This window comes from Phyllobates terribilis, unplaced genomic scaffold, assembly GCF_046119375.1.
Source record: "Phyllobates terribilis strain yellow unplaced genomic scaffold, ASM4611937v1 Scaffold_1__5_contigs__length_1240528914, whole genome shotgun sequence".
Taxonomy (NCBI): Eukaryota; Metazoa; Chordata; class Amphibia; order Anura; family Dendrobatidae; genus Phyllobates; species Phyllobates terribilis.
In genome coordinates, this window is record NW_027362761.1 from 212,993,391 (window position 1) to 213,281,748 (window position 288,358).

Consider the following 288,358-nt stretch of genomic DNA (forward strand, 5'->3'; position numbering starts at 1 on the left):
TCTATGGGCTCCTGTCAGGTGTATAGTATTGGAGGCAGCAGAATCTATGGGCTCCTGTCAGGTATATATTATTGGAGGCAGCAGAATCTATGGGCTCCTGTCAGGTATATATTATTGGAGGCAGCAGAATGTATGGGTCCTGTCAGGTATATATTATTGGAGGCAGCAGAATCTATGGGCTCCTGTCAGGTATATAGTATTGGAGGCAGCAGAATCTATGGGCTCCTGTCAGGTATATATTATTGGAGGCAGCAGAATCCATGGGCTCCTGTCAGGTATATATTATTGGAGGCAGCAGAATCCATGGGCTCCTGTCAGGTATATAGTATTGGAGGCAGCAGAATGCATGGGCTCCTGTCAGGTATATAGTATTGGAGGCAGCAGAATCTATGGGCTCCTACCAGGTATATATTATTGGAGGCAGCAGAATCTATGGGCTCCTGTCAGGTATATATTATTGGAGGCAGCAGAATCTATGGGCTCTTGTCCGGTTTATATTATTGGAGGCAGCATAATCTATGGGCACCTGTCAGGTATATATTATTGGAGGCAGGAAAATCTATGGGCTTCTGTCAGGTATATAGTATTGGAGGCAGCAGAATCTTCTATGGGCTCCTGTCAGGTATATATTATTGGAGGCAGGAGAATGTATGAGTGACTCGCCCCCTGGGCCATGTTGTGTAGCGTTGCGCACGCGGGGAATACCCGGAGCCGGATCCGATAGGGGTAGTAGTCCTCGTGGCGGTGACCCGTTCCGTGCCCAGGGTGTCAAACTAAGTGGCGTTATTGGTATGATGGTATTAGTGTCCGACTACGCCACCCGTTGAATGCGGCTATGAAGCCGCCGCTGCAGGGCAGTCCGCTGAGGCCGGTTGTACGGATGTGCAGCGTGGATGGTATAACCCCCAACGGGAGGGGTATGGCCTCAGGGCAGAGGATGAAAATGATGTTGGGAGAGATGGTGTGTATGTCCCAGCACTGATGGTGCCCGTGCGACGAGGAATCACTGAGACGTGCAATTGCAGTTTTCACAGCTTTACTCACAGTTCTTTATCAGGTCCCTTGTGCACAGTTAGGACCACCCGAGCCGTGCTGCGTCCACCAGGTGCGGGACTCGGCCAACTCCCAGGCAGTTCCAGAGCGTGGTCCTGAGCTCCCCTCTCTTCCTTTCTACTGGCCGTCCTCACCAGGGATCCACCTTTGTCCAGCTCCCTCGGGCCTTCTGGTGGTGAAACCTTTCCCGGTTTCCCTGACCCTATATGGTATGCCTTCCTGGTAGATATGGCGAGGGGTCGCGCCAAAACTTGTCCACGACCTCCGGTTCCTGGCTAAGGATAATTGGCCTCCACCAGTTTGGGATCCGGCACCCTGTTCTGCCAACCCTTCACCCGTTATTCCGTGGGATCTTAGGGTTCCCTCTTTTCCTGCGTCTCTGGGCCTTTCCTGGTGTTTCTGTTCCTTCTTCCTCTTACTTCTCTCTCTCTCGGCTTCAGGCCTCCACTCCAGGCCTGGCTCTGGAGCTGGGCCCAGACTGAGCCACAGCTCCCTGTCAGCCCTCTCTGGCTGAGCTCCTCTCTGAACAGACCCTGATCTAAGATGGTGCCCACCTTATATACCCCCTTCTGACACCCGAGCCCAGGTGACCAGCGCCCAATGGGCTCCTACCTATGCCCAGAGTCCCTCCCCTGTCTGCTCCTACACCACTGGGATGTTCCTCCCCCCCCCCACTCCAGCCAGGGACAGACGTTGTCGTACCTGCACATCTATCTGGTGGGAGTACCGTTGATCTGTCCCCCGGAAATGGGGTGAGTGTGGTGCATGCAGCTAACTGAGCCCAGTTCCACACTCCATCCTTGCCCGGGAGTGGAATACCACACCTCTGGTCTGAGGTGCAATACCCCTGTAGCAGCCGAGTCCTCGGGGTGCTACATTCCCCCCTGGTAAATCACAGCACGTTCTCGGGCTGGAATAGAGCAAAAGCAAATTAAAACATACAAAAATTTTTAAAGTGTACACTCACATGTAAGACATATCAACTTTCAATCATCCCTTCATGGGAGGTACTTTTCTCTTTTAACGTTACAGGTATAAAACATTACCGAAACATTATCAGACTTTCTTCACACACTTATAAAATACCATTAACTCTTTTAGCATCATATAAAACTTTTTTTTTTTTTTTTCATATAAAACATTCTTGACCAACACGTTCTTGATCTCTGGCCACCGTGCAACTTGTGACCAGGTAAAGGGCAACAGTCACTAGTTCCAAAGTAGAAAAGCAGTTCTTCTATAAAACCAGTAGGGGGCGCTTTAAGAAGCGCAACTATTTACAGGGTATGGCCGCTCTCAGTCCTCGGCCAGTGGGAATAGGGGAATGGCTGCTCACAGTCCTCAGCCTGGTAAGGGATAGGGGCACACAGGAAACAGTTCTTTAATAGTTCCACACTAGTCCCAATGGGGACCACACTCCATTTAGCAGCATGACAGGTACCCTTACGGGTAACTATATACAGTTTCAGTTACCGTTCATTAGTAACGATGTCCTCCTGCTCCTTCCCGAGGGTAGTCTTCAGACCCGTCCGGGTCCTCTTGGCTTTCCTCGTACTGCCACTCCTCCTCAGTCAGCCGGTGTACATGAAGGGCGTACGGTCCTTTAGCACACTGATGCTGGGTGAAGGTGACCTCGTCACCTGAGTAGAGGTCACGTCCTCGGTGTCCTTCTGGAAGGTGGCTCTCGACATCCCTGCGGGTGACAAAGACGTCGCCGGGGGTTCGGTGATCCCGGATAAAGCCCCAGCCATTCTCTAGCTGGAATTTTATTACGGTCCCGGTGGCGCGGGGACCGTGGGCCGCACGGGGGTTTCGTCGGGCCCTTCGCTTCTGTTCCGCGCTTCGGACCTGTAGCTGTTCCTCGCGGATCCGCCTCTCTCGCCGTTCTCTCCCAAAGACCTCTAGCTGTTGACGGCAGCACTCCTCACGCCGGGCTGCGGCCGCCCGGGTCTCCTTGGTGAACCCCATGAGGTCCTCACAGGTCAGATCCCATGCGAATTCGGCCTCCTCCAACGGGAGCGGGACAATTTTGACGGGCGCCGGTGCCGGGATCAGAGGCTCACACAGGGGCCGTTCCCTCCGGAGTCGGGGGTTGATGTACTCCGATGGCCACATGAAGGGCAGCCCATCCGGGCTAGTATGCTGCGCGAAGAGATCTTCGCCCAGGGGCAGCACTGTGGAGGTAGAGGGCGCTGTAGGGGCAGCGGCGCCCGGGGGTGCTCGGCCTTGCATCCAGGCCGGAGGCATCCTATCTGGGTCCAAGTATGGCACCTTCCGGGAGGAGGGCGCTGTGGGGGCCGCGGCGCCCGGAGGTACTCGGCCTTGCGACCAGGCCGGTGGCACTGTGGAGGTAGAGGGCGCTGTGGAGACCGCGGCGCCCGGAGGCACTCGGCCTTGCGACCAGGCCGGGGGCATTTCCTGTTTTGCCGCGCTCCGGGTCAAGGGTCGTGGCGCGGAAGGGGGCGTGTCTGCGGCTCCGGCCGCTTGAGGCCTAGTTGGGAGCAGTGGCGGTGCGGCAACGGGCGCGGTGAGTGGGACTTCGGGCTCTGCGCCGGGGAGCTGGGGCAGGCTTACGGCTACTGGGCTCGGGGTGATGACGTCCCCATTACCTGCTTCCATCCCTGCGGCTCCCTCCGCGGCGTCGTCTCCGGCCTTCGTCCCTCCTGCACCATCCTCAGGGGCAGACATGCTCCACGTTGCGGGTGGCGTCCTCTGCTGGCGGGTTCCAGCCTGCTGGGCCATCTCCCTTCTCCATTCGGCCAGTGCTTCCTGTTGTACTCGGGCCATCTTCCGGGCCAAGGCCTCCAGCGCGGTCTGTGCACGCTCCCGATCTCTGGGGTGCTGTGCCAGGATCTCCACCAGGCCGTCTGGGGTGGCGACCTGCAACAGGCTCCGGACCACGGGGTCGGTACTGCTCGACTCTTCCTCCATTCCCGGGTGCGGTCTGTCCAGATTGATCCAGGCCGCCCCCAGTCCCTCCGTTTTGTTCTCTATCCGCCCCCATTGGGAGTGGCCCCGGGGCAACTTGGTGACTGTCAGCTTCAGGGGCAGCCCTCCCACGCTGATAGACATCTGTATTCTTGCAGTCTCGGCTGGCGGGGGCGGTCTCCGCTTTTGGCGCCATTCTGGGGCCATGCCCACGATGGGAGGTGGTCTCTTGCCACCCTCTGGCACGCCCACAATGGCGTCCGCTCTGCCAGGGCGGGAAACCGTCTCGGATGGCGGGAATCGTCTCCTGATGGCGGGAAACTTCGCTGATGGCGGGCAAAGGCTGCAGATGGCGGGCAAACGGCGGGAAACGACTCCGGACGGCGTCCGATGGCGGGAACCCTCTGGAATTGGCGGGAGACTCCTTTTTGAGGTAAATGTGAACTTTTCTTCAGGCGCGCAGTACCCGGTGGTTGCGGGCACGTGATCCTGCCGACTACGCCAAAGTTGACTCGCCCCCTGGGCCATGTTGTGTAGCGTTGCGCACGCGGGGAATACCCGGAGCCGGATCCGATAGGGGTAGTAGTCCTCGTGGCGGTGACCCGGTCCGTGCCCAGGGTGTCAAACTAAGTGGCGTTATTGGTATGATGGTATTAGTGTCCGACTACGCCACCCGTTGAATGCGGCTATGAAGCCGCCGCTGCAGGGCAGTCCGCTGAGGCCGGTGGTACGGATGTGCAGCGTGGATGGTATAACCCCCAACGGGAGGGGTATGGCCTCAGGGCAGAGGATGAAAATGATGTTGGGAGAGATGGTGTGTATGTCCCAGCACTGATGGTGCCCGTGCGACGAGGAATCACTGAGACGTGCAATTGCAGTTTTCACAGCTTTACTCACAGTTCTTTATCAGGTCCCTTGTGCACAGTCAGGACCACCCGAGCCGTGCTGCGACCACCAGGTGCGGGACTCGGCCAACTCCCAGGCAGTTCCAGAGCGTGGTCCTGAGCTCCCCTCTCTTCCTTTCTACTGGCCGTCCCCACCAGGGATCCACCTTTGTCCAGCTCCCTCGGGCCTTCTGGTGGTGAAACCTTTCCCGGTTTCCCTGACCCTATATGGTATGCCTTCCTGGTAGATATGGCGAGGGGTCGCGCCAAAACTTGTCCACGACCTCCGGTTCCTGGCTAAGGATAATTGGCCTCCACCAGTTTGGGATCCGGCACCCTGTTCTGCCAACCCTTCACCCGTTATTCCGTGGGATCTTAGGGTTCCCTCTTTTCCTGTGTCTCTGGGCCTTTCCTGGTGTTTCTGTTCCTTCTTCCTCTTACTTCTCTCTCTCTCGGCTTCAGGCCTCCACTCCAGGCCTGGCTCTGGAGCTGGGCCCAGACTGAGCCACAGCTCCCTGTCAGCCCTCTCTGGCTGAGCTCCTCTCTGAACAGACCCTGATCTAAGATGGTGCCCACCTTATATACCCCCTTCTGACACCCGAGCCCAGGTGACCAGCACCCAATGGGCTCCTACCTATGCCCAGAGTCCCTCCCCTGTCTGCTCCTACACCACTGGGATGTTCCTCCCCCCTCCACTCCAGCCAGGGACAGACGCTGTCGTACCTGCACATCTATCTGGTGGGAGTACCGTTGATCTGTCCCCCGGAAATGGGGTGAGTGTGGTGCATGCAGCTAACTGAGCCCAGTTCCACACTCCATCCTTGCCCGGGAGTGGAATACCACACCTCTGGTCTGAGGTGCAATACCCCTGTAGCAGCCGAGTCCTCGGGGTGCTACATGAGCATCTACCAGGTATATATTATTGGAGGCAGGAGAATGTATGGGCTCCTGTCAGGTATATATTATTGGGTTCAGCCGAATGTATGGGCTCCTGTCAGGTATATATTATTGGAGGCAGGAGAATGTATGGGCTCCTGTCAGGTATATATTATTGGAAGCAGCAGAATCTATGGGCTCCTGTCAGGTATATATTATTGGAGGCAGGAGAATGTATGGGCTCCTGTCAGGTATATATTATTGGAGCCAGCAGAATGTATGGGCTCCTGTCAGGTATATATTATTGGAGGCAGCAGAATGTATGGGTCCTGTCCGGTATATATTATTGGAGGCAGCAGAATCTATGGGCTCCTGTCAGGTATATATTATTTGAGGCAGGAGAATCTATGGGCTTCTGTCAGGTATATATTATTGGAGGCAGGAGAATGTATGGGCTCCTGTCAGGTATATATTATTGGAGGCAGGAGAATCTATGGGCTTCTGTCAGGTATATATTATTGGAGGCAGCAGAATCTATGGGCTCCTGTCAGGTATATATTATTGGAGGCAGGAGAATGTATGGGCTACTATCAGGTATATATTATTGGAGGCAGCAGAATGTATGGGATCCTGTCAGGTATATATTATTGGAGCCAGTAGAATCTATGGGCTCCTGTCAGATATATATTATTTGATAATCATGTCCATTGTCCAGCACCCGCCATATGTTGATCGCCAGCCAGATAAAACAAGCATTCTTGGCCCCCCCCGCACGCTGAAAATCGCAGCCACCCCTGAAAATGGCGCATCCATCATAGCACCATTTCCAGGTGCTTTACCCGGCTCTTCCAGCGGCCCTGGTGGTAAGTGGCACCCTGGGTAATAATATGGCTAGTACCAGGCCAGCTTTGTATTATCAGCTGGTACTAAGGACGAAATTCATGGTGTCACGCCAAATTAGACATAGCCGCCATGAATTTCTTGTAAACAGAAAAAAAAAAAGACAGAATTTTTTTTTTTATTAAAAATAAAACACATTTAGGGACTCCATCTTTAATAAAGAAAAATCCTTACTCCATCGTAATCCATAGGTCTTCTGTCTTCAGCTCTGCTACATCTTTGCCATCAGACAAATATGTCTGCTGACAGATGAGCAGGCACAGAATGACACTGGAGCACTGTTACTGTGCAGTGCGGCACTATGTTTCTTTTTTTGTCATTTCATGCAGTGTAGTAGTCTTGGGAAAAGTGTGGATTGTGCTCTGGAAGTGATCAGTTATAGCTAACTATGTTATTTTCTGCAGAGATAAGTCCTGCATAGAAGATGTGATATATCGGTCTGCAGCAGATAAAGAACTTCACCTAGAGACATCACTGGTGAGTATGTGTATTACCTATACACACACACTGACACTATATACAGAGCTCCTGTGTGTAATGTCACTGGTGATCACTGTATTACCTATACACACACACTGACACTATATACAGAGCTCCTGTGCATAATGTCACTGGTGATCACTGTATTACCTCTACACTGACACTATATACAGAGCTCCTGTGTGTAATGTCACTGGTGATAACTGTATTACCTCTACACTGACACTATATACAGAGCTCCTGTGTGTAATGTCACTGGTGATCGCTGTATTACCTCTACACTGACACTATATACAGAACTCCTGTACATAATGTCACTGGTGATCACTGTATTACCTCTACACTGATACTATATACAGAGCTCCTGTGTGTAATGTCACTGGTGATAACTGTATTACCTATACACACACACTGACACTATATACAGAGCTCCTGTGTGTAATGTCACTGGTGATCGCTGTATTACCTCTACACTGACACTATATACAGAGCTCCTGTGTGTAATGTCACTGGTGATAACTGTATTACCTATACACACACACTGACACTATATACAGAGCTCCTGTGTGTAATGTCACTGGTGATCGCTGTATTACCTCTACACTGACACTATATACAGAGCTCCTGTACATAATGTCACTGGTGATCACTGTATTACCTCTACACTGACATTATACACAGAGATCCTGTGTATAATGTCACTGATAATCTCTACATTATCTGTACACTGACTCTATATACAGAGCTTTTTTACATTTTCATTATCAGTCACTATCTGGTGCCATGGCGGTATTTGTACGTGGTATTATTCGGACAGTCACTATGTGGTGGTAATATGTGGTCTTCTCATGGTGTGGCAGTATATATACCTTGTACTGGGTAGTATTTGATCACTATGTGGTGGTATGTGTTCTGGTCATGGTGTGGCGGTATTTCTCTCTTCTATATGGTATTATTAGTCTAGGTATAGTGGATTGTTGTCAGTCATTTGTTTTTTCGTATATTAAGAATGGGAACATTCTTTATTTGCAATAAATATTAAATACTTGGATGTTTAACCTCTCCCTGTGTTGTGACTACTACACAACAGCAGAGATGCACGTCAGCTCAAGACGCAAAAAAAGCCGTCACACAGCCCCAGATCCAAAAAAATGAGAACACTACGGTGGGCAGAACATGGCGTGAAAAGTGTGATTTTTTTTTTCAAACTTCTGAATTTGTTTTCACCACTTAGATACCAGTAAAGGTATACATGTTTGGTATCTACAAACTCGTACTGACCCGAGGCATCACCCTGTCACGACGGTTTTTCCATATAGTGAACATGGTGACTAAAAAACCCAATAAACAAACATGTAATTGCACTTTTTTTGCAATTTTACTGCACTTAGAATTTTTGTTGCCGTTTCCCTGTACACTACATGGTAAAATAAATGATTGCATCTGTAAGTACAACTCGTCCCGCAAAAAAACTGTCTTTCCTGCTGCTACAGACTTTTATATGACTACAATTTACATTCTGCTGCTTATGCAAACATTTTTTGCAGTTTACAAGACACTTCTTACACTTGCTTGCACCAAGGTTTCATGTGAAAGAGTGTTCTCAAAGCTGAAAATTGTAAAAAATCGTCTGAGGTCTTCGATTGGACAGGAGCTTTTAGGCTATGTGCCCACGTTGCATTTATGAAGCAGAAAATTTCTGCTGCATAAATGCAAGTCCTCTCCCGGAAAAACGCATGCGGAATTCCGCACGCGTTTATCGCGCATTTTTCGCGCGTTTATCACGCGTTTTCCACATGCGGAATTGCCTTGCGTTTTTTATGCATTGGACAAAGGCAATTCCGCTTGCGGAAACGCAAAATTAAATGACATGCTGCGGATTTTTGAACGCGGCATAAACGCTGCGGAAAAATCCGCAGCATGTGCATAGAACTTGCGGAATCCCATTGGGGACCATGGGGTGCGGATATACATGCATTTTTCAAGCGTTTACGCTGCGGAAATTCCGCAGCATATACGCTTGAAAAATGCTACGTGGGCACACAGCCTAAGAGTCACTCCTTCTGTTGAACATTGAGTATGACATTTCAAGGAACTTAGACTATGATGACATTATTAATAAGTATGCAATGTCATCTTCTGTTCTGAAAAAAAGAACTTTTGCAATTTTGCTGCTGAATGACTGTTAGTGTGTGTTTATTTGTTGTTTTGGGCCTTTCACTAACAATTGAATGGTATTGTATTATAGAGGAGAGGAAAACGTGCAATACAAACTTCCAAAATGCTTACAGAATTCTTTAAGTTTTCCCAGTGGGCCAAGTTTGGTGCTGCTACAATGATGCTGGCTGCTGGGATGCTAGATAGATGCAGGTTCAATTTGTGGCACTTATACTTTAAGAGAATGTACCTTGAAAGTATTTATTGTTATTGTTCTGTTATGGCACTTTATCACACACTGGTGCGAATAAGATAACAGTGTTCCTCTTTTGCCAGGAATGTTTCTTTAGGTTGTTATTTATTCATTATATTGGTTATTTATTGGTTAATAAAGTTGATTCATTTTGAAAGAGTTTGTGGACTTATGTTATTCCTATATACGGTAACTGCATGGTGCTGGTGGGCCCCAAGATTGATTTTTTTCCTGGTGTGCCCCAGGTACTCCAGTCCGGCGTTGGCGACGCGTTTCGAACGCAAATGGCATTTTTTCTCAAAGCTGGCTCAGAGCGTTGTCCGTGCACAGTGGATTTCATTATGTGGTGAACTGTACTTTTTTTACTATTTTTCATCTAGTATTTCCACATTCATAAAAAAAAACAACAACACTAATTAGGTCTGATATCTATTCATTAATATCTACTGTATGTTTGTGCAGATTTAGGCTGAAACTGTTATCAATCTAATCTTTTGTCATATTATCAAAGCCTTTCCTCTGTAAACTGCTGCACGCCGATACAGTTAAGAGTGCTGGTAACTCCAGGTGGGCGCTTCCGGGTCAAGACCCCCTTCTGCCCCTCCAGTAACTAGACTACTGCTCTTACACACCAAGTTATCTGCTGTAAGCTATGATGGGAGTGTGTCCTTCTTTCCTTTGAATATTGCTGCCTGCTATATTGCTGCCTGCTTATGAGGGAGAAGAAGTCTACACTCCTAGTGAAAACTCTGAGCACACCCAGAGTGAACTCATTAAGTGACAACTGCTTTGAATGCTGATATCTCCACAATGGAGAGGCGAAATAGAAAAAAATAATTATATATATACAGTACAGACCAAAAGTTTGGACACACCTTCTCATTTAAAGATTTTTCTGTATTTTCTTGACTATGAAAATTGTACATTCACACTGAAGGCATCAAAAGTATGAATTAACACATGTGGAATTATATACTTAACAAAAAAGTGTGAAACAACTGAAAATATGTCTTATATTCTAGGTTCTTCAAAGTAGCCACCTTTTGCTTTGATGACTGCTTTACACACTCTTGGCATTCTCTTGATGAGCTTCAAGAGGTAGTCACTGGAAATGGTTTTCACTTCACAGGTGTGCCCTGTCAGGTTTAATAAATGGGATTTCTTGCCTTATAAATGGGGTTGGGACCATCAGTTGTGTTGTGCAGAAGTCTGGTGGATAAACAGCTGATAGTCCTACTGAATAGACTGTTAGAATTTGTATTATGGCAAGAAAAAAGCAGCTAAGTAAAGAAAAACGAGTGGCCATCATTACTTTAAGAAATGAAGGTCAGTCAGTGCGAAAAAGTGGGAAAACTTTGAAAGTGTCCCCAAGTGCAGTTGCAAAAACCATCAAGCGCTACAAAGAAACAGGCTCACATGAGGACCCCCCCAGGAAAGGAAGACCAAGAGTCACCTCTGCTTCTGAGGATAAGTTTATCCGAGTCTCCAGCGTCAGAAATCTCAGGTTAACAGCAGCTCAGATTAGAGACCTGGTCAAAGGCACACAAAGTTCTAGCAGCAAACATGTCTCTTCAACAACTGTTAAGAGAGAGACTTTGTGCAGCAGGCCTTCATGGTAAAATAGCTGCTAGGAAACCACTGCTAAAGACAGGCAACAAGCAGAAGAGACTTGTTTGGGCTAAAGAACACAAGGAATGGACATTAGACCAGTGGAAATCTGTGCTTTGGTCTGATGAGTCCAAATTTGAGATCTTTGGTTCCAACCACCGTGTCTTTGTGTGACGCAGAAAAGGTGAACGGATGGACTCTACATGCCTGGTTCCCACCGTGAAGCATGGAGGAGGAGGTGTGATGGTGTGGGGCTGTGACACTGTTGGGGATTTATTCAAAATTGAAGGCATACTGAACCAGCATGGCTACCGCAGTATCTTGCAGCGGCATGCTATTCCATCTGGTTTGTGTTTAGTTGGACCATCATTTATTTTTCAACAGGACAATGACCCCAAACACAACTCCAGGCTGTGTAAGGGCTATTTGACCAAGAAGGAGAGTGATGGAGTGCTACGCCAGATGACCTGGCCTCCACAGTCACCAGACCTGACTCCAATCGAGATGGTTTGGGGAGAGCTGGACTGCAGAGTGAAGGCAAAAGGGCCAACAAGTGCTAAGCATCTCTGGGAACTCCTTCAAGATTGTTGGAAGACCATTTCCAGTGACTACCTCTTGAAGCTCATCAAGAGAATGCCAACAGTGTGCATATATATTCCACCCTGCAGCCACTATTACATCCTGTGTCCAGTTCAACATGCATAATTTGGTGAAAGGTCCTCTTTAGTACACATAATGTATGCCTCCATTTTAGTAAGGTTTTGATTCTTTCTTATCTGTAAATTGTTGCATTCGGCAGAGTCAAAAAATGCAACTAACGATGGCTCCAAATTAACAATTTGTGTCCTTGTATAATTTAATCTCTCCTCCTCATGTGAAATGATAACATTCATTAACTCCAACAAGCATTTGGAGAGGATTTCATTCTACGTAGTCAAAAAGGCATCTGAAAAAAAAACGTTAATTGGAATCTTTTATGTAATCTAATTTTTTTTGCTAACCGTCTCCTTTTTAACCCTTTCCCAACACAGCGACTTTCTGTCCATATAACGAGGGCTTGTTTTTAGTGTGACAACCACATTTTTACAATATAATGTACTGGAAAATGGGAATAAAATTCCAAAATACAATTCTGCAATTGTTTTTTTGAGGTTTTGTGTTTACAGCATTCATTGTGCTGTAAAAATGATCTGGCATTCTGATTTTCCATTTCAGTACATTACGATGATAGTAAACTTGTTTAGGTATTTGTCTTTTTTTTTTAAGAGTACCTATTATCAAAAATGAACCCATCTTTTTATTATTTTAATATATGACATACAAAAATAAATACTTTTCTAAATAAAATTAATTAAAAAATCTCTGGGTAAAGGCACACGCACTACATAACTCCATAGCACAGAGAGATAATGTTTAGGTCTGTGGCGTGAGAGATGTTGTATGCACTGGTGTTAGGATATTATTTTACTTTATTAAAAGAGTTTTCCCTGCCTTTCCACAATGCTTCACTGTTCATCATTGCTACCCTGCTCATTACTCTGCGTGTTCTCCCACATAGCAGAGAACAGTGTGATAGTGATGGACAGTATTGCAGTATATAGTGGCACAGTATTGCAGTATAGAGTGCAAATCACAGTCTCCGATAAACACCAGCCACTGGCTAGTCTTCTTAAGAATACTGTTATAGCAGACACGGGGGTCTTCAGCAAAACCCTGGCTGTCATGGCAACCCATTGAATAAATAGGCGGTAGGCATGGAAAACAACAAAGTAAGGCATACATAAGATGAGTAAGTAACGACAATAGTATAGTGAGATTGATGATTCAGTGGTGGAGATGCTCAACTTTTAAGGTTGTGTCAAGTGAGCACAAATCCACTGAGAACTTTGGGATGGATACACAATGCAGCCACTGTCCTCATCCCAAGGCTGAGTATGCCAGATGGAACCGAGAGGCGGTGATCCAGGAAAAATTATGTTTGTGGGTCTAAACAAACTGAAAGACAGGTCCTGGTGTAAAGTGTATGGAAGCAGACCTTAGATAATATATCGGAATCTTCTTTATTAAATAGTCTCAGACACACGAGCCGTTTCAGGGCTCAGAGATGCTGGATGGAGAGTGATGCTAAAGATGTATAAATGATTGAATGTTTTGAAATTCAAATTTACCAGCTTTTACAAATTTTTCCCCAAAATTTGATTTTCAGGAAGTAAATTTGCAACCATCCATAAGTGCCCCAACTGCCCTGAGAAGAGATAGATAATACTATAAAGTCTCCTAGGAGTGTACCCTACCTCTTTCAAACTCTTTAACACAAACATAGCCTTACTAATGTGAAAGTGACCTCCACATATATGACTGTAGGTAAATAGACAGTAACTGTTCTTCACTGATGTATTTTGGCTTTTTCTCAATATTTCTGTTGCTAAGCTATGAGCTGTAATATTCGCTAAACAGATTCACTTGAAAATAGTTGATGCGCTGCATTCCCTGCCTCGTCTTTTATACAGGCTATTGTAGGCTGTGCTATACTATGTGATGTGATATACTGTGATGGCTATGCTATACTATGTGATGTGATAGTTGCAAGGTATTATGAGGAAATCCACCCAGTTGCGTCCAAAGTCATGTGAGTCTTCTCTGGCTGATACAATTTTTTGCATTGTGCAAAATAGTGAGGGTTATTTTGGTAATTCATGCAAATTGGGTTTTCTATAATTTAACACAAATTCAATTTTCACCATGGACTGTGTAGTGCAGTTTCTAGAAGAAAAAGACACAATTTTGTAAAGCCTTAAACTAGTTAATTTGGTAATGAGCGTGACAAATATCAATTTGTAGTTACTTTTTAATCATTTACTTACCGTTGGGTTTTCTACTTTATTTTTTTTTCTTTTGTTTTGTTTTGTATTACTTGCAAGCTGTGGACTAACTGCTGACACATGCATGATGCATTACACCAACATACATGTCAGCAGGCTAGAGAAATTCATCCATTAGCTGGATTGTCTAACAAACGTTGTAAACAATATGAGTGCGAAATGAACCAATCTTTCAAGCACTATTCCTATGAGTGAACCTAATTGCAGGATTTAAGAAAGAAAACAAAGCACTAATATAATGGGATAGAATTGTACTTTAATAGACATTTTACATGACTAGATAACTTTTTTCTTCACTAACTGTATATAATTGCTTTTGTCTAATAATGCTGCACACAAACTGTGTCCTGTGCAAGTGCAACAAAAGTGATCACTTCATTTCTATTTCTAATTAAATACTTCGTAACAAACAGCCATATATTTTACAGTTTTATAGGGGTAAACAATAAAAGAACAAAATTAATATACAGAAAACCATATATATAAATCAATATATACAGAGCAGATAAAAAGTCTACTCAGCCCAGGTAAAATACTAGATTTTTGCCACATAAAAAAAACATACCAGCAAGAATCATCTCAGAACTTTTTCCACTGTTAACGTCCTGATAATCTGTGCAAATCCATCAAGAAACACTGAAATCATTTTGAGGGCGAAAAAATAAATAAATTATGTCAGCCTCTCCTCCTTGCACATTGAGCAATGCAATGGAAGTTAAACCATATACTGGAGTGATTGCCAATCCAGACAGAGACTCACAAAAATGATTTAATAAATAATTTAATAGATAAAAATACTTTTACAGCTCAATAACAAATAAAAAAACAGAGCCAAATCTACCAGGTTTAGGTTTCTCCTTCATCAGGATGGCTGATTATGAATGTTATCCATCAGGAGAAAGGAATAGAACATTTCCAAGCCATGAAGTATACCATGGAACACTGTTAAGAAGGTCATCAAAAAGTGGCTTAAATTTGGCACAACAGTAATGTAGCGCCCCGAGGGTTCGGCCACTACAGGGGTATTGCACCTCAACCAGAGGTGTGATATTCCACTCCCGGGTAAGGATGGAGTGTGGACCGGGACTCGGTTAGCTGCATGCATCACACACACCCCATTTCTGGGGGACAGCTCAACGGTGCTCCCATTAGTACAGTAATGCAGGCACGACAGACCATGTCCCTGGCTGGAGTGGGGAGGGGGGAGGAAAACCCAGTGATGTAGGAGCCGGAGGGGACGGTTTCTGGGCATAGGTAGGAGCCCATTCGTTGCTAGTCACCTGGGCTCATACACAGAGAGGGAGGTATAGAAGGTGTGCACCATCTTAGTTCTGGGTCAGTTCAGTCAGTGGAGTGAGAGAAGGAGTTCAGCCAGAGAGGGCTGACAGGGAGCTGTGGCTCAGTCTGGGCCCAGCTCCACGAGGCAGGCCTGGAGTGGAGGCCAGAGCCAGAGGAGAGGAACGGAAACAGAAAGGAACAGAAAGGAAAGTAAGAAGGAACAGAACACTAAGAGAGGCCCAGAGACACGAGGGCAGAAGGAACCCTAAGGACCCAGGAGATTGCGGGTGACGGGTCGGCAGAACAGGGTACTGGATCCCAAATTGGTGGAGGCGACTAATCCTTAACCAAGGACCGGCGGTCGTGACCATTTACTGGTGCGACCCCTCACTACACTTACCAAAAAGGCACACCACATAGGGTCAGGGAAGTGGACACTCAGTCCTCCCAGGAGAAGACCCGAGGCAGCTGGACAGAAGTAGTGTCACTGGTGGGGCACGGCTGACGAAAGGATAGAAGGGAGTCCTGTGCCACACTCCGGAATTGCCTGGGAGTTGATCGAGCCCCCTGCCTGGTGGACGCAGCACGACTCGGGCGGTCCTATCTGCGCACAAGTGACCTGGATGAGAACTGTGAGTAAAGAACCTGAACTGCAACACCTTGTCTCTGTGCTTTCTCACCGCATCAGCACTACTAGTACTGGGAAGCCCCGCACCACAACCACCATCATCTCTCCACATTGCCCTGAGGCTAAACTCTTCCCGTGGGGAGTCATACCACACTCTGCTGCCCTTACAACATCAGCCTCAGAGGTCGTTTCGGCAGCGGCGGTTCTTATTGACCGCAATCCACGGGTGGCGTAGTCGGACATTAAATCATAAAAACCCCATAAATAGACTGCCACTGGTTTGACCACCCTGAGCCACGGGACCGGGTCGCCGCCACGGTGACTACAACCCCCAGCATCCCACAAAGAGGCCCGGTTCCGGGTTCCCCACGCGGCCCAGGGGGCGCGTCAGTAACATTACATAGAACTGGATGTCCCTCAAAAAGTGATGAAAAGACAGATTGGTCCAGTAGGCTGCCAAAAGGCCTATAACATCATTAAAGGAGCTGCACGACTTTATGGCAAGTACTTGTTGTGCACTGCAAGTGACAACAATTTCCCATATTCTTCATATGTCTGGCCTGTGGGGTAGAGTGGCAAGACTGAAGCCTTATCTTACAAAGAAAAACATCCAAGCCTGGCTATGTTTTCCCAAAACCTACATCAAGTCTGCCAAAAGCATGTGGGAAAACATGTTAAGGTCTGATGAGACCAACGTTGAACTATTTGGCCATAATTCCAAAAGTTATGTTTGCTGCAAAGCCAACACTGCGCACCACCAAAAGAACACCATACCCACAGTGAAGATTGGTGGAAGCAGCATTATGCGTTGAGGCTGTTTTTTGGTTGCTGGAACAGGGGTTTTAATCAAAGTGATAGGAATAATGAACAGGTCCAAATATCATGCAATTTTGCAACAAAAGCCTTCAGGGCTCTGATAAAAAAGTGAAAATTAAGAGGAATTTCACCTTTCAGCACAACCTCTAATCATACATCCAAACAACAGAATAATTGCTTTGCCAGAAGAAGATTTGAAGATGCCCTCTAAATCTGACATATTCAGAGCAATATAAGACTCTCTCAAAAAACAATGAAAAACCACTCAATCATTTTAAAATTATTCATTTAATAAATATACACATATAAATAAAAAGATATAATTACAGGAAGACAGACTCAGGGATATATAGTATAATAAATACCCAATAATTAATTTGTTGTGGGGCATAGATCAATGTAGGGAAAAATATAAATAGCAGATCCAAACTATGTGTTAAAGTGCATAGTGCAAACAGATACAAATAATAGCAGCCCCCCCCCCAAAAAAAAATTAAATCACAGTGGATATATATATTTAAAGTGCTAAAAAATGCATCAAAGGTGCTAAAGTAAACACATAGAAGGGAATAACTTCAATATAAATACCATATGGCTATGCCCCAACACCTCCAATGCCGTTTCGCCGGATGGCTTTCTCAAGGAGTATATGAAAAAGCAGTAAACAGCTAGTGCTAGTAAAATAGTGATAAAAAGCAGGGTATTTAGTTGACACGTTTTTTGCAAAAAATGTATACTAAGCCGCTCTACCAACGTCAAGGTAACCAGGATCAGAGCAGTCCCTATCTGATGTATTTAAAAACTGATCATGTGTATGGTACCTATATGAGAAGATCTAACAGGTAATGTCCATGTGGACACGCTGCAGAGGACGGCATTTTATGTGCATGGCCTACAAGGGAGGGATGGAGACCTCCCTGATCTTGCAAAAGCAAGAAACAAATTGAATTAAATACAAACACATGGGCCATGCACACAGTGAACAAGTCTGTAGGACAGTGTTCACACCACCAAAAGACTGAAACACACAAAGACACAGTAAAGCAAACGTATAAAAATACTCTTTTGTAAAAAAGTAACAGTAAACAGCAAGTGCTAGTAAAAAGGTGATAAAAAACAGGGTATTTAGTTGACACGTATTTTGTGTGCATGGCCCATATAATCAGTGCTAGGCAGGCAGGCAGTGTATGTGGCAGACTGTAGTGTATGATACAGCACAAGAGGGTCCATTTAACATCCTGTCTGCCGCTGCTGTAATAATTACAGATATTTGTAGACATAGCCCCAAATATCAGGGGCCAGGGCAAATATTTTTTTATCTTAATCCTGGTTGTTTGCTTAAAAAGCAATCCAGAGTTCACCATTTTTCTGCTCCATTTGCTTGTTAGCACTGCAGAATACAGCCAGATCTGTTCCATATTTCATCAATAAAAATCCAGAAATTTGAACTGAACATGCAAAATATTGTTCTCCTTTTCCATTCTGTTGCAGTGTGTCGGTCAAGCTATTCATACTAGGTGTTTGTGAAGAATAGTATTAGTAAATGACAGGCCTGCTATTTAAAACCGTGGTTCTCTGTCAGGCATATCACCTATAAGACTGTTCCAAAATCAGACATTTCTTCCATTTCCATTCTTTTGCAGTGTGTCGGTCAAGCTATTCACACTAGGTGTCTGTGAAGAATAGTATTAGTAAATTACAGGCCCGCTATTAAAAACCGTGGTTCTCTGTCAGACATATCACCTATAAGAGTGTTCCAAAATCAGACATTTCTTCCATTTCCATTCTGTTGCATTGTGTCGGTCAAGCTAATCACACTAGGTCTCTGTGTAGAATAATATTAGTAAATTACAGGCCTGTTATTTAAAATCGTGGTTCTCTGTCAAACGTATCACATATAAAGGCATTCCAAAACCAGCCATTTCTCATGAACGTGGAAAATATTGTCCTCCATTTAAAATGGGCAAGGTGCGTGGCAAAGGACGGGGAAGTGGATGTGATGGTGTTGGTGCATGCAGAGGCCGAGAATGTGGCCGTGGGCTAGCTAAAATTGTGCCACAACAAACACCCACATCTTATCGCTCGATCTTCCTGTCCCAATTACTAGGGGACCGCAGTACACCACTATTGAACCCAGAGCAGTGTCAAAAGGTTGTTGGTTGGATAGCAGATAGTGCTTCCAGTCACTTTGCCACCACCACCCTGTCTTCCACACGGTCAAGTCTCAGTAGCCGTGAGTTTGGACCGCATATTCCTCACCCTGATCCTCTTTCCTCCCACCATGCCGAGTACCTGGAGACAACTGATCCCACACTTGGACACTCAGAAGAGCTGTTCACTTTTCCATTTGTAGATTCGGGCCTCTCGCCCGGCCAGCTTCAAGCAAGTCAAGAGGAGAATGCGTGTAGCGATGCCCAAATATTGGAGCAGCCACTGTCACATGAAGGCGACGGTGGGAAAGTGCAATTACTGTCACAAGAGGTGGATGATGATGAGACACAATTGCCAGAAAGTCAGGAGGAGGACCAGGGTGCGGTAGTGGAAGACTAGGTGGAGGATGATATAGTAACTGACCCAACCTGGCAGGGGGACATACAGAGTGAGGACAGCAGCACACAGGGGGAGGGAGGAGTAGCACCACAACAGACAGGAAGAAGCAGTGTGGTGGCCGCAGACACAAGGCGGGAAAGCGATCCTCGTAACGCCAACACGAAAGAAGTTGCCAGTACAACTGTTAGGTCTTCCCGAGTCGGGTTATTTTTTAAAGACTCTGCAGATAACCCCAAAAAGGAAATTTGCACCACCTGCCAGGCCAGCATGAGCAGGGGTAGCAAAACTAGCAGCCTGACCACCACCAGCATGATCAGGCACATGGCAGCAAAGCACCTGACTAAGTGGTCCAAACCCCAGGGTCCAGCAACAGTGCCTGCGGGTGATGTCATTGCTTCCTCCATAGTTTATCGAAGTGCCACGGCAGTTAGATATGGCAGTTCTAATATTCATCTTTCTTCTCTTCTTACAGGTATATATATCTCACTCCTCTACTACGTGTTATCTATTCTGAAACCTGCATTGTATCTCCATGTTACTTGAAATGCTCTGCAGCTAATCACTGGTATACATATCTCACTCCTCTACTACGTGTTATCTATTCTGAAACCTGCATTGTATCTCTATGTTACTTGCAATGCTCTGCAGATAATCACTGGTATATATATCTCATTCATCTACGTTGTTTAACCCATGATACTTTAAGGTCATCACACTTACTTTAACAGTTTATGATCCGTGTTGAGTTGCCAGTCTGTATTTTTTTTCTGCAGTTTTATTGTCTCCTGTTGTCTTAAGCTAGTTGATTGATTGTTAACGAGTTAAATCTGTGTAGATCTAAGCAGATGCGTCCCTATATATGGAGACATAGTCGAGGGGCAGCATTTATGCGGGGGCATTTATGCATATATCATTTATGCATACTTTATCGAAGTGCCATAGTTTATCAAAGTGCCAGGGGAGTTAGATATGGCAGTTGGACAGGGCAGGAGACAGGTAAGACATGCAAGACAATTAAACAAACTTGCTTCCAGGTCATCTGTTTTGCAAACTGTTATCACCATTTGTATTTGTGCCATTTATATTCTGGCTGCTACAATCATCCACATTCACCGTTCTCCCACAAATTCGGCACACTTCATCCATATTAACCCCTCTCTCCTCTCTTCTCCTATGTACAGCTGTCATGCTCTCTTCACAATGTTATACCACACAGATCCATTCATTCCCACCATACAACACAGGAAACACTCTTACAAATCACTCAACCATCTGCTCACTCTCTGTATCTTCCTTCTCTTAGTCGCAGGTGATATTTCTCCTAATCCAGGACCCTCCAGTAATAATAACACTAACTCTTTCCCTGTTACATTCAGAAACACTGCTAATCTCATTAATATTCCCTGCATATCTTCTGTCTCATTCAACTCTGCCCTTTGGAATGCACACTCTGCATGTAATAAACTCTCTTACATCCATGACCTTTTCCTCTCTAATTCCCTCAACCTTCAGACTCTCACCGAAACCTGGATCCAGCAGTCAGACACCACCGCAGCTGCAGCTCTCTCCTATGGTGGCCTACACTTCTCTCATACCCCGAGACCTGACAACAGATCAGGTGGAGGTGTTGGTCTGCTTCTTTCAACAAAATGTACTTTTCAGGTTCTCCCCCCAGTACCCTCCCTTATCTTCCCTTCTTTTGAGGCCCACACAGTCAGACTCTCCCTGTGAGTGGCGGTTATCTATCGCCCTCCAGGTCCCTCCCGTCAGTTCCTGGATCACTTTGCTGCCTGGCTTCCAAATTTTCTATCCTGTGACATCCCCACTCTAATCATGGGAGATTTTAACATCCCAATTGGCGATTCTCTTTCCCCATCTGCCGCTCATCTTTTATCCCTAACCTCCTCCTTCGGCCTTTCACAGCTTGCTAATTCTCCTACACATGAAGACGGGAACACATTGGACCTGATCTTCTCCCGGCTTTGCGCAGTACATGACTTTACTAACTCTCCCCTTCCACTCTCTGACCATAATCTTTCATTCTCTGTCAAGAACTGTGAGACTACTCAAGAAACCCCCACTTTCGACACTTATAGAAATATACGTGCCATTAACACCCAGAAATTTATGAAAAAGTTGCAATCATCATTGGCCCCAATCTCCTCCCTCTCATGTCCCGACTCTGCATTGAAGCATTATAACGAAATATTGCTATGAGCCCTGGATGAAGCCGCACCTCCTACACAAAGAACAATTCGGCATAGACGGCGACAACCCTGGCACACACCTCAAGCACGTCTTCTCCAGCGGTGTTCCACGTGTGCTGAAAGGCTGTGGAGAAAATCTAATCTGCCCGAAGATTTCCTCCATTATAAATTTATGCTGAAAACATATAACTCTGCGCTTCACCTCTCCAAACAAACCTACTTTAACAACCTCATAATCTCACTTTCCAATAATCCTAAACGACTCTTTGACACGTTTCATTCTCTCCTCAATCAAACAGCACAGGCCCCGATCACCGACCTCAGCGCAGACGATCTGGCCAATTATTTCAAAGAAAAAATTGACCATATCCGACAGGAAATTTTCTCCCAATCCCCAAACGTTATGCATGCTCTCCCCCGCCACACTGTATCTTGCTCACTTTCTGATTTTGAACCAGTCACGGAAGATGAAGTGATCAGGCTCCTTGCATCTTCTCGCCCTACTACCTGCACCAGTGACCCTATTCATCTCCTTCAGTCCCTTTCTCCAGCTGTCACTACTCACCTAACTAAAATTTTCAACCTTTCCCTCTCATCTGGTATCTTTCCCTCTTCTTTTAAACACGCCAGCATACATCCATTACTTAAAAAAACATCCCTTGACCAGAACTGCACGGCCAACTACAGACCTGTTTCCAATCTTCCATTTATCTGTAAACTCCTGGGACGCCTGGTCCATTCCCGTCTAATCCACTATCTCTCAGACAACTCTCTTCTTGACCCTCTACAATCTGGTTTCCGCTCTTTACATTCTACTGAAACTGCCCTCACTAAAGTCTCTAATGATCTACTAACAGCTAAATCTAATGGTCACTGCTCCCTGCTGATTCTCCTGGATCTCTCTGCAGCATTCGACACTGTGGATCATCAGCTCCTCCTCACTATGCTCCGCACTATTGGCCTCAAGGACACTGTTCTCTCCTGGTTCTCCTCCTATCTCTCTGACCGCTCATTTTCTGTGTCTTTTGTCGGCTCCTCCTCCTCTCTCCTTCCCCTTACTGTCGGTGTTCCTCAAGGATCAGTCCTAGGTCCCCTTCTTTTCTCCTTATACACCTCTCCTATTGGACAAACAATCAGCAGATTCGGTTTTCAGTACCATCTCTATGCTGATGACACCCAATTATACACCTCTGCTCCGAACATCACCCCTGCATTACTACAAAAGACCAGTGATTGTCTTTCTGCTGTGTCTAACATTATGTCCTCCCTCTGCCTAAAACTGAATCTGTCAAAAACTGAACTACTCATATTTCCTCCCTCCACTAACCTACCTGTGCCCGATATTGCCATTTCCGTTTGTAGCTCAACCATTACTCCCCAGCAACAAGCCCGCTGTCTTGGGGTCATTTTTGATTCAGATCTTTCCTTCACTCCTCACATCACATCACTCACTCGTTCATGTCATCTACACCTCAAAAACATCTCAAGAATCAGGACATTTCTCACCTTTGACTCGGCAAAAACTCTTACTGTAGCTCTTATTCATTCTCGTCTCGACTATTGCAACTCTCTACTAATCGGTCTCCCTCTTACTAAACTCTCCCCTCTCCAATCCGTCCTTAACGCAGCAGCAAGGATCATATTCCTCGCCAACCGCTACACCAATGCCTCTTCCCTGTGCCAGTCATTGCATTGGTTACCCATCCAATATAGAGTTCAATTTAAACTTATCACGCTTACCCACAAAGCGCTCCATGCTTCAGTACCCCCCTACATCTCCTCCCTTGTCTCAGTCTACCACCCTACACGTGCCCTCTGTTCTGCCAATGACTTAAAACTAAAATCCTCCATAATCCGAACTTCCCACTCCCGTCTCCAAGATTTCTTGTGTGCTGCGCCAATTCTTTGGAATGCACTACCCAGGACAGTTCGATTAATTCCCAGTACCCACAGTTTCAAGCGGACCGTAAAAACTCATTTCTTTAGACTGGCATATCGCCTAAACACACTATCTGTCCATTCCAGTTTCCCCCCATATTAAAATCTTCTTCAATTTCAGGTTCATACCATCCATGTACTTAATAGCCTCGGTCAGGACTGTACACATACTGGCTGGCGACCAGTCTACGTATTATTATTTATCCTATTTAGTATATCAAGGCTGCATTATACAATATATGTACACTTTACCTTTTGTGTCTCCCCCATTTCCTCATAGACTGTAAGCTTGCGAGCAGGGCCCTCACTCCTTTTGATTTGAGATATGCTTATTCTGTATTGTCTGTATAAGTCCCCCCTAAAATTGTAAAGTGCTGCGGAATATGTTGGAGCTATATATAAAAAAAAAATTATTATTATTATTCCTGCACTGTTGTGCGTGCACGTCAATGCCCTGTCCATGGTGCATGTCAAGATGCCTCCCGCCCTGCACCTGTCGTTGCACACTCTCAAGTAGCACCATCAGCAAGCACGTCCACGTCCTTGTCCCAGCGCAGCATTCAGTTGTCCCTACCTCAGACCTTGGAACGCAAGAGCAAATACACAGCCAATGCCCCACAGGCCACACTACTAAATTGACACATTTCGCGAATGCTTGCGCTCGAAATGTTAACTTTTCGGCTCGTGGAGACGGAAGCTTTCCGCAACCTGATGACAGTGGCCGTCCCTCGGTACTCTGTCCGCAGCCGCCACTATTTCTCCCGGTGTGCCGTCGCCGCATTACACAAGTACAGGTCCTACAACATTAGCCGTGCCCTCAACAACGCAGTTACTGGGAAAGTCCACCTAACCATGGACACGTGGACAAGTGCTTGTGGGCAGGGACGGTACATCTCGCTGACGGCACACTGGGTTAACATAGTGGAAGCCGGGATCCAGTCGGACCTTGGGACGGAACACATCCTCCCGACGCCGAGGATTGCTGGCCCTGGGTCAATCAGGGTTGCCCCCACATTCTACAGATCCTGCACCTCCTCCTCCTCCTTTTCAGCCTCCATCTCCAAAATGACCACATCAATCGCAAGCTGGAAGCACTGCAGCACTGCTTCGGCCAAGCAGCAACAGGCTGTGCTGAAGCTAATATGCTTAGGTGACAAACCGCACAACGCTGAAGAGTTTAGGACAGCTCTGAAAGAGCAGGCAGATCTGTGGCTGATACAGCTGACCCTACAGCCAGGCATGGTCATGTGTGACAATGGCCGGAATCTGGTGGCAGCTCTGAGACAAGGCGAGCTCACACATGTACTATGCTCGGCCCATATGCTTAACCTCGTGGTGCAGCGGTTTCTAAAAACCTACCCGGATCTGTCCGATCTGCTTGTCAAAGTACTCCACCTGTGTGCCCATTTTAGAATGTCAGCTACAGCTTCTGCCGCTCTTACTGTGCTTCGCAGAGTTTGCAGCTTGCAGCTCACCGACTGATCTGCGATGTCCCCACGCATTGGAACTTTACATTGCAGATGTTGGGAAGGATTTGTGAGCAGAAGGGGGCAGTTGTTGACTACTAGCATCAACAAGACTATCGATATTCAATTCAGACTCCACACATAAGACCTCAGGAGTGGACATGGATGTCAGACATATGTACCATCCGCCAAAACTTTGAGGACTCCACCAAGATGGTGAGTGGCGATGATGCCATAATTAGTGTTACCATCCCACTTCTTTGTCTTCTGAAACGCTCTCTACTCACAATTAAAGAAGATGCATGGCAGGGGGAGCATGATGAGATGGAGCAATGAACCATACAGAGTGATTCCACACAGCCCAGCCGACTCTCATCCCAACGTGGATTGGGTGACAATGAGGAAGAGGAGGAGGAGAGAAGGAGGAAGAACATGAGCTAGTTTCCTGCGCTATAGATGGTACTACCTGCACAACTGTCATACCGTCTGTTCAGCGTGGATGGCCTGAGGACAGGGAGGAGGAGGAAGAGGAGGAGAGCATGGTCAGTTGTCCTCTTGGTGAGGACACGGAAGTCTTGCCTCTTTTTTTTTATGTTTATGTTACGCTGCCTTTCCCGTGACCCTCGCGTTGTCCAAATTTTGAGTGACAGTCATTATTGGTTGGTTACACTTCTAGACCCACACTACAAGGAGAACTTTCTGTCTCTTATTTCTGCGCAGGACAGGCCTAATAAAATGAGGCAGTACGAGAAGGCTCTTGTTGAGGAATTATTTAAAAAATTCCCATCTGAAAACGCTGGTGGCAGAGGTCACAGTTCGTTGGACACCTAAGGAGTACAGACAAGAGAGACACAAATGCAATCCAGCAGAGGCAGGGGAACATTGTCAAAGTTCTGGGACAGTTTTCTCAGATCCTCCCATCGAACAAGCCCTGATGCGCGGGGTACTCTCACAAGGAGGGAAACTTTTCGGAAGATGCTGAGTGAGTACCAATGTCCTCCGTGATTCCTCTGTGCCTTATAATTATTGGGTATCCAAGTTGGACATGTGACATGAGCTGGCTCTCTATGCCTTGGAGGTCCAGGCCTGCCCTGCCGCTAGCGTTTTGTCAGAGCGGGTTTGTAGTGCCGCTGGTGGAATTATAAACGATAGGTACATCCGCCTGTCAACTGAAAATGCTGACAGGCTAACTCTTATAAAAATGAACAAGGGCTGCATTGGGCTAAACTTCTCAATACCACCGAATTATAGCTGCGTAACATAAACTCAAATACAGTGTCTTTTTTTTGGGAGGTCTAACTCTATTCCCATGCACCTCTGTCTTCACACCCAGACATGGGTATACACTTCCTGATTTTGTCTATTTGCTCTTGTCCTCCTCCTTCTCCGCATCCTCAACCTCTACCACCATATCACCACCATATGTACCATATCAACATATCTACGTCTCTTGCAAGATGTTGCAATCACTGCATAGGCAAACAGCATGGGAGACACACTTCTTAATAATGGGAACATTGTTTTCAGGAAGCCCTCCGACCTCTACGTCTCTTGCAAGGGGCATTGGAGTTCCTCCAAATTTTTGGCAGCCGTTGCATTCACTGCATAGACAAACAGTATGGGAGACCCACTTCCTAATAATGGGAACGTTTTTTTCAGGAGGCCCTCTGACCTCTACGTGTCTTGCAGGGGGCATTGGAGTTCCTCCAAATTTTTTGGCAGTCGTTGCATTCACTGCATAGGTAAACAGTATGGGAGACCCACTTTCTAATAATGGGAACATTGTTTTCAGGAGGCCCTCCGACCTTTACGTCTCTTGCAAGGGGCATTGGAGTTCCTCCAAATTTTTGGCAGCCGTTGCATTCACTGCATAGGCAAACAGTAGGGGAGACCCACTTCCTGACAATGGCAGCATGTTTTTCAGGAGGCCCCGTATTGCCAAGTTTTTAGCAATAAGGTTCGGATACGTGTATGTAATATAATGCAATTTTATTTATCATAGTTAATTTGAAAGATAAAATACAGAATCAAAGGAATAGTATGATATTATGATGTTGAGTACACTTTTGTAGATTCTAACGTACAAAGATTAAATACTTATAAAGGTTACATGCTTACTATTAGATAGAAGAAGAAAAAGATTTCCCTAGTAACATGTACATCATCTGTCCGGAAACTTCAGCTGGAGAAGTGTTAAGCGATGGGCAGAGAATGCGTCCTAGGTCCTACACTGTGAGGAGCGTCCTCTTCACAGGTCCACAATGCTTCTGCCATAACTGAATTCTTTAACAGCTTTTATATTTTAGAAAAAGGCTTACACAACCTAATATTACGTAAGCATGAAAGTACATAGGTTGTTGTCCAACATTCCAATCCCGTGACAGTGGCCAGCTATCACAGATAAGCAATACCGGACAAGACCTGTTCACGGACCATTCTACTTCTATCATAATGTTTACATATAATAAGAGTAAATCCTACAATAGGTTATAAATCAGAACAAGGTTTTCTTCCCAGACAGTATATTGTATTAAGAAGCTATGTATCAGTGAGATACATTCACAGATAAAGTATACCTTAACACAGAATATATAATCAGAATATTAATTAATGGTTGGATACATCATAATGGGTTTCAGATAGCCACTTATATTTTTGGTACTACAATAAGCTTCTCCATCTTAAGCCATATGCCTGTAGTCTTATTTACAATATTGTGCAATCGTCTGTATCTGGTTCTACCTCAGATCTCTAATGGCAAACACAGCGTATACAAAGTCTAATTCCCTTCAGTAATAAAGATTAAATCTCAGACTGTTAGCAAACTCAACCTATCATAGAATGGTAGAGTTGGAAGGGACCTCCTGGGTCATCTGGTCCAACCCCCTGCTCAAAGCAGGATTCACTAGATCATCTCAGACAGATGTCTGTCCAGCCTCTGTTTGAAGACGTCCATTGAAGGGGAACTCACCACCTCTCGTGGCAGCCTGTTCCACTCATTAATCACCCTAACTGTCAAAAAGTTTTTTCTAATATCTAATCTGTGTCTCCTCCCATTTAGTTTCATCCCATTGCTTCTAGTCTTTCCTTGTGCAAATGAGAATAAAGATGATCCTTCTACAATGTGACAGCCCTTGACATATTTGTAGACAGCTATTAAGTCTCCTCTCAGTCTTCTTTTTTGCAAGCTAAACATTCCCAAATCCTGCAACCGTTCCTCATAGGACATGGTTTGCAGACCAGTCACCATTCTGGTCGCTCTTCTCTGAACTTGCTCCAGTTTGTCTATGTCTTTTTTAAAATGTGGTGCCCAAAACTGTACACAGTATTCCAGATGAGGTCTGACCAAAGAGGAGTAAAGACCGATAATGACTTCACGTGATCTAGACTGTATGCTTCTGTTAATACATCCCAGAATTGTATTTGCCTTTTTTGCTGCTGCATCACACTGTTGACTCATGTTCAGTCTATGATCTATTAGTATACCTAAGTCTTTTTCACATGTACTGTTGCTTAGCTCTATTCCTCCCATTCTGTATATGCTTTTTTCATTTTTATTGCCCAGATGTAGTACTTTGCATTTTTCCCTGTTAAAAACCATTCTGTTGGTTGCTGCCCACTGCTCCAGTTTATTTAGGTCTTTTTGAATCCTCTCTCTCTCTTCTCTAGTATTAGCTATCCCTCCTAGCTTTGTGTCATCAGCAAATTTAATCAGTTTACCCTCAATTCCTTCATCTAAATCATTGATAAAGATGTTGAACAATACAGGTCCCAGGACGGAGCCCTGTGGTACCCCACTTGAGACATTCATCCAGCTGGATGTGAAGCCATTTACAACCACCCTTTGAGTCTGATCACTAAGCCAGTTATGAATCCACCTAACAGTTGCCTGGTCCATTGCATACTTGGTCATTTTTTCAATAAGGATGGTGTGAGATACTTTGTCAAATGCTTTGCTGAAGTCAAGATATACTATATCTACAGCATTTCCCTGATCCACCCAGTCAGTGATTCTGTCATAGAAGGAAATTAAGTTAGTCTGACATGACTTGTTAGTTACAAACCCATGCTGACTCTGGTTAATCACTTCATTCTTATCCATGTACTTACATACATGTTGTTTAATAATTTGTTCAAAGATCTTTCCTGGTATAGAAGTCAGACTCACCGGCCTATAGTTCCCTGGGTCCACCTTCTTCCCCTTTTTGAAGATAGGAACAACATTTGCTCTTCTCCAGTCTTCTGGGACTTCTCCTGTTCTCCAAGAATTTTCAAAGATTATGGAGAGTGGTTCTAAAATTTCTTCTACGATCTCCTTCAGTACTCTGGGGTGTAATTCATCTGGACCTGGAGACTTGAACTCATTTATGTTAGCTAAATATTCCCTCACAATCTTTCTGTTTACAGATAACTTGGATTCCTCTATTCCTTTAAAAGGACAGTGGAGATCAGTTGATGTTACATTTTCTTTCTGAGAGAAAACAGATGCAAAATAAGAATTAAAACGTTTGGCCTTCTCAACATCCTCTCTTACCATTTCTCCATTTTCATCCTGTAAAAATCCTATAGCATCTTTGACTTTTCTTTTACTTTTGACATACCCCCAAAATCCTTTTTTATTGCTTTTGACATCTCTTGCAAGCCTTAATTCATTGTCAGCTTTAGCTAACCTGATACGTGCCCTGCAGGATCTGCAGACTGCATTATAATCTTCTTTAGATATGCCTCCCTCTTTCCATTTAATAAACATTTCTTTCTTTCTTTTTAGCATGTGTTTAAGTTCTGTGTTCATCCATCCTGGTTTCCTTAAATGCTTCCCATTCTTCCTACTTTTCGGGATTGTTAACGATTGTGCTTTGAGAATCTCATTTTTTAAAATTTCCCATCCTTCCTGGACATTTTTGTCCTTAAGGACATCCAGCCATTGGATCCCTCCTATTCTCTTTCTGAGTCTCTTAAAATCTGCCTTTCTAAAATCTAACCTTGAAGTTTGAGTCTTCACATGTCTTCCTCCTCTAGTTATCCAAAATTCTATAATAGCATGATCGCTGCCTCCTAGGGTCCCAGCCACCTTTACCTCCTCAACCATTTCCTCCCTGTTTATAAGGATTAGATCCAAAGTAGCAGATCCCCTTGTTTTCTCCCCTACCTTTTGGAAGATAAAGTTGTCAGCAAGAGAGGATAAGAATTTGCTTGACCTGTTAGTTTTACTTGAGAGAGATTCCCAACAAATGTCTGGATAGTTGAAATCTCCCATGACCACTACGTCATATTTTTTTGAGAACTTGGTCATTTGATACATAAAGAGTTCATCCATATCTTCAGTTTGCCCAGGTGGCCTGTAGTAAATGCCTACAATGGTGTCCTTTCCGTTGTTCTCTCCTTGTATTCTTACCCAGTTTCCACAGAACTCCCAGTCTCTGAAGCTTCAATCTCTGTGCAGATATACGCTTTTCTAACATACAATGCAACACCTCCTCCTCGTTTATCAAGTCTGTTTCTTGCAAATAAGTTGTATCCTTTTAGCCTTTTATTCCAATCATGTGTATCGTCCCACCAAGTTTCAGTGATTCCAATGACATCATATTCCTTTTCCTGCGTTAGTAGTTCCAATTCTCCTTGTTTGTTGCCCATGCTTTGTGCATTTGTATAAAAACATTTTAGTTTGTGATTGGTTTCTCTTCCTCCCATATTTTTATTATTTAAATTGTTTTGTCTTTGTTCTTCCTTTCCACTTCCAGTAGCAGAGATCTCAATAGTATTTGTCAGCTGTATGGCTTTTTCTGGCCTTTTGCTTCCCTTCCCACATTGTTCTAGTTTAAAGCTCTTCTGATGAGTGTAGCAAGGCGACTTCCAAATACATGTTTTCCAGTCTTCGTAAGGTGCACCTGACGCGCCCCCTGGGCCATATTCTTTAGGGGAATACCCGGAGCCGGATCAGATGGGGGTTGTAGTCTCCGAGTGGCTGTGACCCGGTCCGTGCCCAGGGTGTCAAGCTCAGAGTATGTGGCAGTCCTACAGATGTTACAAAGTACGTTATGTCGACTACGCCACCCGTTGGATTGCGGTCACTACGGCCGCCGCTGCAGCAGGGTCCGCTGAGGCTGATGGTGTTGGTGCAGCTTTAGATAGTATAACCCCCAACGGGAGGGGTATGGCCTCAGGGGGTCAGGTGCAGAGGATGGGGGTTGTGGTGGTGCAGCGTAGATGATAATAAAAGACAGAGTCGGGTTGTGCAGTTCAGGGTGTTTACTTACTGCAGATATTCCGGTCACTCCGGCCTTAAGTGACCCACCGAGCCGTGCTGCGTCCACCAGGTCCTGGATTCAGCCAACCCCCAAGCAAGTCCGGAGCGTGTCCCTGAGCCCTCCTTCTTGTCCTTTCTTCTGGCCGTCCCCACCAGGGATCCACCTAGGTCCAGCTCCCTCGGGCCTTCTGTTGGGAGACCCTTGGCCTTGGGTTCCCTGACCCTACACGTGGTTTGCCTTCAGGGTGGATGTGGTGGGTGGCCGTGGCAGATCCTGCCCACGGCCTCCGGTCTCTGGCTGAGGTGTGCTTAAGCCCCCACCAGTTTGGGATCCGGTACCCTATTGCCAACTCTTCACCCTGTGTTTGTATGTGGGTTCTCAGAGTTCTTTCTTGTTTCCCCCTCTGGGTCTTTCTTGCTCCACTCTCACTCTCTCTGGGGCTTCTCTGCTCTCTGCTCTCTTCCTCTGACTTCTCACAGACTGACAGACTGACTGACCCTGATCTTAGATGGTGCCCACCTTAAATACTCCCTCTATGTGTGAGCTCAGGTGACCAGCACCCAATGAGCTCCTATCTTTACCCAGGCTGCTCCCCCTATCTGCCCCTACACTACTGGGATGTACCACCCCCCTCCCACTCCAGCCAGGAACAGACTCGGTCGTACCTGCACATTTCTAAGTGGGAGTACCGTTGGTCTGCTCCTCGGAAATGGGATGTGTGTAGTGCATGCAGCTTTCTGAGCTCAGTTCCACACTCCATCCTTACCCGGGAGTGGAATATCACACCTCTGGGTTGAGGTGCAATACCCCTGTAGCAGCCGAATCCTCAGGGTGCTACATTCCCCCCTGGTAAATCACAGCACGTCCTCGGGCTGCAAGATATAAAACATCATCCAAACATACAATTTTTTTCATGAACAACATAATAAAACATATAAAACATATATATTAGCAGCATCATAAAACTTTTCATATTAACATTCTTTCTTCTGGTTCCTCCTCCGGACACTGTGCAACGTGTGCCCGGGAAAAGTGCGACAGTCTCTTAGAAAAATGGTTTTCCTATAAAACCGGTAGGGGGCGCTTTAGGAAGCGCAACTATATACAAGGGATATGGCCGCTCTCAGTCCTCGGCCAGGTAATGGGAATAGGGATGACCGCTCTCAGTCCTCGGTCAGTGGGAATTAAGGGAAATACGGGTAACAGTTCAATTCGCTGGTCCCAACGGGGACTATATTAGCAACAGTTCACTGTGCCCCAACGGGCAACTATATACAGCTTGTACTCTGCTGTACCTAACGACGACGTCCTCCTGCTCTTTCTTTGTGGTTAACTTTAGCTTCAGACCCGTCCGGGTCCTCTTGCTCTTCCTCACACCGCAGCTCCTCCTCCGTCAGGCGATGCACATGGAGGGCGTAGGGTCCTTTGGCACACTTGTGCCGGGTGAAGGTGACCTCGTCCCCTATATACAGGTCACGACCTCTGTGTCCCTCCGGTAGGTGGGACTCAACGTCTCTTCTTGTCACAAAGACGTCGCCTGGGGTGCGGTGATCCCTGATGAAACCCCACCCATGCTGCAGATTGAACTTTATCACAGTCCCGATGGTACGGAGACCATGCGCTGCACGGGGGTTTCTCCTGGTCCGGCTCTTCTGCTCTGCGCTCCTTATTTGGGCTTGCTGTTCCCGGACCCGCCTCTCTCTCCGCTCCCTCTCAAAGACCTCGAGCTGCTGGCGGCAGCACTCTGCACGCTCCGCTGCGGCTGCCCGAGTCTCCTGAGTGAACCCCATGAGATCTTCTCCGGTGGGGTCCCACTCAAACTGTGCCTCCTCTAGCGGGGGCGAGATCCTCTTTATGGGCTTTGGAGCCGGGATCAGGGGTTCGTCTAGGGGTCTCTCTTTCCGGAGTCGAGGATGGTGAAACTCCGGTGGCCATATGAAGGGCTGCCCATCCGGGCACGTATGTTGGGCGAACAGATCTTCTCCCAGATGCGGCACTCTTGGTTTTATGGGCGCGGTGGTGGTGGCGCCCGGGTTGCCCAGGCCTTGCGGCCAGGCCTGGGGCACCTGGAAAGGACGGCGGCGCCCTGGGCTACTTGGCCCTGCGACCAGGCCGGTGGCTCCGCGGAGGTAGGGGGCGCTGTTGGTATTGCGGCGCCCGGGGGTACTAGGCCCTGCGACCAGGCTGGTAGTTCTTCCTGCTTGGTCACGCTCGGGGTCGAGGCGTGTGACGTCACAGGGGTCGCGGCTGCGGCTTCCGGTTGAGGCCTAGTCTGTGGCAGTGACGTTGCGGTTACGGGCACGGCAGGGGGTACTTCGGGCTCTGCGACGGGGAGCTGGGGCAGGTGCGCGGTTTCCCGGTTTGGGGTAGAGACGTCCCCTTTACCTGCCTCCTTTCGTTCGGCTCCCTTCTCGGCGCCGTCTCCGGCCTTCAGTCCTCCTGCGCCATCCTCAGAGGCGGTCTGTCTCCTCGTCTCGGGTGGCGTGCTCCGCTGACGGGTTCTTGTCTGCTGGGCCATCTCTCGGCTCCACTCCGCCAACGTCTCTCGCTGTACCCGGGCCATCCTCCGTGCGAGGCCCTCCAGCGCAGTCTGTGCACACTCCCGATCTCGGGGGAGCTGTGCCAGGACCTCCACTAAGCCTAGTGGGGTCGTTGCTTCTAGCAGGCTCCTGACCAACGGGTCGGTGCTGCTCTGCTCTCCTCTCGTTGTCTCCAGCAGGCCTTCTGGAGTGGCGACCGGCAACAGGCTCCTGACCACTGGGTCGGTGCTGCCTGGAGTGGCGGCCCGCATCAGGCTCCTGACCGCTGGGTCGGTGCTGCCTGGCTCTCCCTCCATCTCCTGGTGGGCTCTTTCTGGACTCTCTTCCAGACGTCTTGTCTTCGGGTGCGCTCTCTCCAGACCGCTCCAGGCGACACCCATCTTTGTTCTCTTCTTCTGTCTCCGCCCACATCGAGGGTGGTCCCGGGGCAACTTCAGTTCCAGGGGCAGTTCTCTTACGCTGATGGACACTTCCAGCATCACAGTCTCTGTTGGTGGGGGCGGTTTCCGCTTTTGGCGCCATTTTTCAACCTGGCCCACGATGGGAGGTGACCTCTTGCCACCCTCTGGCACGCCCATAATGGCGTCCGCTCCCCCAAGGCGGGAAATCTTCAGAAATGGCGGGAATCGTCTCCCAGTGGCGGGAAACTCCATGGATGGCGGGAAAAAGCTGCAAATGGCGGACAACCGGCGGGAAACGACCTGTGATGGGGCCCGATGGCAGGGACCCTCCGGAACCGGCAGGAGACTTCTTTTTAAGGTAACGATGAACTTTTCTTCAGGCACGCAGTACCCGGTTGTTGCGGGCACGTAATCCTGCCGGCTACGCCAAAGTTGACGCGCCCCCTGGGCCATATTCTTTAGGGGAATACCCGGAGCCGGATCAGATGGGGGTTGTAGTCTCCGAGTGGCTGTGACCCGGTCCGTGCCCAGGGTGTCAAGCTCAGAGTATGTGGCAGTCCTACAGATGTTACAAAGTTCGTTATGTCGACTACGCCACCCGTTGGATTGCGGTCACTACGGCCGCCGCTGCAGCAGGGTCCGCTGAGGCTGATGGTGTTGGTGCAGCTTTAGATAGTATAACCCCCAACGGGAGGGGTATGGCCTCAGGGGGTCAGGTGCAGAGGATGGGGGTTGTGGTGGTGCAGCGTAGATGATAATAAAAGACAGAGTTGGGTTGTGCAGTTCAGGGTGTTTACTTACTGCAGATATTCCGGTCACTCCGGCCTTAAGTGACCACCCGAGCCGTGCTGCGTCCACCAGGTCCTGGATTCAGCCAACCCCCAAGCAAGTCCGGAGCGTGTCCCTGAGCCCTCCTTCTTGTCCTTTCTTCTGGCCGTCCCCACCAGGGATCCACCTAGGTCCAGCTCCCTCGGGCCTTCTGTTGGGAGACCCTTGGCCTTGGGTTCCCTGACCCTACACGTGGTTTGCCTTCAGGGTGGATGTGGTGGGTGGCCGTGGCAGATCCTGCCCACGGCCTCCGGTCTCTGGCTGAGGTGTGCTTAAGCCCCCACCAGTTTGGGATCCGGTACCCTATTGCCAACTCTTCACCCTAGGTTTGTATGTGGGTTCTCAGAGTTCTTTCTTGTTTCCCCCTCTGGGTCTTTCTTGCTCCACTCTCACTCTCTCTGGGGCTTCTCTGCTCTCTGCTCTCTTCCTCTGACTTCTCACAGACTGACAGACTGACTGACCCTGATCTTAGATGGTGCCCACCTTAAATACTCCCTCTATGTGTGAGCTCAGGTGACCAGCACCCAATGAGCTCCTATCTTTACCCAGGCTGCTCCCCCTATCTGCCCCTACACTACTGGGATGTACCACCCCCCTCCCACTCCAGCCAGGAACAGACTCGGTCGTACCTGCACATTTCTAAGTGGGAGTACCGTTGGTCTGCTCCTCGGAAATGGGATGTGTGTAGTGCATGCAGCTTTCTGAGCTCAGTTCCACACTCCATCCTTACCCGGGAGTGGAATATCACACCTCTGGGTTGAGGTGCAATACCCCTGTAGCAGCCGAATCCTCAGGGTGCTACACACCCCATCTCTAGCAAGTAGTCCATCGTATAGGTAATTCATTCCGTGATCCAGAAATCCAAATCCTTGTTGACGGCACCATCGACGTAGCCAGTTGTTCACCTGTAGAATCTTATTCCACCTCATTGTTCCATGGCCATCCACTGGGAGGATGGATGAGAAGACCACCTGCGCTCCCAATTCTTTCACTTTCTTGCCTAAGTCTTCAAAGTCACTGCAGATGGTTTCCAGGTCCTTTCTTGCGGTGTCATTTGTCCCCACATGTATTAGCAGGAATGGGTAGTGATCTGTAGGTCTGAAGAGTCTTGATATCCTGTCAGACACATCTTTAATTTTTGCTCCTGGAAGACAGCACATTTCTCTTGAGGTTATGTCTGGTCTGCAGATAGCGGCCTCTGTTCCTCTTAACAGGGAATCCCCCATGACCACCACTCTCCGTTTTTTCTTCACAACATTCTTCTTTTTCCATCCAGGAGGATTCTGAGGGCTTACAAGGTTATTCATTGCTGGCAAAGTCTTATTTTGCTGTATTTCTTCATGGTTCTCCTGCGTGAGAGCCTGGTACTGGTTCCTGAGCAGTATGGGTGCTGACTGCCTCTCGATTCTCCTGCTTCTGTGGGTCACATGCTTCCATTCCTCTGTTTCGTCAGGTGCAGTTCGAATTTCTTCTCTTTCTGAATCATGAAGAGATAATTCTGCTCTGTCTAAGAACTCTTCACCTTCCTTAATGATTTTCAAGGTAGTTAACCTCTCTTCTAGATTTCGCAACTTTTCCTCCAACAGGGACACAAGCTTGCATTTCTGGCATGTGAAGTTTGGCTTTTCCACTGGCAAGTCTGTGAACATGTAGCAGGATATGCAGCTCACCAAATGGCTCCTGGACTCTTCCATGTTCTTATTGTTAATGTTCTGAAAACAGTGAAAAAAGCTTAAAAAAAAAAGCTTCAAAATGCGCGCGCCAGTAGGCGCGCAGTTTACCGATGTCCTCTTTTCAGCTCCAACAGCCAAAATCCAGTGTTCTTTGAGCTCGCGGAGACTCTTCACTTACCCCAAAATGCAGTGGCAATATGCAAATTATCTCCTCAGGACTCCTCCTCAGGACTCCTAACCTAAAGCCATGCTTTTTAGTATGTCTGGACTAATGACCCCTAGTCTACTGAGGTAAGATACCTACAAATGCTGACTTGTCCGGTTAGTATTTTTTCAATATGGATTTGACATATAAAATAGCCATTTTTCAATTTCATACTACAGGCCCTCCGACCTCTACATCTCTTGCAAGGCGCATTGAAGTTCCTCCAAATTTTTGGCAGCCGTTGTATTCACTGCATAGGCAAACAGTTTGGGAGACACATTTCCTAATAATGGGAACATTTCTTTCAGGAACCCTCCAACCTCTACATCTCTTGCAAGGGGCATTGGAGTTCCTCCAAATTTTTGGCAGCCATTGCTCCACTGCATAGGCAAACAGTAGGGGAGACCCACTTCCTAATAATGGGAGCATTTTTTCAGGAGGCCCTCCGACCTCTATGTCTCTCGCAAGGGGCATTGGAGTTCCTCCAAATTTTTGGCAGCCGTTGCTTCACTGCATAGGCAAACAGTATGGGAGACCCACTTCCTAATAATGGGAACACTGTTTTCAGGAGCCCTCTGACCTTTACGTCTCTTGCAAGGGGCATTGGAGTGCCTCCAATTTTTTTGACAGCCATTGCAGTCACTGCATAGGCAAACAGTATGGGAGACCCTCTCCTTTCTAATGGGAATATGTTGTTACTGATGCCCACCTCTATGTTTCTTTAAATTGTTATTGGGGTTTTTCCTAAATTTTGTCAGCCGTGGGACTCACTGCATACGCTATAACTGTATAGCAGACCCTCTCATTTCTAATGGGAACATGTCGTTACTTTGGCCCAGCTCTATGTGTCTTCAAATTGTTAGTGAGGTTTTTCCTAAATTTTGGCAGCTGGTGGACTTACTGCATACCCTATAACTGTATAGCAGACCCTCTCTTTTCTAATGGGAACATGTCGTTACTTTGGCCCAGCTCTATGTGTCTTCAGATTGTTAGTGAGGTTTTTCCTAAATTTTGGCAGCCGTTGCACTCACTGCATACCCTATAACCGTATAGCAGACACTCTCCTTTCTAATGGGAAAATGTCGTTATTGTGGCCCAGCTATGTGTGTCTTTAAATTGTCAGTGGGATTTTTACCAAATGTTGGCAGCCCTTGCAGTCACAGCATGGGTATTACCTCTATAGAAGACCTGCTCTTTTATAATGGGAACATTTTTTTTACTGAGACCCTTCTCTATGTCTCTTCAAAGGGGTATTGGGTTGCATCTAGTGATGAGCGAGTATGTTTTGTTAACCCTTTCGCCGAGTATACTCGGCCGAGCACCAAGTATTTATAGCGTGCTCGGGCTTTAAGTTTTCGTCAATCCGTGAACATGATTTGCGACTGTTTGACAGATTTAATACATGTGAGGAATGCCTGTTTTTCCAGCATTCCTCACATGTATTAAATCTGTCAAACAGTCACAAATCATGTTCACGGAGCGACGAAAACTTAAAGCCCGAGCACGCTATAAATACTCAGTGCTCGGTCGAGTATACTCGGCGAAAGGGTTTTTGGCAGCCCTTGCAGTCACTGCATACGCAATAACAGTATTGGAGACGCACTCGTTAATAATGGGAACAACAAAGCATAGCTGGCTGATGGCTCTCTAACAATAGCGAGGGCCGACTGCTGGCCCTTTAAGAATAGTAAGGGCCGTCTGATGGCCCTATAAAAATAGGCTTTATGACTTTCAGAGTCCCTCCAGCATAAATGAAACAGGATGTGTCTGATGATGTGTAACACAACACATGGCCAGATAAGGTTATAAAATGATGAAATGACATTTTCTGGTGAATGCATTTGTCACGGGTGAAAGCAATGCAAAAGTGCAAAAACACATCAAAAGCGCTACATGTGAACGTAGCCCAAGGTGTGGAGGAGTATTTTTGTATATTTATTTTGCCTTATATACAAGTCATTACCCTGGAAAGGGTGTTCCTTAACATATTTCCCAGGAAAATCCATTTTGGTTTCGTTTTTGTATGTTTTATTGTGAGTCCGTAAAAGTGGCATAATACCTCTGACTACATTGTTAACACAAGTGACCTGGGAGTCAGAAATGCTTCCAGGGGTCTTCCCCATGCTGTTCCCATGCCATTTGAGCACTGTTCCCATCGAATTGGGCAATTTTTAGGCCCTCTGCAGAGCGTCGGGAGGGGGGCTCCAGAAAAATGCTCAAGTTTCCCATAGACTTACACTGGGCTTGTTACTCAGACCGAACACTCGAGCATTCCAATTTGCTCGACTCGAACAATGAGTAGCCGAGCATTTTAGTGCTCGCTCATCACTAGTAATTAAAAGTGTTGTTATATTACTGGAGGCAAACATGCTGATTGAGATGGGGTTGTCTAAGTAGTGGACAACCCCTTTAATCCTACTTTAATAATACATCATATACAATGGCATGCAAAAGTTTGGGCACCCCTGATCAAAATGACTGTTATTGTGAACAGTTAAGCAAGTTGAAGATGAAACGATCTCTAAAAGGCCTAAAGTTAAATATGGCACATTTCCTTTGTGTTTAAGGAAAAAAAAAAATCTTTTATATTTTACATTTTTAAAATTCCGAAAAGTAAAATGGGCAATGCAAAAATTTGGGCACCCTGCACGGTTATTACATTGTATCACCCCCTTTTGAAAGTATCGCAGCTTGTAAACACTTTTTGTAGCCAGACAAGAGTCTTTCAATTTTTGCTTGAGGGATTTTCATCCATTCGTCCTTGGAAAATTCTTCCAGTTCTGTGAGATACCTGGGTCATCTTGCATGCACTGCTATTTTGAGGTCAAGCCACAGATCTTTATTGATGTTCAGATCAGGGGACTGTGGTGGCCATTGTAAAACTTTCAGCTTGCACCTTTTGAGGTAGTCTATTGTGGACTTTGACGTGTGTTTAGGATAACTATCCATTTGTAGAAGCCATCCTCTTTTCAACTTCAACTTTTTACCGATGGTGTTATGTTTGAATCAAGAATTTGTTGAAATTTCATTTAATCCATTCTTCCCTCTACCCATGAAATGTTCCCTGTGCCATTGGCTGCAACACAATCCCAAAGCATGATTGATCCACCCCCTTGCTTAATGGTTGGCGAAATGTTCTTTTCCTGAAATTTTGTGCCCTTTTTTCTCCATATATACCTTTGATCATTGTGGCCAGAGTTCTATTTTAACCTCATCGGTCCACAGGACTTGTTTCCAAAATGCATCAGGCTTGTTTAGATGTTCTTTTGTATACTTCTGATGCTGAATTTTATGGTGAGGAAGCAGGAGAGGTTTTCTTCTGATGATTCTTCCATGAAGGCCATATTTGTGTAGGTGTCTCTGAACAGTAGAACAATGTACCACAACTCCAGAATCAGCTAAATCTTTCTGAAAGTCTTTTGCAGTCAAACATGGTTCTGATTTGCCTCTCTAGCAATCCTACTAGCAGCTCTCACTGAAATTTTGCTTGGTCTTCCACACCTTATCTTGACCTTCACTGTTCCTGTTAACTGCCATTTCTTAATTACATTTCGAACTGAGGAAAGGGCAACTTGAAAACGCTTTGCTATCTTCTTATAGCCTTCTCCTGCTTTGTGGGTCTCCACCATTTTCATTTTCAGAGTGCTAGGCAGCTGCTTAGAAGAACCCATGGCTGCTGTTTTTAGGCACAATGTTAGAGGAGGCTGGGTTTTTATAAAGCTGGGAAATTTGCCTCGCCTGTCCCTTTCTAACGACGCTCATGAACAAGCCATAACCTAACAGGCTAATTAAGGTCTGAAACCTTGGCCAAAGTTATCTGAGCACATAAATCTACAAGTATACCCAAACTTTTGCGTCGGCCCATTTCCCTTTTTGTAATTTTTAAAATGAAAAAAAAAAGTCAATTTTTTTGCCTAAAATACTAAGGAAACGTATCATAGTAAACTTTTGGCCTTTTAGAGATCATTTTATCTTCAATTTGCTTAACTGTTCACAATAACAGTAATTTTGACCAGGGGTGCCCAAACTTTTAAATGTCACTGTACTGTATATCAGGGAACACTGTTAGTGTAAGACTGGCAGCTCTGAATTTCCACTCTATGTAGCAAATCCAAAAGGGGTGCCCTGGTCTTTACCCTTCAACTTCTGAACAGAAATCTGGACTTACACTGGGGCCCCGGGATTGGGTTCACGGAATGGCTGCTGGCCAATGAAGTGAGTTCCCAATGGGTGGTCAGAAAGCTGCGACAATATCAGATAATTAGGAACAGAATCGTCAGGCAGAAGGATAGCCAGGATAACCAGGGGTCATGGTCAGAAATGGGAATGAAACATGATGAACAAGAGATGAATGACAGGAGTGAACCAAAACAAGTATAAACTATAAATGGCAACTCCCTGCAGTGGGCTAGGAGTTTAAGAAGGGTGTGGTGCTATCTTATTGGCCATAGCAGTGTTGGGTCTGCTGACTTTGGTCTTGATAAAACACAGTGAAACTACACCAGCAGATTACAGGGCTCCCCAAACCATCACTGATTGTGTAAACTTCACACTAGACCTCAAGCAGCTTGGATTGTGTGCCTCTCCGCTCTTTCTCCAGACTCTTGAGACCTTGATTTCCAAATGAAAATTGGAACTCTGGGACCTTGTGGAGTGTGTCAATGACTGCCTTCTGGACATCTGTCAAGTCAGCAGTCTTCCCCATGATTGTGGAGCCTACTGAAACAGACTAAGGGACCCTTTTAAATGCTAAGGAAGCCTTTGCAGGTGTTTTTTGTTAATTATTCTAATTTACTGAGATAATTACTTTTGTGTTTTCATTGGCTGTAAGCCATAATCATCAACATTAACAGAAATAAACACTTGCAATAGATCACTCTGTTTGTAATGACTCTATATAATATATGAGTTTCACTTTTTGTATTTAAGAACTGAAATAAATTAACTTTTTGATGATATTCTAATTTAGTGAGATGCACCTGTATGTCATATTGCATTTTATTATACAATCACTTTATATAAATGAGTTAACTATCACCAATAAGGTAATTAATCAAATTTTAACTCTGCAGTTTTGACTATTGTCTCCATCATTCTGAAATAGTTTTGTAGGATTTTATGCTTTTTTTAATTGGTTGTAGTTTTGTTCAAAACAAAGAGGTGACACTGACTTTCTTTTATCGTCTGTTTTGAATCTTAATGAGATGCTCTAAATAACTTTAGAAGCATTTTTATTTGAATATTGTACCTTTTTTTAGAGTGTTTGTTGCTAAAATGTTTGCCAGAAATTGTCCGTGTGCATATTGGAAGGTGAGCTGGCTTTTTTCCTTTTAACATGTTAAGGTTAAAGTTCAACTAAGGTAAAAGTATTACTGGATTTTAAAGATTAGCTTATACAACTCCTAGATTTATTTCTATTAACCAAATTGCCACTTTAAAACCTGAAGAAATTTGGATATTATTGACAAGTAGGCACTGGGAAATTAAATTCTTGATGGCAAATGACAAATAATAGCCAGTAGGGCACCTGTATTTTACATGTGGAGAAAAAAGAGCTTTAGGCAAGAGAGCATTAGAAAAGGTAGCCCTAGAGAAGAGAGCATTAGAGAACGGAACACTAGAAGAGAGAGCATTAGAGAACAGGAAATTAGAGAAGGAAGGGAACAATAGAGAAGAAAGCATTAGAGAAGGTAGCATTACAGAAGAGAGCATTAGAGAAAGGAACACTAGAAGAGAGAGCATTAGAGAACCTTAGAGAAGAGAACATTAGAGAGCATTAGAACCTTGTTTGAACTCTGCATATGTGTGACTTATAATTGAAAGCAGTCACTGGGAAATTACATTTCTGATGGCTCCTCTCTTTGATAGAGTGAACAAAATACTAGTCACAAGGGCACCTCTATTTTGTCAGTGGAGAGAAGAGAACATAAGAAAAAGTAACATTAGACATGAAAGCATTACAGATGGAAGCATTAGAGAAGGGAACATTAGAGAAGAGAGCAATAAAGGAGCATTCAAGAAGGATACACTAGGGAAGAGAGCATTAGAGAAGGGAGCACTAGAGAAGAGAACATTAGAGAAGAGAACATTAGAGAAGGGAGCACTAAAGAACATTACAGAAGGGAGGATTAGAGAAGAGAGCATTAGAAAAGGGAGCATTAGAGAAGGGAGCAATAGAGAAGGGAGCATTAGAGAAGAGAGCATTAGAGAAGGAGCACTAGAGAAGAGAGCATTACAGAAGGGAGGATTAGAGAAGAGCATTAGAGAGGGGAGCACTAAAGAAGAGAACATTACAGAAGGGAGGATTAGAGAAGAGAGCATTAGAGAAGGGAGCATTAGAGAAGGAAGCATTAGAGAAGGGAGCACTAGAGAAGAGAGCACTAGAGAAGGGAGCACTAGAGAAGAGACTTGTAATATGTGGTAAAGAGACATCTGGTTCCTTAGTTACAAAAGGGAGGATTAGAGAAGAGAGCATTAGAGAAGGGAGCATTAGAGAAGGGAGCACTAGAGAAGAGAACATTACAGAAGGGAGGATTAGAGAAGAGAGCACTAGAGAAGAGAGCATAAGAGAATGGAGCACTAGAGAACATTACAGAAAGGAGGATTAGAGAAGAGAGCATTAGAGAAGGGAGCACTAGAGAAGAGAACTTTACAGAAGGGAGGATTAAAGAGAGCATTAGAGAAGGGAGCATTAGAGAATGGAGCATTAGAGAAGGGAGCACCAGAGAAGGGAGCACTAGAGAAGAGAGCACTAGAGAAGGGAGCACTAGAGAAGAGACTTGTAATATGTGGTAAAGAGACATCTGGTTCCTTAGTTACAAAAGGGAGGATTAGAGAAGAGAGCATTAGAGAAGGGAGCATTAGAGAAGGGAGCACTAGAGTAGAGAACATTACAGAAGGGAGGATTAGAGAAGAGAGCATAAGAGAATGGAGCACTAGAGAACATTACAGAAAGGAGGATTAGAGAAGAGAGCATTAGAGAAGGGAGCACTAGAGAAGAGAACTTTACAGAAGGGAGGATTAGAGAAGAGAGCATTAGAGAAGAGAGCATTAGAGAAGGGAGAGATTTTCTACCTATTCAGTTGTTTAACATCCCTGGAGGAAAAAGATTGGTATGTCAGCAGCTGATTTTTTAAATAATCATGAATTAGGTGGCCTTTAAATATTTCTTTCATAGGATCCCTCTGTTACGAAAGTTGGCCCCTGATAAGAACATCATATTAGCTTCTGTGTGTACCTCTGTATAAAAATCATAGGTAAATGCCATGCAATAGATATTTGTGATATAGCCATGTGCACATGTCCTTATCCAAACTGATGTATCTCGGAGTATAGTATGGGGACAGGTGCACATTTAAATCCATAATAAAAGTTAATAAAGATTCTAATGTATATGACATTATCATATAGTGTTTGATCCAAGTATACATTAATATATGCTGCAAGAAGTAATGTGTTCTTCTTCAGGTTAATTGAAGGTGTGTTTATAGTACTTTTATTAAACCGGCTGTAGAAGTGCTTAATCTTGTTTTTTTTTTAAGCCTGTCCTATAGCAAGAAACTCTGTGAGCTGCGTAAAAGGTGTTATTTTTTTGTAAAAATAACATAACATTTTCCTCTAATGAGTAAATGCCCATTGCTTTAAGAAGTATTAAAAAATAAACACTTTGTCGGTGACTGCACTTTTAAACAGACGATATGTGAAGGTTTAGAAAGGAATGCTCTGGAGTAAGGGGAAGTGGAGAAATAAGCCCACTTCCTTACTGAGTGCAGTCACACCTTGGAAAGGTGTTTGCTGACTTTTCCATATCATAGCTTGGAATGTTTTTCCGATTTCATAGTATGGATGAAAAGGCATGTGTAGATTTGTTTGTAGTTCAATAAACGTCTTAACAAATGTTTACTTGTTTCAATACATTATTTTTTGCATCTTTTTATTATTTACTTTGACACCTTAATCATGATAGAAATAAACCCACAGACTTGTAATATGTGGTAAAGAGACATCTGGTTCCTTAGTTTAAAAGGAGAAATATGAACTACAGTAGACTAGTCCAAGTAAAAATAAATCAGACATTTTTGCATAAGGGTATATTCACATTAATTTTTTTTTCCAGCAGTCAAACAAGAGTTTTCTAGTTGAAATCACTTCAGCAAACTCTCCTTTCTTGGTGAGTTTTTGGAGAAGTTTGGTGTTTCCTGAAGTATTTCAGGCAGCGGTTTTGATGTCACAACAGATCATGTGACAGAAACAGCTGTGATGTCACAGCAGCATATCGGAGTAAAACCCACTTGCAATGCCACCGTGTAGGAGACTCGTCCTTGCTGAGAACCATATCAAGCACAACTTCTCCTGAATCGCTCAACTTGCTTCCTAAAAATTCCCCTTTAATAGGAGGGGCTTCATGTGATTACGTGCAATGAGTCAAAAATATGTTATGTCTATATCTTTTTTCTTTCTTCCCCTTATCAAGCCATTTCACTTGATGGGACCCGGTACTGTGGTTTACAGTGCCCCCTCACATTCAGTTATTATTTTTCCGCCATCCATCCCTTCATTGTCCTTTGCCGTGTAGATTTTGTCACTCTGTACATAGACGTTATGGGCCGTACCTACCTACAGATTGGGCTACAGAAAACTGGACAGTAAACACTGAAATTAGGTTGGATAGTTACGCATATCATTTTTAATTGCATCACTGACTTGGAACTGACAAATATCTGATGAGCACTTAGATGAACAGAATAATTATAATGAACTTCTTATTCTTGTAGGAAAGTTCTTCACCTTTGGCTAGAGAGCCAAACAATCACCCACTATATACTCAAAATTCCTAATAAGATAGAAAAAAAGGTTTTCTAAACTGGACAACCACTGTATGTCAAGTTGGTATATAGATAAAGCAAGCAGTGCATGTCTTCCAGACAGTCTTTTATAAATGAAAATGAAGAATTTAGGAAAGAAATAACATATTTGGTACGTCTAAGATTTGTAGCGCTATCCCAGTTTTTGTAGGGGCCCATATGAATAACTCAAATCACTGTTTTATCGGCAGGAGATTGGCTAGAGGACTAGTAAACCAGCTGCCATATAGTCCTCTATATTCATGAGCTCTGAAGAACCCCCACCACCACTGATTGTCAGCTTTCTGACTAAATTTCTGCCTATACAGTGTATACAGAAAGCTGTCAATCAGTGGTCTGGGCGGGTTTATAAAGAGTTTAGCATTCAGAGAACTGGTAGATCTACAGCAGAGAACAGTGATTTCATTAAAATTGTAGCAGGTAGCCCAGTAAGTGATGCATAGCTGGAATTAGGGTCTCTGCTACTCTAAGGTCTCATGCTACTCTCAAACCAAGTGACAGATTCATTATAATGCAATATATCGCCCCCAATGTATACCATCAAAAAGATCTATTGTTTTCTTCAACATTAGTAGTCTAAATGAGTCTGGAAAACACATATCCGACTTTTCTGTTGAAGGCTTATGGCCAATTTTAGCCTATCATCTTTGTTTTTTTTTTTAGAAGTATATTCATTCCACAAAAAGCAAGTACACAGTTTTAGAAGAGTCCGATGATTAAAGAGAACCTGTCATCAGGCTCATGTATATTAAACTAAACATATGGGCATAAAGGCACTGTTATACTGATTTAATAGGTACCTTCAGTGTAGAAATCCACACACTGGTTGTTTTTTAATTATCATTAGATGTTTGGGTGCAATAAGCTCTTCGTGCATCGGGGCGGGACTGTTAGTAGGGTCTTCGACTCTGCCATGGCCCCTCCGCTGCCTCTAGTGTCTTTATCTTCTTATATTAAATTTCGTGCTGGTGCCGTCCTAACCATCTCAGAGTGGGCTTCAGGAAAATGGCACTGGTGTCGGCGCATGCGCAGATTTAGGTTTCGGCTCAATGACGATCTCAATCTGTGCATGCGCCGCAACCAGTGTCATTTTACTGAAGACTGATGGAGGTCAATGTATGCATGCACCAACACCATCGCCATTTTCCTGAAGCCCACCACTAGATCAATGTGCGCAAGTGCCACCCGTGGTTAGGACGGTGCAAAATTTAAAACAATAACAATATACACACACCAGAGGGGCTGTGCCAGTGCCGAAGATCCTACCAGCAGTCCCGCCCCGATGCACGTAAACCTCTCATAATAATTTAAAAACAACCAGGCTGCAGATTTTTACACTGAAAGTACATATTAAATCAGTATAACAGTGCCTTTATGCCCATACCTTTAATTTAACATGCATGATCCCGATGACAGGTTCTCTTTAAAACCTTGAGCATTAGTCCTCATTTGCACAGGAACTGTGTACATAGAATCTGTAGAGGCATACATCTCTTTACTGCGGAGCTGTAGGTACTCTGTTGCCATGCGCTGACCCACTGTAGTGACATATGAAGGAGATATTATGCCTAAAAAAAATTAATCTAGAAGAGAAAAAGTTTGCAATATGGCATCTGATAAAATATGCCATGTATGAAATCATACAAAAGTACAGCAGAACCATATAGAAGTCACTGTCATGAACTTTTAGCTTGGAGTCGTACATGGACCCAGTAGTAACAAGGAAGTGTAAAAAAAAAATTACATAAATATGTCACATTTTAGTTATTTAAAATAGGTTATCATGTGAAAAAAGACAACAAAAACAAACTGCGTACCCAATAAGTTATAATAATTTTTATTCATGTTAGAAATTCTATCAGTGTTCGAACATTAATATTTAGAGAGTTTGTACAATTTCCATTTTCAATGTTTGAAATGTAAACCACACTAGATCACAAAAATGAAACAAACACATTCTGTATGGTAAAGATTATAATGCTCTCTCAACGTGGTTAACCCGTTCCCAGCTGGAGTGGTCTAGCAATACCCCTTGCAAAGGTGTCTTGCTGGAACAACTCGAAACCGTGAAGGGGCTAAGTGATATTTTGTCCGGTGTTTTTAAAAGTATGTGTGCACTGTACCCAAATTTCATGTCTCACAATGGTATCAATACATATAAACTCTTTAAAAATATACTTCTGTAAAAAAAAAAGACTTGATCGCTACTATGTACACTACAAAAATAAATTTTCATATAAATAAATTATATGGCATATGTTTATCTTTGTAAATGAAAATGACACAAAACCCACTCCTGCCACACAAGGCAGACAATGAGACCCAGTTTGAATAGTTTTCCTTTTAACTCCTTACTCTAAAATGCTATGAGTCTTTAATGTAAATGTCATATACTCTCTCCTATTTAACATTAGTAAGCACTCTATACAAATAAAAATTCCACTAAAAGTAGCCTGTAGCTGTAATAGTGTTTTTCCAATAGAAATAAAAAATATCCCTGCATATTTTTGTTATAAACTGGCATGACAAATACTGTAAGAACACATTCTTATTATACAAAAATATAAATATTAAAAAACATACAAAGAAAAACATTGCCAGCTACTGTTCTCCCTTTGCCAATGTGACTACAGGAGATATATTTATATATATAATATTCTTTTATAAAGTCTATACTGTGCAGAAGGCAGCAGACACACTAACGAGGGAGCGGGGAGATTTGGCCATGTAAGTGTGTGTAGTATGAGACCTGGGGGAAGGGGAAATACAGACAGCTTAGAGTCTATTATCATTAGCAATGCCAACATGTCATGATGGCACAGTGCTGCTCTCTAGCAAGTACATTGGTGGTCAGCCTAACACATAACTGGGATCCTTTACTTGGCTATTCCCTGAAGGATAAGGAAGTCTACCTGCTTGGGAATTGCCTAACATCTAAGAATAAATAAGATATTATATGGTATAAATGGCATCATTAAAGCATTAATTACCAAATTAATTATTCTGTACAGCCTTGATCTAGACACAGAAGAACAGTGTCCTTTTGAAGATGTCCTAGTAGTGGCAGCCTGGAGCTTCTATGTCAGATAACCACCATGGCCACAAGGCATAAATGTAAGGCCAAGGTAACATCTCGTTCTCAGGTCTCCGTTGAGGCTTTCGTATGAATCCCCGAGAGACAGGATTCGGATGGAATCCCCAATAGAGCCATTCATTATGAGGTTGACAGAGCCTACAGTTTCGGCAGTGTCCTTTTTTTCTAGGCAAGCATCCAAGGGCGATCTACCACCCTGCCGCCCCAAAAATGGACACTACCTGAAGTGACTCTGTCTGTCTCATTAAAGGAAATGCCTCCATTGGGGGTTTCATTCAAATCCTGTTTTTTGGGGGCTTCCGACAGAAGCCCTCGTAGAGATACAAACATGTGGCCCCAACGTTATGTGAACATATCCTAACAAAGCATGGGTGGTGATCTTAATATCTGACTGTACTCTTGCATTGAATTTTATCTCTACTATTATAGGACACTGTTGTTTCCTGCAATACAACAATACAAAGGGAGTTACTTTTTCTTTTTTTAGCAAATTCCAATTACAGGATTGAGAATCACTGTGCCATACATGACCATTTGTGAAATGAAGGTAGTTTTTCAGGTTGTGCCATAAGGGTTTAGCTTTAAAGTGTAATCATAATGTGTATGCGGCTCTTACACTGCAAGCAAACAGGGTCCATTGTTTTCATCACTCTCTATAATAATGGCAGTGATCTGAGACTTTTGTAGTGGTCTCAGTGTGCTTATGTAACAATAGCTTATAATAAGGAAAGGCAGCTACAAATTCCTTGCTAGATTTGTTTGGAAGATTTTAACAAGTGCCTTAAAGAGGTTAAAATATTTCAATGAATCTTCTTATATGGCAGAGCAGCATACAATGTGATCGACACTGCAATCCACAATGGCACATGAAGAATGTATACAGTATATCAATGTACAAAATAAAGAACATAAAACTCATCATCTGAATTAAATTAATAGCATAAATTTAAACTCTGAGCAAACAACATATCTATGTATGTAAAAGAGGAAGGGAGGTAGATAGGGAAACCATTTACATTTTCAGAGGCAAAAAGGAATAGTAGCACCAACATAAAGAAAAGTTAATGTCAGCCATAGAAAAATGTATCATTCAATTGTAGCTCCATCCCCTTTATCACTTGAAGTGCTTTTTATTACAAAAGAAAAAAAAAATTAGCACTTAGCCAGTGGTGAATGACAACCCCCCATAATGGCCAAGTAGCCCCTAAGCTGGAATGGCACCAAACCAGTCGCCATTCCGCAAAACTACACATAAAGGGTATAAATAAAAGACTGATTTTGTAAAGTCTGCAAATAAAGTTTGCTAATGAGAATGTATTTCTCCTGCAAGTAAGTGCTGAAGAAGGACGGGAGAAGCCTCCCAAACCTTACAGGTTTACATAAGCACACCAAGAATACAGAACACAGTGGAACAGACTCTACAGTATCACAGGAGACAGGTGCACACACGAGGACAGCTAAAACACGACACTGGCGTAGACAAATTCTTCATATCTGACCATTTGAAAGAAAAGAGATACTCACGCATAGCGTGTTTGAAAATTTTCAGTAACATACTACCACAGGGTTGTGATATGAACATTAAACATCAAAACAGGAAACCTTTACACACACAAAATAACACCTATCACGTAAGCAATATTTGCATAGAAATTATACAAGTACATTAGACAATATTTAAGCAGCAGAAAAATACACTGGATCTTATATCTAGATTAAAGTGTGGCACAAATCCTGTACATTAAGTAGAGAGGGCAAACAAGCTTTTGCCCCATCTGTTAAAAGGAGTCAAGGAACTCCGCAGTTACGCTAACTTTACATAGTTCTTTTGTATATTACATATGTATACACCTTTTAAATATTTATACCAATATTTAACACATTTGTACAATAGATTACAGTAATAATGAACTGTTTGTCTTGATGCAGCATGTCCATTATATAAAACCTCCAGCAGCTTTCATTAACCAGTCTGGAAATTCTGTCCCGTCTTTGGCCATCAATAATTCAGAATATGTTGACTCTGAAAAAAATACAAAAAAACCATTAACTGCCTCATTAGAGCCAAGATGACCCGTGTCTGTTTTAGTAAATTCTTGCACTCCACAATAAATACCAATGCTGCAGCATCTTTCCTTACAACTCTGTTGTGCTGATTCTCTATTACTCCGCTTGTAAATATATATATAAAACATTATCAACTGGGTGTTACCATTTCCCTATTCAGAAAGCACCAATAGGATAGTGTCAGACTGTGTAGGAGCAAACTTCACTGACAATGGTGACACGCAATTATCAGTTTATTCATACACAGAGGAATCCCACACATGGAGAAGATGTTCCAGAACTATTAATTCTAGGGGAACACAAGAATTAACTAAAACAGACATGTGAGGAGAGCAGAAAGATCCTCTTTAATCTTCTTTAAAAATAAAGGTAGTTCACATACAGTATAGGAACATTCATTAGGACCTCTAAGTCGTGGATGGGAAATGGAAATGTTGGTGCGTTTTTACCTTGAAAGAATCAGACTTCGAGAAGTACTCCCAGTTTTTTTTCCTTCTGTAACTACACCCTATTCCTGGTTGTTTAGCACTCTCTGTCCCCTCTTATTTTCCATGCAGTTTATCCTCCTCTTTTCTTCCTCTATTTTGACTCCTAGTTTTTATCCTGCACGATATTCCTCTATGCTTCGCTATTCACTACATGATGCATCATCATGAATGATTATCATTTCCTCTATATGCTCCTAAATATGTTAATATATTAAACCTATACAGTCAGGAAAGCTGAACTGTGATCTCCTATATTATAATCGTGTGAAAAAGCTGTGCAGTCATCATCATTATCTTTGATATAAGTTTCAGCTTACTCCTATAGAGAACCTCAGTAGTACAGTCCATGCTATTTCATCATACAAGGAGTTCTGGTGACTGAGATTTGACTGCTGCACACCTTCAAATAATATAAAGCCATGAAATTCCCTAGGAGTCAACATTTGATCAAATGACTTAACTGAAGAGTGCTATGAATTTCCAAATAGAAAGAAACAACTAGTGCGGAATCAGTGACAGCATGAATTAAAAAAAAAAAAGAAGCTTAAGTGCTACTTTAACGCTAGTTGGTAATGACAAATAATGTACCTTATTTTGATAAATTTCCGTGTGTTCTTTCTTCACATTCAACATCTTGCAGCTCTATAACTTCTACTTTAGAGTCCCTTCTCTCATAGCGCACATTGACAGGCACATGAGGATCCTCATAAGGTCCATGGTCATCTTCGTGATACCCACCGTGGAATGGGTAACTAGCACGATTATTGTGGCTACACACTGAAGGGTGAACAGCAACAGTAACTGAAGCTGAAGCAGTCACAGTAGTAATAGGCTGGCAGTATGCAGGCACTGAAGTACCTCCTGGAGCAAAAGCAGTTCTCCTATTGCTTTGTAAGTGTGGTCTGTGTCCTGAGCGATCTCTTGTACTTGTACCAGCATGGTTCTCAGTAGAAGATTCAAAAGCATCCCTGCGAGGCCGATAAGGAGGCGGCCGTGACTGTTCCCTTGACTCCCATCTCTGATTCCTGGTAGGGCGCCATTGTTGGTGGGTCCTTTGCTCTTGTTCGGGTTGTGTCCTCTGGTTATGTGTGGTATCTGGCATTACAACCTGGGAAAATAGAAATGGAAATTCTATTACACCAAACTAGCAATATTATCTAACTTAGAAATGAAACATTATAAGGCTTCAATACTTTGGGGAGAATTTATCAAGCCATTTTATCAAGCCAGTTTTCCAGCGTTGCATTTTATTTTGGGCAAAAATGTGCAACTTCTTGCAATTTTACGCTGCACTTTTGAAATCTGGGAGGAGAAATATGCACAATTAGCTATGCAAATAAATCTTAGTCAGATTTAGGATTTTTGGCCTTTTTAAAGTCAAATGAAATGACACAGTTTTCACTCCAGTGAGTAAAAATTTGAGAATCAGGTCTAGTGTTATATTTAAAGAAGCACTCCTCCCATCAAAGTTTTTATCCTCTGAATATATAGCAATTATCATATTATATAGCACTGTCTACTTACAAATGCTCATTCTACCCAGATAATTCTTTCATCTGTTCTATGTAGAAACAGGAAGTCTCTTTTTCCTGCATTTATCATTCCCCTCTTCAACTCCTGACCCAGCTGCTCATTCCTCCCCAGTCAGGGACTTTTGCAGTGACTCATGCAGGGAAAATAGACTTCCTGTTTCTACACAGAGCTTAAAAGGATTCAGCTAGCCAGTTTTAATCATATGATGTCATAGACCTAATGGCAAAGAGAAGAATTAGCTGGATAAAAAGACAAAATGAGCAATTGTAAGTATACAGTGCCATATAATATGATGATTGCAATATATTAAAAGGATAAAAATTTTGATGGGAGTGCTTCTTTAGATCCTCACTAACATATGACGTACAGTTACGTCATATGCTGGCTCCCAGCAGATGATGGCTGTAATATTCAGCCATCATAGTAACATAGTTTGTAAAGCCGAATAAAGACTTGCGTCCATCAAGTTCGACCTGTTAGTTCTGTAATTGCTAAAGTTGATCCAGAGGAGGGCAAAAACCCAAAATGATTTAGCCAATCTTCACCTGAGGAAAAATTCCCTCCCGACTCTGAAACCAGCAGTCAGAATAAATCCCTGTATCAACCTACTATTTTATTTTATTTTTAAGTATATGCTGAAATCTGCCTGGTATCTAGAAATGCATCCAGTCCCCGCTTGAACTGGTGTAGTGAATCTGACATTACCGTCTCCTCACTCAGTGAATTCCATATTCTCACTGCTCTTACCGTAAAGAACCCCTTCCTATGCTGGTGCTGAAACCTTTTCTCTTCCAGTCTTAGTGAGTGCCCTCTTGTTACCGTAATATCCCTCCTTTTGAACAAATCCCTGGCAAGATCTCTATACTGTCCCCTAACATATTTGTACACATTTATTATGTCCCCCCTCAACCTTCTCTTTTCCAGGCTGAATAGTCCTAGTTTTGCCAACCTCTCTGGGTATTGCAGTCCCTCCATTCCCTTTATTAATTTTGTTGCCCTCCTTTGTACCTTTTCAAGCTCATTTATATCCTTCTATATATTGGGGCCCATAACTGAGCACAGTATTCCAAGTGCGGTCTGACCAGTGCTTTGTACAGTGGAAGAACAATGTTCTCATCCTTTGCAGCTATACCTCTTCTGATACATCCCATTACCCTGTTTGCCCTTACAGCAGCCGCCTGACTTTGGGCACTCCAATTTTGTTTGCTATCAATCAAGATGCCCAAGTCCTTCTCCATCTCTGAATTCCCCAATGATTTCCCATTCAGTGAGTACTGGTGACTTCCATTTTTCCTTCCCATATGTATGACCTTACATTTCTCCTCGTTAAACCTCATTTGCCATTTAATGCTCCACCTACCCAGCTTATCCAAATCCCTCTGTAGGTCTGCACTGTCCTCTTTTGTATTAATTGTTTTACATAACTTTGTGTCATCTGCAAATATTGATATTTTACTATTTCTCCCGTCGACTATGTCGTTAATAAAGATATTAAATAACATTGGGCCTAGTACAGACCCCTGTGGTACCCCACTAGTGACGCTTACCCAATCTGAGTATATTCCATTTATAACCACCCTCTGCCTTCTATCCTTTAGCCAGTTAGCTACCCACTTGCAGACATTTTCCCCCAGCCCCATCGTTCTCATTTTTTATACCAACCTATTATGTGGCACGCTATCGAACGCTTTTGAGAAGTCGAGATACACGACATCCACTGGTTCCCCCTGATCTACTCGAGAGCTAACCTCCTCGTAGAAGTCAATCAGGTTTGTTTGGCAGGAGCGATTCCTCATGAATCCATGTTGGTTCGGGATTAAAAGATTATTAGCATCAAGATGCTCCGTAATTGTCATCTACACATCCATCATCTTCGTCTAAAAGCAGAGCTCCATTCATGACTCTTGACCTGTTAAGTGCTGCTGTCAGTCTCTGATAATAGAAGCAACAGCGCACAGGCAGGTGGATGGGTGATTCCATGTGCCGACTGGCACCCCCATGACGCCATCGCAGGGAGCAGATGAGCTGCCATGACAGCAGGGGGCCTGCTGAAGACCCTGTGCCTGTCATGATGATACCTTTGTGAATGTGGTATTCATTGGAGACTGTGATTTTTGCTACTGTCATACAGTGGTATTGCTGTACATAGCACAATTGATCAGACTATCACAGGTTCAAGTCCCTTAAGGGAACTAACAAGTACAGTGAAAAGTGGCGAAAAAATGTTTTGAAAATAAAAAAAATGTATAAGTTCAAATCACCCTTTGTTTTTCCGATTAAAAACAAAGAAATAAAATAAATAAAAGAATACATACAGTCATATGAAAAAGTTTGGGCACCCCTATTAATCTTAAGCTTAATGTTTTATAAAAATTGGTGTTTTTGCAACAGCTATTTCAGTTTGATATATGTAATAACTGTTGGACACAGTAATGTTTCTGCCTTGAAATGAGGTTTATTGTACTAACAGAAAATGTGAAATCTGCATTCAAACAAAATTTGACAGGTGCATAAGTATGGGCACCTCACCAGAAAAGTGACATTAATATTTAGTAGATCCTCCTTTTGCAAAAATAACAGCCTCTAGTCGCTTCCTGTAGCTTTTAATGAGTTCCTGGATCCTGGATGAAGGTATTTTTGACCATTCCTCTTTACAAAACAATTCCAGTTCAGTTAAGTTTGATGGTCGCCGAGCATGGACAGCCCTCTTCAAATGATCCCACAGATGTTCAATGATATTCAGGTCTGGGGACTGGGATGGCCATTCCAGAACATTGTAATTGTTCCTCTGCATGAATGCCTGAGTAGATTTGGAGCGGTGTTTTGGATCATTGTCTTGCTGAAAGATCCATCCACTGCGTAACTTCAACTTTATCACTGATTCTTGAACACTATTGCCAAGAGTCTGCTGATACTGAGTGGAATCCATGCGTCCCTCAACTTTAACAAGATTCCCAGTGCCGGCATTGACCACACAGCCCCAAAGCATGATGGAACCTCCACCAAATTTTACTGTGGGTAGCAAGTGTTTTTCTTGGAATGCTGTGTTTTTTTGCCACCATGCATAACGCCTTTTTGTATGACCAAACAACTCAATCTTGGTTTCATCAGTCCACAGGACCTTCTTCCAAAAAGAAATAGGCTTCTTCAAATGTGCTTTTGCATACCTCAGCCGACTCTGTTTGTGCGTACTTGCAGAAACGGCTTCTTTCGCATCACTCTCCCATACAGCTTCTCCTTGTGCAAAGTGCGTTGTATAGTTGACCGATGCACAGTGACACCATCTGCAGCAAGTTGATGCTGCAGCTCTCTGGAGGTGGTCTGAGGATTGTCCTTGACTGATCTCACCATTCTTCTTCTCTGCCTTTCTGATGTTTTTCTTGTCCTGACACTTCTGGCCTTAACAAGAACTGTCCCTATGTTCTTCCATTTCCTTACTATGTTCCTCACAGTGGAAACTGACAGGTTAAATCTCTGAGACAGCTTTTTGTATCCTTCCCCTGAACAACTATGTTGAATAATCTTTGTTTTCAGATCATTTGACAGTTGTTTTGAGGAGCCCATGATGCCACTCTTCAGAGGAGATTCAAACAGGAGAACAACTTGCAAGTGGCCACTTTAAGTAGCTTTTCTCATGATTGCATACACCTGGCTATAAAGTTCAAAGCTCAATGAGGTTACAAAACCAAAAAAAGTGCTTTAGTAAGTCAGTAAAAAGTAGGCAGGAGTATTTAAAACAAGAAAATGATAAGGGTGCCCATACTTATGCACCGGTCAAATTTTGTTTGAATGCAGATTGCACATTTTCTGTTAGCACAATAAACCTCATTTCAAGGCAGAAACATTACTGTGTCCAACAGTTATTACATATATCAAACTGAAATAGCTGTTGCAAAAACACCAATTTTTATAAAACATTAAGCTTAAGATTAATAGGGGTGCCCAAACTTTTTCATATGACTGTAAATGTGTTGTTGTTATATCTGTAAAAATCTGATCTATCAAAATATAAAATGAATTAACCAGATGAGAAAATGAGAAAAAAAAGGTTGTCCCGCAAAAACCAAGCCCTCATTTGACTATAAAGATGTGCCAAATTTATCCAACACCATGCGCCATTGACAAATTTGGTGCAAATAAAGGCAAAAACAGGTTTGTTTTCTGTGATGTTTTTTGGCTCTATGTTCTTCTGTGAGCTGTTTTTCAATTTAGAGTAGGAACTCACAAATATGAGGACCCTTGTCGTGCGTATTTTGGCCAAAATATCGACCAATACTTAATGTATTTTATACATAATTTTTCATCTTTTTATTGCGCATTTTTCCATTTTTATGCTGGATGCAGCCAGGCCCTTTAGTGTTGGTTGGGTGAATTGGGGTGTCTGTCCTTGTGGGGTGCACTTATATAGTGCTGGGCAGCCCGCCTGATCTAATGGTATGGGCGGTATCAATAGGCTGTAAGCCAAACACTGTGCATCACACGTACGTGTGACTGGTGCCCTATGCAAGCCTCATCTATGTGCATTTTTAATACTAGACAACCACCCCCTCCATGAATTGGTAGGTTTGTGAGTGGTTGCTCCATCAGTATTTTGCACCTGTGCTGCCCCCGCCTTTATCATGGTGGACTACTGCATCCTGCTGGTGCATTGGTAATTTGACCGGGTATTGGTTAGGCTGCTTTTTTTCTGTGATGTTTTTTCAAATAAAAGCAAATCAGACACAAGCAACCTTCACAAATTCCCCTTCTGATAAATCTCTCCCTATGTAAAAAATATTTTCCATTTATTACTACATGTGAAATGCAGCAATGAAATCAAGCATGGCAGTAAGCCTTTGTGAGTACCACATATAGGGTAGAGGCTTAAACATAATTTTAGACCTCAACTGGAATTCGACTTTCATTAGATTTTGACAAATGAATCATAGAATGTTAGAGCTGGAAGGGACCTCCAGGGTCATCTGGTCCAACCCCTTGCTCGATGCAGGATTCACTAAACCATCTCAGACAGATGTCTGTTTAGCCTCTGTTTGAAGACTTCCATTGAAGGAGAACTCACCACCTCTCTTGGCAGCCTGTTCCACTCGTTGACATCAACACAATTGTTGTTGGCATGGTTTATTATAGGTACCAAAAAAAGGTTTTGTATCTGTAGTTTAAAGGTTTTAAGAAAACAAATATAGATAACATAGAGCAATACTTACAGAACACCTAGGGAAAACTGGATTTCTAGTGGCCTCAACAATAACTTGATGTGGCGGCGCTCCAGCTCTTTGGGCCTCATACTGGTGAAATTCCTCATTGAAGCCAGACACTGTCGTTTGTGAGCTTGATTCTGAGTCTGAGGAGTCGGAACCTGTATGCGTTTGTTGATGTAAAACCGGAACCCTCACGAAGCTCGGTGGTAGACCTAAAGATGGTGTGGGTAACCGGTCTCCACCATCGACTGGCGACACCTAGAAAAATAGATTTTTGTTGCCAGTTGTACTATATGTAGTATTGGTTTTTAAAGCAAATTTATACAAAAGGTGCCAAAAGAACACTTAGAATACACATTAGGAGTGAATATAAGAATATGATGCCCACCTCAGGATAAGGTCCGAAGAATGACAACAGTACCGGGAGAAGCACCAATCCATTTAGTACACCAAGAAGTGTTAATATTGCCAATACAGCAAAGAAGTACCTGCAAACAGAAAATAGCAATTGAAAATTTGCTGTATACAATCAGATACAGGTGCTGTTTTTTTAACACTGAAGCAGAACATGCAATACTATGAACCAAAAAATACAGAACGGCCACATCAACAACAACAGCAAGCATTAGGAACATATTATTTTACCTTGAAGGTTAAATCCCACAGTTCGCTCTCAGTTAGCAGAAAAGAAAATGGTTAGATTGTTACGACAACAGAAGGCTTGATAAATTGCTTCTATTCATGAAAGTGTAACACAAGACTCCGAAATATGGAATGTGGAGTGAATAGAACACAATACCACGCTCCACTGTTCTCCCCATTAACCGGGATCCAGAAAATGGTAACAAAATGGATGGAGGAAAAGGGAATGTAAAAAAAAAAGAAACCCTCTATAAGGGGAAAAGAGCCACTTCTCCCAAATGCTAATCCAGTTTCTGAAACTTACTATAGCAATCTCCAATTAAGTCACTAGTTGTTCAGGTAAAGTGCTTTTTTTCTTTTCCTGCTCTCTAACAACTATATTCCTCCTGGAATTCAATGTGTTTCAGTTTTACCACATACTTAAATTGCAAACCGTTTTGAGTAGAGGAACAAGCTTTTTGTAAAAGAAAATGCTTTCCATTCTATGGTATGCCTGAGCATTGTACGGAGTAAAAGGCTCCACAATGGCTGAGCTGCATTGCAGGCTAATCTTTTGTTGATCAATTTAGCATCTCTGAATGCTCTTGTTTTGAGTCAGCCAATTCAGACATAAAGGCTCAAGTAATGGGGAAGAGGAGGGAAGTGCACAAGTGGATGCTGTTTCCCACCACTAAGGCTTATGGTCAGGGATTATTCAGAAATACGCTTCGAGCCCCTTCCATAAAAGTTGTCGCTGAGGGATGTTTATTTCTTTCTAAAAAGTTCATAAAAGTTAATAAAATGAAGGATTATTTACTAAAGCAAAGATGTGTCTGGCAGCTGGATATTTTCCCCTTCACTTTGAATCATTTAGGTTGTGGAAGTCTTCACGGGAGAGGTTAATAAAGGCTTGGCCGGGGACACAGCTCTTGTTTTCCTTGTATCTTTTTTCCGAGCAAAATCACAATATACAAATAACCTGGTTCTGTAAACATCTTGGAAAATCTTAACTCCATTAATACAATGAACAAGCCAATGTCCTCTTCAAATGTAAACCGAGCAAAACTTTAGACTGGGATTTGTATCAACAATAGGCCCCAGAAACATTTGCATGTCATCCATCTAGCTCTAGAATAAACACGGAGATTATATTTCAGTCGACTTTGCATATACAATGTCTGTTAATTTACTCCATTTTAGTGGAGCGCATCGTTGAGCTAATCTCTCTGTCTTTCCAGAACTTTTGGAACATTGGTAATCCCCTGGAACAATGGAATAACATTTGATCTCTTTATATTCAACCCAGAAAAGAACCAGATTTCTATTTAGCTCAAACATATGTGTTTGGGAAGTGGGCAAACATGATGGCTCCCAAGCTCAGAGACCTCCAATATAAATACCATCTCATGTAACCATCTGTGAAAGGCAGCATCTTCACGTGTCCGTCTTATTACAAGAGAAAGAGATTGGAAATTTCTAGAGGCCCAGCATACTCAATAGACTAATGTGTCGGAGAACTTAAGGACCTGACATGTCCAATTTTGGACTGCCAATCCTTTTGTTCTCCCAGAGATAAGCTACCAACACGTATGTGTAACAGCGACTCTCTCATGGAGAACACAGGAGCACTCAGCCAGACCAGCCCTCCTTTGTAAAGGAAGGTTGTCAACCGAATGATCTGTTCAGCCGACAGGCAATCTAATGTGGTGGGCTTAAGTGATACCTACAGACAACATATGTGGTTGGCCTTGCCAAGGAAAGTGAGCCGAGTTGAGTTAACAATTTCAGCAGGATTAGCTGAAAATCTTGTTTATAGTGCCTTCCTAACTGTATTACCCATGGCAAGAGCTAAATCTCAGCATGCCCAATAATTTGTTCTCGGGAAAGACAAGCCAAAGCCAAAAGGTGTCTGCCAATGGTCAATTCACCTTTTCCTATTGAAATAAACATGTACACTTGGTCGGGCTGAGTATGAAGGTCTGTGAAGAAATCAGTAGTAATCATTTTACTGACTGCTCCCTCAAGTTTATTGTTAGCTTAATCTATGCTTATATCATAAGACTGCACATAAGCTGTTAACAAGTAATTTAAAAGGGTTTTCCTTAGGATATATCAGATTGGTAGGTGTCAGACTTCATGGAACTGAGCTGTAGTACCCAGTACAGCCTCTACAAAATGTCCAGAGCTTTGCTTGCTAAACAATGATGGATGCACAGTGCTCCACGGCCCCTTCAGTCATCTGATAGGTGGGAGTCAGATTCCACTGATATGATATTGATGGTCTATCCTAAGGAAGCCCTGAAAAATCCCCTTAAAAGTAGGCAAACCAGTAAATAGAAAAAATGGCATTATCCTTCTGGATCAGACCTGGCCTGTCATGGATTTGGGGGCATCATCCTCTTGTGCAGATTTAGCATACCTCATCTGACACAGAGTGGCATCATCCTCCAGTCTACATTTAATCTATTACAGAAATACTTATGCAGTGTTTACATATGTCTTTTAGTATATATGGCGGTGGTACTCCTGAGGAAACTCTGATTTAAGAGGGGAAACACGTTGAGTATGCAATAAAAGGCACTTACTTGGAAGCTTAATGTTTGATTATTAACTGTGACTTTGCACTGCCCCTGCTTTGCAAGACTGTTTGTCTGATTGGAGTGCTTATTTAATGACTTATGCTGAGTATGCTAAGAGAGTCGCTGACTTGGGTGCTTAATGTTTTATTATTAAAGGGAATGTGTCACCCCCTGGGCGATATCAGACCTCTACTATGGGCATACAGGTTATAGAAAAGTAAATCTATACATACTTGTATGGCCCATAGTAGAGGTTTGATTGCAGAGAAAAGTGTTTTATAAACTCCGTTTTCCACATTGCAATCAAGCAATCGCAGCCCATCTGTTTATTATTCCCCTAAATCCCCGCCTATGTGATTAATTACCATATTCCCCCCTCCCCTACATGTCACGGGGCCCTGTGACAGGCCCCGTGATGTGCACTGTGCTCTCAGACGTCCCGGGCATGCGCAAAGTGCCGCTCACATAGAACGTGCTTTGCTTCATCCCGGCCCCGTCAGCCTATGCACTGCGCCGCAGGGTTATATTGCGCAGGCGCCTGGGGGTCACTGTCACTTCCTGGGGAATAATAAACAGATGGGCACGGATTGCTTGCCGTCCCCTGGACGCCAAGCCTGTGGAAAACGGAGTTTATAAAAACACTTTTCTTGGCAATTAGACCTCTGCTATGGGCCATACAGGTAAGTATAGATTTACTTTTCTATAACCTGTATGCCCATAGTAGAGGTCTGATATCGCCCAGGGAGGGTGACAGATTCCCTTTATCTGTGACTTTGTAATACCGCTGCTATATGACTGTGTATACAGGAGAGGCACTGATTGCTGGTGCTTATTTAATAATTAATATTGAGATTCATCAAGTGTTTTTGTTCTGTGCTAAGGTCCCTAATGGACTATAATTACAGGCAAGGTCAAAAGTGTTGGCATCCTTGAAATTGTTCCAGAAAATGAAGTATTTCTCCCAGAAAATTATTGCAATTACACATTTTGTTATACACGTTTATTTCCTTTGTGAGTATTGGCTCACAAAAAAACAGAAAAAAAAATTTAAAATTGGACATAATTTCACACAAAACCCCAAAATGGGCGGAACTAAATTGTTGGCACCCTCAACTTAATATATGGTTGCACAGCCTTTGGAATAAATAACTGCAATCAATCACTTCCTATAACCATCAATAAGCTTCTTACACCTCTCAACTGGAATTTTGGACCACTCTTCATTTGCAAACTGCTCCAGGTCTCTCATATTTGAGGGGTCTCTTCTCCCTGGAGCAATTTAAAAAAGATCTCTCCACAGGTGTTCAGTGGGATTTAGATCCGGACTCATTGCTGCCAATTCAGAACTCTCCAGCACTTTGTTTCCATTCATTTTTGGGTGCTTCTTGAAGTTTATTTGGGGTCATTATCCTGCTGGAAGACCTATGATCTGGGACACAAACCCAGCTTTCTGACACTACATTGCGACCCAACATCCTTTGTTATTCTTTAAATTTCATGATGCCTTGCACACAGAAAGGCACCCAGTGTCAGAGGCAGCAAAACAACCCCAAAACATCTTTGAACTTCCACCATACTTGACTGTAAGTACTGTGTTCTTTTCTTTGTAGGCCTCATTCCATTTTTTGTAAACAGTAAAAAGATGTGCTTTACCAAACAGCTCTACCTTGGTCTCAATAGTCCACAAGACACTTTCCTAGAAGGATTTTGGCTTACATACATTTTGGCAAACTGCAGTCTAAATTTTTTATGTCTCTGTGTCAGCAATGGGATCCTCCTGAGTGTTCTAACACTGATACACCCTGAACTTGCAGGACAGCTTGAATTTCTTTGGAATTTGATTCGGGCTGCTTATCTACCATCCTATCCTGCGTTGCAACCTTTCATCAGTTTTTCTCTGTCATCCACATCCAGCAGGATTAGTTACAGTGCAATTGGTTGTAAACTTCTTGATTATGTGGCGCACCGTGGACAAAGGAACACCAAGATCTCTGGAGATGGACTTGTAACCTTGAGATTGTTAAAATTTTTCAACAATTTTGGTTTGCAAGTCCTCAGACAGTTCTCTGCTCCTCTTTCTGTTCTCCATGCTTAGTCTGGCACATACAGAAACATAATGCAAAGATTGAGTCAACTTCTCCCCTTTTTATCTGGTTTCAGGTGTGATTTTCATATTGCACACACCAGTTACTTGCCACAGGTGAGTTTGAACGAGCATCAAATGCTTGAAACAAAGTTGTTTAACCACAATTTTGGAAAGATACCAACAATTTTGCCCGGCCCATTTTTGAGGTTTTGTGTGAAATTATGTCCAATTTGCCTTTTTTACTCTGTGTTTTTGTATTGTTCCAATACACACAAAGGAAATAAACATGTGTACAACAAAACATGTGTAATTGTAATAATTTTCTGGGAGAAATACTTCATTTTCTGGAACAATTTCAAGAGTGCCAACACTTTCGGCCATGGTGGTATATTCATTGTGGCTTGCAATTGTATTCTGTTTGTCCTGCTGTGTGTGACCAACTTGGTTATACCTGCACCTATTAATAGGTCCCTGATGGATGATAAGGTTTACTAGGGTCTACTAGGGCATGTCGAAGGTGAGCGGGGGCGCCATTTGCACAATATAGGGTGCTAAACTCTGTGGCTAGGTAGGGCTTTCTCCCTAGGGAACAACTAGGGCTCGCTACACTAAGAGCTCACTACCTTACCATTCTACCATCTCATATACATTTATATGACCTAGTGTAGCACCATTGGTTTTTACTGCCTCACCAAGGGTTAGTTGTCACATATTGTGTCTTTGGCATAGAAAGGGTATTTATACTTTTAAAGCATAATGACAGCGTAATTTTCTGTAAGACTACAAGATTGTCATGACGGAGTCTAACAACTCTATTCCTACAGAACATGTTGGTGGTCAGTTACCGTGGTTTGATCTTATACCCATTACACCGCTGGTGGAATCTGCAACCAATTATCTTATGAGTATCGGGAGCTTTATCTTATCAGTGAGTAGTGCCCAAAAATTTATCCTGAAGAGTTACATTTCCAGTTCAGCTGTGAGATCTGTATCTCTCTGTACATTTTACATATACATAATAATAATAATTTACACAAACATAGATTTGCAAAGAGCCTTTAAACACTTGTATTCTCAGAACATTTCTACTACAGATGCACAGAATCTACTTTTCACCTAATTTCAGACAAAGATACACAAGTCCACCTGAATAATTTTGCTTAACAACGAAAAGTAATTTTCCAATCCATGTAACAACCTCCCCTGCTGCAAATTATGCCCAGTGCTAAGTCAAACATGGCTGTCACATTAACATGGATATGAGTATCTATTTTAAATAGAAGGAATTTCATAAGCCCATCCTCCATCAGGCTTTGTTCTTGCTCCCAGGCTTCTTTTGCAATAGCAGTTCACCACAATGAAGCAGTGTTACATCTAAGATTAGTCATTTTACAGAGCTCCACAGGTTGTTTGTAAGAGAGAGGGATCTATTTCACTGCACTTATCAAATTCCCTTCAAAGAAAACCTCCCAGAGCTGACAAACTTACATTCTTAATTAAATCCACAAGAAAACAGCCTCCCTTTTAATTCCCTACAGAAACCCCCTAGCTCTTAATACCATCTAGCAAATGTGAATGATAATTCATCTGCTCAACCATAAGAGCATTTGTTCTAAAGGAAATATTATGTACCTGGAACTATAAAATAAAGTTTAGGTATGTGAATTAAAAAGCTATTCATTCTTAGATTATGTATGAAACAAAAACAGGAAATGTATGGGATGTACAGTACAGACCAAAAGTTTGGACACACCGTCTCATTTAAAGATTTTTCTGTATTTTCATAACTATGAAAATTGTACATTCACACTGAAGGCATCAAAACTATGAATTAACACATGTGGAATTATATATTTAACAAAAAAGTGTGAAACAACTGAAAATATGTCTTATATTCTAGGTTCTTGAAAGTAGCCACCTTTTGCTTTGATGACTGCTTTGCACGCTCTTGGCATTCTCTTGATGAGCTTCAAGAGGTAGTCACCGGAAATGGTTTTCACTTCACAGTGTGCCCTGTCAGGTTTAATAAGTGGGATTTCTTGCCTTATAAATGGGGTTGGGACCATCAGTTGTGTTGTGCAGAAGTCAGGTGGATACACAGCTGATTGTCCTACTGAATAGACTGTTATAATTTGTATTATGGCAAGAAAAAAGTAGCTAAGTAAAGAAAAATGAGTGGCCGTCATTACTTTAAAAAATGAAGGTCAGTCAGTGTGAAAAATTGGGAAAACTTTGAAAGTGTCCCCAAGTGCAGTTGCAAAAACCATCAAGCGCTGCAAAGAAACTGGCTCACATGAGGACCGCCCCAGGAAAGGAAGACCAAGAGTCACCTCTGCTTCTGAGGATAAGTTTATCCAAGTCACCAGCCTCAGTAATCGCAGGTTAACAGAAGCTCAGATTAGAGATCAGGTCAATGCCACACAGAGTTCTAGCAGCAGACACATCTCTTCAACAACTGTTAAGAGGAGACTTTGTGCAGCAGGCCTTCATGGTAAAATAGCTGCTAGGAAACCACTGCGAAGGACAGGCAACAAGCAGAAGAGACTTGTTTAGGGTTAAAGAACACAAGGAATGGACATTAGACCAGTGGAAATCTGTGCTTTGGTCTGATGAGTTCAAATTTGAGATCTTTGGTTCCAACCACCATGTCTTTGTGCGACGCAGAAAAGATGAACGGATGGACTCCACATGCCTGGTTCCCACCGTGAAGCATGGAGGAGGAGGTGTGATGGTGTGGGGGTGCTTTGCTGGTGACACTGTTGGGGATTTATTCAAAATTGAAGGCATACTGAACGAGCATGGCTACCACAGCATCTTGCAGCGGCATGCTATTCCATCCGGTTTGCGTTTAGTTGGCCCATCATTTATTTTTCAACAGGACAATGACCCCAAACACACCTCCAGGCTGTGTAAGGGCTATTTGACCAAGAAGGAGAGTGATGGGGTGCTACGCCAGATGACCTGGCCTCCACAGTCACCAGACCTGAACCCAATTGAGATGGTTTGGGGTGAGCTGGACCGTAGAGTGAAGGCAAAAGGGCCAGCAAGTGCTAAGCATCTCTGGGAACTCCTTCAAGATTGTTGGAAGACCATTTCCGGTGACTACCTCTTGAAGCTCATCAAGAGAATGCCAAGAGTGTGCAAAGCAGTCATCAAAGCAAAAGGTGGCTACTTTGAAGAAACTAGAATATAAGACATATTTTCAGTTGTTTCACACTTTTTTGTTAATTATATAATTCCACATGTGTTAATTCATAGTTTTGATGCCTTCAGTGTGAATGTACAATTTTCATAGTCAAGAAAATACAGAAAAATCTTAAAATGAGAAGGTGTGTCCAAACTTTTGGTCTGTACTGTATATTAATAAATTTACTGAATTAGTTGAAAGAAGAAAAAAATTGAAAATTCCACTTTACCTGACAATGAAGTCAAATTCTGACCCAGCTAACATAAGTACTCCCAGTAAGGTAGACACGGCTCCGTCAAGTACCGGAGCAAACATATGTTCTAAAGCCAGGACTGCCCTACGGTTCTTGTCTCCAATAGCTGTGAGAAAAGCCTATGGATGAAGATAAAATTCCATTAGTCTGCCGTGTAGGTTGAAGAAGAAACCTGGCACATTGTATATACTGGCAGATTGGTATAGGCAGAAAGCGCTGACCAGGCATGTAGTTTAGTTGGAAAACATTTAGTAAAATTTGTATTTTATTCATTTACAGCGGGTGAAATAAATATTGAACATGTTACTAAGTAAATATATTTCTAAAGGTGCTCTTGACATGAAGTTCTCACCAGATGTCGGTAACAACCCACAAAAAAATCAAACCATAGATGTCCATATGTGTAATAATGAGAAATGACACAGGAAAAAAGTATTGAACACATGAAGCAAGAGAAGTGCAAAAAGCCATGGAAAGTCATGACACCAGCTGAAATCTATCAGTAATTACAAAGCAATCCTGCCACTTAGTGAAAAATAATATCAGCTGGTTCAACTGATGGTCTATAAAAAGGTGTCTCATTACCAGGGTACCACGCAAGAAAGATCAGTGAGCTGCCGCAATACCCTCGCAACCTAATTGTTGCAAAACATACAGATGGCATTGGTTACAGAAGAATTTCTAAACTACTGAAGGCTCCAGTGAGCACTGTTTGGGCGATAATCCGCAAGTGGAAAGAACATTATTTCACTATAAACCAGCCATGACCAGGTGCTTCCCCGCAAGATTTAAGACAGAGGAATGAAAAAAATTATCAAAAGACTATCCAAGAGCCAAGGACCACCTGTGGAGAGCTACAGAAAGACCTGGAATCATAAGTAGGTACAATTGTTTAAAAGAAAACTATAAGTAATGCACTCAACCTCCACAGCCTGTATGCACGCTCACCACACAAGACTCCATTGCTGCGCAAAAAGCATGTTCAAGCACTTTTAAAGTTTACTCAACAACATTTAGACAAGCCTGTGAAATACTGGGAGAATATAGTCTGATCAGAGGAGACCAAAATTGAACTGTTTGGATGCCATAATATACACCATGTTAAAACACCATACAAAAAGTGAATTTTGGAGGTGGGAACATCATGGTGTGGGGCTGTTTTTCAGCATGTGGCACCAGCAAACTTCATGTAACTGAAGGAAGAATGAAAGAACAATTGTACAGAGACATTCTTGATAAAAATCTGCTGCCATCTACCAGGATGATGAAGATGAAACGAGGGTGGACATTTCAGCAAGATAATGCTCCCAAACACACAGCCAAGGAAACTCTTGGCTTCAAAGACAGAAAATAAAGCTGCTACAATGGCCCAGCCAATCACCGGACCTGAATCCAATTGAAAATTCATGAAAGGAACTAAAGTTCAGACTTCATAGAAGGAGCCCATGGAACCTTGAGGATTTGAAGAGTGTTTGTGTGGAAGAATGGGCCAAAATAAAAGCCGAGTAATGCATGCGACTAGTTTCTCCATACAGGAGGAGTCTTGAAGCGGTCGTCACCAACAAAGGCTTTTGTACGAAGTATTAAATAAATTTCACTAAGCTTGCTCAATACTTTTTTTCCGGTGTCATCTCTCATTATTACACATAACTTAAAGGGAACCTGTCACGTCTAGATTGGAGTGGCTAAAGTGAGGACCACAAAAAAATCACCTCCGATTTAGACACTTCACTGCTGAGGAGACTAGATCATAGTTGCTGAAGTGAGGGCCTCAAAAAAATCACCTCCGATCTAGACGCAACCTTGCCGGAAGCAGTATTCAAATACATGGGCGGCGCCAGCAGTGAGTGAATGCTGTACTGCACATGACTGAATAGCAGGATCACACCCCTATGACTGAATACAGCAGGTAGGACAAGTATATATAAAGTTATAAAATCATTATACTACCACCGATTTTAATGATAAAAGCTTTTTAGTAATGCACATTACATCACTAACAAAGCAATGGGGGCCGGGTACATAGCAACTAGAACGTGACAGGTTCCCTTTCATTTATGTACATCTATGGTTTGATTTCTTTGCCTGTGTGGATTGGATGGGTTGTTACCGACATCTGCTGAGAATTTCACGTCAATAGCACCTTTAGAAATATATTTACTTAGAAAACTGGTGACGTCTTCAATACTTATTTCACCCACTGTATATCCCTCCTCTGTCAATGCTTAGGAGTCCAATGGGAGGTCCTACTCAGTGATTGACTGCTATCTTTCTAACCTCTGAACAGGATGGCCCACTGGACTCCCAAGCAAGTTATATCAAATATTTTAGCACAAAACTATACATCAATCTGTTCAGCAAACCCGTTCACACATGAGCAAATGCAAAGTTATCTGTTTTACGTCCAGAAAAAAAAAATCACAATTTTTCATCCGTATTGTCATCTGTATGTTCATTTTGTACATCCGTATGGCATCCTTTTTTTGTACAATTTAAGTAATAAATATAATTTCCTATCTTTATAATTGTATTGTCTCCCTGAAAAAAAAACATTAACGTATGGTAATTCATATGTGATCCGTGTTTTGCGCACCCATTGACTTATAATAGGAGTGTCAGATTTGTTTACATACAGACCATTGGTCCAAGTGTAAAAACCTTCATGTGAACTTGCCCATGACATGCATTGGTCCTTGTGCTCCCTGTATGCTATCAGTTATGCATAGGGACATTTAATACATTTGTCTGAAGAAGCCCTTAGTTTGTGATCATTTTTTAAACTATACACTTGGGTTGCTCTAAGGAAAATCACATGAAAAAAAAACATGTTCATGTTTAAAAAAAATTCAGCAAAAAAACCTAAAAATTATCACACACACACACACATATATATATACTGTTCAAAAAAATAAAGGGAACACTTAAACAACACAATGTAACTCCAAGTCAATAACACTTCTGTGAAATCTACCTGTCCAGTTATGAAGCAACACTGATTGTGAATCAATTTCTCCTACTGTTGTGCAAATGGAACAGACAACTGGTAGAAATGATAGGCAATTAGCAAGATACCCCCTATAAAGGAGTGGTTCTGCAGGTGGTGACCACAGACCATTTCTCTGTTCTCATCCTTTTTGCCTGTTGTTTTGGTCACTTTTTCATTTTGCCATTGCTCTCATTCCTAGAGGTACAGTAGCATGAGGCGGTGTCTACAGTACAACCCACAGAAGTTGCTCAAGTAGTTAGCTCATCCAGGATGGCACATCAGTGCGAGCTGTGGCAAGAAGGTTTGCTGTGTCTGTCAGCGTAGTGTCCAGAGGCTGGAGGCGCTACCTGGAGACAGGCCAGTACACCAGGAGATGTGAAGGGGGCCGTAGGAGGGCAACAACCCAGCAGCAGGACCGCTACCTCCACCTTTGTGCAAGGAGTAACAGGAGGATCACTACCAGAGCCCTGCAAAATGACCTCCAGCAGGCCACAAATGTGCATGTGTTAGCACAAACGGTTAGAAACCCACTCCATGAGGGTGGTATGAGGGCCCGACGTCCACAGATGGGGGTTGTGCTCACAGCCCAACACCGTGCAGGACGCTTGGCATTTGCCACAGAACACCAGGATTGTCAAAGTCGCCACTTGCGCCTTGTGCTCTTCACAGATGAAAGCAGGTTCACACTGCGCATATGTGACAGACGTGACAGAGTCTGAAGACGCCGTGGAGAGTGATCTGCTGCCTGCAAAATCCTTCAGCATGACCGATTTGGCAGTGGGTCAGTAATGGTGTGGGGCGGCATTTCTTTGGAGGGCCGCACAGCCCTCCATGTGCTCGCCAGAGGTAGCCTGACTGCCATTAGGTACCGAGATGAGATCCTCAAACCCCTTGTGAGACCATATGCTGGTGCGGTTGGCCCTGGGTTCCTCCTAATGCAGGACAATGCCAGACCTCATGTGGCTGGAGTGTGTCAGCAGTTCCTGCAAGATGAAGGCATTGAAGCTATGGACTGGCCCGCCCGTTCCTCAGACCTGAATCCGATTGAGCACATCTGGGACATGATGTCTCGCTCCATCCACCAACATCACGTTGCACCACAGACTGTCCAGGAGTTGGCGGATGCTTTGATCCAGGTCTGGGAGGAGATCCCACAGGAGACCATCCGCAACCTCATCAGGAGCATGCCCATGCGTTGTAGGGAGGTCATACAGGCACGTGGAGGCCACACACAATACTGAGCCTCATTTTGACTTGTTTTAAGGACATTACATCAAAGTTGGATCAGCCTGTAGTGTCTTTTTCCACTTTAATTTTGGGGGTGACTCCAAATCCAGGCCTCCATTGGTTAATAAATTTGATTTCCATTGATGATTTTTGTGTGATTTTGTTGTCAGCACATTCAACTTTGTACAGAACAAAGTATTCAATGAGAATATTTCATTCATTCAGATCTAGGATGTGTTATTTGAGTGTTCCCTTTATTTTTTTGAGCAGTGTATATATATATATATATATATATATATATATATATATATATATATGCTAGTTTCTGAAGCAATTACTACATAACCAACGTTTTCTGTGTATTTATCAACAGTCTTCAGAAGAGCGGGCTCTATATACAGACAAAACATAGTGCAAGCAACAGCAAAGATGATTTCAATAAAATGAAATATGAGAATCGCTATAATAAAATATGTATTCAGAAGTGAGAAACTAGGAGCTGTAGTGGTGCTATGTTCTTACCAAAGCCACATGCACAGTAAACTCTACCCCTATGCCCACAGAGGCTATCAGGATCACCACAGGCACGGCGCTCAGCTTAATCCCAATGAGGCCCATCATCCCAAACAGTTCCACCGTCATAAGGGCCAGTACCATTACCTACAAAGAAAAACATAAATCAGTCAAAATCTGACAAATATACTGAACATATATTGTGTACAATCAAAGGGACTGATTCATTATTTCAGTTGTGCCTTTGTCTATTTTTTCTGTTTTTCGTGTTTTTCATTTTTGCCTTATTCTTTTTTAATTTGCACCTTTTTAAAGTGTATTTACCTGTTATTTTTCTATATTTGACATTATGTTTGGGGGTTTCTAGATGTTTTCACATGATTCATTCTTTGAGACTTTTCAAAAAAATTGCAAAATTTGTTGCAAATCTACTTGAGTCCCCCCCATGAACCATGAGCGCAATTTTGAAGAATTTGGCACAAAAAAATTGGCAACTGATGCCCCAAAACTTTTTTTGGACAATTGACTCGGATAAAAACAAAAACACACAAATGATGAATTGGGGCCAAAATGTTCTCTACATAGATACACTGAAAGAATTACAAAATACACATATACTAAGATGTTGTATGTCGGAAATATCCTCCTAACGCAGAAGAGGATTTGACATGAAGAAATGCTTTGCTGGTTTTCTCCAGCACGTCATAGGTCAACTGCTTACAGTTCAGCGTTTATCCACAAGAGGGACTGTAAATATAACACATGACCTTGTTTGCCCTTGCATCAAATAAAGTATATAAAGACATTTTGGGGTTACAGAAAAATGCTGGATTTAGGAATATGACAACAAGTATTTTCCAGGATATTTAATGCTAAATCTTTGGCTAACTTAAAAAAAAAAATGAGAGAAAGCTAATGGGTGTCATATTACAGGAGGCCTCATGGCTTTTAAGGAACTAGGAAAGATTGGCAAAGACAAAGCAGGCAGTGAAGCAAATTTCACTGATGAATTTGGGAGACGGGGACTTGGGAAAAGTGTTCTGCTACAGCAGTGTTCACTGCCAATCTGATAACTAGTAACAAAAGTAATTAAAAAGTATATGAAACCCAAAATGTGGACAAGAGGGCATAGGAGGAATCTTTATATTTTCCTCTATTAGAGGAGCAATGTGAGAACCTGGGTTGAAAGCTCACACTGAAAGCTGGTGAAGGCCCCACTAGTGAAAGTTGTCTGAACCTGCCGACCAACTGATATGTATGGGGGGGTCTCCCAACTCCCGTCTGAGAGATGATGCTTGGGGACAAAAACGATGGGCAAATTGGAATTTCAGAATCCGATTCTTTTGTTTTGAAGGATGATAAGCCACTGGCAGGAATCTGGCAGCAGCTTTCTCCTCTCTCCCTATTAAAAACACATGAATGCTTGCAGAGCCAAGAGCTCATGTACATAGCGAGTGTGAGGGGGGGGGGGGATTGGATAAATAGCTAAATGCCGAATGACTGTGTATGATCAGCTTTAGGGTTCATATATCAACATGAATGACAGAGTATATTAGCTTTGGATTGGATTTGCTGCTTGATGTGCAACTGAGTTGCATGCAGTTCAATGGGAGTAATTCTAGCTTTTTCCCAGTGGAATCTGTGTAAATAAGTAGCATATTATATATTTCCATTCCTATTTTTTTTTCTTTTTTAGGCTGCGTGCCCACTATGCGTTTTTCAAGCGTTTTTGCAGCGGAATTTCCGCAGCGAAAACGCTTAAAAAATGCTTGGTAATACGTGCCCCATGGTCCCCAATGATAATCCGCATGTCCTGTGCACATGCTGCGGAAATTACCGCTGCGGATTATCATTGCGGAACAATACGCAGCATGTCCATTAATTTTGCGGACACGCAGCGTAATTGCCGCCATTGACTTGCATTGAAACGCATAATATCCGTGTCAGCACATTTGCACACACGGATATTATGCGTTTCTATGTGCGGATGGTACCCAGGTCTGGAGAAGAGGAGACTCTCCTCCAGACCTGGGTACCATAGAACCTGTAAAAAAAAGAATTTAAAATAAAAAATAAAGATTATACTCACCTTCTGATGTCCTCCCGGTGTTTTCTCCCCTCAGTCTGGTCTGCTGTATGGGTCGCAGTGTTGTGAAGGACCTGCCATGACGTCATATAGTCATGTGACCTGACACATGACTCAATGACGTCACTGCAGGTCCTTCACACCACCGCGAGCCGCCCAAGACACCGGACGCAGCGGAGAAAACACCGGGAGGACATCGGAAGGTAAGTATAAAATTTTTTTTTTATTTTTTACCATTCTTATTCTTTTTTTTTAACTAACTTGGTCACACTATATAAATCCATGCCGGCTGCAAGGATTTATATAGTGTGAACAAGTTGTCAAGCACTTTTTCAGGTGATGCTAAAATCGCTTGGAAAAGCGCTTGATAACCCGCATGCAGAAATGCATGCAAAAACGCTTGACAAACGCTTCTACCTGGCGGGAAAAACACATGTAAAATCCGCATGCGTTTTTCCTGCCAGGGAGAAGCGGAAAAAATATGCAGCATTTCTGCATCGTGGGCACATAGCCTTATTCTGCAATATCCACCTGATTGCACATTGAGAAAATCCCATTCACATGCATAGAAAAATGTCTGACCATTTGGTTTAGATTGATACAAAAGCATGTGACTATTACACCCCCCCCACCACCAAATTTGTGAGATCTACTTATGGTAAGTGTCAGAAGAGAAGTGTACTATTATATCACTCATTCTTCCCTTTCACAAAATATCCCAGTAGGAGACTAAGTAAAATAACTGTTGGCCATATTCAAGCTGCATCTCTGATAACTGATAACTTAAGTAAATCTCCATTGTATATCAATTAAAAAATGTGCTTGCACTTTAGGGAATATGTGGATTAAGTTTTTCAGGTTTACTCTGTAGCTGTGAACCCTCCCTTTCTTTCCCCTTCGAAGTCGAATAAACATATCATGAATGATGTAACATACTTTATTCCACCAGAGATCCAGACATAAACAAACCTTACTGGCTGTAGCAAGAGCTATGCCGAAAGGAATTTCAGTGCAACAAAGAACCTTAATAACTTACAATGATTCCAGCAGTCCAGGGGTTCAGAAGAAAGAGGGCACACACTAAGAATGTGCAGGCCAGGACCACGCTGATGGACAAGAGCAGCCAGTGGCGGAGCCCGATATATTGCTCCCAGAAGAGGAACGGGTAGCCATTTGGATAACTTGATACTCCCAGGCTGGTATAATTGTTGCAAATGGCTCTAACTTTCTCTATAGCTTCCACAAAATCTGACGTTTCTCGTAGGCCGTTGAGGTAGAAAGGAAACTGGGCATACTCTATTGGCTCAGCTGCGTCGACTGAAAAGCAAATAAATATGGGGTTCAATACTAGTAAACACCAGCTAGAACATGAAAAGAAGCGTATTGTATATGGCCGCGGTAAGAGAAGAAAAACACAGAAGGTCTAGTAGAGCTGCTGATCATGACTGAGCCAGAGGAACATCTACGAAGATGAAAAGGTCTTTGTTTTAAGAAATTTAGAACATATGATCATTTAATAGTCTGGGAACCTTGATTTTCCATGCTTCTTTTATCATGTAACGGTAACCCTAGATCTACTACAATAAGGGAGAGAAAAAAAGCTAGATATAGAAATTCCAGTCAGTCATACCGCTAGCGTTCAGTTACTGTCGTTGTGTGTTCCAGACCCTGCAGGGTCATTCAGTTGACTTGCTAAACATGATTTGCCCTATTATAATCTCAACTATAAATTTTCATTAAGACAAGGTTTGGCTGGCTGCCACAAGGCTCTAGGGTTCAGATACTGTAAAGCTATTTTTTTTTCTAGACTTTTTAGCCAATGACATTTTTTATCTTGGAAGATGTAAAATCTCTTTTAAATGTCCCTTTCTAAAACATCCAATGCACACGTGAGAAAAGAAGCAAAAAACAATATTAATACCAATGCCTACTATGTTGTGGGATTTAGGATCATTTATCCAGAATAGGTTACAAAATACAGAGAAATATTCATTTTAGAATTGCTTGACAATTAAGTGTGAGACATTCATTTCTGGCTGAATGGAAAAGACACAATTCTTTTTTTTTTCTTCGTTAGGAGAAAATGTAACGCTAAAATGGTTGTCAAAAGAAAACAGAGCAGTCTCCGAAAGTGTGGTAGATCTGCACAATATCATCCAGAAAACAGAGCCAGAATGGAGGAAGCTGTTCATAAACAGTTTAAGGCTTCAGGCAAAGTCCTACTTACTTGTCCTTGTTTCAGGCATGTAGTCTGCTTTGTCGTGGACCCACTCTGTAGGGTGCGGGCGGATATTGGCCTGAGAAGCAGCATAGGCTACAGGGTCATTAGTCACCCAGGCCGTTAAATAGATGTAGAAGGCATTTGGATGAATGATCCCATCTGCATCCACAAGGCGCTGTTTAGTCAACTGTAGAATAGACATATGTGGAAAGTTGTCACATAACCTAATTAGAATTAGCTCACAATTTATATGCAAAATTACAATTGTTATGGATTAGACATTGGAAATGCATTACCATAACATAATCTCTGTATAATGTATAATATACCAATATAAGCCATTAGAGGTCATATTTCTGATGCCTCATTTATATGTCTTGGCTTGTAAATGAAACTATAATTTTATTTCTACACATCATAACTGTGTATATGTAAGAACACATACCAAATGTGTGACCTGCACAGGCACGCTGTAAGTAAGGGGGCTACTACCACTCTAAAGCTGGTCACTGGCCATACAACACACACACCAATTGTGTAACCAACGCAAGGACCCAGTAAGTAAGGGGACTACTACCACTCTAAAGCTGGTCACTGGCCATACAACACACACACCAATTGTGTAACCAACGCAAGGACCCAGTAAGTAAGGGGGCTACTACCACTCTAAAGCTGGTCACTGGCAAAAAAAAACCACACCAATTGTGCAACCAACGCAAGGACCCAGTAAGTAAGGGGGCTACTACCACTCTAAAGCTGGTCACTGACCATACACACACACACCAATTGTGTAACCAACGCAAGAACCCAGTAAGTAAGGGGGCTACTACCACTCTAAAGCTGGTCACTGGCAAAAAAAAACCACACCAATTGTGCAACCAACGCAAGGACCCAGTAAGTAAGGGGGCTACTATCACTCTAAAGCTGGTCACTGACCATACACACACACACCAATTGTGCAACCAACGCAAGGACCCAGTAAGTAAGGGGGCTACTACCACTCTAAAGCTGGTCACTGACCATACACACACACACCAATTGTGTAACCAACGCAAGGACCCAGTAAATCAGGGGGCTACTATCACTTTAAAGCTGGTCACTGGCCATACAACACACACACCAATTGTGTAACCAACGCAAGGACCCAGTAAGTAAGGGGACTACTACCACTCTAAAGCTGGTCACTGGCCATACAACACACACACCAATTGTGTAACCAACGCAAGGACCCAGTAAGTAAGGGGGCTACTACCACTCTAAAGCTGGTCACTGGCAAAAAAAAAACACACCAATTGTGCAACCAACGCAAGGACCCAGTAAGTAAGGGGGCTACTACCACTCTAAAGCTGGTCACTGACCATACACACACACACCAATTGTGTAACCAACGCAAGAACCCAGTAAGTAAGGGGGCTACTACCACTCTAAAGCTGGTCACTGGCCATACACACACACCAATTGTGTAACCAACGCAAGGACCAAGTAAGTAAGGGGGCAACTACCACCCTAAAGCTTGTCACTGGTCACACACACATACCAAATGTGTAACCTACGCAAGGACCAAGTAAGTAAGGGGGCAACTACCACTCTAAAGCTGGTCACTGACCATACACACACACACCAATTGTGTAACCAACGCAAGAACCCAGTAAGTAAGGGGGCAACTACCACCCTAAAGCTTGTCACTGGTCACACACACATACCAAATGTGTAACCTACGCAAGGACCAAGTAAGTAAGGGGGCTACTACCACCCTAAAGCTGGTCACTGGCCATACACAAATACCAAATGTGTAACCTACGCAAGGACCAAGTAAGTAAGGGGGCAACTACCACCCTAAAGCTGGTCACTGGTCATACACGCATGCCAAATGTGTAGCCAACGCAAGGACCAAGTAAGTAAGGGGGCTACTACCACCCTAAAGCTGGTCACTGGTCATACATACATACCAAATGTGTAACCTACGCAAAGACCAAGTAAGTAAGGGGGCAACTACCACCCTAAAGCTGGTCACTGGTCATACACGCATGCCAAATGTGTAGCCAACGCAAGGACCAAGTAAGTAAGGGGGCTACTACCACCTTAAAGCTGGTCACTGGCCATACACACTTACCAAATGTGTAACCTACGCAAGGACCAAGTAAGTAAGGGGGCTACTACCACCCTAAAGCTGGTCACTGGTCATACATACATACCAAATGTGTAACCTACGCAAAGACCAAGTAAGTAAGGGGGCAATTCCCACCCTAAAGCTGGTCACTGGCAATACACACATACCAAATGTGTAACCTATTCAAGGATCCAGTAAGTAAGGGGGCTTCTACCACCTTAAAGCTGGTCACTGGCCATACACACATACCAAATGTGTAACCTACGCAAGGACCAAGAAAGTAAGGGGGCTACTACCACCTTAAAGCTGGTCACTGGCTATACACACATACCAAATGTGTAACCTACGCAAGGACCAAGTAAGTAAGGGGGCTACTACCACCTTAAAGCTGGTCACTGGCCATACACACATACCAAATGTGTAACCTACTCAAGGACCCAGTAAGTAAGGGGGCTACTACCACCTTAAAGCTGGTCACTGGCCATACACGCATACCAAATGTGTAACCTACGCAAGAACCCAGTAAGTAAGGGGGCTACTACCACATCTCATAAATATAGATATAATCAAAAAGGGGAAATCTACAGTGCATACATACAACCCTTTAAAACGTATAAATCTTTTTTCTAGATATTTTTTTAAAAAAGCACCAAAAAATACCCTAAAGTACACAACTGCAAAGCTATTATAATAAAAATAGAGAACGGGACTTCAGCCTGCTAGACCAATCCGTTATTCCTGTGTATAATGACAAACAGGAATCAGGTTATACAATCAGCCACAATCGTCCTACAAGCAAATCCAACAACTGATATTTGTGCTATCTTATTGGCATAGAAATGGATATATTTATAAACATCGTAATTGCATAGAAGATACACTGTAACAAATAACTACACAGTATCACTTTGGATGACAAGAGAGTATAAACATAGGTTGTGGAATAAATACCATTTCCAGGAAAACCATATCTGGCCTATATATCCCTGAGATTAAATACTGCCTGCTCTGCCTAGCAGCGGGGCTCCCTAGATGACGAGGTTTTGGCGCCCCCGCTCCACGGCAGCTGTCCCTCGCACTCCCTCAAGGTCTCTAAGATAGGGGATATATAGATGAGAACCTAAACTAGACATAGACCAACTATCTAGTAGTGGGAGGAGGGGGGGGTAAAAAGGCACAGAAGCGTATGTTGCTTATCATTAGATGTCCAATAATTTGGAGATAGATTTAATAATTCTTCCTCTGTCTCAATGCGTTTCCATTAGAGGTTCATCAGAAGGTTACAATTCGTGTTAAATAGAGGTATGGGTATGCTGATAATCAGAGGCCCATGATGACCCTAAAGCTGGTCACTGGTCATACACACATACCAAATGTGTAACCTAATCGAGGACCCAGTAAGCAAGGGGGCTTCTACCACCCTAAAGCTGGTCATGCTTATTAGATAGCTGTCAGCTGATCATTTGTTCGATAGACAGTTATCTTGACAGGAACTTATCTCTTCTGTCTCCCTCATTAGACAGACAGTTATTTCTCCCGCCTCTTCCATATACATGAGCGCTTAGCTCAGCTGAGGGTTCATGAGTTTTCCGTAGAGGCAAAAGAAAAATCCACTGCGAGATATCATTGGCACAGTTTATCTCCCTTAAAAACAAAAAGGATAGGCCTATGAAACTCCAACTCTCCGATCCTTCTCTTCCATGACATCACTTATCGGGGGAGAGTCATCAGCTCCCCCCACATACATGTCAGCTGGTTGGCAGATCCCATAGAAACTGGCACTTTGGGGCAACTTTCATTTAATGTGTATGGGGCCTTAAAAGCCACTTGAATATTTCTGTTAGAGAATATCTAATGAGACTGAGCTGGAGAGTTTCATGCTTATAACAATTGTCACAAAGACTAAAAAGGAGTTTTTTTAGATTTGGGAAAAATAGAGGAATAATGTAAAATAAAAGACCAAAACAAACAAAAAAAATTTTTACTCAGTTAATAAATTTCATGCTTCTCCAAGCGGTCATGTGCTGTCTACCCATGTGACCGCTGCAGTCAATCACTGACCTTAAAGGTATAATGCTGAACACCTACACCACAAAAATGCAATCTTCCCACTTATACATAGACCAGCGGTAAGCAAATGAAATTATTAGATAAGTAATGCATTTTTTGTTATTTTATGGCATGTTCTTAACCTAATTTTTGCCAATCACAGAAACCAACGGGGTGCTCTAGAATAACCTAGTGGAGATCTAGGAGCCCATAAATAGCTTCATCCAGGGAACATATTCTGTCTTTTTATGTCCCTGTGTATGGATGAATACAAGAAACCCTGGATTCACACAAATCTATGTACATTGATTCAATTTTTCAGGTCTCCATTGACTTCTTTTATGAAAATGCATCTCATATATGGCACCCAATGGAGCATGCAGTACTTTTTTTTCGCAAGGATGGAGTACAGATGTACCACTGCAAAAAACAGCAGCTGGTTAGGGTAACATTATCTGGGATTTTTCCACTATTTCAGCCCAGAACTCAATGTCAAAGACAAAATATAAACATATTTTGAGTTCTGCTTCTTTTCACTGTTCAAACAAGACATGCTTATTATACACCAGTACAGAAAAACAGTATGGAGACTCAATATATGACTAGCGGGGTTCATTTCTGCCGGAACTAAATATGTCCAGCAACATTTCTGAGTTGAGGCCTCTTATTTAAAGAACTGGAAACAAGGCCGTTTGCTTTAATGTTACATAATGGTATATAAACTTCAGATATTTATCCACATAGACACATTTGTCCTCTAAGTGATTACATTAGAAAGCAAGGGGGTATGGCCATATGAGGTTGATTTGTTTTCTTAAAGAAAAATGATAAACATCTCAGTTTTTTAATTACCCTTGAAGTGAATGGAATGGCAATGAATAAACAGTTGCTGCATTCCTAAGAAATATGACTCCCCATCTAACAAAAACATTTCTCCTTTCTTTCCCTCTTCCCCTTGTAATTACACTGGCAACCCTGTTCCATTCTTGAATCCAAGCCCCTCCTGATGGACCAGGGTGCTCAACAAATGTCTACAGCTGGGGGGTGAGGGTGGTTCTGGGAGGGATGACCAAGCTCCAGAAACATTTTACAGAAACAAAGCAATGCAGAAGAAAAAAAAAGACCTGGCAAACACCCCCCCCCGCCCCCGCATGTCTGGGTGCAGTTAACCTCCGCTGTTAACACTGAAGGAAATGCCACCCAGTAAATGAAGGAGAGCAATAAAAAATAAAACATCTGTATATGTGATCTTATGACTTTTCTTCCTAGGCTCGAGTATTTACTAAATGACCATTTATTTTAATATGAACTCATTTATTGCTGAGATCCAATGGCAGCTCCCGTGGGGCCAAGGATGGTGACCTTCTAAGTCAAGGGCAATCACAGAAGGATAGGCACATCCATTTAACCACTATTTGTAAAAAAGAAAAGGCTACAGCAGACAAAAAAAAAAAACCTGGCAAAACTCCACGCCGAGGTCTTCTGAATGAAATGAGAAACAGTGACAGGAGCACAACTCTCTTATTCGTGCCCCCAATGATTTGAAGTATCTGGAGTTAATTAATCATCTGGAGATGGAATAACAGCATGTCTTCAAGATGTGTCTGGTAAACTACATCTCTACTGCAAGACCACTGATAGGAGGTATTTCATCTCAGGTCTCGGCATCAAATTCCACATTGAGCATGTATGTAATTATTGTAGCAGAAATAATTAGGACTTGTTGTCGTCTGTCTCCACACTTTCCACAATAGTCTCGCCACCTATTCCACAATAGTCTCGCCACCTAAACCGTTCTCCACGTTTTGTCAGACAGTTTAAAAATACAAATGTTTGTGGTAGCGTTAGTTCCCCCAAAATAAAATATGCCCTCAGTTTGAAATCTGCAGCCACTTATTGACATGTACAGTGGGGAAAAAAAGTATTTAGTCAGCCACCAATTGTGCAAGTTCTCCCACTTAAAAAGATGAGAGAGGCCTGTAATTGACATCATAGGTAGATCTCAACTATGAGATACAAAATGAGAAAACAAATCCTGAAAATCACAGTCTGATTTGGAAAGAAATTTTTTTCAAATTTTGGTGGAAAATAAGTATTTGGTCAATTACAAACAAGCAAGATTTCTGGCTCTCATAGACCTGTAACTTTAAGAGGCTCCTCTCTCCTCCACTCATTTCTTTGCTACTGGCACCTGTTTGAACTTGTTATCAGTATAAAAGACACCTGCCGCAACCTCAAACAGTCACACTCCAAACTCCACTATGGTGAAGACCAAAGAGCTGTCAAAGGACACCAGAAACAAAATTGTAGCCCTGCAACCAGGCTGGGAAGACTGAATCTGCAATAGGCAAGCAACTTGGTGTGAAGAAATCAACTGTGGGAGCAATAATTAGAAAATGGAAGACATACAAGACCACTGATAATCTCCCTCGATCTGGGGCTTCACACAAGATCTCACCCCGTGGGGTCAAAATGATCTCAAGAACGGTGAGCAAAAATCCCAGAACCACACGGGGGGACCTAGTGAATGACCTGCAGAGAGCTGGAACCAACGTTACACAGGCTACCATCAGTAACACACTACGCCGCCAGGGACTCAGATCCTGCTTAAGCCATTACATGTCCGGGCCCGTCTGAAGTTTGCTAGAGAGCATTTGGATGATCCAGAAAAGTATTGGGAGAATGTCATATGGTCAGATGAAACCAAAGTAGAACTGTTTGGTAAAACACAACTTGTCGTGTTTGGAGGAGAAAGAGTGCTGAGTTGCATCCAAAGAACACCATACCTACTGTGAAGCATGGGGGTGGCAACATCATGCTTTGGGGCTGTTTCTCTGCCAAGGGACCAGGATGACTGATTCTTGTACATGAAAGAATGGATGGGGACATGTATCGTGAGATTTTGAGTGCAAACCTCCTTCCATCAGCAAGAGCATTGAAGATGAAATGTGGCTGGGTCTTTCAGCATGACAATGATCCTAAGCACACTGCCGGGGCAACGAAGGAGTGGCTTCGTAAGAAGCATTTCAAGGTCCTGGAGTGGCCTAGCCAGTCTCCAGATCTAAACCCTATAGAAAACCTTTGGAGGCAATTGAAAGTCTGTGTTGCCATCGACAGCCCCAAAACATCACTGCTCTTGAGGAGATCTGCATGGAGGAATGGGCCAACATACCAGCAACAGTGTGTGCTAACCTTGTGAAGACTTACAGAAAACGTTTGACCTCTGTCATTGTCAACAAAGGATATATAACAAAGTATTGAAATGAACTTTTGTAATTGACCAAATACTTATTTTCCACCAAAATTTGAAAAAAAATTCTTTCCAAATCAGACAATGTGATTTTCAGGATTTGTTTTCTCATTTTGTATCTCATAGTTGAGGTCTACCTATGATGTCAATTACAGGCCTCTCTCATCTTTTTAAGTGGGAGAATTTGCACAATTGGTGGCTGACTAAATACTTTTTCTCCCCACTGTATACTAGAATTCCAAGCTAGGCTAAACTGTATTCACATGCCCCACTTTACATGCCAACATCACCGGCCAGTGACTGGCTGCAGCGGTTATTTACGTGTGGACAGCACATCATTGCTGAAGGTTGTACACTGTGAGACCGGCGGGGATCACCATAGTGGTGGTGCTGGAACCAGCATGGGATTAAATGAATGAGTGAAAGTTACTTTTTTACTTTAAACCATTTTCTCCTCGTTGACGATTTTCTTAAATCACCACTCTGGCATATTTTTTTATTTCACTGTCGGAGTGGTATCACTAATGCATATTTCCTGCCCCTAGTAAAATACTTACCAGTCGCCATGTTTTTCTGTTCCCAGCACCACTCCGGTCCTATTCCGCCATCTTGTAACCGCAGCTCCTGACTGTAAGTCACAGCTAACCGTCACAAGTTCTCTATGTAAATCTATACCTTTTTCTGGCTCTTATAGACTTGCATTGAGTAGTGATCTCCAGCTCGTCCAGCAAACAGTGGAGTGATCTGGCAGGTAGAATCTGTTTAAGACGACCAGAGCGGCGCCAAGAACAGAAGAAGATGGCGTCTGGTAAGTATATTACTAGGGGCAGGGAACAGACATTAGTGATACCACTCTGGTGGTAAAATATAATATAAAACGCCGAAGTGGTGCTTTAATATACTGAAAAATCCTTTTAATAAATGGGAAAACATAAGATACTTTATTATTTTATACAATGTTCTCATTTTTGCTGATTTTATTAATATACTGGAAAACGCCTTTATTAATAATAGCCTAGTCTTAGGGTAAGCTATCAAAATTTAATGTGGATCTCCCAATGATCAGAGGAATGGAAATGCCCCCTTCACTGTTTATGCAGACACGTAGCTTTAAATATGGTTGAAGCTGTGTGTCCCAGTCCACTTTATTCTGCTTATCTCAGGTCCTTCACCAATTAAATTTTGATCACCAACCCTGAAGATAGGCCTTGAGCATTTAAGCACAGGAAATAACCTTTAAAGTGCTTCTCTACGACATGTGGGTTATTACTTTCACACAACAGTCAAAGTCTTCAACCCAGTAGCCATTAAATAAAATGGTAATCTGGCATCAATACAAGAAAAGAATGTCGCTGAAACATCACTGTGGTCTTCTAGTTGCACATGGCCAAATGGACAAAAAAATGTAAAAAAACAATTCTACTAGAAAATGTCTTGTTTTTCATTGACTGTGAAATAGAGTTGGTGCGAATTGATTCACACATCCCATTCCATCAGCCATGTCAGTGGTCTGTGGTCACAGTACCGGAGCAGGAGTACCGCCTCTTACCTGCTGGACTGTGGCCACAGTACTGGAACAGGAGTACCGCCTCTTACTTGCCGCAATCAACGGCTCTTTGGATTAGCTGGCCAGATAATCAAAAGAAGAGGCATGGATCCCAGGAGGTGAAGAGGTGGTACTCCTGCTCCAGTACTATGGCCACAGACCTCTGTCATGGCTGATGGAATGGGATGTGTGAATCAATTCGCACCATCTCTACTCTTAAATAATCATTTTTAATTATCATGGATTTTAACTTTTGTGAAGTGTTTTTTTCTTTTTGCGTACTGTGGAGCCATTTTACTTCCCATCGCTGTACCAGTCTCCTGTAGATATATGTTGTTATCAAATTCAAAGTAATTGTGGGTGAGGATGAATTCTGTAAGTTTCACCACAAAATCAGAACTTTTGTGAAATAATTACTAATAATTTACATTCACTGTCTTACCCGACTTAGGTCGATAGGTTTGTCTGTGTTGCCGGTCTGTATTAACAATTTGTAAGCTAGCACTGCATCATCAGAGCCGTTCCTGTAATTATTATAAGTAATTTTACCAGCTTCCCATTCACTGTCAAAGGTATCTTGTAGTCCTATAGGGGAAAAAAGAAAATTCAACAACCCATCAAGTCATGCATGCCAAAAAAACTGTTAGCATTACATCATCAAATCACTGAAAATAGAATTTGAAGATAAGCTCCACATTTTACAAATTATATTTCATATGTTATTGGTCCCACTCATCAAAAGGCCGAATATATTACAATAATCAACACCAGTTGTTGAATGTTATTAAAAAGTTCTAACATCATTTGTTAGGTAGAACATGAATTATTCAACGTGATAGAATAAAGATGGGAAAATAGAATAATAAATGAAATAGATGTTATATAATAAAATGGATATATACCTGGGAAATAAAAAAGCTACTAATGTAAGAGAAGTCAGACAATTACACCTAGGGAAACTACCTTCCTCAGTAAAGGATGGCTTAGGGGATTATCTAACAATTGGAGGAACCGAGCCATTCGTAATACAAGGATGGCTTTGAGTCCTTCAGTGCAGGATCTAATATACGATCTGCCTCGTAGAGGGGGTTCCCCACTCTATGACGCCCACAGGGTTTAATAGGGCATATTGTCAGGGATTGTCTTCATGAGCCATCCCCCTTAAAGGAGAGACTTCAAGCAGAACATAAAAGAATTGATATTGATATTAGTAAATCAGAAGTTGAAGTAAGAAGAGTAGACAAGATTTGGTAATCATACTTCTCGTATAGAGATATACACATTTACATTTTTAGCCCCGGTGGCCATTTTTGCTGTGTCAACAGATAATGCAGACATATTAGTTGTCATTTTTGAAAATGTTGCTGTAATGAACAGTACAGTGCTTATTAATGGGGTTGTCTGGCCACTTACTAAAAAAAAAAAAATACTGACACGCACATTACTGAACTCTCATTAGTTCAGTTCTGATCCTTCTGGGTCTACACCTGGTCTCCACACTTTCGGCTTCAACTAGACTAGCGTTTCCCAAACTCCAGTCCTCAGGCCCCCAACAGATCATGTTTTCAGGATTTCCTTAGTATTGGACAAGTGATGCAATTATCATCAAGACATCAGGAATTCTGTCACCTGTGTAATACTATTGAAATCCTGAAAACATGTCCTGTGGGGGCCGTGAGGACTGGAGTTTGAGAAACCCTGATCTAGGCAGACATGTGACCATGCAACCAGTCACTGGTGGTAGCTGTGATCAACAAGTTACCGCCATAGCCAAGTCTGTCCAAATGAAGCAGGAAGTACAGAGACCAGCGGGATACCCAGGAAGCATTGAAGCAGGAGTGGAAGGGGTTAGATAAGGTAAGTCTTACTTCTTCAACTAACATCATTCTTAGTGCATACAAGAAAAAAATAAGTGGCACTTTGTGTTGATTTTAATATTTATTCATTCCAGTCTAGGTTTAGGCCCCTTACTGTGAACCGTTATTTTATTCCTAGTTGAGTAGGCAGGAAAAAAATGGACTGATTTACTGATAAGTATAGATATTATGTTTTATTTTTATCTATTTTACTCACTTATATAGTGCCATTAATTTCTACAGCACTTTACAGGTATCATCATCTCTGTCCCTATTGGGGCTCACAATCTAGATTCCCTATCAGTATGTTAAAAACCGGGAGAGCATACAAACTCCTTGCAGATGTTGTCCTTGGTGAGAATGAACCCAGGACCCCAGCGCTGCAAGGCTACAGTGCTAACCACTGAGCCACCATGCTGCCCAGTCTTTTCATATGGGGAGCAAAACAGAACAATGTCATTGTACCCCAAATGCTGTAAAAAGACATAAAATAAGAAACAAAGCAAGTACCCACTCTCTCTGTCTAGCATGAGATCTCTCCCGCTGCTTAGGTCTGTGTGCTTTGGCGGCAGCGGAGACATTACATCGACAGCGTGCATCACTGCTGCAGCCAATCACTGAGCTCAAGAGCTCGTGCCATGTAACTCAGCACAGACTCTGAGCTTAGTTATTGGATACAGCGGTGATGCGTGCTGTTGACATGACATTACTGCTAGAGATGATTGGATCGCGTTCCGCAACCCTGGTCCACATTCCAGTTCAGTGCTCTCTGGCCGTGGGCAGGAGCTCCACGAATTTCCTGACCTTCCAGGATCCCAGGCTTGTCTTATGATTTGCTGTTCTGATGAGTGCAAAGAAATCCACTCATCTCTCGTCACTACTGCAGCCAAGACCCAAGTACTGGCAGGGGGCCAGCACTGGACCTGCGGAGGGAGAGTACCTGCTCTATCTGTAATTTGTAAGGTGGAAAACCCCTCTAATTCAACAGTATCTGAATGGAGTTTAGGTGGGTCTTCTCCCACACTCTCAAAGCTTGCCAGTTGATTAACAGCCTTCTTCTAAAAATCTGCCAAAGTGAATCTGTGTACGAGTGATACTTTAAATACCAAAAGAGACAAGCTCTGGAAGTAGGGTAATTTAGAGAATGTCAGAATGAGAATTCAATAGCTGGAAAGTTGACAGAGAATGGTCTTTATGGCCTATTAGAACACAGCAATTAGGGCCAGGCATGACCGGAAAGGAGGATGCATGCAATATTCATCATGAACCATACTGAGCTACTGTTCGGCAGGTTAAAATAGAAAGTTCTGTGACGAGAGAACTCAAGAACTAATAAAAATACTTCAGTTTTTGGGCTTCATATAGCATCTCAGCTGCTTCTCAGGCACAGTGTGAGTGAACACGATTTTGTCAATTTGTTCCATCTGTTCAACTTGTGCAGCTAATACAAGATGTGGGATCTGCTGCCAGCATGTGTAAAGATCACAGCCAACATCTATTCACTCTCAACTGCTCCTTTCCTCTCTGCCATCCTGTAAGGGGAGAGGGAGCACAGGGAGACACTGAGCGTCTCAGAATACAAGTGGTGGCGGGCAGGTAATGTGGAGCACATTTCATGCAGGAAGCCATAGCTCAGCACATGCTGACCACTGCATAAACATACATGACAATTCACAGCCCGGAGAGGAAGAAGAATGGGATGACGAGATTCAAGACCCCCTACAACTGCACTAGAAATGTGAAATCCAACCCTTCATTACAGGCCATCAATCCCAAACACATGTTGTCCTTCTCATGGAGAGGTGCTTAAACCGGCATTCTTGCTGAAAGCTAGTTAATGCCTTTCCTTGTTTTCACAGGAAACGACGTTCAGTACAACTAATCCAACATAACTAGGTCCATGGTTCATTCATTCATTTACTTGTGAAATGCAAGCAAAGATGTTCCTATACATGTCTTAAAAGCATAAGGCACGGTGAATGAGTGAGAATGGCTGAATGTCCAATGTGCGGGAAACTAATATAGTATTCATAGTATAAACATTTAAAAAAAAGAAATAAAGCAAATACAAAATATAATTAATAAGCACTATACACAGAACAATAAAGTATTCTTGTATAGTGACTTACTCAGAACCAAGCTACCTAACCACTTTCTAAGAACCTCCACATTATTTAACAGCTGCAGAAGAAATCACAGATGGAAAGCAGGAGAGCTCGTGAGATGAAAAGATATCAGATTAAAAACAAATATAAAATTACAATCAGAGCACAAAAAAAAAATCGGTTGGAAGAGAGATGGTATCATTTTTAAGGAATGCAATTACACTGCTACAGTTGCTTAAACAGAATTTTGTCTAATCTGTCCTCCTTTAGCTATGTGGTGTTTTCTTTAACCGATCACTGACGCTTTCTTTGCTTTGTAAAACTCCCCATGGTAGTGAAAGGCCTAAAACAATAAGACCAGTAAAAACTTGTGAAACCCTCGGAACAATGAGGCATGTCTCAAAGAGATTACACACAGCTAGAACTACCCACCAGAGAATGTGACCAGAAATGCAATACCACCCAAGTCTAGCAAGCCACAAAACCACAACTGACACACAGAGTTCTTCTAATAAATACCCGACAAAGACGCAGAAATAGTTCAGAGTATGCATCAATCCACAGTAAGTGCACGTCCCAGATGCCTCAGCTTCCCTTTATCACTCTTGGCATTTTAGACCAAATTAAACTGATGAAATAACAAGATTAGAGACAAAAAAATATCTTCTCTGTTCTATCATTCCTGTTCACAACCTAGAGACAGAAAAAACTAGTCCAATGTAAAAGCTCGGAACTGATGATTTCAAGAATCATTGTGGATGTTAGATAATAGTATATAAATGATAGCAAACCCGAATTTTCTGCTTCATGCAAACCGGTCATTATAATATAGGAAGAACATATAAATGACGTAGCACTGTATTCCTGTAGCTGGCCATACAATTTCCATCAGAGAATTAAATTAGTGCTTCTCTGAGATTTTTGTACTTATGTCCAAATCTGAGTGTTGTATGTATGGAAGGGTTGGAAGACGAATGACTGCATCTGGAAATCTATGGTGTTAATTATTTCTGGGGGCGTTTTAAATTCTAAACTGTCCCATTTCAATCGAAATGTATTCATTCATTGAAAATCATTTATTATACAGTTACCTAGTCCAAAGAATTCATGGTATGGAAATCATAGGTATTAATCAACTCACAGTATTCTGGTCCAGCGGCCAGGTCAGTATTCCATGGCCAATGGATGGAAGCCTTGTGAACTGCCTCCTACCTACTGGCATTCCCGGCTCCTCCTCTGATTAGCTGAGCTGGCACAATATCATGAGTGTGCCGTGCCATGTTGACTAATCAATAAAAGAGCTGGGAATGTCTGCAGATAGGAGACAGTTCGCAGGGCTCCATCGGCCACGGAATATGGACCTGCCCGATGGACCAGGGTCCTGTGAATCGATTATCTCCTCTCCAATAGCTGGCGGCCACTCAGACAGCACATGTGCACATCTCAGTTTTAGCGTCATCTGAATATTATAGCTAGTTGAACTGTCGCTTTTTTACAGACATTTGGGCGTGTACATCGCGTGATCTAACACATCATATTATCATGACCTTACCTTGCAGCCAGTCCCTGAAGTAATGGAGCCACATTTTGGGAAGCTGTTTTTCTTCCTCTAGCAAAACGTACTTCACACTGGAAAAACTCTTGTGCAGGTCATAGAGCAATCGCTGTACGCGGGGATAGTCTGCCTTCTGTGTCACCACATACATGTTGTAGAAAGAGAAGTACTTAAATTGGGCGGCAATGAAGTCATACTCCTGGGTTTCCCGAGGCACAATATCAGTGAGATCTAATCCATCTCGGACACGTGTGGTGCCATATAGACTAACGCCAAGCAGCGCCAAGAAAACCAATATCACCACAATCTGTGAATGAAAAAATGCCACAACATAAAATTATGGAAACCGTAAGCAATGTTACACAGATACTTCATATTTTGGGACGGTGGCAGCGGGAATTTACCTTTGTTGTTGGCTTCAAGAGAAAAGGGGCATAGTGCTTCTCGGCAAATGATGCCAATGTCCACTTGCTACAGGAAGGTTCAACGCAGTTAAAACCAGGCTCAAGTAGGTCCCGTGTGGAGTTTGTGTTCTCTGGGGCCAGACTGTTAGCATCATGGGATGTAGACACTGATGGCTGCACAGAGATTTCAGACAGAGGCTCCGCTGTGGTGTAATATGACTGCGTCCGGGGGTCATACTCTGTCCGCAATTGGACGGTTGATTGCATAGTGATTTGTGTTTCCCGAGCAAAGCTGTGGCTACTGTATGGAGGTGGTGGACTGTAGCTTGTATTCTCGTTGTTATCCATGTATACTTGGGGCTCAATTTGTATTACTCTACTAACACAGGGACTGTAAGGAAAAAAAGAATTGCAGGTAACAAATACATATGAGACGTCCCGTTAGCAAAATCGTATCTAATTTTGTAGTCCTTGAAGGGGTGGTCTCATCAAGACCCATCAATCCTTGTCCAAATCACCTATCAGGGCACATGAACATCATACAAGGGGTCACTTGTTTAGGACTTCCTTTCATGAGCCAGAATGAAGAGACCCTAACAAAGAGGAGCTCTTGGTCTGGCTTCTAAGCATCACATCGTCACCATTTGTTGTATAAAAACTACTTTTCATTTCAGCAAGGGAATTATAGAAATGCTTGTGCCCATGCGTATAAACTTTATAAGCATGAGCACAAAAAGTTCTATAATTCCTTTGTGGCAATGTCAAATAGTTTTTGATAGTTTACCAATGGCGATCAACTAATCAGATAAAAATTCTTAGTATCACGTTTAGTGGCTCAATAGAAAGTGACAGGGAATAAAATAAAAATTTTAAACAACGCCATTTTCAGGTCTTTAGAAAGGTACTGTCACGGGTGTGTCAGAGGTGACAGACAGTCGTCCTGCAGTGGTTTGCAGGAGATCTCCACATTTGGCAATGCAGACAGCTGCCTAGATAAGAGGTTGTCTTTAGGACCCAGCGACTACCTCCCTCTGGCCTGGGTGTATATATACCTGATCTCTCCAGGTGGGCGTCACCGGTTATACTCATTTCTACTTGGAACTTGGCTGAAGCAGCATCACGTCCTCTCTGGAGTCTTGAGGCTGTGTGCCCTGTTGGAGTTCTTCTAAAGCTGAATTGTTGTCCCCCTGTGTTGTTTTCCCCTTTTGTCTTTAGAGTGCTAGCTGAGGTTGACTAGTGCTCATCTCCTTCCACCCCCAGTTATAGCCTTACGCCAGGGATAGTAGGGCGAGGCAAGTGATCGGCAATAGCTGCAGAGGCTGTATAGGGACGTTAGGGGGAGACAGGGTGACGCTAGTCCAGATTAGGAGGTCACCTGTTCCCCCTTTCCCTAGTGTCTGGGCTCCCTTTCCCTTTCCCCTCTGTGTGGCACTTACACCTGGCGTGACAGGTACCATGAGTAAATAAGCGCAAGTCACACCCTTCCCAACCGCCTTGTAAAAATAAATTGTGTATGGTAGAACCTATATGCAAAATAATGGTAGATAACATTTCAATTTTATTTTTTTTTTACAGATGAACTTATGTTTCCTAAAACACCAAACATATTATCCTAGTGTAAAAGTTTGCTTAAATATAGTAAAATAATGATTACCTGCTGAAGCAGCAAAATATATCAAGTCGACGATCTCTTCTGCGATACAAGTCCATGCTTAAAATGGCAGGAAAGATCAGAAGAACCATGGCAAAGTTGAACACCACCACCACGGCAGCCTAAGATATACAACAAAAAATTCACAAATAATGTACATGTACAGTACACAAAGGGAAATACAAAATACCAGTCAAATAGTACCTACTATATCAATTCAGGAAACACATAATGTATATATACTGTATATATATATATATATATATATATATATATATATATATATATATACATACATACACACACATTATGCGTTTCCTGAATATACAGCTGAAACCAGAAGTTTACATACACTATATAAAAAGACATATGTTTTTCTCATTATCTGACATGAAATCAGAATAAACCTTTTCCATTTTAGGTCAATTAGGATTACCATAATTTTTAATATTTGCCAAATGCCAGAATAATGAGAAAGAGAGAATGTTTTAAGGCATTTTTATTACTTACTGCAAAGTCAAAAGTTTACATACGCTAAGATTACTATGCCTTTAAACAATTCTGGACTGCCCATATGATGATGTCATGTGTTTGGAAGTTTTTTTGGCAACATCTGAGTTAATTAGAGACACACCTGTGGAAGTATTTTAATACACACCTGAAACACACTGCTTCTTTGTGTAGCATCATGGGAAAGTCTAAAGGAATCAGTCAAGATATCAGGAAGAGAATTGTGGACTTGCACAAGTCTGGGTCATCCTTGGGTACAATTTCAGATACCTGAAGGTGCTTCGTTCATCTGTACAAACAATTATACGCAAGTACAAACAAGATGGGAATGTCCAGCCATCATACCACTCAGGAAGGAGACGGTTTTTGTGTCCCAGAGATGAACGTGCTTTGGTCTGACATGTGCATATCAACCCAAGGACAAAAGCAAAAGACCTCATGAAGATGATGGCTGAAGCTGGTAAGATCGTGTCAACATCCATAGTGAAATGAGTACTGTATCAACATGGGCTGAAAGGCCACTATGCCAGGAAAAAGCCATTATTCCAAAATAAACATAAAAAGACAGATCAATGTTTGCAAATGCACACAGGAACAAAGACCTTCATTTTTGGAGACATGTCCTGTGGTCTGATGAAACTAAAATTTAACTTTTTGGGCATAATGACCATCGTTACGTTTGGAGGAAAAAGGGAGAAGCTTGGAAGCCTAAAAACACCATACCAACTGTGAAACATTGGGGTGGCAGCATCATGTTGTGGGGTTGTTTTGCTGCAGGAGGGACTGGTGCACTTCACAAAATAGATGGCATCATGAGAAAAGAAGATTATGTGGCAATACCCTAGTAACATCTCAAGACATCAGCCGAGAAGTTAAAGCTTGGGTCTTCCAAATGGACAATGACCCGAAGCATACTGCCAAAATAGTAACAAAGTGGCTAAAGGATAACAAAGTCAATGTTTTGGAGTGGCCATCACAAAGCCCTGATCTCAATCCTGTTGAAAATTTATGGGCAAAGCTGAAAGGGCAAGTGCGAGCAAGGCGACCTACAAACCTGGATCAGTTACACCAGTTTTGTCAGGAGGAAAGGGCCCAAATTCCGACCAACTATTGTGATAAGCTTGTGGAAGGATATCCCAAACGTTTGACCCAAGTCATTCAGTTTAAGAGCAAGGGTACCAAATACTAATGAAATGTATGTAAACTTTTGACTTTGCAGTAAGTTATAAAAATGACAACAGTCCTCTCTCTCATTATTCTGGCATTTGGCAAATATTAAAAATTATGGTAATCCTAAATGACCTAAAACGGAAAAGGTTTATTCTGATTTCATGTCAGATATTGAGAAAAACATGCATATGTGTCTTTTTATGTAGTGTATGTAAACTTCTGGTTTCCACTGTATAGCTATCTATTCCGAACACACATAATGTATATATATATACAGTAGGCAAAATAAGTATTTGATACACTGCTGAATTTGCAAGTTTTTCCACCAAAGAATGAAGAGGTCTGTAATTTTTATCGCAGGTACACTTCAACTGTGAGAGACAGAATCTTAAAAAAAAAAACAGAAAATCACATTGTATGATTTTTACATACTTAATTTGCATTTTATGGCATGAAATAAGTATTTGATACAATAGAAAAACAGAACTTAATATTTGGTACCGAAACCTTTGTTTGCAATTACAGAGGTCAGACATTTCCTGTAATTCTTGACCAAGTTTGCACACACTGCAGCAGGGATTTTGGCCCAACAACAACAACATTGAGCTTCTCCTGCCTCCAAAGATTTTCTATTGGGTTCAGATCTGGAGACTGGCTAGGAAATGCTTCTTACGGAGCCACTATTTAGTTGCCCTGGCTGTGTATTTCGGGTCATTGTCATGCTGGAAGACCCAGCCACAACCCACTTTCAATGCTCTTACTGAGGGAAGTCTCGCGATACATGACCCCATCCATCCTCCATTCAATATGGTGCAGTCATCCTGTCCTCTTTGCAGAAAAGCACCCCCAAAGTATGATGTTTCCCCCACCATGCTTCACGGTTGGGACGGTGATCTTGAGGTTGTACTCATCCTTCTTCTTCCTCCAAACACAGCGAATGGAGTTGATACCAAAAAGTTCTATTTTGGTCTCATCTGACCACATCACCTTCTCCCATGCCTCCTATGGATCATCCAGATGGTCACTGGCGAATTTCAAACGGATCCCACGAGGCGAGATCCTGCATGGAGCCCCAGACCAAGAAAGATTGACAGTCATCTTGTGTTTCTTCCATTTTCTAATAACTGTGTCAACAGTTGTTGCCTTCTCAACAGGCTGCTTGCCTATTGTCCTGTAGCCCATCCCAGCCTTCTGCAGATCTACAATTTTGTCCCTGTTGTCCTCTTTGGTCTTGGCCATGGTGGAGAGGTTGTAGTGTGATTGAGTGTGTGGACAGGTGTCTTTTATACAGGTAACAAGTTCAAACAGGTGCAATTAATACAGGTAATGAGTGCAGAGTAGGAGGGCTTCATAAAGAAAAACTAACAGGTCTGTGAGAGCCAGAATTCTTGCAGGTTAGTAGGTGAGCAAATACTTATTTCATGCAATAAAATGCAATTTAATTATGTAAAAATCATACAATGTGATTTTCTGGATTTTTTTTAGATTCTGTCTCTCACAGTTGAAGCGTACCTAAGATAAAAATTACAGACCTCTCCATTCTTTGTAGGTGGGAAAACTTGCAAAATCGGCAGTGTATTGAATACTTATTTTCCCGCTATATATATAGGGGAATATAATAAATACCAATCAAATAGAATCTACTGTACCTAAGAAGAACAAATATAATATATATATATACATAAATACCAATCACATACTGCTCATACTAAACCTATACCAATGAAGAATACTAATAACAACTAATAATAAAGATTAGCATGACAGCTTGTCAATTTAACAGTGTAACTTTAGCAATTTTAATTATTTTGGCTTATAGGCAGTGATTATGCATCCAGTACATAATGAATTATGCTTAGGGCCCTTTGTATTGCAGATACACTTATCAGCTAAAGTAGTAGAGTTTATTTTATTCTGTATCTCTAGCTCGTCTATGGTTAGTAAGGCACAGAATGAGTGAGCCATATGTCCACGGCAGCTAGTGATCAGTAGTGATCTGCAAGACTACACAAGCCTTTCCTATGTGGTCACATTTAAAGCCCTTGTAAGGTTTCACTGTTCCAGTGTTTAAAAATCTGTAGCTTTCTGCCTGTAACTGATGTCAGAGAAGAATGGGAGGTCTGTGCTAGAACTACCCAGGGAAAAGCTAGTGTGCCTTCTCAGATGGGGCCCTGCCCAAGGTATGTGTGTTTTCTTTGCCATTCCTGGCAGACCACACAGGGAGAGTGGGTGTACTGCATAGCTTGAAGTGATGAGCAGATGAGGACGCCTGTCAGCTCAAGCTCCACATTACAGCTGCTCCTTAGTAACTCCCTTCTTTATCCAGCTATTGTGCGAAGCCTCTTTTTGTCCAGTATATGACTCCAGCATTACCTATTATCTATTCAATACAGAGGTTAGGAAAGGTGACAGGCAGGACTAAAAGAGAGGCTAAGGGAAGAAACTGAAACTTTTTCTCTCGGAATGAATTTAAATGCCACGCATTGCTGAATCAGACAGAAGCATGCATAAAATATCACATGGGTCTTATTTCATCTCTGCAAGTGCACCTCTGAGCTTATCACAAGGCAATGTATCACAAAGCTCGCACCTAGATATAATATATTGCACGTGTCCATTGAAACCTATTTCAGCGGTAAAAACAACAAATTCTGATTTTGCATCGAGAGCACATCTTTCGTGTCTCGGAATATTCCTGATATTGGGTGCGGGTATGTAAGGTTTGGTTCTGTAGCAGTGTTTTTGCTGTAATACAGACGCTAAATTATGACCATATTGCAACTGTCTGAAACCAGCTTTAGGCTCGGGCGCACACCGTGTGTTAACCCTATGTATGTCCTATTTGCCAGGAAAAGATCCAGAGTATACATCAAACTAATTAATGAGCTCAATTTAACATTCTCTTGTCAAGTTGGTATATGATGGCATACTTATACTCAACTAAATAGAAAAGAGCATCAGATTGCTCTTTATTATATATAAGGTCACTGCCAAAAAGCCAAATTTCTTTTCTACAATGAGACCCTATAGGAAACGTACAGTGGTGGCCAAAAGTATTGGCACCCCTGCAATTCTGTCAGATAATACTCAGTTTCTTCCTGACAATGATTGCAATCACAAATTCTTTGGTCTTATTATCTTCATTTTATTTGCTTGCAAGGAAAAAACACAAAAGAGAATGAAGCAAAAATCAAATCATTGATCATTTCACACAAAACTCCAAAAATGGGCCGGACAAAAGTATTGGCACCCTCAGCCTAATACTTGGTTGCACAACTTTAAGCCAAAATAACTGAGAACAACTGCTTCCGGTAACCATCAATGAGTTTCTTACAATGCTCTGCTGGAATTGTAGACCATTCTTCCTTGCAAACTGCTCCAGGTCCCTGATATTTGAAGGGTGCCTTCTCCAAACTGCCATTTTAAGATCTCTCCACAGGTGTTCTATGGGATTCAGGTCAGGACTCATTGCTGGCCACCTTAGAAGTCTCTAGTGCTTTGTGTCCCAGAGATGAACGTGCTTTGGTCTGACATGTGCATATCAACCCAAGGACAAAAGCAGTCTCCAGTGCTTTCTCTCAAACCATTTTATAGTGCTTTTGGAAGTGTGTTTTGGGTCATTGTCCTGCTGGAAGACCCATGACCTCTAAGGGAGACCCAGCTTTCTCACACTGGGCCCTACATTATGCTGCAAAATTTGTTGGTAGTCTTCAGACTTCATAATGCCATGCACACGGTCAAGCAGTCCAGTGCCAGAGGCAGCAAAGCAACCCCAAAACATCAGGGAACCTCCGCCATGTTTGACTGTAGGGACCGTGTTCTTTTCTTTGAATGCCTCTTTTTTTTCCTGTACACTCTATGTTGATGCTTTTTCCCAAAAACTCTACTTTTATCTCATCTGACCAGAGAACATTCTTCCAAATCGTTTTAGGCTTTCTCAGGTAAGTTTTGGCAAACTCCAGCCTGGCTTTTTTATGTCTCGGGGTAAGAAGTGGGGTCTTCCTGGGTATCCTACCATACAGTCCCTTTTCATTCAGACGCCGACGGATAGTACGGGTTGACACTGTTGTACCCTCGGACTGCAGGGCAGCTTGAACTTGTTTGGATGTTAGTCGAGGTTCTTTATCCACCATCCGCACAATCTAGCGTTGAAATCTCTCGTCAATTTCTCTTTTCCGTCCACATCTAGGGAGGTTAGCCACAGGGCCATGGGCTTTAAGCTTCTTGATGACACTGCGCACGGAAGACACAGGAACATTCAGGTCTTTGGAGATGGACTTGTAGCCTTGAGATTGCTCATGCTTCCTCACAATTTGGTTTCTCAAGTCTTCAGACAGTTCTTTGGTCTTCTTTCTTTTCTCCATGCTCAATGTGGTACACACAAGGACACAGGACAGAGGTTGAGTCAACTTTAATCCATGTTAACTGGCTGCAAGTGTGATTTAGTTATTGCCAACACCTGCTAGGTGCCACAGGTAAGTTACAGGTGCTGTTAATTACACGAATTAGAGAAGCATCACATGATTTTTCAAACAGTGCCAATACTTTTGTCCACCCCCTTTTTTAGGTTTGGTGTGGAATTATATCCAATTTGGCTTTAGGACAATTCTTTTTGTGTTTTTCATTGAAGACAAATTAAATGAAGAGAATAATACCAAAGAATTTGTGATTGCAATCATTTTCAGGAAGAAACTGAGTATTATCTGACTTTTGGCCACCACTGTATGTCACTATATGCCTTTCATTATAGGTATAGGTCAAAAAATGGAAGCCTAAGAAGCAGTGTGCATAATTTACACAATTATTGACTATAGAGATAATCTACATAAAGGAGTACTTTCTTATTTAGTAGGTCTGATGTCCATACATGCTTGCGGATTGGATTACAGTGCATTATTTTCAACATTTATAGTTAATGCTCTATTCACATCTGTGTTGGACACCCCATCATGGTCAATGAGATCTGTTGGGCACCACTGACGGCAGTCATATTGCACTTCTGGTATTTTCATTGTTCTGCTTCAATAAAGGAAGAGAACAATGGAAATAATAACACAGCATATGTGATCAAATACTCTGCTCATAACTCTACACAAGAATTCCCATAGAAAATTTTTGGGAGAAAAAAAAATCTTACTTGAAGAGAAAAAGCCCTGAGTGCAGGAATTGGTATTAGGGCAGCCATGAAGAAGGCAGTCACATTGCTGATGGAGGTTAGGGCAACACTAGCTCCGGTTCTTTTTAAACATTCCCCAGTTCTGTCCTAAAAGTAAAAATAAAAAAAGTTTATTCAATACATTAATAAAATGTATTTGCCACCAAAATAGGTAGCAAAACGGTTATATTTTTACATGATTGTCAGGACACATTGTTAGCAAATACTTCTCATAGATATGCAGTATTGATTTCCTGGAAAGGTTGGAGCACGTCGGCCCTAAATCGGCATTGAGTAACGTAATGTTAAACGTTCTTTTTAAGGCACAGCATATGCCTCCTGGAAAAAATACCTCTTTAACAAAGACACTTTTTCATTTTCAAGTTTTGAAATTACCTCAAATGGAATCCTATTATTTTGGCCTGTTTCACTAAACGCATGTGCCAACAGAAAGACATCATCTACACCAACCCCGAGAGCAAGAAAAGGCAGAACCTGTGGGGAACAATGCAGGCAGTGAATACTTGACACACAGATACAGTCTTTGGCAGTTATACATGCACCTTAGTAACATGTCCATTCATCTCAGAAGCTTGCTATAGAATAATGATGCCTTTCGCACACACACATTTCTTGCATTCATGAATACTTGGCTCTTCCATAGTCTAAAGTGCCATTAACGTCTAGTCTCACCTTCAGTGAACCTAAGCTAATAAATGAGGGAATTCCATAAATAGCAGTTCCCTAATATACATGTATTATTGGAGTAGTGGAGGCATTCTGATCATAAAGCGGGGAAGCTGCAGGGAATACAAATTCCTCATTGCTCCCCTGTCAGCAGGCATGGGCAGCCCATTCTGCTGTTCCTTTGGGCAGGAGACATTCTTCTGAAGGATTTTCAGGGTACAGGTTGGGAATCTGTACTCCCCACAGCCATACAAGTATCTTATCGTTAAGAAAGCTTCTGCGAGTTCCATAATAATAAATCTATTTGCTTCATATGCATATACAGGGTGGGCCATTCATATGGATACACCTAAATTAAATGGGAATGGTTGGTGATATCAACTTCCTGTTTGTGGCACATTAGTATATGGGAGGGGGAAAACTTTTCCAGATGGGTGGTGATCATGGCGGCCATTTTGAAGTCGGCCATTTTGGATCCAACTTTATTTTTTTCAATGGGAAGAGGGTCATGTGACACATCAAACTTATTGAGAATTTCATAAGAAAAACAATGGTGTGCTTGGTTTTAACGTAACTTTATTCTTTCATGAGTTTTTTACAAGTTTATGACCACTTATAAAATGTGTTCAAAGTGCTGCCCATTGTGTTGGATTGTCAATGCAACCCTCTTCTCCCACTCCTGACACACTGATAGCAACACCGCAGAAGAAATGCTAGCACAGGCTTCCAGTATCCATTGTTTCAGATGCTGCACATCTCGTATCTTCACAGCATAGACAATTGCCATCAGATGACCCCAAAGATAAAAGTCTAAGGGGGCAGATCGAGAGACCTTGGTGGCCATTCAACTGGCCAACGACGACCAATCCACTTTCCAGGAAACTGTTCACATAGGAATGCTCGGACCTGACACCCATAATGTGGTGGTGCACCATCTTGTTGGAAAAACTCAGGGAACGTGCCATCTTCAGTGCATAAAGAGGGCAACACATCATCATGTAGCAATTTCAGATATCCAGTGGCATTGAGGTTTCCACTGATGAAGAATGGCCCCACTATCTTTGTACCCCATATACCCCACCATACCATCAAGATACAAGATGTGCAGCATCTGAAACAACGGATACTGGAAGCCTGTGCTAGCATTTCTTCTGCTGTGTTGCTATCAGTGTGTCAAGAGTGGGAGAAGAGGGTTGCATTGACAATCCAACACAATGGGCAGCACTTTGAACACATTTTATAAGTGGTCATAAACTTGTAAAAAACTCATGAAAGAATAAAGTTATGTTAAAACCAAGCACACCATTATTTTTCTTATGAAATTCTCAATAAGTTTGATGTGTCACATGACCCTCTTCCTATTGAAAAAAATAAAGTTGGATCCAAAATGGCCGACTTCAAAATGGCCACCATGGTCACCACCCATCTGGAAAAGTTTTCCCCCACCCATATTTTAATGTGCCACAAATAGGAAGTTGATATCACCAACCATTCCCATTTAATTTAGGTGTATCCATATAAATGGCCCACCCTGTAGAAAGATATAAATAATGTCTGCTACCAGTTAAAATCCAGGCAAAAATTACAAAATATAAAACTATTGCTTTGAGGACCTGTCAGCTCTCCTGACATGTTAGTTTTAGTAAATAAATGCCTATATTCCCAATAATATACCAATTCTGAAGCATCTTTTCTAAGAACTCCACGGTAAGCCACTCCTCCTTATTTCTTCTCGATGTTAACTGGATGTTATCAGTTGGGCGTGTGTCCCTATACATGGATACTAGCCAATCAGTGCCAGACTGTGTAGGGACATGCCCCTTTGACTAGTTCAATGGTAATCAATTGTCGAATTTATTTATAAATATTTAGGAGGAATAACAGAGAGTTCTAGGAAAAAATGCGCCAAGACTGTTATTTCATAAGGTATCTACTAAAAGAGATATCAGAAGAGGTTACCACTTCTCTTCAAACCTCTGACAACATGAAACTTAATCATGTGCCTAATTTTTGCTCTACTTGAAGCATATGCTGGATGGAAGTTAATACCTGAGTTGTTGCGGCATTAAAGGAAATTCCAATCAATGAACACAGGCCCAATCCTGCTGCCACTGAAAGCGCAACGAGCAAAACTCCAGCCAGCCCCACGGCACCCTGAGACTTGGCACAGTCCCACCTCAGCATGGTTAAACAGGCATACGCAAGCTGCAAATGAAACATTTGGAAACAAAAAGCAAACCACATTAAAATGCAGCAGGTCGCCCCATTCCCTTGGCAGTAATCTAAGGAGGGAACCATTTTTAAACATGCATGTTAACATATTTAGTGTCAAAGCCCCGTGCCTACATCCATTAGAGCTTGGTAACAGTTTGGACTCACCATCAGCAGGTAGCCACTGGCAACTCTGATGACACTGACATCAGAAAATGACTTGAGGATGTCGTCCAGTGTAGTTGTTGTAAAGGGAAGGACTTTCTGGGTTGAATTTTGTGCAACACTTTGATGTACAACCTAAAAGTGAAGAAGACATTGATATCACAAGAAGAGCCAGGCAAGAATTTCAACAAGCACTTAAAAGTAAGTAAATTCATCTGGTGCCTGATCCCCCTGGTCAGTCCTGATTTGATTTCATTCATTGAAAGACAATAAAATGAATATTGTATCTTTCCAGGGAAGCAGGAAGGTAGACCGATGCAGAGCCATCACTCATCTCCTATATATCACTCTGCAGTGGTCTTCTAGACGTTGCCTGGAAGAGAAGTCTTTAGTTTTAATTGGTTGGCTGACTCACAGGGGTCACATGCAACCCAGCAAAGGTCAAAGCTTGGGAAACAAAGGCCAAAAAAATGTCACATGACCTCACCAATGGGACCGCAGCTGTGAACAGATTCTCTGGCTCACTAATGTGTTCCAGACACCTTTCCTTACAAGTCACACTTGCTTTTTATTTCAGTTCTCTTCTCCCTAGCCTGCATCCAATATTAGGAAGTATCACCCTGGCAAGTTGCTACAACGCTAGGAAAAGAAAACTCTTTGCCATTGCAATTTGTTCTAGCATAATAAGTAGATATTAGCAATTTTCACTCTGTATATGTTCCATACAAAGCAGTATTTTCTGGGATTCATCTGGGGGGGCAGATATTTCCAATATATCTCACCTAGTGCCAGCTACTGGTAGGACACGGGCTCATTTGTAGTTACATGAGTTTGAAAAGGACCTGACCTAAAGACTGAATGGTGTGTAAGGGTTTATTTGCACAGCCATAACATGTCTCCATGAGGGAGCCGTATATTAGGAGCCAAAAACAGGTTTAGAATGAAATGGTTTGGGAAATGATTTCCTGATTACACATGACGGATACAATCCCGCTTTTGCCTCTAAATATATGGCTCCCTCATGAGGCCACGTTATGGCTGTGTGAATGCAGGCTAATGTTCCGGGTAATGTCCCTAGTGGTGTTTCAATAGGAAACTGCACGTAAAAACAGCGCATACATGGGGGAAATATCACTCAAAAAAGCAACACCTTAACCTACTGCTTGGTAGGAAGAAAAATGCTAAATGTTCATAGAAAAGTAAGAAACCTCCAGTCACTGACAATACAAATATGTCTGTTTCTGTACGCTGTTGAGCCATCATAATGCCATGGGTGATCTTGGCTTCATACATGCCACCTCATTGTAATCACAAGTTCAAGGCTTATACATTTGAATATTGGTGACATTTTTCGTACATTAATACCAATAGGTTTATTCTGAATATAAAATGTTAACTTTGCAATATGCTGGCAATTCATTCATACCTGAACATAAACCCGCTGCCAGGCTTCCAGAATGGCGGCTGCTTTCTCTTCGTTCCAATTGATCTTAGAAACATCGATATACTCCTTGAAGTGCTCATACATCTGCTTAGGAGTCATTAACTGAATCATAGTCTGTAACGCTTGGGCACTGTAACATAGAAATGCATGGAAATATTTTATTAGCAAGTCCAGTAAATTTTACAGACACTGTTGCATTCCTTTTTTTCTAAAGTGCGTGCATTTTACAGAAATATAAAATTATACACCATGGAGCCTTGAGTCATTAAGTTTTCCCTTTGTTAAGCAAAAGTCAAAAGGTCAATATCACATATTAGAAAACAACATTTCTCGTTTCAATGCCATGTGTAGAAACCCTGTCTGCAATCACTAAAAATTTGGCTTGACTTGAGAGCTCTACCAGACTAAACTCTTGACACTCTGCAGGAATCTAGGAAGTACACAAATGGTGATTATTGTTTAAACAGACGTGTGCAAGTCTTTCCCCTCTTTACTAGGTAATCACGCTGCATTCGGTTAACTGCATTTACATGAAAGCCGCCTTACACATGCACTTAGTTATAATGTGGTGCAAGAAGTTCTAGAAAAAAAACCACATTTTTCCATACAGAGTCAGGAGCTGATACACACACTCTACAGACAAAAGTATTCAGGCACACCTCTTAATCATTGAGTTCAGGTTTTTCATTCAGTCCCATTACCACAGGTGTAAAAACGCCAGCCCCTTGCCATGCCGTCTGCCTCTACAGACATTTGTGAAGAAATGGGTCATTCTAAAGAGCTCACTGAATTGGATCTTGGCCCAGTAATATGATGCCACCGCTGTAACAATGATCTACAATGTTCAACTGTGGTTGGTATTATTGAAAAGTGGAAGCGCTTAGGAACCACAGCAACTCAGCCACAAAGTGCCAGACCACGTACAGTTACTTATAGAGCAGGGTCATCAAGTGCTAGTCTCACTAACATTCTGACATCAGAGAAAAAACTGGGAACTTCACAATATTGGTTTCCATGGCTGAGCAGCTACATATAAGACTAACATCACTAAGCACAATGACAAGTGTTGAATATAGTGCTGAAATTGGAGCAGTAGAAACATGTATGTAGAGTGATATATCACACTTCCCTGTCTTGCAGCTTGATTGACTAGTCTTGAGTTTGGTGAAGACGAGGAGAATTTACCCGCCTGACTGAATTGTTCCAACAATGAATATTGGAGGAGGAGAGATAATGCTATTGGGTTGTTTTTCATGGGTTGATCTAAGTATCTTAGTTCCAGGTAAGGGAAATATTAATTCTTCAGCATAACAAAACACTTTGGACAATTATTTTCTTCCATATTTGTTGGACCAGTTTGGGGCAGGCCCTTTTCTGTTCCAGCTTCACTGTGCCACAGTATACAAAGCAGGGTCCATAAAGACTTGGGTGGTTGAGTTTGGTGTGGAAGAACTTAACTGGTCCACATAGAGCCCTAACCTCAACCCCAACAAACACCTTTGGGATGAATAAGAATTGACACTGTTAGCCAAGAACTGAGATGTTCATTCAATCTTACCATGGGCTAATCATGCCCAATATAGCTTACTTGATGTCCCTGAAGAAAGGTTATATATGTTCCAGATGTGGACTCATGGGTGTTATTTCAGTAACATACCTTGGTATCTAGTCAAAGTAATGCTCAAGCTAGTATGTTGGTACACCAAAAGTATGTAAATGAAGAGCAATGGTGGATATAAGCTAAAAAACATGTGCCTAACTTTTTGGTTTATTCTCTAGAGAAGGCTATCAACAGTCACATTACCTGGCCACAAAAAAATCAAATTGTTTCCTAAAATTCCTCTTAAAATCCATCTTAACGTGGATGTAGGTTCACATTTTCTGTGTTATCTAAAAGAATTTACATTGGTCATGTTTATTTTAACAATACAGGAGTTTTCCAAGATTCTGTACGCATGTACGGCACGAGACTGGTCAGTGCTTGGTTGCAGTGGCCATGTGAGTAGTCATCACTGCTGCAGCCAAGTAAACTAAAATCAATAGGGACCACCAAAAAAATGTCGCTGTAGCAGTGGGCAGTTTAACATATAATATAGGATCTTTTGCTATTTTATACCATTTCCCCACATTTTGTAGATTCTCGGAAAGGAAGGAAACAACCCACACAACAAATAAACTCCAGGTATTTGGATAATCTCTAAAATACATGAAATATGTAGACAGAGCATCCTTAATTACAATAAAAGATTAAATTAAGATACTCTGTATACTATCTAGCATTATGCATAATCACCTACCTGGTCAGCTTTCCACTAGTATTTTTCACTGTGCCACCAATGATGAGTTCCTCTTGCCAATGCATATACTTCCTTGAAAGACCATAGCATCCTCCATTCATCACAAGGGCAATATCCAGAGGCTGAAATACAATATGAGACCAAGATAATTCAGGAGAGCCATACACTGATGAGAACTACAAACAATTATACATTTGTATTCATTTTATTCCAATTTTAACTTCTTTTAAAACAATTATAACAGATGTTTTATAGCACACATGTCAAACTCTGGCCCACGGGCAAAATCTGGCCCGCAAGGTGATTACATTGGCCCGCGACGCCGCCACCACCCCCTCATTATTCTGTATGGATAACTATGTGTTGCCCATTATTCTGTATGGAGGACTATGTGTTGCCCATTATTCTGTATGGAGGACTATGTGGGGCCCATTATTCTGTATGGAGGACTATGTGGGGCCCATTATTCTGTATGGAGGACTATGTGGGGCCCATTATTCTGTATGGAGGACTATGTGGGCCCTATTATTCTGCATGTAGGACTATGTGGGGCTTATTTCCTGTATGAAGGACTATGTGGGGCCTGTTATACTCTATGGAGGACTATGTGAGGGCCATTATACTGTATGGAGGACTATGTGGGTCCCATTATACTGTATGGAACAATATATGGGGCCCATTATACTGTATGGAGGACTATGTGGGGCCCATTATACTGTATGGGGGACTATATGGGGCCCACTATACTGTATGGGGGACTATATGGGGCCCATTATTCTGTACGGAGGACTATATGGGCCCGTTATACTGTATGGAGGACTATGTTGGGCTATTATTCGGTATGGAGGACTATGTGGGGCCCATTATACTGTATGGAGGACTATGTGGGCCCCATTATACTGTATGGGGGACTAGGTGGGGCCCATTAGTATGGACGACTATGTGGGGCCAATTATACTGTATGGAGGACTATGTGGGGCCCATTAGACTCTATGGGGGACTATGTGGGGCCCATTATTCTGTATGGAGGACTATGTGGGGCCTATTATTCTGTATGGAGGACTATGTGGGGGCCATTATTCTGTATGGAGGACTATGTGGGACCATTATACTGTATGGAGGACTATGTGGGTAAGTGGGGCCCATTATACTGTATGAAGGACTTTGTGGGGCCCATAATACTGTATGGAGGACTATGTGGGACGATTATACTGTATGGGGAACTATGTGTGGCCCATTATATTGTACAGAGGACTTTGTGGGGCCCATTATACTGTATAGAGGACTATGTGGGGCCCATTACACTGTATGGAGGACTATGTGGGGTCCATTATACTGTATAGAAGACTTTGTGGGGCCCATTATACTGTACGGAGCACTATATGTGGCCTATTATACTGTATGAAGAATTATGTGGGACCCATAATTCTCTACAGAGGACTATGTGAGGCCCATTATACTGTATAGAGGACTTTGTGGGGTCCATTATACTGTATGGAGGACTATGTGGGGCCCATTATACTGTATGGAGGACTTTATGGGGCCCATAATACTGTATGGAGGACTATGTGGGATTATTATACTGTATGGGAAACTATGTGTAGCCCATTATATTGTACAGGGGACTTTGCGGGGCCCATTATACTGTATAGAGGACTATGTGGGGCCCATTATACTGTATGGAGGACTTTGGGGGACCCATTATACTGTATGGAGGACTATGTGGGGTCCATTATACTGTATGCAGGACTATATAGGGCCCATTATACTGTATAGAAGACTTTGTGGGGCCCATTATACTGTATGGAGCACTATATGGGGCCCATTATACCATATGGAGAACTATGTGGGACCCATAATTCTGTACGGAGGACTATGTGGGGCCCATTATACTGTATGGAGCACTACGTGGGGCCCATTATACCGTATGGAGGACTATGTGGGACCCATTATACTGTGTGGAGGGCTGTTAATAGATATCAAGGTTGGCATGCGAATTTGTCTAAGTTTTTTTATTTTTGCCCTCTCTGTATTTGAGTTTGACATCTGTTTTATAGGATAGTTAACATATAGCAATTAATTTTATACTTTTAGCAACAAATGATGCAAAGTGTTTTTCTTTTCAGAGAACAGCTTGAAGAACATTACCCTATGTCTGAACTCACTTTGGTTGAATTTTTATTGGGTGCTGTAGGCGGACAATTCGAATCGAATGGGTTGAGGCAGGGGCGGTCCATATAAGCGTGACCAACCTCAGCCTTTTTTAGCATTTCCTCCCAGATGTCTACTTGGAAATTTTCTCTCTTCAACTCCTCCAGCAAGCCCATGGGGTCAAAGTTTGTCCATTGTAAAGTGGGTTTACCTCTGGAGAGAAACCAGTGTGAGCCAAAAATGAGAACATACAATCTGTGCTGTAGTGTAGCTGCTCAGAAAGAATGAAAATGAGACGGCAGAGTGGGAGGCAAAGCATATAACTAATGATGACAAATTTATACCAGCGAGAAAGTAGTAAAGGCACAAAGAAGGCAAGAGCAGAAAATATCTTTTAAGAGAGCCTGATGACTTGGCAATGTCTCCCATTCCAGTGGCTACTGCTGCTACACCAGAACTGGCACTTTTCAAGCTTCAGCCGGGCAAATTACAAAGGCTTTTTGGCTGCCTCATTTTGTTGTCTATGCCAAACTGTATTTGCCCATCCAGGCTTAAGTCATTATTTCAAGTCTCCCAACTAGAAAAGTGAAAATGCTTCACGTCCTACATCCAGAGCTGCACATTGTAGGTTAGGGGATGGCCATTGCAAATTGCTTATTTTCAGAGACAAGCAAACCAGGACATGAACAATTACTCAGACACGAACTCTTGCATAATTACTCAAAAATGCCAACATATGCCAAATGCACAAAACAATTAACTCTTTGTTGCATGCAGACTATGAAATATAAAAGCTGCTCAACAGTAAAAAACTAAGATGAGAATTAAAATGCAGCTTTTCTTGTTTCATTAAACAAATGAAATAAAAAACAGAGACCCAGTTGCTTATGCCTCTGAATACTTCAGGCTTTACAAGCACATTCCCAAGCACATGCTACAAAACGTTCCCAAGAAGGGAGCAATAAAAGGAAAAGTCCATGCACATTAGATCTACACCCTAGAAACATCAACCTGTTTAGAGGATATCCGCAAGTAAATGAAACACATTTCAGCCGTCCACAAAGCTGTAAAGAATAAAACTAATTGCTTACGGTAGATATGCCTTTCCGGAATGAAGTTTTGCTCCTTCCCAAAAACAGTCCAACGGTGTGATAATTAAACAAGGGTATAGTGATTCTATGATCTATGATATAGAACAGAAGGATGTTCTGGTTAATATCTCAAGTCATTCTAACTAAATGCATCCCAATACACTATTGTAAAGTTTCCCCCAAAATATACATATACATTGATGTAGTAAATAAATGTAGCGGTATAGGCACATTAATAGAGAATCACTTTTGTGGGAAGCATCTAAAATTGGAACCATTATCCTTTTGAGCAGCAACTGGGGTTGTCTAGTTTGGAAATCCCATTTTCAAATATACTTTTAAGTATTTGAAAGGGATATTCTTCAGTACCTTTATTATTTTGTTATAACTAAGTGTGGTTCTCACTCTGGAGGACCCAGTAATTATGTAACTGACAAATAGGCCACCGATTTTAATGTGAATTACATTACAATACCTAATTTACGCTGAGGTGGCGCTACAGAGAAACTGATCACTTATTACTGGATTCTACCACTGATTAAAGCTGATTGCTGTGGTCCCAGAAGCTGATCACCCTCTCAAGGGTCCTTCTAATAAAAAGATTTTACTAGAAATTTTTTTAGAAAAAGATTTCCCAAACTAGAAAAGATCTTGAAACTCTTCCTACTCTGGATAAAAGACTTAAATGTGAGGGCATGCTCTTGCCAACCACTCAAGGTATCATTTTAGCTTAGTGGCTGTCACTTAATTAGACTAATAGTCCATTTAGACAAGCCAATAATCGGGGAACAAGTGTTTGTGGAAAGCATGCCCCCAAATATTGGCCCGTAAAAACAGACTGCCAAACACCTGATGAAAAATAGAAAATCGCTTATTTGTTGGGTGCGATAATTTTTAAGAAGTCTTAAAAATTATCGTCATCAGCAGCACATTGCCTCGTGTAAACAGATGAAGTGCTGCTGATAACATGATATTCTATGGGCACAGAATGATCATATTAATTATAGATCTGTACTCTTAAACTGTTCCCCGGCCTGTGTAATCAGTAAACGACCGCTGATTGGCTTGTATGTTGCTGATCGGCGGTCGATTATTGGCCTGGATCACACCGTATAAGCCTGACATAAGTAATTACCATGTTATTCCCATCCACAGTAAGATTTCTAACGGACCTTTTACACCGGGTTATAATAGTCAAAACGATTAATGTTTGATTTTGATTATCAGTGTAAACATGTCCAACGATCCAATTACAAACGATAGTTAATACGTTTGACCTTTGATCACATCTGCTATGATGAGATTACTTATAATGTAAACTGTATGGTAGAGGGGAAATGAACGATTGACTGAAGAAAAGGAAAAAAAAAAAATTGTAACATTATGGTAAACAAGTGCCAAATGGCTTGCCATGTCACAGATCAATGCCTGTTATCGGCAAAATAACTGCCTAATAAAAGAAACATTTTGTTTGTCATTGTAGGAAATCTAAATGAATGAGATGAGATAGCAATATTAGCACGGGCTCTGGCACTATTCCCATGGAAATATGGATGACATGTGTTCATCAGCATTATCATTTTTCTCATTGTAGACACTTACCTGGCTCATATACCCAGTTTCGGTTATAAGTTCTCCTGATTTAAAACATAGCTCTTCTAGTTTCCATTGCCTATTGGGCAAGAGAAGACAATGTCAACATATTGTTTTATAGAGAAAAGCCTCTTTATAATCTTCTCATGTATTTTTCAGACTCTACCAATGAAGTTTTATGAGTGAGGCCAATTTCACAAAAGCTTGTTTTGCATCTGTGTCATTTCCGTATTTATATGGTTTGTTTTAACCCATGCTAATCTATGGGTTTTTTTACATGGTCATATAAAATGAGTGAATATTTGAAATAACTTTTATCTGTATTGTGGTTATAAAAGGACCATTGATGTCTAGGGAGTGTTCACATAATAGATGCATCCATATGTGAGGTGTAGTAGGGATCTAAAGATTATGTACACTTTCAAACAGAATTTCTATATGGTTCATTTGCTTCCTCAATGCAAAATTAAGCAATTTTCTAAATAGGTTTTCTTTAAAAAACATTCTATCATTTTGCTGTTGCAGAGTGTCTGTAAGTCCTTTATCTAGCTCAATGATTTTATTTAGAGATTGCAGCAGAGAGAGAGGTGGGGGGGGGGGGGGGTTTACAGATCTAAACAGTTCGGAAGGTAAAGAATACATGCAACAGAAAATAAGTGCAGGATAGAAGCTGTGCTGATATATCAGCTAATGTAATCACCAGACTTCACATGCAGCCTATATTACTGGTAGAGAAAATCCCAGAGAAAAATCTGAAACTTGGATCAGGCTGCAAATTGCATATTATGGTGTCTGAATATGAATAAAAGAATGAAGTTTGCAGACTGAAACTTAGTGCACTTTTTAATTAAATGTTACCACTAACATGCCTAATAGGTTTCCACAGCCTTTAAAGGAGAAAACGTGACTTGAAAGAAAATCGACATATAAAAAAAACAGGAAGCAATACAAATAATAAAACACATGCAGTGGTCAAAAAGAAACTATGGAGTGACATATTGGGCATTTACCTGTCATACATGTAGACTTGCACCTTGGTGGCTTCAAGTGCTGAGAGAAGATGTTGCCTCAGAGCTTCCGTTGTTAGGACATTAGCACCATTCTCTAGTGGAGTCTGGATCATGAGCTGTGGATTAAACATGGCTTCCTCTCCGATCTTTTGGCGAGTATAATTTAATTCACGACTTACTCGTCCACCAACTGCAAGAAAAATACATTTACAGATCATTCAGAAGACAAGAATCTAGCACTAGCACAAGGCCAGAGAACGTCAAGTTGTCAAGCTGGTACTGAACTACTATTCTCAGAAACCTTTGCCAGGGAAGAAGTACTTAAACATCTGCAGGGTACTTTTTCCTCCGCTCTGATGCACAGATGATATTAGTTGACGACTACAATAAACCATAAAAGAGTAATAATTACATTACAAATAGCCTTAATTTTTCTTCCAGCCTTTTACCCCCCCCTCCTGAATATAAGACTTCCATATGGAGAAGCTAAATCACTTTAAGAAGGCTTTCTATGGCGAGCAGACTGAGCATTTTTTGTACAATTTCTTGCACTTGTATAAACAGTCTGGTTCTATAGCACATTTCACGATCAATGGCTTTTATGTATATACATCCATACGTTGAAAGAAAAAAGCTGGCACTGGTAAAACAATTTTTTCTTTGCAACAATGTTACAAAAACTGAGCTTGTGGGAGACAGCGAAAAGTTACTGCAATTACTCTACAAATTGTTAGACTGTATTCACATTGGCAGTTGTCTCTTTGATTTCATTTCCTTATTTGTACAGAAAAAGAAAAGAAAACCTCTCTCTTTTCTAAAGTCCTTGTAGATTTAAATTAGTTTTGATGTCAAGTGTAATCAGTTGGAGTCAGCCTTAAAGGACTTGTAGATCTTTAAATGGTAGTGAATGTTATAGCATAATAAACAAGGCATAGTCACCCACTCCAAACTTTGGATCCAGTGCTAGCCACTCGGTGATAAGTAGAAATATTGAAATACAGCATGCCCAATCTTTCTTTTCCTCTACATCTGCTATCAAAGGTGAGTCAAGAGACCTCAATACGCATTAAGCCTAAATTCACATATTCCAGATTTACTGCGGATTTGCGGTGCTTACAGTCCAATGCAAGTAAATGGGTTTTTCAAAATCTCATTCACACATTGCGATAAAAAATCCACGCGAAAATGAAAGAATGGTGTGTATTTCAAATATGTATCATGCTCATCCTTGTGCAGATTTTCATTGTGGGTTTCACTCCATTTAATTCTTTGTAGTGGAGTAGCGTGAAATCCGCAACAAAATCCACAATTAATACATGTGGATTTTGTCTGCGGATTCATCACTCATTTGTGGCTAAATCTCTGCAGCGGAAATTTTCTGCAACATGTGAACATGGCCTACAGTCTTGGCCGAAAGTGTTCGCACCCTTGAAATTGTTCCAGAAAATTAAGTATTTTTTCTAGAAAGTTACACAATGTTTTGTTATACACATCTTTATTTCCTTTGTGTGTATTGGAACAACACAAAAAAAATGGACATAATTTCACACAAAACCCCCATAATGGGCCAGACAAAATTGTTGACACCTTTCCAAAATTGTGGGTAAACAACTTTGTTGCAAGCAAGTGATACTTGTTCAAACTCACATGTGGCACGTAACATGTGTGTTCAATATGAAAATCACATCTGAAACCAGATGAAAAGAGAAGTTGACTCAATCTTTGTATTGTGTGTCTGTGTATGACACACTAAGCATAGAGGGCAGAAAGAGGAGAAAATAACTGTCTGTGGACGAGAAAACCAAAATTGTTTAAAAATATCAACACTCTCAAGGTTACAAGTCCATCTCCAGAGATCTTGATGTTCCTTTGTCCACAGTGCACAACATAATCATGAAGTTTACAACCCATGGCACTGTAGATATTCTCCCCGGACATGGACGGCAGAGAAAAATTGATAAAAGGTTGCAACGTAGAATAGCCCGGATGGTGGATAAGCAGGCCCAGTCACGTTCCAAAGAAATTCAAGTTGTCCTGCAGGCTCAGGGTGCATCAGTGTCAGCGCGATCTATTCGTCGACATTTGAATGAAACGTATGGCAGGAGACCCAGGAGGATCCCACTGGTGATACACACATAAAAAGCTAGACTGCAGTTTGACAAAATGTACGTGAGTAAGCCAAAATCCTTCTGGGAAAGAGTCTTGTGAATAGATAAGACCAAAACAGCTTTTTGTAAAGCACATCATTCTACAATGGAATGAGGTCTACAAACAAGAGAACACAGTACCTACAGTTAAATATGGTGGAAGTTCAAATATATTTTGGGTTTGTTTTGCTGCCTCTGGGTGACTTGACTGTATGCAAGGCATCGTGAAATCTGAAGATTACCAAAGGATTTTGGGTCACAATGTAGTTCCCAGTGTCAGAAAGCTGGGTTTGCGTCCTAGGTCATGGGTCTTCCTGCAGGCTAATGACACCAAACATACTTAAAGAAGCACCCAGAAAGGGATGGAAACAAAGTGCTGGAGAGTTCTGAAGTGGCCAGCAATGACTCTGGATCTAAATCCCACTGAACACCTGTGGAGAGATCCAATCCTGGAGTGACAAAGGCTTCAGATCTACCATAGCTCTTCAGCCTCATTTGGATATAAATTCAAATGCTGATTCCTTATTACTGTAAGAACGGACTGGCCATGCCATGTAAAGGTAGACTAGTTTTTGAAAGAAGTACATGAACATATAAATAGTTGGGGTGTGAATTCCTGCAGACAGATTCCCTTAAAACATAAGATGGTTGAAATACCTTAATCTGGCCATAAACATTAAATGAAACTCAGTATGACCTGGCCAAATTTTTTACTGTACAGCAGAATATGGTGGCCTTCGAACACACCCCCAACTGCAGATGTTTGGGCAACAAGTCAGGTCCATTGAAAGCTAAAACTACTGAGATGAGACTGCGACTTATTTCTCTCCCCCATTGGAATAAACCAAGTATGTTTAATTATGGCGAAGTTGTCTGAAATAGATCAGATATTTCATGGTTATGGCCAGTGCTCAAGGTTTGTTTTTTTACCCAGGCATGATTGTGAAGATAAACTGTATAGGAACATCTTTAATAACTATAAAGGTGTATTCATAAAGTGCATTCAAATTGCAGTATTTAGCCAAAACGATGCTGGTTTGTCAAAATGACATCAAAATATTGTGGTTTTAGTGGCAAATGCGTCTCTTTTATTTATTTTAGGATCCCACTTAATTGAAAATATATTCAACTTATGAGGTTCTGCAGCAGCACAAGTTTTATCTGGCTGGTAGGCTTATACCCTGGCAAAACCAATGAGTTGGTATGCTGAAATCCCACATGCTCCACGCCAGTTTCCTCAACATCTGCCAGTCAGGAGGCCCTCATAAACATTGGACTGTCAGCAGTTTCCGCTGCACTGACATGTATTTAGTGTTGTGACCATGGTTTAGAGTAACTGATGATTTTTAGCTTGAAAAAGCAGAATTATATATAACCTGCTTGATAAACTTTTCTGTAGATCAGTCGGAGAACTGATCACTTTCAAATTAGGTGCAAAGATCATTTCTGGCATGAAAACGGACGACAAACTGAATGACAGTCATCGATATGGAGAGACAACTGCTAAGTCTATAACATTATGTTTGTTCTACACCAATAATGCCTAAACATCTGTAATTTGCAGTACTGGCATACAGTAAAGAATGCTAACAAGCGATGTTACGGTATATCTTTTCTCGAATAGTCCATGTATGTTCTGTTGTAGCATGCACAAGACATGGCAAACTCCCGCCTGTCCTTATTACTGGGGCTTTAAGAACTTGCTGCTCCATTCGATATTGGGAAACACATGAATTGATCTCAAGCTAACATTTTGCACCATATGGACGAAGACGTGTTTGTGACAAGCTGTCGAAGTCTTTAAGGCACACCTGTTACAACAAAGTATTCACTTTACTCATTACGCTAATAATTCAGCATGTAAGCAGCCCATCATTGTGACTATCTGTCAAAACAGCAACAAAATACCAACTGTAAATGTATGGAAAGAATGGATACAACTCTCAGTAACAACCCGGACAGACATAGAACATGACTTTAGAAGTTAGGAACAAACAAATATCTAGGCTGCTTCTAGGATCTGGATAGCTTGATAAATACACTGCTCAAAAAAATAAAGGGAACACTCAAATAACACATCCTAGATCTGAATGAATGAAATATTCTCATTGAATACTTTGTTCTGTACAAAGTTGAATGTGCTGACAACAAAATAACACAAAAATCATCAATGGAAATCAAATTTATTAACCAATGGAGGCATGATTTGGAGTCACCCCCAAAATTAAAGTGGAAAAACACACTACAGGCTGATCCAACTTTGATGTAATGTCCTTAAAACAAGTCAAAATGAGGCTCAGTATTGTGTGTGGCCTCCACGTGCCTGTATGACCTCCCTACAACGCCTGGGCATGCTCCTGATGAGGTTGCGGATGGTCTCCTGTGGGATCTCCTCCCAGACCAAGACTAAAGCATCCGCCAACTCCTGGACAGCATGTGGTGCAACGTGACGTTGGTGGATGGAGCGAGACATGATGTCCCAGATGTGCTCAATCGGATTCAGGTCTGGGGAACGGGTGGGCCAGTCCATAGCTTCAATGCCTTCATCTTGCAGGAACTGCTGACATACTCCAGCCACATGAGGTCTGGCATTGTCCTGCATTAGGAGGAACCCAGGGCCAACCGCACCAGCATATGGTCTCACAAGGGGTCTGAGGAGCATCTCGGTACCTAATGGCAGTCAGACTACCTCTGGCGAGCACATGGAGGGCTGTGCGGCCCTCCAAAGAAATGCCACTCCACACCATTACTGACCCACTGCCAAACCGGTCATGCTGAAGGATGCTACAGGCAGCAGATCGCTCTCCACTGCGTCTTCAGACTCTGTTACGTCTGTCACATGTGCTCAGTGTCAACCTGCTTTCATCTGTGAAGAGGACAGGGCGCCAGTGGCGACTTTACCAATCCTGGTGTTCTGTGGCTAATGCCAAGCGTCCTGCACGGTGTTGGGCTGTGAGCACAACCCCCATCTGTGGACGTCGGGCCCTCATACCAACCTCATGGAGTCGGTTTCTAACCGTTTGTGCAGACACATGCACATTTGTGGCCTGCTGGAGGTCATTTTGCAGGTCTCTGGCAGTGCTCCTCCTTGCACAAAGGCGGAGGTAGCGGTCCTGCTGCTGAGTTGTTGCCCTCCTACAGCTCCCTCCACGTCTCCTGGTGTACTGGCCTGTCTCTTGGTAGCACCTCCAGCCTCTGGACACTACGCTGACAGACACAGCAAACCTTCTTGCCACAGCTTGCATTGATGTGCCATCCTGGATGAGCTGCACTACCTGAGCAACTGAGCAACTTCTGTGGGTTGTAGAGTCCGTCTCATGCTACCACGAGTGTGAAAGCATAACCAACATTCAAAAGTGACCAAAACATCTGCCAAAAAGCATTGGTACTTAGATGTGGTCTATGGTCTCCACCTGCAGAACCACTCCTTTATTGAGTGTGTCTTGATAATTGCCAATAATTTCCATCTATTGTCTATTCCATTTGCACAACTTTATTTTTTTGAGCAGTGTATATAATATAAAAAGCAATACCCTGATAACTAAACTGCCAAATCATAATAAGTCGACACATTCATTCCATTGGTGCAGTGCCACACGCATAAAAGGTGCTCTTCTCCCACATGCAGGCAATTATATCAATGATCTATCATGAATTATATATAGCATGTGTATATCTTAGTGAGCTATATATGATTATCTACCAATATTAATGTGGATGCTTTTTGGATTGTTTTTTAAAGGTTATTGGATCAATTTACAAATTTTATTTATAGTTAGAACTCAAAATATCTGGTATATATATTTATATATTAAACAGGTTGCCTGGGACTTTTAAATTGATGGCTTATCCTTTTAGGATAGACCATCAATATCTGATCGGCGGGAGTGCGACACCCAGCACCCTCACTGATCAACAGTTCCTGCTGCAGGATGGAAGTGCTCAGTTACGGAGCTACACAGCGCTGTCATTGTATAGTGGCTATTTCCAGGTACTGCATATCCGCCCCCTATTGATTCAAATCCGATATTGATGACCTATCCTAAGGATATTGAGGTCCTACCCTGCAGATAGGCCATCTATATAAAAGTCTGGGACAACCCCTTTAATATTTCTGCCTGTTATGTGGGCAATATGTTTACTGTGTTGTGAAGGGCTGTAAGATCTCAAGAGCCCACTTTTTTCTTCTTTAATATTTTGGTCTATTATGATAATAATAGTATTGTTGTATATGATAAAGTGGCCTTCATACCTCCTTTTTACGCTGTGGGTCTTATATGGTGTTAGCGAGGGGGCTGTGATTTATCTACGAAGCATTTTTGGTGACTTGCAAGAAACTGACTCTGTTGTGTGTGAATGCACAAGGTACAATATGGGCCCATTGCTGGGTATTGACACAGGACTAAGGAATTCATAAGACACAAATCTCTTAAACGTCCATGTGCATGAGCCCTAATCTTTATTTTGTTAATCTTCTGACATGTCATACAGACGTATCAAGAGGTGAAATAATTGGGAATCTGATTACGGAGATTCTAAGGTGAGCAAGAATGAATTAGTTGTTTTATTCTCCTTTTGCTACTGTTGCCTTAGCTAGAACCGCCAGTATATTGTTGGGAGGAGCCAACAATCTTGCACATGACATACAGTACAGACCAAAAGTTTGGGCACACCTTTTCATTTAAAGATTTTTCTGTATTTTCATGACTATGAAAATTGTACATTCACACTGAAGGCATCAAAACTATGAATTAACACATGTGGAATTATATACTTAACAAAAAAGTGTGAAACAACTGAAAATATGTCTTATATTCTAGGTTCTTCAAAGTAGCCACCTTGTGCTTTGATGACTGCTTTGCACACTCTTGGCATTCTCTTGATGAGCTTCAAGAGGTAGTCACCGGAAATGGTTTTCACTTCACAGGTGTGCCCTGTCAGGTTTAGTAAGTGGGATTTCTTGCCTTATAAATGGGGTTGGGACCATCAGTTGTGTTGTGCAGAAGTCTGGTGGATACACAGCTGATAGTCCTACTGAATAGACTGTTAGAATTTGTATTATGGCAAGAAAAAAACAGCTAAGTAAAGAAAAACGAGTGGCCATCATTACTTTAAGAAATGAAGGTCAGTCAGTGCGAAAAATTGGGCAAACTCTGAAAGTGTCCCCAAGTGCAGTTGCAAAAACCAACAAGCGCTACAAAGAAACTGGCTCACATGAGGACCACCCCAGGAAAGGAAGACCAAGAGTCACCTCTGCTTCTGAGGATAAGTTTATCTGAGTCACCAGCCTCAGAAATCGCAGGTTAACAGCAGCTCAGATTAGAGACCAGGTCAATGCCACACAGAGTTCTAGCAGCAGACACATCTCTACAACAACTGTTAAGAGGAGACTTTGTGCAGCCGGCCTTCATGGTAAAATAGCTGCTAGGAAACCACTGCTAAGGACAGGCAACAAGCAGAAGAGACTTGTTTGGGCTAAAGAACACAAGGAATGGACATTAGACCAGTGGAAATCTGTGCTTTGGTCTGATGAGTCCAAATTTGAGATCTTTGGTTCCAACCACCGTGTCTTTGTGCGATGCAGAAAAGGTGAACGGATGGGCTCTACATGCCTGGTTCCCACCGTGAAGCATGGAGGAGGAGGTGTGATGGTGTGGGGGGTGCTTTGCTGGTGACACTGTTGGGGATTTATTCAAAACTGAAGGCATACTGAACCAGCATGGCTACCACAGCATCTGGCTGCGGCATGCTATTCCATCCGGTTTGCGTTTAGTTGGACCATCATTTATTTTTCAACAGGACAATGACCCCAAACACACCTCCAGGCTGTGTAAGGGCTATTTGACCAAGGAGGAGAGTGATGGGGTACTACGCCAGATGACCTGGCCTCCACAGTCACCAGACCTGAACCCAATCGAGATTGTTTGGCGTGAGCTGGACCGCAGAGTGAAGGCAAAAGGGCCAACAAGTGCTAAGCATCTCTGGGAACTCCTTCAAGATTGTTGGAAGACCATTTCCGGTGACTACCTCTTGAAATCATCAAGAGAATGCCAAGAGTGTGCAAAGCAGTCATCAAAGCAAAAGGTGGCTACTTTGAAGAACCTAGAATATAAGACATATTTTCAGTTGTTTCACACTTTTTTGTTAAGTATATAATTCCACATGTGTTAATTCATAGTTTTGATGCCTTCAGTGTGAATGTACAATTTTCATAGTCATGAAAATATAGAAAAATCTTTAAATGAGAAGGTGTATCCAAACTTTTGGTCTGTACTGTATATTAAGCATATAAAGGATGGATGGAATATTGAACACTTTAGAGGTCACAGTGGTCCAAAAGGTGATGTTCTTCAGCACCAAAGGAAAGTACAGTGGTTAAAATTTAGCCTTCATTCATATAGGATAAAAAAAATGGGAGAATGTGCACACATTAAAAAAGAAAACCCATAATGCTTACGCGTTTCAGGTATAAAATCCCTTAATCAGTGCTGGAGCTTTGTGCACATTCTCCCAATATTTTTATCCTATACAGTCAAGGCAGAAAGTGTTGGCACCCTTGAAATTGTTCAAGAAAATTAAGTATTTCTCCTTGAAAATTATTGCAATTGTACATGTTTTTTACACACGTTTATTTCCTTTGTGTGTATTGGAACAACACAAACAAAATAGAGAAAAGGGGCGAACTGGACAGAATTTCACACTAAACCCCAGAAATGGGCTTAACAAAATCACTGGCACCCTCAACACAAGTTTCTTACACCTCTCAACCGGAAGTTTGGACCACTCTTCTTTTGCAAACAGCTCCAAATCTCTCATATTTGAAGGGTACTTTCTCCTAACAGCAGTTTAGATCCGGACCCATTGCTGGCCACTTCATAACTCTCCAGCACTTTGTTTCCACCCATCTCTGGGTGCTTCTTGAAGCATGTTTGGGGTCATTGTCCTGCTGGAATACCCATGACCTAGGACACAAACCCGGCTTTCTTACACTGGGCACTACATTGCTACCCAAAATCCTTTGGTAATCTTCAGATTTCATGATGACTTGCACAAAGTCAAGGCACCCAGGGCCAGATGCAGCAAAACAACCCCAAAACCTCCACCATATTTGACTGTCGGTACTCTGTTCTTTTCTTTGCAGGCCTCATTCCGTTTTTGGTAAACAGCAGAATGATGTGCTTCACGAAAAGCTTTATCTTGGTCTCTTCTGTCCACAAGATGCTTTCCCAGAATGATTTTGGCTTAGTCACGTACATTTTGTCAAACTGCAGTCTAGCTTTTTTTATGTCTCTGTGTCAGCAGTGGGGTCCTCCTGGGTCTCCTGTCATAGCGTTTCACTTGTTGACGAATAGTTCGCACACTGATGCACCCTGAGCCTGCAGGACAGCTTGAATTTCTTTTAATTAATTGCTGGATAACCTTTTGGATCACTGAGAGCTATTTGACCAGCTATGATTAACCCGAAATGCGTGAGCAGCATTATGGGTTTTCTTTTTTAATATGTGTGCATTCTCCCAACTTTTTTTTATCCTATATGATTAAATACTAAGGTAACCATTTCCCTTTGGTACTGGAGAACATTCTCTTTTGGACCATTGAGAGCTATTTGACCTGAAAGCCAGACCAGTGCATACTCCATGCGCCACACCCAGACCACAGACTGTCTACCGTGTAAGTCTCCTGGGATACTTATCGCTAACACATAAGTAAATTGACACTTTTTCTATTTTTTTGTACTGTAGAGGTCAGTTTTTTTCACTCATGGAGCCTAAATGATGTTTTAGTAGCCAGTAATCAGAACCTACATAGACTACAGAACAGCCCAATAAATTAGGCATCAATGGTAAATTTGTAGACAAATTGGCTACCGGTCACAGATATAAAATATAAAACTGTTCAGTTTTAAAAGATAAAACTAAAATTTAGGTCCAAGTCAATCAAATACATGAGTCATAGCACATTTAATGTCAACATTTAATTTAGGTACATTACCTACACATATATTAGCCAAACCAAGTAGAAGTCAGAACACACCATATTTTTAATCACATGCACATAACTACATAAGAAGGCACTCTCATCCGCAATAATTGCAAAAAAAAAATTAAAAATAGCAGCCAGGTAAGAATTGATGAAAACAAATGCGTAAACCACAAACACAGTAAAAGCAATAAGGAGACCACCGCTCCATTCGTTTTCAAGATTTCTAGCCAGCTGCCTGTTATGCCATCTGTTGTTACCTAAAAGGTTTACTATGGAAAATCCTTGCAGCGAAGCAGAACTGCTCTCACTGTCAGAGACAATCAGGTCAGGTCAGCGCTCCCCCAGCATGAAACTGCTGCCTGTCATGGCCCTCCCTGTCTCCATATTTCTTACATGCCCACCAGTTCCAAACACAACATTGGACCTGTCATGCAGCCTATTTTTCACTGGATACTTAAATGGTTCATTCAGAAATCTCAACAGACAGCACTGCAAACAAGGAGCTCACTGTCACCTCCGCTTAGCAACCTAACACATGTAGAATAATTATACCACCTTTAGAGCGCTGGCTTTCCCTTATGTATTGCTACCATTGATTACCCGCATAGAAACAAACCTATCAGAAAGCTAAGACAGCAGTTTATTTATTCTTGAGTCGAATATTAAAGGGGCGTGTGTTAGAAAAAGTTGCAAAAAAAAACGAAAATAAAGAAAATCTATTCGCAAATCGTGTCGCCCTTTTCTCTAAACCGTTGCAAAGTGTTAACCCCACTTCTCTTGTCCTGACTTGTGGAAGGCTGACATCACTTCATGGCTCTGAACACTTCTCATTAAGCTTCCAGCTCTCCTTTCATTGGCTTTCCACTTGAGGCCGCATGGGGCAAAACACAAAGGAATCCCCCAGCTTCACACAGGCTCCTCAGCATCATCCTTGCTCTGATTTATACCCAATCCTGTTCCTTCGCTGCATCTGGGCAGAGAAACACACAGCACTGGGGGCCACTTTCATGATTTTTGTTGCGATCAGGATTAGCTGGATTAGGGTTTGATTCATAAGGACCCCCTGTGGCTGTGAGGAAGTTTCATCACAAGGTCACTGTGGTGTGAAGTATATTCTGTCAACACCACCACTACTGGCACAAAAAAAGGGAGAAGAACCTGACATGAGCCGAAGAAAGCAAACGTGACGTCTCTGACTTACAGTGTGGCTTCTGTTTCGAAAATAAAGTTACGGTTTTGTGAAAATAGCCACCCAGGTACATTTTAATTTCTTAAGAATGCTGTGGTTACCGAGTCTGGAGGGGCTAGGGGAGTGCACACCAAAACCACTTTTCTTGGCTCTGGTTCCAAATTCAGCCAGACGGCTACAAAAGTGCGGCACTGACAAGTTACTATTACATTTACTCTGTCACGTTTGACTGGCTGCATCTACCTCTACAAACATCTGGGAAGAACGGGGCTTCATACATGTAAGCCATACATGTGCCATTACAAACCACAGTCATTCAAGCTAATGTTTTTGGAATATGGGGAGCAGAAAAACTTCCTCTGTTGCTCTCTGTGCCTCTTCTCCATCCCAGCCTTATCTGCTAGGTTTCTGCTTTTCTATTCTGCACTTGCATTCACCAACAAGAGAAAAGGGTGTAGGCAAAGGAGGCTTTGACCTGCAGCGGTAACACAATACTTTCGCACAACCCTGCCGACCCCTGACATAAATTTTACACCGCAGCTGGCATTTACACATTTAACATTACCATATGTATAGCCTACTCTGTGCTAATTATGCTAATCACCTGTCTAACTCTCTGCTGCGAAAAATGGTTGTATTTAGCAGTCCACTGCCTACCAATGCAGCTTACTGTGTGGCTGAAATGTACATTCAGACGGCCTTGAATGGCAAGATTTTTCCACGTTGCTGGCTTCATTCAGGCCACAGAAAAATGTATTCAAGTCAACTGGTTTCGGTCCGCAACAAAAGTTACGATAGAAAAGTGAGTGTGTTCGTGCCCTAACACTCAAAGTCTGCTTGCAAGCAAAATGATAAATCAATTGGTGTGGGAAACAAAGAGAGCGAGGCATTTCTTACAAGTCCTGTGAAACTGTTGCACATATTTTACGTGTTAGTGTGTAGTACGTATGCACACAGGCCATGCAGCACTTATCTGCGACCAAAATATTTTGAAGTACCTGCTGTAAGAAAGTGAAGACACTTCCAATTCTGACCTGAAAAAATGACGTTATGTTTTCCTTGGTCATAAATGGTTGGTGTTTCGGTGCCATGCCTGTATTAAAGTCTACCAGTCCTTTCACATAAAGATTTTTCTGCTCACTTCAGTTTAACACAAGGGTGGGCAATTCATTTTCCCGAGGGGCCACAAGAGATACCATGATCGTTGTTGAGGGCCAAATCAATTAGTTCAGCTCAATATTGACATAAACATATTAATTATAACTATTTAATATTAATTGAATGACTTAATATTGAGCAGAATTAAGTATGCTGACTTCCCCTATATACCGATGAGCCTACAAACAGCCCCCTATACACCATATGAGCCCATACACAGCCCCCTATATATTGTAAGAGCCCACATACAACCCCCTATATACTGTAAGAGCACCCACATAGCCTTCAATATACATTAAGAGCCTCCACATAGCCTCCTATATACCGTAAGAGCCTCCACATAGCCTCCTATATACAGTAAGAGCATCCACATAGCCTCCTATATACAGTAAGAGCCTCCAAATAGCCTCCTATATACAGTATAAGCCCAATGTAGCCTCCCATGTGCAGCATGTGCCCCACATAGCCTCTGATATACAGCATGTGCCCCATGTTGCCTCCCATGTACAGCATGTGCCCCACATAGCCTGATATACAGCATGTGCCCCATGTAGCCTCCCATGTGCAGCATGTGCCCCACATAGCCTCTGATATAGAGCATGTGCCCCATGTAGCCTCCCATGTACAGCATGTGCCCCACATAGCCTCTGATATACAGCATGTGCCCCATGTAGCCTCCCATGTACAGCATGTGCCCCACGTAGCCTCTGATATACATGTGCCCCATGTTGCCTCCCATGTACAGCATGTGCCCCACATAGCCTGATATACAGCATGTGCCCCATGTAGCCTCCCATGTACAGTATGTGCCCCACATAGCCTCTGATATACAGCATGTGCCCCATGTAGCCTCCCATGTACAGCATGTGCCCCACATAGCCTCTGATATCCAGCATGTGCCCCATGTAGCCTCCCATGTACAGCATGTGCCCCACGTAGCCTCTGACATACAGCATGTGCCCCATGTTGCCTCCCATGTACAGCATGAGCCCCACATAGCCTCTGATATACAGCATGTGCCCCATGTTGCCTCCCATGTGCAGCTTATGCCCCACATAGCCTCTGATATACAGCATGTGCCCCATGTAGCCTCCTATGTACAGCATGTGCCCCACGTAGCCTCTGATATACAACATGTGCCCCATGTTGCCTCCGATGTACAGCATGTGCCCCACATAGCCTGATATACAGCATGTGCCCCATGTAGCCTCCCATGTACAGCATGTGCCCCACATAGCCTCTGATATACAGCATGTGCCCCATGTAGCCTCCCATGTACAGCATGTGCCCCACATAGCCTCTGATATCCAGCATGTGCCCCATGTTGCCTTCCATATACAGCGTGTGCCCCAAATAGCCTCTTCTATACAGTATGTGCCCCACATAGCCTATTATATACAGCATGAGCCCCACATAGCCCCCCTATATATAGCATGAACCCCACATAGCCTTTTATATACAGCATAAGCGCCTCACAGTCTCTTATACACAGCATGAGCCCCACCTATATACAATATAAGCCCCACATATACATACAAATATCCCATACACATGAAAAAAAAAACAACAACACATACCTTGCTCCCGCACTGCCTCTGCTCTCTCCGATGCACTGACTCTCTGCAGTGCAAAGCTGACGAGATTAAATTACATCATTGTGACTGCTAGCTCACACGCTGATTGGTGGAAGATGGAACAAGTGGCGTCGTGCTCCACCAATGTATTCACTGCTGTCGCAGCATCCAGCGGAGAGCGGTGACAGCGAGCGCTGGCGGCGGACAGAAGGGCACGATGTGCCCCGTGGGCCACTGTTTCAACCCTTCGGATGGTTTGGTCAGCGGGCTGGACAGGAACAGCCAGAGGGCCGGCTGTGGCTTGCGGGCCGCACTTTGCCCAAGTCTGGTCTAACATTTCCAGAAACTGTCCTGGTTCTCATGCTGTATAACATGTCATTAATCATTTTGTGGGTGGTTAATCTTTATTATCATTCTGCCAGCACCATAGGTGCTGAATGTTCCTTTACCTCACATCAAGCATGCATGATCCTGCCAATGTACTGCTCTAAACTGAAAGCCTGCCTCTCTGTTATGCCTGAACGCTTTCTATAATCTGTCTTTGACTTTGCTGCCAGAGACTAATGACATTAGACAAGAGACAGTGGACACTAAGTTAGAGAGAAGAGCGACACCTTGTGGCCATACATCACTAGGATGCAACATGGATGGCATCTGTGTGCGGTTTCTTTTAGCAAAAGTGGATGAAAACATGCTTAAAAATATTCTGGGCTGCTTGAAAAAGGTTTTCTTGCTGCGGTAATTCAGAAGGTTCTTTATTTTCACTGCGCGTTTCGATACCGTACTGGCGTCTTTTTCAAGTCTTTGTTTCATTGGCATATCTATATTGAACAGGGGCGTTTGATCCACAAATCATGTTCTAGCCCCGAAAAGAAACAGATGCGACACATATGAGAATATTGGACATTTCAATGAGGTTTTACCAAGTTTGATACACATGCTTACTGACATGCCATCAGCATATTCTCTTTTGCTAGATAATATGGTGCTGGGGTCCTGGGTTCAAATTCCACCAAGGACAAAATCTGCAAGGAGTTTGTATGTTCTCTCCGTGTTTGCGTGGGTTTCCCCCGGGTTCTTCGGTTTCCTCCCACACTCCAAAGACATACTGATAGGGAATGTAGATTGTGAGTCCCAATGGGGACACTGGCGGTAATGTCTGTAAATTGTTTGAATTGTAAAGTGCTGTGGAATATGTTGGCGCTATATAAATATATTATTATTAAAGTTTTGAAAATGACACAGAAAATGCTTAGAAATTTGTCAGAGCACAATATTTTGGATTAGTGGACATCACACCTGTACAGTGGTGTGAAAAAGTGTCCCCTTCCTGATTTCTTATTTTTTTGCATGTTTGTCACACTTAAATGTTTCAGGTCACAAAACAAATTTAAATATTACTGCAGACAAAGATAGCACAAGTAAACATAAACTGAAGGTTAAGGAAAAAAGAAATCCAAACCTACAGGGCCTGTGTGAAAAAGTCTTTGCCCCCTAAACCTAATAACTGGTTGAGCCACCCTTAGCAGCAACAACTGCAATCAAGCATTTGCAATAACTGGAAATGAGTCTTTTACAACGTTCTGGAGGAATTTTGGCAAGCTTATCTTTGCAAAATTGTTGTAATTCTGCTACACTGGAGGGTTTCCGAGCATGAACCGCCTTTTTAAGGTCATGCCACCGCATCTCAATCGGATTAAAGTCAGGCCTTTGACTAGGCCACTCCAAAGTCTTAATTTTGTTTTTCTTAAGCCATTCAGAGATGGACTTGCTGGGGTGTTTTGGGATCATTGTCCTCCTGCATAACCCAAGTACACTTCAGCTTGAGGTCACAAACAGATGGCCGGACATTCTCCTTCAGGATTTTTGGTAGATAGCAGAATTCATGGTTCTATTTACCACAGCAAATCTTCCAGTTCCTGAAGCAGCAAAACAGCCCCAGCCCATCACACTACCACCACCATATTTTACTGTTGGTATGATGTTCCTTTCCTGAAATGCTATGTTACTTCTAAGATGTAACGGGACATACACTTTCCAAAAAGTTCAACTTTTGTGTCGTCAGTCCACACAGTATTCTCCCAAAAGTCTTGGCAATCATCAAGATGTTTTCTGGCAAAACTGAGATGAGCCTCTAGGCTGTGTGCCCACGATGCGGATTTAATGCGTTTCCACTGCGGCATTTCCGCTGCAGAAACGCATTAAAATTGCTTGTTAAGATGTCTGCCATGTTTCCCAATGATAATGTGTACATGCTGAGAAAATTTCCGCTGCGGATTATCATTGCGGAAAAATCCGCAGCACAATCAATTTGGGCGCGATTTCTTGGCGAAATCGCGCCCATTGACTTGCATTGAACCGCATAAAATCCGCATGTATAGATTTATACATGCGGATTTTATGCAGTTCAATGCGCGGATGGTACCTGGGTCTGGAGAAGAGGAGACTCTCATCCGACCCAGGTACCATTGTACCCACAAGTTAAAAAAGAATTACACTGTGTGCAGAATTATTAGGCAAGTTGTATTTTTGAGGATTATTTTTATTATTGATCAACAACTATGTTCTCAATCAACCCAAAATACTCATAAATATCCAAGCTTAATATTTTTGGAAGTTGGAGTGGTTTTTTTTTAGATTTGGCTATCTTAGGAGGATATCTTTTTGTGCAGGTAACTATTACTGTGCAGAATTATTAGGCAACTTAATAAAAACCAAATATAATCCCATCTCACTTGTTTATTTTCACCAGGTAAACCAATATCAGTGCACAAAATTTAGAAATAAATATTTCTGACATGCAAAAACAAAAGCCCCAAAAATTAGTGATCAATATAGCCACCTTTCTTTATGATGACACTCAACAGCCTTCCATCCATAGATTCTGTCAGTTGCTTGATCTGTTTTCAATCAACATTGCATGCAGCAGTCACCACAGCCTCCCAGACACTGTTCCGAGAGGTGTACTGTTTTCCCTCCCTGTAGATCTCACATTTTAAGATGGACCACAGGTTCTCTATGGGATTCAGATCAGGTGAACCATGTCATTATTTTTTCTTCTTTTAGACCTTTACTGGCCAGCCACACTGTGGAGTAGTTGGATTCATGTGATGGAGCATTGTCCTGCATGAAAATCATGTTTTTCTTGAACGATACCGACTTCTTCCTGTACCACTGCTTGTTTCTTCCAGAAACTGGCAGTAGGTCTGGGAGTTGAGCTTCACTCCATCCTCAACCCGAAAAGGCCCCACAAGTTCATCTTTGATGATACCAGCCCATACCAGTACCCCACCTCCACCTTGCTGGCGTCTGAGTCGGAGTGGAGCTCTCTGCCCTTTACTGATCCAGCCTCTGGCCCATCCATCTGGCCCCTCAAGAGTCACTCTCATTTCATCAGTCCATAAAACCTTTGAAAAATCAGTCTGAAGATATTTCTTGGCTTTATAACCTTTTCCACACTGATATACCTTAATTACTTTTTCTAATTTGTTCCTGAATTTCTCTGGATTGCAGCATAATGTCTAGCTTTTGAGGATCTTTTGATCTACTTCACTTTGTCAGGCAGGTCCTATTTAAAGGGGTTGTCCACTACTTTCACATTGATGCCCTCTCCGTAGGTGCCGGCGGCGGCCACCGGCCGGAAGTCCTTCCCTGCGGTGCTTGGCCGTCAAGTTGAAGTGGTCGGCGCGGGGTACTGCACTTCCGCCTCCCATTCAATTGAATAGGAGGCAGATGAGCAGTAACAAGCGCAGGCCATTACAACTTGACAGCCAAGCACCGCAGGTAAGGACTTCCGGCCGGTGGCCGTTGGCACCGATAACAGCTGATCTGCAGGGGTGCCGTGTGCGGGACCCCGGCTGATCATACATTGGATGCCCTATCCTACGGATAGGGCATCAATGTGAAAGTAGTGGACATCTACCTTAAGTGATTTCTTTACTGAGAACAGATGTGGCAGGCCTATGTGTGGCTAGAGAAATTTAACTATTTAACTCAGCTTCCCAAAGATGTGTTAAACCACAGTTAATTTATGTTTTAATGGGGGGGGGCAATCACACAGGCCCCTGTAGGTTTGGAATTCTTTTTTCCTAAATAATAAAGTCCTTCATTTTAACTCTGCATTTTGTGTTTACTTGTGTTATCTTTGTCTAATATTTAAATTAGTTTTGTGATCTGAAACATTTAAGTGTGACAAATATGCAAAAGAATAAGAAATCAGGAAGGGGGCAAAAACTTTTTCACACCACTGTATATCTTTTCTAGTGCTCACTTTTATATCTAACATACACTAGAAATATGTCTACTATAAAACAGCAGAGGAATATACATTTCTATTCATACACTAATGCAGAAAACCACTGGGTGTTTTTGACCTCAATTATGTGCTTTCTAACTCCTAAAAGCTGCAATTGCATTTTCGACACTCAATCAGGTTTGAGCTCTGGGAACTTTTGTAACCTTAATATTAATAAAGAAAATAACTTTTATAAAACCGTATAGAAGATTGTTGCTTTTCCCAACTTTACCAATGTCGACCCAATACAATATAATCATTCTGGCCATTTCACATTATACTTCTCAGGCATCCTTTCCTGCATGGGTGCCTTGTTCAGACCATGAGTTAAATGTGAAAAAAAAAAAAAAGAACTGTGAACAAAGCCTTCTGCTAACTCCTGGGATACCTCCATGCTCTCTGAAAATGAAGCGGTGATGACAAGCAGTACTGACATAGCACAAATCAGTCCCTGGTACCGTCTCCAACTTGCTGTCCAGATAAAGTGGCTCACCTCCCTTTTCACACTTAACACTGCAGTGTTCTTTACAAGCCCAAGTCTTGACTCAAATCCTATAACTTCCTTTCCATCTGTTCTCCCATGTTCTTCCAGAACTTGTATCTGCTTGTAATAAATATGAAGTGTTATATTTAAACGCTTTAACGGTTATTTTTCATTCTCTCCCTTGTGTGATTTGCACAATTGTGCTTGTTGGGTGGCATGGTGGCTCAGTGGTTAGCACTCCAGCCTTGCAGCACTGGAGTCCTGGGTTCAAATCCCACAAATTACAACATCTGCAAGGAGTTTGTATGTTCTCCCCATGTTTGTGGGTTTCCTCCAGGTTCTCTGGTTTCCTCCCACACTCCAAAGACAGACTGATCTATGGGAATCTAGATTGTGAGCCCCAATGGGGACAGTGCCCATAATGTCTGTAAATTGTCTGAATTGTAAAACGCTACAGAATATGTTGGTGCTATATACAGTAAATAAAAAGATTATTATTGTATGTCACCAAAATAAGTAATTTGGGAAAAAAGAAAAAAATAATAATACGAGGAATGATTTTTAAAAGTTTGATCGCGCCAAATAATTGTGTGTGGCACGGACTTCCACAGTCCACAATACCCACAAAACAAAATAGCAATTACTAAAATATAACGTACGTGCGTATACATTTCCACACATCCTTCCAGTTACAAAGCATTACCGTGCCAAACCAAGCAGCGATATCCAAGCAGCATTTTAGAACACAGTATCTCAGCGTTTCAGATGCTAGATCCTGCCTGTCCAAGATATTAATTCATCTGTGCTCTCATACTGCAGCTCACAAGAAAAACCCATCTGTGCAGCCAAAACACAAATAACACTACAACTACTGTGCTGTGAGCACAGGCATTTTCCCTCCTCTCCCCCCTCCTTAAAGGAAAAAAAATGGACCACCCTGCTCTTATGGCAGAAAGCACTGTTTACATTGCAATCCTTGACTGTGTAATACTTCTGGCATTTTGGTCAGGATTCCTGAGCTGGGGGCCAGAAGCCCTTAAGCAACGATTGCAGAAAGAAAAAAGGAAGAAAACTTGTATTAATACATATATGTTTTCCTATTGATTTTTGCTCACAGTGAGGGGGAATGACTAACACATGTATAAATAATACCAGCCTATAGTAATCTATCAATGAAGGGTCCTATTCCGTACTGACCTAAGTAAGAGTTGATGAGTATGCGTTCTGGGGAAGGGAATGGGAGCAGAAAAAAGTCACCTTGTTTAGCCTTTGGACTGAAGGAAATTATTCCAGGAAATATCACATTGCTTACATTTGTTCTCCTATTTCACTCCATAAATTGCTGTATCCAGCTCATTATTAGCATGATCATTAATGTGCTTCAAAATAAATCACAGTCTTGTTACTAACTAATTTTAATGGAACGTCTACTAAAAACCATACGCTTTTTAAGGGAAATGAACAGCAAAGTCCAGCACTATTTGATTAAAATACCATACACAACTTCCTCCGAGATCATTATTAGAGATGGGAGAATGGATTCACAGGACTCCTGTCCAACGGCCAAGTCAGTAATCTGTGACCACTGGACGGGAGATCTGCAAATCCTCTTACCTCCTGGCATTCCCAGCTCTTCTTTTGGTTTGTCGGACTGGCGCTATGTCATTATAATGGTGTGACACACACACAACGTTGCGCTAGTAAGGCTAATCAAAAGAAGAGTCGGGAATTCTGGGAGGTAAGGAGATTCGCAGGGCTCCCATCCAGCAGTCACAGACAAGGTTGGAAAGGGTTCGCTTGTTTAGCCTTGAAAAAGGAGATCTCATTGATATGTATAAATACATGTATGATCAATACAAAGGACTGGCACCCAACTTATTCCTACCAAGGACCAGGGGATACTCATTACGGGTGGAAGAAAGGAGATTCCGGCAGCTAAATAGGAAAGGGTTCTTTACAGTTAAAGCAGTCAGACTGTGGAATGCACTACTGCAAGAGACAATAATGGCAGACACTAACAGCTTTTAAAAAAGGGCTGGATGATTTCCTCAGTACACATAACATTGTGGGTTATAGATAATATAGTGACAAACTGTATAGCTGGTGGAAAAAGGTTGAACTTGGTGGATCTAGGTCTTTTTTCGACCTATGTAACTATGTAACAACTGACTTAGCCGATGGACCGGAGTCCTGAGAATCAAATTTCCTATCTCTAGTCAACATCCAAGAATCCTGTTTCACTTTTAATTGGTATAATTAAAGGGTTATTTCCATCTTCATAAATGGGTATTGTCACCTAGTGCTTGTAAATACAAGCAATTTTGTCATTTACTACTTATTAAAATTTTCAGTTGTTCTTGAGATATTAACACTTGTATTTTCTATACTACTCATTGGGCTCTAAGCGTCAGAGCTTTCATGCCAGAATTTGGCATTAATTCTTTGAAAAGTTGAAAAATTTAGGCACAGCTTGGGGTATTCTCACGCCAGTTTCTCTCATCTCCAACAAAATGGGTCGGGGAGAACGTCGCTCCTCAAATTCTTGACGAGTGGCGGTGTTCGAGCCAGAGCTGGAGTAGGATTTGTGGCTATTAGGTGAATGCCGCTTGTCCGAATCTCCTGATTTCATGAAGATACATATGCATCTCATCAAGACCAGTGTAAACAATGCCAGTCTTGATGCATGGGACCCAATGTCTTGGAGCCCGACACTGCTGCTAGACAGCAGAACATGCACAGTGCTTACAAGCTCTTTTTTATTGAGCTTGTAAGTGTTGTTTTGAAGCTGGCAAGGATTGCTGTAGCGTTCTGTTACCTCCTTAAGAGCAGCCAGCTTCAGCTCAGTGTTTACAAGCCAGACAGCAGTGGGGGTCAGTATCCTAGGCAACGAACTCTAAACAAGAAATGTTTTAATCTCAGCTGCAAATTTTAATACGCGGAATATTGCAAAAATGCTTGTTTACATAAGTACTTTGTGACAATATTCACATATGAATATAGGAACACCTCTTTCATATTATAAAATGTGCCAAAAGCCAAACCGTGACCTCATGAAGCCTATAAAGCCATAATGTGCAAACATCAGTATCTGTGTATGCACAAATGCAGGAGTGTCGAATGTAAAAGTGGAGACTTGTGGAAAAAAGTTTGAATAGGGAACGTGACAAAAAAAAATTAAGGACATGTCTGAAAATAATCTACAGTAATGGTCTAGGATAGTGCATTCCAAAGAACTGGTACAGCACTAGAAGAGTCTTGGAGACAGGAGATTTGGATTATGGAGGACTGGTAGTCCACTAGTCAAAAGGTAATGGAGAGGAGGATTATTAAAGACGTTCTAGCATAACCCAAATATGATTATTTTCAATGATATTTGGCTAAAATATAGGAACGATGATTGCCTTTCCTTTTATATTAGGCAAATTTTAAAGCTTCTTAGTTGATGGGTCATCACAGACTCTACTGTCTTTTGTGAAGATGAGCAGTACAGATTCTGATGCACTTTGAAAACAGCTCATTTTGGAAGGAAAAATTACCAATGGCTGGTTATTTCTTGTGTCATAGCCACTGCAGGAAAAATGTTCTAGCACATGGCAGCAATTCAGACTAATAGATGTCCATTAGTACTTGGAAAACCTGAGGCGGCCTTGGAGCTCCAGTGGAGGATAACCACAGATGGAAGATCCCATATGAACATGGGAAACCCCTTTAATTAAAAAGCTAACTCATGGTCTGGTTGTTGATAGATGCTAATAGTCAAGGAAAATGAACTCCTGACTTAATATCTTGTAGTTAGGAAGGGTTTTATAATATCATCATGGTTCCAACATTTCAGATACATTGTCCTTCCTCAGGATCAGTGATGTGGTGTTTCTCTGAATGTGCTACTGTTATGCACACGCCCGGACTGACTGGCGTGTGCGGGTGTTGTGGTTCCACTGGACCATGGACCGGAGAGTGCCTGGAGGGGCGTGACTAAGTATCTGGCCGATCCGACCAAGGTGGCACGACGGCATACGACGCCAGTGCACCAGGGAGAAACCGGGCAGAGGGACCAGGTGCTACTCCAGGTCAAACTCCGGACACGGGGGTTGACCCACACTGGGATTACTGGAACAGGCAGGTTAGGCTGGCACAGACTGGTGGATGTAAGCAAACACGGCAGGTATGCAGATGGGTGGATACAGGCGAGTATGCAGGCAGGGAGGTACTGGCCGAAAGGACGGGCTGGAGCACAGAAAGGTTAAGACCCAGTACAGACTGGGTCACAGAACCGCAGATGCGGTAGACAACCACAGCAGAGAGGGAACGCCCGAAGCGGTGGGCAAGAACAGAGCAGGACGGGGCTGCAGGAGCAGCGAGCACAAGCAGGGCAGGACAGGACTGCCGGAGCAGCGGGCAGAAGCAGGGCAGGACAGGACTGCCGGAGCAGCGGGCAGAAGCAGGGCAGGACAGGACTGCCGTAGCAGCGGGCAGAAGCAGGGCAGGACAGGACTGCCGGAACAGCGGGCAGAAGCAGGGCAGGACAGGACTGCCGGAGCAGCGGGCAGAAGCAGGGCAGGACAGGACTGCCGGAGCAGCGGGCAGAAGCAGGGCAGGACAGGACTGCCGGAGCAGCGGGCAGAAGCAGGGCAGGACAGGACTGCCGGAGCAGCGGGCAGAAGCAGGGCAGGACAGGACTGCCGGAGCAGCGGGCAGAAGCAGGGCAGGACAGGACTGCCAGAGCAGTGAGCAAAAGGGTCAGAGCGGAGCAAGGCTGCCGGAGCAGTGAGCAAAAGGGTCAGAGCGGAGCAAGGCTGCCGGAGCAGTGAGCAAGGAGTCAGAGCAGGACGGACAGGGCTCTGTTCACACGGAACAGACAGGAAGGGAAAGGCAGAGCCAGATACCCACAGGGTATTTGCAGTGAAGTAGCAAGTGGACCACAAACTCACAAACGGGAGTACAGAGACAACAAGCAGGAGTTAGGTACGAGTTCAGACTCTGCAGAAAAAGGAAAGGAACGGACATAGAGGCAAAACAGGTAAAGGATAGGAGAGAGTTCAGACTGGAACTGAGTGTACGGAAGAGACCGACACTGCAGCGGGATACAGGAGCGGGTCTGGGAATACGGCCCCCAGAGAGGCGGGACGAACAGGCAAGGAGCGTGTTCAGACAGGACAGACAAGATACAGGAACGGATCTAGGTAATCGGCCCCTAGAAGGCGGGAGGAACAGGCTAGGAGCGTGTTCAGACAGGCCTGGAAATACAGCCTCCAGGAAAGGCAGCAGGCAAGAGTACACAGACAGGACTCAGTTCAGACACGGGAACTGATACCGCAAGGCAAGAGACATAGACAGGACTCAGTTCAGACACGGGAACTGATACTGCAAGACAGGAGAAATAGACAGGACTCAGTTCAGACAGGAACAGATACCGCAAGGCAGGGACACAAACAGGACTCTGTTCAGACGGGAACAGATACCGCAAGGCAGAGACACAAACAGGACTCTGTTCAGACGGGAACAGATACCGCAAGGCACAGACAGGCAGATCTAGGAATACGGCCCCTAGAAGGCGAAAGAACAGGCAAGAAGCGTGTTCACAAGAACAGACCACAGTTCAGACACAGAACTGGAAAACAGGCAGGAAAACAGGATAGGACCTGGCATGTCAGAGACAAAAAGCCGACTGACAGGACACAATGCTCAGGCGCCATCTTGAGGAAGAAGGTGGTATAAATACCCAAAGATGGACAGCAATAGGCTGAAGGTGCAACAGGGGCGTGTCCGCAGCAGGTACAAGAAACAGGAAGTTCAGCGGGCGTCGCCCTATGCAGCCAAAACAGACAAACAGACAGCAAGGAGGGAAGCCAGAGAGACATTCTGGACTGGAGATCAAGTGCGCGCTCTTGCACAGTGGGAGATGGACCACCATGCAAGGACGCCGCCAGGTATGTTACAGCTACTTCTTGGTCAGCATCGCTAACTTATCAGCTTACATCTATATTAATTAGTGTCCTAGTAAATTGCCATCAAAACATCCTCCATAATCTTTCTATTAAAATGGCATGCAGAGATGTAAAATAACTAAGTGAGTGTCTGGATAATGTTTGCCAGGAACCTATGCATTTCTTCTATGGCTGGCCACTATGGCACTAACTTTGATGGTTGATTGAGGGGGAGCTATCACTCTGTCTGTCAATTTTTAAAGGATGAAAGAACAGATTCCCTCCACTTAAAAAGCATAAACTCACCTTAAAACAACATATCAATCTCAATGTGGCCACCATAAACATATAGGACTTGGGAGCAATTGTATTCCAAATAAAAAATGTAAAGAAAAAGAAGAAACTTATTAATATACTTGTCATGTGACATTTTATTCCGGCAAGAAAACATACCGACACTGCTCCAAGTGGAAACCAAGTGCGTTTTCCATTCCCGTTGCGTCAACGTGTCATCATTTAAGATAACCACTAGGAGGCTGGTAATGATTGTAGAGGAAACAAGTTGGTCCTCTTCTTCCACTACCCTTTTTCTGCCACTCATGAACACAGGGGTGGCCAGGGATATCATAATTTAGTGAAAAAAATAGAATGACGGGCCTTATAGTATTCAGAACGAAGTGAAAATACAAGTCCAGTCTATTACCCTGAACACTGGAATAGTATTACAACTATGCTGGTGAGTAATGCTGCAAGCAAGCTAATCAGTGGTGGTTTATTGGCCTGTTTAGATAGGCTGACCAGAATTATACGTACAGAAGATAGATAATGTCACCGTTGTACAGGCATAAATATTATTGTTGTCAGCAGAACATCACCGGTTTACCGACGATGTTGTGTTGCCACAAATGATTTTTAAACCAGCCTAAAATCATCATACAGGCGGGTGATTGTCTGTTTAGAGGACCTGATGGGCGGGAACTAGGTAAGCTCACTGCCCAATTATCGGTCCATCTAAAACTAGCATAAGGCTGAAATATGTTTTTGTCCATGAATGAGTGCATAGAGCAGTGTATAATGATGATTACAAGTATTTGTGGGGTTTTTTTTTGCCTTTTTATTGGGTCCCTGGATAGGTGAAGATTGCATTATTTAAGAAGGTTGGACTCAGAGGTCATAGAAAGGTTAGCTTTGAAGGAGACATTCAGATTAAATGTAAACATCTCATTGTAAAAGGCATACAAACCTCCTCCTGCTCCATCCCGCCAGCATAAATAAAGGTATCAGCTGGACCACATCATCTAAACAAATGGAGCAGTCCATTCACACATCTGGAAACTGACACTTTCTGTCTCGGAAACAGGAAAACATTTAGCTGTGGTCTATGGTAACCAGTCATTCCCCTTTCTATTGCCCTAATATCACTGAACTGGACAACTAAAAGGATTTAAAAAAAGAGTCAAATTATTTGGGAGGAAGATCTTGCTCCGTAAAACCTACTCTTTCAGCAGAACCCAGAAGTAAATATTATTATAGCGCCATTTATTCCATGGCATGGCGCTTTACATGTGAAAAAGGGGTATCCATACAAAAACAATTACAATGATCTTTAACAAAACGTGACGGCGACTTGTACAGGAGGAGCGAGGACCCTGCCCGCGAGGGCTCACAGTCTACAGGGTATGGGTGAGGATACAGTAAGTGGGGATATGAGTAAAGACTCATATTTTCAGGCATCTTGCGGCCATTTAGTGGAATATTGAGATAAGAGTCTAACCTTACATCTGTTTGAGTGCTTAGTTAAACCCTTCTCTTTGTCAAATATTAGGCAAATCAAAAGTTAAAAGCTAGGAGACAGCGATCAACTGATTGATATTTTCATCAATCACCCCATAAACAACAATGCTTGGATGGGCCAAAGGTCTAATCAAAAGAGGAGCAAAGACGAGCCAATGCCAAGACTATCTCCCACAAGAGATAAAAGGTTAGGCATGTTGAAATCCAACATGCCCAATCCTTATTTCCTTATAGATCTACGGGGGACAGTCAGGCGGTCCTTATATCCATTAGATTGTCGGCGGATCCCACTATATACCACTATAATTGTCAGGATCTGTCAAGATATCAAATGTGTATGGCAACTGAAACAATGCCTATGGTATATTTCATATAAGAAAATAGAGTCTGATTCATTAAGACCGGCGTTGTTCACACTGATCTTGATGAGATGTGCTGAAGTCAGACGCTCCTGATTCATAAAGAAGCATATAATCGATGAGTGGCATACAACTCTGTATGCGCCTCACCACAAACCCTACACCAGTCCCTCCTGGAGTGAGATTTGAGGCGTGACGCTGACGATCATCATGAATTTTAAGAGCAGGGGGGTTGCCACGCCTTCGTCATGCCCCAGCTACGTCAACTTTGTCAGAGCTAGGCGAAAATGAAAATGCCAAAAGTCGCAACACTTTTGCGCAGCCTCAAGTTGCACCAAAATGATGCGACTTTTCAAAGCTTTTTACGATAGAAAACATAGTGCCAAGTGTAATATGTCATAATTCCATGCTTATTAAATATACCTTATAGTTCTGTAGTTTAGTTTTTTTCGGGTCCCAGTTTGTATGAATATAATTTTTTGAATAATATATTCAGATATTCAACTGTTGGCATTTGAAACTGGCAATATTAACCTTCCTGCTCTCAGTAAAGCTTTGCAAAGTGTCCTTCTAAAAACTTAATGCCTTATATATATATATATATATATATATATATATATATATATATATAAGAATCCAATGATCATTTATGAAATCTACTGGGGAAAAAAAATAAAAATGAACATGTTTTTCCCCTTCTTGATTTGAAATTTCCTATTCGAATTTTCAAATAATAAGCTGTTTATTTGGCAATAAATTGGACTTAATGTTTATGTCATTTTTAGATTATTTTTTTAATGATATTGTGGAAAAATGTTAAAAAAAATGGGAAATATGTGTCTATTTTTCACAAAGGACTGCTAAAAAAAATCATTTTAAAACACGTGCGTTTTTACGTAGAAATTATTTTTATATATTGGACATGTTTTTTTCTGGGGTAGAGCTAGAAAAAGCAATTTATATTGGTGGTGTCTTTTTTATTATTTTATTTTTTTAATTTTACATGCTGTGCCCCATAAAGTCTTAAAATACCTTTGTGTGGGCATTTTAACATATTAATTTATTATTTTTATTGATTTATTATATTTATTGATTATTTTTATTGCTCATTTTCCCTGTAATTGCGGCTAGTATTTTAGAGCTGACAGCATCTCTTAGGACCCAGCAGCTCCTGTTTTCTCCCTACACCTAGCGATCATATGATAGCTGGGTCCAGAGGAGGAAGCACTGTCAGTGCTCCTATACTGCATACAGACTGCTTGTTCAGCAATGTGTATATAGTGATTAGGAAGGCAGAGATGGCAATAAACCATCTCTGCCTTCTCAATGGGGAGTCTGGCTGCATCTGACAGGCTCCTTGCTGTAGCAACTGCATGTGTTATGATCTGCAACAAGTACTAAGGAAAGATAGGGGAAAGCTGTCCCTACAGTAAGACTAAGCTGAATCCCTACGATGTAGCGGGCTGACTGTTCCTAGCGAACAGACCCGCCTTAGTCCTCGGCTAGTCTGAACGAAGACCTATAGCATAAGGGGAGGGGTCCCTAAAAGAACTAAGGACTGGGACAAAAATGGGACACCTCCTAAACAGAGAAGTTGTTGCAAAACACAAAAGACAAACAGACAAAACGGTACTAGAGGTCCCAGAAGGACCAAGCAAACTGACAGAGAAAGGCACCAAAGCACCTGGCTAGAGAAACAGTCAAACACTGAAGTCCAGCACAGCCAAAAGGGTGGAGCTGGAATAAAAAGGCAGATGGTCACGTGACCGCAAAACACAAGATGGAAAAAACAAACAGGAGAGCATGACTGCCTGAAAGCAGCTTTTGCTGCATTGATATTTTAGGACAGAAGTGCAGGGTAAAGTCAGCTGTAGTAATTAACTTTACCAAATGGATACAGGTTACAAAAGAAAATATTGAAGCAGTTGTCCAGGACTTGACAATTGATCCATCAGATGGATCATCAATATGAGATCTGTTACAGTCTGATCCTGGCATACCTGCCGATTAGCTGAAATCTGCTTACACTCAGTACCCCTGCCCATCAGCTGAATTCTTCATGAGAAATATGTGCTGGAAAACAGCAGTCCTACATATTGCTAAGAAGCTGCTGCCAGGTACTAATTTTTCTCTCCCATTTATTAGAATGGGAGATAAATAGCCACTAAGCAATGTACGGGGGTTTATCTTCCATTCAAATGAATGAAATTAAAGTGCAGTACTCAGAAGCATCCACTAGTCAAAATATGGAGCTACTGTGTTCAACTCTGTACACTGCTTATATCTGACCACTACCAAAGCAGATTTCCATTGATCGGTAACAATGCCAAGTGTCAGACCCCCACCAATGTCATATTGATGACCTATCTGTAGGTTAATTCTGGACAAACCCTTTAAAACAGAAAGCTGAAGCTGTGTATTTCATTAGGCTTTGAATGCAATGGAAAGTGATTCTGATAAATATATGTGGATGTTAATCATTTACAGTTGGATGCACATGGGCTCTCAAGGTCTTAGGTGGTTGAAACAGTTTTTAGTGATCACAACTGTTACACAGACTACCAAGTACAGAAGTTGTTGTACCACCTTTATCTATTGCAGGGATCCCAACTAGTGGCTCGAAAGATACAAGGCCACATATGGAGCTCAGACATCTGTTATTGGCCACACTAAACACCCCTAGTGACACCAGAACTGTCAATTCTCAACCAAAGAAACTCAACCCAAATTGTTTGTTTGTGTTCACAAGCCCCACCACTGCCACCATGTATTTAGCACTAAGAAATTGTGTAATCACAGCTGGACGTGCACAGTATGGGAGGGAATCAGCTTGCTTTCCTTGTGTGGAATCTGCACCTGGGGATAACTAAAACAAGAGGATTTACCAAATGTTCCACATTTTCCCTAAAATTACTTTTAAAACAGAAAAGCCCTCTCCTGATTTATTTGTAGAATGTATGGAGACACACTGTGACTTATATTTGTCAGACTTGTGATAAGCAGAGCTGATTTTGTTTATGCTATGCTATGGTACAGTTTTTAATTTGTGAGCCAACACAAACTGACTAGCAGTTCTCATTACAATCTTGTGGGGATCAAAAGGTTGGCTCCTTTACAAGTAAGGCCCCATGTGTAAGTGTGTTTAAAGCAAGACGTCTTTTCCCAATACATCCATAATTACCTGCTGCTGCAAAACACTTCCTCTGAAGGGAACCAAACTAGTCAATCTTTCCTCAATCTCATCCAGCTATCATCTTACTATTTTACTTCCATCGCTCAGCTGGATGCCAGTCACTTCCAATGCAAACAAAACTGCCCCCATCCGTACATATATATTTTAACTAATCTCCAAACTCCAATCTAAGGGCCACCTCCACTCTGTATTTGACCTTTTTCTCTACTCTCATCACCTTACACTCTTGCCTCCAGGACTAATTAGACTTGCCCCTTTGTTGTCAATCTCTATTATAGGACATGGACACAGTCCAACTCTCTCAATGTTCCTCATCCTCACTCAGATCCAGTCTCCATTTCTGATCACTTTACTTGGTACAATGGTACACTTTAGTATCGATACAATGTTCCTCAACCTCACCCACATCCAGTCTCCTTTTCCGATCACTTTACTTGGTACAATGGTACACTTTAGTATCGATACAATGTTCCTCAACCTCACCCACATCCAGTCTCCTTTTCCGATCACTTTACTTGGTACAATGGTACACTTTAGTATCGATACAATGTTCCTCAACCTCACCCAGACCCAGTCTTCATTTCTGATCACTTTACTTGGTACAATGGTACACTTTAGTATCGATACAATGTTCCTCAACCTCACCCAGACCCAGTCTTCATTTCTGATCACTTTACTTGGTACAATGGTACACTTTAGTATCGATACAATGTTCCTCAACCTCACCCAGACCCAGTCTTCATTTCCGATCACTTTACTTGGTACAATGGTACACTTTAGTATCGATACAATGTTCCTCAACCTCACCCAGACCCAGTCTTCATTTCCGATCACTTTACTTGGTACAATGGTACACTTTAGTATCGATACAATGTTCTTCAACCTCACCCACATCCAGTCTTCATTTCTGATCACTTTACTTGGTACAATGGTACACTTTAGTATCGATACAATGTTCCTCAACCTCACCCACATCCAGTCTCCTTTCCCGATCACTTTACTTGGTACAATGGTACACTTTAGTATCGATACAATGTTCCTCAACCTCACCCAGACCCAGTCTTCATTTCTGATCACTTTACATGGTACACCCATATGGGAACGGCTGTCACAGTTGAGATGCTTTTATCTAGATGTACTCGGTACCTTCTCACCCGTCTGTACATTTTGCAGCATCACGGAAGGTAATAGCACTAGGTAAGGGAATGAGGAGGTTTAACAAATAAAAGATCAAGTTGCGTGACAGTACGTTCTTTTGTTCTGCAAATGGCAAATATCCTTCACATCTTAAGAACCTATACTTTTGCTTATTGAGAAAAAAATATCTGTTGGTGACAGTATAACTATCAATCCTCTGAAATTTTCACAAAAAAAACTTTAACGGGTTTTACACTAAAGTAAGCTATGGTGTCTAGCTAGTATATGCCATGGTTACAGAGCTGTGGTAGTCTGACCTTTGAAGCCTTCTCTGTGCTTTTCTATACCTTTTTTCAATGGGTTCCTATGGTGGACAGATGCCAAGGCATTCATCAAGACTGTGGCCACTGCCAGACTTATGGCTCATTAACCTATATGCCCAACAAAAACGTTGTTTGTACCCTTAGCCTATGCCATGGTTTTGCATAACCACATTTTTCTGCTGCCATTTTACAAAACATGTAGCAAAGACACACAGGCTCCTTTTGTAAGTATGCTAGGCTGCTCAACACAATCAATTAAGAGTTTTCCAGTCAGAAAAAAAAACCTTTCCCCCAGCTCCAGTTTATTTATTTAAAAACAAATTGTTCTTTACTTGCCCTCCCTGGATCCAGCACTGAATCAGCACTGCTGCTCCAAGTGACTGTTATTGTCGATAGCGCTGCAGCCAACAGGTGAGCACAGAGGCCTTGATGTTAATGCTGCAAACATTAGCAGACCCTGGTAGCAGTGATGGAAACTCAGCGCCTGGTCAATTGCCCAGGGACCCCACTCTCTTAGGGGCCCCCAGGATTTATATTCTGTGGTTAAGACTGCTTAAATGGGTATTCCCATCATCAAGATTCTATCCCAATATATAGTAGATGTAAAAATAATATTAGCAAATACCTCCAATTAGAAATGTAGTACAGTTTTTCTGATTCGCTATGTCTCTTTCCTCATGTGCAGGCATTACAGGACCTTAGGTATCAATGGTTACGACCACTAGCAACTAGCTAACTGTCACTATATCAGAGGTCGTAACCATGGATACCTAAGGTCCTGCAATGCCTGCACATGAGGAAAGAGACATAGCGAATCAGAAAAACTGTACTACATTTCTAATTGGAGGTATTTGCTAATATTATTTTTACATCTACTATATATTGGGATAGAATCTTGATGATGGGAATACCCATTTAAGCAGTCTTAACCACAGAATATAAATCCTGGGGGCCCCTAAGAGAGTGGGGTCCCTGGGCAATTGACCAGGTGCTGAGTTTCCATCACTGCTACCAGGGTCTGCTAATGTTTGCAGCATTAACATCAAGGCCTCTGTGCTCACCTGTTGGCTGCAGCGCTATCGACAATAACAGTCACTTGGAGCAGCAGTGCTGATTCAGTGCTGGATCCAGGGAGGGCAAGTAAAGAACAATACATACATATTGGGATAGGATCTAGAAGATGGAAATAACCTTTAAAGACCTTTGGTAATATCACGGTCATGTTTCCATGATGTCACCAAAGGTCCTTTAACTGCAGGAGACTGGGGGGATCTGAAGAGGAGACAGGCTGGTATGTACCGTATGTGCAGTGTGCGTATACTGTATTTACATGTGTATGTGCAGTCTGTGTGTGTCTAATACTTGTGTATGTGTGTGCAGAGTGTGTGTATGTGCAGCGTGTGTGTGATGACATGATTATATTTGAATAAATGTTGATTTTTCTTTGGGGTTCAAGAATAAATGTGGATTGTTGTTCATGGAAAAGAAATAAGATATCCCCTGAAAATAAGTCCTACCCAATCTTTCAGAGCAAAAAAATAATATAAGACCCTGTCTCATTTTCAGAGAAACACGGTAGAATTCACTTCTGAACTGTGTTCTCTATAAAACTTCAAATACAGCTTCCAAATAAATGGACATGACTCTCCTTAGATGTTGCTAATACCATTTCAGCACACCATCTACTCTAAAAGGAATTTGCCCAATATTCTACTTTTCAAAGACTACTCGCACAGCTGTGACACCACTAGGTTAAACCTTGCAGTAAAATATCCTCATAGTATTGGCATGCCTCCACTACTATATACAGTGTAGCACATTAAGCTTTTGTTTGACCAATGAATTTAAAAACCTTATATGGAAGAAATCCATGGATATGAAAAATAGTCGACAATTAATCAAGAGATCCATATACACCATCACCTGGCTGTTATGGGTAAGAAAAACATTAGAGAATGGACAATTTTTCATAACTCTTTGCACTAAATTTCCATTGATATTTACACTTATTTGTTGCCAAATGACTAAATCATTGGAAATGACATCCATAAATTAATTGGGTACAACTTAAGAGGGGAAATCCCAAAGAACACTTTGCATGGCCATGCAATACTGATTAATAAGGGGTGGCATTAATACACTTAGAACACATAAGTTTCCAAAGTGGCAGATGATGCCAACTAATGCAAAAGTCTATAAAGCAATGCTATTGTGATTTAATGAGAAAAAACAACAATTATAAATTGGTCGCCATATTAAGTGAAACTGTTTTTTCTAGCTTAAGTTTTGACAGCGTTTTTTTTTTTATGTCGTCATAGTATGCCATCCAAACCATAGGAAGTCAAGAGTGGCATTGATAGTCAAAACAATAGAAAAGGCAGACATTGTCTTCAAAGTACATATCCTTATTTTATATTCTGTTTTATTAAAAGTAACACAGATATATTAAATAGTTTAAAACACAACATAAAACACTAAATACTGTTTGTACATACAAACAACATATAAAGCCAATGCTAACTCTGTATTCATGAATGCAAAAACAAGAACCATAGCCATTGAAACAAGCAACATCAAATAAGCGAATCTCCCTTTGTGATGGGGACAGCATGTATTTGAAGGATTACACTTCTATTTTACCTTGAGACATATGTTGCACAACTCCACCCTCTTGAAGCAAAACTTGAAAGCTTTCCAACATAGGACCACACACAAGACTCTACAGGTTGCACTGTGCATGATTTCTTGCTAGAGGCCTTCCCAGCAAAACAACTAGTTAATTTCATATTAAATACCCACTTTGATATGGATGGCAACACATGTTAAAACAAATACTAACTAGGAGGTTCAGGAAAGCTGAAAAATGTGCAAGACCAAAAACCATTAGCTGCAACATACTTAAAAAAAAAAAAACATTAAATGAAGCCATAATACACAGTACTGCCTCAGTACGACATGACAAAAAGGTAACAAGTGACACTAAGAAAGGTTTTCTTACCTTCAACCCAAAGCTCCTCCACATTAGTCTCTAGATTCGCTGCTCGTAATCCTACCGCAAAAGCACCAAATATCAAGAGGCCCACAACCAAAAATTTGCCGCAGTTTTTTTGTATGTAGCAACCAAGTTTAAACAACAGTCTTTGAAACATTGCTCTGAGCCATAAAGGCGCTTTCCTGCCCGTGGCTTTCCCCTAAGAAAGATAAAAAAAAAAACAATAAATGTAAGTTAATGTCAAATAAAGCTTCTGAGGTGACATTTGTCATGAAATAAGTATACACGTTTTTCTTAGTCAGTTCAAGTACTGCAGAATCATGTCGTCCAATAGCCATTGCCCATGATGCATGTGTTTTGTCTGTCCCCTACATAAAAAGGATATTAACTGTAATCAGAGGCAACTATGATGGCATAGCCTTGGCAAAGGTAGTTTCTGATTGTCACTTTCATACCACACTGACACAAGTCTCTTCAACTGACGTAGTTCTCAGCAGGTCATCTTTTGCTACTGAAAGGGAAGGAAGGCCTTCGGTGGTGGAAACAGTGATTGTTGTATTCTCACTACACTGGCACCATCATCTCACGGCTGACAGGTATGGCCACCCACCTGGTCACCGGCACTTTGTCACACTGGATATTGCCAAATAGACAGCACATCTAGTAAACCAAATGATTCATCAATTCTACTTTTTTTCACACAATGTATAACTGGCAACAATATAGTATATCCTGATATATGTATATACCGTAGATCTATTGCGATGGTAGCAATGTTCATTTAATTCCAGGGGTGCAAAGGCTTTCTGTAAACAGATTTTAAACCTATTGGTTAGAAAAGCTTTTATTGCTACTGGATTTCATTTAAAGAGGATTTGACACACAAGATTTCACAATACAAACTGCATCCATCCTTATATAGAGCCCTTAGACCTGGTGAGGGTTACCCTTACAATTCATGTCTGATGGGCTGTATAATCTGGACATTAAGATTAGTATTTTATGAAAATCCATATCTTACTAAGAGCCAAAACAGATTATACAGCCATTCTTACATAGATTTTCAAAGTACACCTTTAGGCAAACACAAAGTAATTTCACCAGGTTTCTAATGATGTATGCAGCAGAAACCTGGGGACAAATTAAGCAGAGAACTGATTACTAACTAGATCAGCATCTACAGGAAGACAGTGGAAGTCCTGGAAAGCGTGTTTCCACATTAGCAGAAGCACTATCTATTGACTATACACGTGGTTACAATGTACAGACACATGGACTAGTAGTAATGTCCACAGAGACCTTGTGAATGAAGAAGCGATCTGGCCCTATAGAGCTCACAACAACATTAGTGAACGGAAGAGGGCAGCCACATGGTCTATCCTTGTTAGGAGTAAAAAGGGGGGACTGTTCCGTGTGGCAGACACACTGGGAAAATAAACAGGATGCCTGCAGGCGGGTATATACAATCTGTGTGCACAGAGGAGATCCCTTCTCACCTTCTACATCTAACATTACTACAGGCTGAGATCCAGAGACACCAGAGCAATATATTACTAATCCAGGCACACACAGCACACTGGTCATCCTACTCTCCAGGGCAGGATTTATGAATGGTGCAGGAGCACCACTACATTGTATTCTAGGCACTGCTGGCTGCTCCCCTCTGCAGAGCTGTACCAAGTGAACGATCCCTACTGTTCTTGTACCCAGGGCAAGATCCTACAGCTCTAATACATAGTGCACAATCCTTACAGCTCTAGTACATAGTGCAGGATCCCTACAGCTCTTGTATCTAGAGCACACCCACTGCTCGATCCCTACAGCTCTATTACATAGTGCACAATCCCTACAGCTCTAGTACCCAGTGCACGATCCCTACAGCTCTAGCACCCAGTGCACGATCCCTACAGCTCTAGCACCCAGTGCACGATCCCTACAGCTCTAGCACCCAGTGCATGATCCCTACAGCTCTAGCACCCAGTGCACGATCCCTACAGCTCTAGCACCCAGTGCATGATCCCTACAGCTCTAGCACCCAGTGCACGATCCCTACAGCTCTAGCACCCAGTGCACAATCCCTACAGCTCTAGCACCCAGTGCACGATCCCTACAGCTCTAGCACCCAGTGCACGATCCCTACAGCCCTAGCACCCAGTGCACGATCCCTACAGCTCTAGTACCCAGTGCACGATCCCTACAGCTCTAATACCCAGTGCACAATCCCTACAGCTCTAGTACCCAGTGCACGATCCCTACAGCTCTAGCACCAAGTGCGACATTCTGACCTGCTGTAACACTACTATTTACTCACTCACTCTCATTGACCCCCAAGGAACCCAAGCACACTTCACCTCTGAGATCTGCTGGAGGGCGAACGTGGCATCACAGTAGCTCGGCCGCTGAAGATAGTCCAGGTCAGGCGGCCCAATAGTCCTGTGCTGCGGGTCTCTGTTGCGCCCCCTCCTCCTGGCTACCCTCGGCCGGGCAGCTGGCTCCCTACTGCCCTGTGGCTCAGTAGCATAGGCAGCCAGGGCCATGTTGTGGCCGGGATGTGGCCGTAGCTTTTGCGACTTTTGCACTCCTCTTTGCCCCTAAGGTTTAGCTGGGTCGTGATGGGGGAGGAAAGGCTTCTTGTTCCTTGGCTGGCACTGCTCGACTCTTCATGCTTCTCCAGGCGAGGTGGTGGAGGGCGGCGAGTCACACTTTGCGCCTTCCATCCCCACATTTCGCGATCCGGAGGTCTGAGCCGCTTCCCACATTCAGAGAGTGTTTGTTTATGTGTGGAAGGTGGAGAGAGGGAGTAGAGGAACTCCTGCACTCGCTCACAGCACACTACTCCACAGAGATCCCAGCACAGAGGAACATGGAAGCAGCTAATCCCACATTGCGCTATGTGCACCGCCTGCCAGAAAGACCAGATCTCCCAGCGCGCAGTCTGGATCCCACTTGTAAATTGGCTCTGTGCACGATGGAGACTAGCCGGGGACACGAGCCTGCTTCTCCGCTCACTGAGGAGTCCTCCCTGTGTAGCAGCCACTGATCATGCTTTTCCACAATGCACCCGGTAACAGCAGAACAGCAACCCGATCCGTAACTGGGGCCCTGGGAGACTTGCTCAGCTGCCTGTGCGCTCCGCTCTTTCTACCTTGCTCTTTCCTTGCTTCAATAGATGAGATGTAGAAGAAGGGGGGAGGGCGAGAAAACTCGCTCTCTCCATTTGGAGAAAGAGAAAAGGAGGGGAGAATGTAGAGAGAGCCGCCCCCGGGGCTGTCAGATGGCTGGGAATTCGCTCATACCATTGGCTGAAGTGCAGCAAAAAAATACTCAACAAACATGACTATTATTAGCTGCTTAGCAACAGCTCACCAAAGTAGAGGGACCACCCAGGCAGCCAGGGCTTGTGTGTGTATGTGTGTGAGTGTGTGTATCTCCCAGCTTCAGGGGGAGTCTTAAAGAGAACCAAACCTTCCTCGCATGCAAGCCGACATTAACATGCCTTCCCCTCTTTTCCAGCCTGCGCACTTTCCTCTGCTTTCCGTCTTCACGCTAATATCCTGCTTTCTTTCTTCTCCAGTTATTACTTTTTTTCTGCTTTCTCTCTTTCCCAGACTTTACACTTTTCTCAGCTTTCCTTCTTCAGTGTCGTGTTTTCGATCTTCTAGATTTTTTCTATTTTCTCTTCTTGTTCCAGTCTCTATTTCTGCCTGCTTCCTCTTTTTCCTTGATCTCCTGTTTCTGGACTACTCTGCTTTCCTCTTCTACATTAGTCCCTACATTTTTCTTCTTCATACTGCATAGCTATCTTTCCCTTCCTGTTCCTTAGTCTTTTGTTTTTCCTTTTCATTACCTCTTTTTTCCAGTTCCTGAGCTTATCTTACCCATTTTTCCTTCCTCTGTCTTTGCACTTTTGTTTTTTCTCTTCTCCAATCTCCTGACTTTTATCTGATTTCTTCTAGCTATAGTCTCTACACTATAGTCTCTTAATCCTGTATAGTTTTGGTCTCTGTCTGCAGTCTCTTCTCCTTTTTCGGCTCTACTTTCCGTTTTCTTTCGTCTCTCCAGTAATCTTTGATTTCCCAGTCTCTTCATCATTCTCTGCTTTCCCTTTCTCTAGTCTCTGATTTCCCTTTGTCTCTTCACTTCTCTCTTCTTTTACTTTTATCTAGTCTTTATAGCAATCTATGCCATACCTCTTCTCTATTATCATTTTTAGTTTTCTCCACATCTTTCTTCTCTAGTCTCTGCTTTCCTTCTCTGTTTTCATTTTTCTCTGCGTTCCCTCTCCTCTAGTCCCCCAAAAGTTTATGCTTTCCTTTTGTCTCCAGTCTCTTCTCTCCACTTTCAACCTTCTCTATTCTCTATAGTTGTCTCTGCTTTCACTCTTCTCTGTCCTCTTCACTTTTCTTTGCTTTCCCTTTCTCCAGTCTCTTCTCTTTTCTCTGCATCCCTCTTCTTGTCTGCACAGCAGTCTCTGTTCTGTCTTTTCACACTGGTTTTCATTTTCTCTAGTTACTCTGGTCCCTTCTTTTCCTGATTAGTATAGAAGCCTTTTGTTTTCCTCTGTTTCCATCCCTGCACATATCTTTCACTTCTCTCTTCTCTGTACTTCTTTCTGCTGTCCCCTCTTCTTAAATCCTTAGATACTTTTCTCTCCTTTCCCTCTTTGTCTCCAGTATCTGCATTTTCCTCAACTCTCTCTTCTCAACTCAGAGCAGCCGGTCATAGTTATAAAAAAAAGCAGGCATCGCCAAATAAACACTTTTGTGTCAAAGTTACTTTACACGTTTTGTGCCCATCTAGTGGGAACTCTTCAGAGATCCTTTAAAGAGGCGCTTTGGCCCCAAGCTGAAACAAATACTGGGAGGTCCAAGCTTGAATTCCCAGGCTTGCACAAATAATGACACAGTGCTTGTGGGAGAAGTACTGGGAAGTGCCAGATTTTTTTCTTTTTCTTATAACATTCCATTTTCAGGAAAATAAAAAGGCACCCCTTCCAAACTAGACTACAATGATAGCTATCATCATACCAGCTTGGTATCTTTTTCTATAAGCAAATATGCAGTAAATGTAACCCTTTATTACCCCCACATAATTCATGGCTGTGACTTTCGTCCCACAGCATGCTATGGGTTAACGACCCACCACACGCTATACTCTAGAATTCCGATGGAACACATGATAGAGATTTGTGGCAAGGATGTATGCTACAGCAACCATATCCCCCTGTAATATATTATGTATGTATTTTGGTACTGATTCATTGTGAATGTAGGAATGATCTTTTAACTGTTGCTATTCCAAATAATTCAGATATTTTTTTATGATTAGCATTCCTTGATAGAGTTCTGATACTTTACATCATAAAGTAAATAGAGGCTTTTTTTTCTCTAGGCTATCATCTATAGTTTTCTGTTAACCTACATAAGGTTTTAACTATGCATCAGAAGTTACCCGCACAAGTTCACTTGGGCCTCTTGTAGACACAGCTGGCTGCCTCGGAAAAGAATTATTACCTGTCTTTAGTGACACTTTGCAGCAAAATGATGTCACATGAAATTTGAGTAAATGAGAATAAACTATACTAAATATATTACATGCTGACATTTTGAACTGAGGTGAACAATGCTAAGCTTAGCCTCCTCTTTAAAAGTTTAGTAAAGTAAAGCTTTGTCTTATTCAGTCTTTATAGCCAATGCACATAACTCTTATACAGATCCATGCTGTCTGTATCCAGAATATGGCACCCATAGGCTGTTATGAAGCCATACAGTGCCTCCAATTTCACACAGAGGCATGTGGGGTGTTTTTCTTTTGGTATGATTCTAGGAGAAAAAATATGTTGGCATGCTCCATCACATGCCATGCCAGAGATATTCTCCTCTAAAAACATTGCTTCTTGAGTAAAATGCACCCCTGGTGTCCACAGGTTTATGATCAGGACCAGATGGGATGTACTCGCCAAAGTACTGAGTCTGTGCTCATGTCGATTCTGTGTGCTTGGACCCTTGAAGTGAATGTTTGCCTTTTGCGAAGCCTTACAAGATTGAAAGTGAAATTCCATAGAAAGTTTATGCAAAGAGTGTTTAGGCTATGTTCACACAAAGTTTTTTTATGTTGATTTTGAAGCAGATCTGCTTCAAAATGCACATGAACAAAAATGCTTCCACTAATTTTTCGCCCTGATTCAACAAGCAGTTTTTGTCAGTTTTCTGGTATAAAACGGCTTGAAACATCTTAAAATTTGTTTGCAACTCGTAGTTGCAAAATAATTTGCGACTATGGCATTTTTACCTGGCCAGCTCTGAAAAGGATTGGAAAAGTGAGTGAAGCTTATCCAGAGGGGCGCTAGGGAGCGTATCCAGCAAATTCATCAAAATTCATGCCACAAAAGATAAATTGCGACAGCAATGGACTCCAATCATTGACGTGCAAAACCCCAGTCTTGATGAATTGGGGCCTTTGAATACTCTTTTATGTGCGTATTTTGAAGCAGATCAGCTTTAAAACCCATGTGAAAAAAACCTGTGAACCTATCCTTAGGGTAGGGTCACACAACTGTTTCTCTCCATCCAAGAAAAATGGTCCAGTTATGCTAATCAGACTCTGATCAGAGTTTAATTAGAGTGGGATCAGATTTTTTCAGAGGTGGAGAGAAAAAAAAGTTTCTCCACCTTCTCCATCCAGTCAGTCCATGAAAATCAAACCGCACTCAGATGTCATCCAAGTTCGGTCCGATGTTTTCCACGGACCCATAGACTTGCATGGACGATTTTGATTGGACACTAAGGCCAAAATCGGACATGTCACCAATTTTTTTCCTCGGACCACACAGCCTCATAGGTACCAGTGCAATCCGTCAAAACGAAGGACAGCACTTGTCCGTTTTAAACAGTTGTGTGCATGAGCCCTAAAAGTGATTTGTGATGTAGATATTGGAGTGGAATCCATAAATATTAACCCAAGGGTTATTCCCATATCAGTCATGGCTGAGTTAGGAATAAGGCTCGGTCCACATTTTATCTGTGCTTATAGTTGGCCGTAAACAGTACAGGAAATATGTGCCCGACAGTGAGCACTGTCAGGATGGATGCTGAGGCATCCATCCACCATTGTAGACAAATTTATACCGCATAGCATACGTTTCTTTGCAGTCGTCTCATGTATAGAAAGCGCAGTCTGCTGCCCTTTCCTATACAGTGAATGGTTATCCAGCCGCATACTGGGCAGACAGAAGCTGAAAGAACACACTTTTAGTCTCCGTCTGGTGAATAGTGCCTTTGGCGACGTTACATCAGGAAAAGCTCGTAATGTATACTGTTAGCTAGATGTACGGACAGAATGTGCACCTAGCCTAACTCCATCTGGGCGCCAGCCATTGGACAGGGAGCTACAGAAACAGCCAAGAGTTATGCTTTTATCCCGTAACACCCATAGAAATGAATGGGAGTGAAGGAAACAGTAGCACAGTGACAAGCCACTCTGGATATTTCCATAGTCCCATCTCCACAGGTTGGCAAATGGATGAGCTATTTCCATGAAAGCCAGAGATGAGAACGGAAATAACTCCAAAGGGGCGGAAGTTCAGAGGACATTCGCAGAAGCCCATCCATGTGCTGCAGAAATTGATATCGGCTGAGGATTTTGAGATCGGCAGAATGTCAATTTCTGTGGTGGATCTTTCACCTTTCCGTGTAGCAGGGTTGAATTCTGAGGTAAATCGGAATCAAAATCTACATGTAAGGTCACGTGTATTAGGTCAGTATTTTCCCTCAGTATTTGTAAGCCAAAACCAGTGGAACAATCAGAGGAAAAGTATAATAGAAACACATCACCCCTTCTGTATTTATCACCCACTCCTGGTTTTGTCTTACAAATACTGAGGTAAAAAACTCACTGAATACTCAACGTGTGAACGTGGCCTTACTACAATTCACTTACGCCCAAGAGAAGTCCAGGCAATATGGCGCCTGCAGTTTATGGTAAGATATTATAAATACTCAAACATTGATGCTTACTGCTAAGTCCCGGAAAACCCTAATGCACCACTATAATACTAAACGTTGAAAACACCAAAAAAATGCTAAATAGGAGTCACATTAAGACAAATGTGACACGACAGCTGTCTGACACCATTCCTAAAAAGCTCTGCAGCTTTTTTTCCCCTCACAAAGCCCTCTGTATGGAGTTAACTAGAAGTTGTTCCAGCAGTGAGGGAGTTAACAGCAGCACTGTGTGTGTCCATTGAAGAAAAAAACCTTAAGCGTTGCTGGCGGGGAGGAGGGAGCTGAGGGGACAGGCCTGAGGGAGAGAGAAAAGCCGCCCGACAGGGGCGGGAATTCCGCCTGCGTCACGTGGTGGACGGGCCCCCTGAAGAAGGCGCGCTCCTCGGTCAGCACTATGGCGCAGTGCAGACGTCTGCACAGGGCAGGAGAGCTCTGCCGGACACGAGTCTGCCACCGGAGCGTCCACGTCAGAGGGCACAGCACCGTGTATACGTGCACGCCATACTGTGGCGGTCCTGTAGGACACATGCTTGTGCTGCCGCGTGAAGAAATACCTCACAAGCCATAGTACATTCCTGAGAGGACACCGTCCCCCTTGACGTTACCCAATACCTGTCAGGCCTGACAGGAGCCCTCCTGTACCGTGTACATAACACCATGTGCACAGGCGCCGACCACCACTGACCAGAGCAGCCCCCTTATGTAGTCAGCCCTCACACATCGCTGGCCTGCTCTGCTTATTATGGACCCAGCAAAGGCTCCTCGCAAGAAAGGCTGAGGCACCTCCAGACATTCTTTGCAGGAACTGTCCACTTTTGGGGACATGTTTTTTAATGAAGTGCATGTATTTGGGAATAAAGATAATTTTTGCTACTGGGTTTCATTAAAAATGTCACCTTATTTGCCTTCTATAGCCTTTGTTGTGTTCTCTATAGCTAGCTGTAGAATGAGTTAACTGAGATTTTGTCAGTGAGCTCATTCAGATTGAATGATGAGAGTTTGTAACTTATTTGTTTTTTTCTGAACTCTCAGCTGAGTTATGGCCACATAGATCACATCAAAGTTGGATCTACAAGGGAACAAAGTACCCGTAGAAGCCAAACAGTGCAGATTTAGTAAGGAAACCCAATTGCAAAAATATATGTATTTAAGATAAACTAAAGGCGTGCAATCCTTTTAACCTATATGTCACATATAAAATCACGTGTGGATACTGGAAAATATACAGTAAATGTAAAGTTTCCATTATTCCTAAGATAGAGAATTACTGATTGCTGGGCATCTGATGTCTGGGACCCCAACGGTCACTAGGATGGGGTCAGTTTTGAGTGGTGCGAATGTGCACATGCTTTATCTCCGATCCAGACACTGTCTATGGGACTGCTGGAAAAAGCCTACAACAGAGCTGCTATTTCCAACAGTCCCATCGACAAAGAATAGAGCAGTGGTTGTACATGTGCAACTCCCAAATCCAGAGCCCCATTCTCGGAATCGCTGCGGGTTACTGCAGCCGGACCCCCCCGCCATCAGTAAATTGTCCATTGGACAGAGGATAACTTACTAAATTGTGAGTAACCCTTTAGGTTATGTGCACACGTTTTGTATTGGCAGCAGATATTTCTGAGTGTTAGCAGGAAAACTGCTGGGTAAAATAGGCTTGTTTTTGTGTACATATGTGATGCGTTTTGCTTAGGTTTTTTTCCCATTCTGAATGGGTGATAAACGCAGAAAAACACTGAATAAATTGGCTTGCTGCATATTTGAAGAAACGCTTTAAGGCTACGAGCCCACTATCCGTTTTTGCCACGGAATTTCCACAGCGAAAACGCTTAATAAACGCTTGGTAATACGTGCCCCATGGTCCCTAATGAAAATCCGCATGTCCTGTGCACATGCTGCGGAAATTTCCACTGCGGATTATCATTGCGGAAAAATACGCAGCATGTCCATTAATTTTGTGGACAGCGTAATTGCCACCAATGACTTGCATTGAATCGTATAATATCTGTATGAGCACATGTGCACAAGCGGATATTATGTGATTCAATGTGCGGATGGTACCCGGGTCTGGAGAAGAGGAGACTCTCCTCCAGACTCGGGTACCATAGAACCTGTTAAAAAAAGAATTTAAAATAAAAAATAAAGATTATATTTACCTTCCGATGTCCCCCAATGTTTTCTCCGCTGCGTCCGGTCTGTTGTATGGGTCGCGGTGGTGTGAAAGGACCTGCCATGACGTCATTTAGTCATGTGACAGGTTACGCGACCGCTGACGTCGGCGGTCCTTTCATGGCAGGTCCTTTCACACCACCGCGAGCCATACAGTACAACAGACCGGACGTAGCGGAGAAAACACCGGGGGCCATCGGAAGGTAAGTATAATCTTTATTTTTTACCATTCTTATTCTTTTTTTTTTAACTATTTACTTGGTCACACTATATAAATCCATGGCCGGTTGCATGGATTTATATAGTGTGACCAAGTTGTCAAGCACTTTTCCAAGTGATGCTAAAATTGCTTGGAAAAGTGCTTGATAACCCGCATGCAGAAATGCATGCAAAAATGCTTGACAAACGCTTCTACCTGGCAGGAAAAACGCATGTAAAATCCGCATGCATTTTTCCTGCCAGGGAGAAGCGGAAAAAATATGCAGCATTTCTGCATCGTAGGCACTTAGCCTGAAGGTTCAAATCTGCAAGGAGAAAATAAGCAGCATATTCATAAGATTTCAGAAATCTCATTCACTTTGCTTATAATGTAAAATGCTTGTTTTTCTCCCACGGAAAAAAACGCGCCAAAAAAACGGCAAAAAATGTAACGTGTGAACAAGGGATGCTGCATTCATGAGGCTGTGAAGTTCAGGTCAAGAGACATGCAGGCAGTCCTTGCATCACTGTCTATGGCAAACGGATGTGTGAATGCGGATAAGGATAAGTGCACATGGCCTCGGTGCACTTAGCCTATGAGTATATATTGGGAGCTTTCCCCAATGTATACTGTAAAGTCGCCATAGGTGACAATCATAGAATGGTAGAGTTGGAGGGGACCTCCTGGGTCATCTGGTCCAACCCCCTGCTCAAAGCAGGATTCACTAAATCATCTCAGACAGATGTCTGTCCAGCCTCTGTTTGAAGATGTCCATTGAAGGGGAACTCACCACCTCTCGTGGCAGCCTGTTCCACTCATTGATCACCCTAACTGTCAATAAGTTTTTTCTAATATCTAATCTGTGTCTCCTCCCATTCAGTTTCATCCCATTGCTTCTAGTCTTTCCTTGTGCAAATGAGAATAAAGATGATCCTTCTTCAATGTGACAGCCCTTGAGATATTTGTAGACAGCTATTAAGTCTCCTCTCAGTCGTCTTTTTTGCAAGCTAAACATTCCCAAATCCAGTAACCGTTCCTCATAGGACATGGTTTGCAGACCGGTCACCATTCTGGTCGCTCTTCTCTGAACTTGCTCCAGTTTGTCGATGTCTTTTTTAAAATGTGGTGCCCAAAACTGGATGCAGACCATAGAGGAGTAAAGTCCGATAATGACTTCACGTGATCTAGACTGTATGCTTCTGTTAATACATCCCAGAATTGTATTTGCCTTATTTGCTGCTGCATCACACTGTTGACTCATGTTCAATCTATGATCTATTAGTATACCTAAGTCTTTTTCACATGTACTGTTGCTTAGCTCTATTCCTCCCATTTTGTATATGCTTTTTTCATTTTTATTGCCCAGATGTAGTACTTTGCATTTTTCCCTGTTAAAAACCATTCTGTTAGTTACTGCCCACTGCTCCAGTTTATTTAGGTCTTTTTGAATCCTCTCTCTCTCTTCTCTAGTGTTAGCTATCCTTCCTAGCTTTGTGTCATCAGCAAATTTAATCAGTCTACCCTCAATTCCTTCATCTAAATCATTGATAAAGATGTTTAACAATACAGAGCCCTGTGGTACCCCACTTGAGACATTCATCCAACTGGATGTGAAGCCATTTACGACCACTCTTTGAGTCCGATCACTAAGCCAGTTATGAATCCACCTAACAGTTGCCTTGTCCATTCCATACTTGGTCATTTTTTCAATAAGGATGGTGTGAGATAGTTTGTCAAATGCTTTGCTAAAGTCAAGATATACTATATCTACAGCATTTCCCTGATCCACCCAGTCAGTGATTCTGTCATAGAAGGAAATTAAGTTAGTCTGACATGACTTGTTAGTTACAAACCCATGCTGACTCTGGTTAATCACTTCATTCTTATCCAGGTACTTACATACATGTTGTTTAATAATTTGTTCAAAGATCTTTCCTGGTATAGAAGTCAGACTCACTGGCCTATAGTTCCCTGGGTCCACCTTCTTCCCCTTTTTGAAGAAAGGAACAACAGTTGCTCTTCTCCAGTCTTCTGGGACTTCTCCTGTTCTCCAAGAATTTTCAAAGATTATGGAGAGTGGTTCTAAAATTTCTTCTACGATCTCCTTCAGTACTCTGGGGTGTAATTCATCTGGACCTGGAGACTTGAACTCATTTATGTTAGCTAAATATTCCCTCACAATCTCTCTGTTTACGGATAACTTGGATTCTTCTATTCCTTTAATAGGACAGTGAAGATCAGTTGATGTTACATTTTCTTTCTGAGAGAAAACAGATGCAAAATAGGAATTAAAAAGTTCAGCCTTCTCAACATCCTTTCTTACCATTTCACCATTTTCATCCTGTAAAAATCCTATAGCATCTTTGACTTTTCTTTTACTTTTGACATACCCCCAAAATCCTTTTTTATTGCTTTTGACATCTCTTGCAAGCCTTAATTCAATGTCAGCTTTAGCTAACTTGATACGTGCCCTGCAGGTTCTGCAGACTGCAGTATAATCTTCTTTAGATATGCCTCCCTCTTTCCATTTGATAAACATTTTTTTCTTTCTTTTTAGCATGTGTTTAAGTTCTGTGTTCATCCATCCTGGTTTCCTTAAATGCTTCCCATTCTTCCTACTTTTCGGGATTGTTAACGATTGTGCTTTGAGAATCTCATTTTTAAAAATTTCCCATCCTTCCTGGACATTTTTGTCCTTAAGGACATCCAGCCATTGGATCCCTCCTATTCTCTTTCTGAGTCACTTAAAATCAGCCTTTCTGAAATCTAACCTTGAAGTTTGAGTCTTCCATGTCTTCCTCCTCTAGTTATCCAAAATTCTATAATAGCATGATCGCTGCCTCCTAGGGTCCCAGCCACTTTTACCCCCTCAACCATTTCATCCCTGTTTATAAGGATTAGATCCAAAGTAGCAGATCCCCTTGTTTTCTCCCCTACCTTTTGGAAGATAAAGTTGTCAGCAAGAGAGGATAAGAATTTGCTTGACCTGTTAGTTTTACTTGAGAGAGATTCCCAACAAATGTCTGGATAGCTGAAATCTCCCATGACCACTACGTCATATTTTTTGGAGAACTTGGTCATTTGATACATAAAGAGTTCATCAATACCTTCAGCTTGCCCAGGTGGCCTGTAGTAAATGCCTACAATGGTGTCCTTTCCGTTGTTCTCTCCTTGTATTCTCACCCAGTTTCCACAGAACTCCCAGTCTGTGCTTCAATCTCTGTGCAGATATACGCTTTTCTAACATACAATGCGACACCTCCTCCTCGTTTATCAAGTCTGTTTCTTGCAAATAAGTTGTATCCTTTTAGCCTTGTATTCCAATCATGTGTATCGTCCCACCAAGTTTCAGTGATTCCAATGACATCATATTCCTTTTCCTGCGTTAGTAGTTCCAATTCTCCTTGTTTGTTTCCCATGCTTTGTGCATTTGTATAAAAACATTTTAGTTTGTGATTGGTTTCTCTTCCTCCCATATTTTTATTATTTACATTTTTTTGCCTTTGTTCTTTCTTTCCACTTCCAGTAGCAGAGATCTCAATAGTATTTGTCAGCTGTATATCTTTTTCTGGCCTTTTGCTTCCCTTCCCACATTGTTCTAGTTTAAAGCTCTCCTGATGAGTGTAGCAAGACGACTTCCAAATACATGTTTTCCAGTCTTCGTAAGGTGCACCCCATCTCTAGCAAGTAGTCCATCATATAGGTAATTCATTCCGTGATCCAGAAATCCAAATCCTTGTTGACGGCACCATCGACATAGCCAGTTGTTCACCTGTAGAATCTTATTCCACCTCATTGTTCCATGGCCATCCACTGGGAGGATGGATGAGAAGACCACCTGCGCTCCCAATTCTTTCACTTTCTTGCCTAAGTCTTCAAAGTCACTGCAGATGGTTTCCAGGTCCTTTCTTGCGGTGCCATTTGTCCTCACATGTATTAGCAGGAATGGGTAGTGATCTGTAGGTCTGAAGAGTCTTGATATCCTGTCAGACACATCTTTAATTTTTGCTCCTGGAAGACAGCACATTTCTCTTGAGGTTATGTCTGGTCTGCAGATAGCGGCCTCTGTTCCTTTCAACAGGGAATCCCCCATGACCACCACTCTCCGTTTTTTCTTCACAACATTTTTCTTTCTCCATTCAGGAGGATTTTGAGGGCTTACAAGGTTCTTCATTGTGGGCAAAGTCTTATCTTGCTGTATTTCTTCGTGGTTCTCCTGCGTGAGAGCCTGGTACTGGTTCCTGAGCAGTATAGGTGCTGACTGGCTCTCGATCCTCCTGCTTCTGTGGGTCACATGCTTCCATTCCTCTGTTTCGTCAGGTGCAGTTCGAATTTCTTTTTTTTCTGTATCATGAAGAGATAATTCTACTCTGTCTAAGAACTCTTCACCTTCCTTAATGATTTTCAAGTTAGTTAACCTCTCTTCTAGATTTCGCAACTTTTCCTCCAACAGGTACACAAGCTTGCATTTCTGGCATGTGAAGTTTGGCCTATCTGTGAACATGTAGCAGGATATGCAGCCCACCAAATGGCTCCTGGACTCTTCCATATTCTTATTGTTGATATGTTATGAAAACAGTGAAAAACGCTCCAAAATTCGCGCGCTGTTCACCGCTCGCGGAGACTCTTCACTTATCCCAAAATGCAGTGAGAATATGCAAATGGTCTCCTCAGGACTCCTCCCCTGGTTCACCGATGTCCTATTTTCAGCTCCAATGGCCAAAATCCAGTGTTCGTTGAGCTCGCGGAGACTCTTCACTTATCCCAAAATGCAGTGAGAATATGCAAATTGTCTCCTCAGGACTCCTCCGCTGGTTCACCGATTCTGCCCATGTCTGGCAGCTGTGCGCCTGCATACCATTTGTTTAACAGTATAGGACAGCTCAGCATACTGCACTTATATAGAGGGCTCCTGAACAGAAACATACAGGTGCTTCTCACAAAATGAGAATATCATCAAAAAGGTAACTTATTTCAGTTCTTCAATTCAAAAAGTGAAACTCATATTATATAGAGTCATTACAAACAGAGTGATCTGTTTCAAGTGTTTATTTCTGTTAATGTTGATGATTATGGCTTACAGCCAATGAAAACACAAACATCATTATCTCAGTAAATTAGAATAATTAACAAAAAACACCTGCAAAGGCTTCCGAAGCGTTTAAAAAGGTCCCTTAGTCTGTTTCAGTAGGCTCCACAATCATGGGGAAGACTGCTGACTTGACAGATGTCCAGAAGGCAGTCACTGAAACACTCCACAAGGAGGGTAAGCCACAAAAAATCATTGCTAAAGAAGCTGGCTGTTCACAGAGTGTTGTATCCAAGCATATTAATGGAAAGTTGAGTGGAAGGAAAAAGTCTGGTAGAAAAAGGTGCACAAGCAACCGGGATAACCGCAGGCTTGAAAGGATTGTTAAGAAAAGGGCATTAAAAAATTTGGGAGAGATTCACAAGGAGTGGACTGCTGCTGGAGACATTGCTTCAAGAGCCACCACACACAGACGTATCCAGGACACGGCTACAAGTGTCGCATTCCTTGTGTCAAGCCATTCATGACCAATAGACAATGCCAGAAGCGTCTTACCTGGGCCAAGGAGAAAAAGACCTGGACTGTTGCAATTTTGCATTTCATTTGGAAATCAAGGTCCCAGAGTCTGGAGGAAGAATGGAGAGGCAAACAATCCAAGCTGCTTGAGGTCTAGTATGAAGTTTCCACAATCAGTGATGGTCTGGGGAGCCATGTCATCTGCTGGTGTAGGTCCACTGTGTTTTATCAAGACCAAAGTCAGCGCAGCCGTCTACCAGGAAATTTTAAAGCACTTCATGCTTCCCTCTGCCGACAAGCTTTTTGGAGATTGAAATTTCATTCTCCAGCAAGACTTGGCACCTGTCCACACTGCCAAAAGTACCAATGCCTGGTTTAAAAACAACAGTATCACTATGCTTGATTGGCCAGCAAACTCGCCTGACCTTTACCTCATAGAAAATCTATGGGGTATTGCCAAGAGGAAGATGAGAGACACCAGACCCAACAATGCAGACCAGTGGAAGGCTGCTATCAAAACAACCAGGGCTTCCAGAACACCTCAGCAGTTCCACAGGCTGATCGCCTCCATGCCACACCACATTGATGCATTAATTGATGCAAAAGGAGCCCCGACCAAGTATTGAGTGCATTTTCTGAACATACACACATGGTCAAAATTGTTGGTACCCCTCGTTTAATGAAAGAAAAACCCACAATGGTCACAGAAATAACTTGAATTTGACAAAAGTAATAATAAATTAAAAATCTATGATAATGAACAAATGAAAGTCAGACATTGCTTTTCAACCCTGCTTCCACAGAATTTAAAAAAAAATTAAACTCATGAAATAGGCCTGGATAGAAATGATGGTAACCCTGAAAATAATGTGACAAAAGGGACAAGTTAAATCAAGTTGTGTCCACTAATTAGCATCACAGGTGTCTACAATCTTGTAATCAGTCAGTGGGCCTGTATATAGGGCTAGAGATACTCACTGTGCTGTTTGGTGACATGGTGTGTACCACACTCAACATGGACCAGAGAAAGCAAAGGAAAGAGTTGTCTCAGGAGGTTAGAAAGAAAATTTTAGACAAGCATGTTAAAGGTAAAGGTTATAAGACCATCTCCAAGCAGCTTGATGTTCCTGTGACTACAGTTGCACATATTATTCAGAAATTTAAGCTCCATGGGACTGTAGCCAACATCCCTGGACGTGGCCGCAGGAGGAAAATTGATGACAAATCAAAGAGACAGATAACACGAATGGTAACAAAAGAGCCCAGGATAACTTCCAAAGAGATTAAAGGTGAACCTCAAGCTCAAGGAACATCAGTGTCAGATCGCACCATCCGGCATTGTTTGATTCAAAGTGGACTTCATGGGAGACGACCAAGGAGAACACCATTGTTGAAAACAAATCATAAAAAAGCCAGACTGGAATTTGCCAAACTACATGTTGACAAGCCACAAAGCTTCTGGGAGAATGTCCTATGGACAGATGAGACAAAAATGGAAGTTTTTGGCAAGGCACATCAGTTCTATGTTCACAGATGGAAAAATGAAGCATATCAAGAAAAGAACACTATCCCTACTGTGAAATATGGAGGAGGCTTTGTTATGTTCTGGGGCAACTTTGCTGCATCTGGCACAGGCTGTCTTGAATCTGTGCAGGGTACAATGAAATCTCAAGATTATCAAGGGATTCTAGAGAGAAATGTGCTACCTAGTGTCAGAAAGCTTGGTCTCAGTCACAGGTCATGGGTCTTGCAACAGGATAATGACCCAAAACACACAGCTAAAAACACCCAAGTATGGCTAAGAGGAAAACATTGGACTATTCTGAAGTGGCCTTCTATGAGCCCTAACCAAATCCTATTGAACATCTTTGGAAAGAGCTGAAACATGCCGTCTGGAAAAGGCAACCTTCAAACACAAGACAACTGGAGCAGTTTGTTCATGAGGAGTGGGCCAAAATACCTGTCTAGAGGTGCAGAAGTCTCATAGTTACAGGAATCGTTTGATTGCAGTGATTGCCTCAAAAGGTTGTTCAACAAAATATTAAGTTAAGGCTATGTGCCCACAATGCAGAAATGCTCAGGATTTTTTCCAGAGCGTTTCTGCATCTCCCTGGCAGAAAAAAACGCATGCGGATTGTACATGCGTTTTCCTGCCAGGGACATGCGGAAGTGAAGCGTTCTTCACATGCATTTCCGCATGCGGGTTGACAAGCGCTTTCCAAGCGATTTTAGCATCACTTGGAAAGTGCTTGTCAACTTGGTCACACTATATAAATCCATGCAAATGGCATGAATTTATATACTGTGACCCAAAGACTGTTAAAAAATAAAAAATAAATATATACTTACCTTCCGATGGCCCCCGGAGTCTAGCTTCGCGCTCCGTCCTGGCTGCCGGCACATCGCGGTACACTGCACTGAAGGACCTGCCGACGTCAGCGTCGCGTGACCCGTCACATGACTATGACGTCAGCGCAGGTCCTTCAGTCCATCGCTAGCTGCCGGCATGAAAGGATGAGTGCAGCGGGGGCCGCCAGAAGGTAAGTATATATTTATTTTTTATTTTATTCTTTTTTTTACAGTTTTCTATGGTACCCAGGTCCGGAGGAGAGTGTCCTCTCCTCTAGACCTGGGTACCATCCGCACATTGGAACGCATGGAATGGGCATCTACAGATACAGTGATGCGTAATCCATGCGGTCTAATGCAAGTCAATGGCGGCGAAAACGCAGTACTTCCGCAAAATAATTGGTAGTGCTGCGTTTTTTTCCGCAATGATAATCCGCAGCGGAAATTTCCACAGCATGTGCACAGCATTGGGGAACATGGCAGACCTTCTACCATGCGTTTTTTAAGCGTTTCTGCAGCGTTTTTGCCGCTGCGGAAACGCTTAAAAAACGCATCGTGTGCACACAGCCTAAGACTACTATCATTTCTGTCCAGGCCTATTTCATGAGTTTAATTTTTTTTTAAAATTCTGTGCAAGCAGGGTTGAAAAGCAATGACTGACTTTCATTTGTTCATTTTCATAGATTTTTAATTTATTATTACTTTTGTCAGATTCAAGTTATTTCTGTGACCATTGTGGGTTTTTCTTTCATTAAACGAGGGGTACCAACAATTTTGATCATGTGTGTACATTTCAGAAGGCCAACATTTTGGATATTAAAAACATTTTTCAAGCTGTTGTTATAAGGCTGTGTGCCCACGATGCGTATTTCATGCGTTTTTGGTGCGGAAATTTCCGCAGCGTAAACGCATGATAAACGCATGGTAAGCCTTCTGATTTTTCCGCAGCGTTTCTGCTGCGCTCAAAAATCCGCAGCATGTCCATTAATTTTGCGGAAGCGCAGCGTTTTCGCCGCCATTGACTTGCATTAGAACGCGCCAATTCCGCAAGACTGCATCTGTACTTGCGTAATTGGCGCGTTCTAATGTGCGGATGGTACCCGGGTGTAGAGGACAGGAGACTCTCCTCCACACCCAGGTACCATAAAAAAAAGAATAAAATAAAAAATAAAGATTATATTCACCTTCTGGCAGCCCGCGCTGCGCTCCTTCTCCTTTGCCGGCACATCGCGTTGGACTGTAGGACCTGCGGTGACGTCACAGTCATGTGACGGTAGGTCCTTCAGTACAGGGCATCGCGATATCCCGGCAGCCAGGAACGAGCGCAGCAGCACACCCCGGGCCATCGGAAGGTAAGTATCAAGGTTTATTTTTTTATTTTTAACCATTCTAAAGGTCACAGTATATAAATCCATGCTGTTTGCATGGATTTATATAGTGTGACCTAGTTGTCAAGCACTTTCAAAGTGATGCTAAAATCGCTTTGAAAGCGCTTGTCAATCCGCATGCGGAGACGCATGTGAATCCGCATGTATTACGCAGGAAAAACGCATGCACAATCTGCATGCGTTTTTTCTGCCAGGGAGATGCAGAAATGATGCAGAAATTTTCTGCTTCATTTCTGCATCGTGGGCACATAGCCTAAAGTATTCTAATTTACTGAGATAATGACTTTTGTGTTCTCATTGGCTGTAAGCCATAATCATCAACATTAACAGAAATAAACACTTGAAATAGATCACTCTGTTTGTAATGACTCTATATAATATATGAGTTTCATTTTTTGTATTGAAGAACTGAAATAAATTAACTTTTTGATGATATTCAAATTTTGTAAGAAGCACCTGTATATTATGCAGTATTTTTACAGTGGGTTCTTATGGTGGACAGATGCCCCGGCATCCATTCTGGCTGTAGTCAGTGTCTGGCAAATACCTGCAGAGCTTATATATCCAGAGCATATAAATACAGTGTGTACTTAGCCTATCACCTCTCATGGCGAATACCTCCAGAGCGTATAAATGCAGTATATACTTAGCTAAAAACCTCCAGAGCATATATATCCAGAGCATATAAATGCATCCTAACACCTCTTAAGGGTGGTTGTCTGGTCAAAACCGATAAGTCTGCAGTTATTCTGCGTGACTGCAGACATATGAATCCCCCCTGTGCACGCACTGTGCGCTGTGGGGATTTGCCAGTTTCTGACCCGGGACTGGAGGGTAAGTATGAGTTATACATACTGCTGGCCAGTGGGCGTGGCCTCGCTCCATACACTTGTAAGGAGCGAGGCTGCGCCCTCTAGTTGAACACGCCCACTGGCCGGCCATGTCACTAGACGGCCGCGGCTCAATACAATTGTATGGAGCAAGGCGGCGCCGACTGGCTGGAGGTATGTATAACTCATACATACCCTCCATTACCGGGTCTGAAACCAGCGACTCCATGAAGTATAGTGCGTGAATTGGGGAGATTCATAAGTCTGCAGTCACACAGAGTGACTGCAGACTTATCGGTTTTGACCAGACAACCCCTTTAAGGTAGCCAGATACATGAGAAAAAAGATGGCTGACCATCTAGCGTGGATTGGGGTGCCCCTACTGTCCCCAACAGTATATGTCAAAGGAGAGAAAGATCCGGCATGTTGGATTTCATCATACCTAATGCTTTGCTCTCTCAGTAGGTAAACTGCTTCCATACACATCACATATTCCCCTCATCCCATTGAGGGCATACGAAAGCTCGGCTGAGCTGAGTGTACATGTCTGTAGAGAGGCTCAAGAAGAATAGTTGTCACCAAATGAGCAATCGACTTACATCTATGCCACAGTGGCATAGATCGGAAGTATATGTCAGGAAATTTGATCTAGCGAAAAGTTCAATCCAGACGCCAGTTTTATTTTGTTTGTTTTTTGACAATGAAAGAAGTAAGTGCGAGTTTACTAAGTTTTCCATCACTTCACTGTTCAGAAAAGAGCTGATTAACCACAACTGCATCCTGGTTTTGCTCAATAGTAGTGCAGCATTTCGGGAACATGCACTCTTAAAGTAGATCTGTCCAAGATTTTACAATTCAGACTGATACAAACTCATACATTATAACATGGATCTGTCAGATCTGATGAGACTGTTAATTTAAAAATCCATGTCAAAATGACTGCAAAATTAAAATGAACATTTATGAGTTCACCTAGAGCTGGACTCACAACATATTCATTTTAATGTTTGACAGGGAAACTTTCACAAAGGGGTATGACTGCTGCAAATACTTAACATGTGCACATACCCCAAACAGCTTATCTTACATTAATTTTCTAAGTAAGCACATCAGCCTCATGAAGTCTAGTGTCTGCAGATTCTCTTGTGAAATATGGTGACAGAGCCTCTTTAGGTGCCAAAAGGGTAGAGGAGACGGTTTAGGCTTTCATCTACCTATAACCGAAGCTCCCTCTAGTGGTGGCTACAGGCATCCAGAATGATGCGTTTTAAATCTATGTCTTGTGCATGGGATTTGGAGTCTTGTGTCTCACTACTAGTAAGATATATTACTAATTAATCAACCTATATGGTTCCATGGTGATAAATCACATCTATTTGTTGTGGAGTCTCAGCCTAACAAATTGTCCCATTATTTAAATTGTGAACTTGTGAAGATGAGGCTCCAAAGAAACTTAACATTTCAGCATGACATTAGTTGGAACAAATGCTACAATATTTTGGGTTCTAGGCTGCTTGATAAAACTATGGCAAGAGTATATCCGATGCCCTAGAACATTATTATGAATGAAGCAATGACTGAAATCGAATCGACTGCCAGCCACCATGTATGAGCTGAGCTAACACTGTACACTCATTGCACTCATGGGCCTGGCCAACCCCACAGTCTGGGCACAAGATAAATTATAACCACTGACACTCGTCATCACTCACACACAGGAAAGCAGACTGGCAAGAAACATGTTCCATTGACGATACTAGGTTTTGGGAGTGGTAATTAGTGGAAGGCACCCTGCACCTCTATGTGGTTAACTTTCCCAAAATGACCTAAAATAGCGCTGCCAGCAAATTCTTTGTGCTGCTTGCGGAGCTTTATGAGTAGGCTAGCACTAAACAAGTACTATCTTAATGATTCTCTCCCTGTGGTCTAGTCTCCTTCATATGCAACTGATGAATTACTGTTGGGATATAATTGGCCTTGTTTGAGTAATGTTCTAAAAAGAGGAAGAGGTGTCATTGTAATAGTCTGCTTCAACTTGGGTGGTCAGAGGCATTCCTGCCCCCAATTTGTTTTACTGAGTGCTGCATCCCTGGCCATAATACTATTCCTAATCAATCTGCCCCTTTTTTTACATGTGTAAGCTTTGCTGGCTTTTTAAATGCATGCCCTGGACATGTACACCAGGTTTTGTTAACTTCTGCTAAATCTTAGGATGCCACAGATGTGTAGCAAGGAAAGACATGACAAAGGTGTCTTCTTCATTTCTGGGGTGGGATGTGGAGAAAAGATAAAGGGTAACTTGATGCAGGTGATCAGGCTTCTCTTCTCATATCTACACTGGAGGTTACAAATTATTAAAACATGTGTAGCATATCTAATGAGAGTCAACAAGGCTGACCATGATAACTGCTACATATGACTACAACATTGAGCCTTCTATATAAAGCACTCACATAATCTATATTGGCATTAATCCCAAATTTTTAGTAATAGTACAGAATTATTGATTCATCTCTGCTAGTTCCACTGGGTTTGCCTATACTCTGCACCTGCTTCCTTACAAGCTGACCCACTGATAGTCCAAAAAACACTTAATTTGTGGTCAAATTTCTGGAAACTAATCAAACATTTTGTGACAGATTCCACATGGGAATTTCCTGGCACAACTAGAATAGGGATCCTGGGAGACAATGGCAGTCACTCACCTCACCTGCAGTGAAGTGATATCTGTTGTATATTAGTAGTAGAGACACCAGCTATTAGTGAACCAATGGATAACATGGTGCAACAATTAGAGGTTATGAACACTAATAAATTACATAGCAGATAGTATCAGCCTCCATGATACAATGCATATAGATCTGATGAAACCTGTGTTCACACTATAATCCTTAGCATATACCTTTACTACCAATGCATTTCTACATCTCCAGTTTTACACTTCTTGGAGTTGTGCAGGTTATAAGATATGTTGAATAACTTCCAGACAGTACATATGCTACCATAATGCCTATAGGCTTTTGATAGAAGTAGACCATTCAATTACAAGTTACAATGCAATTACACATGGCATAGGTAGGTGCATTAGACTGACAACTCTTCATAGCGCTTTGACAGTGGCCATCACTGATGGCAGTGTAACACTGCTGGTAAAAAGTATATATAATATACAGCTTATTAGCATATAGTGGCCAGAATGTCCAAGTAAACCAGGATGCCCAGGACAGAAGAAGACTTTTCATAAGCCAGATCACTAACAGTGCAATCCTGGGAGACACCATCCCTTTGACTCTCTGCTGAAGTAACACATTTATTAGAGATATAAGCGTGAGGAGTGAATGGCAAGTAAAACAATTCCTCTTCATTGTATGCCTCTTTCATACAGCTAATCCGGTTTACACATCACGCCTACATAATTCAATAGGACTTTCTACACTGAGAGTATAAAAGGTATAATGTGTGTGTGGGTGAAATAAAGATGAAAAAACTGGGAGCAGGACATTTCCATCTCCCACTGATCTGCCTGTCAATTTTCTATCTGGGAGTTTTGCAAGAGGATTTGATTTCAAGCCTGTGTCCTACAATACCTTCGCTGTCCAAAGATATTACCAGATAATAGACATCTCCACCACAATTAGATACACCTTTTATAAAACAATGTCACCAAGAAATCCCCTCTTGTCACACACAGAACACACAAGAAACCCAAAACTACCAAGATCCATGATTAGGAAGTCTACAAAGTGCAAGTAATGCTAAGATACAGCAGTAAAATGATAGTGAACATTCCCTGGAAAAGAGTACACTCAGCGTTACTACATGGGAGAGTTTGTAGCTTATAGTACACCATGATCTCTCCAAACTTCTCCTTATTACACCACCTAATCCCCATTCCCAGATCCTGTATCCACAAACATACACCCTGCCAACCCATCTCTGCCCTCCCTTTGCTCCTCAGCAGTAGCAAGATCACAACTACAGCTGGTGCCATTTGCCAACATCCCACTCCAGAGAGTCATTTATGTTATTATCCCCCAGCTTTCTAAGTTCCTTCATGCAATTCAGCATATCATTGTACTTACCATCAAGTCCCTTCTCTCATGTGCTAAGCCCCAGTGAAATGGAAGATGATCTTTTTTCCCTGTATCCTGGGGGGGGGGGGGGACTTTTGAGATCACATCAGTTCTCTGCCATCAGGAACTGAGAGTGTAATAATCCTTCTGGTGTGCAGGCATTCTGCAGAGTGCTGGAAGCTCTCACAATTACATGACTGTTTCTATTAAGCAGCTCCATCGTCTTCCATGTGGGTGGTCTGCCTCTCAATAGGCAGGACCTGTCAGCGTCACGTGACTCCCAGAAACAAGAAAGAAGGGGAAGAAACACGGTGACCTTTTTAATACAATAAACTTCTACAAGAGAAGGCAAAGCAAAGCCCTGTAAACAAGTTATGTGCACCAGCCTGGCCATGCAGGCAAACACACTGCACCCCCCCTTTCATCTGCTTGCCACTGCAAAAGGAAACTGATAAGGCAAAGAAATTTCTCATGAATACGTTCACACCATGAACCTGGGTCATTTTAATAGCATGAATCACTACATTCTTTGACCACTTTTCTTCAATTTGTTTTTCATTTAGGTTGTTTGTTTTTTTGCCTATTTTTTCTACAAGAAAACTTTGGCATGATAGTTTATATAGTGTGTAAGTACATTGAGCTACTGACAGTCTATTAAAAGTCTATGACACTGATGTTAATTGGTGAGTGATTGATGGGAGTCCCAGTAATCTAATCACACATTGATCATTTATCAGAACTGTAATACCCCTTTAAAGTTTTGCCATCCTGATTTGCCTTTCATCTATATCTGAAAACCTGTGAAGAGTAGCTCCCAAAAATAAAAAGAGATGACTTTACTACTTAGCTAGTTGTCAGAAGAACCTCCCTATTATCTTGCAGCATAGGAGACAGATACAGCCAGGTCCGATTTCAGATGATATTTCATGGGAGCAGTTATTAGAAATATACAGATCTATTCTTGCTCTCATAATTTAAAAGAGACAGTAAATAAATTCTTAATTATTCATACCTAACCTCTGACAGACTAGCGATGATTTTCCAATTTTCCATCATCTATTCAAATCTATGTTTTCAGGGATGTGGAGAAGTTGGCTTATTGTTCCATGAAACAAGTCAATAAGGTGAGACGTGTTAAAATGATCCTTTATCTCTATCTATCTCTTAGGCCAGACCTGCTAATACTCCGCTTCCAAATGTTTCTAAAATACAACATAAAGTATATTGACTAATTTTCTCTTTGCCACAAGTTGGAACATCGTTGTCTTTAGGAAATCGCCTTTAATTTTCTTTCAAAAATAATATTAGACCTCAGAAGCATTTTTTTTGTTAACCACAGAATCATTTGACCTGAGATAACTCCTTTGTGTACTTATGACCTATTCTTACAATGCTCATGTGAATAAGCTCTCCTATACAGTATATTCGCATTTGATAATAATTATCTTTTGGTACTATTAGTTATTTTTTACCTGTAGATTTATTCATTATATCTACTTACTCATGTACAGCAGTCCAATATGACTAACCATATTAATCACTGTTTTTGGTATACATTATATTACCACATGTCAAACAATTTACCAGTTGGTGCAGTAGATTGTAAGAAAACCAACAGACTCAGCATTCATGTTCTGCATGTTTTTGAGTCTGTGTGTTTGAATAATTAATTGAAAGGGGATGTGTTCAAAATAATAGCAGTGTGAGTTCAATTAGTGAGGTCAATCATTCTGTGAAGAAACAAGTGTGAATCAGATGCCCCTTATTTAAGGGTGAATCCAGCACATGTTGTACATGCATTTCTCCTTGAAAGCCTGAGAAATATGGGTCGTTCGAGACATTGTTCAGAAGAACAGCGTACTTTGATTAAAAAGTTAATTGGAGAGGGTAAAACTTGTAAAGAAGTGCAGACAATGATAGGCTGTTCAGCTAAAATAATCTCCAGTGCTTTAAAATGGAAAGCAAAACCAGAGAAACATGGAAGAAAATGGAAGACTACCATTCGAATGGATCATAGAGTAGCCAGAATAGCAAAGGCTCAGCCAATGATCAGCTCCAGGATGATCAAAGACAGTCTTAAGTTACCTGTGAGTACTGTGACAGTTAGAAGACGCCTGTGTGAAACAAATCTCTTAGCAAGAAGTCCCTGCAAAGTTACACTGTTAAAAAAAAGACATGTACTAAAGCGGATATGTGTTGCCCCTGAGGGTTCAGTCGCCACAGAGGTACTGCATCTCACCCAGAGGTGTGGTATCCCACTCTCAGGTAAGGATAGAGTGCTGCCTGGGACCCTAACACCTGCATCCAACACGTCCACTTCAGTAGGGCAGGGCGAGATTGTTCCTAAGGGAGAGCACAATCCCTGGTCCCTGGCTGGAGTGGAGGGAAACCAAGTGAGGAGGAACCATGTAGTGGGTGTGGGTGGAGGACATAGATCATTGGAGCACATGAAATGAAGCTGTATAAAAAGGGGAGCCATCTTAGAAGGACAAGCCAGTCAGGTAGAGGAAAGTGAGGGGAGCAGAGGCTCTGCAGGAGCTCTGCTCCGGAGGCGGGCCTAGTGAGAGGCCCAGGACTGAGAGAGGAGAGGGAGCAGGAGCAAGGCTCAAGGAACAGAAGGGATCCTAGGGGTACGGGAAGTGCTGGAGGCCACCCGTACGCCCGAATCTGCCAGGCGGTGGAGGGATCGAGCCGCAGAGGGGACCGGCCCCTAAACTAGTGGAGAACTACAAGGCTCAGCTAGAAACCTGAGGCTGCTGTACTTGCAAGGTGCAGTGGCCACAACCACAATTATATCGCCGAGAAGGTGGCCACGGAGGGTCCAGGGGACTGCAGGTCGCCCGACAAGACCCGAGGCTACCGGATTGGGACACTGATTGTGAGGCGCAGGGCAGGAGGGCGAGAGCCAGCGCAGGAAGACGACCGAGGAAGGCACATAGAAAGGGGTCCTGTCAGGCACTCTTGCATTACCTGAGGGATTGCTGAACCCCTGCCTGGTGAACGCAGCACGACGTGGGAGGTTGTAGTCCGGAACCTGTAACCTGAGGAACTTAACAACTGTGAGTAAACTCAGAAGACTGCACCCCTCTGTCTCTGTGATTATTGTCTGCGCCATCACCCCTGCACTACAACGCCCAGCATCACCTATAACATCTATTCTGCCCTGGAGCTAAGCTCTACCTGTGGAGAGCCACACCAGCTTTGCTGCACTAACATCAGCTCCAGAGGACCTGCTCCGCAGCGGCGGCTCCCCTTAGCCGCATACCACAGGTGACGTCACGAACTTTGTACATATAAACTATTTATATAAAAACTTTATTAATTCCCCTGTAAATATCCCCTTTTGATTGACCGCCCTGGGTCACGGACCGGGTCACCGCCACTGTGACATCTCCCCTAGCAATGACCGGCCCGGCACCGAGTACCCCATGGCCCAGGGGGCGCGTCATCTTCAATTTGCCAAAGAACACGTCAACTGGCCTAAAAAGAAATGGAGAAATATTTTGTAGACTGATGAAAGTAAAATTGTTCTTTTTGGGTCCAAGGGCCACAGACAGTTCATCAGACGACACCCAAACTCTGCGTTCAAGCCTCAGTACACTCTGAAGACAGTGAAGCATGGTGGTGCAAGCATCATGATATGGACGTTTCTCTTACTATGAGGTGAGGCTACACAGTGCAGTCTCTCTTGGCTTGCATCTTGCCAGCATAGGTGTGCAGTGTCTAGTATGGAGCTTCAACTGTGAAGAATGATATCATGAAAAGGGGTAGTCTCCTTCATTACAGTGCAGAGAGCTAATATGAGGAAGCGGTAAGCCTATGTGCTTGTAAGAAGAGATATATACTGTGTGATGGGCCCTATATATAGAAGACAGAAAGGAGAGATATAATACAGGAGGGGCTGTGTATAGAGGGGTCAGAAAGGAGAAATATAATGCAGGATGGGCTGTATAGAGGGGGCTGAGAGGTGAGATATACGATACTTCAGTATGGGGCTCTGTGTAAAGAGGCTGAGATTAGTTGAACAGTGATTGTTGCTTGATGCTGAGAGTTCGGTGGTATAAAACGGCTGCTCTGTTGATGCAAATGACAGAGGAATGTCTTCTTTAGCAGTTTCACATCACTGATCTGTCTGCAGCAGGCACAACACAACACTGCACTGCCGTTGTGGAGGAGTGCAGGACAGTTGAGCTCTGCTAGGACTAGCTAATAATGTAAAACCACACTGCAGCTATACTGATATAGATAGCAGAAGATGAAATTGGTTAGATGGGGTATTGTCTAGGAGCAAAGAGTGCTGAGCAATAAGAAGAGATCTACATTTAGATTAGCTTAATGATAAATCAGAGAGGTGGGACTAGTCAGGAGCACACAGGAGAGTGGGAGAAATCTACAACACTTAGTAGAAGCAAGTGCTGCTGGGAAATGTATTTTTAGCAGATATGAATAGGACCACCCTTTCAGCTCTATGAAGCTGGATGCAATGAGGGGAAGATACAGATGAAAAGAGAAACAAAAGTACAAGAAAGACATGTTATATTGGGCTTAGTCTATATAGTAACAATAAGTATGTATTTTCTGTACTTTGTGAAAAATAATGTGACTCTGGGAATATACCCTTTAAATAAAGAAATATCCATTACTTATCCCTTGAATCCCCTGCTACTCAAGCACTGCTGCTCTGCTGGTACCTCTCAGTCCCGGCCTTTAGTCATGTGATTGCTGCAGCCAATTACTGACCTCAACAGGCATGTGCTTTAAATGCAAGCATCACATCTGATGCCAATGATTGACTGCAGCAGTTACATGACTGAAGAAGACAATTAGTTCCTGTACCAGTAGGGACCAGTGGAGTGGTGGTGGTGCTGAAGTGGTTGTGAATTGATTGGATACGTAATGGCTATTTCTTTAAGGGAAGGAAAAAAAACTTTACGTGCAAATGTACAATAATTACACAACTCAGTAGAAGTCAATGGCAGGAACACAATAGGTGATAAATAGCTTGCAGCCTCACCTGGGTACTCTGACTTAAGAAAACCCAGGTCAATAGATATCAAACCTGTCTCACAATTTTCATAAAGGGAGAAAATCTATAAACGTAAGAGTCATAAAAAGCATTTCAGCTCAGGTTACAGACAAAAGAACAGCATTCAGCTTCACTTTAGAAGCAAGGTCTTGAATATTGATGGCTTTCATATTTATAAGCCAATTGTATTATTCTGCCCATTTCATTAGAGTGGGCTTGTTTTGCAAATATAGGCATACTCTCTATACTTATTTTTTTTTAACTAGTCAGGAACTATTATCAGGTGGGCAAAAGGGATTCTGAATCACCACCAACTGCTTGTAAAAAAATAACATTACTAGCATTTCTAAGGGGAGGGGGAGATCAGGGATAGTTGCTGCATCTATGCATCCTCCCACACATCATCCCAGCTACATATAGTCAAAAGGTGGGTTGATCAACCTTCAATTTATGTTGTAAAGAGAATGGGTGCTTATTAGTGATGAGCGAGCCGGCTCGCCACTGCTCGGTACTTGCCCGAGCATCACTGTGCTCGACATGCTTGGCACTCTGCGAGTATTTCTGGGTTGCTCGGGTGGGAGCTCGGGTCCCCTCTCTGCATTTTTGGCGGTCTGTAGACAGCCAGTGAACATGCAGGGATTGCTTGCCACACACTGTAATGCCGTAGCCATGTTGGTTGTGGCATTACAGTGATTGGCTGGCCGCATAGTGTCATCGGGTCTATATAAGACCTGGTGCCGCTATGCTCGTCACAGTCTAACCCGGAAACAGGCATAGTAGGGAGATATGCTGCTGAGCTAGGGACAGAATTGGCGGTGTAATAGTTAGATATTGGTATTCTACAGCAAGATATATATCCATCTGAACTAACAGTCCTTCTGAGGACTAATCTAGCTGCATATATTCAGTGGTGAAGGTGATAGCAGGAGTTAGGCAGGCAGGCAGGGTTTGTGGCAGTGTATACCGCACGAGAGGGTCCATTGCACGTTCTGTCTGCTGCTGCTGTTACAGATATCCGTAGACATAGCCCCAGATATCAGGGGCCAGGGCTAATTTTTTTTTATCTTAATCCTGATTATACAGAGTACACCATTTTAGTGCTCCATTTGCTTGTTAGCACTGCAGAATACAGCCAGATCTTTTCCATCATCAGAAGTGATCCCATATTACAGCAATAAAAATCCACGTGGAAAATATTGTCCTCCATTTAGAGTTTTGCATCAGTGTGTCAGTGAAGCTATTCACACGTGGTCACTGCTAAGAATAGTAAACGACAGGGTTGCTATTTAAAACCGTGGATGTCCGTCAGACATATCACATATAACTGCAGTTCAAATCCAGCCATTTGTTGTGAACGTGGAAAATATTGTCCTCCATTTAGAGTTTGTAGCAGTGTGTCAGTCAAGCTATTCACACGTGGTCGCTGTGACAAATAGGAAACTACAGGGCCACTATTAAAAAAACCGTGGGTGTCCGTCAGACGTATCACATATAACTACGGTACAAATCCAGCCATTTCTGTCCTCCATTTAGAGTTTGTAGCATTGAAGCTATTCATACTTGGTCGCTGTGACAAATAGGAAACTACAAGGCTGCTATATAAAACCGTGGGTGTCCGTCAGACGTATCACATATAACTGTGGTACAAATTCAGCCATTTGTAGTGAATGTGGAAAATGTTGAATGTGGAAAATATTGTCCTCCTTTTACAGTTTGTAGCAGTGTGTCGGTGTACATCATTTTACTGCTCAATTTGCTTGTTCACAGAATACAGCCAGATTTTTTTTAATTTTATTCACATTACTGTATTGTGGAAGCAGAGAAACTTTTTTCAATGGTCACATGTGATCCCAAATTTTGTGGAGCATGCCAAATATTCCACTCCATTTAAAGTCAACCAGCTGTGTTTTGTTGAACCAATTGACACTTGGTCGCTGACAAATACCATACTATTAGGCGACTGCTTGAAACCGTGGCAATTAGATGGTATCCCATATGACTGCCCTAATGATCCAGCAATTTTTTTGAGCGTGTCAAATATTACACTCAATTTAAAGTATTGCAGTTGTGGGTTCAAACCTATTCACAGTTGGTCGCTGACAAATAGCATATCTGTGAACAATGTTGCCAGAGTATTATGCCACTTTTACGGACTGACAAAAAAAAAACATACAAAAAACAAGCTAAGATGGAAAAAATGTTAAGACACATTCTTTCCATGGTAATGACTTGTATATAAGGCCAAAGAGATAAAAAAAAAATTATGGACTGTGGAAGACATTTATGCGACCAGAATGAACACTCATCTGGAGCTGATGATACCACCTAGCAGCACCTGTCCCTATTGTAAATGCATCTAACAGCGTTATCGATAGGGAATAGAATAGATTTTACATTTTTTTGGGCAGCACGCAGTATAAGGCAATAATATCTGGCTGGATTGGTGTAATTCACTATTCATACTGCGATACCTCACCCGTAAATGAATTTCAGATAAGACAGTTAATATTCTAGAATATAGAATCTATTTGAATTGTGCTTCACATTATTAAGGAGTGGGTCTCCTTTACTGTTATTGCATATGCAGCAATTTCAAGGGCTGCCAAAAATTAGGACGCACTCCAATACACATTTGAAGAGACGTAAAAAAAATAAATAAATAAAAACACAGTAGGATCTTTCTTTAGTATAAAAACCAGACTCGCCAATGTAACCTCAATGTAATCACATTGTTCAGCTCCTGCACCTCCTCCCCCTGTTTGGCCTCATCTCCGAAATGACCACATCAGTCACGAGCTGGAAGCACTGCAGCACTGCCTTGGCCAAGCGGCAACAGGCTGTGCTGAAGATAATATGCTTAATGCTTAGGTGACAAACCGCGCACCGCTGCAGAGTTGTAACACAGCAGGCAGATCTGTAGCTCTCACCTCTGAACATACAGCCAGGCATGGTCGTGTGTGACAATGGCCAGAACCTGGTGGCAGAGAAATGACAGCCAGAGTAGATACGGTTTCCCTCTATGCCAGTCCTTTCACCGAGCTAAAGAATATGGCTGTGGTGAAATACAACTCTCACAGACAAGCATTGTCAGACTGAAGAACATTGGGCCCACCAGAGGATTTGATTCTGAGGGCCCACCTTTCTCCCCCCGCTCAAGAGCCCCATAGCAGCTGCAAAATTTGCGCTATGATGAAGTCTCCTGATGGAGACTCTCCTGCCGAGAAGCAGCCCTGGCTAAGAAAAGTCAGTGTGAAGGCTCCCGGACACTCTATGGCTGCTTTTTTTACTGAGGTGAAAAACCCATGCAAATACGGGGAGAACATACAAAATCCTTGCAGATGTTGTTGCTAACCACTGAGCCACTGTGCTACCCTTTCTGTTCTCCCTCTGATATCTAACATGCTGGAGAAACTTGCACCTTCTGCCACTCAGTATCTGCAGCTCCTTTGTGAGAAACTAATGTATTTGGGAACCCACTCAGTCTACCAAATAAAATTACTGAGAAGGAAATTGTGGATGGCTTAGCTACTGGTACTGGGGGCACTGCTAATACCATGGCGTTGTGCCATAGTTCACTGGAAATATTCCAGGCTGGTTGGAGCCAAGCTGATTCCCACAGAAAAGTACCAGCAGCAAGCTAAGGAGATGGTGGCATCTATCATCATCATGACCTGCAAGGTTTGCACTATGAACTCTCCTGAATGAGAAGCCAGGGCCCACCGGAGGAGTCTCGTCCAACCATCCAACCCTGCCAAGAAGCAACCCTGGCTAAGAAAAGTCTGTGGGAAGGTTCCCCGACACTCTATGGCTGCTTTTTTACTGTGCACTGGCTCCGGCAATCTATAAGATTGCAATCTATAAGATCCATTCACTGGCTCCCCTTTTCCCAGAGACTCCAGTTCAAAACCCTAACCATGACATGCTAAGCCGTCCACAACCAGTCTCCTCCATATATCTGTGACCTAGTCTCCCCGTACATACCTGCACGCAACCTCCGATCCTCACAAGATCTCCTTCTCTACTCCCCTCTTATCTCCTCTTCCCACAATCGCATACAAGATTTCTCCAATGCATCCCCCCTTCCTGAAACTCCCTACCCCAACATTTCTGACTCTCGCCTACTGTTGAAGCCTTCAAAAGTCACCTGAAGACCCACCTCTTCCGACAAGCGTACAACCTGCAGTAACCCTCGCTCCACCATACCGCTATATGACCAGCTCTATCCTCACCTACTGTATCCTCACCCATCCCTCGCGGGCAGGATCCTCTCCTGTACCAGTCTCTGTCACATTTTTGTTCAAGATTATTGTAATTGTATTTGCTATGTATTTGTATACCGCTTTTTCACATGTAAAGCGCCATGGAATAAATGGCTCTAAAGTAATAATAATAATGTGGTCCAGACTCACGGATACTGAGACTGGACCGTGAGGAAGACAGGAAGGTGGTGGTGGCAAACTAACTGGAAGCATTATCTCTGCTATCCAACCAACAACCTTTTCACACTGCTTTGGCTTCAATAGCGGTGTTCTGCGGCCCTCTAGAAATTGGGACAGGAAGATAGTTCAACATGATGTGGGTGTTTGTTGTGCTCCCTCACTCAGCAGGCACAGTTTCATCTTGCCCACGGCCTCGGGCTCTATGTGCACCATCACCATTACTTGCACTTCCCCGTCCCTTGCCATGAGCCTTGCCCATTTTAAATGGAGTTTAATGTTTGTTACGTTGCCAAAAATGTCTGTATTATTGCCGCAGTAATATAGGATCACGTCTGATGACCACAAATTTAGGCAGTGACCTGGGAGTCAGAAATCCTTCCAGGGTCTTCCCCATGCTGTTCCCATGTCTTTTCAGCACTGTATCGAATGTGTCTGATTATGTCTTGCACACCACACGGGAAGATGAGGTAGTAAAATGTTAAAATTACATTTACTGGGAAATGTATTTTTCACGGTTGAAAGCAATGCAAAAGAGCAAAAACGCATCAAAAACGCTACGTTTGAACATAGCCAAAGTTGTGGAGAAGCATTTTTGTTTATTTATTTAGCCTTATTTACAAGTCTTTATCCTTAAAAGGATGTTCCTTAACATTTTTCCCAGGAAAATCCATTTTGGTTTCGTTTTTGTATGTTTTATTGTGAGTGGCGTAATACTCTGACAACATTGTTGACAGCAGTGACCTGGGAGTCAGAGATGCTTTCAAGTGTCTTCCCCATGCTGTTCCATGTCATTTGAGCACTGTTCCCTTCGATTTGGGCAATTTTTAGGCCCTCTGAAGACCTTCGGGGGAGGGGGAGTCCGCCAGAAAAATGCTCAAGTTTTCCATAGACTTACATTGGGCTCGTTGCTCGGATCGAGCACTCAAGCAATCCAATTTGCTCAACTCGAGCAACGAGTACCCAAGCATCTTAGTGCTTGCTCATCACTAGTGCTTTTTCAAATGGAGCAGGCCACATTACTCCTTACTTCATCAGAAAATGAATATTGTATAAAGGAATGACACACCAAGAATAGGCACAAAATGGATTGTTTTTTTTTAATGCTTTTAGTAGTGCACGCCCCTGGCCACACCCCAATCCAAGGCCATTTACCATTTCTTTCTACCCTGGCAGGAGAAACTGTCAGAGGGGCGGTAGCAGTGAGACACATTTAGCAGATGCCCAAGACTGCAGGGTGTAGACCCAAATACGGGACTGTCCGCTATATCCGGGACAGTTGGGTCTAGAGATTAGCGGATCGTTTCACAGTACTCATGTCCAGCATCCAGGTCAGTGGTACCTGGCAGCTGGATGGGAGGCCGCGAATCTTTTACCTTCCGGGAATCCTCCGCACGAATTTTGATTAGCTAGGGCTGGCGCAACGGAATTTGTACATCCTGCTCATCTCTAGTTAGGATGGGAATGAGGGGGGCATGCATACCAGGATCGGGATGAGGGGGCCATGCATACCAGGATGGGAATAAGGGAGCCATGCATACCAGGATTGGGATGAGGGGCCCATGCATACCAGGATGGGGATGAGGTAGCCATGCATACCAGGATGGGGATGAGGGGGCCATACATACCAGGATGGGGATGAGGGGGCCATGCATACCAGGATGGGGGTGAGGGGGCCATGCATACTAGAATGGGGATGAGGTAGCCATGCATACCAGGATGGGGATGAGGGGGCCATACATACCAGGATGGGGATGAGGGGGCCATGCATACCAGGATGGGGGGCCATGCATAGCCGCCATACAGCTTCAACGGCCAAAAAATAAAAAAGTTATAGCTCTCAGAATAAAGCGATGCAAAAACAATTCTTTTTTCTATAAAATAAGTTTTATTGTGTAAAAGCGCCAAAATATAAAAAAAAATATAAATGTGGTATCGCTGTAAATGTACTGACCCGAAGAATAAAGCTACCTTATCAATTTTACCATACGCGGAATGGCATTAAAAAAAAAAAAAAAATTCCTGAATTGTTGGTTTTTGTTTACTCTGCCTTCTAAAAATCAGAATAAAAAGCAATCAAAAAATGTCACGTGCCCGAAAATGGTACCAATAAAAATGACAAGTAGTCCCGCAAAAAAACAAGCCCTTACATGACTCTGTCGGCCGAAATATGGAAAAATTATAGCTCTCAAAATATGGCAATGCAAAAACTAGTTTTTGCAATAAAAATTGACTTTTAGAATGTGACAGCTGGCAATCATGAAAATCCGATATAAATCTGGTATCACTGTAATCGCACCGACCCGAAGAATAAAGTTGCCTAATCAATTATACCGCACGAGGAACGGCGTAAATAATAAATAAAACCAATTCTTCACCTGCTGTTGATTTGTTCATTCTGCCTCCCAAAGATCACAGTAAGACTCGGCTCACATTTATCCTGCTCTCTACCCTGAGCTCATACCCGGTAAATCTCTGAGATACTTGATTCAGACAGAGCCCCCTGCGGAAGATTCCCTATAATGAGGCAGATGAGGCAGTGTGGATGCCATCTGCCTATCATCTCTCGGCATCCATCTGTTTATTAGGCATGCATAAAAGTGCTGTCGCCCACAGTTTTGTGCACTTCTGGAAAGGACAACGCTGAATTGAGGCCAGACGGAGTCCAGAGTAACTCCCTCATTATAGTGAATGGATAAATGTGATCCAAAATGTTATGTAAAATGTTTCCAACAAAAGATTCAACTCAATCCACAAAAAAAAGCAAGTCCCCACTCAGGTACCTCATCTGTTATCGGAAATATAGGGGCTTCCACATTACTGGTAACACAAAGGCTTTGGAAAAGCGCCATGGCTTATTGCCCCTCAAAAGAAATTGAGAAAATCCTGCACTCCCAAATCCAAATGCCCCCTCCCTTCTGAGCCCCAGTGGGCCTAAACCGCAGTTAGCTTCCACATGTTTGGCATTTCCGTAGTGATGAGACCCCACCTAATTTACAGGTGTATGTCCCCAGAAGCATGAGCTTGGCACAGCGTACTGGTTACTGCAACTTACTGGTCACTACAACGGCAGTTTGCAATTTTCACTCAGTAACATCCGCTGCTGCTTGTTTCTGGAAAAGACCCATGGAGTCAAAATCGTCACTATACCGGTAGATAAATTCCCAAAGGGGTATAATTTCCAAAATGGGGTCACTTGAGGGGGATTCTTCTATTCTAGCACTTAGGGGCTCTACATATCTGCATACTATTCTAGAAAAATCTGCACTCCAGGAGGCAAATAACGCTCCGTGCCTCCCGAATCTCGCTGTATGGCTAAGCAGTATTGTACAGCCACATATGGGGTATTTCTACATTCAGCAGAAATTGTGGGACAAATTTTGGTGCAATTTTTACCCATTTCCCAGTGTGGAAATGTGCTAAAACAAAATTTTGGTGGTAAAAATGTAATTATTTTTTTCTTCACTGCTTAATGGTATAAATTTCTGTGATCCACCTGTGGCATCAATATGCTCACTTCACCCCGAGATTAAATCATTGAGAGGTGAAGTTTGTAAAATGGGGTCTCTTATGTGGAGTCTGCTGTTTTGGCACCTCAGGGGCTCTGCCAATGTGACATGGCACCCTCAAACCAGTCCAGCAAAATCTGAACTTCAATATGGTGCTTCTTCCCTTCTGAGCTCTGCACTGTGCATCAAAAGTAGTTTTCGACCACATATGGAGTATACATACATAGGAAAAATTGCACAACAAATTTTGGGGTCCATTTTCTCCTGCTATCCTTGTAAAAATGAAAAAATTGCTAAAACATGTTTGTGGGAAAAATATATATTTTTAATTTTTACAGATCTACGTTGTAAAATTCTGTGAAGCACCTGTGGGTTCAAGGCACTCACAACACATCTAAATAAATTCCTTGAGGGGTCTAGTTTCCAAAATGGTATCAGTTGTGGGGGGTTTCCACTGTTTAGGCACATCAGGGGCTCTCCAAACACGACATGGCGTCCGCTAATTATTGAAGCAAATTTTACATTCAAAAAGTCAAATGGCGCTCCTTCCCTTCCAAGGCCTGTCATGCGCCCAAACAGTGGTTTTCTCCCATATATGGGGTATCGGCTTACTCAGGAGAAATTGCACAACAAATGGTATGGTACAATTTCTCCTGTTACCGTTATGAAAATGCAAAAGTTGAGGCTGAAAAACATTTTTGTGGGAAAAATGTGAAAATTTTATTTTTATGGCTCAATGTTATAAACTTCTGTGAAGCACCTGGGGGTTCAAGGTGCTCACCACACATCTAGATAAGTTCCCTGAGGGGTTTAGTTTCCAAAATGGTGTCACTTTTATGGGGGTTTCCACTGTTTAGGCGCATCAGGGGCTCTCCAAACTCAACATGGCGTCCGCTAATTATTGAAGCAAATTTTACATTCAAAAAGTCAAATGGCGCGCCTTCTCTACCGAGCCATGCCGTGCACCCAAACAGTGGTTTTCCCCCACATATGGGGTATCGGCGTGCTCAGGAGAAATTGCACAACACATTTTGTGGTCTATTTTTTCCTGTTACCATTGCAAAAATAAAAAAATTGGTTCTAAATGAAAACATTTTTTGAAAAAAAGTTAAATGTTCATTGTTTTCTTCCACATTCCAAAAATTCCTGTGAAGCAGCTAAAGGGCTAATAAGCTTCTTGAATGTGGTTTTGAGCCCCTTAAGGGGTGCTGATTTTAGAATGGTGTCACTGTTGGATTATTTTTTGTCATAAAGGCCCCTCAAAGTCACCTCAAATGTGATGTGGTCCCTAATAAAATGGTTTTGTAAATTTTGTTGGAAAAATTAGAAATTGCTGGTCAACTTTTAACCCTTATAACTTCCTAACAAAAAAAATCTGGTTCCATAATTGTGCTGATGTGAAGTAGACATGTGGGAAATGTTATTTATTAACTATTTTGTTTGACATATCTTTCTAGTTTAAGGGCATGAAAATTGAAAGTTTGAAGATTGCGAAATTTTCGCCAAATTTCTGATTTTTTCACAAATAAACGCAAGTGATATCAAAGAAATTTTACCACTATCATGAAGTACAATATGTCACAAAAAAACAATTTCAGAATCAGTGGAATCCGTTGAAGCGTTCCAGAATTATTACCTCATAAAATTACACTGGTCAGAAATGTAAAAATTGGCCTGGTCGTTAACGTTGAAACTGCCTTTGGGTGTAAAGGGGTTAAAAAAACATTAAAAATGCGAATTCACATCTACACCAAAAACACATTAAATATGGGGGAACACGCATAAAAGAAACGCAGCAAACACACAATAAGATTGTTATTGCATTGTGTGGTGCGGACACCTGCAGAAAAAAAAGCAGTAGAAAAAACTTTCTACATGTGAACACGGCCTCAGCGTTACATTTTTATTACATTTTTTACTGTATGGGTTTAATTGAGAAAAATTATCAATCATGCCATTCTTTTACGCTATTTACTGATCCCTGTAAATAATCTGATAGCTGTGTTGTGTGGGTTGTTACAATTACAAGGACACCAAATATGTCCATGTTATTTGCTGCTGACTTATGATGTTCATTATTTTTTTATAAAAGCGCATTCATAATGACAATATTTAAAGTGGCTTACATTTTTTTTTAGTAATTTTATAGGATAAAGAAAAACTCTGAGGCTGCGTGCCCACTATGCATTTTTCAAGCATTTTTGCCGCAGAATTTCCGCAGCGAAAACGCTTAAAAAACACTTGCTAATACGTGCCCCATGGTCCCCAATGATAATCCGCATGTGCTGTGCACATGCTGCGGAAATTTCCACTGCGGATTATCATTGCGCAAAAATATGCAGCATGTCCATTAATTTTGCGGACACGCAGCGTAATTGCCGCCATTGACCTGTTTTGAATCGCTTAATATCCGCATGACTACATGTGCACATGAGGATTCAATGTGCGGATGGTACCCGGGTCTGGAGAAGAGGAGACTCTCCTCCAGAGCCGGGTACCATAGTACCTGTAAAAAAAAGAATTTAAAATAAAAAATAAACATATACTGACCTTCCGATGTCCACCGGTGTTTTCTCCGGTGCGTCCGGTCTTTTGTACGGCTCGCGTGGTCTGAAAGGACCTGCGGTGACGTCATTTAGTCATGTGACAGGTCACGCGACCGTTGACGTCGGCGGTCGCATGACTTGTCACATGACTAAATGACGTCACCGCAGGTCCTTTTAGACCACCGCGAGCTGTACAAAAGACCGGACGCACCGGAGAAAACACCGGGGGCCATCGAAAGGTAAGTATAATGTTTATTTTTTACCATTTTTATTCTTTTTTTTAACTATTACTTGGTCACACTATATAAATCTATGCCGGTTGCATGGATTTATATAGTGTGACCAAGTTGTCAAACACTTTTCCAAGTGATGCTAAAATCTCTTGGAAAAGCGCTTGATAACTCGCATGCCGAAATGCATGTAAAAACGCTTGACAAACGCTTCTATCTAGCAGGAAAAATGCATGTAGAATCCGCATGCGTTTTTCCTGCCAGGGAGATGCGGAAAAAATATGCAGCATTTCTGCGGTTTACAATGTAGCAGTACAATCTGCCTGCGGAGTCAGAGTGTGCAATACAAATCAAATACACAAAATTCTCCCCATTACAACACCAGAACTTGTGGCTCAATTGCTTTAGCTCCTCCCTGTAATGTCGAGGGTTGTGAGTTTGATTACAGAAGAGGCTCACTGAAAAAAAATACTTTTTTGTAATTGCTTTATATTATTGTTAGCAATTTTATATGAACAAAAAAATCTGACTTTTTCTTCACTTCAGTATACTAGGAACATAAAAATACATAGAAATATGCAATATATCTCTATGTACATTCATAATCTGCTTCTGGGTTCAGTGCTTGCAATACAGATCAAGATTAGCAAATTCTCCTATGTTTATCATTATGAGCTGTGGCTCATAGATAAAGCAGTGAAGGAAAAGAAGCAGTGAATATTATAATTTAATTTATGCACTGAGCAGAGAGAAGCAGCCCATCTTCGAGGAGGAGGAGGAGCTATGGAGCAATAAAGATGTCAGAAAGAGGTGAGTATTTAGAAGGCGGGACTGAGCCCTCAAAGTGGGACAGTTGGGAGCTATGTCAACAGCCACTGATGCATTTCTGGTCATATGTGAAAGAAAACTGTTACTGTTACCTGTAGACAGCCATGCAGGATATGATTTTCTTTTTTCTCTTTATGCATTCTTTATTTATTGGTTTTGGAAGGAATATAAAAGGAGAGCTAGCAACTTGAGTCCACTCCAACAAATAGAACAACATAGGTATAACACAATGAGAAGCGTCCAGGGAAACTTATTCAGGCACCAGTCCCAACATATGTTATGTTATGCCTATAGTACATCCAAGAAGAAAATTGAAGAAAAGCAGCACTCGCCAGGTACGCTATTCAAACAGTCCTTTATTTCCAATTCATTGGAGCAGGATTTAACTGAGCGGAGGGCAGGGAGTGTGCAGGGGAAGGAAAGAGAATGTTCATGACCTGAAATGTTCTTGAGATAATTTTGTTAAAAGTCCTTTGGCTGCACGTCATGCAGCTTCTGTTCTGGTCCCAATCAGGAACAGCAAGATATGGTAATGTATAGTGTGTGTATGTGTGTGTGCACTCCCTGCATAGCGATGGACACCGCATAGCTTCACCTTGCGCTGTATTTGCAGTTTCTCTCCTATCCAGCTAACTGATGAAGGTCAAATTTTGACCGAAACGTCTCTATTTTTGTCTGGATATTTCTACGAATAAAATTGCATCCTTGTTTATCACACCAAACGAGTGCCAAGTTTTCTTACATATTGCTGATTCTACTTGTGCACCACTTCAGCCAGAAGTGCCGTGTCTGTGTTTTTACCTTTGAAATAAATAACTGCAGTCAATCACTTCCTATAACCATCAACAAGCTTCTTACACCTGTCAACTGCAATTTTGGACTCTTCTTTTGCAAACTGCTCTCATATTTGAAGAGTGCCTTCTCCCAACAGCAATTTTAAGATCTCTCCACAGGTGTTCAATGGGATTTAGATCCGGACCCATTGTTGGCCACTTCAGAACTCTCCAGCGCTTTGTTTCCATCCAATTCTGGGTGCTTTTTGACGTATGTCTGGGGTCATTGTCCTGCTGGAAGACCCATGATCTAGGACGCAAATCCGTTTTCTGACACTGGGCACTACATTGCAACCCAAAATCCTTTAGTAATCTTAGGATTTCATGATAACTTGCACACAGTCAAGGCACCCAGTGCCAGAGGCAGCAGAACAACCCCAAAACATATTTGAACCTCCACCATATTTGACTGTAGGTACTGTGTTCATTTCTTTGTAGGCCTCTTTCTGTTTTCAGTAAACAGTAGAATGATGTGCTTTACCAAAAAGCTCTATCTTGGGCTAACCTGTCCACAAAGCACATTCCCAGAAGAATTTTGGCTTACTCACATACATTTTGCACATACAACTGCAGTCTAGCTTTTTTATGTCTCTTGTCAGCAGTGGGGTCCTCATGGGTCTCCTGCCATACCATTTCATTCCATTCAAATGTTGATGGATAGGTCGTGCTAACACTGATACACCCTGAACCTGCAGTACAGCTTGAATTTCTTTTGAATTTGATTGGGGCTGCTTATCAACTATCCGAACTGCACTGCGTTGCAACCTTTCATAAATATTTCTCTGCTATCCACGTGCAGGGAGATTAGCTACAGTTCCGTGGGTTGTGAACTTTCTTGATTATGTTGTGCACCGTGGACAAAGGAACATGAATATCTCTGGAGATGGACTTGTAACCTTGAGATTGTTGATATTGTTCAATAGTTTTGGTTCTCAAGTCCTCAGACAGTTCTCTTCTCTTTTTATTCTCCATTCTCTCATAGCACAGCCACATCCGGAGATGTGACCATCCTATCAGGCAGCCGACGATACACTGACAGGAGCGCCCTTGATCCCGCAGTGTATCGTGAGAAGCTGCTGGCACTAAGGTCACCGGAATTCAAACAGCTGAACATCAGCTGAGAGCTCCGGGACCTCATTTACAGCATTGGTGCTGAGTGAGATTTTCTCATGCAACACTAATGCTGTAAGTGAGATCACTGGAGCTCTCAGCTGATCTTCAGCTGTTTGAACTCCAGTGACCACAGCCCCAGCAGCAGCACAGCACTATACACTGACAGGAGTGATTACACTCCTGTCAGTGTATACATTGCTGTTTTCTACAGCAGTGACATCAGTGATTGCTGATGTGGCTGCTGTAGACCCGGATCGCCGTGGGACACTGTGGATTACGCCATGACGGCGGACAGGTGAGGGATATGGTTGTTTCATTATTTTTGTTTTTTTACAGGAGACGAGAGCTTCGGGCATTAGGCGTTAGGTGAGTATATGGTGTTTTTTATTTTTAAATAAATTATTAAAATGTGTGTAAATTTTATTTCAATAAAATACTTTATTCTGGCCATGTCTTTATTGAAAAAGCATTGTTAATCTTTCTACGGGGTTAGTAATGGGGGCGTCTTATAGATGCCTCTCCATTACTAACCGGGCTTCATGTCAGCCGCCAATACAAGGCCTCACCCTATTACCCCATTCGCCACCGCTACACGGCAGTGGGAAGAGCAAGTCTAAGTGCCAGAATTGGTACACTTTATGGAATGCGCCATTTCTCGGTCCGCTGAGGGCTGAAGTTATTAGCCTCAGAGGGGGCCAGGATTGATGGCCCCATCCCTGGCAATTAATATAAGCTCACAGCTGTTTGTTTAGCCTTTGCTGGTTAGAATTTATAGGGTGACCCTATGTCAATTTTTTTCTGGGGTCCCCCTGTAGTTTAGCAAGTAAAGGCTAAGCAAACAGCTGTGAGCTGTTATTAATAGCCAGGGAATATCTGTGGCTAATGGCCCCTTCACCGGCTAGTAATATCAGCTCCCAGAGGTCAGCTTTCCCTCTGTTGGTTATGAAAATGACGCGGGAGCCCACACCATTTTTTTATTACATCTTTCATTTTATTTCATCTATAAGAAATTCCATGCCCACTGTGCTTGTTTTTGATGCTGCATAAACTCACCCACAGCATGTCAATTTCTGTAGCAGAGACGCAAGTCTCCGCTGAAGATTTTGACTGATTGAAATGTCATTACATGAGGTGGATCCGCAGGTACTGACAAAACAAGCTGAGTTCATGTCATATGAACTCCGTTCAATTCATTGAGAACTTTCCCACGCTCGCGGTGCTGGCAAATGATGTCAGTGCATGCACAGTGAGAACTTTCCCACCCTCGCGCTGATGTCAATGAGTTGAACGGAGTTTATATGACATGGACCCCGCTCCTCGAATTGGCGCATCTTATGGATGCATTATTTCTGGGGCAGCTGAGGGCTGGTGTTTGTAGTCTGGGAGAGGGCCAATATTCATAGCCTCTTCCTAGGCTATTAATATCAGCCCCCAGCGGTCTGTCTAGCCTTTGCTGGCTGTTAAAATAGGGGGACCCCACGTAAATTTTTTTGGGGATCCCCCATTTTAATAGCCAGTAATGACTAAGTATACAGATGAGGGCTGATATTAATAGCCTGGGAAGCTCCATGGGTATTACCCCCTTCCCAGGCTAGAAACATCTGTCCACAGCTGTCCGCTTAACCTCTGCTGGTGTGAAAAATTACGGGGGACACCACGCCATTTTTTTTACATTTAGCAATAAATTACATGTACAGTAAGCAACACAATCACTGTACTAATTATATATGTCACTGACATCTTTCCATCTAACTATTCTATGTATGTATAGCTATTCTCTCTATTCTATAATGTCGGGTACCGCTGTGATTTTACAGTACGCGGATGATGAATTTTCGGGTTTCAAGGACATGGGTGTGTGAAAATCGGATGGCACAGGCATGATCCGAGTACCGTGCGTTTTTTTTTCATGCACCCATTGACTTGCATTGGCGAGTCTCATCCGAGATACGCGGCAATATGCAGCATGCTGCGATTTATTTTCTCAGTCTGATTTCAGCTGAGAAAAAAATTGCAGATGAGATGTTCCTCGTAGAATAAAATTGGTCAGAGTGCAATCCAATTTTTTATCACATTGCACTCGTCCATTTTTCTCGCATATGAGTTTGAGCCCTAAAAGCGATGTCCCACGTTTCTTTTTTCAAATATCTTTAATTATCTCCAAAAAGCATTGATTGCTTTACAAAAACGCATCAAGAAACGCATGCAAAAAATGCATGCAAAAACACAAAAAGCTCTGCAGCAAAGTGAATGAGAAATGTGAAGTGTCATGCACACGTTGAGTATTTTGGACTTGCAGATTTGGTGCAGAAAATAATCATCAGCATGTCAATTCTCTGTGCATTTTTTGCCTGCGTTTTTTCAGTGCATTCAATGGGTGAAAAACGCACCAAAAGTCAAAATAGAAAATAATCTTCAGCATGTCAATTCTCTGTGCATTGAATGCACTGAAAAAACGAAGGCAAAATCGCGGCAAAAACACAGGCAATAAAACGCATCAAAATCACGGTAAAATTGCGGCAAAAATTCAGCAAAAAAAACGCAATGTGTGAACATAGCCCTATTCTGCAAAAAAACATGCAAACCACAAAATCCTGATAAAAAAAAAAAGATGTGTGCATGAGATTTCTGGAATCTCATAGACTTTGCTGTTGCTGTAAAACGCAGCAGAAAATTTGCATAAAAGAACACTGAAAAAACGCAATGTGTGAAAATAGCCTTATTGCTTGTGTTTTTGGCGTGATTTTTCCACGATATTGATGCGTTTTAGCTGCGATCTCACCGCTATATTGATGTGTTTTATTGCCTACGTCTTTGCCACGACTTTACCACGATTTTGATGTGTGTTATTGCCTTTGTTTTTGCCGTGTTTTTATCGTGATGTTGCCTGCGTTTTTTCAGTGCATTCAATGCACAGAGAATTGACATGCTAAAGATTGTTTTCTATATTCGCTTTTGGTGCGTTTTTGCCTGCGTTTTTCACCCATTGAATGCACTGAAAAAATGCAGAATTGACATGCTGATGATTATTTTCTCCACTAAATCTGCAAGTCAAAAATACTCAACATGTACATGACACTTCACGTTTCTCAATAACTTTGCTGCAGAGTTTTTGGTGCATTTTTTGCATGCGTTTTTGTACAGCAATGAATGCTTTTGGAGCTAAAGATATTTGAAAGAAGAAACGTGGGACATCACTTTAAACGTGCACAGGATCATGAGCCGCTGCAGGTTTGACGCTGCATGCTTATGCAGCGTCAAACCCGCAGCGCCAGATGTTACAGCATAGTGGATGGGATTTGTAGAAATCCCATGTCCACTATGCATTCATCTGAGGCTACAGATCACCAGCAGACATGGACATGCAGAGTGTCTTTCAAGACTGCACCATGTCAATTTCTCTTGCGGAGTCGCTAGTTTCCGCAAGAGAAATCTAATCAGTACAAAGTATTGAATGCGGTGAATCTGCATGGTTCAATAGAACACAGCACTTTGGATGCAGCATAAAGTATGCTGCATCCAAAATGCTGCCTGTCCGGATTGTGTGCACATACCCTCACCCTTGGATTACCGTCGGACCAGGGGTGAGTATTTTTGCTGCGTCCAAAACGCAGCCTTCTAATGCCGCACTTGTTTTGTCAGTATATGCGGGTCCACCTCATGTAATGACATTTCAATCGGTCAAAATCTGCAGCGGAGACTTGCGTCTCTGCTACAGAAATTGACATGCTGCGGGTGAGTTTACAAAGCATCCAAAACAAGCACAGTGGGCATGGGATTTCTTATAAATGAAATAAAATGAAGAATTAAATAAAAGAAATGGCATGGGCTCCCGCGTCAGTTTCATAACCAGCAGAGGGAAAGCTGACCGCTGGGAGCTGATATTAGTAGCTGGGGAAGGGGCCATTAGCCAAAGATATTCACTGGCTATTAATAACAGATCACAGTTGTTTGCTTAGCCTTTACTGGCTAAATTACAGGGGGACCCCAGAAAAAAATTGACATAGGGCACCCCTATAAAATCTAACCAGCAAAAGCTAAACAAACAGTTGTGAGCTTATATTAATTGCCAGGGAAGGGGCCATGGATCCTGGCCCTCTCCAAGGCTAATAACATCAGCCCTCAGTGGACCCAGAAACGGCGCATCCATAAGATGCTCCAATTCTGACGCTTAGCCTTGCTCTTCCCTCTGCCGTGTAGCGGTGGCGAGTGGGGTTATAGGGTGGGATTCATGTCAGCCTTATATTGGCGGCTGACATGAAGCCCAGGTTAGTAATGGAGAGGTGTCTATAAGCCGCCCCATTACTAACCCTGTAGTAAGATTTATGATGCTTTTTCAATAAAGACATGGCCAGAATAAAGTGTTTTATTGAAATAAAATTACACACAGTTTTAATAATTTATTTAAAAATAAAAAACACAGTGTACTCACCTAACGCCTAATCACCGAATCCCTCGTCTCCTGTAAAAAAGCAAAAATAATAAAACAACCATATCCCTCACCTGTCCACCATCATGGCTTAATCCTGTGTCCCACGGCGATCCGGGTCACTTCTACAGCTGCCACATCAGCAATCACTGATATTACTGCTGTAGAAGATAGCACTGAATACACTGACAGAAGTGTAATCACTCCTGTCAGTGTATAGTGCTGCCCTGCTGCTGGGGCTGAGGTCATTGGAGTTCAAACAGCTGAAGATCAGCTGAGAGCCCCAGTGATCTCTTACAGCATTAGTGTTGCGTGGGAAATTCTCACGCAGCACTAATGTCGTAAATGAGGTCTCGGAGCTCTCTGCTCATCGTCAGCTGTTTGAACTCCGGTGACCTTAGTGTCGGCAGCTTCTCGCGATACACTGCGGGAGCGAGTGCTCTCCTGTCAGTGTATCGCCGGCTGCCTGATAGGATGGTCACATCTCCGGATGTGGCTGTGCTATCAGTGGGATTGTCGTGGGACACTTGGTATATGGACTACGGCGGACAGGTGAGGAGTATGGTAGTTTATTATTTTATCTTTATTGCAGGGGACATGGGCATCAGGGATTAGCTTTAAGGTGAGTATATGGTGTTTTTTTATTTTTTACCGGGGACGAGAACATCGAGGTCAAGGTGTAGGTAAGTGATAGGTGAGTAAAATGTGTTTATTATTTTTATTTAAATAATTATTTATTCTAACTTTTTTTACTTTCACTGCGCAAGCGCAGCTGATGAGAGATTACTTCTCCCATCAGCGGCACTTAGGCAGCTTGTGTACGGTGACAGCAGGCGCCGGATGATGGGGTTCGAAGTCCCATCAGCCAGTGCCTGTGACATCACGCTGACACCTGTCAGCATGATCCCGCAGCGCTGTGACCGGCGGTAGCTATCTTACCACCGGTCACAGGCCTTGATTCCCGCGCTGTCACGCAGATGACAGCGTGGGAAACCAGGGATGTTCGGGGCCCTGTTCGTATTCGGGTTCGTGATGGGGTTCCCGAACACGAACATTTTTTTGATGTTCGTGTTTATTCGCGAAACCCGAACATCAAAACATTCGCTCATCTCTATTCTTTACACGAACTGATGCAAACCCTCAAAAAAACTGAAATTCCAGTTTGTGAGGTAGCAACACATGAAAAATTCCAAGGGGGTGAATATTTTGGCAAACCACTGTACATCACAAGTAGGTTTGGTCTAAGAAGCTGCTGAGACATCACAACTGTGTATCTGCTAGGTAAGCTGTTGTGACATGAAAAGTAGGTTTCAATCAGATGACCTACTGGACATCACGTGTTTCCATCAGGTAAGCTATTGTGTCAAGTGAGCTTTAGTCAGGTATCAGCTTCTGTGATATCACAAGTGTTTTAAAAAATGTCAAACAACTGACAAGTTTGTATCAGACAAGTACCATGCTGTCAGATCACAATTAATTTTAGACTGGAAAGAAGCTGTGATATCATTAGAGTGATTCAGTCTGATAAGCATCTGTGACATTACAAGGCTATGTTCACACATGTTGGGTTTTTCAGCGTTTTTAGCTGCAGATTTTTATGCAAATTTTCAGCTGCGTTTTCCAGTACCTGCAAAGTCTATGAGAAACCAGAATTCTATGTTCACACATCATGGTTTTTTTTGTTGCGTATTTTGTGCCTTGGTTGGGTTTTTGGAATTTAGAGCATGTCACTTCTTTCAGCATTTTTTCAATCGTAGGAAGTAATGGGTGGTGAAAAAAACGCTGAAAACGCATCAAAAACGCACCAAAATTTGCATCAGCATTTTTCAGCATTTTTGATGGCCAAATAGAATGGTGTTCTTTTTTTTCCACAGAACTTTATGTACAGTGGGTACAGAAAGTATTCAGACCCCTTTACATTTTTCACTCTTTGCTACAGAAAATATGTTTTCTAGAGTGAAATGTGGCACGAAAAGAAAAATATATACATAAATATATATATATATATACACAGTGGTGGCCAAAAGTATTGGCACCCCTGCAATTCTGTCAGATAATACTCAGTTTCTTCCTGAAAAAGATTGCAATCACAAATTCTTTGGTCTTATTATCTTCATTTTATTTGCTTGCAAGGAAAAAACACAAAAGAGAATGAAGCAAAAATCAAATCATTGATTATTTCACACAAAACTCCAAAAATGGGCCAGACAAAAGTATTGGCACCCTCAGCCTAATACTTGGTTGCACAACCTTTAGCCGAAATAACCGCGAACAACCGCTTCCGGTAACCATCAATGAGTTTCTTACAATGCTCTGCTGGAATTGTAGACCATTCTTCTTTGGCAAACTGCTCCAGGTCCCTGATATTTGAAGGGTGCCTTCTCCAAACTGCCATTTTGAGATCTCTCCACAGGTGTTCTATGGGATTCAGGTCTGGACTCATTGCTGGCCACCTTAGAAGTCTCCAGTGCTTTCTCTCAAACCATTTTATAGTGCTTTTGGAAGTGTGTTTTGGGTCATTGTCCTGCTGGAAGACCCATGACCTCTGAGGGAGACCCAGCTTTGCATAAAAATCTGCAGCTAAAAACGCTGAAATACCCAACATGTGTGAACATAGCCTTGTAATGTCACAGATGCTTATCAGACTGAAGCACTCTAATGATATCACAGCTTCTTTCCAGTCTAAAATTAATTGTGATCTGACAGAATTGCAGCGGTGCCAATACTTTTGGCCACCACTGTATATATATATACAGTGGGTACGGAAAATATTCAGACACCTTTACATTTTTCAATCTTTGTTTCATTGCAGCCATTTGGTAAATTCTAAAAAGTTCATTTTTTTCTCATTAAAGTACACTCTGCACTCCATCTTGACTGAAAAAAAACAGAAATGTAGAAATTTTTGCAAATTGGTGGACAGCCATTTTCAGGTCTCTCCAGAGACCGCTACCAGTACCTACGGTCCCACCCACCAGGCACCACTGCCAGAACTCTCGATCTCCCTCACCATTAACGGAGCCAATCAAGGCACCGGAACAAACCTCAAGACTCTAAAGCACAAAACCTGTGCCACCAAACCCCCCGCTAGGCTACTCTCAGGTACCACCAGCTTAAGTACAACAGTACATACCCTGTACTCTTAACCAGCAGGTACACCTGAAGACTATCCAGGACCCTCTTGGAGACTCCTGCAAACAAAGGAACCCAATTTCCTAAACATTAACCGAACCAATCTCTACCTAAGCATTTCCACAGGTAAGGTACCCCCCTCTTTAAAACCTAGGAACCTGGCCCCTCACTCCACCTAATTCCTATTATATTATATCACCTCCTAAAGGAACAAGCATTCCTGAACAAGATACCCGAGCAGCAAGCTCCCTAAAGTTTGCCAACCTCAAACCAAGCAACCTCAGGCTTGGACCCCATCAAAACACCTACTACCAGTCCACACAGGTACATATCCTACTATCTACCAGAATTCCTAACAAGTGCTATCATTTGAGATACTAACCTCTGCACTTCACTACAGAGCCTACTACAGGAACCCTTGGATAAAGCACTCCATTTCCAATCAACAACCTATAAAAGCACCAAACCAGGTACCTAAAAACAACATTCTCCCCCACCCCCCCACTACCATTGACTAGTACCCTCCAAATCAGACATAAATAACCTATTCTATTTCCCTACAGGTCCTCCACCTCTGAGCCAACCAAACAAACGATCATTTCCTATGAATAACCAAGAGCACGACCTCTATATCTAATCATATATTTTTTACCTTCATAACGGAGATTTGCAAACTGTGGATTTTATACTGTGTATTTTAAAAGAATGAAATATTTTTAACCAAGAACCAAAACATTTTATGACTTAAATAAAAATTAACCTTCTTTTACTTCAGATCCAGAGTCCTTTTCACATTTGCAAAAATGTCTACATTTCTGTTTTTTTAGTACTTTAATGAGAAAAAAATGAACTTTTTAGAATTTACCAAATGGCTGCAATGAAACAAAGAGTGAAAAATTTAAAGGGGTCTGAATACTTTCCATACCCACTGTATGTCTCCCATCCTGGTATATATGTCTTCCATCCTGGGCTTCTTCCTGGTATATATGTCTCCCTTCCTGGGCCCATCCTGGTATATATGTCCCCTATCCTAGTATATATGACCCCCATCCTGTAATACATGTCCCCCATTCTGGCATATATGTCTCCCATCCTGGGCCAATCCTGGAATATATGTCCCCCATCCTGGTATATATGTTCCCCATCCTGGTATATATGTCTCCAATCCTGGTATATATGTCCTTTATCCTGGCCCATTCTGGTATATATGTCGACCATCCAGATATATATGTCCCTTTTGCTGCCCCATCCTGGCATATATATCCCTTATCCTATCCCCATCCTGGTATATATGTCCCCTATCCTGGGCCCATCCTGGTATATATGTCCCTTATCCTGGGCCCCATCCTGGTATATATGTCCCTTATCCTGGTATATATGTTCCCCATCCTGGTATTTATGTCCCTTATCCTGGGCCTCTTCCTGTTATATATGTCCCTCATCCTGAGCCTATCTTGGTATACATAACCCCAACCTGGTATATATGTGCCCCATCCTGGTATATATGTCCCCCATCCTGGTATATATATCCTCCATCCTGGTATATATGACCACATCCTGGTATATATGTCCCTCACCCTGGGCCGATCCTCGTATATATTTACTCACATACATCATCCTTGCACACACTCTTTGTACTCCATCCATATCAGCCCCTCTCTCCTCTCCTATGTACAGCACTCACGCTCTTTTCACAATCCTAAACTGCACAGATCAATTCACTCCCACCCTCCAACACAAGAAACGCTCTCACAAATCACTTAACCATCTGCTCACTCTCTCTATCCTCCTTCTCCTAGTCGCAGGAGATATCTCTCCCAATTCTGGCCCTTCTTGTAATAGTAAGTCGAACCCCTCCCCTGCTACGCTCAGAAACCCTGCAAATCTTATTAATATTCCTTGCATGCCTTCTGTCTCTTTTAATTGTGCCCTCTGGAATTCATGCTCAGTGTGTAACAAACTCTCCTACATCCATGACTTTTTCCTTTCAAATTCCTTTAACCTTCTGGCTCTTACTGAAACCTGGATCCAGAAGTCGGATACCACCGCCGCTGCTGCTCTCTTGTCTGATGGCCTACATTTTTCACATACCCCAGACCTGAGAGCAGACAAGGTGGAGGTGTTGGTCTGCTCCTATCAGCCAAATGTACTTTTCAGGCTATCCTCCCCAGTACCCTCACTTATCTTCCCTTCTTTTGAGGTCCACAGTCACACTCTACCGGCCCTTCTCTCTGCGAGTGACTGTTGTGTATCGCCCTCCAGGCCCCTCCATTCAATTCCTGGATCACTTTGCCACCTGGCTTCCTCACTTTCTATCCTGTGACATCCCCACCCTCATCATGGGGGACTTCAACATCCCCATTAGTAATCCCCTCTCCCCATCTGCCACTCACCTTTTATCTCTAACCTCCTCCTTTGGCCTTTCACAGCTTACGAACTCTCCTTTGCACGAAGATGGAAACATTCTGCACCTGATCTTCTCCCAGCTCTACTGAGTGCATGACTTTACTAACTCTCCTCTCCCACTCTCTGACCACAATCTTCTTTCATTCTCTGTCAAGAACTCTCACCCCGCTCAGGACACCCCCACTTGCCACACTTATAGAAATATACAGTATGTGCCATTGATACCCAGAAACTTATGAAGAACCTGCAGTCATCATTGGCCCCAATCTCCTCCCTCTCATGTCCTGATTCTGCACTGAAGCATTATAAGGAAACACTGCACAATGCCCTGGATGAAGCTGCACCTCTTACACATAGAGCAACTCAGCACAAACGGCGACAACTGTGGCACACGCTGCAAACACATTTTCTCCAGCTGTGCTCCCAATGCACCGAACGTCTGTGGAGAAAATCCAAACAAACCTATTTCAACACCCTTATCACCTCACTTTCCAACAATCCAAAACATCTCTTTGACACTTTTCATTCCCTCTTGAATCCAAGAGTGAAATCCCCGACCATCGACCTAGGTGCTGACAATATTTAATCTCTCTCTCTCATCTAGTATCTTTCCCTCCTCATTTAAACACTCCAGCAAACATCCATTACTTAAAGAACCATCCCTCGACCAAAGCTGTGCTGCTAACTAGAGACCTGTGTTTAATCTTCCTTTCATCTCTAAACTCCTGGAAAGCTTGGTCCACTCTCATCTAATCTGCTGTCTCTCAGATAACTCTCTTCTTGATCCTCTACAATCCTGTTTTTTCTCTTTACACTGTACTGAAACTGCCCTCACTAAAGTCTCTAATGATCTACTAACAGCTAAATCTAATGGTCACTACTCTCTGCTGATTCTCCAGGATCTCTCTGCAGCATTCGACACTGTGAATCACCTCACTATGCTCTGCTCTATCGGCCTCAAGGACAACGTTCTCTCCTGGTTCTCCTCCTATCTCTATGACCACTCATTCACTGTATCTTTTGCTGGATCCTCTTCCTCTTTTTTCCCCTTACTGTCGAGGTTCCTTAAGGATCAATCCTAGGTCCTCTACTCTTCTCCTTGTATACTGCCTCTATTGGACAAACAATCGGTAGATTTGGTTTTCAGTACCATGTCTATGCTTATGAAACTCAATTATCCACATCATCCCCTGACATCACGCCTGCAGTATTACAAAACACCATTGATTGTCTTTCCGCTGTCTCTAACATCATGTCCTCCCTCTATCTGTAAATGAACCTGCCAAAACTGAAATCCTTGTGTTTCCTCCCTCCACTAACCTACCTATTCCTGACATTGCCATTTCCATGTGTCGCTCCACCATTACTCCCCAGCAACATGCCCACTGTCATGGGGTCATACTTGATTCAGATGTTTAATTCACTCCCTACATCCGATCACTCGATCGCTCATGTCATCTACACCTCAAAAACATTTCTAGAATTCGACCTTTTCTTACCTTTGACTATGCAAAAACTCTTACTGTTGCTCTTACTCATTCTCGTCTGGACTACTGCAACTCTATACTAATCGGTCTCCCTCTTACTAAACTCTCCCCTCTCCAATCCGTCCTGAATGCAGCAGCCAGGATTGTATTCTTCACCAACCGCTACACCGACGCCTCTACCCTGTGCCAGTCATTGCACTGGTTACCCATCTGCTACAGAGTTTAATATAAACTCATCAGTCTCACCCACAAAGCGCTCCACAGTTCAGCATCCCCCTACATCTCCTCCCTCGTTTCAGTCTACCACCCTACCAGTGCCCTCTGTTCTGCTAATGACCTAAGATTAACATCCTCAATAATCTGAGCCTCCCACTCACATCTCCAAGACTTCTCGCATACTGCACCAATTCTTTGGAATGCACTACAAAGGACACTGTACAATACAAGCAATTGCTACCATCCACCTTTCGTGTCTCCCCTATTTCCTCATAGGCTGTAAGCTTGCGTACAGGGCCCTCACTCCTCTTGGTATCTGTAAACCCCTGAGGGTGGTTTGCACGTTAATGACCAGGCCAATTTTTACAATTCTGACCACTGTGACTTTATGAAGTAATTACTCTGGAACGCTTCAATGGATCCCCCTGATTCTGAGATTGTTTTTTCGTGACATATTGTACTTCATGATAGTGGTAAAAGTTCTTCGATATCACTTGTGTTTAATTGTGAAAAAATCTGAAATTTGGCAAAAATTTAGAAAATTTCGCAATTTTCAAAATTTTAATTTTTATGCCCTTAAATCAGAGAGATATGTTACACAAAATAGTTAATAAATAACATTTCCAACATGTCTACTTTACATCAGCACAATTTTGGAACCAACATTTTTTTTAGTAGGAAGTTATAAGGGTTAAAAGTTGACCAGCACTATCTCATTTTTACAACAAAATTTACAAAACCATTTTTTTTAGGGACCACATCACATTTGACGTGACTTTGAGGGGCCTTTATGACAGAAAATACCCAAAAGTGACGCCATTCTAAAAACTGCACCACTCAAGGTGCTCAAAACCACATTCAAGAATTTTATTAACCCTTCAGGTTTTTCACAGGAATTTTTGGAATGTGGAAGAAAAAAATGAACATTTAACTTTTTTCACAAAAATGTTACTTTAGACCCAAATTTTTTTTATTTTTGCAGGGGTAACAGGAATAAATGGACCCCAAAATTTATTGTGCAATTTCCCCTGAGCATGCACATATCCCATATGTGAGGAAAAACCACTGTTTGGGCGCACGGCAGGGCTCGGAAGGGAAGGAGCGCCATTTGACTTTTTGAATGTAAAATTTGCTTGAATAATTAGCGGACACCATGTTGCGTTTGGGGAGCCCCTGATGTGCCTAAACAGTGGAAACCCCCCACAAGTGACACTATTTTGGAAACTAGGCCCCCCAGGGAACTTATCTAGATGTGTGGTGAGCACCTTGAACCCCCAGGTGCTTCACAGAAGTTTATAACATTGAACCATAAAAATAAAATCTTCATATTTTTCCAACAAAAATGTTTTTCAGCCCCCAATTTTGCATTTTCACAAGGGTAACAGGAGAAATTGCACCATGCAGTTTGTTGTGCAATTTCTCCTGAGTAAGCCGATACCCTATATGTGGGTGAAAACCACTGTTTGGGCGCACGGCAGGGCTCAGAAGAGAAGGAGCGATATTTGACTTTTTGAATGTAAAATTTGCTTGAATAATTAGCGGACGCCATGTTGCGTTTGGGGAGTCCCTGATATGCCTAAATAGCGGAAACCACCCCTCCCCCTCCCCTCAGTAACTCTATTTTGGAACTAGACCCCTCATGGATTTTATCAAGGGGTATAGTGAACATTTTGAACCCAGAGGTACGACACAGAATTTGATAACATTAGGTCATCATATTGAATAAGTTGTTATTGATCTTGAGTGCAAGTGCTCGCTATTTGAGTTTGCATCGGGTGCTCGGGTATGCACCAAGTATCGTGGGTGCTCAAGTGACATGCTCGAGTCCCTGCCCCGCATGTTTCACAGTTATTAGACACCCAAAAAAAAACATGCGAGGATCGCTCGTGCATGGCAGGCAATCCCCGCAAGGTTTTTTGCCTGTATAACACCTGCAAAACATTTGGGGCGGAGACTCGAGCATGTCACTCGAGCACAGTCTATACTCGATGCATACCCGAGCACTCGATGCAAACTCAAGTAGCGAGCACTTGCGCTCAACATTAGTCGCCATATCGTCGTCATTTTTTTTTCTTTACTTCTGAAAAAATCCCAATCCCAACCCTAACCTTAGCCCAACCCTAACCCTAGCCCAACCCTTGCCCAACTCTAACCCTAGCCTAACCCTAATCTTAGCCTAACCCTAGCCCAACCCTAACCCTAGCCCAACCCTAACCCAACCCTAACCCTAGCCAAACCCTAGCCCAACCCTAACTCTAGCCCAACCCTAACCCTAGCCCAACCCTAACCCTAGTCCAACCCTAACCCTATCCCAACCCTAACCCTAGCCCAACCCCAACCCTAGCCCAACCCAACCCTAACCCTAGCACAACCCTAACCCTAGCACAACCCTAACCCTAAAGTTTATTTTTTACGCCGTTCCTCGTGAGGTATAAGTGATTAGACGTCTTTATTCTTCGGGTCGGTGCAATTACAGCGATGCCAGATTCATATCGGGTTTTTATGATTGACAGCTGTCACACACTAAAAGATGCATTTTTTTGCAAAGACTAGTGATGGCTTGTTTTTTGCGGGACAAGTTGACGGTTTTATTGGTACCATTTTCGGGCATGTGACATTTTTTGATTGCTTTCTATTCTGATTTTTAGAAGGCAGAATAAACAAAAAACAACAATTCAGGAATTGTTTTTTTTGTTTGTTTTTTATGCCGTTCCGTGTGTGGTAAAATTGATAAGGTAGCTTTATTCTTAGGGTCAGTACATTTACAGCGATACCACATTTATTTATTTTTTTTATATTTTGGCGCTTTTACACAATAAAAACTATTTTATAGAAAAAATAATTGTTTTTGCATCGCTTTATTCTGAGAGCTATAACTTTTTTATTTTTCAGCCGTTGGAGCTGTATGGTGGCTTGTTTTTCGCGGGACAAGATGACATTTTCAGCGGTACCATTTTTATTCGTCTTTTTGATCGCGTTTTATTACATTTTTTGTTTGGCAGTATGATGATAAAACATAGTTTTATGTTTTGTTTTTTTTTTTTGTTTTTTTTTTACCGTGTTCACTAAAAGGGTTAACTAGCAGGACAGTTTTATAGGTCAGGTCATTCCGGACGCGGCGATACCAAATATGTGTACTTTTATTGGTTTATTTTTTTTTTCATAAGATTATTTATTTATGGGTACAATATATTTTTATTTTTTTATTATTATTTTCATTTTTAAAAAAAATATTTTTACAATTTTTTTTTAATTTTTTTTTTTCACTTTCTGACATTTTTATGACTTTTTCACATTATCCCACTATGGGACTTTCACTTTTTGCAGCCTGATCGGCTGCATGACATAGAGAGCAGCAGCTCCCTATGCCATGCAGAATGTCAGCGCTGCACAGGGACAAGTTACTTTGGTCATGCACTGCGCATGACCAAAGCAACTTCCTGCCTCCTGGTGTCTCGGATGTTGTCATGATGACGTCGGGTCACCATGGCAACAGCCGGGATCGGACTCAGACGCTGCGAGACGCCGGCAGAGAAGGTAAGTTTAACGCTTACCTCCTCTTGCCACCGGAATGCTGCGATCGATTTCGATCGCAGCATTTCGGGGGTTAATGTGCCGGGAGCGGTGCGGGACCGCTCCTGGCACATAGCACCGAGTGTCAGCTGTAACAATCAGCTGACACCCGACGGCGAACTTGCCCGCCTCGCTTGTGTGCGGGCGAAATCGCCAGGGCGTATCAATACGTATCAGGCCCATAAGGCCCAGGGCATAGATACGTGCTAATACGCCCTGGGCCAGAAAGGGGTTAATTTATGTGATTATTGATTATTTCTGTAATGTCTTTTATTGTCTGTGTAATTCCCCTCTAAAATGTAAAGTGCTGCGGAATATGTTAGCGTTCTAGAAATAAAACTTATTATTATTATATGTCCCTTATCTTTTTCTGTAGCCGTAGCAGAAGCTGGCACTGAGTTCAACGTGCAAGCGACAGGCAGCGCACGACGTCACTGCCATATGCCGCCAGTTACTTGCACACTGACGTCAGCTGCCAGCCTCTAATTGGCCTGCAGCGTGTATTGCTGAGCAGGGACCCAGCACATCCAGCTGATACATGCTCTGGTGTCGGCGGTCCCTGTACACCTCTGGGCCTGATCACGGTCGCATCCTCTGCAACCCCGATTGTTACATCCCTGGGTCTGGCTAAACTTGCTCCTTTCCAAATGCTAGAAGTGGGCAATGAATGTGTTGTCATAATTATCAAAACATTTATTGTGGGTGTAATCAAACAATCACACATCATGTGTGCAATGTATGACAGAAGAAACAAGACAAGAGCATGATGGGGATCAGATTCTAACCCTAAGTAACAGAGTTCTTAGAGTTGTATGGAAACAGGATTTTGCAATAAAAAGATGAAAAATCCCTTTAAGTGGCATTACCAGTTATCTGTCTATTGCCAGTGATATTCTAAGCTGAAAAATGCATAAAATGTTTAACAACTAGATAAAACCAAATGTGCAGGTTCTTTAAATTTTCAGTAATTTGCACACTTCTTTCATTATGACAGGCGTCTGATGATTAAAAGACATCGAAATTCAGTCTAACATACAGTAATAAACATTTACCAAGTATGAGCTGTGTATAAAGTTCACTTAGAAATATGTATATACTGTATATGGAAAAATAGACCTGTTCTGTTTATTCCACTGTAATTGTATTTTTACATTCACGTTCATGGCATTTTAATCTCCTTAAAATATGCCTAGTGATTCTACTTTGCTTACAAATCCTGATTTTTATTATGGTTCAAAAGCATTTGATGAGGAAATGGGAGAAAATAAAGAGGACACACGGATTCTTTAAAGAGTTACAGTCATTCTAATTGTATTTCATAAATCAATAGTACACGTGAAAATAAGAAACTTTGTAATATATCTTATTAGAGAGATCTGCTCCTTTCTCTGACAGAATTGATCAGTTATTATTATCAAAAATCTCAATTCTGAGCTAAAATCTGTATTCAGTGAAGACAGACTTTCCCATTACTGAGATAGGAGATGGCTGCTGCTACGGACACATAGATCCTTAAATCTATTTCTTAGAGAAGGGGTGAATTACATACAGTGAATTTCTATACCTTTTTTTTACCCTTAATTGGATCAATGATTAAATGATGATTAATTTCTTTATATATCTTTATAATTGTAAGGGGCTCTGGTTTTTTTATGCAGAGCTCCAAATACTCTGCAAAGAGATAATGTTACATTCTAAAATTCAAGCTGCCCGCAAGCACTGAAGGGAGCTTACAACATACTTATACATATGTTTATACATTGAATTTAAAACAAACGAATTGCTTGTAAGATACTAGGCTACCTCTAGCAAGGTATTTGGAACGTGTCTCAGAAAATCTAGGTTTTCATTAAAGTGTGTGAGAAAAAATGACAAATGATTTACCATTCCCCTTATAAATGCATTGTGTCCCTACATAGTCTGACATTGTCTAGTCAGTGCTGATGTGGAGATGTTCCCCAAGAAGAACGTCCTTGATAAGTGTGTGGTTGTCGCAGATGTTAGGGATCAGTTGGTGAAACAGCAGGAGTTTGAGACAGTGCGTCCATATGATCGGAGAGGTTACGTATAGCTTGCATTACCTCCCATTTGCTCACAGCAAGTTGAATAACCAGTCCAGATAAGTCCTCCATATCCAGCAGCAACAGTGTTAAAACCGTCACACCTTTGAAATCCATAGCCTGAGTATTCTGTTATGGGCCATCTAGTGAGGTGGATTCTCTAAGACGTAGGTCAGGGTGAGCAACACAGATCGAAAGCGATGACACCGCAGTCAGAATTTGCCAGATAGCACATGGATCATTGAGGACCAGGACTGCAGAGTAAGAGAAATGGAGGTAGACAAGCGGAGCAGGAAAAATATCAATAGAAATAGAGCTAGGAGTGTAGCTATACACAGGAATTTAGAAGTGTTGTCTGGTAAAGACTTGCAGCAATCAAATGGTTAATGGCAAAGTTGTATGCAGTCAGCAAACAAGTGGTTAACTGTAGGCCTTAGGCTATGTGCCCACGTAGCGTTTTTGTAGCGTTTTTGCGGCGTATTTACGGCCGCGAAAACGCTTGTAAAACAGTCTGCCATGCAAAGCAATGTGAATTCGGATGTGCTGTGCACATGATGCGCTAACTTGCGCGCCGAATTTGCATTGCTTTGCAAAACGCAGCATGACCATTTCTACCGCGATTACGCTGCAGCGTAATCGCGGTGTGTGTGGTACCTGGGATGAAGAGGAGACTACAACTCCTCTTCATCCCGGCTACCACGCGGTGAAAAAAAGAAATAAAAAAGTTAAAAATAAGCAAAACCTGTATATTCACCTCTCCGGCGGCCCCCGGTCTCCTCCGGTCTGCTCCCGGCCGCGTCTTCTCTCTTCAGCGTCCCGCAGTGTACTGTCAGGACCTGCGGTGACGTCATTTAGTCACCTGATGGTCACGCGACCGCTGACTTCAGCGGTCAAGTGATGGTCGCGTGACCATCAGCTGACTGACGTCACCGCAGGTCCTGACAGTACACTGCGGGACGCTTAAGAGAGAAGACGCGGCCAGGAGCAGACCGGAGGAGACCCGAGAGCAGACCGGGGGCCGCCGGAGAGGTGAATATACAGGGGTTTTTTATTTTTAACGTTTTAATTCTTTTTTTTTTACTATAGATGCTGCATTTAAAGCATCTAAGTTGTTCACACATTATAAATCCATGCCGGTTGCATGGATTTATATTGTGTGATCAACTTGTCAAGCACTTTTCCAAGTGATGCTCAAAATCGCTTGGAAAAGTGCTTGAAAAAACGCATGCGAAAACGCATGTAAAAACGCTGAAAAAACGCTTCTCTCTGGCAGAAAAAACGCATGTAAATCTGCATGCGTTTTTTCTGCCAGAGAGAGGCAAAAACGCTCTGCATCAAATCTGCTACGTGGGCACATAGCCTTAGTGATGAACAGACACAAAGAGAAAAAAGAATGATCAAGTGTTAATATGTAAATATGGAATGAGTGTCTGTTTCTTCATGTGTATATATACCCCCATCCCCCCAACTTCTGGTCCTTCAATAAAATATTTAATTATTTGATAAGTACCGATGACGACTGATCGTTCTTTTTCTCTTTGTGTCTCCATATATATATTTATGCGATCAGTCCTTGAATATTCCTATTAGATGATTGCATTTTAATTAGTTCACTAGAAAATTCTTATACATACAGTGGCTTGCGAAAGTATTCACCCCCTTGGCTTTTTACCTATTTTGTTACATTACAATCTGTGTTTAAATATTTTTGTAATCCAATTTGTGTATGATACATCAACACTTAGTCTAAGTTGGTGAAGTGAAGTTAAAAAAATATAGGCATAAATTAAATTTATGGAATCAAATAATTAAAAATTGTCATGTGCATATGTAGTCACTGCTTTTGCTATGAAGCCCCTTAAACATTTAGGTGCAAGCAATTACCTTCATAAATCACAAGCTTAGTGAAAGGAAGTCAACCTGTGTGCAATCTAAGTGTCACATGGTCTGTCAATATATACACACCATTACTGAAAGGCCACAGAGGCTGCAACACCATTAAGAAAGAGGCACCACTAGCCAAACAACTCCATGAAAACCAAGTAGATCTCCAAATAAGTGAGGGACAAAGTTTTTGAGAAGTACAAATCAGGGTTGGGTTATAAAAAAATATCCCAATCTCTGATGATTCCCTGGAGCACAATCAAATTCATTATCATCAAATGGAAAAAAACATGGTACCACAAAAAAACCTGCCAAGAGAAGGCCACCCACCAAAACTCTCAACTCTGTCCGTATGACCTCAATAAGCTGTAAACTCCATTGAGGTGGCCTTTATGGAAGAGTCAGCAGAAAAGTCTTTACTTACACAAAAAAAAATTTAAGGATCATTTTGAGTATGCCAAAAGACATGTGGGAGACTCCCCAAATGTATGGAGGAAGGTGCTGTGGTCAGATGAGACCAAAATGTAACTTTTTGGCCACCAAGGTAGACACTGTGTCTGGCGCCAAACCAACACAGCTCATCACCCAAGAACACAATCCTCACAGTGAAACATGGTGGTGGTAGCATCATGCTGTGGGGATGTTTTTCGGCAGCAGGGACAGGAAAAATGTTCCTAGCTGAGGGGAAGATGGATGGGGCGAAATACAGTGATATTCTTGAGCAAAACCTGTTTCAGTCTGTCAGTAATTTGAGACTGGGACGGAGGTTCACCTTCCAACAAGACAATGACCCAAAGCATACTACTAAAGCAACACTTGAGTGGTTTAAGGGGACACGTGTAAATGTTTTGAAGTGTCCTAGCTAAAGCCCAGACCCTAATTCAATTGAGAATCTGTGGTCAATAGTCAGACTTGAAGATTGCTGTTCACCAGAGGAAACCATCTAACTTGAAGGAGTAGTAGTAGTTTTGCCTTGAGAAATGGGCAAACACCCCAGTGGAAAGATGTGGAAAGCTCATAGAGACTTATCCAAAGCAACTTGCAGCTGTAATTGCCGCAAAATAAGACTCTACAAAGCACTGACTTTAGGGGGGTGAATAGTTATGCACACTGATGTTTTCAGTTATTTTGTCCTATTTATTGTTTGCTTCACAATAAAAATAAAACCAAATGTTCACCATTGTAGGCATGTTCTTTACATGAACTGATGCAAACCCTCAAAAAAAACAATGAAATTCAAGGTTGTGAGGTAGCAAAGCACAAAAAATGCCAAGGTGGGTGAATACTTTTGCAAGCCACTGTATATAGAATAGGCATGCTATGTAATTTGTGCAAGTAGTGATGAATAGGTAAACTGGATACTAGTGATGAGAAAGCATGCTTGTTACTCGAGATGTACGAGCATGCTCGGGTGTTTCCCGACTATCTTCAGCGTGCTCGGGTGTTATGTTTTAGTTGCGCTGTGTGCATGATTTGTGACTGTTTGACAGTAGTGATGAGCGAGTAGGCTCTGTTAATCCTTTCGGTGAGCATGCTCGGTGTTATGTTTTCGTCACTCAGTGCTCATGATTTGCGACTGTTTGACAGCTTTAATACATGTGAGGAATGCCTAAGAAACAAGCATTCATCACAAGTATTAAAGCTGTCAAACAGTCGCAAATCATGCACACAGCCCGACTAAAATATAACACCCGAGCACGCTGAAGATACTCGGGAAACACCTGAGCATGCTCATAAATCTCGAGTAACGAGCATGCTCGCTCATCACTGTTTCTTAGGCATTCCTCACATGTATTAAAGCTGTCAAACAGTCGCAAATCATGAGTACTGAGTGACGTAAACATAACATCAAGCACTGCTGAAGATACTCGGCGAGCACCCAAGCATGCTTGCAGAAAGGGTTAACAGAACATACTCGCTCATCACTACTGGATATCAAAGATTAAAGACTGTTGTAACAGCATAGTAGTGTGAATAGCAGTAGTATTGAATTTTGTTTGAATGCAGATTGCACATTTTCTGTTAGTACAATAAAACTCATTTCAAGGCAGAAACATTACTGTGTCCAACAGTTATTACATATATGAAACTGAAATAGCTGTTGCAAAAACTCCAATTTTAAGAAAACATTAAGTTTAAGATTTAGGCTATGTGCCCACGATGCAGAAATGAAGCAGAAAATTTCTGCAGCATTTCTGCATCTCCCTGGCAGAAAAAAACGCATGCAGATTGTGCATGTGTTTTTCCTGCAGAATACATGCGGATCCACATGCGGGTTCACATGCGTTTCCGCATGCAGATTGACAAGCACTTTCCAGGCGATAGCATCACTTGGAAAGTGCTTGACAACTAGGTCACACTGTATAAATCCATGCAAACAGCATGGATTTATACAGTGTGAACCGTAAAAATTAAAACAAATAAAGCTATACTCACCCCCGAGGCCCCGGCGTGGCTGCAGCGCTGCTTCCTGGCTGGTTCCCGGCTGCCGGCATATCGCGAGACAGAGCGGTGAAGGGCCTGCGGTCACATGACTGTGACGTCACCGAAGGTCCTTCAGCGCTGCTGGCATTCAGAGAGAAGACGCCGGACAGGTGAGTATAAACTTTATTTGTTATTTTATTCTTTTTTTACAGGTACAATGGTACCCAGGTCTGGATGAGAGTCTCCTCTCCTCCAGAACTGGGTACCATTCGCACATAGAGACGCATAGAAGCCGCTTGTAAAAATGTACAGTCGCGGTTTCTGTGCGTCTCAATGCAAGTCAATGGCGGGAGTTCCGCTGCACTTCCGCAAAATTAAATGACATGCTGTGGATTTTTGTACGCAGCATAAACGCTGCGGAAAAATCCGCAGCATGTGCATAGAACATGCGGAATCCTCTTGGGGACCATAGGGTGCGGATTACCTAGCGTTTTACAAGCGTTTCCGCTGCGGAAATTCCGCAGCATAAACGCTTGAAAAACGCTACGTGGGCACACAGCCTAATAGGGGTGCCCAAACTTTTCCATATAACTGTAGATATAGAGAATTCCCTCACCAAAAAGAAAATATATTAAAAAATAATTTCTTTAAATTCTTTAAAAACATATACTGTAAATGTTAAAAATTGCGCAAAGAGGGATACCAGAACCTTACGTGTTTCGGACATCCATGTTCTTACTCATAGGTATACTAAATGAGAAAATCCCCATAGATTTATACACATTTGGTTCCCTGGAAACCAATCAAGGAAAAAGTGACGCCCTTTTGTTAAATACAATATATATAATATGATACTACATGTGCACATATAAGTTTTGATCTGAAAATGTAATAAATCAGAAAATGGATTTATACTCTGCTATATATGTATATATATAAATTTATATTAATAGAAATACATTAAATCCAAGCAGTAAAGAAACGCAAGAGTTCAATAGGGTTTTATCCAGGTTAAAAGTTTGATAAATAAAGGTAAAACCGGTCACCTTGTAAGGATGTGTGAGACACAACACTTAAAGAGACTAAAGACCAGAAGCAGCCGCTTCAATAAAATATCAATAAAGATAACCGGATTGGAAGTGTTTCTGATCTCTCTGGAGTTACAACACAAGTAGTAATACAGTAGATAAAGTTGTAGGTTTATTGTCAACGTGTTTTAGAGTCCACCGACACCTTCCTCAGGATACTATCAATATTTTTGTATGGTTGTCCTAAGGAAGTGGCTCGCCCAGGGGGATATATGGGGGAAACTCGGTACCCGGGCCTTTACCTTCTGTGGGATGTCACGGCAGTCGGCTCCCGGGCCCGTCCTCTGGGGTCACTCTTTAAAAGGGATTTTAATGTTTTTAGTTTGTCTCGTGACGCCACCTGTAGTTTCCAGTAATGGTTACCGGCGCTGCTGCAGACCTCCGGAGGTTATGGGATGGCAGCTGGGATGTTTCTGCTCCCCACAGGCGGAGCGGGCCCCCGGGGCAGGGTTGATGGATGGGATGATGGATGGGATGCAGGTGAGAGATGGCCTGGTCGGGTCAGGGGGAATGACGGACACGCACACAGAGGATTCACTTTAGTACCTTTACTGGTGTAACGGCAGGTATGGTCCAGGGTACTTTCTAGGAAGGGTACACTTCAGGACTCTCCCCAGTGAGTGGGTATAAGGCCTCCTGATCCGTGTCTCCCTCTCTCTAAGCTTCTGGCAAGCCTGGAACTTGGCCTGGCTTCTATGTTGCGTTGCTCTCTCACCTGACCGCTTGGTAGTAGGACTTTCCTTTGGCAACCACTATCCCTGGACGCCGGGGCCTTCATGGTTCCTAGTCCTGTATTTGATGGTAGCTTCAGGATGACCAGGGGTCTGGAAGCCTCCTGGTATGCCGGTTGTCCCTACTGGGTATAGAGGACCCTGTAGGCGCGGACCCGGTGTCCGGATTGTGTCTTGGGGTGAGCCTGGGATGCTCCTCTGTCCCCTTAACTCCTCTCTCCTTGCCTCGGCCACTCTCAGGGCCCTCAACACAGCAGAAGACGTGCTGCTTCTTCACTGGTCTAAGTGCCAGCAAACTGTCTGACTGAACTGAACTACTCAACTCAACTGCCTGGCTCCACCCTCCATATATATATCCCTAACAGGCTCCCTCTGGTGGTATGAGGTGGAAGGGTGGAGGTGTTTGTTTGCAATGAGGGCCTCTTGTGGAGAAGTCCGTCCATGCACCCTTTTGGGTCCTGTGGTACCTGTGGTAGCAGGGTGCCACATTCCCCCCTAGTACAATTCAGTACTCCTGGACTGAAGCATTTTAAACAGGTAACAATAACAACAAGTAACAATAACAATGTTACAGTAAGTCCCGTCACCAGGTGTCCATTTCACTGATGAAGGAGTAACATTAGGGACCCACCTGAAAACCCTCAACGTAGGCCCTTGGCGTGGCTACAGTGCATAAGTGATCCAGGTGTTGGACCACGTCTTCAGCCACGCCAAACGGGTTTTTGTTCTGTGGTCTTCTTTTTATTATGAAACAGATAAGGAGGCACTTTGATGAGTGCAACTATTTACAGAGACAGTTTTTGGCTGCTCACAGTCCTCAGCCTACAAGTCTTTATACCCTTACGGGTAACTAAATGCACACATTATTTTCAGTTCACACCATAAATAACAGTAAGCAATACCCAAATGGGTAACTATTTACAATGTAGACATTTTGTATTTATTCCCTATACCTGGCAGGGATTTACCTTGTGTGCTGCGTGTGGACCTTCGTAGCACTGGGGTGTTACTGGTGTCTGTGCATGCACTCTCTGTTGGCTGCCTCAATCTCTCTATGGGACTGGCAAGTACACTGTTTGCTAGGACTTCAGGCTCTGCCTCAACGGGTGATCCTCCTCTTACTGAGGACTCTTCCTGTTCCTGAGCAGGTTCTTCTTGTGGCGGAGGCTCTTCTAGTGGTTGACAGAAGTGGTATAATAACTGCTCCATCAAGTTGAGGCCAGTCCGCAGGGAAGTCTCCTAGAACTGTATGAAGTACATCTTCCTTGGGTTTTTCCGGTATTACAAGAGGTGCTTCTTCCTCCGGTGTCTTCAGTAGACCTGGGCACAACTTAAAGTGGTCTCTTGAGACTGTTGCGGTCGTCTTACCTCCATCCTTGCTGATCAGGCAGGTTTTGGTGTTGTCGAATTTGGAATTTAACACTGTGTAGGTCTCTCTTTCCCACTGGTCATCGAGTTTGTGACCTCTTCTTTTCCGCTTTAGCACTATTTCTCCTGGTGCCAAGGGTTCTGCTGGTGCATGTTTGTTATACTGCTCTTCTTGTCTTTCCCTCACCTTGTTTAGACTGTCTTCGACACAGCCCTGTACTTTCCTATACTGCTCTTGCTGACTTGTGCCCCAATCTTCAGTGGACGTGTCTGCAGCAGGTTCTACCACTCCGAGCTCCAGGTCCATGGGCAATTTTCAAGGTCTTGCTCTCATGAGGTACGCTGGGGTACAATTAGTAGAACTCACGGGTATGTGGTTATACAGGTCCACTAGATCAGGTAGCTTTTCGGGCCACTGGTTCCTTTCTTCCAAAGGTAGGGTTTTCAACAGGTCTATAACGATGTTGTTCATTTTCTCGCACATACCGTTGGTTTGCGGGTGATATGGCGTAGTCCAGATCTTCTTGCATCCATACAGGTGACAAAATTCCATGAATAGCTCAGCTTCAAAAGCAGGGCCCTGATCTGTTAGCAACTTGTCCGGATTTCCATGGGGTCTGCAGAAATAGGCTTGGAACGTTCTTGCTGCAGTTTCTGCTGTCAGATCATTGACAGGGGCTACCACCAGGAACCAGGAATAGTGATCCACCATGGTCAGGGCATAGGAATAGCCTGATCTGCTGGACGACAGTTTGACGTGATCCAGAGCGACAATCTCCAGGGGTTGGGTTGTCTTGATGGATTGCAAGGGTGCTTTCTGGCTGCAGTAGTCTTTCCTTCTGAGGCTACAGGGCTCACAATTCCGGCACCACCTTTCTATGGAACTCCGCATTCCAACCCAATAGAATCGGTCCTTCAGCAGGGTTTCCAGCTTCTTCCAACCAAAATGACCTGCTTGGTCATGGTAGGCCTCTAGCACCATCTGGATATCCGTCCTGGGTACAACAATCTGCCACACCATTTCATGGGTTCTGGTGTTGACATACCTTCTGCACAGCTTTTCTCTATAGATGAACATCCGGCTTCTCTCATTCCACAGGTGTTGGGCTTGTGGAGGAGCATCCTTCTCCAGGTGAGAACCTTCTTGGGTTATCAGTCTTTTGATGAGGCTGACAACCGGGTCACTGTCCTGGGTCTCCTTCCAACTGTGATGAAGCAAAGGATTCAGCGTCCTACCATGACGTCTTCTGGAGGCATGTTGCTCGTGGACCACTCCGCTTCTGTGGAAAGCAGGTAATTCAATTTCTTCTAGGTCATCCACTTCATCCTCCGTGTCCGACTGGTGGGGCATTCTTGACAGGGCATCTGCATTGGTGTTCTTGTGACCTGCCCGGTACTTGATTGTGAACTGATAATTCGACAACCTGGCTACCCAACGCTGTTCCATGGCTCCCAACCTGGCTGTCTCCAGGTGTGTCAAGGGGTTATTGTCGGTAAAGGCTGTGAACTTGGTTGAGGCTAGGTAATGCTTGAATATTTGAGTGATAGCCCAAACCAAGGCCAGGAACTCCAGCTTGAAGGAACTGTAATTCTCCGGGTTCCTCTCAGTAGGGCGAAGGTTCCTACTGGCATAGGCGATTACCTTTTCTCTGCCGTTTTGCTTCTGGGACAACACAGCTCCCAGTCCCTCATTGCTGGCATCTGTGTACAACAGGAAAGGTTGGCTGTAGTCGGGGTAAGCCAGGATTTCCTCACCGGTTAGGACTTCCTTCATTGATGCAAAGGACTCAGTCTGCTCTTTGCCCCACTGGAATGGGGGACTTTTACCTCTTTTGGACTGTCCTACCAGGAGATCTTGTAGAGGTGCTGCCTTTTTGGTATAGTCCTTAATAAACCTCCTGTAGTACCCGACCAGTCCCAGGAATTGACGTACTTCTTTGATGTTCCTTGGTTCAGGCCACTTCTGGATGGCAGTGACCTTTTCCGGGTCTGGTGCTACTCCCTCTGAGCTGACCACGTGTCCCAGGTACTGAACCTTCTGTTTAAGCAGGTGGCACTTGGAAGGTTTTAGTTTCATCCCATACCGGGACAACGCCTCAAATACCTCCGCCAGGTGCTTTAGATGGTCTTCATACGTCCTCGAGTACACGATAACGTCATCCAGGTATAGCGGCACTGTCTCAAAGTTCCGGTGTCCCTAGCAACACTCCATCAACCTCTGGAACGTTCTGGGTGCGTTGCAGAGTCCAAACGGCATGCTGTTGAATTCGCACAGTCCTATCGGGGTGGTGAAGGCTGTCTTCTCCCGGTCTTCCTCAGCAACAGAGACTTGCCAGTACCCGCTAGTGAGATCCAATGTAGAGAAATAATTGGCAGATTTCAGTGCAGCCAGGGATTCCTCTATACGGGGCAAAGGGTATGCATCTTTATGTGTTATTCGATTAATTTGTCTGTAATCTACACACATCCTCATGCTACCGTCCTTTTTCCAGACCAGGACCAGGGGAGCTGCCCAGGGGCTACAGCTATCCCTTACTACCCCTGCCTTTTTCATATCATGCAACATTTCCTTGGCTTTTTGGTAATGTGTTGGTGGTATGGGTCTGTAATGCTCCTCAATGGGTGGATGGTTACCGGTGGGTATGTGGTGTTGTACCCCTTTAACCCTTCCAAAATCAAGTGGGTGTTTACTAAACACCTGTTCATATTCCTGAACCACTCTGTAAACACCGTGTTTCTGATGGACAGGAGTGGCGTCAGTCCCAACATGGAGCTGTCGACACCATTCCTCCAGCTGAGCTTTAGAGTCATTGTCCTCCACTGTATCCGGTGGGGTCAAGGATTCCACTGTGTGTATGGCATCATTATTCACAGTATACAGTCTGGCAACAGTGGCGTACCATGGCAATTTAACTTCCTCCTCCCCACAATTTAGGAGGCGTACGGGTACCCTCCCATTGCGCACATCAACTACCCCTCTAGCAGTTAGGAGTGTAGGTCTGTGTTCTGAGTTGATGGGCTCTACTAACACCTGGTAGTTCTGTCCCTTGAGACCTATTGCTGCCCTACACCAAATCAGCATTTCACTCATTGGGGGTATCACAATGGGTATCGGGTCCGTCACCCGTACATTACCAATCTCACCACCTGTTAGCTTTACCTGCTGCTGGTACAGGAGGGCGCAAATTTCCTTCTGGAGCACCTTCCTCTGCCCTGGTTTGGCAGTGTCAGCAATCTGTTGGAGTAAAAAGAACACTTCTCCCAAACAGTTACCAACAATATTTGTGCCAAGTATCATATACGGATTGGTATCACCAGGGTTAGATTCTATAACAATCAGTCCTTGGTCCTTTAGTTCCACTCTCCCCACCTTCACTGTCACGTCCTTAACCCCTACTAGGTTAAGAGGAAGGCCATTGGAGGCATACACAGAGAGATTTGGGGTTGGCGGGTGGAGTTTGTCTATGGACCAGTACCTTTTGTAGAGGACATCAGGTATGATGGTTACCTGTAAGCCGGTATCCAGTAGTGCAGGTGTTGCTATGCCGTCCAGCACGATGGACAGGAAAGGCCTTCCTCCTACAAACCGGTCATACCAGCTTGATGGGCCTGGTTGTTCTACTCCTGGGTGTCGGCCCTTGGCCCCAGGGTTTGCCCGTTTAAAGGACAGATCCGTGTGGTGTGGCCTGCCTTGTGGCAACGGTAGCAGATGAGTTCTCCTGGAGGGCGACGTTGGTCGTTGGTCCTCCCACGGAGTGACGTTGTCCTCCTTCTTCTCCTCATCCAGGGGACATCCTCAGGACTGTCAGCGAGTAGGATCCTTCCATCCGGCTCGGGCTTCGTCTGTAGCTGCAGGGCGCTCAGGACAGTGGTCAGGGTTTTACTTAGCTGACGCACTTCAGAGCGCAGGCTGTCCAGCTTGCTAGGGGGCACTGTTTGCACTTTTGTCTCAGCCGCTAATGAAGGGGCAGTGAGTGCTGTAGCCATTGGGGTGGCCCCACCCTGGTAATGCTGGATAGCAGTATCTGATGTTTCCAGGAGCTGAAGGTCCTTAATAGCCATGTCCTTCAGGGTGTCAAAGGTGGCATTTGGATGATCTAAGGCCCACCACCGTACAGTTCTGCTCTCCTCCTGGGACCTCAACCCCTGGATGAATTGTTCTGTCAGCATTTTGTTCTCATCATGTATGCTGGCTGGACTAACCTGTTTCAGGGCCCGCAGTGCCTCTTGTAGACGCCAGGCATAGTCCCGGATACTGTCCTCAGGTTTCTGGGTACAGTGATAGAACCTCATCCGAAGATCTGTCTCAGTGCGGTTTTCAAACACAGTTTGCAGTCTCTTAAATATAATGGATACTGATTCCTGGTCTGTGGCTGGTCAGGTCTCAACTTCCCGCTCTGCGGCACCAGTCAATTGTCCCAACACATCAGCGGCTCTCTGTTTACCAGTCATTGAGTACATGTCCAGTACACCGCATATTTTCCTTTTGAATCCAGACAGGGTGTCCGGTTTGCCGTCATACTGGGGAAGCCATTTCGCTCCGGGGATATACTGCAGGGCCATGGGTATCACTGGAGTCACGACCCCTGCTGGTGGGGCGGACACTCCAGCCTGAGCAGCGCCGGGCGCGAGTTGAGCATCGAGAGCGTTAACCGGTGCTCCGGCGTCTTGCTGGTCGTCGGCCATGGTTGCACCCCCCTAGTAAACCGTAGCCTACCTTCTTCGCTTTTATCAGGTAGGCCGCAACTCCGCAGACGACGGTCTCCTTCAGGGACCTGACGCTTCCTGGTGTTGCGTCAGAGCGCAAGGCGGGGCTTGAGTTTTGCGCGCTACCAACAGTCACGCCTCTCTGGTTCCCGCGGTTACGCCCCTCTTCTTCCCACGCGGCGGCGCGGTAATGGCGGCGATGTTCACCACAGTACAAACACAGTTCAAATACGGCACACAGTACCCGGTGGCAACGGGCACGAAATCCTGTTCGTGACGCCAGGAAGAGCTGACTCGCCCAGGGGGATATATGGGGGAAACTCGTTACCCAGGCCTTTACCTTCTGTGGGATGTCACGGCAGTCGGCTCCCGGGCCTGTCCTCTGGGGCCACTCTTTAAAAGGGGTTATAATGTTTTTAGTTTGTCTCGTGACGCCACCTGTGGTTTTCGGTAATGGTTACCAGCGCTGCTGAAGACCTTCGGGGGTGATGGGATGGCAGCTGAGATGTTTCTGCTCCCCACAGGCGGAGCGGGCCCCCGGGGCAGGTTTGATGGATGGGATGCAGGTGAGAGATGGCCCGGTCGGGTCAGGGGGAATGACGGACACGCACACAGAGGATTCACTAAAGTACCTTTACTGGTGTAACGGCAGGTATGGTCCAGGGTACTTGCTAGGAAGGGTGCACTTCAGGACTCTCCCCAGTGAGCGGGTATAAGGCCTCCTGATCCGTGTCTCCCTCTCTCTAAGCTTCTGGCCAGCCTGGAACTTGGCCTGGCTTCTATGTTGCGTTGCTCTCTCACCTGACCGCTTGGTAGTAGGACTTTCCTTCGGCAACCACTATCCCTGGACGCCGGGGCCTTCGTGGTTCCTAGTCCTGTATTTAATGGTAGCTTCAGGATGACCAGGGGTCTTTAAGCCTCCTGGTATGCTGGTTGTCCCTACTGGGTATAGAGGACCCTGTAGGCGCGGACCCGGTGTCCGGATTCTGTCTTGGGGTGAGCCTGTGATGCTTCTCTGCCCCGTTAACTCCTCTCTCCTCTCTCCTTGCCTCGGCCACTCTCAGGGCCCTCAACACAGCAGCAGACGTGCTGCTTCTTCACTGGTCTAAGTGTCAGCACACTGTCTGACTGAACTGAACTACTCAACTCAACTGCCTGGCTCCACCCTCCATATATATATCCCTAACAGGCTCCCTCTGGTGGTATGAGGTGGAAGGGTGGAGGTGTTTGTTTGTAATGAGGGCCTCTTGTGGAGAAGTCCGTCCATGCACCCTTTTGGGTCCTGTGGTACCTGTGGTAGCAGGGTGTGTAATGCAGCAGCTTGCTTGGCATTACTGTAATGGTCCAGGATGGGTTTTGGGCTGACCATGTACCTCCCCCTCAGGTGACTGGTCACATGACTGTGACATAGTGCAGGTTCTGTGCACACAGAATGTCTGATCACATGACTGTGACATCAGCACAGGTCCTGTAAGTGTGTACTACAGGATATATAAACCCTGGTAGTCTTGACACAGGTGTAGGTAAGGTGTGAGGCCTGTTCCCGTGTGGGACACCATTAGTGTGAAGCCTGGTGTAGCCTGAAAGGTCGAGGCTGGATCCTTAGGTGCAAGCGATGCCAGTGGCCTTGGAGGGCAGAGGCTTGAAAGACAAGAGCCTGAAAGGCAGAGGCTGGATGTTGGCTGTGTAAGCATACCAGTAGCCTTGGATGGTACGAGGGCTGGAGACCCCCATCTGGGAAGCCGTAAAGCCACAGTGGTGGCAGAATAAACCTGAAGCAGCTAAACCCCGCCAAAGGTAAAAACACTGCGTTATATGGACATTTATGTTGTTGCCTAGCTGAGGGCTGTAACTGGAGCCAAGTGAACGTGTCTGTCGCTGGAAAGGCTCCCGAATGTTATGTGTGTAATATGCCGGTGAGCCACTAAGATGGACTGTGTGATAAGCAGTTATGAAGTGCAATAAACTGCTGAAGTGTGAAAACTGAAAAACGTGGCTGGTGTGCTTTAATTGACCCGTTGCAGCGAGTATCCCCCAGTATGATGACTAGCGCTGCCTTACATGTGGTTCGAGAATGCGGGCAACTGCAGCCCGGTTGCTAGGGGCAACTGCAGCCCGGTTGCTAGGGGCAACGGCACAGGATGACGAGTGTGGATACAAGCATCTTGCTGTGACTCGGCGGGGTCACGAAGATTAAAGCATCTGGCTGCAATTCGGTGGGGTTGGGAAGATTGTCGTCGCACTCAAACCCGGATTTTGCTGTGGCTCGGCGAAGTCACGAAGATTAAAGCATCTTGCGGTAACTCGGCAGGGGTTACGAAAATTGTCGTCGCACTCAAACCTGGCTTGCTGTGGCTCGGTGGGGCCACGAAAATTTTCTGGGGAGAGCGGTGTGTGTGAATAGTGTACCGCGATGGCTGTGAATGGAGCAGCAAAAGAAAATGAAGCTTTTGAGCGATTAGAGTGCCAGTTAAAACCGCAGCAGGAATTTGAGAAACGTCTGTGGGACATGGTGCAGGAACGGCAGGAGCTGTTGGCACCGTATGGAGTGGCGGCAGTAGACCATTCCGTGAACTCTCCGGGGGCGCCATTGTTGTCCCAGAGTGCCCGGGGAAGTGGTAAGAGCTGTTGTGAACTGAGTCCTAAGACTATTGTTGATTTTTCTTGTAAAAATTCCCCTACCGGTGTGGTTGTTAAAAAAGGGGGCGGAGTCTAAAAAAGGGGCGGTTGTTCAAAACAGCGTGCAGTATAGAAAATCAAAAAAATTTACTTGTGGTGGGTTGGTACCGCCTAAAAATGACAATGTGACCGTTGATAATGGAGTAGCTCCAGTAGAAGGGGGTGACGTCAAGGTGGGAGGTGACTTGTTGGTCCACGACACCATAGGGAGTGACGCAGACCCCGCAACTGACGGTGACACTACAAAAGTAGAAAGAAAGTTCAGTCAGGAGAGGCTAGATGAGGGGAGAGAGTCCCCCTCTTGTCATCGACGGCGCAAGGGCCACCAAAAGGTTGCTCCTGTAGTCTTTGCTGCAAGTGAAAATAAAGAAAATGTAGTTCTGTGTGCCTTTGTTTCAAGTGTGGATCCTCCTTTAGAAGCAGAAGAGGAGGTGACGTTGCCAATAGCAACCTCCGGTACACTACTGAGTCAGAAGGATCTGACAGCCCTGAAAGAGGAGGCGGCCCGTTCTGACCAAGAGCTGGAGCCTATCAGGCAGCAGTATCAGAGTGACGTGCAGCAACTAAGGGAAAACCTGGGGAATGTGTCCTCAGACCAGCTGAACCTGGAGTCTGAACAGCAGAAAATATACCAGGTTGTGAGGAACTGGCAGCGAGAACTGGAGGGAAGCGACGGGGAGGTTAACCAATGGAAGGAAGCGTTCTACGAAATAGAGGAGGACTGCCGCAAAATCAAGGAGGAGGTTTTTCAATTAGAGATTGACAAAGCGGAGTGTGAAGATGAGTTATGCGAGGTGAAAGATCGCTTCTCCCTGGTACAGTTAGAGCTGTCTGCCCTCAAAGAGGCGCTGCAGGATGAAGTTTCTGGGTGTGAACAAAACCTAGAACGACTGCGCGAACAGTTCAACCGGGAGCTGTGTGACTCCAAGAAGGAATATGGTGAACTCATGAGGGAGCTGCAGCAATTCCAGGACCAAGTAAAGCCTCTAATGCAGGAGAAGGAGCGGCTGGTGGACTCTCTGTACCAGCGAGACCGGGAGCTATCCGCCCTGAAAGAGGCAATAAAAGATGAAGTGTCTGGTCACGATCGTGAGGCAGAAAAGAGGCATGAAAAGTTCAATAGGGAACTGCAACAAATCAAGAGAGACTATGAGGATCTCCTCAGGGTTAAAGAAAAACTAGAGGATGATAAGGCGGATGCAGAGCACATGCGCCAAGTGGTTGAAACCACTCTGCAGGACACCCGTGATTAAAATGGTGATCTCCGCAGAAAGACCCTAGGTCTGGAAGCTCAGGTGAAGGAGCTGCAGACGTTCTGTGATAATCTCCAGAGGACAGAGACGTGCCTTAAGGAAAGAATCAGCAAGATGGAAGCTGAGCGGAAACAGATGGAGGAGTCTATCGGAGAAGCCACAGACCAGGGCCAGGAGTTGGCCACTGGAGATGGGAGGTATGAAACAGATACCTCCTTGAATAATACGAGCTCGGATGATTCGGTGGATATAGGAGCCGAGATCAAGGAGCTCAAGGAGTCGCTACAAGCCCATATGATGCAATAGAAGCTTGAGAGACTGGCTGTTGAGAGCTGAGTGGGCGCATTGGAGACATAACGGTCTGAGAGAACTCTACTGTTAAAGTAGCAGTTGAAGCCGGAAGAGCTTCAGAGATGAGCTGCTGAGAGGCGAGTAGCTGAGCTAGAGGAAGAAGTTTTCAAGCTCAAAAGTCGCCTGGCAAAGTATCACTCAGTGAACGAGGCCTCCTTGGAGAAGGAAAAGGAAAAAAAAGTTACACTCACTCCCTTATACCATGAGAAGGTGGACCTGAGGAGAGCTAAGAGTGTGTCAACAGAAGATAAATGTGAATTGGAAGTGGTCAAGACGAAAATTCTTGAATTTGTAGCTGTGAGTCATCTCAGGGGAAGCATACAGGGTGAAGAAGCTGAAAGTCAGTTGTCCCTGAAACCTGAGCTGGTTGATCGTCTGGAAACCACTGGTGAGACAAAAACGTCTCGGTACAAATGCCTCATAGATGTACCCGAGGATTTGAGAGAAGAGTGCACCAGTGAGTCCATGCATGAAGAGTTTAAGAAGGCCGTGGGAGCCTGTGAGGTGTACTCGACCTCAGAAGCTAAACAGCTGGTGGTCCTGTCCACGACCGAAGTCACAGTGAAGAGGGTGGCAATCCTAAGTGACATACACTGGCGATGTATTCGCACTAAGCGGTTTCTCCGGTTGAAGACGGAACAAGCCGTTAGACAACTGGAGCTTATTAGAAAAGCTCACAGTCTGCGGGAAGAGGTCATCCGGGTGCCTCATGTTCTGGTGAGAAAGCTCATTGGGAGAAATGGCCGAGCCATGCAGACGATGGTAAAGAAGTCTGGTGTGATGAGAGTAAGCAGTCCACGTGATCGTCAGGACTGGATACCAGATGAAGATGGCATGGTGTCATTCTCCACTGTAGGAACGGAAGAAGGTCTTGCATCTGTACGCATGCTGATGGAGTACCGAGTTACCTACCTGCGAGAGGTAGAACAGTTGAATCTCGCTAGACTGCGAGTGGAAAGACAGAATCGCCAGAGCGGCAGAAAGTGGCAGCCGTCTAGAAATTGTGAGATCAGACAGAGAAAGGACCCCCTAAATAACAGAACAGCTACAGCTGAAGTTAGGGACCTTTCAAGATGTCCTGAGAGTAGTGGGCGTGGGTTTAGAGGTAGTGAGACCTCCTGAAACTCAGGGGTCAGTGACCCATACAAACGACCCAGTAGAGGACGGGACAGTACGGAGTCGAACCGGACCTTAGATACCAGGGCATGAGAGTCACACTGCTGTATTGACCGCTGGGAGTGGGGGAGGTCTGACAAGGTTATGACTGACTGCTGGGAGCGGGGGAGGTCTGACAAGGTTACGACTGACCGCTGGGAGCGGGGGAGGTCTGACAAGGTTATGACTGATCGCTGGGAGCGGGGAAGGTCTGACAAAGTTACGACCCGGAAATGTGACTAGACGAAGTCAGTGACAATGACAGATGGTAGGTCCCTAAGGAATGGGCTAATGTCGTTGACTAATGAACAGCGCAATTGTCAAGTACATGGTCTCGGTGTGAACTGTGGGTTATGAGGTAATTGTGTATACTATGTGTTCAACCCCACAAGTTTGAACAGAGGGGGGATATGTAATGCAGCGGCTTGCTTGGCATTACTGTAATGGTCCAGGATGTGTTTTGGGCTGACCATGTACCTCCCCCTCAGGTGACTGGTCACATGACTGTGACTTAGTGCAGGTCCTGTGCACACAGAATGTCTGATCACATGACTGTGACATCAGCACAGGTCCTGTGGGTGTGTACTACAGGATATATAAACCCTGGTAGTCTTGACACAGGTGTGTGTAAGGCGTGAGGCCTGTTCCCGTGTGGGACACCGTTAGTGTGAAGCCTGGTGAAGCCTGAAAGGTCGAGGCTGGATCCTTAGGTGCAAGCGATGCCAGTGGCCTTGGAGGGCAGAGGCTTGAAAGACAAGAGCCTGAAAGGCAGAGGCTGGATGTTGGCTGTGTAAGCATACCAGTAGCCTTGGATGGTACGAGGGCTGGAGACCCCCATCTGGGAAGCCATAAAGCCACAGTGGTGGCAGAATAAACCTGAAGCAGCTAAACCCCGCCAAAGGTAAAAACACTGCGTTATATGGACATTTATGTTGTTGCCTAGCTGAGGGCTGTAACTGGAGCCAAGTGGACGTGTCTGTCGCTGGAAAGGCTCCCGAATGTTAAGTGTGTAATATGCCGGTGAGCCACTAAGATGGACTGTGTGATAAGCAGTTATGAAGTGCAATAAACTGCTGAAGTGTGAAAACTGAAAAACGTGGCTGGTGTACTTTAATTGACCCGGTGCAGCGAGTATTCCCCAGTATGATAACTAGCGCTTCCTTACAGGTGCCACAGAAGGAGTCGGTGGACTCTGAAACACTGAAACATGTCAACAATAAACCTACAATTTTATCTATTACTACTTGTGTCATAACTCCAGAGAGCGCAGAAACACTTCCAATCTGGTTACCTTTTTTAAAATCAAACCGTAATTTAAACATGCAGGAAAACATGCATATAGACATAAAATCCAGTAAGCCTCTCTTGTGAATGGAGTCCTAGATCAATCCTCGCCCTTTCTGTTTTTTTTTCACGTGTTGAATACCAGTGACTCTTGGAGAGGAGGTGTCACCCCAATGTACCTCATAGAAGTGTTTGGACATACCAGAAGATGAGCGGTTAGACTGTGTGGAATCAGGTGAGGATGCAGTAATGTGTTCCGCAATCCTTTTTAAGATGTGCGATGTACATCCTATGTAATAATTATCACAAACTGTACAAATGGCCATGTATATCACATGTGCAGTACTACAATTAATAAATTAATTGATGGTATAAGTTTTTGTTGGTATTACTAGTAAAGGTACTAGTTTTTACCATATGTTTACACAGATTACATTTCTTACCTACTCATTTATACTATCCCTTCATATTAAACCATGTGCATTTATGTGCGGCATTACTAGAGAAAAAACTAGGAGAAACAAGATTACCTATATTATTAGCTTTCCTGGCCTCACGTCTGATACCACCAGATAGGATTTTAAATAAGATCTCATCTCGGTATAATATAGGCAATTGTTTATGCAAAATTTTGATAATTGTGAATAATTAGTGCTAAATGGAATGGAAAAAAGTAGGCACTTTCTTCTGCAATGTGGGATCTAAAAATTTCTTCTGGTGTTGTAAAAGAACATTACGTAATTTGGGAGAAGTTATAGCTTCCGCTCTATTTAGGACAGAATGTTTATATCCTCATTTCAAAAAACATTTTTTTTAATATTTTAGCATTCATGTTGGAAATCAATGTCAGTAGAACACTATACAAGCTCAAGTGAGCTCCCCTTTTGTTATTTCCTTCATAATTTTTTCCTCATGCTCCCCATTTGTTAAGGCCTTTTACATAATTTTTTTCATATATAGTTTTTTTCTGTACTGATTTTTTACTCTGACTTTCTATAATTTTTTACACATGAATTCCACCACCTGTTTTTTTCCAATTGGTATTGAAGACAGACTCAGGAAAGGTGATATACTTTTTTCCTCTGAAATTAACCATAATGCCATGCCCAGCTCAGACGTTAATGACATTTTTTATATACTCAAGAAAGGTATGATTCAATGCTTCAAAACATAGTGGGATTCTGTAACTTTACAAAAGTATGTTGATCAGAATATGATACCTAGGGGTCTCCATATAAAAAAGTCGGCTACTACTTTTTTACGGATGCGTTTTCTACTGAATGGAACATGATTCTAACTGATTGTTCTATGAAATTAATGCAGTTGATTATTAAGGCAGAAACAACTAAGCTGCAGGAATTGGAAACTACTAGTGATAAGCGAGCATGCTCGTTTCTTGAGATTTACGAGTAAGCTCGGGTGTTTTCTGAGTATCTTCAGCGTGCTCAGATGTTATGTTTGAGTCACTCCGTGCGCATGATTTGTGACTGTTTGATAGCTTTAATATATGTGAGGAATACTTGTTTCTTAGGCATTCCTCTAATGTATTAAAGCTGTCAAACAGTCGCAAATCATGCACACGGAGTAACTCAAGCATAACACCCCAGCACGCTGAAGATACTCGGTGAGCACCCAAACATGCTCGCCCAAAGGGTTAACAGAACATGCTCGCTCATCACCAGAAACTACCATTGCAATGTTACAAGAATCGTTGAAAGATTTTTCAGCTTGACCTGAATTTGAAAATCTTAGTAACAAACTACAACAGAAATTAAACTCTACTGAAGAATCTGATCACTGTCACTAAAAAATCTCAATTTGGTCGGGATTGCAGAGATTATGAATCTAACACTGTTTACACTTAAAGGTCCCAAGGAACACCAAAATTTATCCTCAAAAAGTCTTATAGAAAACATGCTGACAGACCATAATTTTTCTTCGTCTGACGTAGATACCACAGATGACAACTCTGATATTCCGGATTCTAGCAAAACTGATGGTTTACAATGACAAAATTATTTTTCCAGCAACAGCACTCCTAGACCGTCAAAAAACAGAGGACCACAGAGCGGGCAGAAAACATAAACCGTAGATATCCGTCACGGTACCACAAGTAATTGTATCCAATAAGGAAAACTGACAGAATTTTACTTAATCCGAATTTACTATTATTAATTTATCTGCTAGCATCATCCCATCGGTACAGCTACAGGTTTTGGAAAAAGGTTTGAAATTTACACCAACTGTCCATGGTAATCTTTTTCAAACTATTATAGATGTCAATAAGTTTATACGCCTACTCACTGTTAAGATACTTTTTTAATACGGACTCTGAAGAGAATATATCTTATCACAATGAAGGCAAATGAGAATGGGACATTTCTCTTTCCATGGAACTTTATGAGCAAGTATCTACTCTCACACTGATGGATTGAAACAGGAATCTCATCTACCTGAAATCAATTTATAATCTATAATTGGGTTACAACAGATACCAAATCCTGATTTCTATCCCATATCATCTAGAGCAGGGTTCCCCAACTCCAGTCCTCAAGGCCCACCAACAGGTCATGTTTTCAGGATTTCCTTAGTATTGCACAGGTGATGGAATTATTGCCTGTGCAGGTGATGCAATTATCACCTGTGTAATACTAAGGAAATCCTGAAAACATGACCTGTTGGTGGGCCTTGAGGACTGGAGTTGGGGAACCCTGATCTAGAGTGCCTACGGGGAATACCTTTCAAAATACCATGGAAATGGAAATGAAAGCTTTGTGAGAATTCGAATATAAAGTTATGCACAATCTCACTTTCACAGAAAGAAAAGATTTGAAAGATTTGTTTGAGAATCAAGACATCATTATTAGACCTTCAGATAAAGGAGGCTCCTTAGTCACTATGGATTAGCTCCTATACAGACAAGAGGTTATGTCCATGCTGTCAGATACTACTACATAATTACCAGTATCCTACAATCCTACCAATGTTATCAAAAAAGAACTTGAATAAACCTACATATATATGAGGAGCATAGAGTAAGTAGGCCAGAATGCACATAAAAGTAGAATAAAGCCGATAGAAAAAAGTGCAAGGCACAAAAGAATAGATAAAATTGAATTTTTATTTTAACATAGATAAAAAATGTTATTAAAAAAGTACATGCATTGACACAAGACAATCATAGCTGATGAGAAAAAATAGGCAGCATGATATCAATTTCCAAAGTAGATCAAAGTATAAATGCAATATAATAGTTGCTCAAATAAATATAGAAGTGTACTATACAATATATAGTCCAAATATTATAGACGGACACCAATGCAGAGGGAATATGAAGGAAAAGACTAATCATGCATAGAGACTATAGTTAGAGTAAGGTACCATAAAGTTAAGAAACCATACAATGGGGAGTATAAGCACAGTGGCAAAAGAAAAGGGGAGATCTCACCAGACCATGAGGAGATAAGCACCCGATGCCCGGTTCGCACCAAACTTTTTTCTATCGGCTTTATTCAAAAAAGAGCTTGACCAAATTTTGCTTGAAGGTATTTATCCAGGGTTGATCAATGAACAACAAATGGGGTACTTATCAGATGAGAGTCAGGTCTGCCCTATTTTCTACACTTTATCAAAAGTTCATAAGTCTCGATTTCCTCCACCACTACGTCCCACTGTGGCTGGCATCAGTTCTCTCACTATATGCCTCTCAGCTTGGTTTGACCATCTGTTATAACCTTTGGTCCAGTGTATTGCAGCTTATATTCGAGACACTAAACATCTTTTGTCTAGTCTATGTAGCATCGGCGTCTCGGCCTCCTGCCGGGCAGGGACGCCGTTCCCCTCACCGCCGCGGCCCAGGTCCTGCGTCTTCCTGCTCCCCTGCTGCTGTGGCGCGCACCGCGTGCAGCTTCCCAGGCACTGTGTTTAGGGCGCGCGCGCACTCCCTCCTTCTTAAAGGGGCCGCGCGCGCCGTCCTATAGAGTCCCATGGCCAATGGCCGGAGGACTTCCCCTATATAAGGCACCTCCTCCAAAATGGAGGTGCCTGTGCAAGGTTGTTGTTCCGTGTGCTAAACTCTTGCTCCAGCCCTCAGGTCCCGCTGCCTGTCAGTCCTGCCTGCCAACCTGTCTGTCAGTCCAGCCTGCCAGCCTGTCTAACAGTTTTCTCCTCCAGTCTGTCTACAGTTGTGCCCGCCAGCCTACTTACCTGGAGCACCCGCCTGTAACCTGCCATACCCACCAGTCTGCCTACCTGGAGCACCTGCCTGTTACCTGTCGTGCCTGCCAGCCAGCCTACCTGGAGCACCTGCCTGTTACCTGTCGTGCCCGCCAGTCTGCCTACCTGGAACACCTGCCAGTTACCAGCCGTTCCCGCCTGCTTGCTTACCCGGAGCACCCGTCTGTCTATCTGCTGAACCAGCCTGCTTATCTACTTGGACCACCCGTCAGCCTTCCTGCCGTGCTCATCCGCTGTACCGGTCAGTTCCTGCCATCTGACCCGTGGGAGTCACCTGCTCTCACACAAGGTCGGTCCCAGAGTTTCACCTGGTCCACCTGCCCGGTCTCTCCCTGGTTCACGGAGTCGACTAAGCCGCCATGTGACCTTGGTCGGGCCGAGTAGGCACTTAGTCACGCCCCTCTGGTCCCTCCTTGCACCAAACACAGAGGTTCCACCACCCGGACCCGTGACAGTCTACAACAGATAAAGTGGACTGAAGGATCCGCGTGGATCACGTCTGATGTTTCATCATTGTATTCGACTATACCCCATGATTTGTCATTACAAGCTCTATCATATCACCTCGCTAAGTCTAATAAGTATTCAGCTGATTTATGCCAATATATTCTTACAGAGTTTTTTGTTGGTTGTCCAATGGGTGCCAAATTTTTACCCAACATATACATGTCATGGTGGGAGGTAAATTGCATACATGCATCAAATAATGCTTTTCTTTCTCCAATTAGATGGTATGGGAGATATATAGACAACCTGATTATGATTTGGCAAGTTGCTGTGATCGAGGGAGATTATCAGTGGTCTTGTATGTCTTCCATTTTCTAATTATTGCTCCCACAGTTGATTTCTTCACACCAAGCTGATTGCCTATTGCAGATTCAGTCTTTCCAGCCTGGTGCAGTGTTACAATTTTGTTTCTGGTGTACTTCGACAGCTCTTTAGTCGTCACCATAGTGGAGTTTGGAGTGTGACTGTTTGAGGTTGCGGACAGGTGTGTTATACTGATAACAAGTTCAAACAGGTGCCAGTACTACAGGTAATGAGTGGAGGAGAGAGGAGCCTCTTACAGGTCTCTGGGAGTCAGAAATCTTGATTGTTTGTAATTGAATACTTCTTTTCCACCAAAATTTGAAAAAAATTCTTTCCAAATCAGACAATGTGATTTTCTCATTTTGTCTCTCATAGTTGAGGTCTACCTATGATGTCAATTACAGGCCTCTCTCATCTTTTTAAGTGGGAGAACTTGCACAATTGGTGGCTGACTAAATACTTTTTTTCCCCACTGTATATGAAGTGGAACCTAGCAGAAATTAACGGAAGTTAAAACACAATATACACAGTTGGTGAGGCGCACGAAACATAGGACTCTGGAGTCTAAATCCTAAGTCTTAGTGGGCCTTTAATAGGATTAATAGGCAACCTGCAAAACTCGACGTCAAACACAAGAGAGCAGCAAACTGAGGTGAAGGAAGCAAAGTCTGGAATACCTTTGACAGGTGTATAACAGCAAGAGGGAGTGGAGGAAGAATACCAATTTGCAACTGTTCAGTGCTACGCTGTTTCTGTTGTGTACCCTGAAGGTCCATGTTATGTGCTGCAGGATTTGGAGGAGGAGAATTAGTAACTGGTGGATGTGGAGGGGAAATAGACTTGAAGAAGGCAGGGGACATGACAGGCAGGCAAAGTGAAAATGATAAGGACGACAATGCTGGTCATGAAAACCAAGTGTTGCAGCAGGGTGATGACAATGAAATAGCGGGGCTGAATGATGCAGTGCTTGTTGGAGGACAGGAGTATTGTTAACATCAAATAAAATGATGACTATTGGTTAGCCACGCTTTTACATTCTGACTTTTTTTCTACCTTCCTTCCTGTTCACTTTGCTTAGGTGTTTGATAAACAAGATTATCTCTATTCTGACACTAAGTCAATTCCCCAGCTTGGTAATGGACTAAGTCTGTGGGATATTATGCCATCTAGTTCTCAACCTTGTCATTTGAATTGGCCAGGAACAATGACACTGGTTCTTTGCTGATCCACATGCTGTCTGGCAAGACCTGCTTGGCTGCACCATCACATTTGGTCCATGCTGCTCACTGTGGTGTACAGCTTAGGGCAGTGATGGCGAACCTTTTAGAGATTGAGTGCCCAAACTACAACCCAAAACCTACTTATTTATCGCCAAGTGCGAACACGGCAATTTAACCTGAATTCCTACAGAGAGCAGGCAGGAGCAGCAGAGAGCAGGCGTGGGCAGCCGAGATCAGCCACAGACGGGAGCAGGAGTACGAGACTGCAGATATAAAGATTATGATCACATCCCATCCTGGTATATGCCCCCCCATCTTGGTATATGCTCCCCCTACATCCTGGTATATGCTCCCCCCACATCCTGCTATATGCCCCCCCTATCCTGCTATATGCTCCCCACATCCTGGTATATGCTACATGCCCCCCCCCATCCTGGTATATGCTACATGCTCCCCCCCATCCTGGTATATGCTCCCCCCATCCTGGTATATACCCCCCATCCCTGTACAGTTGAAACCAGAAGTTTACATACATTATATGAAAAGACACATATGCATGTTTTTCTCAATATCTGACATGAAATCAGAGTAAACTTTTCCCGTTTTAGGTCAATTAGGATTACCATCGTTTTTAATATTTGCCAAATGGCAAAATAATAAGAGAGAGAGAATGTTTTAAGGCACTTTTATTACTTACTGCAAAGTCAAAAGTTTACATACACTAAGGTTACTACGCCTTTAAACAATTCTGGACTGCCCATATGATGATGTCATGTGTTTGGAAGCTTCTGATTCTGTTTTTTTTGGCAACATTTGATTTAATTAGAGAGACACCTATGGATGTATTTTAATGCACACCTGAAACACACTGATTCTTTGTGTAGCATCATGGGAAAGTCTAAAGAAATCAGCCAAGATATCAGGAAGAGAACTGTGGACTTGCACAAGTCCGGCTCATCCTTGGGTACAATTTCAAGATACCTGAAGGTGCCTCATTCATCTGTACAAACAATTATACGCAAGTGCAAACAAGATGGGAATGTCCAGCCATCATACCGCTCAGGAAGGAGAAAGTTTTGAACATGCTTTGGTCCGACATGTGCACATCAACCCAAGGACAAAAGCAAAAGACCTTGTGAAGATGATGGCGGAAGCTGGTAAGATTGTGTCACTTGCCACAGTGAAACGAGTACTGTATCAACATGGGCTGAAAGGCCACTCTTCCAGGAAGAAGCCATTACTCCAGAAGAAACATAAAAAAGCCAGATTAATGCTTGCAAATGCACAAAGGAACAAAGACCTTAATTTTTAAAGACATGTCCTGTGGTCTGTATATGCTCCCCCCATCCTTGTATATGCTCCTCCATCCTTGTTTATGCTCCCCCCATCCTCATATATGCTCCCCCCATCTGTCACGGGGGTGTCAGAGGTGACAGACAGTCGCCCTGCAGTTGGTTGCAGGAGATCTCTACGTTTGGCATTACAGACATCGTCTTAGAGGCTTGCTGTCTCTAGGACCCAGTGGCTACCTCCCTCTGGCTAATTAGCTCCCAGGCCTGGGTGTATAAATGCCTGGTATGTCTGAGGGGGAGGTATCAGCGATATTCATTGCTACTTGTGAGGCTTTAGCAAGAGCAGTACTTAGTCCTCTCTGGAGCTTGAGGCCGTGTGCGCATTTGTCTGGAGTCGTCTAAAGCTAAGGAATCCCCCCCTGTTTGTCTACCCTTGTTTATAGAGTTTAGAGGAGATTGACTAGTGCTCATCTCCTCCCTTCCCTAGTCTTAGCCAGGGAAAGTCATGGCGAGGCACGCGTGTGGTGATTGGTAAAGAGCCAATATAGAGACGTTAGTTGAGACAGGGTGACACTGGACCAGACTAGGAGGTCTCCCCTTCCCCCTTTCCCTAGAGTCTGGGCTCACTTTCCCTTTTCCCTTTGTGTTGCACTAAGTCTTTCCCACACCTGGCGTGACATTATCGCCGGCCGAGCACGTTTTGAAAAGAAAAAAAAAATTGACGTTTTTTTTTTCTCTGTGTGTTTTTGGGTGTGGACCTTTTTTTTCCTTTCTCCCTTGGTATGAGTTCAGTTGCAGAGCTTGCAGAGCAGTTCCACCGTCTGTCTCTGGAGGTGAATGACCTCCGCTGTGAGGTTCAGCATCAGCATCAGCGGTTACAGATCGCCAATGTGGGGGTCTCTGCAGGTAGGCCGGTCAAGCCTGAACCCAAAGTTGCCCTCCCGGACAGGTTTTCAGGAGGTAGGGACAGTTTTTTTGTATTTAAGGAGGCATGCAAATTGTATTTTAACCTTCATCCTTACTCCTCCGGTAATGAGGAGCAACGGGTTGGTATTGTGATCTCTCTATTGCAGGGAGATCCTCAGTCATGGGCGTTTTCGTTACCGCAGGACTCAGTTTGTCTCCAGTCTGTGGATGGGTTTTTCAAGGCTCTGGCCACTCTCATCTATGATGACCCAGACCGAGTCGCCTTGGCTGAATCTAGGCTACGTCGCCTTCAGCAGAGGATCCGGTCAGTGGAAACGTACAGTTCGGAATTCCGTAGATGGGCAACAGATTCCAAATGGAAAGACTCAGCCCTTAGAAGTCAATTTTGTGAGGGGCTTACTGAAAGGTTGAAAGATGCCTTGGCAGTATATGAAACCCCTCAGTCCTTGGAGGCTTCCATGTCTTTGGCCATACGTCTTGATAGATGCCTTCGGGATAGATGGGTGAGACCACCTTCTCCGGGGCCTTCTTGTCAGGGTTGTGTACCTCTGCCAGGGGAGCGGTCTGGGAGAGAACCAGTAATGGGGGAGGTGGAAGAACCTATGCAGTTAAGGGGTGTGTCTGCATCATACATCTCCCCAGAGATTCGCAAGAAAAAAGGCGTATGTTTTTTTTTGTGGGAAAAAGGGACATTTTCTTGGGTCCTGTCCTTCAATTCCTAAACAAAAGGAGACTCGATTAACTCTTGGTAGTCTGGAGTTGGATAAACAAGGGGTGCATTTGTGGCCAAACTGCAGTTCCCGCTTTGTCCAGACAGCAGAGGTGGTGTTAGAGAGCAAAAAACAAAAAAAATTCTGAGTTTGTTGACAGTGGAGCCGGAGTCAGCATGGTTGATGCTGAGTTTGTGAAAACTCATGGTCTTGCTTGCTGCACTTTAGAGAAACCTATTTCCATTTTTGCCATCGACTGGGCGCCACTTGCACAGAAAGCATTTACTCGGATTGTACATAATGTAATACTGAGGGTGGGGTCAGTTCATTGTGAAATAATCCCTTGCTATGTCCTGGACAATCTTCCCACACCAATTGTCTTGGGTATCCCTTGGCTTGTTAAACATAATCCGTTGGTGCATTGGCAAACTGGGGAGATTATTGAATTGGGAGATTATTGCCATGAGAACTGTTTAGATATTTCCCTTGCTACTGTCTCTATGGAAATATTACCTGCTTTTCTGTCTGGTTTTGAGGACGTTTTTTTCTGAGAGTGGGTGCCAGGATTTGCCTCCTCATCGTGCTTCAGACTGTCCTATTAACCTGACCCCTGGAGCTATACTACCGAAGTCCAGACTGTATAATCTTTCTGGCCCTGAGAGACAAGCCATGAAGGATTTCATTGCAGAAAGTCTGGAGAAGGGACATATCAGACCCTCATCTTCGCCCGTGGCGGCAGGGTTCTTCTTTGTGAAAAAAAAAGATGGCGGTCTATGTCCCTGTTTAGATTTCCCGGGAATTAAATCAAATTACCACCCGTGATCCATACCCTCTTCCTCTGATTCCTGATTTGTTCAGCCAGGTTGTGGGAGCTAAGCTATTCTCCAAGTTGGATTAAAGGAGAGCCTACAACCTGGTTAGAATCAGAGAAGGGGACGAATGGAAAAAAGCGTTCAATTCCCAGGAAGGACATTTCGAGAGTCTGGTTATGCCTTTTGGTTTGACCAATGCACCTGCGGTATTCCAGCATTTCATAAATTACATTTTCCATCATTTGGTGGGGAGGTTTGTGGTGGTCTATCTGGACGATATTTTGGTTTACTCCCCTGATTTTGAGACTCAAAGGGGGCATGTTAAGCAGATGCTCCAGATATTAAGGGATAACAAACTTTATGCTAAACTAGAAAAATGTGTTTTCGCTGTTCAGGAGGTGCAGATTTTGGGGTACTTGTTGTCATCTTCGAGTTTTCGGATGGATCCGGAGAAGATCCGTGCAGTCCTTGACTGGGAACGTCCCGAGAACCTGAAGGCTCTACAACGTTTTCTGGGCTTTACTAATTTTTACTGGAAATTCATCCAAAATTACTCTGTTATTATGAAACCCCTTACTGACATGACTAGGAAGGGGTCTGATTTTTCCAGATGGTCGGATGCTTCCCTCCAGGCTTTTTCTTCCTTAAAGAATCATTTTGCCACTGCACCTATACTCAGTCAACCCAATGTTTCTCAATCCTTTATTTTGGAGGTTGATGCGTCGGATATCAGGGTTGGGGCTGTGTTGTCTCAGGGTTCGACCCCTTGTAAATGGCGTCCATGCGCCTTCTTTTCTAAAAAATTGTCTTCGGCTGAGAGAAATTATGACGTGGGTAATAGGGAACTTTTGGCAATCAAATTGGCGTTCGAGGAATGGCGACATGGGTTGGAGGGGGCTGTCCATCCTATTACTGACCATAAGAACCTGTCATATCTCCAGTCAGCTAAATATCTCAACCCTTGGCAAGCCAGATGGTCCCTGTTTTTTTACTAGGTTCAATTTTGTTGTCACTTTTCGTCCAGGGGTCAAAAATGTCAAGGCTGATGCTTTGACCCGGAGGTTCCCTAGCGGTGGTAACAATGAGAACCCTGCCCCAATATTACAGAAAGGGGTAGTCATTTCGGCAATTTATCCTGAACTGAAGGTTGAGGTGTTGGAGGCATAGGGGGACACCCCTGCCTCCTGCCCTTCAGAAAAGTTATTTGTACCATCTAATCTGCACTGAAAAATAATTAAGGAACATCATATCTCTGTGCTTGCTGGGCATCCAGGTGGTAAGGCAACCGTGGACCTCCTCTCTCGTCATTTTTGGTGGCTGGGGTTGCATCCGGATGTAATTGAACACGTAGCTGCTTGTAGTATTTATGCGCGTTCTAAGGTTTTGCATACTCGTCCGTATGGTCATAAGTATTCAGACTCTTTGCTCAGTATTGAGTAGAAGCCCCCTTTTGAGCTAGTACAGCCATGAGTCTTCTTGGGAATGATGCAACAAGTTTTTCACATCTGGATTTGGGGATCCTCTGCCATTCTTCCTTGCAGATCCTCTCCAGTTTTGTCAGGTTGGATGGTGAACATTGGTGGACATCCATTTCCAGGTCTCTCCAGAGATACTCAATTGGGTTTAGGTCAGGGCTCTGGCTGGGCCAGTCAAGAATGGTCACAGAGTTGTTCTGAAGCCACTCCTTTGTTATTTTATCTGTGTGCTTAGGGTCATTGTCTTGTTGGAAGGTGAACCTTTGGCCAAGTCTGAGGTCCAGAGCACTCTGGAAGAGGTTTTCATCCAGGATATCTCTGTACTTGGCTGCATTCATGTTTCCTTCAATTGCAACCAGTCGTCCTGTCCCTGCAGCTGAAAAACACCCCCATAGCATGATGCTGCCACCGCCATGTTTCACTGTTGTGATTGTATTGGGCAGGTGATGAGCAGTGCCTGGTTTTCTCCACACATACCACTTAGAATTATCACCAAAAAGTTCTATCTTCGTCTCATCAGACTAGAGAATCTTATTTCTCATAGTCTGGGAGTCCTTCATGTGTTTTTGAGCAAACTCTATGTGGGCTTTCATATGTCTTGCACTGAGGAGAGGCTTCCATCGGGCCACTCTGCCATAAAGGCCCGACTGGTGGAGGGCTGCAGTGATAGTTGACAGTTTATTTAAACACAGCTGGACTCCAATGAAGGAGTAGAACCATCTCAAGGAAATGGACAGCATGTGACTTAAATATGAGTGTTTGAGCAAAGGGTCTGAATACTTATGACCATGTGATATTTCAGTTTTTCTATTTTAATAAATTTGCCAAAATTTCTACATTTCTGTTTTGTTTTCAGTCAAGATGGGGTGCAGAGTGTACTTTAATGAGAAAAAAAAATTAACTTTTTAGAATTTACCAAGTGGCTGCAATGAAACAAAGAGTGAAAAATTTAAAGGGGTCTGAATACTTTCCGTACCCACTGTAAATGAGATCATGAAGCTTCACTGGGTTCCCTCCAATGTGGTGTCAGATCGGGGGACCCAGTTTGTTTCCAAGTTCTGGAAGGCATTCTGTTCTCGACTGGGAGTTCAACTCTCCTTTTCCTCTTCCTTCCACCTTCAGTCGAATGGACAGACCGAGCATGTCAATCAGAATTTCGAGACCTACCTTAGGTGTTTCGTTTCCGAAAATAAGGAAGATTGGGCATCCTACCTACCACTGGCAAAATTTGCCATTAATCATCATTGTCAAGAATCTACTGGCAGGTCACCGTTCTTCGGCGCATACAGTTATCACCCACAGTTTGGTACCTTTAGTGGGGGAGGAGCTTCAGGAGTTCCTGAGGAGGAACGGTTTGCTTCGCCACTCTCCTCGGTATGACAGGGGGTGCTGAGTAATTGAAAGATCATGGGAGACAAGTATAAATGTACTGAATGTGAATGACTTTGTGTGGTTGTCTACCAGGAATTTAAGATTGAAAGTTCCTTCTTGGAAGCTGGGACCTACAGTACAGACCAAAAGTTTGGACACACATTCTCATTTAAAGATTTTTCTGTATTTTCATGACTATGAAAATTGTACATTCACACTGAAGGCATCAAAACTATGAATTAACACATGTGGAATTATATACTTAACAAAAAAGTGTGAAACAACTGAAAATATGTCTTATATTCTAGGTTCTTCAAAGTAGCCACCTTTTGCTTTCATGACTGCTTTGCACACTCTTGGCATTCTCTTGATGAGCTTCAAGAGGTAGTCACCGGAAATGGTTTTCACTTCACAGGTGTGCCCTGTCAGGTTTAATAAGTGGGATTTCTTGCCTTATAAATGGGATTGGGACCATCAGTTGTGTTATGCAGAAGTCAGGTGGATACACAGCTGATAGTCCTACTGAATAGACTGTTAGAATTTGTATTATGGCAAGAAAAAAGCAGCTAAGTAAAGAAAAACGAGTGGCCATCTTTACTTTAAGAAATGAAGGTCAGTCAGTCCGAAAAATTGGGAAAACTTTGAATGTGTCCCCAAGTGCAGTTGCAAAAACCATCAAGCGCTACAAAGAAACTGGCTCACATGAGGACCGCCCCAGGAAAGGAAGACCAAGAGTCACCTCTGCTTCTGAGGATAAGTTTATCCGAGTCACCAGCCTCAGAAATCGCAGGTTAACAGCAGCTCAGATTAGAGACCAGGTCAATGCCACACAGAGTTCTAGCAGCAGACACATCTCTACAACAACTGTTAAGAGGAGACTTTGTGCAGCAGGCCTTCATGGTAAAATAACTGCTAGGAAACCACTGCTAAGGACAGGTAACAAGCAGAAGAGACTTGTTTGGGCTAAAGAACACAAGGAATGGACATTAGACCAGTGGAAATCTGTGCTTTGGTCTGATGAGTCCAAATTTCAGATCTTTGGTTCCAACCACCGTGTCTTTGTGCGACGCCGAAAAGGTGAACGGATGGACTCTACATGCCTGGTTCCCACCGTGAAGCATGGAGGAGGAGGTGTGATGGTGTGGGGGTGCTTTGCTGGTGACACTGTTGGGGATTAATTAAAAATTGAAGGCATACTGAACCAGCATGGCTACCACAGCATCTTGCAGCGGCATGCTATTCCATCCGGTTTGCGTTTAGTTGGACCATCATTTATTTTTCAACAGGACAATGACCCCAAACACACCTCCAGGCTGTGTAAGGGCTATTTGACCAAGAAGGAGAGTGATGGGGTGCTATGCCAGATGTCCTGGCCTCCACAGTCACCAGACCTGAACCCAATCGAGATGGTTTGGGGTGAGCTGGTCCGCAGAGTGAAGGCAAAAGGGCCAACAAGTGCTAAGCATCTCTGGGAACTCCTTCAAGATTGTTGGAAGACCATTTCTGGTGACTACCTCTTGAAGCTCATCAAGAGAATGCCAAGAGTGTGCAAAGCAGTCATCAAAGCAAAAGGTGGCTACTTTGAAGAACCTAAAATATAAGACATATTTTCAGTTGTTTCACACTTTTTTGTTAAGTATATAATTCCTCATGTGTTAATTCATAGTTTTGATGCCTTCAGTGTGAATGTACAATTTTCAAAGTCATGAAAATATAGAAAAATCTTTAAATGAGAAGGTGTGTCCAAACTTTTGGTCTGTACTGTAGATTTATTGCTCCCTATAAAATAACCGCCGTCATTAACCCAGCAGCGTTTCGACTTGAACTTCCTCAGGCCTTTAAAGTCCACAACATGTTCCATAGGTCCTTACTTAAAAAATATGTGGAACCTCTTGAGCCCTCGCCTCTACCACCGCCCCCAGTAATGGTTGATGGTAATCTGGAGTTCCAGATTTTGAAGATTGTAGATTCTCGTCTCCAATGTCGTTCTCTACAATACTTTGTGCACTGGAAAGGCTATGGTCCAGAGGAGAGGATGTGGGTTTCAGCGTCAGAGGTGAACGCTCCCAGATTGGTTCCCTCATTTCACACCTCTTTTCCTGAGAAACTCTGTTCTGAGTGTCCGGAGGCCACTCATAGAGGTGGGGTACTGTCACGGGGGTGTCAGATGTGACAGACAGTCGCCCTGCAGTTGGTTGCAGGAGATCTCTACGTTTGGCATTACATACATGTTCTTAGAGGCTGTCTGTCTCTAGGACTCAGCGGCTACCTTCCCCTGGCTAATTAGCTCCCAGGCCTGGGTGTATAAATGCCTGGTGTGTCTGAGAGGGAGGTGCCAGCGATATTCATTGCTACTTGTGAGGCTTTAGCAAGAGCAGTACTTAGTCTTCTCTAGAGCTTGAGGCCGTGTGCGCATTTGTCTGGAGTCGTCTAAAGCTAAGGAATCCCCCCTGTTTGTCTACCCTTGTATATGTTCCTACAATCCTTGTATCTGCTCCCTCCATCCTTGTATCTGCTCCCACATACTTTTAAATGCCCTTCATTCTTGTATATGCTCCCCCATCCTTGTATATTCTCCCCCATCCTTGTATATGCTCCCCCATGCTTGTATATGCCCCCCATCCTTGCATATGCCCTTCTTTTGTATATGCTCCCCCCAATCCTTGTATGTACTCCCCCATCCTTGTATATGCTATCCCACTCTTGTATATGCTCTCCCATCCTTGAATATGCTCCCCCCATCCTTGTATATGCTTTCCCCATCCTTGTATATGCCCTTCATTTTTGTATATGCTCCCCCATCCTTGTATATGCCCTTCATTTTTTTATATGCTCCCAAAATGCTTGTATATGCTCCCCATTCCTATATATCCTCCCCATCTTTATATATGCCCTTCATCCTTGTATATGGTCCCTTATGCTTGTATGTGCCCTCATCCTTGTATATGCTCTCCCATCCTTGTATATGCCCTTCATCCTTGCATATGCTCCCCCATCTTTGTATATGCGCCCCCATCCTTGTATATGCTCCCCCATCCTTGTATATGCTCCTCATAATACTTGTATATGCTACCCCCAATCCTTGTATTTGCTCCCCCCATCCTTTTATATGCTCTCCCATCCTTGTATATGGCCTTCATCCTTGTATATGTTTCCCCAATCCATGAATATGTGCCCTCAATCCTGGTGTATGCTACCCAATCCTGGTATATCCCCTTCATCCTTGTATATGCTCTCCCATCCTTGTATATGGCCTTCATACTTGTATATGCTCCCCCATCCTTGTAGATGCCCTTCATCTTTGTATATGCTCCTCAAATCCTTGTATATGCTCCCCCATCCTTGTATATGCTCCCCCATCCTTGTGTATGCCCTTCATCCTTGTATATGCTCCCCCAGTCCTTGTATATGCTCCCCTCATCCTTGAATATGCTCCCCTCATCCTTGTATATGCCCTCATCCTTGTATATGTCCTTCATCCTTGTATGTGCTCCCCCATCCTAGTATATGCCCTTCATTTTTTTATATGCTCCCCAAATCCTTGTATATGCTCCTATCCTTATATTTGCTCCCCCATCCTTGTATATGCCCTTCATCCTTGTATATACTCCCCCATCCTTATATATGCCCTTCATCCTTGTATGTGCTCCCCCATCTTTGTATATTGTGACAATACAGCTTATAATTTTAATAAGCCAGATGTTTAGATTTGTTAATCCAAGAGAAATACACTATTTTGTTTCTGTTGACTTGTGAATGTATGTGTATTTATGTGCCTGGTCAATAAGAACAGACCAGTATTTGTATAACCCTGATTTTGTCTCCTCTTTGATTCTGAAACAATGATGTTGATTTAACCCTCCGTCACATACAATAGGCCTGACAGGCACATCTCTTTTACTTTCATTTCTCCTTCTTCACCAAATTGTGAGGAAATCCCCTCCCTCCAGGTAGTCTCCTGTCTCTAGCAGCTCTGTGAAACCTCATACCACAGTTGGATTGCAGAGCTTCAGGAGGACAGATATAACTGCGCTAATCTCTCAGGCTCATTGTATGTGAACACGTCACACTCAATAAGGTTGGTATTTTATGTTTTTATTCATCACAATTGTTTATTTAGCTTGTTTTATGAATGTATAGCACAAAGTGTGAGGATATTTCATAGAAATAAGGCAGATTAAAAAAGAAAGTGTGCTGCTCAGGCATATACAGTAGTTCCCTAACACATATTCCTTCTCTTGCTTCAGATTATCTGCTGAAATGGAGAGGAAAATGTACAATTTATCAAAAAACCTTGATGTTGAGGAAGTAACAAGCATGCTGTTAGATGATGCAGACCCCACACTGAATGAGGATTTAGGAGAGGAAAGTGAGATTGATTCTCATGATGAGGTAGAAGTATATGAAGTGGATTCTGAAACAGAGCAAGATGGTGACAGTGATGAGGATGAAGATGTAGAATCTTATTATATGGGAAAAGATAAAAAAAAACAATGGAACAAGAAGCCACTCCAGAAAAAACGTAGGGAACCTCAAAACATTATTACTCACCTTCCTGCAGTTATAGGAACTGCAAGTAATGCAAAACCTGCAGTTGAATGCTGGAATAGTTTATTCACAGATGACATTCTGGACTCTATTGTCACATATACCAACCAATATATAGACATTATAAAGGACAAGTTCACCTGCAACAGAACCATCAAGGCCACAGATGAAATAGAACTGCGTGCTTTTTTTGGATTATTATACCTTGCAGGAGCTTATAGGGCAAATAGACAAAGCTTGGAGGAACTTTGGAGTAAAGATGGGGATGGAGTTGAAAAATTTGGCCTTGTTATGTCCATAAACAGATTCAAGCTTCTAATTCCTTGCCTTCGGTTTGACGACAGAACTACCCGAACCGAGCGTAAAACACATGACCGACTTGCTCCAATTCGTGATATATTCCAAAAATTTGTTGAAAACTGTAAAAAAAGCTATTGCCCTGGGGAGAATCTCACTATTGACGAAATGCTCCCTGGTTTTCGTGGTAAATGTGCCTTTCATCAATATATTCCATCAAAGCCTAACAAATATGGAATAAAAATGTATGCCCTTGTTGATGCCAGTAAGACCTACACTTACAACCTGGAAGTTTATGCAGGAAAACAACCAGAAGGTCCTTACTGTGTCACCAACAAACCCAGTGATGTTGTAAAAAGACTGGCTGAGCCCTTATTTGGATCGGGTCGCAATATAACAGCTGACAATTGGTTTTCAAATTGTGATCTGATTGATTATCTGAAAATGCAGAAGATTTCATATGTCGGAACTGTAAGAAAAAATAAAAAAGAATTGCCTACACAGTTTGTAAGTGTGAAAGGGAGACAACAGTACAGCAGTATGTTTGCATTCCATAATGGAAAGGTTTTGGTTTCCTATGTACCACAAGCAAAAAAAATTGTACTTCTTCTATCAACACTTCATGATGATGATGCCATCAATCCTGGGACTGAGGCACAAAAAAACCCGGCGATAATTACATTTTATAATGCAACCAAAGGGGGTGTTGATACAGCTGATCAGATGTGCTCAACTTTCAACGTCAGCAGAAACACCAAACGCTGGCCAATGGTCATATTTTTTGCTATGTTGAATTTGGGTGGTATAAATTCACAAGTCATTTACCTTGAAAATAAGCTTGAACCACTCCGTAGACGATTCTATCTGAAAAAATTGGCCCATGAACTAGTGCTTGAAGAGCTACGCAGGAGAAGTATGAAAACAATCGGTATCCCCTCTCGCCTTCAAGTTCAGCTCAAAAGATTCCGCCCAGAAAATGATAGTGAAAATTCACCACCTGCACCACCTCCCAAAAGAAGGAGATGCACCACCTGCACCACGGAAAGCGGAATCAGAAGGCTTTCTAATTATGAATGTCACAAATGTCATAATGCAATCTGCCTGACACATGCAAAAATGATGTGTAATTCTTGCTCTTTGCTCTGCAAGTGTCATTTTTCTGGGGAAACTTCAGGATCTAATTCTGACTGAATATGTGTTTAATAGTACTTAAGGTAAAATTAAGTTTGTTTCCATAAGTTTTCTTTGTAGAGTTTTTTGACAGAGTTGAACTGGGGACTATTTGGCGGGAGTTTTGAAATGTTTGTATTTCAGAGTTATTAGTTTTATGTTAAGTAAATGTTTTTTTTTTGCACCTGATTATGTGTAGTCTCTTTTATTACATCCCTATGAAGGTCACTGATCACTTTTAGAGCACTGAAATTGCAAACATTAGATATTATAGGCATTTTTCTAGCCTGCGCCTGACAGTCACATTGTATGTGAACTCGTTAGAACCGATATTGTATGTGACGGAGGGTTAAAGAGCCCCCTACTATACCAACTATGTAAATAGATTAGCTCAAACAATGAGACCTGAGTGAGCCCTGCATCCCGACCTGTGACTGATGACGTTTATATGTAAATAGAAAAGGAGTTTATCTATCTTGCTGAAAAGAGACATGGGACAGAAATTAGACAGAGACTTTACAGGGAGAGTCAAGAATCAGACTCTCTTCACACCATCAGCTTGGTAGTATGGCTTTACCCCAAAAAACACAGATTTGGATTCTGTTACGCTGCCTGGTGGTGGAACCACTGTGCCGTGGTACAAGGAGGGACCGGAGGGGCGTAACTAGGACCTCACCCGGACCGACCCTGGTTCTACGGCGGCTTAGTCGACTCCGTGAACCAAGAGTGTCCGGGAAGGTGGACCAGGTGCTCCTTCGGGACTGACGTTGTGTGAGATCAGGCGACTCCCATGGGACCGAAGGCAGGTGCCGATAGGCACGGCAGATGGGTGAGCAGATGAGCACGGCTAGCAGGCAAGCGGGCACGGCTGGTAGGCAGACATACGAGCACTGTCGATGGACAGGCTGACGGGCACGGCTGATGACAGGCTGGCGGGTGAGGCTGATGGACAGGCTGCCGGGCACGACTGATGGACAGGCTGGCGGGCACGGCTGATGGACAGGCTGGGGGGGCACGGCTGATAGACAGCCTGGCGGGCACGGCTGATAGACCTGAGAACTGACAAGTGAGGTTAGGAACCAATCTAACAACATTGCACAGGCACCTCCATGTTGGAGGAGGTGCCTTAAGTAATACCAGTCCTCCGGCCATTGGCTGGGGACATCTTAGGACGGCACGCGTCCTAAAATACTTTACAGGGAGAGTCAAGGATCAGACTCTCTTCACACTATCAGCTTGGTAGTATGGCTTTACCCAGAAGAGACACAGTTTTGGATTCTACATGTGACGCGCCCCCTGGGCCATATTCTTTAGTGGGAATATCCGGAGCCGGATCAGATGGGGGTTGTAGTCTTCCGAGTGGCTGTGACCCGGTCCGTGCCCAGGGTGTCAAACTCAGTTGTATGTGGCAGTCCTACAGATGTTAATAAGTTCTTAATGTCGACTACGCCACCCGTTGTATTGCGGTCACTATGGCCGCCGCTGCAGCAGGGTCCGCTGAGGCTGATGGTGTAGGTGCAGCTTTTGATAGTATAACCCCCAACGGGTGGGGTATAGCCTCAGGGGGTCAGGTGCAGAGGATGGGGGTTGTGGTGGTGCAGCATAGATGTTAAACGAAGACAGAGTCGGGTTGTGCAGTTTAGGGTATTTACTCACTGCTGATGTTCCGGTCACTCCAGCTTCAAGTGACCACCCGAGCCGTGCTGCGTCCACCAGGTCCTGGATTCAGCCAACCCCCAAGCAAGTCCGGAGCGTGACCCTGAGCTCTCCTTCTGTCCTTTCTCTGGCCGTCCCCACTAGTGATCCACCCAGGTCCAGCTCCCTCGGGCCTTCTGTTGGGAGACCCTTGGCCTTGGGTTCCCTGACCCTCCACGTGGTATGCCTTCGTGGTGGATGTGGTGGGTGGCCGTGGCAGACGCTGCCCACGGCCTCCGGTCTCTGGCTGGGGTGTGTTTTTGCCCCCACCAGCTTGGGTTCCGGTACCCTGATGCCGACTCTTCACCCGTGGATTGGATTTGGGTTCTTAGAGTCCTTTCTTCTGTTTCCCCCTCTGGGTCTCTCTTTCTTTCTCCTCTCTCTCTCTCTGGGGCTTCTCTGCTCCTCTGCTTCTTACTTCTCTGCAAAGGCTGACAGACTGACTGACTGTGGCTGACTGACTCCTCTGCAAAGACTGACCCTGTTCTCTGATGGTGCCCACCTTATATACACCCTCTATGTGTGAGCTCAGGTGACCAGCACCCAATGAGCTCCTATCTTTACCCAGGCTGCTCCCCCTATCTGCCCCTACACTACTTGGGATGTACCACCCCCCTCCCACTCCAGCCAGGAACAGACTCGGTCGTACCTGCACATTTCTAAGTGGGAGTACCGTCGGCCTGCTCCTCGGAAATGGGATGTGTGTAGTGCATGCAGCCTACCGAGCTCAGTTCCACACTCCATCCTTACCCGGGAGTGGAATATCACACCTCTGGGTTGAGGTGCAATACCCCTGTAGCAGCCGAATCCTCAGGGTGCTACATTCCCCCCTGGTAAATCACAGCACGTCCTCGGGCTGTAAGAACAAAACACCACAAAACATACAAATTTTTGCATAAACATATAAAACATATAAAACAACATATATTAGCATAAAACTTTTCATATAAAACATTCTCGTCGCCTCTGGTACCTCCGGTCACGGTGCAACTTGTGACCGGGTAAAGTGCGACAGTCTCTTGAAGAAAAATCAGTTCTTCTATAAAACCGGTAGGGGGCGCTTTAGGACGCGCAACTATATACAGGGATAGTGGCCGCTCTCAGTCCTCGGCCAGGTATTGGGGAGGAATGACCGCTCTCAGTCCTCGGTCAGTGGGATTTAGGGAATTACGGGTAACAGTTCACACTTGCTGGTCCCAACGGGGACTATATTTAGCAACAGTAACAGTTTCAGTTCACGGTGCCCCGACGGGCAACTATATACAGCTTCTGCTTCGCTGTACTTAACGACGGCGTCCTCCTGCTCTTGCTTTATGGTTACCTTTGGCTTCAGACCCGTCCGGGTCCTCTTGCTCTTCCTCCTCACACCGCAGCTCTTCCTCCGTCAGGCGATGCACATGGAGGGCGTAGGGTCCTTTGGCACACTTGTGCCGGGTGAAGGTGACCTCGTCCCCGATGTAAAGGTCACGACCTCTGTGTCCCTCCGGTAGGTGGGACTCAACGTCTCTCCTCGTCACGAAGACGTCGCCTAGGGTGCGGTGGTCTCGGATGAAGCCCCACCCATGCTGCATGTTAAACTTTATCACAGTCCCGGTGGTGCGGGGACTATGCGCTGCACGGGGGTCTCTCCTGGCCCGGCTCTTCTGCTCCGCGCTCCTTACTTGAGCTTGCTGTTCCCGGACCCGCCTCTCTCTCCGCTCCCTCTCAAAGTCCTCGAGCTGTTGGCGGCAGCACTCAGCACGCTCCGCTGCAGCTGCCCGAGTCTCTTGAGTGAACCCCATGAGATCTTCTCCGGTGGGGTCCCACTCAAACTGCGCTTCTGCTAGCGGGGGCGAGATCCTCTTTACGGGCTTTGGAGCCGGGATCAGGGGTTCATCCAGGGGTCTCTCTCTCCGGAGTCGGGGATGGTGAAACTCCGGTGGCCATATAAATGGCTGCCCATCCGGGCACGTATGCTGGGCGTACAGGTCCTCTCCCAGATGCGACACTCTTGGTCTTATGGGCGCGGTGGTGTTAGCGCCCGGGTTGCCCGGGCCTTGCGGCCAGGCCTGGGGTATCTGGAAGGTAAAGGGCACCGTAAGGACGGCGGCGCCCTGGGCTACTTGGCCCTGCGACCAGGCCGGGGGCTCCGCGGAGGTAGGGGGCGCTGTTGGTATTGCGGCGCCCGGGGGTACTAGGCCTTGCGACCAGGCTGGTGGTACTTCCTGCTTGGTCACGCTCGGGGTCGAGGCGTGTGACGTCACAGGGGTCGCGGCTCCCGTTTGAGGCCTAGTCTGCGGCGGTGACGTTGCAGCGACGGGCACGGCAGGATAGACTTCGGGCTCTGCGACGGGGAGCTGGGGCAGGTACGCGGTTTCCCGGTTTGGGGTATAGACGTCCCCTTTACCTGCCTCCACTCGTTCGGCTCCCTTCTCGGCGCCGTCTCCGGCCTTCAGTCCTCCTGCGCCATCCTCAGAGGCGGTCTGTCTCCTCGTCTCGGGCGGCGTGCTCCGCTGACAGGTCTCGGTCTGCTGGGCCATCTCACGGCTCCACTCCGCCAACGTCTCTCGCTGCACCCGGGCCATCCTCCTTGCGAGGCCCTCCAGAGCGGTCTGTGCACACTCCCGGTCTCGGGGGAGCTGTGCTAGGACCTCCACTAGGCCTAGTGGGGTCGTTGTTTCCAGCAGGCTCCTGACCAACGGGTCGGTGCTGCTCTGCTCTCCTACAGTTGTCTCCAGCAGGCTCCTGGCCAGCGGGCCGGTGCTGCTCTGCTCTCCTCCTATTGTCTCCAGCAGGCTCCTGGCCAGCGGGCCGGTGCTGCTCTGCTTTCTCGCCATCTCCGGGTAAGCTCCTCCGATACTCTTCTCCAGGCTTCTTGCCTCCGGGTGCGCTCGCTCTAGATTGCTCCAAGCGACACCCATCTTCGCTCTCTCCTTTCGTCTCCTCCCACCTCGAGGGCGGTCCCGGGGCCACTTGGTGATTGTCAGCTCCAGGGGCAGTTCTTTCACGCTGACAGACACCTCTAGCATCACAGTCTCTGTTGGTGGGGGCGGTTTCCACTTTTGGCGCCATTTTCGGTCCTGGCCCACGATGGGAGGTGGCCTCTCGCCACCCTCTGGCACGCCCATAATGGCGTCCGCTCTTCCAAGGCGGGAAACCTTCGGAAATGGCGGGAATCGTCTCCCAGTGGCGGGAAACTCTGCAGATGGCGGGAAAACGCTGTTAATGGCGGACAACCGGCTGGAATCGACCTGTGATGGGGTCCGATGGCGGGGACCCTCCGGAACCGGCAGGAGACTTCTTTTTGAGGTAAACTCGTTCTTTTCTTCAGGCACGCAGTACCCGGTTGTTGTGGGCACGTAATCCTGCCGACTACGCCAAAGTTGACGCGCCCCCTGGGCCATATTCTTTAGTGGGAATATCCGGAGCCGGATCAGATGGGGGTTGTAGTCTTCCGAGTGGCTGTGACCCGGTCCGTGCCCAGGGTGTCAAACTCAGTTGTATGTGGCAGTCCTACAGATGTTAATAAGTTCTTAATGTCGACTACGCCACCCGTTGTATTGCGGTCACTATGGCCGCCGCTGCAGCAGGGTCCGCTGAGGCTGATGGTGTAGGTGCAGCTTTTGATAGTATAACCCCCAACGGGTGGGGTATAGCCTCAGGGGGTCAGGTGCAGAGGATGGGGGTTGTGGTGGTGCAGCATAGATGTTAAACGAAGACAGAGTCGGGTTGTGCAGTTTAGGGTATTTACTCACTGCTGATGTTCCGGTCACTCCAGCTTCAAGTGACCACCCGAGCCGTGCTGCGTCCACCAGGTCCTGGATTCAGCCAACCCCCAAGCAAGTCCGGAGCGTGACCCTGAGCTCTCCTTCTGTCCTTTCTCTGGCCGTCTCCACTAGTGATCCACCCAGGTCCAGCTCCCTCGGGCCTTCTGTTGGGAGACCCTTGGCCTTGGGTTCCCTGACCCTCCACGTGGTATGCCTTCGTGGTGGATGTGGTGGGTGGCCATGGCAGACGCTGCCCACGGCCTCCGGTCTCTGGCTGGGGTGTGTTTTTGCCCCCACCAGCTTGGGTTCCGGTACCCTGATGCCGACTCTTCACCCGTGGATTGGATTTGGGTTCTTAGAGTCCTTTCTTCTGTTTCCCCCTCTGGGTCTCTCTTTCTTTCTCCTCTCTCTCTCTCTGGGGCTTCTCTGCTCCTCTGCTTCTTACTTCTCTGCAAAGGCTGACAGACTGACTGACTGTGGCTGACTGACTCCTCTGCAAAGACTGACCCTGTTCTCTGATGGTGCCCACCTTATATACACCCTCTATGTGTGAGCTCAGGTGACCAGCACCCAATGAGCTCCTATCTTTACCCAGGCTGCTCCCCCTATCTGCCCCTACACTACTTGGGATGTACCACCCCCCTCCCACTCCAGCCAGGAACAGACTCGGTCGTACCTGCACATTTCTAAGTGGGAGTACCGTCGGCCTGCTCCTCGGAAATGGGATGTGTGTAGTGCATGCAGCCTACCGAGCTCAGTTCCACACTCCATCCTTACCCGGGAGTGGAATATCACACCTCTGGGTTGAGGTGCAATACCCCTGTAGCAGCCGAATCCTCAGGGTGCTACACATGATTCAGGCCTAAGGGCACGGCTGGTAGAAAGGCTGGCGGGCACGGCTGATGGACAAGCTGGCGGGCACGGCTGATGGACAGACTGGCGGGCACGGCTGATAGACAGGCTGGCGGGCATGGCTGATAGACCTGAGAACTGATAAGTGAGGTTAGGAACCAATCTAACAACGCTGCACAGGCACCTCCATGTTGGCGGAGGTGCCTTAAGTAATACCTGTCCTCCGGCCATTGGCCGGGGACCTTAGGACGGCGCGGCCCCTTTAAGAAACAGGGAGCGCGTGTGTGCGCACCTCTAAGCACAGTTGACTACCATCGTGGGAGGAAGTCGGCGGCGCAGGAGACACCGGCCGGGGGCTGTGGCAGTAAGGGGTCGGCGTCTCTGTCAGGCAGGGGGCAGAGACGCCAGCGCTACAGATTCTACATGGTTCCATCCTAAGGGTATGGCCCTGACTGGAAAGATAGGATCTGCTCCATTGACCATCAAAGAGCCCATGGATACATTTGAGGAGACCAGGTTGGGACGATGAAATCACCTGACCCCATGGATATGTTGTTTGGGGTTGCCAGGCGGGACCCTTCGTTAGCCTGGAACCCATGGAGACATTTGGAGAAGCCAGATTGGGACCAACCAGTCATCTGGCCTCATGGACGCTCTCAAAGAGGCCAGGGTGGGACTCTCGGGTCTCCTGGCCTTGTACCTCGATGAACTGCTAGCTTCCTAAGCTTGCCGCTACCATCTCTCTGTGGGGGCCTGCCAGAAGCGGAGGGCCACTGGTAGAGGTAGTTGGCCCTGGAAGTCCCAAAGTCGCAGCTGTTCTATCCCAGGCGGGCAGAGCGGAATTGTGAGACTGTGTAATGTTGTACCATCTTGGGTATTTCCTGGGACTGTTCTATGTTTTTATTGTCCTGTTTTGTGGTTCAATAAAGTATTGCCACGCTGTTTTACCCTCACCCTGTGTTGTCTGAGTAATGTTACGCCCACGGAAGACCCCCGGGTCTTCACATATATGTTTCCCCATCTTTGTATATGCTGCCCCCATCCTTGTATATGCTGCCCCAATCCTCGTATATGCTCCCCCATCCTCATATATGCTCCCCCATCCTCTTATATGCTTCCCCATCCTTGTATATGCACCCCCATTCTTGTATATGCTGTCCCCATCCTTGTATATGCCCCCATCCATGTATATGCTCTTGAAATGTGACAATGAAAAAATATAAAAATGTGTAGGCATTAAGGCAAAATTGGTCCTGGTCCTTAAGGGGTTTAAAACTGCACCCCTTAAAGTTTAAAAATAGTATTTAGGAAGTTTCTTAATTTTATTTGTTTTTTGCAGTTGTTCACTTTTAAACCATTTAGAAATATCCTATATGTGGCCCCAGTGTGCTGCTTGAATGAAACATAGGCCTTAGAAAAAAAAAAAAAAAAATTCATGATGTACAGATGTCTAAGTTCAATAGGGACATGAGAGACTACCATCTGAAAAGAATATACTCATGGTGCAAGTTTGGAAATCAAGGCCCCAATCTTTCACGCAAATTGTCCAACTCATCAGCCACATCATTGAGTGATCACTCTGAAGCCTCCTCATCATCCATGGTGACTAGATCTGGTGCTTCCAATAAAAGAGTGCGGGAAGTGAATTTCCATCCATATAAGCGACAAGACTATAAATCACCGGAACATAAGAGGAATGACCTTAAGGTAATTAACCTCAGCAAATATAACTTGACTCATTCTGATGTGGCTCTTCTAAGTAAGGGACTATCATTTGCGCCAACAGCACACTTTGATGCCTTTATTGCTATAAAAGATTTGCATATTTTTGCAAGGGCCTTGATTTTCAAAAAACACTTTTTTGATGGTACTCTCCATGATCTCTTCCCCACAGTGGAAGAACAGACTCCGGTAAGAATACTGGAGGATCTATCCATTGAACACAATACCCCCATTGGAGGTAAGGTCCCGGAGTCCATACGTCCTCGATCTAAGAAATTTCCTCCCCTGTTGACATGCTCTAATGTGGATCTTTTCGTTAAGATTGTCACTAGTGAATTTATGTCTATACCTCGCCATGTCACACGTGACAACCTGTCAAAGGAGGAACGGGATAGGTTAGAGGCACTACAGAATCTGCCCGATATTTTGATTAAGCCTGCTGACAAAGGGGGGAATATTGTCGTTTGGCCAAAATCAATGTATGAAAAAGAAGTATACCGCCAATTAAACAATAAGACCTGTTACAAAAAACTGACATACAACCCCCTTTTGTCATATATGGCTGAGTTAAAAACTATTATCAATCGGGCTGTAGCAGAGCATATAATTACTCAAGAGCTGGCTTCTGCCCTGATTGTGACCGAACCGACTATCCCCACACTATATCTCCTACCGAAGATCCACAAAGATGCGGTTAATCCCCCCGGACGTCCTATTGTTTCGGGTAGGGGTAATTTACTTGAGCATGTTAACAGGTGGATCGACTCCCATCTGCAGCCACTGGTGGAGTGTTTGCCCTCCTTTTTGAGGGATACTGGTGAGTTCCTTAAGAAGGTTGATGGTCTCTATATGGAGGACGGCACCGTTCTGGTGACTTCAGATGTGGAGTCACTGTACACCAACATCAGGCATATGGATGGCCTCTCAGCGGTTAAGTTCTTTTTGGGTACTTCAGCTCTACCCCCCCCTCTGAGGACGCTTCTCTTGGAATTACTTGCATTCACATTGAATCATAATTTTTTTGCTTTTAAAGGGTCCTTTTTTCTGCAGACCCAAGGGACAGCCATGGGTGCGGCCTTTGCGCCGGCCTATGCCAATCTGTTCCTGGGCCTGTGGGAAAGGGACCTTTGCCTGTCAGATCGTGATGAGTCGATTGGTCGTGTCCTCATGTGGACACGCTATATCGACGATATTTTCATGATCTGGCAGGGCTCTTCGTTATCTCTATCGTCATACATGGACCAATTAAATTATAATGATTTCAATATCCACCTCACGTATAAGTGTAATGCACAACAGGTGGAGTTCCTTGATGTTTCCTTGGTGAGAGATGTGGATAACTGTCTACAAACGACCCTGTTTCGTAAATCTACTTCCACGAACATGTTATTGCATGCTACATCTTCCCATCCTATACATATGCTCAGATCGGTACCGGTGGGGCAGTTCCTCCGGATACGGAGGATCTGCTCCACTGATGTCGAATTTGAGAGACAAGCTTCAGAACTTAAGGAGTGGTTTTATGCGAGAAGCTATAGCCGCCGCATGATTAAGAGAGCTTATAATAGGGCAAAATTTTCCTCTCGTCATGATTTGGTTTATGGTGGTAGGAATAGGGGGGTTGATAATGAAAAAGTGAGGTTTATTACCAATTATCATTCTCAATTTCCCCTGATGAGGGAGGCATTGTCTCGATCATGGCATATCCTTAAAGCGGATGATAGAAAAAAGAGAGGGGTCGCTCACTGGTCTATTCGGGTGCTCCGAGGAAAAGAGTAATCTCAATTGCAAAAAGAACTTCGGCACTCCATACATGAAAATATAAGAAATATTGTATCTAGACTAATGTCACTTTGAAAAATGAAGGTTTTTTGCGCATAATTTGGCCAATTTATGTGTGCCCATCAACCATGACAAGGTCACCTTCGTATGATGGGAAACTACGCTACGCTACCACTGGATATTCCACTCTTGGGCTGTAAGCCTGTATGGACAATATGTCTCTGCTTGGGCTTTTAACCTACAATGTATGGGCTGGTAGAGCTAGTTAAAACCACCTGTGACTGAATGGGAGGGACACATGGTCAGAAAAAAGGCTGTCAAACTTTTAATAGTGTGAACACGTACCTGCTGCAATGCTCCAGGAGCAGGATCCCAAAAATGATTAATAGAAAAAAGAGAGGGGTCGCTCACTGGTCTATTCGGCAGAACTTCGGAAACTACATGAAAATATAAGAAATATTGTATCTAGACTAATGTCACTTTGAAAAATTTTTTCATTTTTCAAAGTGACATTAGTCTAGATACAATATTTCTTATATTTTCATGTATGGAGTGCCGAAGTTCTTTTTGCAATTGAGATTACTCTTTTCTTCGGAGCACCCGAATAGACCAGTGAGCGACCCCTCTCTTTTTTCTATTAATCATTTTTGGGATCCCGCTCCTGGAGCATTGCAGCAGGTACGTGTTCACACTATTAAAAGTTTGACAGCCTTTTTTCTGACCATGTGTCCCTCCCATTCAGTGACAGGTGGTTTTAACTAGCTCTACCAGCCCATACATTGTAGGTTAAAAGCCCAAGCAGAGACATATTGTCCATACAGGCTTACAGCCCAAGAGTGGAATATCCAGTGGTAGCGTAGCGTAGTTTCCCATCATACAAAGGTGACCTTGTCGTGGTTGATGGGCACACATAAATTGGCCAAATTATGCGCAAAAAACCTTCATTTTTCAAAGTGACATTAGTCTAGATACAATATTTCTTATATTTTCATGTATGGAGTGCCGAAGTTCTTTTTGCAATTGAGATTACTCTTTTCTTCGGAGCACCCGAATAGACCAGTGAGCGACCCCTCTCTTTTTTCTATTAATCATTTTTGGGATCCCGCTCCTGGAGCATTGCAGCAGGTACGTGTTCACACTATTAAAAGTTTGACAGCCTTTTTTCTGACCATGTGTCCCTCCCATTCAGTCACAGGTGGTTTTAACTAGCTCTACCAGCCCATACATTGTAGGTTAAAAGCCCAAGCAGAGACATATTGTCCATACAGGATTACAGCCCAAGAGTGGAATATCCAGTGGTAGCGTAGCGTAGTTTCCCATCATACGAAGGTGACCTTGTCATGGTTGATGGGCACACATAAATTGGCCAAATTATGCGCAAAAAACCTTCATTTTTCAAAGTGACATTAGTCTAGATACAATATTTCTTATATTTTCATGTATGGAGTGCCGAAGTTCTTTTTGCAATTGAGATGACTCTTTTCTTCGGAGCACCCGAATAGACCAGTGAGCGACCCCTCTCTTTTTTCTATTAATCATTTTTGGGATCCCGCTCCTGGAGCATTGCAGCAGGTACGTGTTCACACTATTAAAAGTTTGACAGCCTTTTTTCTGACCATGTGTCCCTCCCATTCAGTCACAGGTGGTTTTAACTAGCTCTACCAGCCCATACATTGTAGGTTAAAAGCCCAAGCAGAGACATATTGTCCATACAGGCTTACAGCCCAAGAGTGGAATATCCAGTGGTAGCGTAGCGTAGTTTCCCATCATACGAAGGTGACCTTGTCGTGGTTGATGGGCACACATAAATTGGCCAAATTATGCGCAAAAAACCTTCATTTTTCAAAGTGACATTAGTCTAGATACAATATTTCTTATATTTTCATGTATGGAGTGCCGAAGTTCTTTTTGCAATTGAGATGACTCTTTTCTTCGGAGCACCCGAATAGACCAGTGAGCGACCCCTCTCTTTTTTCTATTAATCATTTTTGGGATCCCGCTCCTGGAGCATTGCAGCAGGTACGTGTTCACACTATTAAAAGTTTGACAGCCTTTTTTCTGACCATGTGTCCCTCCCATTCAGTCACAGGTGGTTTTAACTAGCTCTACCAGCCCATACATTGTAGGTTAAAAGCCCAAGCAGAGACATATTGTCCATACAGGCTTACAGCCCAAGAGTGGAATATCCAGTGGTAGCGTAGCGTAGTTTCCCATCATACGAAGGTGACCTTGTCGTGGTTGATGGGCACACATAAATTGGCCAAATTATGCGCAAAAAACCTTCATTTTTCAAAGTGACATTAGTCTAGATACAATATTTCTTATATTTTCATGTATGGAGTGCCGAAGTTCTTAAAGCGGATGATGTCATATCAAGGTTTATCTCAGGCAAACCATCCATAACCCTTAAACGATCAAGGAATTTACGGGATCATTTGGTGCGGTCGCACTATGAGGGGTCTGCTGTGACCACCTTTTTGGATACGTATTCTATGAGGAGTGGATGTGTCCCTTGTGGTCGATGCGTCGCGTGCCCAAACGTGGAGTGCTCTAACACGTTCTTTAAATCTGATGGTTCGAAAGTCTACAAGATTAAAAGATCAATCACTTGTACCACGAAATACGTGATATATTTTGCCACTTGCCCATGTGGACTTATATATGTGGGTATGACTACCCGTCAGTTGAAGATATGTGTCCGCGAGCACGTTTTGGGCATTCTCGCGGCGGTCGACCATACGGACGCATCCACTCTCAAAACTTTACCCCGACATTTTAAGACCTATCACGATTGTGACGCCTCCAAACTCCAAGTGCGGGGCATTGATTGTGTGATACCTAGTATACGAGGGGGTAAGGTGAGCCAGAAACTTGCACAGATGGAATCCCGTTGGATCTGGACCCTAGACACATTATGTCCTAAGGGATTAAATGAGAATATTAGTTATTCCCCCTTCCTCTAGTCATCTGTAGCCTTCCCTGATTGCCTCTACATCTATGTATGTGGTTGAGGCTTGTTTTTATTAATTTTTTTTATACATGTGGTTTGGTTTTAACAGTTCTTATTTTTCTTATATCAATTAGGATCTCCTCTCCTTCCGGTTGTTACTTCTCCTATTATTTATGGGTGACATTGATTACAGCTTTATGAATGGCCACCCCTCTCCTTTTGGTTTCCAGCAACAGTGTGGCATCAGACAGTATAACATGAATGAAAAAGGAAATGTACCAATGAATTTATCTATATGGTATTTATGTAGAGTGAACCATGAAATGGATGAATTCTTTTGTATGATAATTATGCCAATGTAACATGATGATTTAGATATTTTGTGAATGGTTCTATACCAATAGGGGCACATATTTTGAATGAGGCAAATATAGTCATAGAGGGCTTTATATTATTGGTCGGTCCTTATATGTGAACATTTTTATATTTATATTTATATGCATTATTTGATAATAAAAATTGTTAAAATATAGTAAAGTGCTTCGTTCCGAATATCTGCCTCTCTATACCATCATGGTGCTCTACTCTATGTAATGGCTCTGAATGTTCATGATTCTATTCATTGTAATGTGACCACATCTAGTTGGATACGATGTCACCCTGTGTTTGTATGTATTTCTTTATATGTATTGCACTGCTTTATTGTTTCCGCGCCCTCTATTTTGGAGTATGATGTCCTTTTGGCTGTGGAATTTAGATCTTTCTTGTTCATGTATGAATATGATGTTCCTCCATTTGAGGAAGCGATGTTTTCCAGAAATGATGTGGGTGGTTGATTACCTTTGATAATCGTTACCACTGGATGATACATACCTTTTGTAGTCTGCAACCATGTACGCATGCGTGCTGTGTGGGGCGTGACGCCTGCCGGCTTTCTGTATCTGAGTGGCATACGGCGTCGGGACTTTTGTCCCGCCCGCCGGATGTTACGTGACTCGGATGCCCGGTGGCGTCTGGTCCTCCATGGCAACGCATGCGTCATTTCCGGTTTGCAGCGCCGGTTTGGCGCCTACATAAGGAGGAAGTAACAACACAGCAAATATGCCCCCTGACGAAGGGAAGACCGAAACTCGCGTCGGGGCATCCCTGCTCCGCGTGTGCTGCCCCCTGGACGGACTTCTGCCCTCCTATTACCTCTGTCTGTATCTCCTATTCACATCCCTGGTATGTATACAGTGGTGATCAGTTTTTATATACTATATATGAATGGGGATTCATTCCCCATGATATAGACAGTATGGTTGGGATAATGTACATCAGTAATAATATTATTAGATATACTATTTATTAATATGTATCTATCATATTTATATGGGGATACTAGGATGATTTTGATAATGTTGGTGTACGCATATTATGTTTTTGATATCTAGCTGCTACCGTTTTTATTGCTAGTCCTTCCTTGGTGGTAGCCAGGCGGTGAGGGTTGTTGTGGTTTTTCTGCCTCATACCTCTTTTTGTGCTCCTATATATGTCTGATTAACTATTTATTCTAATAAATATTATATATGTTTTGCAATACTTCAGGCTCCGTTTTTCATTCTTTTTTCTGTGTGTATCTTAGAAATGAAGTCTTGTAGATTTTGGGGGCCTTCATTTCATGATTTTTTTTCCAAGCTGTGGGGTAGTTAGCATTTAACCCCACAGATGTTTCATGGATTTTGTTTGGATTGGGCTATTTTATTTTCCCAGTAGATAATGAGTAATAAATTTATTATGCAATTTCTTCCGAGTGCGGCAATACCCTACATGGGGTGGTACACTACTGTTTGGGTTGCTCCTAGAGTGCAGTTTCTTATAAAAATCAAACAAACCAAGCTTTACTCACCATTCCCGGGTCGCTGATTCTCTGGCCCTGCTCCCGGTGTCCTGTATTGGCTGCGATGCTCACATCTGGTTGATTATACTATGCACTACAATACCACATTATGAAATATATAGTGAAAATCGCAGTGTTCTATGAGGATCAACCAGTGGCCAAGGTTTGAACGCTATGTTGTATGCCTCTGCAATCCGTTCCTTACATTTGCGAATGCACTCCGGATACATTCCGTAAGTCTCTGACACCGGAGTATCGAACCTGATGTCGATTGGCAGTCTTGGCGATCATCCATACAATAGGAAAAATGGTGAGTTACCCGTTGCATTGCTCTTTGTACAGTTATAGGCATGTACCACTTTTGACAGAGAACTCTTCCAGTCTTTGTTCTCATCAGCTGTTAAAGTGTTAAAATGTTCCACTTGTCCATTACCCTCTGGGTGATAGGGCATTGTATGGGATCTCTGAATTCTACAGTACTTTCCTAGCTTGGCAAATAGCTGGTTCTCAAATTCTCTTCCTTGGTCATGGTGTACCCTCGTAGGGAACCCAAATCTCAAAGCAAAATCATTGAAGATCTTCTCTGCCGCTGTTCGACCCGATTTATTGGTGGTGGCATATGCTTGAGCAAATCGAGTGAAATGGTCCATCACCACCAAGATGTATTCGTAACCACCCTTGCACGTCTCGAGATGTAGAAGTCTATTGAGAGCATCTCAAATGGATACATAGTTTGGATGTTGCCCATAGGTGCCCGGGTTGATGTGTTGGGACGTTTATCTTTCAGACACCCACTCTCTCTGGTCACGTGCCTCTCAATATCATTCTGCATGTACGGCCAGAAGAAACGTTCACGGATCAGTTTTGCTGTCCTTTCCACTCCCAGGTGTCCCATGTTTTCATGGAGTTCTTTGAAGACCAACCTATGGAATACTCTGGGTAGTACCAACTGCTGGTTTTGTCCTCCTTTACGATACAGGATACCATCTTCACTGAGGTAGAGCTTCGTTCATTCTTTAATTAAAAGGCTCGCTTGGGCTCCTGTGTCCCACAGTGCTTTTACCAGGAGTCCATCTAGCTGGCACTGTATAAAGCACCTTTCACCGATTAGGCTGATGAGGCTATCTTTACTGACCGAGGAATCCTCCTCCCAGGAGTACATCGTTTGACCTCCGCACTGGGCATTAAGTAACTGATGCCCCTGTCTCTCTTGCAGCTGTTGTAGACGGGAACACACTTGGGGATAGTACTGACGCAGCCGTTTTACCTCATGCGCCGTTCTGGGGTTTTGTGAGATTTGGATTTGCTTCTGGGGCCTCCTTCATATCACGGTTACCAGTCGCCACGCACTGGCAACCTCCTGTCTTTTAACCCAAACAACTGTGACCATTGGCATTCCTTGGCATAATGTCCTTCCTCACCACATCTTAGACAGTGGACACACACCGTACTCTGATTTGATGGACGGCACGCTTCACAAGCCGGGTATCTTCTGCTCTGGAACTCACTCCTGAGTCTGAGGGATACAGGTTCTGGCCTGGAACGAATCAACTTTTTCACCTCAATCAACTCAGCTCGCAGTTCTCCTATTACTTCCTCCCAGTCAGCGCTGGCGGTCCTCTCTTTTGTTGGAGATTTAAGGTTCCCTCTTGGAGGTGGCACTGGAGGATCTGCATGATGATCTTCGGACTAGCCACCGGGGGTCTGCAACTTCAGCTGACTCATTTTGGTGATTTTAGGAGCAGAGCCTTTCTTTAACTTCTGTTCGCTCTCTGACTCCAAACTAGCTGCCTCATTCATTTTTTCAATTAGGACTTCGTCCAAAATGCCAGGATCTTCTAGGTACTGTTTCAGCTGCAACTTGATGTCTTTGCTGATTAACCCCTTTCCCAATGATCTCAAGAACTTCTTCTGGACTAGTCCAGCATCAAACTTCTCTTCTGCTTCTACATCTCTGGATGCAAACAACAGTCTATCCTTCAGTTCAATTGCTCTGAACAAGAAACTTTGAGGTGATTCATTATCTTACAGTATATATCTTATATATTGTTTATATGTCTTATAAAATCTTATATATATTTAATCTTACATCAAGAAAAACCTTTGATCTATACAGTTGCATTGTATTCTTTTTAACTGCCCCTTGGGAATATTATCAATCTATGAATGGTAATGACAACTTTACATTTATAGCCTATCCTTAGGATAAGTCATTAATATCTGATCGATAGGGGAGCGACACATGGAGCCCGCCGATCAATTGTTTCCGGCACTGGCTGGAAGTGTTCAGTTGTGTTGCTGCAGCGCTCTGTCAGTGGTATAGTGGCTGCTGCTGGGTACTGTACATCCACCCTCTATTGATTCTAATTCCCACCAATCAGATATTCATGACCTATCCTAAAGATAGGCCATCAATGTAAAAGTCCTGGACAACAGATGACTGTGTGTTGAGAAAACAGATTACGCACCAAGTCATCTGCTTATTTGACAAATATACATCCAGATGGTCAAGTTGTGTTTTGAGAAATGATGGTTTGCGTTCAACCTCACTGGAATATACACGGCCGCTATTAGTTTTCACAGTAAGGGGTGCCCGCTCTGTGATCTCATATGCAGGAGAACGTTGGCCACTCTCTTAATTTGTCCTTGAGCTCCAAGGTGCACTGCACTGTAGACACCTGGAGAAGCATTTATGGGCAGGGTCAGTGTATGAGTTTCACTGGGTGAATACCTTTAGTGGCAACTATTCATCACTGTAACAAGGACAAATGGTGAATCCTCCGTGACTGGGAGCTATGTATTTTTTCACCACCAGGTGGCAGCTAGCTATCCCCTCCTACTGTCACACCAGGGCAGAGAGATGCCCGTTGTGTGACACAAAGGGAGAGGTGGGGAATCAGGTAAAGGAGAGCCCTGACAATTGGGAGAGGGAGAAGATGGTGACCCCTCAATACTCACCTAATGCTGTGCACCCTATAGTCCTAGACAGGTCCTTCCCCCATGCGCCGTCAAGTGCCTAAGCCTTGGCTTACCCTGGGCCTTGTCCTGGATAGTGTAAAGGACACTAGTCTTACTACTAGGATAAGACAACACAGGGAATGAGACAGACAGTGGAAAACACACAAACAAATGGAACTCCACAGGAATCAAAAGGAACACAACAGCTCCTCCAAGAACACCTTCTGCAGAGAAGTAAGGCAGAGGATAGAAACTCTATAGCTGGCATTGCAGGAAGCTAGGATAGGGTTTAAATAATGAATTGGGAGTGGTCCCAATAAGCTGCAGCTGACACCGGAGCCAATGGAAAACTCAGTTTAAACAAGGAATTTTTATCCCATACCACAAGAAACGATAAACCTGTTTAACTTATAAATGGCCTCTGAGATACCAAAGAGGACCTATGGTTAGCTAACCACTGTGATCTTCTAATCCCAGATGCACCACAGGTCCCAGCAGAGTGAGGCACATATGGAAAGAATGAACGGATCTATCGGCATTCACTTCTGACGCTGTTACCCACATTCTCTCCTCCGGACCATAACATTTCCAATGCACCAGGTGCATTTTTGGTGGATAACCACACGAAGTCATTTCCACAAAGGTCCAGACCTGGCATACGTTTTTTTAGTAGCTACACATTTATATTTATCACCAATAACCTTCAAGTTGTTCTGAACCCCTTGCCACAAAGAGGAGAGCGACGAAGGAAAATGCTCTTTCCCAGGAACGCCCGAAGAATCCTCCCTACTAAAAGCAGTGAGACTCTATGAGCTGTCCGAGGCCGAAGGTGTAGATGGAGAAGAGAAGGAGTCCTAGAACTAAGCCTTGGGGGACCCAGACAGATAGGAGACGAGATGAGGAGGTGGTGTTTGAGTGGGAGACACTGAATGTCCTGTCTGTTAGGTATGAGGAGATCCAAGATAGGACTAAGTCTGTGATGCCAAAAGATGAGAGAATCTGTAGTAAGAGGGAATGGTCCACTGTGTCGAAGGCAGATTACAATTCCATGAGAAGGAGGACAGAGTAGTGTCGCTTGGATTTGGCAGTTAGTAGCTTGTTGGCGACTTTCAGGGCAGTTTCAGTGGAATGGTGCGTCAGAAGCCAGATTGTAAATGGTAAACTGAACAGACTGATGTCTTGCAGACGTAGTGCTCACAATATATTTGCATTCAGGTGTGATAATTATCAGATAATTAAGACTGAACCAGATGCAGGATATTCAAGGCAGAGTAAGCAAGGAGGTCATAAATAAAAGTGGGGGTAGAGCAGTGATTAGGTGAAAGACATACCAAGAGAGTACAGCCAGCAGAGGTAGAGGAAATCACAGCATGAGGAAAGCTGAGTGACAAACCAGTAGGAGGAATGGATAAACAGGGATGTTGATTAGAATGTGATGGTCATAGATGACAAGGTGTAGTCTGCATACATCATATTAAATTCTGGTAGAATTCATAGCTGTATAATGAAGTATTGTCCGCCGGCACACCGCCATTGGCGGCGCACATTTCGGCACTAGGAGCTTTCCTGGAGCTCCACGGCCATCAAAACAGAACGGCCGCGCAGTCCAGGGGAGCTGTCTCCGCTTCTTCTGTGGCGTTCTGCGGTTCTGGTGACAGTGCCTACGCGATGACATCATCGCGTACGATCCAGTATGTACGCAAGCCACTTGCCAGGATTCCAGAAGTGGAGGAGCTCCTGCAGGGGATCGTGAAAGGTAAGTATGAAAATCTTTTTTTTTAATAAAATTAATTAAATGGGTGCGGGGGGAACAAATGATGATGAATTGAGGGTGAAGCATGGGGGACAGTGAATGAAGATGCATTGAGGTGGGGGAGCAAATAATGATGAATTGGGGGTGGGGGAGAGCAAATGATGAATTGAAGGTGGGGGTGGGAAGAGCAAATAATGATGAATTGAAGGTTAGAGAGAGTAAATGATGATGAATTGAGGGTGTGGGACTGGGATAGTGATTGATGATGCATTGAGGTGGGGGAGTGCAACTAATGATGAATTGGGGGTTGAGGATGACAAATGATGAATTGAGAATGAGAGGTGGGGGACAGTAAATGATAAATTGAAAGTGGGAGGTGGGAAGAGCAACTGATGAATTGAATGTGGGGGTGAGGAGAGCAAATGATGAATTGAAGGTGGGGAGAGCAAATGATGATGAATTTAGTGTGTGAGACGGGGGACAGTGAATGATGATGTATTGAGGTGGGGGAGAGCAAATAATGATGAATTGGGGGTAGGGGACAGCAAATGATGAATTGAAGGTGGGGGATGGGGGACAGCATATGATGACTTGAAGGTGGGGTGAGCAAATGATGACTTGAGGGTGGGGAGAGTAAATGATGATGAATTGAGTGTGGAGGAGATCAAATAATGATAAATTGAGGGTGGGGGAGAGAAAATGAAGGTAGCAGAACAAAGCTCATCAACAGTCATTCTGTGGAGCTCTCTGGCTTCCACACACAGAGTCTGAAGACTTCTTTCTGCAAACAACACCAGAGAAAAAAAAACTTAATGCTTGGAGACTTAAATTCTCCAGCAACACCCTTGAGGTGGAGATATGGTGAGTAGGCGTCCCGCCCATCTCACACCTACTCACAAAGAACCCAACCCAAAATGGCTGATTAACCTCTTCAGCACCTAACATCCTGAAGAAAACTTCTAGGTTCAGTTCACTAAAGCTAACAGCCGCAGTGAAACTTATCTCCCCTCACATACATCATTAGTGACTCTGTCACACTGGTTATACATACAGTCAGTAAGTGTTTGCTGTGCAAAAGCTTCAGCGATAAAGGAACACAAATTTTCCCAGTAATGCACTAATTCCCCTGCCACCAAAATTTCTTAATACATTTGAAAAGAAAAGATACAATAAATATGTTACAATAAATTTAAACTTAAAAAATTAGAAAGAAAGTAAGTTCATTGTTCGTTGTATTGAAAAATTGAGACACATAATGCAATAAATTTTGTCGTTGAAAAAAAATAGCTTTTTGTGCCCAAACCTGGCAGGGACAGCTTTTTAGCGCATGTGTTTTTTACAAAAAGCAGTACATTCAATGTAGTGTGGCATAAATTGTGTTGAACTTAGACATGTGGGAGAATAATTTCCATTAAAATGGACAACTGAAGGCATGTTCTTTGAGCACACAAAAGGAGAACTGTCGATGTAATGGAGGTACAGGGGGAAGTATATAGAAAGCAGTAGGTGAAGATGATTATGGGGCTGATGACAATGATTAGGCACTACTTGCAGGAGCAAACTGGATAAGAGAAAAGCGATCATAAGAAGAGGAAGCTCATAACTGAAAGCTGGAGGCTGGCTGGATGAATAAATTTCATTCCCTCTTGGCAGCCATGCTTTAAGTACAGCAGCCACACAGCTATAGGATGCTATTAATCTGCAGCTTAACCCCACATTTGTACTGTAATGCAGCGGCTTGCGGCATTGCTGTAATGGTCCAGGATGTGTTTTGGCTGACCATGTACCACCCCCTCAGGTGACTGGTCACATGACTGTGACATAGCACAGGTCCTGTGCACAAAGAATGTCTGATCACATGACTGTGACATCAGCACAGGTCCTGTGTGTGATGGAAGATATATAAACCCTGGTAGTTTTGAGACAGTGTGTGTAAGGCGTGAGTCCTGTTCCCGTGTGGGACACCGCTAGTGTGAAAGGCGTGAAGCCTGTACCCTGTGTGGGACACCGTTAGTGTGAGGCCTAGTGAGGCCTGGTGAGGCTTGGTGAAGCCTGGTGAAGCCTGGAAGGTACGAAGGATGGATCCTTGTGTGTGAGAGATGCCAGCAGCCTTGGAGGGCAAAAGGGCTGGAGACCACGTTTGGTAAGCCTTAGAGCCACAGCTGTGTCAGAACAAAGCGGACTGAAGCAGCTACGACCCGGCAAAGGTAAAAACACTGCGGTATATGGACATTGATGTAAGTGACTCTGCTGAAGGCTGTAACTGGAGCCAAGTGGGCCTGTCTGCCACTTGAAAGGCTCCCGAATGTTATGTGTGTAATATGCCGGTGAGCCACTAAGATGGACTGTGTGATAAGCAGTTATGAAGTGCAATAAACTGCTGGAGTGTGTAAACTGGAAAAACGTGGCTGGTGTGCTTTAATTGACCCGGTGCAGCGAGTGTCCCCCAACATGATGACTAGCGCTGCCTTACATGTGGTGGAGAATGCGGGCAACTGCAGCCCGGTTGCTAAGGGCAACGGCACAGGACGACGAGTGTGGATACAAGCATCTTGTTGTGGCTCGGCGGGGTCACGAAGATTAAAGCATCTTGCTGTAACTCGGCGGGGTTACGAAAATTGTCTTCGCACTCAAACCTGGTTTGCTGTGGCTCGGCGGGGTCGCGAAAATTAAAGCATCTGGCTGTAACTCAGCGAGGTTATGAAAATTGTCCTCGCACTCAAACCCGGTTTGCCTTAACTCGGCGGGGTTACGAAAATTGTCCTCACACTCAAACCTGGTTTGCTGTGGCTCGGCGGGGCCACAAGAATTTTTCCGGGGAAAGCGGTCAAGCGTCTAGTGTGAATAGTATACCGCAATGGCTGTGAACAGAGCAGCAAAAGAAAATGAAACTATTGAGCGATTAAAGTGTCGGTTAAAACCGCAGCAGGTATTTGAGAAACGTCTACAGGACATGGTGCAGGAACGGCAGGAGCTGTGGGCACCGTATAGAATGGCAGCAGTGGACCATTCTGTGAACTCTCCGGGGGGCGCCAGTATTGTCCCAGAGTGCCCGGGGAGGTGGTAAGAGATGTTGTGAATGAAGTCCTAAGACAATTGCTGATTTTTTTTGGAAAAATCCCCCTACAGGTGTGGGTGTCCAAAAGGGGGCGGAGTCTCAAAAGGGGGCAGATTTTCACAAGAGCGTGGAGTATAGAAAACCAAAATTTGTTACTGGTTGTGGGTTGGTACCGCCTAAAAATTACGATTTGACCATTGATAACGGGGTAGCTCCAGTAGAAGGGGTTGACGTCAAAGTGGGAGGTGACCTGTTAGTCCACAAAACCATGGGAAGTGACACAGACCCCGTAACTGACGGTGACACTATGAAAGTAGAAAGAGAGGTCAGCCAGGAGGGGCTAGAAGAGGGGAGAGAGTCCCCCTCTCATCGTCGACGGCGCAAGGGCCACAAAAAGGTTACTCCTGTAGTCTTTGCTGAAAGTGAAAATAAAGAAAATGTAGTACTGTGTGCCTTTGTTTCAAGTGTGGATCCTCCTTTAGAGGCAGAAGAGGAGGTGACTTTGCCAGTAGCAACCTCCAGTACAGTACTGAGACAGAAGGATCAGGATCTGACAGCCCTGAAAGGGGAGGCGGCCAGTCATGACCCAGAGCTGGAGCCTATCAGGCAGCAGTGTCAGAGTGACGTGCAGCAACTATGGGAAAACATGGAGAACGTCTCCTCAGACCAGCGGAGCCTGGAGTCTGAATGGCAGAAAATATACCAGGTTTGCGAGGAACTTACTGCGAGACCTGGAGGGAAGCAACGAGGAAATTAACCAATGGAAGGAAATGTTCCAGGAAATTAAGGAGGACCGCCGCAAAACCAAGGAGGAGGTTTTGCAGTTGAAGCTTGAGATGGAGGCGCTGCAGGATGAAGTTTCTGGGCGTGAACAAAACCTAGAACGACTGCGCGAACAGTTCAAACGGGAGCTGTGTGAATCCAAGAAGGAATATGGTGAACGCAGTGGGGAACTACAACAAATTAGGAGAGACTATGAGGATCTCCTCAGGGTTAAAGAAAAACTAGAGGATGATAAGGCGGATGCAGAGCACATGCGCCAAGTGGTTGAAACCACTCTGCAGGACACCCGTGATGAAAATGGTGATCTCCACAGAAAGACCCTAGGTCTGGAAGCTCAGGTGAAGGAGCTGCCGACGTTCTGTGATAATCTCCAGAGGGCAGAGACGTGCCTTAAGGAAAGAAGCAGCAAGATGGAAGCTGAGCGGAAAAAGATGGAGGAGTCTATCGGAGAAGCCACAGACCAGGGCCAGGAGTTGGCCACTGGAGATGGGAGGTATGAAACAAATACCTACTCGAATAATGCAAGCTCGGATGATTCGGTGGATGTAGGAGCTGAGATCAAGGAGTCGCTACAAGCCCATTTGAAGCAAGAGAAGCTTGAGAGACTGGCTGTTGAGAGCCGAGTGGGTGCATTGGAGACAGAGAGGTCTGAGAGATCTCTACTGTTAAAGGAGCAGTTGAAGCAGGAAGAGCTTCAGAGATCGGCTGCTGAGAGGCGAATAGCTGAGCTAGAGGAAGAAGTTTTCGAGCTGAAAGGTCGCCTAGCAAAGTATCACTCAGTGAGCGAGGCCTCCTTGGAGAAGGAAAAGGGCAAACAAGTTGCACTTACTCCTTTATACCATGAGAAGGTGGACCTGAGGAGAGGTAAGAGAGTGTTAACAGAAGATAAATATGAGATGGAAGTGGTCAAGACGAAAATTCTTGAATTTGTAGCTGTGAGTCAGCTCAGGGGAAGCATACAGGGTGAAGAAGCTGAAAGTCAGTTGTCCCTGAAACCTGAGCTGGTTGATCATCTGGAAACCACTGGTGAGACAGAAACGTCTCGGTACAAATGCCTCATAGATGAGGATTTGAGAGAATAATGCACCAGTGAGTCCGTGCATGAAGAGTTTAAGAAGGCCGTGGGAGCCTGTAAGGTGTACTCGACCTCAGAAACTAAACAGCTGCTGGTCCTGTCCACAACCAAAGTCACAGTAAAGAGGGTGGCGATCCTAAGTGACATGCACTGGCGATGTATTCGCACGAAGCGGTTTCTCCGGTTGAAGACAGAACAAGCCGTTAGACAACTGGAGCTTATTAGAAAAGCTCACAGTCTGCAGGAAGAGGTCATCCGGGTGCCTCATGTTCTCATGAGAAAGCTCATTGGGAGAAATGGCCGAGCCATGCAGATGATGGTAAAGAAGTCTGGTGTGATGAGAGTAAGCAGTCCACGTGATCGTCAGGACTGGATACCAGATGAAGACGGCATGGTGTCATTCTCCGCTGTAGGAACGGAAGAAAGTCTTGCATATGTATGCATACTGATGGAGTATCGAGTGACCTACCTGCGAGAGGTAGAACAGTTGAATCTCGCTAGACTGCGAGTGGAAAGACAGCATCATCGGAGCAGCAGAAGATGGCAGCCGTCTAGAAATTGTGAGACCAGACAGAGAAAGGGCCCCCTAAATAACAGAACAGCTACAGCTGAAGTTAGGGACCTTTCAAGATGTCCTGAGTAGTGTTGAGCCACCCCCGTAGTGTTCGGGTTCGGTTCGGTTCGTCGAACACCGGGATGTTCGAGGAACTGTTCGTCGAACTGTTCGTCGAACACCTTAGAACACCGTCGAACACCGTTAAAAACAATGGCAGGCAAACAAAAACACATAGAAACACATAGAAAACACCTGCAAAGGTGTCCAAAAGCTGACAAACTGCTCAGAAGACACTCTCTTTAAAAAAGCCGGCCGGCAATTCAACAGCGGCATACACCGGTACCCGACAATTTAGACAAGAAGGAATAGAGCATCACACATAGATTAGATAGATAGAAACATGTCAGTCACACATATAAGAAGCACAGTGACAGTGTTGGTTACTGCACTTGTCATTTAGTGTAAAGGATTTATTAAAAAAAATATTAGTGTTTTCATGCACCGTCTCTTTAAAAAAGCCGGCCGGCAATTCAGCATCTGTACCCGACATTTTAGAACAGAAAGAATAGAGCTTCACACATAGATTAGATAGATAGAAACATGTCAGTCACATATATAATAAGTACAGTGATAGTGCTGCTTACTGTACTTGTCATTTAGTGTAAAGGATTTATTTAAAAAAATAATAGTGTTTTCATGCACTGTCTCTTTAAAAAAGCCGGCCGGCAATTCAGCAGCGGTACCCGACAATTTAGAACAGAAAGATAGAGCATCACACATAGATTAGATAGATAGAAACATGTCAGTCACATATATATGAAGTACAGTGATAGTGTTGGTTACTGTACTTGTCATTTAGTATTAAAATAAAGGATTTATTATTAAAAAAATTGGCGTGGGGTTCCCCTTAATTTTAGGCTCTAGCGGAGGTTAAGCAGACGGCTGGGGCAGATGTTTGAAGCCTGGGAAGGGGGTAATAACCACGGAGCTTCCCAGGCTACTAATATCAGCCCCCAGCTGAATACATAGCCTTTACTAGCTATTAAAATGGGGGACCCCCCGAAAAAAATGACGTGGGGTCCCCCCTAATTTAATAGCTAGCAAAGGCTAGGCAGACAGCTGGGGGCTGATATTAATAGCCCAGGAAGGGAGCCATGAATATTGGCCCCCTCCCAGGCTAGAAACACCAGCCGTCAGCCGCCCCAGAAATGGCGCATTCATAGGATGCGCCAATTCTGGCACTTAGCCTCGCTCTTCCACGCTGCCCTGGTGCGGTGGCAGGGGGTAATAGGGTTGGGGTTGATGTCAGCTTATAATGCCAGCTGACATCAAGCCCAGGTTAGTAATGGAGAGGCGTCTATAAGACACCCCCATTACTAACCCCATAGTCAAAGTTAAAAAAAACACAAACACCCAGAATAAAGTCCTTTAATTGAAATAAAGACACAATCCTTTATTGTTCTAAATTAAACCATACTTACCATCACGCCCATTCCAGCTGAAGCCAACGATCTCCTGCAATAAAAGAAAAATAATAAAGCAACCTCATCCTTACCTTTCCATGGTTCCCACGACAGCTTCAGCTCTGCTACATCGAGATGACAGGCTGGACCGCAGCAGAACGCTGCCATCCAGCCTGTCATCCCGCAGACACTGAGAAGCGCAGGCTTGCTTGCGCTGCTCAGCGTCTCTCTGTGACGACATCCAGATGAGCCGAGTTCATGTCCAATGAACTCGGCTCACCTCATGCACGTCACTGACAGCGTGGGAAAATTCTCACGCTGAAGCGCTGATTGCAGGAGAATTTTCCCACGCTGTCAGTGACGTGCAGGAGGTGAGCTGAGTTCATTGGACATGAGCTCACCTCATGCACATCACTGACAGCGTGGGAGAATTCTCCTGCACTCAGCACTTCAGCGTGAGAATTTTCCCACGCTGTCAGTGACGTGCATGAGGTGAGCCGAGTTCATTGGACATGACCTCGGCTCATCTGGATGCCGTCACAGCGAGACAGTGAGGAGCGCAAGCATGCCTGCGCTTCTCAGTGTCTGCGGGATGACAGACTGGATGGCAGCGTTCTGCTGCGGTCCAGCCAGTCATCTCGATGTAGCAGAGCTGAAGCTGTCGTGGGAACCATGGAAAGGTAAGGATGAGGTTGGTTTGTTATTTTTCTTTTATTGCAGGAGATCGTTGGCTTCAGCTGGAATGGGTGTGATGGTAAGTATGGTTTAATTTAGAACAATAAAGAATTGTGTCTTTATTTCAATTAAAGGACTTTATTCTGGGTGTTGTGTTTTTTTTAAATACTTTACTAGAAATTCATGGCGGTCATGTCTAATACTGGCGTGACCCCATGAATTTTGGGCTTGGGGCCAGCTGATAATACCAAGCTGGCCCTAACCCCTTTATTACCCAGTGAGCCACCGCACCAGGGCCCTGGATGAGTTGGGTACAGCGCCAGAAGATGGCGCTTCTATGAACGCGCCATTTTCCGGGGTGGCTGCGGACTGCAATTTGCAGCGGGGGGGGGGGCCCAGAAAGCTTGGGCCTCCCTGCGCTGCAGATTCCAGCCCCCAGCTGCCTAGTTGTACCTGGCTGGACACAAAAATAGGGCGAAGCCCCACGTACTTTTTTTTTAATTATTTCATGAAATTCATGAAATAATTAAGAAAAAAAGGCCTTCCCTATATTGTTGTGTCCGGCCAGGTACAAATAGGCAGCTGGTGGTTGGGGGCAGCCCGTTCCTGCCTGCTGTACCTGGCTGGACACAAATATAGTGCGAAGCCCCACTTCAATTTTTTTTAATTATTTCATGAAATTCATGAAATAATTAAGAAAAAAAGGGCTTCCCTATATTGTTGTGTCCGGCCAGGTACAAATAGGCAGCTGGTGGATGGGGGCAGCCCGTTCCTGCCTGCTGTACCTGGCTGGACACAAATATAGTGCGAAGCCCCACTTCAATTTTTTTAAATTATTTCAGGAAATTCATGAAATAATTTAAAAAAAATTGACGTGGGGCTTCGCACTATATTTGTGTCCAGCCAGGTACAGCAGGCAGGAACGGGCTGCCCCCAACCACCAGCTGCCTATTTGTACCTGGCCGAACACAACAATATAGGGAAGCCCTTTTTTTCTTAATTATTTCATGAAATAATTTAAAGAAAATTGACGTGGGGCTTCGCCCTGTTTTTGTGTCCAGCCAGGTACAACTAGGCAGCTGGGGGCTGGAATCCGCAGCGCAGGGAGGCCCAAGCTTTCTGGGCCACCCCCGCTGCAAATTGCAGTCCGCAGCCACCCCGGAAAATGGCGCGTTCATAGAAGCGCCATCTTCTGGCGCTGTACCCAACTCATCCAGGGCCCTGATGCGGTGGCTCACTGGGTAATAAAGGGGTTAGGGCCAGCTTGGCATTATCAGCTGGCCCTAAGCCCGAAATTCATGGGGTCACGCCAATATTAGACATGACCACCATGAATTTCTAGTAAAGTATTTAAAAAAAACACAACACCCAGAAAAAAGTCCTTTAATTGAAATAAACACACAATTCTTTATTGTTCTAAATTAAACCATACTTACCATCACGCCCATTCCAGCTGAAGCCAACGATCTCCTGAAATAAAAGAAAAATAATAAAGCAACATCATCCTTACCTTTCCATGGTTCCCATGACAGCTTCAGCTCTGCTACATCGAGATGACAGGCTGGACCGCAGCAGAACGCTGCCATCCAGCCTGTCATCCCGCAGACACTGAGAAGCGCAGGCTTGCTTGCGCTCCACAGTGTCTCTCTGTGAGGGCATCCAGATGAGCCGAGTTAATGTCCAATGAACTCGGCTCACCTCATGCACGTCACTGACAGCGTGGGAAAATTCTCCTGCACTCAGCGCTTCAGTGTGGGAGAATTCTCACACTGAAGCGCTGAGTGCAGGAGAATTCTCCCACGCTGTCAGTGACGTGCAGGAGGTGAGCTGAGTTCATTGGACATGAGCTCACCTTATGCACGTCACTGACAGCGTGGGAAAATTCTCCTGCACTCAGCGCTTCAGCGTGGGAGAATTCTCACGCTGAAGCGCTGAGTGCAGGAGAATTCTCCCACGCTGTCAGTGACGTGCAGGAGGTGAGCTGAGTTCATTGGACATGAGCTCACCTTATGCACGTCACTGACAGCGTGGGAGAATTCTCCTGCACTCACCGCTTCAGCGTGAGAATTTTCCCACGCTGTCAGTGACGTGCATGAGGTGAGCCGAGTTCATTGGACATGAACTCGGCTCATCTGGATGTCGTCACAGAGAGACGCTGAGCAGCGCAAGCAAGCCTGCGCTTCTCAGTGTCTGCGGGATGAGAGGCTGGATGGCAGCGTTCTGCTGCGGTCCAGCCTGTCATCTCGATGTAGCAGAGCTGAAGCTGTCGTGGGAACCATGGAAAGGTAAGGATGAGGTTGCTTTATTATTTTTCTTTTATTGCAGGAGATCGTTGGCTTCAGCTGGAATGGGCGTGACGGTAAGTATGGTTTAATTTAGAACAATAAAGGATTGTGTCTTTATTTCAATTAAAGGACTTTATTCTGGGTGTTTGTGTTTTTTTTAACTTTGACTATGGGGTTAGTAATGGGGGTGTCTTATAGACGCCTCTCCATTACTAACCTGGGCTTGATGTCAGCTGGCATTATAAGCTGACATCAACCCCAACCCTATTACCCCCTGCCACCGCATCAGGGCAGCGTGGAAGAGCGAGGCTAAGTGCCAGAATTGGCGCATCCTATGAATGCGCCATTTCTGGGGCGGCTGACGGCTGGTGTTTCTAGCCTGGGAGGGGGCCAATATTCATGGCTCCCTTCCTGGGCTATTAATATCAGCCCCCAGCTGTCTGCCTAGCCTTTGCTAGCTATTAAATTAGGGGGGACCCCACGTCATTTTTTTTGGGGGGTCCCCCATTTTAATAGCTAGTAAAGGCTATGTATTCAGCTGGGGGCTGATATTAGTAGCCTGGGAAGCTCCGTGGGTATTACCCCCTTCCCAGGCTTCAAACATCTGCCCCAACCGTCTGCTTAACCTCCGCTAGAGCCTAAAATTAAGGGGAACCCCACGCCAATTTTTTTAATAATAAATCCTTTATTTTAATACTAAATGACAAGTACAGTAACCAACACTATCACTGTACTTCATATATATGTGACTGACATGTTTCTATCTATCTAATCTATGTGTGAAGCTCTATTCTGTCTGTTATAAATTGTCGGGTACCGCTGCTGAATTGCCGGCCGGCTTTTTTAAAGAGACGGTGCATGAAAACACTATTATTTTTTTTGATAAATCTTTTACGCTAAATGACAAGTACAGTAAGCAGCACTGTCACTGTACTTCATATATATGTGACTGACATGTTTCTATCTATCTAATCTATGTGTGATTCTCTATTCTTTCTATTCTAAATTGTCGGGTACCGCTGCTGAATTGCCGGCCGGCTTTTTTAAAGAGACGGTGCATGAAAACACTATTATTTTTTTTGATAAATCCTTTACGCTAAATGACAAGTACAGTAAGCAGCACTTTCACTGTACTTCGTATATATGTGGCTGACATGTTTATATCTATCTAATCTATGTGTGAAGCTCTATTCTTTCGGTTCTAAATTGTCGGGTACAGGTGTATGCCGCTGCTGAATTGCCGGCTTTTCATGTTTCACTGTTGGCACTGTTCCCATCGATTTGGGCAATCACTGTAATGCCACAACCACCATGGCTGTGGCATTACAGTGAGTGGCAGACAATCCCTGCATGATTGGTGCTCTAAATAGCGCCAGACATGCAGGACACGCTTGTGGTGCACGAACAGTTATCGAACATAACCTCGAACAGCCGAATTTTTTGCAAATCGTTCGGGTTCGTCGAACAACTCGAACACCGCCCAAAACAGCTCGAATTTGAGATTGGCGAACAGTTCTAGTCGAACACCGCTCATCTCTAGTCCTGAGAGTAGTGGGCGTGGGTTTAGAGCTAGTGAGACCTCCAGTAACTCAGGTTTGAGAGGCCCATACAAACGACCCAAGAGAGTATGGGACAGTACGGAGTCTAACCGGACCTTAGATACCAGGGCGTATGAGTCACACTGCTGTATGGACCGCTGGGAGCGGGGGAGGTCTGACAAGGTTGCGACTGACCGCTGGGAGCGGGGGGAGGTCTGACAAGGTTACGACCCAGAAATGTGACTTGACGAAGTCAGTGACAATGACAGATGGTAGGTCCCTAAGGAATGGGCTAATGTCGTTGACTAATGTTCCTGGGGCTGAGCAGCGCAATTGTCAAGTACATGGTCTCTGTGTGAACTGGGGGTTATAATGTGATTGTATATATTATGTGTTCAACCCCACAAGTTTGAACAGAGGGGGGGATATGTAATGCAGCGGCTTGTGGCATTACTGTAATGGTCCAGGATGTGTTTTGGCTGACCATGTACCTCCCCCTCAGGTGACTGGTCACATGACTGTGACATAGCACAGGTCCTGTGCACACAGAATGTCAGATCACATGACTGTGACATCAGCACAGGTCCTGTGTGCGTTGGAAGATATATAAACCCTGGTAGTTTTGAGACAGTGTGTGTAAGGCGTGAGGCCTGTTCCCGTGTGGGACACCGCTAGTGTGAAAGGCGTGAGGCCTGTACCCTGTGTGGGACACCGTTAGTGTGAGGCCTAGTGAGGCCTAGTGAGGCCTGGTGAGGCTTGGTGAAGCCTGGAAGGTACGAAGGCTGGATCCTTGTGTGTGAGAGATGCCAGCAACCTTGGAGGGCAAAAGGTCTGGAGACCACGTTTGGTAAGTCTTAGAGCCACAGCTGTGGCAGCACAAAGCGGACTGAAGCAGCTACAACCCGGCAAAGGTAAAAACACTGCGTTATATGGACATTGATGTAAGTGACTCTGCTGAAGGCTGTATCTGGAGCCAAGTGGGCCTGTCTGCCACTTGAAAGGCTCCCGAATGTTATGTGTGTAATATGCCGGTGAGCCAATAAGATGGACTGTGTGATAAGCAGTTATGAAGTGCAGTAAACTGCTGGAGTGTGTAAACTGGAAAAACGTGGCTGGTGTGCTTTAATTGACCCGGTGCAGCGAGTGTCCCCCAACATGATGACTAGCGCTGCCTTACAGTACGTTTATAGCTTTTAGGATATGACAGGTTCCCTTTAAATGCGACCAGTCAAGCAGTTGTAAAACTTTAACCTTTTATTGTTTTGCTTTTTATTGGTTTTAATTTTCATCATTTTTTTTAAACATTGATGATTTACTCCCTTTATACAAACTGCCATTTAGCTTAAGAAACAAAAATGTTAGGTTGCAAAGTTGCTACATGTAGGTTCACGACAGGAAATTAACATGTTACAACAGCGGGCAGTATGGCCGTGAGGTGTACAGTATGTAAACAGACAATTTTTAAGAGGTGTTCAAAAAATTACATATGTATTTTATCTTAGGTTAAGTGCACACGTAACATTTTTGATGCATTTTCGTGGCGGTTTTTCGGCTCGGAAACACATCAAAAACGCTTGGTAATCGGTCTGCCAACTATTGCAATGGCAATCCTGATGTGCTGTGCACATGATGCGGAAATTTCCGCTCAGGATTGCCATTGCGTCTTAAAACGCAGCATGTCCTTTGTATGCTGTGTTTCCGCAGCGTTTCCCACCCATTAACTTTAATTGAACCACACAAATCCGCAGGTATATTTATAGCCGCGGATTTGCTGCCGTTCAATTAAAGTCAATGGGCGGTGAAACGCTGCGGAAATGCTGCGAGTGGTACCCGGGTCGGTTGGGGAGGACTACTACTCCCCTCATCCGACCGCTGCTGCCGCTGATAACAGTGAGAGCGGCGAGGCGGAGGGGAGTAGTAGTCTCCTCAGCCGAGCCGGGACTGCGCGCTGTGGTAAAAAAAATGAAAAAAAGTTAAAAATTTTTAAAAAAAAACACTATGCTCACCTGTCCGGCGCCCCCGGTGTCCTCCTAGTCCTCGCGATGTCCTTAGCCCAGTGGCCGGTGGTACACCGCTCCCAACAGTGTACTGCGCTGCCAGGACCTGCGGTCACGTAAACTCTCAGCTGAAGATCAGCTGAGAGTTCACGTGACCTCACTTTACGGCACCAGTGCTGTGTGGGAACATTCTCAAGAATGTTCCCACCAGTACTGGTGCTGAGGTCACCGGGGCTGATCAGCTGATCTTCAACTGATGAACCCCAGTGACTTCACTCCTGCAGCAGCATGTACTCTGACAGGAGTGATTATACACTGCAGTAAATACATTGCTGTCTTTTACAGCAGTGACATCAGTGATTGCTGATGTCACTGCTGTAGAAGTGACCCGGATCATCGAGGGATAATCGTGACAGCGGTAATCGTGGACTACGTCGTGACAGCAGACAGGTGAGGGATATGGTTGTTTTTTATTTTATGTTTTTTTCAGGAGACGAGGGATTCGGGGACTGAGCGTGCAATAAAAACATTTTTAAAACTGTGTGTCATTTTATTTCATTAAAATACTTTCATCTGGCCGTGTATTTATTGAAAAAGCAGAACAACTTTACTACGTCAGTGTCCACGGGTGATTTGCAGCCTCTGATGCACACATAGTGGACATGGGATTTCTAGAAATCCCATCCACTATGCTGTAACATCTGGATGCTGTGGGTTTGACGCTGTATAAACACACAGCGTCAAACCTGCAGCGGCTCCTGATCGTGGCCACGTACCGAAACTCACCTGCAGCATGTCAATTTCTGTAGCGGACACACCAGTCTCCGCTGCATATTTTGACCGATTGAAGTGTCATTATATGTGGTGGATTCACATGTACCGATAACAAAAGTGCGGCATTAGAACACAGCTGCGTCCAAAGCGCTGCTTGTTGCTGTTCATGGGGACCTAGCGGCTAACAAAACAGCTGTGAGCTGTTAATAATAGCCAGGAACCATGTTTGCCTAATGGCACCTTCCTAGGCTAAAAATAGCAGCTCACAGCAGCCCCAGAAATTACATTAATGGAAATGCTAATGAAGATTGGGTATATGGGATTAGTTGACACCTAGCTCTTTTGTTTAGTGATGACAAGGTTTCAATCAGACCCTTTCATCACCAAACCTAATTAAAGTAAAGAGTTAAAGAAACACACAGACACAGAGTAAACACCTTATTTGAAATACAACAGACACATTATTTAATCATTTAACTCAACCAATATACTCACCCCAGCTCTGACGGTAATCCAAGGGTTAAGAATGTCCCACCAAAATAACTTTGGTTAGCTCCAAAAAGCATTAATGAATGTACAAAACTCTTCAAAAAATGCTTCAGAAGTTGCATCAAAAACGTGTAAAAAATGAGTCAAAACCGCATTTTTTTTCCGCAGCGTTTTTCCTGCCAAGGAGATGCAGAAACGCTGTTGAAATTTCTGCTTCAAATCCTGAACATGTACACATACTCTTAAATGTGGGAAAAAAACACTGCTCTGTGCCTATACAAAATAGGATGAGACCAGAAAATCTAGTTAGAATCTCATCTGAAAAGCAAGCACTTGCAACTGGCCGGTATAGTCAGGTAGTATATGTACGTGACTAATGTCAGATTATTAGAGCAATTAGGCCTAAATAAATATTTTAACAAACCTGCTTCTTTGGTATTTAAAGGGAATCTTTCACCCCCTGGGCAATATTAGATCTCTACTATGGCCATACAGGGTATAGAAAAGTAGATCTATATTTACCTGCATGGCCCATAGCAGAGGTCTGATTGCAGAGAAAAGCACTTGAATCAATTCTTTTTTCCACAGGCTTGGTGTCCGGGGGACGCCAAGCAATCCCCGCCTATGTGCTTATTATTCTAAGTGACAGTGACCCCCAGGCGCCTGCGCAATAGAAACCTGCAGCGTAGTGCACAGATTGACGGAGCCAGGATGAAGCGAAGAGCGCTCTATGTGAGCGTCGCTTTGCGCATGTGTAGCGCCCCGAGGGTTCGGCCGCTACAGGGGTATTGCACCTCAGACCGGAGGTGTGATATTCCACTCCCAGGTAAGGATGGAGTGTGGACCAGGGCTCAGTTAGCTGCATGCAGCACACACACCCCATTTCCGAGGGACAGCTCAACGGTGCTCCCACTAGACAGAAGTGCAGGCACGACCGACCATGTCCCTGCTGGAGTGGGGAGGGAGGGGTGGAACACCCAGTGCTGTAGGGGCAGATAGGGGGCGGTTCCTGAGCGTAGGAGGGAGCCCATTGGTTGCTGGTCACCTGGGCTCATGGCTAGAGGGAGGTATAAAAAGTGGGCACCATCTTAGATCTAGGTTCGTTCTGTGGAGAGGAGAAGACAGGGAGCAGCAGCTCAGGCTGAGTGCTGCTCCAGAGGCAGGCCTAGGGAAGAGGCCGGGGCCTGAGAGGAGAAGAAGAAGTGGGCCTGGAGAAGAGGCCGAGGAGGAGGTGAAGGGGAGCTGAGATTCTGGCTCATCTCAGCTCCAAGAGAAAGGAACAGAAACAGAAAGGAACTGCAAAGAAGGAGAGACAGAGAAACAGAAGGGCTCAGGAACAAGAAGGTGGAAGGGACCCTAAGAACCCATGAGAATCCAGGGTGCAGAGTCAGGCAGATTAAGGGTACCGGATCCCAAGTTGGTGGAGGAGAAACAACCCTCAGCCAAAGACCGGTCGTAGTGATCATCTATTGGTGCGACACCTCATCAAACCTGCTAGGAAGGCACCATATAGGACAGCGGAGGACGGGGCCCACGTTTAACCGCACAGGTCCGCGGCAGCTGGACAAAAGTGGGTCACTGGTGAGGCAGGCCAGAGAAAGGATAAAAGGGGGTCCTGTGCCATGCTCCTGAACTGCCTGGGAGTTGACCGAGCCCCTCACCTGGTGGACGCAGCACTGCTCAGGCGGTCACTGCTGGCCGAAGTGACCTGGAACAAACGAACTGTGAGTAAAGACCCTGGACTGTAACTTGTTGTCTGTGTGCTCCTTCGCGCCTCCAGCACTATCGGCACCGGGACTCGCACTACCATCACTCCCAACATCCACTACACTGCCCTGGGGCTGCACTCTTCCCGTGGGGAGTCACATCACCTCAGCTGCACCCATCATCAGCCCCAGCGGACTGCCTTGCAGCGGCGGTTCTTAATAACCGCAATCCACGGGTGGCGTAGTCGGACGCTATTTGGAGCGCATAGCAGACTACCATTGGCCTGACCACCCTGAGCCGCGGGACCGGGCCGCCACTACTACTACCCCCATCATTCCCCTACCCAGGGCCGGCGTCAGCACCCGGCGCACCCGGGCAAATGCCGGGGCCCTGAGCAGGCAGAGGGGCCCACTGGCGGTCGCGCACCCCGCTGGGCTATGGGCGGAGGAGAGCGGTGTCAGCGCCCGCCCTTCTCCGCCGCTTGCTCAGGGCCCCGGCAGCTGGATACTTACCTCTCCCCGTGCCTCCGCAGATCAGCTGTCTTCCTGCTCTGCGCTCCCTGTGACGTCTAAGGTCAGAGGACGCGGTGACGTCTTTACACCACGCCCTCCCCTGAGCCGTCACAGGGAGTGCTGAGCGGGAAGACGCTGACAATGCTGGAGTTCGGACCCGAGCAGCGGGCAGCGGGCAGCAGGTAGCAGGTGAGGAGAAGGGAGGTGAGTATTTGATTTTTTTTTTTTTAATGTATGGAGGCATGGGGCAGTATAAAGAGAAAGGGGGGGAGGGGGTGGCATCCTCCATGGAGCATTATAAAGAAAGGGGGGGGGCATCCTGCATGAGGCATTATAAAGAGGGGGGGTGACATCCTGCATGAGGCATTATAAAGAGGGGGGGTGACATCCTGCATGAGGCATTATAAAGAGGGGGGGTGACATCCTGCATGGGGCATTATAAAGAGGGGGGGACAGCCTGTATGGGGCATTATAAGGTGGGGAACAGCCTGCATAGTGCATTATAAGGGGGGGGGTAACAGCCTGCATGGAGCATTATAAGGGGGGGACAGCCTGTATGGGGCATTATGTGGGGGGTAACAGCCTGCATGCAGCATTATATGGGGACCAGTATCCTGTATGGAGCGTTAAAAGGGGACCGGTATCCTGTATGGAGCGTTATAAGGGGACCGGTATCCTGTATGGAGCGTTATATGGGGGCCAGTATCCTGTATGGAGTTTTATAAGGGGATCAGTATCCTGTATGGAGCGTTATATGGGGACCGGTATCCTGTATGGAGCGTTATATGGGGGCCAGTATCCTGTATGGAGTTTTATAAGGGGACCAATATCTTGTATGGAGCGTTATATGGGGGCCAGTATCCTGTATGGAGCTTTATAAGGGGACCAGTATCCTGTATGGAGCGTTATATGGGGGCCAGTATTCTGTACGGAGCCTTATATGGGGGCCAGTATTCCGTATGGAGCCTTATATGGGGGCCACTATTCCGTATGGAGCCTTATATGGGGGCCAGTATTCCGCATGGAGCCTTATATGGGGGCCAGTATTCTGCATGGAGCCTTATATGGGGGCCAGTATTCCGCATGGAGCCTTATATGGGGGCCAGTATTCCGCATGGAGCCTTATATGGGGGTCAGTATTCCGCATGGAGCCTTATATGGGGGCCAGTATTCCGTATGGGGCCTTATATGGGGGCCAGTATTCCGTATGGGGCCTTATATGGGGGCCAGTATTCCTTATGGGGCCTTATATGGGGGCCAGTATTCCATATGGGGCCTTATATGGGGGCCAGTATTCCGTATGGGGCCTTATATGGGGGCCAGTATTCCGTATGGGGCCTTATATGGGGGCCACTATTCCGTATGGAGCCTTATATGGGGGCCAGTATTCTGTATGGAGCGTTATATGGGGGACAGTATTCTGTGTGGAGCGATTCACCGGTTTCTGAGCTATTGTGGAATTTACAATAGATATCACTCATGTAATGTAAGAAGTGAAATCTTTGCATTGTACTATATATATATATTTCTCCGCCGTATCTCTGCATCATGAATCATGGTATGTGTTAAAGGGGCCCACTGAGACTCTTTCGCCCGGGGCCCAGAAAAACCTGGAGCCGGCCCTGCCCCTACCGCCTGGATCCGCGTGCCCCACGGCCCAGGGGGCGAGTCACATGCCCGGAACTTAGGGAGCACAGTGCACATCACAGGGCCTGTCACATGGCCCTGTGACGAGCGGGGGAGGGGGGAATATGATGATTAAGCATATAGGTGGGGATTTGGGGGAATAATAAGCACATAGGCGGGGATTGCTTAGCATCCCCCTGCAACGGCCGTTAGGGCCTAGGGTACTTGGTAGCCTGGCCGGCAGTCTTCCATGGAGGTCACGGTGGCAGTGGCCCAGCTCCGTGGCCCTGGCCAAGCAGATGAAGGAAGTATTTACAGGGGATTTGTAGTCTTTATGTGACGCCACCTGTGTTGACTGGTCAGGGATGACCAGCGCTGCTGTGTGGACCCTGGGGGATAGATTGTATAGCAGCTGGGATGAAACACTTCCCATGGGTGAAGAGGGCCCTCAGGGATTGAGAAAGGTTATATGAAGGATGGCGGCAGGGGAAACAGGGTGCAGAGAGCAGGGCAGCAGCAGTGATGATAGTTGCGGTGGTAGCACAGCTGCAGGGAGGCGCAGAAGAAGAAGACAGACACGAGGAATGCAGTCCGGTTACCTTTACTGCAGAGAAAGCTGTGGAGTCCAGGGCACTGGTCAGTAGGTCCAGGAGGGTCCGGTCAGCATGGAAGCAATCGGAGTCCACCCCGTCAGGTGGGTTTGGAGACCTGCCTGCTGCTCTTCTCCATTGCGGGCCCCGCTGCCTGTGAGCTATCATGCGGTCCCTTTTCTTCACTCCTGCCCTAAGCTCCGTACTAGCAGGTGGTGTGAACCTATAACGGGTACTGCCGTCTTGGGTGCAGCTCCGGGCTCTAGTTATACCGCTCTGCTGCCGGGCCTCTGCTTGTGGCCAGGAAACTTGCAGTCTCCTGTCCCCCAGATTTGGTTGCTGGGACGTGCAATGTCCGTACAACCCAGGACTCTGGTATCCTCTGCTCCGCTGCCTGGGGTGAGTTCTTCACTTGCTCTGCTCCCAAGAACTCTCTCCTTCTCCCTCTGCTGCTTTCTCCCCCTCCCCCTTCCCTCTCACACACACTGACTAACTCCTCCCACCAGCCGGAAAAGGCAGCTCCCCAAAATAGGGTGTAGAGCTCCTCCTTCAGGTCAGGGATCAGAACCTGTGTGTGCATGTGGGGTTTACCTGACGTGGGGAGCTCCTCCTGCTTCCAAGCGTAACATCACCTCCGGTGAAGGAGGCTACACTACTATGGCAACCGGCCCATGGGGCGTCACACCCAGGATGCCAAGCCTGTGGAAAAAAGAATTTATTAAAGTGCTTTTCTCTGCAATCAAACCTCTACTATGGGTCATAAAGGTATGTATAGATTTATTTTTCCATACCCTGTATGGCCATAGTAGAGGTCTGATATTGCCCAGGGGGTGACAGATTCCCTTTAACTGTGTTCCAAATTATTATGCAAATAATATTTTCTCAGATTTTCCCAAATTACCTATATGAATTGCAGTCATTGTAATTTTCCAGTCAAATAACTATTAGAGTACAATTGAAAGGTTTTTGTACAAACTGCCTATGATAACAGTATATTTTTAAAAAATAAAACACTCAAACTGCACTCAAAATGCATGTTCCAAATTATTATGCACAGCAGAGTTTTCAACCTTTTCATTTTAATAAAGAACAAAAAAATGGTCATTTTTGAAATTATAAGCATTAGCAGGTTATTACAAACTGAAATCAAACAGTTTTCAACTCAAAACTTTATTCTAGGTGATGTTACATTTGCACATAGGACCCCTTGTTCGAAAGGAGCTTCTGAACTCTCTCGTCCATTGAATTTGTCAGGTTTTGGATGGTTTCTGCTTCAATTGTTTTGCATGAGGACAGAATACCCTCCCAGAGCTGTTGCTTAGATGTGAACTGCCTCCCGCCATCATAGACACTCCTTTTGATGATGCTCCAGAGGTTCTCAATTGCGGTTGAGGTCAGGGGAGCATGGGGGCTACTCCATAAGTTTGTCCCCTTTTATGCCCATAGCAGCCAGAGATGCAGATGTGTTATGTGCAGCATGAGACGGTGCATTATCATGCATGAAAATGATCTTGCTGCGGAATACACGGTTCTTATTCTTGAACCATGGCATGAAGTGCTGTTTGAGAAACTCCACATACATTATGGAGTTCATCTTTACCCCTTCAGGGATCCTAAAGGGGCCGACAATCTCTCTCCCCATGATTCCAGCCCAAAACATTACTCCACCTCCTCCTTGTTGGCGCCGTAGCCGTGTTTGCATGGGGTGTCCATCAACCAGCCATCCTCCACTCCATCCATCTGGACCATCGAGCGTTGCACGGCACTCATCGGTGAACAAAACAGTTTTGAAGTCAGTCTTCATGTATTGTTTGGCCCACTGGAGCCGTTTCTGCTTGTGTACAGTGGATAGAGGAGGTCGACAGGATGGCTTACGCACAGCTGCAAACCTCTGAAGGACCCTGCATCTTGTTGTTCGGGGGACGTTGGAGGCACCAGCAAAAACTTGTCTGCTGCTATGACAAGGCTTTTTTGCCGCTGCTCTTTTAACCTGAGGGATTTGCCTGTAGGAAAGAGTCCTCAATTTTCCCTTATCAGCACTCACACGTGTGTACTGTGAATCAGCTACATACTTCTTGATTGTGCGATGATCACGATGAAGTGTCTTGGCAATGTTGATTGTAGTCATGCCTTGACCTAAACACTCCACAATTTGTTGCTTCTCAGCAGCCGACACATCCTTTTTTTTTCCCATTTTGGCAGAAAATGTAGGCTGCTTAATAATGTTGGACAGCCTTCTTAAGTAGTCTTGCCTTTCATTGGACACACCTGTCAAACTAATTAGCACAGGTGTCTGCAATTGCTTACAGTGATATAAAGAGCCCTGACACACATCACCATCAATGAGTTTAACTGACAAACAAAAAAATTCTTACCTTATCACTCCTAAACACTTTTTGCATAATAAGTTGGAGCACAGTGTAAACAATAGTGTTTATGTTTCAAGAATATAAAGGTTTCTCTTTAAAAAAACTAAAGTAAATAAAATTAAAAACTAATTATTTGGCTTGTGCATCTCAAAATACAGGAATCACACTTTCAGTGACACTATCCTTGAATTCAGAATTTGGTTTTAATGGCAAAATTAGCAATGAGGGGCTTAATACTACCCATCCCTGCTTGCACTTTTTTGAAAAATAAATGTAGCTATTATAGTGTTGTTGCTACAGTATATCACAGATCTATTAATTCACAGTTGCACACTGAGTGACTATATAGCTACAGAAGTTCCCTGTATATCACTTGAATCTTTGGATTAGTATTCACAGACTTAGGCCACGGCCCCACTATCAGTATTTCGTCAGTATTTTTTCTCAGGAGTGGAAGCCAAAACCATCAGTGAGTGATAAATGCAGAATTGGTGACTTGTTTCTATTATACCTTTTCTCTGATTGTTCCTCATCTGGTTTTGGCTCCCATTCCTGATAAAAAATACTGACCAAATACTGAGAGTGGGGTCATGGCCTTAGACTATCACTATCATTTTCAATCTGGTACATCGGCCCTGAAGTAGTATACCATAATCGCTTTAGGCCTGCTCCTTGCTCCTACACTGTACAGGCATAAAATGATACTCCTAGGCTGGACCCTATCTTTTATACTGGCTGTGATAGCCCCCCCACCCCTAAGTATCTTGGTTAGACCATGTGATCTAATTGCTGCAGGACATTATGAGGAAGCCCAGGCAGCCGCACTTGAAGCATGCTCATTGAATCTTCAGCAGTGTGTGTTCATTCATCTATACTCATACAGTGACATTCTGGGATTTTTATATGCAGTTACAGTCAGGGTCGGCGTCAGCACCCAGCGCACCCGGACAAGTGCCGGGGCCCTGAGCAGGCGGGGGGGGCCCACTCGCCGTCGTGCACCCCGCTGCGCAATTGGACCTGTGAGAGGAGGACAGCAGTGCCAGCACCCGCTTCCCCACCCGCTTGCTCAGGGCCCCGGCACAATACTTACCCCTCCCCGTGCCTCCGCAGCAGGTCCTGTCTCTTCCGTGGCTGCTGCACAGTGACATCTCAGGTCAGAGGGCGCGGTGACGTCTTTACACCACGCCCTCCCCTGAGCCATCACAGCGCAGAGCGGGAAGACGCCGGCGCGCGTGAGGAGTCTGGAGCAGCGGCAGCAGGTGAGGAGAAGTGAGGTGAGTATTTGATTTTTTTTTTTTATTGTATGGAGGCATGGGGCATTATAAGCGAGGGGGGGTGTGTGACATCCTGCATGGGGCATTGTAAGGGAGGGGGATGTGTGATATCCTGCATGGGGCATTATAAGGCAGGGGGGTGTGTGACATCTTGCATGGGGCATTATAAGGGGGGGTGACATCCTGTATGGGACATTATAAGGGAGGGGGGGGTGACATCCTGCATGGGGCATTATAAGGGAGGGGGGGGGTGACATCCTGCATGGGGCATTATAAGGGAGGGGGGGTGACATCCTGCATGAGACATTATAAGGGAGGGGGGGTGTGACATCCTGCATGGGGCATTATAAGTGGGGGGGTGACATCCTGCATGGGACATTATAAGGGAGGGGGTATGACATCCTGCATGGGGCATTATAAGAGAGGGGGGTGTGTGATATCCTGCATGGGACATTATAAGGGGGGCATGACATCCTGCATGGGACATTATAAGGGAGGGGGGGAGGTGACATCCTGCATGGGGCATTAAAAGGGGGGGTGACATCCTGCATGGGGCATTATAAGCGAGGGGGGGTGTGTGACATCCTGCATGGGGCATTATAAGGGAGGGGGTGTGTGACATCCTGCATGGGACATTGTAAGGGAGGGGGGTGTGACATCCTGCATGGGGCATTATAAGGAATTATAAGGAAGGGGGGGTGACATCCTGCATGGGGCATTATAAGGGAGGGGGGGATGTGACATCCTGCATGGGGCATTATATGGGGGTGTGACATCCTGCATGGAGCATTATAAGGGAGGGGGGCTTTGTGACATCCTGCATGGGGCATTATATGGGGGTGTGACATCCTGCATGGGGCATTATAAGGGATGGGGGGTGACATCCTGCATGGGGCATTATAAGGGGGGGTGACATCCTACATGGGGCATTATGTGGGGGGAACAGCCTGCATGGGGCATTATGTGGGGGGAACAGCCTGCGTGGGGCATTATGTGGGGGGAACAGCCTGCATGAGGCATTATGTGGGGGAACAGCCTGCATGGAGCGTTATATGGGGCCAATATCCTGTATGGAGCGTTATATGGGGGACAGTATTCTGTGTGGAGCGATTCGCTGGTTTCTGAGCTATTGTGGAATTTACAATAGATATCGCTCATGTAATGTAAGAAATGAAATCTTCGGCAATGTACTATATATATATATTTCTCTGCGGTATCTGTGCATCATGAATCGTGTATGTGTTAAAGGGGCCCATTGAGACTCTTCGCCCAGGGCCCACAAAAACCTGGAGCCGGCCCTGGTTACAGTAGAGATATAAAGGTAGGACATGCCACCCGTGGGTGCCTGAGGTACAGCGATGCTTCCATTCTGTTCAAATGAAAGGTTAGTACGTACAGTACAGACCAAAAGTTTGGACACACCTTCTCATTTAAAGATTTTTCTGTATTTTCATGACTATGAAAATTGTACATTCACACTGAAGGCATCAAAACTATGAATTAACACATGTGGAATTATATACTTAACAAAAAAGTGTGAAACAACTGAAAATATGTCTTATATTCTAGGTTCTTCAAAGTAGCCACCTTTTGCTTTGATGACTGCTTTGCACACTCTTGGCATTCTCTTGATGAGCTTCAAGAGGTAGTCACGGGAAATGGTCTTCCAACAATCTTGAAGGAGTTCCCAGAGATGCTTAGCACTTGTTGGC

At 43.7% G+C, this 288,358-nt stretch overlaps 1 protein-coding gene across 3 annotated transcripts; it reads right to left on the reverse strand.

Moving 5' to 3' along the window:
• Positions 1-47,477: 47,477 nt before the first annotated feature.
• Positions 47,478-171,162, reverse strand: PTCH1 (patched 1). Of its 3 annotated transcripts, none has more exons than XM_073670979.1 (24): positions 170,932-171,162; positions 146,373-146,565; positions 111,813-112,002; positions 110,812-110,881; positions 109,210-109,301; positions 108,133-108,331; positions 105,968-106,089; positions 103,653-103,800; positions 102,230-102,361; positions 101,900-102,055; positions 99,560-99,658; positions 99,146-99,271; positions 92,332-92,450; positions 90,678-91,068; positions 90,271-90,580; positions 85,200-85,342; positions 75,809-75,989; positions 74,618-74,898; positions 71,505-71,642; positions 66,746-66,888; positions 58,432-58,531; positions 58,050-58,301; positions 51,901-52,420; positions 47,478-50,780 (listed from the first exon to the last, which is right to left on the reverse strand). In XM_073670979.1, exons 1-23 carry the CDS (start codon positions 170,932-170,934, stop codon positions 51,902-51,904), a joined length of 4,107 nt encoding a protein of 1,368 aa, XP_073527080.1. In that variant the 5' UTR covers positions 170,935-171,162; the 3' UTR covers positions 47,478-50,780; position 51,901. The 3 variants fall into 3 exon arrangements, with proteins under 3 accessions (XP_073527080.1, XP_073527079.1, XP_073527081.1); XM_073670978.1 differs by lacking the exon at positions 170,932-171,162 and adding an exon at positions 148,718-149,597; XM_073670980.1 differs by lacking the exons at positions 47,478-50,780; positions 51,901-52,420; positions 58,050-58,301; positions 170,932-171,162 and adding exons at positions 58,689-58,715; positions 148,718-149,602 and having other exon boundaries at positions 58,441-58,531.
• Positions 171,163-288,358: the final 117,196 nt, after the last annotated feature.

Bases quoted from the DNA above. Each gene is read 5' to 3' on its own strand.
- PTCH1 (XM_073670978.1), bottom strand. From the start codon at position 148,903: ATGGCCCTGGCTGCCTATGCTACTGAGCCACAGGGCAGTAGGGAGCCA. The intron at 91,069-92,331 runs GTAATCATTATT...TTTTCCTTACAG, and splicing joins ATATTTTGCTGCTTCAGCAG to TCCCTGTGTTAGTAGAGTAA. The intron at 75,990-85,199 runs GTAAGACAGTGA...TCTATTCTACAG, and splicing joins AACCTATCGACCTAAGTCGG to TTGACTAAACAGCGCCTTGT.